This window comes from Amphiura filiformis, chromosome 1, assembly GCF_039555335.1.
Source record: "Amphiura filiformis chromosome 1, Afil_fr2py, whole genome shotgun sequence".
NCBI classification, from domain to species: domain Eukaryota; kingdom Metazoa; phylum Echinodermata; class Ophiuroidea; order Amphilepidida; family Amphiuridae; genus Amphiura; species Amphiura filiformis.
Window position 1 is genome coordinate 68874151 of NC_092628.1, and position 288358 is coordinate 69162508.

At 36.2% G+C, this 288358-nt stretch overlaps 3 protein-coding genes across 3 annotated transcripts in view; 2 read left to right on the forward strand and 1 right to left on the reverse strand.

Annotated features, from left to right (window-relative positions):
- LOC140152054 (ligand-dependent nuclear receptor corepressor-like protein) overlaps positions 1 to 12898 on the forward strand; it is a 26912-nt gene extending 14014 nt beyond the window's left edge. The window contains exons 4-6 of the mRNA XM_072174356.1: positions 5647 to 5761; positions 8767 to 8926; positions 9428 to 12898. Coding sequence (XP_072030457.1) covers positions 5647 to 5761; positions 8767 to 8926; positions 9428 to 11291 — 2139 coding nt within the window. The 3' untranslated portion in view covers positions 11292 to 12898. The remainder of the gene's footprint in view (positions 1 to 5646; positions 5762 to 8766; positions 8927 to 9427) is intronic.
- Positions 12899 to 26005: 13107 nt separating this feature from the next.
- On the reverse strand, positions 26006 to 48161 carry LOC140152063 (condensin complex subunit 2-like). Its single transcript, XM_072174364.1, has 18 exons — positions 48082 to 48161; positions 39559 to 39860; positions 39117 to 39201; positions 38420 to 38509; positions 37819 to 37933; positions 37104 to 37156; positions 36749 to 36817; positions 36427 to 36622; positions 35723 to 35817; positions 34983 to 35230; positions 34599 to 34738; positions 33231 to 33334; positions 32743 to 32865; positions 31250 to 31354; positions 30917 to 31081; positions 30387 to 30497; positions 29663 to 29845; positions 26006 to 28844 (listed from the first exon to the last, which is right to left on the reverse strand). The coding sequence occupies exons 2-18, from the start codon at positions 39837 to 39839 to the stop codon at positions 28782 to 28784; spliced, it is 2226 nt and encodes a 741-aa protein (XP_072030465.1). The 5' UTR covers positions 39840 to 39860; positions 48082 to 48161; the 3' UTR covers positions 26006 to 28781.
- A 4420-nt stretch (positions 48162 to 52581) lies between these two features.
- On the forward strand, positions 52582 to 229666 carry LOC140152073 (myoferlin-like). The gene is given in 52 exon segments (XM_072174374.1): positions 52582 to 52815; positions 57378 to 57433; positions 65460 to 65551; positions 87592 to 87697; positions 92412 to 92475; positions 95776 to 95917; positions 96252 to 96447; positions 100831 to 100893; positions 103875 to 104072; positions 109844 to 109881; positions 110363 to 110445; positions 111397 to 111503; positions 119918 to 119986; positions 120440 to 120483; positions 120963 to 121039; positions 133581 to 133681; positions 134168 to 134584; positions 134748 to 134854; positions 135862 to 136057; positions 136679 to 136834; positions 139718 to 139756; positions 144843 to 144942; positions 144945 to 144985; positions 145289 to 145369; positions 151675 to 151754; positions 152061 to 152178; positions 153097 to 153199; positions 154090 to 154214; positions 154776 to 154943; positions 155436 to 155499; positions 156290 to 156367; positions 156996 to 157177; positions 157648 to 157800; positions 158439 to 158537; positions 159271 to 159432; positions 160328 to 160502; positions 161585 to 161824; positions 166846 to 167063; positions 168273 to 168296; positions 173595 to 173627; positions 177120 to 177224; positions 177648 to 177773; positions 179951 to 180198; positions 180511 to 180681; positions 181402 to 181547; positions 182499 to 182727; positions 183106 to 183201; positions 183994 to 184132; positions 185438 to 185537; positions 188343 to 188527; positions 190880 to 190989; positions 227295 to 229666. Coding segments are annotated over 52 exon segments (6528 nt in total). The 5' UTR covers positions 52582 to 52721; the 3' UTR covers positions 227479 to 229666.
- Positions 229667 to 288358: the final 58692 nt, after the last annotated feature.

Genomic DNA, 288358 nt, shown 5'->3' on the forward strand with positions numbered 1-288358 from the left:
AACACAGACAAGATATTTATTGCCAGTTTCCTGAAAATCTGTGAAAAATTATAATTTGCAATCGGATCCCTTGCATTGCATTTATCACATTAATATCGTTTTGCTGCATATTTTGTTTTTGACGTGGTGGATGTGACACATGATGATAGCCATTGTTTTCCCCCATTTTGAAACCAACATGAGAGATAGCTTTAAGCTTAATGACTCGAGAAGTGTAAAAATACATGTTGTGCACAGTGGATCAGGAAATAGATTATAGCTAAAGGAGCAAAATGTGATAGTGTTTGTGTCTAATGCAATTACTAGGGATTATTTTGAGTTGGTTTAACATCTTGAAAACAAATTTTTTTTGCCATGATTATGTTGATGATGTACAAAATGCTGACTTTCAGGGAATTGTTTAAGCCGAGTTGTATATTAAAAATAAATTTACATCTATTTTTATTAGTAAATTTGCATAATATAGAGTTCAATTTGACCCAAGGTTTGGCCATAAGCACTTAAAGTTAACAAAGCATTGCACATTTCAAACACTATTTTTATATCAGATTGTAAAACATCAGGCTGTAGAAGTTTTTTCAGGTAACAATAACCAATCATCTTGGTATGGGGTTAGTTAACGAGGACTAAAACATGCACTTACATTAGCTCTCATATTGATCAGATATGTTTGTCTGTCTCAATATAATCACCAATCCTTTCTTTAGTGTATGTAATATAATTGCCTTTCGTCAGGAGGCAGGTGTTAATTTGGTACCATTTAATTTATCTCATATGCAAGCCCAGTGGCTACTATCAGGCGAGTGAGTGTGTTATATCTGGATGCAAATTTTCAAATAAATGGTGATGGTTGTAGGTCTACCCTAAGTAATGTTCTTTCATTTGATTGTGTTTAAATGGTTGTAATGGTTCCCGATGCCTGGGATGTGTCAGTACCAATAGGTATCAATTTACAGGGGCAAAATACAATTACCAACAAATTTGCATTACAGAGAGCCAACAGATTTTTCCTTCTTAGTTATGAGATTATTTGTAACATATTATCATGTAAAACTGTCCATGAGAGAACTCAATCAAAACTTATTCCATGATCCCTTCTTTATCTTATACAGCGAGACACAATTTGGCCCCTTGAACCATCACTAAAGAGATCTGGTCACGAAAAAAATAACACAAAAAAAGATACCCTCTAGGCCAGTTAGTTGTGTACCTTAACACAATAGAACAAAGCAAATTCTGTTGTTTAAATGAGAGCAATGGACCTTCCCAAGGGGAAATATTAGATGTAACAAATGCACCATATGCCGGGCCAATCACAATTGGGCAATGGGACATGTTAAGGATATTAATTGTCACTACTAATTAACATACGTTGCTTGCATGGGGCTAGCTTGGCGAGCAGTGTACATGTCTCACCGCCAGCCATGTGAGTGTTGGCTCAGTAAACTGGCTTGTAGCTACTACATGGTGTGATGCCCAATAGCCGGGCCAGTCACGTATTTGTCATATCTCAGGGTCGTTAGTGGGTCATTTGATGAGCTTGTATGTATAGATAGATGGTTAATTAATTAAGCTGTGGATTTTAAAGAAAAATCTGTGTGGATTTGAGCAATGCTGTTGGTTATTTTGATGGCCTTGTAGTTGTCAGCACAATGGTTTGCTTTTCCTGTTGATTAATTCAGACCTCGAAAATAATTTTAATGAGTACATATAATGAGTTTATTATAATTCATAGAAGATGTATTATGCAAAAAAAATCTTATCCAAATCAATGTGGATGGAAAAAGTAATAAACTAAAATGAAATTGGACTTTAATATGACAGATGAAATGACATTTCAAGTGTTTCAATTTCAATGCTAGAATTTACTAGTGTTTACCATTGGCCCTGAAAATGCTAACATAATATGAGAGCAAATATTACCTGCATAAACACTTCTTCTTTCTATAAAAGCAAATTATGATTTTTTTTGCTACTTCAAAGTAGCTGCAATAAGTGTTACTGTATGGTTTACTAATTTAAATTTTGAGGGGATTCCCCTATTAATTTCCCCAGTACAAAACCAAATGACATGGTTTGAGATGGCTTGAAAAATAATGAAAGATGGTGCCTTTATGAAAGGCAATTTTATCACAAATTTGAAAGCTTTATATATGATTAACACTTCTTTGATCCACTCTAGGTGAACTTCAAATCAAATCTTGAAGACATTTATAATCATAAATTGGTAATTTCAATATGTAAAAGTGATGAAAATTATTGGAGGCTTAAAAATCAGTTGCAACAAGGATTTACTACTTTTTAAATTTGAAGATTGTTCTAGCTGTTTTTAGTTAATATTGGGTCTTTATCCAAATTTCAGGGCAAAATTCTGCAAAATATAAATGTGGCAAACTTTTATGCATCATTTTATTAATTAACTTTTATTACCAATTATTGATCAAAGCATAGACGTAAATCATGGAGGGATGGGGGTCCAATCACCCCCCGCATTGTTAATGCCTGCAATATGCCATGTATGTGGGTTTCTGACCAAATTAACCTCACAATAATTGGCCATTTAGGCCTAATAAGTGCTAATTTTTGTGCTCTTTGTGTGAATTTCTTCCACGTTTGCACCATATTTCAACATTTTTATCTTCAGTATATCAAAATGTTTTAATTTATTCTGTTGCCAAAAGGTGCTGGATTCACTATATTTGTCAAAAATGTCAAAAAGAAATCTACACCACTGGGTAAAACAAACATATTCAAGAGCATTGGCATCCAATTTCAGCTTAAGGCCTAAAAAAATTGTTTGATTGGCGTAACCCGACCAACCCTAAAAATAGGCCTGACCCTAGACTTTTTTCTTATTTTTTTGGCGAAAAAATTATAAAAAAAATTAAATTAACTTGAAAAAAGAAACAAAAAAGTTCCAGAGGCCTTTATCATATGCAATTTATTGCCCTGTTGAAGAGCTCTGAAGGGGAGTCAACCTGGCAGTAGTATTTTGTAGTGTACAGTGATATTTAGTGCTTAGTAATTAGTGAAGAGAGCAGTTGGTGCACATGGGCAAAAAGAGATAGGTGCACCTTAGGCATGTTGATGAGGACTGGTAGATGCTTTGGGACAGGGTTGCTGGTAGTCAGTTATGGATGGGCAGGTAACCACTGGCCGCATGTGCCTTTTGCTTTGTTTTTATGCCTGGGTTGGCTTGCAAGTACTAAATATTTAAATTATCCATAAACATCTTACTGGTATTTTTGTTGTTGTCAAATTTCACTGGTCACTTTTTGGTCATAATGATGTACATTGTAGGGGTGTGGTCGGAGGTTCCAGCTGTTGGCCGCTCCTGCACCACTGAAGGGGAAGTACCAGTCGGTATTAAAACCATACATGTACTTCACTCTACTTCACCATACGTTGTTTCCAAGTTCCAGAGTGGGTGGGGTTCATAGAGGATAATTTTGGGGTCTGAAAATTTTCCTTTAGCCTTTGCCCTTGCCCCTTGTATACAAAATGTTGTGGAATTTGGGTAATTAAATGTGTTTGTTTCGACTTCTGCGAATGCTCCTCCTCCTATGGTACCGCCACTTTTATCTACTTCAAATAGTGGCCTTTCTTTTCCTTGCTCTTTTCTTCATTCTGTTTCTTTCTAGTAATTTTCTCTTCATAACAGGCCAGCATGCTTATATAAGCCTTTAAGCTTGGCTTAGGCATTTTGCTTGAGCCTGGTCCCATCAGGACCCAAGTGTGTGTCCATCTGGACTGACTGGTTAAACAAATGTCTTTTTAATTTGTGATAAGTTCAACAATACAAGATAATTCAACAGTTGGTTCAGTAAGAACAGTTGTGCGCCCGTGGGGGTACTCAGTACAAATGACCATATGGGGACGTGCCACAAATATGGGTAGCATTTTCAGCCTTTTGGTATATCAATGACCCCTTTTTCAAAGCCTATTTCGGTATATGAATGGGTCCTTTTTTCAAACTTTTCTCATTTTTTTCAGAAAATAGCCCAATTTTTCCTTAATCTAGCCAAAATTTTCCCAAAATTTTGGGAAAATTTGTAAAAACTAAGACAATATGGGTTAAATTCGGCCAAAAATGTTGACTTTTGGTATATCAATGGGTCCAAATTTCTTGAAAAATTGGTATATTTATGGGTCCACTTTCAAATTCTCAGCGGCACGTCCCTACCAAAACCAAACTTGAGTACCCCCGGAGTTGTGCAACATAAAATACAAGAGAAACTATATTGAAGTATAGAATATATCTTCAGCAAATCTCCCTCAATCTGTAAACTCGACTGTACTTAATGATTATTTTGATATCATCATATCGTGTATAAAATCCACCTACCTCTGATAAACACCTTGGAAGTTACTAACCTTCCAGGTATTATATGACGTGATAGTTAATCACTGTCATGGTATATTGGAAGCCTAAATACTGATTTTGCATGAAAATAATTAATCAGTTAGTTCATTAGTTGAAAATGAAGGTTATTTTCCCTGATCCGGATTCATAACCAATCTGACTGAAATCTGTAATTGGCCTATTTAGATTGGGATGATGGTGGAGTTTTAAAGCACTATGTCTTTCATCACACATTACAATGTAATTAGGCCTATAATTGTAGGAGGAGTATATACCTGTAGGACAATGTCCACCACAGTCAGTCTTAACTGTGTTCAAATAGTTTTGACAAAAGGAGCAACACATTGTTTACCAAATTGTGAGCAAACTAATTCACTTGAAACACCCAAATTAATTAATGCCTTCAATTTTCAGAAGTTAAAAACATCAGACCTGGGTATTTTGCACAGCAACAAGTCAATTGAAGGTGACATCATCAACACAGTGATGAAGTCATGAGAGACATTGTGTGGCACAAATTAAGTGATCCAAATTTCCTTACTACCCTTGGAAAATCACAAAAATAAAAAGGTCAGGTGTTGGAAAGTCTCCAAGTATGACTAATTCCCCTTTATACAAACATCAAATGAAGACATTCATTCGCAAGCTTGGACATCATTTTAAAGGCGAATTCAGGAAAGTTTAATATATTATGTGTATGAAAAGTAATTTTATTTAAAACAAAACATTCAGTATATGACCAGGGCAGTGATTTTCTACATACAATACTTTTTAACCTATCTGCCTCACACATTGATAAATTAGCAAATGCAAGTCATAGAATAGATCAGATCATGTCAGTCTCGGGCGATTTAATTCAATTTTTCAATTGTGTGTTTTTATTGATCAAGTAGTAGGGCCTACAGTCGCAATGGTGAAAACATTGTAGAATAATTTTTTGATAGTTTGTGGAGTTGTGGAAAAAAGTAACATCATAATGTAAAATTTCTACTTTTGATAACTTTGCCAGTTGCAAGGTGTATTGTAAAGCAAGTGTACACAAGTTAAATTTGTTCCAAAATTACAAATTTATCCATTTCTTTAATGAATTTTGTGTATTTTGACAAATCACTGATACATGTAGTGAATTAAGATAGCAAGGATGTGAATAATAATACTCTTAATAGCTACTTCATAACCTACAGCTCTTAGATTATAGGTACATTTGTTTAGTTAGTAATAGTTACAACTTTCTTATGAGTAATATATTTCCTCTATGTTGATTTGATTGTGTCGTGTTGCAGGAATCCATCGCCAATCACCAAGCATATCTGGACCGGCTGGAAGACGGAGGAAATCACTTGAGTCATCGGGATAGGGTTCTCAAGGCAGAGCAGTGGCTAGCACAGTCAGCAGCAGGTAAGCAAATGGGTGCTCTCTAGGGAAAGGAGGGAGGTACAGGCAAGTGTCTCTAGCATAGGAGGGGACTGGGTGAACAGAGATGAAGGCAATTATCACTTGAGTCATAGGAGTAGGATTGGCAAGAATTAGTTAGCAGCAGATGCGGGAATTAAGGGAAGCGTGTGGGTTAAGAGGCGGGTACATCCAGGCAAAGAATGGGCTGGAAGAATTTATCAGGAGATCCATATGGGTCATAAAGATAGGGTTCACAAGAGGGAATGGTAACTAGCACTGATATCAGGTAAACAGGCAAAGGGTTGAAAGGAAGGGTTGAATAGTGAACAGAAGATGATGGAAATCCTCATCAAATATAACATCAGTAATTGGGAAAGGAAGCAATGTTAAAAGAAGTATTTTAAGTTACAAGGAAAAAGCATGTAACTGTAAATCTGTTTGCAGTCATTGTTATCAATCATCATAAACTTGAACAAAACAAATTGGCAGTAGATGGACGTTGCAACTTGACTTGTTCCTTCTTACCAAAAAACAAAACAAACCAAAACAAAAGCAAATGAAATTATAAATTACTACACCCCTGCCAAATTTTTATGCCTATTTTGCATTTTTCTCAAAAATTATAGCACATTGGTGAAAAGTAAGATATGTATATTATTGGGGCAAGGACTACAACTACTTTACTGGAATTTTAATTCAGCACAGACAACAGTTGTGGAGTTACAGTCAAAAATGAGGGAAAACCAATATTTGATCAATAAATCAATAACTACTTACTTTGAGTTGCTGAATTTTCAGGACAGTAGTTGTAGTCCTTGCCCCTATAATATACATATCGTACTTGTTACCTATGCGCTATAATTTTTGAGAAAAATGCAAAAATAGGCATAAAATTAGCCAGGGGTGTAGTACCCCCTTAAACAAAAACAAACTATACAGCAAACAGAAAATTAAAAAGAAACAAATAAAAAAAAAACAATTATAAAACAAACAGCAAACAGAAATTTTAAAAAAAGAAACAAATAAAAAATAATGAGAACATTTAGAGAGCAAATTGCATTGTTTGCATACAAAAGTGAATCTTAAATGTCACGGATAGTCAGAAATGTTGTCAGAAACATAGCATGCTGAGTGAACAAGGTTTTAGCAAAGAGTGGCGTGAGGTGAGCTGTTCCAAAAGCTGTTAACACTCCCACTGCTATAGGTGTTGATGACTTGGGACCCAATTGGAATTGGATATGTGTGTTCATCTAATGTAGCTGGAGGGGGCTGTATCATGTTTTGTGGCCATGTGTTATATTAAACGTCTGGTCAGTCAGTGTTTAGAGATGCAATAAAATCAGATTAGTTACAGTTAGCAGCTAGTGGCTTCTAATCGATCTTGTAACTATTCATACTATTATGGAGGCTGTGTTATTGTAGCTTGTGTAGTATTAGTTAAAGGACTGGCACCTTGTTTTACCATGTTTTCTTTTAAACTTATATGTTAACATTTTATTCTGATTAATTCAGATTATATATAAACAATCTTAAAGTGAATTTTGAATGAATAACATCACTTATCCTGTTCTTATGCATGTTTTTAGTGTCTTTTGTAGACAGAAAGGAAGCTTGTTTCTGTTCATTTATTAATATGACTAATGACTATGTGATGCGCTTGGCTCATTTATGTCTTTATGACTGTGTCATAATTGTTAAAATTCTATGCTAATCGGTACAGACATAAAGAATCCCATCCAATGCAGTTTAAAAGCAATTAATTTGAAAGTGATTTAGCAGGATATTGGAACAAATTTTGAATTGGTATGGTAGGTTATGTGGACAGTATAAAAGTGATATGGCAAGATGGGTCTGAAATAAAACCTACAATGTAGCTTCATTGTCTAGTTACGTACAGGTAGTAAAATTAAAGTCTGTTTCTAGTCAAATTCTAGTATAAAACTTCCAGACCATGAAACTAGTTATCAACATCCTGACCAACTGTAGCTGTACCATTGACCATTGCAAAATAAGGTGCCTGTTACCAAAATCAAATGATAATATTTTAAAAGGCACTTTGGCCATCATAACCTTTGTAGTACTTATGTTAGCAGGTTATTGTTTATGTTGCATTATTGAATGCCGTTCACATCCCTAGTTGTAGTGCTTAAACAAATTTTTATTCCCAAGATTCTGCAATTCAAAATAATAAGTCTTTCTGTCTCCTGCAGTAGTTATGAAATCTTAATGCATCATGCAAAATACAAATCAGTTGTATTAAGTGTCTGTCAATTGTCTTATATTTACAAAGCAATTTAGATATATGAAAAGGAAATATGAATATTTATTTTAGGATTATTTTACTTGTACTGGTTGCTTGTACCCTAATGGTATTTGAATATCATGAATAATTTGTTTTGCTAGTAATGTCATATTTATTGGACACAAATAGGGTAAAATGAAGTACTTGTAGAAACATGTTGACTTGTTGCTTCAAGCTGGACAGGTGACCTTATAAAATTCAATGTCCAGCACACACACCCACATGCATTACTTTGTTTTCATTTTATTTTTTCTTATTTAAACAAAATATTTAGAGGTGGTCACCCCCTGGATTTGCCCAATTGCCCAGCCACCGTCACTCTACCGTGAACATTCACACCTCTCCACAAATGCTCACATTAGTATATTATCTAAAGAGATCTGACCATTGATCCTTGTTCTCAGAAAGAATGTGTTTTTGTCAAAATGTCAGAAAGAATGTGGTGGTACATGTAGAAGCCAGGATGCATTGATCATAGCACAAACACTGATTATATCACTCTATTACACTATTGTGTGTGTCCAAGAATGTAGCAAAGTACCTTCTATTCGGACCATCATTTGTGGTGCTCAGAAGAAATGTATTTTCAACAAGTGTTAGTCCAGTGGGCCCAAGGCATGTGGACACTCATTCCCACACAAGCACACACTCACCCCTACATCACCATGTGATGTTAACATACATATTTTCTGGTGTTTTCTTGTAGTATCAGGTGGCCTAGACCCAGAAGATGCAGACCAGAAGCAACCATTAGACCTGAGCAAAGCAGCCTTACTTGCAGCAGCAACTAGGGAATTAGCTGAAGCTGAGAATGGAGATGACGCTTCACAATCAGCACTAAGAGTACCATCAATTACTGTGCACAGGTAATAAAGCCTATTCCACCAGTAGATCATCCTTTTTTGAACAAAACTATAATAATTCTTTAATAGACATGTTTCCCAAAGCAGAATGTTAGGGTACCAGAGGTAATTACCTAAATCTCTTTGATTATTTCAAGGGCTGCCCTTTTACAATAGCAAATATCAGAAATGATTTGCCTTTAGCGCATGAATCCATTCAGATGCAAGTGAGAGAAGAAGATGTGTGAGAGGGAAAGGAAGAATATGAGATTACTATCATTACTATGATCAGCCAGTAGCATGTAAAAGAATATGGCCTGTGTAGCAGAGAACATTATAAATGGAGAATAAAGAATAGCCATGAATCTGTACGAATACAATATTTTACTCAGAAGTTCTTGTGTTAACAAAAGATGGTTGTGGAAGTTAGATTGGACTTTTCGCCGGAGATCTCAATAAAAACATTTTTTCTTTTTAAGACGATATACTGATTATTATCCCTTGATTTTATCTTTCATGTCTCAGGCCAACAGCCAACAACAGCAACAGCAAGAAGAGTGTTATGCGTGTCTCACGAGGATACGGTTCCGCTTCGTACACACAAGATGATCTAAGATTAGCACTACAGGAGGTCCGTCGAGGTAAAGTAGGTACACGACGTGCTGCAATGTTGTACGGGATACCACGTTCCACCATACGCAATCACCTTAACAGGCATAGCTTTCTATGTGAGGATGAAGATGAGAGCAGTCAAGATTCAAAGCCAATCCTTAAACGAGGTGCCAAATTGGCCAAAGTTCAGAACGGGTCAGAGGAAGATGGCATTGAGGAGGAGGAGGATGCAGATGAGTCTGACCCTGTCGTTAAGTTGCGTAGTTTTCTGCGTAACAGAAAGCGAAGCAGAGAAAACATTGGCCCCAGCGGTCTTGAAAGTAGCCTTAGCCAACATCTGATCAAGGAGTTAGCATTAAAATACACAAAGCTCTCCAAGACAAAGACACTTGATGTAGACAGTCTTCGCCAGGAGAGCCTGTCTACCTCCAAGAATAGCAAGCATCAGGAACGTGTTGAAAGTGACTTCACACTTCCTGAATATATATTCCATGTTTTAATACAGCGTCACCTTGAATCTGAAAAGAAGCGTGTCCATGATAAGCATCCACTTAAGCCGGCTTTGCGACAACCTGCAGCTCAACCTAACGTGGATCTCAAAGTACCACACTACAAACCAATGAATGTCAGCTCAGATACACAAGCTTCAGATATTGACAATAGCGTATCAAATTGGTCTATTAAACCAGACCCAGATGCTATACCTGGTTTAGATTGGAAGAGCCAACTAGACAATATGTCGGATAGTAGGTCCTCATCACCCTTTTCAGAGAAAAGGTATTCACAAGATGCCTCAAATGGAAGTAAGCGTCCTAAGAGAGGGCGCTACAGGTGCTATGATCGTGATGCGCTGATGCAAGCTGTCGGTGCCGTCCAGCGTGGAGAAATGACGGTGACTAGGGCAGGAAATGTGTATGGTGTACCACATTCCACATTGGAATACAAAGTCAAAGAGCGCCATCTAAAAAGGTCCCCTAAGAAGCAGGCACCCAAAGTGAGCAAGCCAGAAGCTCCTCGGACTGAAAGTCACCCAAGTACACCTACCTATTCTGCTCTAAACATGTATGATGCAAGTCATATATCCCCGTTCACTATGGCCTCACGTCCATTTGAGAGTTTTGCAGAGCGTTTGAGAGCCATGAGTGAAAAGCAAGCGATGCAGAATTCATACGGGTACCTGCTGAAACAGAGCCTAGAAAGCCCTGGTGGTGTAGGTGTGGCGATGCAGGATCTTGGTCAGATGCATTCAGCACTGTCTCAACAACAACAACAACAACAACAACCACAAGGTTCAGTCAAAGACTCTTATTTAATGGAGGACCAAGTTCCTCTTCTTACAAATCCTATTAATCCACTTTTACTAGGTAAGCAACAGTGGGTGTGGGCTCTACACCCAGCAGCTGCTGCTGCCTATCAGCATACCTACAAAGAAGCCTTGCAACAACAACAACTGCTGTACGGAATGCAGCAAGATAAAGCCGCTACTGCTGCAGCTGCTGCCGCCGCTGGATTGGGAAATGCCAGCGTAAGCGATGCTATAAATCGGCTCGTTGAAGCGCATATCTACGATTCCCTATACGGAAGCAAGTCTGAAAGAGAAGGAAACAAAAGTGCCTCTAATCCTTCTAGCGAGTCCGGTGAGCCAGGTACAAGTGGTGAGAACAACCATGCAGCAAAGCGTTCATCACCGAAGGATGAGAAAGAAGAAGAGCCAGAAGAAGCAGAGAATAAAAAGCCGAAGAAGGAAGACGACTCGAAAGATTCTAAGGAGGATTGATTGGTGATGTTGTATACATGGTCTGCACAGTGTTATTACATGTTTTCTATTATGTGTACTTTCTGAAAACTATCTTGATGATATTTAGAGTCAGTTGGGATTGGGTTTACATGTTTCTATTTAAGTGCTTACAATTTCAGCATGCAAACTAATACCTCAAAAAAGATACAAATACAAGATCAGGTGATTTAGAAGTAGCTAGTAATGACTAGTGATGAAGATGAATACCTCTCACCAGGTCTTCAGGGTTTTATTACAGATCCCCTGCACAACAATCTGTATTCTACATGTGACACATCGGTCCGTAACATTTTGGGTTAAGTGACTGACCTTGAAATGTAATTAATTTTATTACTGGATATGTAGACATTTCACAAATTGAACTAACCTTGGGCTAGTGATAGATAAGGTGGTTATCTCTTTTTACATTGAAGTCTTGCAACTCAAAAGTGCATCACAACTGTCATGGAGTTTTGTTGCATGAAACACTCATAGCTTTGAGGTAAAAATATGGAAAAAATATAAATATATATGAATTAATGTAATTTTGAAATTAATAAATTTTGTAATGGCTATATGTTTCATACACATACATGGTTATGTGCACATGAGTGAACTGATATTGAATGGCCAATGTATTATTGTGTATAGCACTATGAATCCGCACACTTTGTATCCACAAGACATAAATGTCTATTTTTGTGTTTTTTCACATCATATTCCTTCCAGTTGACATTTAACATGTGCTACTGATTTTGTCTTGGTTTGTGCAAGACAAAATTTCTTGTTGTATCACCTTTCATTGCAATCATTTTATTCAAATTTGGACAAGTGATGATAAAATGCCCACAATTTGTGAATTTAATTGACGATAGAAAATTAATCATACCATAGTTATATTTGTTGAATAGCACTCTCAGTATTAAGAGCAAATCACCTTTTAAAACTTTTAAGTAATTATGTTTATCAAGTTGCTGATGTAATTGAATATAATGTGGAGATCAGGAAGCCTTTATAATGGTAATATTTTTAATCTCTCATATGATTTTTGTGGATTGCCTACAACTCTTTACACAGTGTTTTAAAAGTTTGGATTTTAGTTTGTTTAAACTAGGATTGCAACGGGCAAGTATATTACGCTATTGTGGTTAAAATCCATACACCCCTATGGAAGATATGACCCTAATTGATGAATGTTCTCAGTCATCCAGTTGTAGTAACATGAAATTTGGAATTAAATCAAAATACTTGACTTACTATTTTTAGCAATGCTACATTGTGTGTGATACCATCACACTTCATCAGGCAACTGACCCGCTGGACTGGTCACGTTCCAATTTCATATGACCTTAATCTTCCACACAGGGAGTATGAATTTTCAAATGGGGCTACCTGAATGGGTGACACCATTTGAAATCATCCCCTATGTGAGAGATGAATGTTATGTCTTCCATAGGGGGTGTAGTGTATGGATTTTAACAGGAATAGACCAGTGTGCAAGGATAGTGCCATATATGGTGTCGATGTCCAGACGGCTTCTTCATACCTTGGCAATAATGAAAGCTCAGTCAAGTTGTGGTTGTCTATAGGGAGTATCAGTATACACACACCCAGTTATATATGGGACAAGTGCAATGAACTTATTTGGACACATGAACAGCTCATTATACAGTATTATATGTATTGCCTAGTGGTGAGATAGAGTGCAGTGCATTGCAGTGGGTTTCAAATATTCCACAGTCCATGTCAGACTTCTCTTAGTAGGTTTATTTACAAGCAAGCATTCGATAATAGTATAGGCTCTCAGTTTATGAAACATTTTCTTTCAAGGAAAAACAGGTGTGCAATTGACTGGGTAAAGGTTAATAGAAGAGTAGATGAATGTGTACTCACACTGCAGCTTGGCTATGAATTTAGGTGTAAAGTTAGTTAAAATTGTTGATTTTATTTCTTTATGATGAATATCAAAACAAGTACTTGTCCATGAAGTGAATATTTATGTTCCATCACTACTAAGTAGTGACGTTATATTGAATTGGAAGTCCTTGACGTTTGTTTGCAGACAAAAGTCGTCGATGTAAATCTTTGTCAACTTAACTCACTCCTTTCTCTGTGTGAATATAAGGATAAACTGCTGTGTTCATGAATGCAAATTTACTGGGGTGGTTTGTATACAAATGATTGTGATTACTATTTGCACATCAATTTCTGTTACTATCCCTATTGCTGTTGCATCTTGTACCCAGGCACGTAACTAACATGATCATTCAAAGTGAACAAGAGCCTGATCAGTTGTAGCAGTTTGATCCAAAAGGGATGATATTTATAACATTAATTTTCATTCTTTCCATCTTAATTCCATCTCAAAAATATGGTTTTGGGGCAGTCCGACTAGGATCATGTTGGTATCATTAGATCACAAAATGCACAGGATTCACCTCAGACTTTGTGCTAAATTATATGTGCTACCAAAAGCACAGATCCTCCATTGAGCCAAAACGGGCTGATCAAGATGTGATTGGTTGCTAAAATTGGACCCAATATTTTCAGAGTCGTATTTGTTACATGCTTGTAATGGATCTGTTAATGTAGCACTGAGGTATTTGTGTCAATACCTTGTGTTCAATGTCACACATGATTTTATTGGACAATTTATGCACTTCAGTGCATGCAACACAGGAGTGTATACAAGATATCATCTTAATAATAAGTGAAAAGAGAAAAAACATACAAAATATCAACTTCCTTCTGTTATCAACAGCACAGGCACAGCACTCTGTAAAAAGTATCCATTTATGTTTGTTTGAGTAAGTTGTTGATAAATTCTGGAAAAGAAAGTGCTATTGAATGTATATAATATTTCAATGTACATGTGTTTTAATATTTGTAACAGATCTGGGTTTCTTTTCAGGGACGAAAGAATAGTTTTGTTTTTATTTAATCATGGATTGTGAGATATCTTGGGTTGTACATCAGTGCTGATAAGAGCATCATTTGGAATTGTTTGTGTTCTATTTGTATTATATGTAATGTATACATACCAGGCTTGACCATTTGTTTTATTCATTCTCAAAATGTTGTTTTATTGCAGTAGTTTTTTGCTTTTTCTTGCTTTCAACATTTCGCAATATTTTTATTTATTTTAAAACGGTAAAATAGATGTGTTTTGACTGATTCAAAGAGAGAGGGGGAAAATACAAATTTTAAAACTATTTTGGTTCCAAAACTTGAATGCCCAGGGACTCGCGATTTCTGGAAACATTGTAGGTAACCTTTGAACTTCAAAACAGAAACAGGAAATGAATATATAGATTAGGTTCGTTATCAGATAATCTAATTAACTAAGAAAGGTAAGCATATTTCATGTTCATTTCCTGGTTTATATGATTCAAGTTAGTTTTGACTGGGCAATGCATAAGCAAGTCTGTATTTCAAAGGGATATATAGTAATTATCTACCTCCCGGATAGGATCAAATTGGGGGGCTTAATTTCTTTTTGGGAAGCTGAAAGGGAGCCAAGTAAGAGACTAGTAATTTTTGCAATCAAAAAGGGGACACTTTATAAGCATATGTATAAATTTTGGAGTGCCTTGTATACATATAGCAGAGCAGAATGTGACCAAAATTTTCAAAAATCAACATTTTTGGCAGGCTATTTTTGAAATGCACCCTCCCTCTAAGCTGATACTTATTGCACAATCATACTTGATGTAGAAAAGAAAGAAACATGGTGTGGATTTTGAAGCTGTTTATTAAACCAAGGCAAACATTTGAATAATGGCAGGGTTGATTGTAATAAAAGTTGCAAATATTAAGGGAATATCACAGCTATAACACTAAAACCATTGTAAGCCATCGTAAACTTGACTTGCTATTTGCAGCCTATGTTGGATCATATCCACATCGCTCATCAGCAGTTGCAACATAACTAGTCCATGTGTTGTGTATCAACCACACAGGAAATTAGATAAATTTGGATTATTAAGAGAAAAGTAAATTTCAATTTTGTGATGTCAGCCTGCATTATGTCTGAATGAGTACACACACAATATTATGTGTACTATTGTACGAATGGAGTGTATACACTGTGTATCTCAACTTGAACTATTATGAGTCATATGTATTTGGGATGTATTTCTCAAAACTTTGGCACAACTTTAATACAATAGAACCCTTTGGTTTTATATTTTGAAGACAAATTGGGTCAATGGATGATAAAAATATTAGCAATTTTGAAATGATAAAATGTTTATGATCATGCTTTCCTTTGATGTGAAATGCTACATTTGTGTAAGGTTTCAAATAATTATGGCCTAAAATTGGTGAAAGTGCAATGTGATTTTGTTCACTAAAAGTAAGATATTGAACATGTGAATTAATAGTATTGTATCCAAATTATATCAAAGTATATGTAATGTTGTAAACTTATTCATTATGCCACCAAACAGTCTTGCAGAATGAAATAAAACCCTATTATTGTTACAATTATTACACAATGATTTTGATTACAAATTTGAAATTAGTATTTGATTCCAAATATTATGAACATATTTTGCCGATATTTATGTTTTAAGTGATCTTTTTGGTATGCATTGTAAGTCAAATGTGAAACCAGTGGTTATCCTTTCTTTGGTTTAATTTCCATTTTGTGGTAAGAATGTAATATCACAGGCCTTCACAGGCCTTCAAACACTGCTATTATAAGATATTACATACACAAACACAATTACAGGCATGAAAATTTTCAGCATTTTAACTGATTTCAGTGTTTTTTGTTACTGATTTCAGTGTTTTTCAGCCTATTTCTAAATCAAATTCACAGAAAAAAATGAAAAAAAAAAGCATGGTTTTCAGTGTTTTTTCCAAGACCAGTTTTCATGCCTGCAATTAAGTTACAAATATTGTTGAGTTCTTGGTATTCATGGTCTTAGTAAAAGTGTACAAATCAATTTAGTCCATTTTATCTTAAACAGTGTAACCTTAAATTAAGCATATTTAAAGCATATCAGGAATTATGCTGGCAACCACTCAACATGCATTGGATTTAAGAATAGCACATTGAAAATACCTTACAAGTTACAATTTGCTGCTTCTAATCAAAAGGGAAACCCTACATGTGACAGCTACACATGTTTATAACAACTTAGGAAAAACAAGCCTGGATTGAGCTTATGGGCAAAATGTCCATTTCTCTTTCCCTCCTTCTCGCTATCACTCTCTTTTAAAGCAATTCAGCAGTTGTGTAGTGTGTCCGTTTAAAAGTGCTATGACAGTAACATAGCCAGGGGACCAGTGAATCATTTCCTTTCTCACTCCATAAAAGACTCTTAAATTTGTCACTATATTTACTCAGCTAAGACAAACATGTATCCCTGGAGACTCAGACTTAAGCATGGAAAGTGTGGTTACACAACTCACTCAATGATCGCCCGCCCGCCGCATGTTTAATCAGATCTTTTTTTATGTTTGTTGCCATGGTAACTGATGAGTTATCTTGCTTACCTGTGCAACCTGTAAACAGGCGATGTATGTTGAGAGTGATGTGAACATGGACTTGGCATGCTTGTACTGGTTGAGATGTACTGTAGTAATATATTATGGTGGTTTGTATACCTTTGGCCAATAATTGTTAAAAATATTTAAATTTATTAACAAATCTATTATGGATCATTCATTTATCTGTATGTGTTCAAAGTGGCTACAACATCAAGGTATTGTTTAATGTTGAAAACACAAGCAAAGAAATAACTCAATGAATGCATTTGTGTGCTGAAAACAATTTCTCAAAATTGGCATGGTTTGAGCTAATTTGGTTCCTGTGTTGCCTTTCAAAACTAAAAAGAGAAAAGATGAAATAGGAAAGAAATGCCAATTAAGTGTTCAGATGCAAAAACTGATTTGATAATATTTTCTTAAAATTGAGATAAATATACCTGCGCACCTTGGGAGAACAATGCTAGTGCATTGAAAGGTCAACCCATGTTAGATAGGAGTAAAATAAATAAATAAAATATAGGCAAATAAGTATTAAAATATACAGAAATGAAAAGAAAACATGCGTTACTTTTGAGCGTATATTTGAGGCATGTCAATTTAAAGCCAACATTATAGAGCGGATGCTGGTGGCCAGAATGCAAAAAATTAAAAAATGTTTATTGCAGATCTCTCCAAACATGTATTTATAGAGACTATTTCATTTTTGTTTGTCAAAATACAAGTTTGTTTTTGGTTTTGTAGGCTCTGATGCCTTTATTTTCTGAAAGCTCTGTAGAATGTATTTTAAGTTTAAATTGTGTGCTATCTTAGGCATAAAAATCAATTTTATTTCAGGTATATAAATGATTGCAAATGAAAGTGTTTTAGTGATTTCTGTGTTATGCAAGAAGCCAGACTCTGCAGGGTGTGTAGGGGGTCATGTTATTTATACCAGTACCCTATTTATACCTTGTTTAAAAGATGCATAATATGCTCTTCATGAACATACACCCAAACATTGAGTGTGTGCCATTCGGATTGAGGAAAAACATATTGAAGTGAAGTTTCAACTTCACATTGCATAAAACGAGTGAATCATAAGACATGATTGCATAATTCATATCTATGAAATACATCACAGTGAGTCTGGCTTTCTGCTTACACCTACTTGTGTAAAAATTGTAAGATGGGTACATTGTGTGCTTTGCAAAGAGATGTTAAAACTGCATAGACAAGCAATGCACATTGAAGATAAACTCTTTTACCAGCATGTGCCACAATCTTACTTAACTATGATAATCATGGTATAAGTTGTACAAATCAACTCACGGTAAAAAACATACTCTATTATTATCATCATCATATTATATATATCAGGGTTTATATAGTTATGAAGACAAATAGTTTCTATTTTATGTTTCTCTGTGTATTATTATTTATGTGTATGTATTATTTATTTTGATAGAAGTGCAATTGTATGGTGCAATGGGACATGTAAGATGTTGACAAAGATTTGTAAACTATTACAAACAACTCGCTCAAGCATGAACCCTTACCAAAATAGTATTGTAGTCCAAGTGCACACAATCATATTGTTCAATCTCAATAGTTGAAACTAACCATGCAAGACTTGTAATCAAATGTGGATTATTTGATCTCTGTCCATTGCTAATGAGCAAGGAACAGAAAAAATAATCTGGTGTCAATTGAATCTGGTACTTTGCTCCTATTTCAAATATTTGTTTTCTTATTCATGTGGTAATAGTTAGTGTTAGTATGCCATAATTTCACTCAAAATGTTTGTTTTTTCTTGAGTGCCCATGATGTTATTTTTGTGGTAAAAAGGTTTTTCTCTCATATGTAAATTTGTCACATTTGAATTTGTGTACATTTGTAAATTGTCCCAAGCATGGAGACATGCCACATGAAAGTCCCATTTGAATTTAAGAATTGGTCCATTAAAATGCTCATGTTACAACTCTGTATCATAAAAACTGTGAATAGGAGAAACGTTTATTGCATAAAAAATATGCAATGTTGTTCAGAATGTTACAAATTGCAGTACTGAACATAACATAAATCTATTTCAGTGATGTGCATTGAATTGTGTTAATTATAGATTTGTGTTAATTTGTGTTTTCTGCCTTCTTGTGGCAGTGAGATCAAGTGCACCTGCTTTACACATACGTACCAATCTGATCACTCTGTGCTCATGTGAGCATAATACATGAGACTAATCTGATCTCTCTCAAGTGTAAGTAATACATTGTAAATCCGAGTCAGCAGTACTCAACACATGTATTTCATGGTACAGACTAAAAATGCACTTGTGTCACTACCTCGAGGAAGGGAAACACTAAATCCACAGCACATACATGTGAATGTAATAAAACATTAAAACATAATAAATTTGAGTTTTGTTTGGATGTGCATTCAGCCTTCCAGTTGAGATGAGTCCTATATAAATTCAATAGAGTGGACAGATTATTAAATATCACTCAAATCAGTTTGGTCGTTTTACCTTTAAAAAGTCAAAGTTACAACTCGTAAATATGATATGCATAGGTCCTACTACATTTGCATTGGCTTCAACTACAAAATAATACATCAATACAGTGGAGTACATCTTACCTATCATCATTGACCAAACTTTGTGAAAGCTGGTTTATGTAAATAATGCACATCAAACAGAAATCAGATTGACCTCTCTATATTTACACTATGGAGGAGTACGTAATCATTGGAAAATGCTTTCCGGTGAGACATACTTATATTGTACGGATTACATGACGTCACATCCAGGCTGTTCCATTTAAGCTGTATTCCACATTGAACAGCATTATACAATGGTTACGCACACCCCCAGGCTCAATGAAGAATTTATACATGTTTTGTTGGCCTGTAAAATTAATGTTATTGCATATAGAGTTTTGATAATATGCTGCTACAGTAGCATGTAGCATCAGAAGTGAATTTGGTTCAGGTTATCCCTGAGCTGAATTTTACGTGTTCACCAATCATGAACATTTGCATAAATTTGCTAATGGTATCTTAACATTTGTATTAAAAAGCTAATCATGCGTAAAATTACATTAAAAACCCCATCTTGCTTGATGACCATTGTAAAGTATGTCCATTTTGTAACAAGTTTGAAAGAATAACTGCCTATTTATAAATACCTTATATAATGTTAATGTTTCTTATTGATCTTAAAAGATGCTGCTGATATTTCGGACCACAATCTCACTGTCTGAGCTGGTAGAAATTATGATCAGAAATAATAATGGTTGATGAGTCATTAATGTAAGAATCATGAGAAGAACTTAAGGTTTGATTTGATTGATGTGTTTTACTAGAAAGTGGTTTGAAGGAACATTAATTTATTACATTTTGATATTAATCTGATCAATACTTGCTCTCTGAGTATCTCAGAATGTGGGGAAGACATTTATTGCACTAGTTAACAATGTGGATTTGGCACACCCTGTTACTGGAAGTAGACTTTGTAGTATTATGTACATGTAGATCATAGACAATGTAACAGGTGCCTAAAAAGTTCACTTAAAAGTAAAAGTGAGAATATTAACATCTCAACAAGCGTATTTATTATCAGTATCTTTCACCTTTTTGTTGAAACCGTTGTTTTCTCATTTGTTGTTATTTTTTGAAAATGGTCCCATAAGTAGACATAGTATAGATGTGGTTAGTAGTGCAGCTGATGATAGTGTACGTTCATTAAATGAGTGCCTATGTAATGAATTGATTAGTAATTTTGTAAACTGTATAAAAACACTCAATTGTATCTCAACTACCTGTTGTATATCAATTTGCATGGTGTATTTAATATGATGTCACTAAAGAGCACACAAGTCAATTGGTGGTTCACTTGGGCATGTTGGGGTAAATTAAGTTGGAATAAATATTGTAGATTTGAACATTTGTCCTTGTATGCCCTTCAATTTACATGTACCAAAACAATCATTTGTGGAAGTGTTTTCCCACTCAAGTCATCAGACATGAAGTGAAAATGTGTTTTATCATCTAAAATTTAATCAAAAATAGCAGAATATGTAAAACCTGACATGCTCAACTCATGTCTGGAAATTTTTTGTTGTTAGTTTTTTTCATTAAGATAGAATACAATCCTGGAAAAAAGTGTCTGTAAACTTTGACTGTCCTTTGGTGAATTTCTGTTCCCTGCTCCATCAATTCATTGTTAGACAAAGCCATGTTGTCAGCTGGTCTATGAAAGATTTGGGTGGAGAAGGGTGGGGTACAGGGTAAAGTCTGTACTTCAGAAACATGACAGACTTGTTTCGCTTATAGGGCCTAGTATACTTACAAGCTCAAACAAAAAATTGTTATATCTCAAAGCTCATGGCAGTTTCAAAAACGAATGCGGAATGCGTTTTTTTTATTTCTTAAAACTTAATTTTGAATTAAGATGTCTTTTTCGCGTGTTCAAAAAGTACACAGGATGAAATTGTGGTTAATTTACACAATTGAAGCACAAATATCAATTGTTTTATACCTAAATAAGGCGAGTTTTGAATCAAGTAACTTTCCTTCCAAATTTATCTCAGAATTTCATGATTTTGTGGCAAAACACGCACACAAAAAAGAATTTGTCATTTCAGCTGACATTGATGCGCTAAAAACAACAACACGTGCTTTGAGACATAACAATTCTTTTTATCCTAAAATACAGTTTTATTTTTGGGACTCCCAATTGTCCAGAAAACACTCATGTCATCAACTGAAGCTTTGCAAGAATTTTGATAATGAAGTAACTGCTAAGGGGCAAATTGCCACAGGAGTTGAGTACTCATGGTGACACATGGTAGAAATGTAAGACTTCACATTTTCTCATTGCGTTTTAGCATGGGACTACACAAATTGAGTCGAACAGCCTGTCTGAGCTATTTTGACATTATTAGTTTTCCAAAAAAATTTGATTAAAATGTTTACACTTAAAGAGAATGAATTATTGACAAACCGTGTCTGTACTGTTAACCTGAGCTGTTAACTGATTCCCTATTCAGATGATTAACAGGGTTTGTCTGACTTAAGAAATTTTGAATCGACAATATTTGAAAAACCTGAGAGCAGTTTTGGAGCTTTAAAAGCTTTTAAAACAAAATTGTTGTTGTTACAGGTTTGGCTTAGTTAGGGTTTTCTAATACTTTGCAATAGTTTGAGATCAAGAAATTTACCAGGATATCTTTGACAGCATTAAGGTTTAAATGCCTAAGTGGGTCCTGTTCATAATTATCCAACATTTAAGTTGGTATTCCTAAATTTTATAACCTATGAAAGTTATTTTCAAACTAAAGACATTTGTCAGTACAAACCCTGCATCCTGAATCAAAATAAATTAAGATTCGTAAGTATAAAGCCAACTCTGTTATTATAGCTGTGACAACTTCATAACTTCACATTTCTGTACCTTATTCTCTAACGTCTAGATATTGAGTGCAATTATTAAGTACACCTCTTCATTTGTCGAATAAACCATGAATACAAACTCATTCATGGCTACAACTTGATTTAAACCAAACATAGATTAGATGATTGATATTTGGGGATTATAAAAAGGGAATTTGTGATATGTAAATGTAGTGGCAAACTAAATGCAAATTTTAATGTTTAATATATTGATGACTTTGTCATTAAAAAAGAGATTCCTTTGGAATATAAGGAAGATATTGAGTTTTGACTGTTTCTTTTTGTGTGTGAAAACTTCACCAGCAATCCAGCATGTACATACAGATTTTAGAAAAACAATTCCTATTTTCACATATTGATACAAAATGGTGGTGAAATCAAGGGAGTATCATCTGCATTCTTCAAGTCCGCACCAAAACCAAGGTGTGCACAACCAATAGGGTTCAGAATAGTTGGGCAGCATTATGTAATCTCGTGCAGAATGTGTGTTAAAAGCCAAATTCCACTTGTTTTTGTTTCTTTAACCCTAACGAGGTAAAATCTTACAAAGAAAACCACTGCACATGCATGCATTGCACGTGCCGGGCATGACGCAGTCAGCCTAAGTCGAACCCCTGTAGTTACAAGTCTGTGATCTTGTGCATGGCACCCGAGGGGTCTAAGGTTCAAATCCAGGGGTTGCCAAGTAAAAAAAATATTTCATCTCTCCTTTCCTTTCTGATGGCCAAAAACCATGTTTAGCGTTAGGCCTTTATTTTCCTTCATTGAGGCAAGTTTAACTCGAACGGGGTAAAATCTTACAAAGAAAACCACTGCGCATGCATGCATTGCACGTGTCGGGCATGACGCAATCAGCCTAAGTCCTATATGTGACACGATCAAGGTGAATGAGTCGGATGTCACTAACATTGATTTTGAGATATTGGCAAAGAAAGTGTTAAAATTCTTTTGTTTTCTATTGTTTCCAGCGATTGATAAAGTGACATAACTTCGCAAAGAAAAGTCGTATCAACTTGGGATTTTCAGTTTCTGAAAGCTCTAAATGTCCTCTTTAGAAACATATGTAAAACTCATTTTCGACGAGGTTCGACATGTGACTCGTACCCCTTGATCATGTCACATAACACATATAAATCAGCCTAAGTCATATATACCCAGGGAATAGCTGGTCGGGCCAGCCAAACCCCCGTAGCTACAAGTCTGTGATCTTTGGTTCGAATCCCGTGGGTACCTCATCTCTCCTTTTTCATCTTCCTTTTTCTGATACCTGAAAACCACGTTTAGCGTTAAGGTGTCAAGTTATCAAGGGTACAGACCACAAAATAGCTTTCCATAGACTTTACGTGCAAAATAAGGGTCACATTTTAGTCTGTTAAGTCGAGCTACCTTGAACCTCAATATAATTGATATCATCTTAATCAGAACAGAATTCGGCATAACATCTGAAAATGACTCCACTTTTGCCATCTACTTTTTGAGAAAATTAGCGCTATATAAAAAGACCAGCTATTTTGACCTTGTTTCATGCACACATCGTAAACATCACTCAAATTTTCGTTTCAAATTTCGTAAAACATGATTTTCAACAGTAAAATCTATATAAATAAAAGGAAGTCGCTAAATCTTGTCCAGAAGCAGGCTCCGAGATGCTTTCACTTTCAGCTCTGATTTGATCGTACATTGATCGGGTACATATTGCCATTAAACCATCTGACGTTCATTTTTGCAAAACTATTCAATCACTATGGAAATAACAAAAAAAAAAATGGTCAGTTGCTAGGCCGTTGAGGTCAATAACCTTATGGGTCAGGTCATGACAGCAAACGCGTCAAATGCAAGCGGTGTCCAACACGCGCGGTAAGTGGCGAGTCACGCACCTGCGCGTACACGGCACCATGGTTTCACACGCATTGCGGCGCATGGTATGGACGCACTTAATGTTGGCTTACCGCGTGTAGGCGAAGCGTATGTGTACGCTTCTCTGAGATTTGCCTCATGGAAAAAAAATTATGTAAGGGAAGGTTTCCACCCAAAACGGTTTTTTTTATTATTAAATGGACACTTGGATTGAATAAAAATTCTAAAATTTACCTAATTTGCATATTTAATTGGTGGCCAACTTGGATTTGTAAGTGTCAGATTTCAAGAGTAAAGCTTAATACACAGCGAAACATGCTAGAAACCCAATTTTTTAATGAAAGATAATAAGCAAACTAAACTCCTCAACAAAAGTTTGGAAAGTTTTTTCAGGCATCTGTATCTCAAATTATTTTTGACATATTCATATCGTGTTGCATATCAATGGATAGCTACAATACTCCCCTTTACAATGACACCCCATTTGAAGCAATAACATTTTTCACGGCAGAGTACACGCCTTGTGAATGTAGTGGGGTGTCAAAAAAATTGCCAAATTCTGCAATCCCATAACTTCACAATCTGGGACCTAATGCAATTCTCCAAGATGACACCGCTCGCCCCACATAGCCACGGTAGTCAACGACTACCTACAGAATATGGGAGTACAGTCAAAATGGCCTGCCATCAGGCCAGACCCAAGGGCCAGACCTCAACCCGATTGAACACTTGTGGGACCAGCTTGATTGTGCTGTGCGTGCCAAAGAAGCCCATATGCAACCACATTGAATGACCTGTGACGAATCCTTGAATGGAATTCCATCCCACAGTAACATGTAACCAGGTCGGTGAGCAGCATGGGGAGAAGGTGCCTGACTATTGTGGCTGCCTGTGGTTTTCCACCCGCTATTGAGGTTAGTGGCTACCGTTGTTTGAGCACAGAATAATGGTCAATTTGTCTGTTTGAGACCCCACTACATTCACAAGGCGTGTACTCAGCCGTGAAAAATTTTATTGTTTTAAATGGGGTGTCATTGTAAAGGGAGTATTGTAGCTATCTAGTGATATGCAACACAATATAAATATGTCACAAATAATTGGAGATACAAATGCTTGAAAAAACTTTCCAAACTTTCAAATTCAGTGGAGTTAGGCAAGTTTTCTCAGAATGTAAAATAAAATTATATAGAGGGTGCTATTTAGTGCAAAAATTCATTGTTTTCCTTTATTTGTTTGGTCTTTAGGTTTCTAGCATGTTTCGTTGTGTACCTTTACTCTATTATAGGCACCCAAAAATCTAAGATGACCACAAATTTTCCACTTTTATTCACCCAAGTGTCCTTGGCACCAAATATTAAGTGTCTAGCATGTATGATAAAAATGTGTTTTTGGTGGAAACCTATTCAGTCGGTTGATTTACCTGATGAAATGGTCACATAACCAAGGGGCTGTGGAATAATTGTACTTGACTCCCTGGGGGAGGCTGAAATTGGAGAGGCAAGAACTTTTTGCAAGCCCAAAGGGAGGGGGAAGCCATTTTTGGAAGGTTGAAGGGGGGCACATATTGACAAACCTTTTAAATATAACGGTCTGAAAAGGCCTAGGACAATACTTCAGAAATCTTCAAATATACGAAATTTCCTGTAACTTGCTACACTCACATAATCTACATTATAAGGTTTGCATTTATTTCCCAAAAATTTGGCATGTGCAAAGGAAGGGTGCTGAAGGGGAAAGATTTTTTAGCAAGCTGATAGGGGGAAAGGAATATTTGACAGGCTGGGAGCAATTTTTGGCACACTGTTTGGGAATTTTACTCCCCAATTATTGCACAGCCCCTCAGTCTGCCTCCACTGATAGACATTGCCTCCACTGATAGTCAAATAAGACTAAGTACTCGGAACACAAAATGAAGTAAACATTGAACACAAGTTAAGTGAAGTTTGATATGCAAATGTATTTATCTGCTTTTCAAAACCATGAGGTGACTTGGCAGTATTTACAAATATATACAACACATAAAATGATATCCATATCACACATCAAAATATAACAATGGTTGTAGTAACATGAAAAGAGTTCACATGCAGAATGCCATGCAAAGGCTACCTGCCCTGTGTTGGTTCTGTAATAAATTTCTTGTCTAAATATTCTGCTAAGTTTTATGAATTACTTTATGTTAATAATAAACTATTCATCTTCTATTTGGGAAATCTTTTTATTATATATCTCGTCATAAATTATCAATATTAATAAAAACAACACAAGGAGGCAGTAATAGCACATATCGCTTTTTGCATCTAAAGTCTTCATGTAAATAATATTTACAGCATAATATACAGACCAAATTTATTGTTTACAGCATTCTTTCTTAAAAAAGATAAAACTTATAATTTAGTTATCAAAAATGAAAATGATTGGAAGTCGTGCTATGCATGCGGCCAAAGTCGTGTGCAAATATTTTAATAAGTCTGACACTCAGAATACCCTGGAAGCAAATTTGCAACTATAGCATTGCTTGTTCAATGTGAATTTATGTGGTACTAGCCCATGCAGGGTCCAAAAATTCTGCCCCATGATAAATGCCTTTTTATTCTATACATTATACCAAGCAATCAAGCAAAATTAAACATTTGTCACTAAATCGATTTTGATCAATGTTTAATTTTGTTGTTTTCTTACAAGAACATTCATTATATATCGCAGGACCTAAGATATTATTGCATATTTTCACAGATAACAAATAAAAACAATTGAGGCCCACCTTATTTAAATCATGAATGCTTGAGCATCAACACTTTTTTTCCAATTAATAAATAATTAAAAGTAAAATCGTACTGTAATGTTGGATATCACCAAACATAATGTTATTTCTATTCTAGCAATGGAGACCCATGTTATATAAATCATGCTTGTACATCAACACTTCTTTTTTCCAATTATAAAATAATTTAAAAGTAAAATCATACAGTAGGATATCACCAAACATAACATTATTCTATTCTAGCAATCATAATTATTTGCATACATTTTAACTTTAAATCATGATTTTCTGCTGCTGTACAATATATTACAATATAATTTTGGAAGCATTGGTCAACAAATGAAATGCATACATTGAAGTAATGATGAGCAGATCAGCAATAACCTGACTAATCGGGCCTGATGCAAATTCTGAATTTAATCTCAGTGATCTTTATCTGATGCCACAAAGGCACATATCCACCCCTTTATCAAGTATATTTACCTCATAGTGCAGCATTTACAGATCGATAAGAGAACAAGTACGCTGGCTTTGAGAAAAGATCACAAGCACTCTGTTAATGAGTGACATATGCAGAGCTTTGTGTTCCCTTCACGAGCATCGCTCTGCGCAGACAAACCCTTTGACGTGTAATCAGCCGATTTGATTACCGATCTGTTGTTATGATTGTGAGACGATTGAATTAACCAATCAGAACCCCACTTCCGTGTTTATGCTGTGTTCGATCTCAAAATGTAGACAAACACCATTGTTCTCTACAAGCAAGTGGTAGCTAGACTCTGGGACCTACTTGTGACAGTCAGACAAATTGTATCCAGTCAACTCCTACCTATTGTTGCTGTTTACAATGTTGGATATCTATACTGATTTATCCCTCGAAATAATCCAATCCAATTGTGATGGTTAATACGGTATAAAAATTGAAGAAAGGAATTGAATCAAAAAGTTTGCATCTATGAGAAGACAACATGTAAAGCTACCAATATGATATGGCAAAAAAGGAGTTCTATTGCCCTTTTGGCTCCAAAATGTTTATGGTTGGTAGGACGGTAATGTTTTTATCTGACCAATTATTCATTGTAAACACTTAAAATGAAAGCTTAATATATGGATTTAAGACTATGAATATGAATATAAATGAATAATAAAAAATGAAAAATTCTTTAAAAAAATAAATAAACAAAATCCCAAAAATCAAACATTAGGCAAGGTATTTTGTACAGTAAAACTTTTTTAGTCATTTCAAAATTTGGGTCGGCCAGGAAAGGGCAATAGAAACTTTATTTGTATTTGGCCTAAGCTGTAACTTCCCAATTGAAGCAGAGAATACAATTTTGTGGTTGAGTGACAGGATTTCATGCCATCAGAGATTGCAATTTTACATAATTTTATAACTTTAAATCCTGTACAATTCCTTTTACCACATAGGTATACTTTATGTATAGTCATAGAGTGACTATGATTGGATACTTTGCAATATAATTATACAAAGTTGCAACAACATTAAGCCCAATCTACTCTGTAAATGTTAACAGCTCACATCGTCTTTACACATTAGGACTCCTCTACATTTCACCTTAGCTAGGGCTGCAACTCTGGTATACCTTGAAGTCATGTCACTGGTAACTGGTATTGAATAGATGGACAGCTTCATTCACCTTAATGGTATCCAGCAGCCAGCAGGTGACTTACTAGTTACGGTATGGACTATCACATACAGGTAGGCATTAAGGGTTACATACTCTATAGTCAAACAAATAGGGGAAGTGGTATACCTAATAGTGCCTCAGCTGGTACCTTACAATAGCAGAGATGTTTGGATGCTAAATCATAATTCTATGCACAACATGTTCTAAGCTCATGTCAGCAGATTGAGATTTGCAAAGTAAACCCAGGTATGTTGATGACATAGAGACAACCTCCGCAGCAGCTACATGTAGAGTGTCTGACTAGCAGTGGTCTTGAATAATAACAAGGTCCTGTGATTCCTCTTTCCTGGTGATTTTCAAACACTGTAGATAAAAATGACAAAGAGTAGCAGGTAAGTATCAGTGTATCCCAATCCACCAACAGGTTAAATCTAAATCTATCAGCAAGTTATGTTAGAAATGCCTTTCATCTATGCATTAAATGTTATGCATCAAACCATGCTTTAGTCTGATGCAGGGGTAGCATTAAGGCCCGAAAGTCGGGGGTTGTTTTTCACTCCCGAGCTTGCAGAAAATCCAAATACATGGGGTGAAAATTAAATCTCGGGGGTGAAAAATATTTTGCAGTGTAGTCAGGGATAGGAGTAAGGTTCAAAAGTAGAGGGTCAGAGTTCACCCCGAGCTTGCACATTCCCAATATATGGAGGGTGAAAAATGAATATTTTTTTAATTTAGGGGGTCATTTACCCCTGATCGGGGGTTAACGCTACCCCTGGTCTGATGAAGGGATATTATCTAGTGGGGCATAGTGCAGACTGAATCTTACTAGTACAAGGGGTGAAGTTGACAAACACAGCGTTTTAAAAGTGACAAGACTTTTGATGCCGAATAACACAACTTACGAAGTCCCTTTGTCTTTGCAAAGCATCACAACGGTACAACATCATGCACTGTATGCTCTTAAATGTTTTGAATTTCAGATGCAGATAAGACATAAATGCACAGAATCAGTTCCCCAGATGTAGCAATCACAAAATCACACTTAAGTTTGTCAGCTGCTCAGCAGCAGCATGCTTGACTGACTGATGGAACCAGTCTTGTGTGAAGCTGCATCAGTCATGAGAGTTACAGTCATAATCCAAACAGGGTGAAGTAAAACCACCTCTCTATCACTGACTCACCTTTTCATTGGCCAGATGTAACAGACACACAAATGCAATAGGAACACTCAAATTCTTAGACATTGTCTGCGAAAGTCTGGCTGGCAGTGAATCATACACGTCTTTGAATGATTGCATTCCAGCGACTCCATCATCTGCCATTTCATTTTCCTTTGTCTTGGGTTCTTTCTCCTCTGTATTTTCCTGCATATGAAAAACAATTTTGAAAAAATAAGTGTGTGCTTTATCCGAATTTACAAATGTTGCTAGATATAATGCTAGTATACCCCCGTTCACATCTAGTTTGTGTTTTTGTTGTTGCTATTTTCCCATTTATTTTGTCTTCATCAGTGCTAAATAACATTATTCATTTTTTTCACACAGATATTCATCCATGAAGTTGAAACGTATCATAACTTCATGACATTAGACCTGAAACTCAAGAGTGAAAGTCATATACAAAAGGTAGAGGAGAAGATGATATTGCTACACATGATTGCAGCAACATGCTCAAGAAATGCCTAGACTCAAACGATCTCAACAAGTAGATTTTTTGGTACTTCTGTGGTCCGGGTACACGCTGGTGATCAGCGAGCGCATAGAAGTGGCAAGATCTCCTCCCCTTATACACGCCACTGAACCTTCTGACTGTCAAGACCATTGGTCAGTCAATCATCGTGATTGTTTATCACTCTTGTGTTTAAAAGAAAACCAAGCAAGATGTTGATTCAAGAATCTAACTAACCTTTTCTGCTTCAACCTTAGGTGTGATAAGGTGACCCCACATGAGTGATTTGAGACGCTTTACATCCACTCTTTTAGCTGTCCTAGCATAGGTGATGTCTATCTTGGCAACCTGGAAAGACAGAAAAGAAAAAATGATAAGCACTTGTTTTTTCAGTATAGTATGGATAGTTGAATTGTTATTTCAGATTAATGCATATTTTATCTTAGACCTTTCAATTGTTTTCAATCTGAAAAACTGATTCAAGTCATGCTCCACAAGGCTAGGCTAGCAAAGGATAGGGCTAGTTCTAAGTATGTATTGTTGCGTGCTTGAATGTAGGCAACCTCATTCCAAAATTAGGAGTATACAACTGTACATGCTCCATAATGAAGAATATCAGGTTTTTATGGTGCAAAAATAGGCTAAAAATGGCCTTATTTTGTGAAACTTTGAGATTGAATATTTGTATTGCAACGTGCTTAAGAGTTATATTGTAATAATCAAATCTGCAGTGTAAATTACACTCTGATAGTGATACTGCAAATTACCTTGTGAGGTTGTGCCACCAATTTATCTCCTTGAAGCATAGTAGCATCAAATACACTCTCATTTGCAAAGCTGTGACTTGAGAAACCCAACGTTTGACTGCCATCACTAGGTGCTGCACTGAAGTCATTGAGACCACTGCCGACATCATCATCATAGTCATCAGGCTGTACAGAAATAGAAAATCATTAAAACATTTATATTGCATTATACTCTAATTTCATTGAGATTAGCAATATGACTACTACATCTAAAGATTCCCAAGTGAACATTAGCCAGGCTTTATTGAAAACAAATATTTGTTAACTGAACAAATGCAAAACTCTGTTGCTTACCTCAGTGTTGGGACAAAAGTTAGCGCAATCATTGGCGTTGTCATAATCATATCCACCAACATCATCATCTACTTCCGTTCCACTAACACCAAGTTGACGTTTTACCTAAACAGGGAAAAGCACACATATCTTATGATCTTGGTTGAAATTTCTTGTTTGAAATTTGTTGAAATCCAACAACCTGATTTCCCCTATTCATTATGTGGTTAAGGTGGGTCAGAGGGGTGCATGATCTATCAGGGTTTGTCCTCAAAAATTGAAACAAAGAAAGCTGACACACCAGGAATGGTATGGGTTCTATATAGGAGATCCCAAGGCTTGATTTGTTATTACCGCCCCGTGTGAATGACTTTTCTCGGGAGAGGAAAATGCCCCTAATTTTCTTTTTCATATATTATTGGTCTTAACTCAAGAACTGCAAGACCTTTGCAAATATAAATGAAATTTCTGGCTCATTTTCTATCAGATCAAGCTATTCATATTAATAGGTACATTGTAGTTTTTTAGTTACCTGGCTAAAACCTGCAAAAATATCAAGGTAAAAAAAAGCAAGGTAATTGTTACCAATATGCCTGTTCTAACACATTTTTAAAAAAAGTTTGGAAACTTTCCAAAATGGCTTTATATCAGAAATATTTGAAATCTATATCCAAATTGTTTCATATCAATACAAACATTGTTCTTTCCTGTCAAAAATGACACCAAATTTGTGACCATAACTTATTCCATGGTTGAGTAATTGCCTTTGAAAGATAAGGAAGTCTCAAACAAAATGTGCCAAATCTGCCATTGTCTACGTCATTTGCTTTAGTAAACATGAGTAAGGAATATCACACTGTTTCATTAAAAACAGTTTCAAAGTGCTGCCAGTATGATGTACCGGTCTTCTGCAGCCGTTGCTTTTCTTGGGTGGCCACTTCTGGGTCTGTCTTTGACATCTCCGGTCTGACGAAACTTAGCTTTTAGCTTGGAGATCATACTGCGGGAAACTCAAAAAGTTGCTGCACTTTGATTCTGAGGTATGCCAGCCTCAAGCTGACCAATAGTTCGAGCCTTATCCAGATCTGATAATCGAACCATGGTTGATTAGAATTATCTTGCAAATGACCACTTTGAAGAAGTGACCAGCAAGAGAGATTGACTTGCGTTGATCCATTTGAATCCACATGTAGAACCATCATACCACTTTTTTAATCATCATGATGTACGGCAAACAACTTTTTCATTCATTCTTTTATTCATGCATTAAACCACTCGTTCATTCATTCAAAGCAATAAGATGAATGCAGACAATGGTCAGTTTGGCACATTTTCTTTGAGACCTCTCTGTCTTTCAAAGAAAGTTACTCAGCCGTGGAATAAGTTATCGTCACAAATGAGGTGTCATCGTTGACCGGAAAGAACAATGGTTTCACTGATATGAAACAATTTGGAGATATCTGATATACAGCCGTTTTTGAAAGTTTCCAAACCTTTTTGAGGAGTTAACTTACAATATAATTGGTCTTGGAGAACAGTTTGAATAACTTGTCTGGGTTGTAGTGTACATCTTCTGGTAACATTGTAGAGGTTTGTTTATACTTGGAAAGTGTTCGCTTGGATAAGGTTGTCGCTGCCTGTAAATATGAAAATAAAAAATAACAATGCTTTTGTTTTGTGATCAGAGCAGAGTCATGCATGTCTTCCTGAGATGAAATATACCAGTGTTCTTCCTGAGATGAAATATACCAGTTGTAAAGAAAAGCAACACAATTTACAGAAAACAACAAAAACCCATTGATTATATTAAATCTTTTCGAAGTGCCTAAATACAATTAAGCAATCAAAGATAGATACTTTGAGTATTTCAGACATAAGATTTTACATCAGTCTTTTGATAAAACCAATTTTAGAATTTAAAAAAAAATGTCAATATCGAAGGCTTACTCAACTTGAGTTGATTATCAACACTTAATCAATTTGATCTGCAGTACATACATACCCTTGATGTTGAGAAAGGTTTTTCATCCAGTTCCACTTCAAAATTGATCCTGAATGGTTCCTTCTTTGTGCGAGTCTTCTTGCCTTCTGTCCCCACGGTAGCCGCTGTAGTAAATAGCAACATGAAATCATGATAATGAACATCATTCACTTAGGGTCCATACCGCTTTACCAGTGTACAGCCTTCCCAGCCAAGCTGCAGCTTACTCCAGCCACAATGCTTACGCTTCTATTGAATGAGGGATTGCTCAGCCAAGCTGGGGAAAGCTACACGCTGGTATTTCGGTAGACTGCTGCCCTCAGTCGTCAACCGTCTGGATTGACGACTGAGAAAACTACGTGGAAAAAAAGCGACGGATTTTGCAACAGGATTCCTGTGGCATAGAGCATCGCAGTTGTGTCCAAATTGACCTTTTGACCGAGTTTGTTGTTTTAGAAGTTCAGAGCGCGATCTTGTCACAGCGGCGCGGTACAACGACGCGGTCTTGTGGCGCCGCTAGTCAGTCGCGCTTCTGGCGCACAACTGAAGTCGCATTGAATAGTTTTCAGAAGTCCGTCATGATATTGGCTGTAAGATAATCAGTCGTCACTACGAAGCATGTACAGTACATGCGAAGTGTAGACGGCTGATTGGAATTAGTCTAGTATTTCGGTATGGGCCCTTACGAGAAAATTGATTAACTAGATGGCAATGAAATGTCTTCTGATCAATGGCGTTCATGGATGTGACATAACATCCTGATTCAATCAGTCAACAGTAAACTCATGCCCTGCACTAATACACATTTACAATCTGAAAAAAAAATTGTGTATTTCTTTCTTTCCTGAATTCATTTCAAGTACTAACTGTTCCATGTTTTGTTTCCAAAATATCCAAGTCTGGTGATCAGAGAAAAGTAAGAGTTATGGTATCTGAACATCCAAACCTTTGGTTATTGAAGGAAATCTCCGGCAATCACAACATTTTGCCTTATATGTTAGAAAATTAATTATCAAGCATGAATCACATAAAGATGAATAAAAACAGCCATCTCTCAACACGCGACATTCCAAATTCCCAGACATTGAAATTGTCTGGTGCAATGACAATCATGGCGGACGACAATTGAGCACCAATAACCATTACGTCCTTGCACTAGACAATTTTGGCGCAGGAATTTTGAATATCCCGTGTTGAGAGCCGGCTGTTTTTATTTGTTTTTATGGTTAATATGAGTTTGTTTTAAATAAAACCATGTTAATCGTGCTTGATAATTATTTTTCTATCATACAAGACATTATGTTATGATTACGGGAGACTTCCTTTAAACAAAGTAATGGTAAACAAAGCAATAAAATCTAACCAAACCATTGCAAGTATTTGACTGACCTTGAGTCCTAGGCCTGAAGTTCCAATGTTGAGGTCCAGCCCAGGTGCTCAGGGCCTTCATGTTGAAGTAGGAATACTCTGTTGGTTCTAAGCTCATCTGTAAACATAACTGACTTGCTGATCCATTTGTTGTGCTGGCACTTGAAAAATAAAACAAAGACAAAAGGTTCAAATTGGACTACATGAAAATGCGGCAAAATATTCAAAACATCCGATAACCATCTTTTTAATTAACTTGAGGCAAGAACATTTTCATGTCACAAGGAAATGGAGTGGCAATAACCAGTGACAGGAATTTGTTAGATGCTAGCCTATGAGAAGATTGTCTACACCACAAAACTCTTTTTAAAGACAACATTATGTCAGATTGTTTCAAACATTTACCTCGTACACCCTGATCTCATCATCTTGGCTTCACTTCCATCAGCTATAAACATTGACGCTTCTCCAGCACCACCAATACAGGTCATGTCACCAGCCATGTCGTCATCACTGAAATCATCTGCATCTGGCGGAGGACCAGCGAAATTATCCATGTGCATCATAGGATCTTCAAGAGGCTCAGGGGCAGCATGCACATCAAACGCCTGTTCACTTGATGCTAGCTTGCTCATCATAGTACTGAAGGTGTCCTGCAAGATAATTTGAAAGTTCTGGTAATTTCATCTGTTTAACCCTCTAATGCCCCTTGTTTTACATGTAATATCTCTTTGAAAGACCTATTTAACATAACACACTTGCCCCACCATAGCACAAGGCATTGTGGCATAAACTAAATTTGTGACAATTTTGCAACAAGGTAATAGGCCGGGGCTTTGATACTTCCCCTGGTGTGCGACTTCTGTCAGTATTCATTATCTAGCAAGATACACATGTTCTTTAGATTTTGAGTAACAGGTGGTAGCATTAGATTAACTATTTGTACCATATTTCACCCTGATGTGGCAGTGACGTCAGTGTGCATTTCACTGGGCGCTTCAAAACGCTAGCGTTCGCTCAAAGCACTAGAGTACACACGCATGTGTACCCTTAAAGACGGGGTGAAAATTGGTATAGTTGTTGCTGGTTACAGTAGAACCACCTGCCACCAGAATCTGAGACAAAGACAATGTTTGAAATCTCACCTCTCCATCCTGATTCCACTTTGTGAATTCAAAGTCTGCAAACTGTGGGCAGACCTGTAGGGATTCCATCCTATTTGCGCCTGCTGAAAACACATCTGTATGAAATATACAAAGGAACAACAATAAGTAGATTGACTGAACATACAGACAGGTAAATAAAAACAAACTCACTAGAATATTTAGCCAACTTTCAGTTTCTTTAACCAGGTACAAAGTGATAGATCTTTAAAGAGAACTTGACTGATAATGCAATTTACCCAGTTAGCAGGTGTGCTCAAGATTTTTCTGATGTTTGGGATAACTTGGACTCTCATTTTACTTTAGCTCCTCATACGAGGACAAAACCCTTTTTTTTTTTCAAATTCAATGCATTTTGATATCATTAATAGAGTATGACATGAAAACTATGTATCAATTTTCATATTAAAATTACAAAACAATGTGCAAAATTCAATTTTTTTTTTTTTTTGGTCAACCATGATCGTAGCATTTAGGTCTAGGTCCAGAGACACTACAAAACCCGAAAAATGTGCCGGGTACCCGGGCACAAAATTACCCGAAAATCACACCCCTACTACTAAGGTTAAGGATTGGGACGAGTTTGAGGTGAGGGTTTAGTTTCAAATTACATTAGGTCAGGGTTAGGATTAGCGTTGAGGGTAGGGGCAGAGGATATAGTAATGTTATTTTGTGATCACAATTACCTTTGAATTCCTTCAGATCCACATTGGTCTGTGTAGATTGGTCTTTTTGATCAGTATCCACCGAAGTTGGCAATGAGCATCTGGAATCCAAGACAAGTTCAGAGCAATCCCCACGGCGATGTAGATGATTTAGTAAGAGGCCAAAGGTACCACCTTCATCAAAGGCTGCTGACATCTTGTGAAAGAATGGATCAACCTGATTGTGCAAGATAATGGATGTGACAGTTACTACTCTTGATTTCTTAAACAAAGGTCACCTTATACAATCATACAAATTGTGATTTCTTAGAACTATATTTCTGATTATGAAAGATGAACTTACCTCAAATCCAGGATCAATCTTGTTGCAGTTCAAATTCTTGATGTTGGCTTCTATAGTGTTGCAGTGTCTCTACAAATATGAAGACAATATTTTAAAGTTACTGAGGTAAAAAAAAAGTCAAGGCTCGACACTGGCAAATCTTTTCATTCAAAGGAAAGAAAATGTACAAATAAAAGTTAAAATCACCAGAAGACTTGCCTTGGTAAACATTCAAGTACTTACAAATGCACATAAAATAACATGCACACTTAACTTCAAACACCTTTGCAAGTACATACACTATCATATTGACTGATGGCATTAAGTTCAGCCATTCTTTGCATTGATTATTTCATATGTTCATTTTCCTATTTACCCTTTTCTTTTTCTTGGTGTGCATTTCCTGACTTCCTTCACCATCATCTCCACCTGGTAAGACACATAAAAATATAATAATTATATATTCTTTTTAGTACTGCATATAAAGTAATGGTATACACACATGCAAATTCCCTACTCTGTGAGTCTGGGTATGGAAGGTAAATGCCCTTTTACCCAATGAAAAACATTAAGTCACAGAAGAATAAACATCTCACTGAAAACTAGAGTAGGGACAAAAATGACCCCTTTGTAAATTAATATAAAGAAGAGAACATGTCCCTGAGAACACCTAGAAACACCAGTACCAGAGTGAACAAGATTCCTGATAGGAATTGAAATATTTCTGAGTGAGTAGTATCATTTTATTGGATCTGAACAAGAACCTTTATCAATCTTATGTCCCTGAGAGTCAATGTCACTTTGATATCAAAAAAAAGTAGGCACAGGTATTACGCTTAGTCGTTGATCCACAAGCCTCTGCACACTTTACATGTAGTCGCTAACAACTATGGCCCCATATCATTCCATAAACCAGTAAACAAAAACTCAGGGACTTGCAGCTAAGAAGCGCACACCCTAGACATTCCACAATTGGCCATTGCAGCCAGGATCAGCTCCCCGAGTTGTTGATGTCCGAGTCAATTTTTATATTAAAAGTCTTACTCACTGTTAGATATTTTGCTGTTGTTGATGTCCGAGTCAACTCTTACCTTTATGTTTGTCACCATGTCCCAGCCCTCCCATAATCTTGTATGTCTCTGCATGGATGGCATCCACCCTACCAGCATAAATCTTGGCACTGGCATCTAGTGTACAACTAGCAACCTGCACGAAAAGAGTTGAAGAAAAACAGAGCTCTAGATGGATTTCAAATAGTCATTTTAATTATTTACACCGTGTCACAGTTACTATTTGATTAATTGGAAAATTGTGAAACATTGAAACATCTTGATGTACTATCTACCTTAGGATCACTCAATCTATTCACATACTTGTACTCTACCTAAGTCATCTGAAGGAGGTGCGTAATAATTACCATAATTTTCAAAGTCAAACTTGACATTCAGGGGTATACCCCTGTGGACATTTGTAATGTTGCTATTCAGGAAAAATTGAAAGAAAAAAAACCACCAGAATAAGTGTTGTATGTATTGCAACTTAATGCTGAGATTTTGCTACAATTTCATTATCAATTTTACTTTGACAGATTTAGAAAAGTTCACAGGGGATATTAGTTGGTACCTGTGATGGTTATTTATTGATTTTCAATATATGTCGGACCATTTTTTGGTCATGTGAATGAATTTGTACCTGAAAGTTAAGTTCCCCTTTCTTCTCCTTGAGTACCTCTGCCATGTGATCAATGAGATGAAGTCCAAATGCATTCTTAGCATTGATTTTCTGGAAGAAATTAAGTCAACACAATTATTTATTTATACATTCTTAGATAGCGAGATCCAATCTGAGCACACATTAGAAAATGCCAGGAGTGTATTGATTGTGTACAATTGCATGGGTGCAAACTCCACATACTAAACGCACTGCTTTTGGGTTCGTTCATTTTTCTTGCGAGTTGATGCATTATATTTGCTTGCATTCTCCAACATTTTTAGTGACAATTTTGTATAAAAAATAGCAAAAAAAAATGGATTTCTTTCTTCATGGTATGAAATAGGTTAGTAAAGTCTGCATATTACTTGTTGCTCACAGAAATTTTACAAAATAATGCCCTTGTACTGATGTTGATGTGTCTAATGGACTCCCCGTGTGGGGCTCATGCATAAGATGCATCAACATTTCAGTACATGTGCATTAGTTTGTATAATTTCAATCCCAACAAAGTAATACGAGTTATTACCCTATAGTTGTTTCACTTATTTATCACATATAATGCAGGCATCAAATACCGTAAATTAAAGTGCTAATTTATCAATTATTGTTAACAATCTAGTCTTTACATGCATTTATATTTCTTGTTTTACATGACATTATATAAAAGTTGACTTACATTTTCTGCTGAGAGTTTGATACAGTTGGCATAATGATCAGAGAGTTGGGCATTGCTCATCCCACTTGTGGGTAATGATCTCCTCCTGTACAAAAATATATAAATATTATCATTCATGTCCTATATGAACTGCATGATGTAGAAGTAACTCTAGACAATAGTAATGGTGCATGTATACTTTTTAATGCTACTCAAATAGTCCAAGGATGTCCCCTGCCCATAAAGTTTGATAAATTGACATTACAAGTGAGAGTATGATTTCTGAAATGTTATCTGATCAAAATTAATACAAAATTGAAATTCATTCTGTCTGTCTGTCTAATGAAGCACAATCATGTTTTTTTTAATGGAACTTAATCCCCTTTTTTGTGACAAAGCCTGTGTAAAAGTCTGAAGATTTAAATTGTGCTGGCCAGCCAGCCAGACCACCAGGTAGCTTTACCTATCTTGTGGTGTTCCAGGGCTTTCATACTGCCTCTGCATCACCAGAACCTGGGATCTGCGCCTCTGTTTCTTCTCTGCTGCATCATCATTTTCTGCTGTGTATGACAGTACATTACTAACACTTGTCAGTACCCCACGAGGCCGTCTGGATGATGTGGTAGGTGATATGAAGTTCTTTGGTGTGATGCTACCAGCGGGTGTTCCGGATGAAGAGCTGATGTGACGCTGGAAGGACCCCACTTGCCCCGTTGGGGTAGATAGATCAGGTGCAGTGGGCATTTTTCTAGTTTTTAAAATTTCCTGCGAACAAGAAAGCAAAACATTTTAATTGAATTACATGTACCTTATTTGTTCCAATTCACGCCCATACCCCAGTAAAGTGCCCACCCAAAGTATTTTCAATTTGCTAAAGGGTATCATTAATGTTGAAGTGACTGATAGACGTTGATACAGTGAAATAGCTTGAGGATTTAAAGTTCTGTGTAAACTTGCAATACCGTACATTTACTGCATCAGAAAAGCTACTAGAACGTCTCGGGACCCTATTATAACGTAGGTAAATAAACGGCCCCAAAATAAAAAATAAGCGCCCACCCAAAATGACTTTGTAAAGCACCCTGGGCGCTTATTGGAATGAATACGGTATATGCAAGTAGCGTATTCATTCAACCTAATATTGAGAACGCAGAACTTCATCTTATAAGTGAATAAGAATTAACCAGTCATGCCATGCCAACTGAATCCTGTGTCTAGCCTCGGTTCAAGGCAACAGGGCTCTGTGATTGCATTTCTTAGTGTGTTTTTTTTTTTCCTATTTTTTCCCACCTACCCAAAGATACAAAAAAACAATAATACAAAAAAAAGAATATTTTTTTTTAAAAAAAATAGAAAAAAAGAAGTTAATAGGCCCTAAATTACTTGTTATTCAAGGTTGCAAACAGGAGAAATACTGCTAAAAAAATGGTATTGGTACTTTTTTTTAAAATTCAAATTTAAAATGCTTTTCAAACATCGCACAATGAAATCAAAATGTACATTTTAATTTCATTGCGCGATGTTGCGATGTTTGAAAAGCATGTGGGGTCTGCATCTCCTTTTAATTAAGGTCATTCTACTGACCTTGATTTTCCAGCAGCCAATCACATACGTGCACGGCTGCGATGCTGCAATATCGCAGCGTGATGTGAAAAAAGTTTAACATTTTCCAACTCGCATCATGGACCAAAATTGTCACCGCAAGAATGAGAATTTTCACCGTTGAGGCTGAGCTCGTAAAAACCTGGCTCAGATTACAGTTTTTATAGCATCGCAACATCACATCGCGCTGCAATGTGGAGTCAGGATCGGGCTTTAGTCTAGTTCTGAGTTCAGTTGCTTAAAAAAATGCATGAATGAAATATTTATTATAGTCAACCCGGGAGTAGTACATATTTTATTTATTTCTGTAAACTGATTCACCCGGTTGATGTTTTACGAGAATCTTTGGCAAATATCGATCATTCCATTTAGACTAACTGTCTAAACTCTAAGTTACTTGAGAACTCTAGCTTCGAATTTGCACACAATAGTTACGCATTCGATGCTAGAGTGCGTTGCTATCGTTTTACGGTCGGACGGCAGTGCAATTTTTTGCACCGGAGGTTATTTATTCTGTTAATGTTGAAATTTGGATGAAAATTATTTCGATGAGTCAACTGTATCTTTTGAGCAAGATTTGCCGATTTTGGACAGTCTAAAATTTTGCTGAAGTGTAATTTTAGCAACATTTTTGTTGCAATCACCTGTCGTGATCAGCTGTGTTTACTTCTGAACTTCCATTGCTTTACACAAAGTCATGCTTCAGCGAATCCGACTAGATTTTGAATGCAATGGTCTCTAGCCTAGAATGTGAAGCTATCGGTGAGCAAATTCTTGGCTAGACTTCTCGAGCAAGTCAAGCCCTAGCTGAATTTCAACGAAAAACTAGGCGTCCTGTCGGACGACCAAAACCAACGCGGGTGGCGCAAATACAGAAAGAAGTAGATGAACAAACTCTTACAGATAGACCAGTTAATTACCGACTTAACCAAAAGAAGAAGAAGAAGATGATATATGATGACCTAAATATAGTCTAGACATGCTAGAGAGATTTGCGCCCGGGCCCCCGCACTCCGTGCATCCGCGGGTATGTGCTTTTCTGCATACAGATCATCCCATACCGTACTATAGAAGAATTATGTAATTTGTGTACATCGTGGAACATTCAACTACGCTTGTTACTCCGCGAGTCCGCACAACGCTACTCTACACGTCCATATTAGCGAGGTTATCTGCGTACAACAGCTTACTTACTACGCACAGCCACGCAAAGAGTATGTTCCACGATGTACACGAATTATATAATTTTTCTATAGCAGTGATAAGTAGGCCTACGGTATGGGTTCCTCGTACTACCCTTTTGCATCTCATTTCGCGAAGTTTTTAAGGGAAATACACCCCTTTTTTTTAGCGATTTCGCGAATTATAACTTCGAAAATAGCCCTATTTTCCCTAAAACGTGAACGATATTTCTAATGACTAATATACTCTTTTCTGGCAGAAACGCGTAGGCTGCTCGATGAAAATACCCTTTTTTTTTCAATTTCGCGAACACAATACATGTTAACATGGTTTGAAAAAACACCCCTTTTTTTGTTTTGTGTTTCGCAAATCGTGTTTCTTCTTCTGAAAACACCCCTTATTTCGCGAAATTTTTGACGAGCATGAATACCCGCAGATGCACGGAGTGCGGGGTCGGGGATTTGCATCAGATTTCTGGTACCCCGTATGTCTGGTTCCATACAGCAATACGCAGTATTGCTGTCTGCTTAGCAGGTACGAATAATTCCGTGTGAATTAAGACGTAGAGGACTAGCCTACATCCCGTATCCTACTATCACTCAAACAAGCAAATCTCTTCACGAATTCACTCACCTTGCGATCCTATATGGTCATTTTCACACAACTTTTAATTAATACATTTTAGACCATTATAAGTATATATTTCTGGAAAGCTTATATTACAAGGATGCCAAATCAATGAAGTATAACATCATAATACAGGGTGGGTGAGAAATATACAGGGTGGTAACTCAACAAAATTAGCATCTTTCTTGTCATGGTAAACCCCATATTTTCCTTTTCTGAAAGCTATGTAGCTCAAAATAAATATGGATTCAGAAAGACATTACATGGGTCCTTCAAACAAATCAGGAAGAAAGAGTTTAGTATCCCTTGCGTTAAACATACAGGGTGGTCAAAAATTGTAAAATATTTTTACAATTTTTTATGACATTATCAATCAAAACTTTTTTCCTCCATGTCTGGCACTAAAACTAATAGCATAGTTCATAGTTGAATTCCTCATCAGATTTCCTTAAAGATATGTGAACTTTCAAATAAGCAGGGTGACTCAGGCAAGAAATAGGCCATTTAGAAATGTTGGAGCATTACGTGCACACTTTGTACTGTAACATATAGGGAAAAGTGTCTTAATTAGCATTTAATTAGGCAATTAATTAGCAACACTTTATATTCCAGTTCATGTACTAAGAGGTAGATCTACAATCCAGGATGATATGTGCAATTTGAGGTCCATGCTAGTTATACTTTTTAAGATACTGAGGTTTGAAGTTTGCCATATTTTCACAATTTTGTGTACAACCCTATGGGGCTCCCCCGCCCCGGCTCCCCCATTGACACATCTTACATACGGTATTGAAATATAAATCTTAAAGTAGTTGTCCAATTGACTTGGGGTTTTTTGTATTTGACAAAGAACATAATTATCTACAAAATGACACCAAACTTTCTACAATAGGTATTATACTTTTATTAGAATAAACCAAACTTGAAATGTGAAGAAAGCAGTTTCATGTTACGGCTCCCCCATTTTTGGGTGACCAATTTGTGACATGCGACCATATATAAATTGGTGTGTTCCATATTGATATTTGCATTGTAATTGTTACATGATATGTGCTGCTGCAGAATGTCATAAAAAAAAAAAAAAAAATGATATTATGGTTAATGTTTGAAAAATATACTGATAGCCAAGAAAGCACGTTTCGGAGGCTTCACATGCAAGTTAACACCATACTTAACAAATGGGTGAAAAAATTACCATGTGATAAATCTAAAATATCTGCCGCATAGAATCATTGATTCAATACACACAAGAAAATAACAGCTTAGGTGATCCCAACAGTGTTGTTTTCAAAAAAAACTACTTCTGCAATGTTTAGCCATTGTTAACATGAAGCCTCCGAAACAAAAAAAACTTGACCAAATGACCATATCATCAGTTGAAACAAACATCTAAGTTTCCAAACACAACTTTGTCATTCCTCAAAACTACAAGTAACTTCATTTTTTAGAGGTTTAAACCTTTGATCTCAACACAAAAATTTGCGTACCTGGAATTTTCAGTCGACACTTCGACTTTCATCAGCAGACTGGCAACTCAATTCAGAGGTCAGCGACCTTTCGGACACTTGACCCCAAAATCGGGTCATACACTCTAGGTAGCTTGTATCGCCCCGCCTCTGTTCAGCGATGGCTGGTTCACTCTGATATAGATGGCCTCCTTCACACCTCAAAATATCTGGGTTCCTTGTCCAGAATTTGAACTTTGTCCAAGTCTATGTGATGGCCGGGAGACTCGATGTGAATATGTTGGGAGACCTCAGACGAGGTGGAGCTGGGGCGACGGTGTTCCAAAAATCTAGTGCTAAGTGATCTTTCTGTCTCGCCGATATAAGATTCGAACACTGACCCTTACGGGTTTGTCCTTGGCATGGAATAAAATAAACCGGCCCAGCTATATCCTTCTTCTCGGTTATGTCTTTTGGGGAAACAAGCAGTTGTCTTAGCGTTTGGGTAGGCTTGAAGCTCGCTCTTATCCCGTAGGTGCCAAAAGTTCTTCTAAGCGCCTCGGATGTACCTTTTATATAAGGCAAAACCACTTGTCCCTTTGTCTCAGTGTTAGTCTCACGATTGACTTTTTCTGTGTCTTTCTTGTCTTTCTTTGGTTTAACAGCTCTGTCAAAAGCCCAATTGGGATAGCCGCAATTTTCAAGCGCAGCGTTGATGTGCGACTTCTCCTCCTCCTTGTCTACAGGATTTGTGACTATGCAATCAGCCCGGTGATATAAAGTTTGAATGACACCAAGTTTGTGTTGGACAGGGTGATTAGATTGAAAATTCAAATATTGGTCCGTATGGGTGGGCTTATGGTAGATCTTAATCTTAAGACTCCTGTCTTCTTTGATCACAGTGTGGGTGTCTAAAAACGCGAGGGCGCCATCTTCTTCACCTTCTGTCGTGAACTTGATATCAGTGTCCAAAGAGTTGAGGTGGTCTGTGAACTCCTGGGCATATTGCTTCTTTAATTTTGTGTGCGATCATCCACATAACGATACCACCACAACGGTGGGTGGGTGCTGATTTTATTGCTCTTTGTTCAAGATCTTCCATGTACAAATTGCAGACGATTGGTGACACTGGGGAACCCATCGCCGCCCCGTGGATTTGTTGATAGAACACTCCATTATACACGAAATAAGTACAACGTAAATACACCGATACAAGCTACCTAGAGTGTATGACCCGATTTTGGGGTCAAGTGTCCGAAAGGTCGCTGACCTCTGAATTGAGTTGCCAGTCTGCTGATGAAAGTCGAAGTGTCGACTGAAAATTCCAGGTACGCAAATTTTTGTGTTGAGATCAAAGGTTTAAACCTCTAAATTATGTTTACTACCAACACAGATGAACTTTCATTCTAATACAAGTAACTTCATTAATAAAAAATTGAAATCCTACTATTAGTATTACCCGTTATTGAAAATTGTGTTCAATTTATGTCAACCAAAAGAACGCACAAGTCGAGTTCAGTTGACCAAAATGGTATCTGCTGCCTCCTGTTACCTCAGATATGACGTCAGTATCAAGCTGCTTATTAAATATTCATGAAAAGGTCACAATCGGTGGATCGGATTGGTTGAAATCAACGCCACGTTTTTGACCTATTTTAATACAGGGGTAAGAGATACATGTATGCATATTCATGTATGAAAACAGCGATGCGGATATAGTATCATCACCGGGACTGAGAAATGCGACATTTTCGATGTTTGTACCTGGGATTTCAGACACGGAGACTCCGCAGAGATTTCTGCAAATTCGTCCAAAGGTAACCAAAGGGTTGGGGATCGCATTTTTAATCACTAAATGTTTCGGAATTGCGGTCGGCTAAAAAGTAGACAGTTTCGGCGACTGTAATTGGTGTAGATGTCACATTTTGAACAGTGAGCGATAAGTGACCAATTTGATGCTCAGCACAAGTGTTTATCTTTACTCAGGGTAGGTACCCCGGACCCCGGTAGTCACGATTATCGCACTTTCAGTTTCCCACGCGTTTGAACGGGAATTGGAAGCTTGCGTACTTTTTCGATGTCTAGTGAGCAAATTTTTTCAATATTTTGAGAAAATGACGTCAAATTTTCTATTCTGTATTGTTTGGTAATAATAATGTCTTTTGCCAATAGTATGTTTAACTTTGTAATGTTGTGTTTTTGATCGCAAAGATCGGATATTTTCGCTCTCGATTCAATTCTGAACCCTTCGCAAGGGTGCCGATTTCGCAGAACTTTGACGATAATTTTGCCTTTTGGACACTAAAATGCTTTCGATCCTTAATTTTGTTTCAACCGAGTCTTAAATTAGCAAGCACAACACGGTTGGTACCACTTTTATATACACTGATGAAATTTTAAAGATTTTTTTTCAAGTTTCTAACCGGCGCAAATCGTTAAGTGTGTATTTCCCATTGACATCCAAAATGGCGTAAGCCAGTATACAAATATTAACTGTCTATGAGTGTGATGGTGAAATATAATCACGAGGTGAAAGATGGATTGTTCCATTCCACGAGCCGGAACGGCGAGTGGAATGGAACAATACATCTTTCACCGAGTGATTATATTTCACCATTACACCTAATTTAAGACAGTTAATATTTGTTTTATATCACTCATGCATAAATTCTATTACTAAAATACTATTTAAGGTAGAAAAAACATTTTTTCATCAACATAACACCATGTTTTGCCGTGATATATTTCACATTTTGGGGTCCACCCCATAACTAAATCGGCGAGTCCAAGAGTCAGCGCACGGCTTGGCGCAGGCGCACTACACCAGAGTATATCTGGTTCCATACAGCAATACGCAGTATTGCTGTCTGGTAAGCAGGTACGAATTGAGACGTCGTGTCGGAGCCGGTCAAACACAGAGGACTAGCCTACATCCCGTATCCTACTATCACTCAAACAAGCAAATCTCTTCACGAATTCACTCACCTTGCGATCCTACATCGTCAGTTGAAACAAACATCTAAGTTTCCAAAAACAACTTTGTCATTCCTCAAAACTACAAGTGACTTCATTAATAAAAAATTGAAATCATACTATTACCCGTTATTGAAAATTTTGTTTGATTTATGTGAACCAAAAGAACGCACGAGTCGAGTTCAGTTTACCAAAATGGTAGCTCCTGCCTCCTGGTCACCTCAGATATGACGTCAGTATCAAGCTGCTTATTAAACGGTGGATCGGATTGGTTGAAATCAACGCCACGCTTTTGACCTTACAGGGTCAAAGATATGCATATTCATGTATGAAAACAACGATGCGGATATAGTATCATCACCGGAACTGAGATTTTGCGACATTTTCGATGTTTGTACCGGGGAATTTCAGACACGGAGACTCATGGAGATTTGAAAAAATTCGTCAAAGGTAACCAAAGGGTTGGGGATCGCATTTGTAACTATCACTAAATGTTTCGGAATTGAGGTCGGCTAAAAAGTAGACAGTTTCGGGGACTGTAATTGGTGTAGATGTCACATTTTGAACAGTGAGCGATAAGTGACCAATTTGATGCTCAGCGCAAGTGACTATCTTTACTCAGGGTAACACCAGAGCACATGATGATAAAGACTATCACACGGAGAGGGTGTTAGTAAAAATGGCAAATGGTAATCAACCAATGAACTGTCTAGAATTTATGTATGAGTGATATAATCCTCAATATACATAGGTACGGCGTATATAGGACTGGCAAGTGAGTCTAGACCCCGGTACATTTTCATTTTTACATGTTGAAAATAAAATTGTTCTAAAAAAACCTGGGTTTTCTACCTATGACCTATCACTGCCTATGTGTTCTAGCTGAAATACAGCAAGATAATGTAGGATATTAAATGTAAACCTGTATTTTAGATCTCGAGCTAACTTAATAACTGTTCATCTCAAATGAAACTTATACCTGCCTGCCGAATTCGGCACCGCCGGTATATCGACGTCGATGAATTCGAAAATGATCCGGTTCAGAACTGCCTTTTCTATGTAAGATTATACAGACTCCCACCACCACAAAATATCTGCTCACGGTTGCATTTGAAATGTCCTTTTAAATTCAATTTTACACTTTTTACGCTACTTACCAGTTAGCAAAGTTTGAAAATTGAAAAAACGATCCAAAACAAATCAAATATGGCGCTGTCAGTTTCTGCGCATGCGCAGCTTTGAAATTTCTGCCAGAGGGGTATTGTCAAGAATAAAAGGTCCCGGTAATCAAGTCTGCACAAAAAGTAACGCAGCTGTTATAAATACACCTATAGCGTCAGAACTAATAATTTTTTCCAGATTATTTCTACATAGAAAAAAGGATGATTTATTTACGCACATTTTGATACCCAATTTGTCAAATGTCGTTCAATATTCACAACACAGTGGTGCTATTTAAAGAAATACCCGAGTAGGCTAGTTGCAGTTTACAGATCAATCAAGCATTATTGTGATACGTAAAACGTTCCATTTATCTTCTCGCTGACGATGTCTGTCTAGAAATTCATTGTTTTCGAGGTTTCTGTGGCACTGTTTCGGCTCTCACCCAAAAGTTCCATTTAAAAAAAAAGGTTCACATCCATGACCCCATATTTTTTTACATTTTGCTCTCATCGAATGCCCCAGTAGGCCCCCTACTGCGAAACTGGTGTCAGCCCTACACCTATAATCCATTTCATATTAAAGTGCCCCCACCCAGGGGGGGGGGGCAGTGACGTTGATTTCTTTTTGACATTGGGGGCCGGGTTGGAAAATATTTGGCACTGGCTATTCATATGGAAAAGTAGTCTCTTTTGCTCAAATAAAAGGGGTCCCACAGTTAAGCAATGGGAGAAAATTGTCTTTTTTCACTTTCAACTTCAATTATTATAAAGGGAAAGTCTTTTATTTTTGGCTCACTCTTAATTGTCTCATGTATATATTAAACTCTACTTTCCCCGATTTTCAAGGAAATCTGATGAAAGACCTCGTCGTACAGGAGCACTAAACACCGCAAGGTATTCCCAAAATCTCACTCAATTTACTGCGAAATACACTGACATGCACCCCGTGTTATTAAAGTAGCGTGCTATAGACGGCCCTCACTTGATAATAGTCAGTCCGATTGACTTGGCTCACACGATATTTCCTAGAAATACTTTGCCAGATTCTACTCTCTAAAAAGGAATCTGATTGGTTACAAAATGCAGTCGTACAGTAGGAAAAACCATACCCTCTTCCATACAGTCCTGCTTAGTGTGCTGTGTGGTAATGTATGCATTGTGCATTGACCTCGAACGCTTCTGTACACAAAGCGTGCACACACTAGAGTCGAGTATAATTTATTTAAAGAGACTTTCATAGGAAAACTTTTCCATATGGAAACACACACACATTGGGGGGGGGTTGATTGTATCACCCCCCCCGGCAAAATATTTTTATCCCCCATCCCCCGTGATCTACGCCTAGGGGGGGGGCAAAGGATATCGTACTGGAACAGTGCGCTAATTTGCCACTACATTATTACAGTGATTTGCCACTAGGGCCTACTCCTCATTCCAGAAAAACTAATTTTCTAGAATTAAAAAAAATATTATTCTGTGTTGCCAAATGAAACATAGCTAAATCCTATGATCCTTTAGTAAGTCCTAACTAGTAATAAAAGTCAAATTATTTGGCCAAGTTTTGGAGATAAGGGCCAAAACATGCGTTTTTAGGGTGTTTTTCGGTTTTATTGGTACGGTATGCTGTGACAATCAAGCCCAAAGACTTGTACTAAGACTAATTCCAGTTTATGCATTCTAATTTTTGGAAAAGACATAATTTATTTATTTCTTATAACCAATCATTTAATTAAAGTAACTCAAAAAAGTAAAAATTTGAACAAATATTCAACATATTGTCCAAAGTCTTTGATTTTTGTTACTCGATTGTCAGAAAACATGCCGAAAATGCATGTTTTAGCTCTTTTTGTCAAGAAATCAGTAAAATTGTGAACTTTTTCTTTTATCTCCAGTGACTAAATGAATGATTAGGATTGAGCTATGTTTCATTTGGCAGAACTTGATAGTATTTTTTTAATTCCCAAAAATTAGTGCTGTATTTTTCTGGAATGGGGAGTAATTGCTTAATCGAACTTCTGCTGCTCAGTGGCTGAACCCTCCCCCCTGGAGCAGGTTTTGGAGCTAATCGTTTGCGACCTCTATCACGGTTCTTGCATATGTGGGCGTAAAGGAATGTGATTTGCTCACGCAAAATACGCCCAATGTGACCAAATCTGCAACTTGTTAGTCTCGGCCAAGCACATGATGCCATTATCCAATTTATGATAAAGTGTTATGGTTGAAATGCGAATTCAAACTTTTTTAAATCTTACCCTCCGCTTCTCCCTGTATTTTTCGGTAGGGGATGCCTCGGGACGAAAGCAGAGGCAGAATGATCGGGGAACTCAAGACTACCCCTCGACCCCTCCCCCACTCCGATTCAGGTACTGCGACAAAAGTAACTACACTTGCCAACATGCAGTGACCTTTTCTGACTAAAATAGCCCCTGTGCTCATAGACAATGTGTTGTAATAATTTATTTCGTTCTGGTATTCAGTGGCGGCGCTACGGGGGGTCAAAGGGGGGGCATTATTTTTCTTGCCCCCCCAGTTTGCCCCCCACTTTTGAGGCAAAAACCCCAAAATCACGTCAATTTCCACTTTTTGCGGTAATTTTGCGCAAAATTTGCCAATTTTTTCCCCCTGAAATTCACTTTGCCCCCCCCATGCCCAACCACGAAAAAAAATCCTGGTGCCGCCACTGCTGGTATACCAGAACGAAATTAAAATTTCACGATATCTTTGCTAAACGAATTAATCTGCAAGAAATATTTTGTCAATAAACATTATGTATAGCCAGAGGCTTCCAGTGATATAAAACTCTCAACTTTTTTTGAGAAAAGTGGGGGATGATGCTGTGGATCATGAATTGCCCTTTTAAAAGTGGTTATTCAAATTGTTGGTATACTGTGGGGGGAGGGGCACGGTGGGAGGGGGAAATAAACCAGATGATCATACACTAATCAATATGCTAAATTACAAGGATTTAAAAATAAATCCTCAAGGATTGTAATTAGGGACCAATCAATTAATCTTATAGATTTGAATTTTAAATATTAAAGATTTAATTTTAAATTTTAAAGATTTAATTTTAAATGTGTAAGATTTAATTTTAAATCTAATACTTGATTGGTCCCTAATCACAATCCTTTAGGATTTATTTTAAATCCTTGAAATTTAGAGTGTATTAAAGATCACCGATGGCTGCTCAATCAGTCCTTATATTATAAAAGTCCTCAGTGATCCCTAGCGAAAGTATTTAAAAAAAATGTGGATAGGCCTAAATCCCTTAAAAGGAAAAGTGAAGGATAAGTCATTAAAATTTGGCAAAAAAACGAAGAAAACAGCAGTATTGATGAAGTTTGAAAATAGCTGTACGTACCTATTGTGTTGAATCTTGCATAAATTGGTTTATGGTTGTTCTTCTTCCTGGTTCTTGTTTCATTGAGCGCAAGGCTTATATTATTAAAGCAAAGGCTTATATATTTTTTTAAGCAGGCACCCAGGCTTTTTTTTTACCGCATGGTGTCCCCGGCCCGGATGGTGTCCAATATTTTTACAGGCTACAAACTTTAGTCCAGGAGCGGAGCCATCTTTGGGACCAGGAGCTCATTTCAATTTGCTCATCCGGACGATTGTAAAAATCATCAAAATTCAGATTCTGGTATCTTTGTCATATATTGATGTGCTAACAACAAGCTGCTAGCAGATCAGACAAAATAAGACATTTGGCAGGAATCTGTATAATTTATATACTGACAGTATATATAAATTAGCTATTTCAACTTTGTCAATAATGCTGTTTCCTTGTTTTTGCCCAAATTTTTCATTTCAGAAATTGGCAATTTTAATGACTTATCCTTCACCTTTCCTTTTAAAGACTTAATGTACGATTTCTGTCAAATTTTGATTTTTTAGTATTCTTTATTCAAACTGTTGAAATAATATTAGTAATAACGGACGAGAAGGGTTGCTGTCCATTTTAGGTTGAAATAACAAGGGAAAGTGAAAGAAACCCTATTAGTTATTTTGGCCATTTAACACGCAGTTCTATGGGAGGACATATTATCATAATTTTAAAATTATTATAATATGTCGAACTTTGCTCTGTTGACCTACATTCCATTTAGGTGCAAGTTGGGACATGTGTAAACATTAAAAATATGCACAAAAAATATCAGGTTTGAAAAACATTAACCAATTTCATATGATCGTAGGCTACATTATGGCTTAGGCCCTATGGCTTTTATTTTAGGCCAATCGGGTACACATTTTTATCACTGAGGACTTTTATATAAGGACTGATTGAGCACTGAGCAGCTTCATCGGTGATCTTTCATATGATCATCTTGTTTATTCCCCCTCTCACCGTCGCCCGCACACCCCCCCCCCTCACACAAACACCCACACACCTCTCACTATTGTCCAAAGACTTCAGTAAGGTCTAATCCTTGGGCGTAATATTGTGCGTAAAATTAGGCAACCCGGTGCACAAGTACAGGAACTTCGTGCATGTGTATGTTTGTGTACTTGAGAAGTGCTGCTGTGTGGATTGGGTTGGGCAGTGCAGCGGTATTATCTGCAGGCCAGTACAGTGACCTTGTCCCAAGTGAATTTTGGCGATTTCTCCCCATTTGGGGCAAAATTCGACCAAGATGTCGCTTTCGGTAATAGTGGTTGGGGCAACGAATCTGCCAAATATCGAGAAGTTTGGGAAAATCGACCCCATCGCGGAAGTAAAATTCGCAGGTAGGCGTGACTCCAGTTCATAAACTTTCTGTGCACTACCAATACTTTTATATATTTGTATAAAATGAGTGTAGTACATACAGTGTTTGTCATGTACTACTCGGAGTACAAGTACTGCAGTTCATAATAATGATCACTGCACCATTCATGCATTTGTGTGTATTATGTGTATGTTAATGGCTAGTTCAAACTTCAAAGTAGAGTTCATATAAATTGTATTGATCATGTTGATTTGATTGACAACACCTAATAGGTCCCGGTTATAGGTATGCCAGGTGAATTTAAATTTGCCATCAAACTGCAACATTTTATATATCAAATTAAAGCCCTTGAGTAAAGAAAGCCAAAACTGAAAACCTTTTTGTCATAGCACTTTCCGTGGCAAAGTTACATCTTTTCAAAGATCGACTTTCATCAAAAAGATTCTGCTAGCAAAATTCCCCAAAACAGCATTAATATCACCATAAAAAATCATATATTTGGGTCAAGTGAAGTATAGAAAACATATTTATGTAGGTTTCCTTGACCGACCTGTTCTTGAAAAAAATTGAAATTTCTAAGTAAATATGTATTGTGTTTGGTCCCCGGTCTAGGCGAATTTTGCTGACTAGCAAATGTGTTAACTAAGGTTTGCCTGGCATACCTATACATTAGCTTACATTTATCTCTCAAAAGCATAAATTTTGCTCGTCCCAGGAGCAAACTCCCTGTCTAGAATGAGGGTTCACTAGTAAGACACTGGTGCATGGTGGAATGTTCATCATGCCTGTTAGTATTCATAATATATTAAAGTTAAACGTAGTAGAGCTCGGTAAATTAAAATAGTTTTTTAGAAAGCAAAATTCAACTTCTACGCCACCGCCACCGGTACTCAATGTAATTGGTACACTCACTGAAAGCGCTTTCATTGGATTAATTGGCATCTTCAGTGTGTATGTTCTCTGAAGATTTGTTGTTGGTAGTGATGTTGAGACACCTCCGATGGCGTCATACATGTAGATGTAGATGACGTCAAAGAAGTTGCTTGAGAAATCTAGCTTCAAATTTGCACACGATAGTTACGCATTCAATGCTAGAGTGCGTTACTATCGTTTTTCGGTCGGACAGCAGTGCAAGTTTTTGCACCGGAAGGTTATTTATTCTGTTAATGTGCTACTACAAAGACTCCAATAGTGCCGTTATGGTAGATGGCAGTATCTCAGAGCCTTTCCAAGTAACAACTGGAGTGCTTCAGGGTGATGTGTTGGCACCATTCCTGTTTATTATCCTGGTAGACTACCTTCTGATGAAATCAACTTCTGGAATTGACGCTGGAATTGTTACCTACCCACGCCGGTCAAGCAGGTATCCTGCCAAGATGCTGAATGACCTGGATTTTGCTGATGATATTGCCCTGCTGGAATCTTCCATAGACCGGCCCAGTCACAGCTTACTAGGACTGCAACTGCAGCAGCAGATCTAGGCCTTGTAATCAGCGCACCTAAGACAGAATATATGACTGCAAACTGTAACGCCTAACCAGCACTTGAAGTCTATGGTAGTACCATCAACCATGTCACAGACTTCAGGTATTTGGGTTCCAAGATGGGCTCTAGTGTTGGAGACCTAAAAAGAAGAAAAGCACTAGCCTGGGCAGCTTTCTGGAAACTGGAACGCCTTTGGAGAAGCCCGTCCCTGCCAATCGAAACAAAAAATCAAGCTGTTTCAGACAACGTGTGTTACTGTCTTTCTGTACGGGTGCGAGTCATGGGTAATTACCAAGGACATGGAAAACAAGATCAATGCATTTGCAACATCTTGCTACAGAGTCATGTTAAACATCAAGCGTGTGGATCGGATTCCAAACGAAACCATCTACAACCTGACCAACACCACTCCACTGGTTGCCAGAGTCAAGATTCATCAACTCAAATTTCTCGGCCATATACTGCGTCTTGAAGATGGCGAGCCTGTGAAAGAATATGCGCTTTATATTCCACCACATGGGAAGAGGAAACCGACGGTGACAAGCGCACACTGTACTTACAGTATGTCCAGCACCTCCTGGGAGATACTGAAGGGATGCTGCAGCCAAACAAAATTGTTTCGCTTTAGTTGGAGAAAGCTTGTAGTCGCCTGCTCCGCAGCCGACTGATGATGAATGTTGAAATTTGGATGAAAGTTATTTCGATGAGTCAACTGTACCTTTCCAGCAAGGTTTGCATATTTTGGACAGTCTAAAATTTTGCTGAAGTGTAATTTTAGCAACATTTTTGATGCAATCACCTGTTGTGATCAGCTGTGTTTACTTCTGAACTTCCATTGCTTTACACGGTGTCATGCTCCAGCTAATCCGACTAGATTTTGACTGCAATGGTCTCTAGCCTAGAATGTGAGCAAATTCTTGGCTTGACTTCTCAAGCAAACCAGAAGATATTGTTGTGCTCCCTTGGTTGAGGGGGGTCAGGAGGGTGTCCCAGACAGAGTCAATGTCTAATCCCTTTGTCACTATTCAGTCTGAGTCTTTTAGTTAGAATGTGGATTGCTTCCAACACGCTAAAAGGGTTCTCAATTGACTCCCTCTCCAACACAACAGTTACTTTTATCTTTTCCCAGTCAGGTGTCCTAGTTTGCTTTGATTTTTCAAAATCCAAAATTCCTCCAAAAATGCAAAATGTGAAAAAAAAGTATGTTTTTTACACATCCCTAGACGTAGAGCTGATATTTTAAATCAACTTAGGATCATTTGTGATCGATTAAAAAAAATTTGGGAAAAAAATCAGCCAAAAATTACAAGCTTGTTTTAAAAACAGGCAAATAGTTATCATTTGTATTCATTTCATAACATATTTTGAAAAAATCATACAAAATATTAAAAATTATTTTTTTTTTTCAAATGTGTCCAAAAGCACACATGCAACCAACAAACTGCATGATTTGTGGTGTGAAAAGCGCCAATTGCATTTTTTGCCAGTCCTTAACTTCATGACCTTCTTTTTCCTACATTCTTACACAATTAAATATTTTGGCCATTTCTCGAAACAGTTCAGGGATGGGGTATGAACGTTTGGACAGTATTTATTGTGGGACATTAGAGCACATCAGACATATCGAATTGCATTCTGAATACAAAGAATGTCCTTCTGATATCAAATAATTTTGATTTTTTGAAATTCGCAATTATGGCAAATGATTCAAAATCGATATTTTTGATATTTAACAGTACCGGTACTCGAAGTAAATCTGATGATTTATACTTAAAGTGTATGTAGGTGGGATGAAAAGCCAGCGGTCAATTGAAAATGTTGACCTTTTGTATTGAAGATATGGATTTTTTTTCCCAAAACACCAAAAAAAAGTAGGTCTTTGGGAAAAAATCCATATCTTCAATATGAAAGGTCAAAATTTTCAATTGATCCTCGGCTTTTCCTCCCAGCTACATACACTTTTTGAAAGAATATATCATTAGATTTATGAAATTTACTTCGAGGACTGTTATAATATCAAAAATTTGAAAAATATCAAATTTTTATAATTTGTCATAAAATTTGTATTATATCGTGAATTTCAAAAAATTAAAATTATTTGATATCAGAAAGACATTCTTCGTATTCAGAATGCAATTCGATATGTCTGATGTGCTCTCATGTCCCACAAACAATACTGTCGAAACGCTCATTCCAGATCGGAGATCCCTTAAGGTGGTACTACACCCCCTGATAAATTTTGTGACTAATTTTGCATTTTTCTCCAAAAATAACTTCACACTGGTAAGAAAAGTTATGTACTGTATATTATAAGGGCAAGGAATCCAATTACTTCACTGAAATCATTTCAGTGATTCAAGAGAAGTGGTTCATTATATGTTTTTAAATGCGGTACATTCTAGCGGTACCTCTTTTCTTATCATAAATAACGTACGTACCGCTTGTCTTGAGTCACTGAAATTCCAGTGTAATACCGTAACTGAATTCCTTGCCCCTATGACATGTATAGTATTGTATACATAACTTTTGTTACCAGTGTGTTATTATTTTATTGAGAAAAATGCAAAAATAGTCACACATTTATCAAGGGGTGTAGTCAAAAATGGTCAAAAATATGGCGTTTTTGTATGTTTTGATATTCAAGCCTGATCTAGAATTGTTACATGACATGCCCAAATCCCTTATTTTTCAATGTTGTTCTTGTTTTAAAACAAATTTAATATGGACTTTGTTCCCACTGAGCTGACGGGTCCATACATGGGGGCTGTCAGACAGCTCAGAGCTTTGTCCAATTTTTTTCAGTGAAACTTTATTTGGCAGTTCATGCATGCAGACCTGTGGCTTCTACTGACAGTTCCTTAAATGTGGGCTGTCAGACGGCAGAGCTCTATCCAATTTTTTTTTTCAGGAAAGGTGTATTATTCAAACAGCTCTACCTCATACTTCCAATTCATTTTTTTTCATTGTTTCAATATGTATTTAGTAAATGCCCAGTCCACTAATAATGTCGAATGTATGGGTCCTTTTTCAATCTGAGTAAATAGTAGTGCCAGTTATGTTTAATCGAGAATCACAAATTTTCATTTTTTGTTTCAGGCACAAAGAAGAAGTCTGAAGTTGTGAAAGATGAATTAAATCCAACTTGGAATGCTGTAAGTATCAGAGTAAATTAAACTAAGTAGCTTATGTATGTATTTTCATGGGGTTTCTTCTTATCTTCAGAGCATATGTTAGCTGTGGCTATTGACGAGATCGGTTTATGCACAGTACTGGACAGGGGTAGCGCTAGGTCTAGGTTTTCATTTAAGGTCATGTTTTTTAACCTGGGACCCAATAAAAGGTGGGGTTGTAACATTTTCACCCCACAATACGACTTTGTATGCATGTATTTTCACAATACTCTGTAAGAGAGACTTGATCATGGGCTCATTTGAAAGTTTAGTTATTTAGCTTTAAATATCAGAAGGACAAATTAAAAAAAAAAGTTTCTGCTAATTGCTACAGTTCATTAAGTGTAATTAGTCAGGGGTGGGGGATGTGGTAGAGGAGGATGTGGTAGAGGAGGAGGAGGAGTATTCTACATACTGGGTCCAGTAATTACTTAAATATTATTTGTTGTATGCAATGTATAACTGTACAACTCCTTGTTCTTGTATAATTAAGTATGTTTTGCTCATTATAATTAAGAAAATGGTTAATTAATGAGGTTTTAATTACAGATTCAACAAAACGCAAATTGCGCAGAGCAATTTACAGTTTGTATATCTGGGAATAAATTGTAGGCTTTCTGACTGTAAAACATCTTCACAATAGGCCTACATGCAGTTTTCCTCAAAAGATTATGGTACATTTGATGTTTTATTTAAGTCAATGAAAATACTTTTCATTTTATACTTTGTATTAATTACCGAAGTGTCTATCGTCTGTGATATGTTACCTACATGTATATCTTCTGATCACTTATATTTATTTTGAGCCACCCTGAATCACTTGGGGTATTACATGTTATACATGCATGACAATTATCAAATTTGTTTTAAACATTCTTTTATAAAATGCATTAATGCAGCAGCAGAAATAGTGTGTATTACTGCATTACAGTACCAAGAAGAAAATTACATTCCCAATTCAGCATTTGAGACACCCTATATGCAAAATACATGCAACATGCATATAAAACTATGTGATAATTGTGTAGAAATTATTTACAGGATATCATAATGTGTTTATCCAATCAAAATAAAATTAATAGTCAGTTTTATTTGATTTGCATAACAATTTTATTGAAAAGTGTAGTTTGAACACTTAAAAAAAGTAGCATTTTTGACCACCCTGTATTTTTTGACATAACATTAATTAAGAAAAATAATTTTGAAATGGCTGGGTGGGTATTGGGTTAAGCTTCATTAGCAATGCACACATTTTTCATGTTTTTGCCTAATGAGTACTGTAGAGGGAAAATACTAAACCATCATTTTCACATTTTTTTGGTTTGTTTCACCCTGTATAATGTTCAGGTCACCCTGTATATTTGACTTAATTTTATACTTTTTAGATTCCTTATACAATATGCTTCCAGGAAATATATACTTTTATATACTTCAATTGTTAAGTTTTTGAGATTCATTGCTTTAAGTGTGAAAAGGTGCCATATTTCTTGAAAATGCACATGTTACACAATTGGGTCCCAGGTTAAAAAACATGACGCAAACTGGGGTCAAAACTCTTAAATTCGATAAAATTATGGAGCCAAAATAATCAGATAATAGGGGTTCAAATGACCCTTTATTTAGCAAGCTCTAAATGGTAATTTTGTGCTCCAAAAGCTAAAAGAAAATGCCTATGACCCTATGGCACAAGTTAGTGCTACCCCTGTATGTACATAGCTTTTAAAATCACTCAATATCAGTGGCCACCAGCTCAAAGGGGCCACTCTTGTCAGTCTGTCGGTGGATATGCACACAATCCAGGGAAATGCACAAAATGTAATTGCTGGCAACAAAATCATATATTCTTGTTGGAAAACTAAAATGTGTGATTTTTAAAAATTCCTTGACAATCTATGCAGCAGTTGACATGCAGTGGTGTGCACAATAAAATGTGCAAGCTTACTATTTGTCGCAATCCAAGGAACCAAGTCTGTTTATCCACAGATTCAAAGCAGAAACAGATAGCTCACAAATTGGGAAAGGTGCACATGCCATTGTAGGGTCAATCATTCCATGAAGTCTTGAGATCAAATGTGGACACTTACATCTGCCACCATGTTTTTACAAAGTGCAATTATAAGACACCATGCATTATTGTACTACATTGTACAGCGGAGTAGTATAGCAAATTAGCAATTCTGTTCTCACTTTGCACTGGAGTCCCAGATGTGCACTTGGTATCCAGTCCATTGCATGGTTTCTGGTACTCACAGGTACTTTGGTGGTTTTCTCCTGCATCTAAAACTGGGCTTTCTTCATTTGATCTGCCTTGTCTCCCAATTTAATATTGATTGTGAATTTGAAGCCAACAGGGTTGATACAGGGTTTTGTATTGCGAAGTTGAAGTTGCTCCAAACCAAAGTCCAAAGAACATCATAATGCACGGCTAACTTTTCAAAAAATCCAGCTCGTTTTTTGCTCTTGCTTTTAAAATTGGGCTACATACAGGACATTGCATATTGCTGGCAATGCTGGGAAATCCCAAACTGTGTGCAACTACACCACAAGTTTCAGGGTCGGCAAATATGTATGCCAACAGGAAAAGAGGAAGGAAATTTATTTGTATGAATTTTGTTTGGATTCGGATAAAGAGAAGGTTTAAAGACAGGCATGTCGGTGATATTTGCAGGGTATTAAAAGGAAAAATGACATCCTAAGAATAATAATTTGGTGTTATGAAATGAAACAAGTTGTTTCCTTGTCATCATTAGGTCATCATCACTTTCAAATCAGTAGCCAATGGAAACAAAGGAAAACAAACTTTGTTAGAAGCTGATAAAGAAATAACTAGAGCGATAACCGCACCATAGCTGAACCATGTGGCTTTGGCAGTATATTGTGGTAGGCCTATACCACTGTCACCCGGAGTCTGTAATGGACATAATCTCGAAATGCTACGAAGGTATGACCACCCGAGTGGTGTTAATGAAAGAGGAAAAGTAAAGAATATAAAATAAACTAGAGCAACTGTGCCCTTTGCAAGGGCACGAGGTAAGGTAGGCGGATGACTGTGACGATCTGATCAAGCAGCAATACTGTGCAGGATAGTATTAATTTTAATAAGACTGTTTCATTAATTGCCGTTTTAATATACCTTGATCGTGAGAAGCTGGCATTTTGAAAACTCGACTTTTGACCTCTGTATGACCCCCTTAATGACCTTAAATGAATGTTAAAATATTTAAAACATGTTAAGAATGTCATAATGATCATTGCATTTAAATTTCAGGTCAATTGAAGCATTTTGAAAACTTGACCTTTGACCCCTTTATTGCCCCTTAATGACCTTAAATGAATTTTAAAATATTTTTAACATGTTTAGAATGTCATAAGGATCATTGCGTTTAAATTTCAGCTCAATCGGAGCATTTTGGAAAACTTGACCTTTGACCCCTTTATGACCCCTTAATGACTTTAAATGAATCTTAAAATATTTTTTAAATGTTTAGAATGTCATAAGGATCATTGCATTTAAATTTCAGCTCAATTGGAGCATTTTGAGAATCTTGACCTTTGACCCCTTTATGGCCCCTTAATGACCTTAAAGAAATTTTTAAATGTTTGAAACATATTTAGAATGTCACAAGGATCATTGCATTTAAATTTAAGCTCAATCGGAGCATTTTCAGTTAAAATGACCTTTTTTGACCCCTGTGACCCCTGGATGACCTCCGACGTTTGGAAATATTTTTATTATATTCTTTATGTTTTCCTCTTTCATATGACACCACTCATGGGTAGCCAGGCTCACATCTCACACTATAGGTGGCGCTATTCGTCCATAGGGAAGTGGAATGTGCCTGTACGGTCCAAAAATGGCTTTACTGTGGGGCTCAATGGAAAAATTACTAAAAATTAATTTTGACAACCAAAACCTAAGTGATGTTGACTTATGTTGGTACTGGGATAATAATGGATTCATAAACTATCACATAGTGCAATCCATGTTCCACCAAGTCGACACTCGATTTAGCTCAAAAGCAATTTGTTTGTAAATCAAGACCATCCAAAACAGCTTTCTTACAGTAAAGAATAGGAGGTCATCTGGGGTCACATACAGTAGTGTACATTGTACATGTGCCTGCTGTCACAATTTCACACACACAATTTTGGACAATTTGGTGACACTATTTTTGTCTGTAACTTCAAAAGTATATGCACTAGAAACATGATTGACCCCTTATGGTTTAGGTAATTTGATTCTCTTTCAAATGAAAGAACTTTCAGCTAAAAATATTGAACTTAAAAATTTTATGAACATACCTATCATGGGGTCATACCTTCGTGGCATTTAGAGATATGTCCATTTCAGACCAAATGGTTAGTCAGTAAGCTAGTAACTTAGTAAGTAAGCTAGTAACTTAGTAAGTAAGCTAGTAAGTAAGCTAGTAAGTAAGCTAGTAACATTCACTCTTATAGGCTGATACCATTTCATGGTTCAGCAAAAATAAAAGTTAATTCATCCCCACCACACACACCACACCTTGCTGGGCACCATACACATGAAATCACATGACACATACACCATACAATGCCGGCCTGTGTCCTCCCGGGGTGTCCTCACATACAAACATACACTCTATGCAAACACAGGTACCCAGGCTATATTCAATAACATGTACTTGTATGCAAGCCTACAACCATGCCCATAGTAGGCACACACATCCCGACACTCCCACCTCTATCCCATAGGATGTATTTACATTTAAATTTGATGATAAACAAACCTTTAAGTTGTCAGGATTGTTAAATTGGGTCTTTCCTGATCTGGCAATTACCCAGATCAAAACACTTCTGAATGAATCAGTGACCTTCAATCTTCACAATCTTGTATCCACTATTATTGTGACCTTCAATGACTCTGGTAATCTCAAAAAGTCAAGGTCAAATGCAGCCTCCATTGCATGTGTGCAGTTGAATTCCTATTCCATTTTTGCACTCATGGGTAACAATGCATAAAGGTGAGTCAATCTCTGCAGAAAAGTGTCATTAGTTTTTACATGAACTGAAAACTCAGCGAAGATTGTATGTGTGACGGAGCTTGATGCTTGTAGCCAAAACAAAACATGTGAGAATATCTAAGCTAGGCCTAGGGTAACATTTTGTTACAAAATTGAAAATTTGTCATAAATTTTGATGAAATGGTTTTGACAATGATATATCCTTTAGGATATACAATCGGGGTTCTGGCCCTTTCCCCTCTCGCCCCCCACCCCCCTCTCGCCCCCCACCCTACTTCCATGTTTCAGATTCCAGAAAATATAGCAACAGTCTGTGGCCCTCACAGACTTTACGAGCGCGAGTTGCGAACACATAGCATAAGCAGCTGAGCCAAAGCTGATGCAACCTCGCTGGATAGTATATATGCTAAAGTAACAGAGCCTGAAAGTAGTGCTTAGTCAAACACTGTACTAATTTTGAATCTCCTGCCATTGCCTCCTTAAAACCTAGTTGATAGAGCTAGTGCTCGTGATTTGTCTGTCTTTTGCAACATGGTTAGCAGCATACATACCTGCATGCAAAAAGTTGTGTAAGTGCAGGAAAACAAATATTATATCCACCGGGGGGGCCACTGGTCATTGACAAGGGGTATCATGCGTGGCCAAAAATCACGTAAAAGGGTCTTTTTTCACGATCAGGCACTGTACGTACGTATCGTGAATAGGGTGTCAAAAACATGGAAATTAGAAAAAGGGTATCTTTTTCACAACAGAGTTACGTATTTAGGGTCCGTCCAGACTCCAGTCCTTTTCATGTCCTTCATGTTTATCCCTAGACTTGACTGTGTAGTTCTCTGTTTAGTCTCTTCTTTAAGTCCATAAATATTGCCGACTTAAGCCCAGCTGGCCCTGTTAATATTTTTCCATTAACCCATTCAATGCTACACAACCCTACAACATTCAATGGTGATGTACACATGCAGTACATGTACAATGTACATGCACAGCACGTGTATACTCTGATTTTAAGAGTTTTAATTCTCCTTTATAAAGTCCAAAGTTTCTCATTTCATTTTAAAATATTTTTTACTATTATTTGAATTTTCTATCTTGTATTATGGATACAAATAAAGATTTTCAAGCTAATTTTCATGTTGTATACAATTATTTAACCACAAATATCTACGGAAGAGGATTGATTGACTTGACCTGTGACCTATTATACACAAAATAAATAAATAAAACCATGCATGTTATTATCGTGGATCAAAAGCATCAGATTTTTGTCAGAATTTTGTCACAACACTGGTCACAATAAGTGATCTTGATTTTATTTAAAAAACAAATTTTAAACTTTTGAATAAATTGTGAAAACATCAAATGAATATTAAAAGGTAAGATGGATATGGTGCAGTATTAAAATACGTTTTTGGATTGGTATCAAATTCTGCAGTCATACGAATCCTTCAAGTCTTGGCTGAACTGATTGAGCACCATGCATCTCAGTCGCTATTTACCGACTTATTTTCATCCTAATACTTATTCAACTTATGAAATAATACCACTATTATTCATCCGATTCCTTCCAGAAGTAGGCCTTAATTGTTGTCATTTTAAGCGTTTAAAATAAATTATTAATATGCACTTTTCATCTTTTCACAATAAGGCCTAGGTCATAAAAAAAATCTGACCACTATTTTATGATTTTTGTCTCACTTTGAAACATGATTTGTAGGTCTGTAATAATATTTGGAAGATGGAGAATAAATTGTCGAAACTTTAATAGGGCCTACAAAAATGATATAAAAACATTTCTTGACTTCTTTTTCTCTATTTTCGTTTCTTCATTGTTTTTTTTTTCTTAGAGTTTTGTAAATTTTCTTTTCATTTAATTCCCTCTTAGGCTCTCTGATACTATAAATCAGCTTAAAATAATGTAACGTTTATTTTGTAATTTTAAAATAGCCATATTCTGCCCTGGTAGGATAGCCATTCTGAGTTACTAGGCCTATTAAAGAAATCAATGAAAATAGAGCTTCAAGTAGTATTACTTGCTTAGGGTGTCGAAAATATATGTTTTACTTGCTAAGGTGTAAAAACACGCCAATACTTGTTTAGGGTAGGATATTACACTTGTTATACTTATTTAGGGGTGTATTTTCAGTCGTTGCACATACTTGTTTAGGGTGCTTTTTGAAACTCCATGGCCACGCATGATACCCCCTTGTCAATGACCAGTGGCCCCCCCCCCCGGGTATATCCAGAATTTTCACCTACTATAACTACTCTTTTCAGGGCCACCATCTCTAGTCTTGAGGAGTAGATAAGGGCAATCTACTCTATGGGGAAGGGGATAGATAGCTCATAATGGTTTTGTCCTGAAAAAGTCAGAGCTAATTCTGACAAAAGATTTACAGTTTTACTTGTCCAGTGGCGAACCCGTTGAGACCCTTAATTTGTATCAAAATCAATTTTACATGTTTTGACAATTGTCATAATGTATATCATAATTATACAATGTTATTTTAAAAAGAGACCAATCATAAATTACCAAAATGGCAAAACCATGTCAAGACATATTGCTGGAACTCTGAACATGTTTGTTTGTTTGTTTAAACGGTTCCTCCATGTGGAGACACACTTGGGTCCTGATGATGGAACCAGGCTCAAACAAAATGCTCAAGCCAGGCTTAAAAACCTATATGCTGGTCATATGGAAAGAGAAGTGTGTGCCAATGATTATGTCCCTGGAGAGTTTCAAACGTTTGGATGGATTCAATCATCTTGTTTTATATGTCATGTATGATTCAGATTCAATCAAATTTGTTTAACTTCAGTATTTCAATGTGTTCAATTGAGTATTTCCTCAAATCGTGAAATGCATCTGCATTGCGCATTAAGAATTCAAACAAACCTCATTGCTGTCGCCTGATAACTTGATTTTGGGAAAGATTTATGAGAATGCACAAGGATGGCACAAAGGCAAGTTATTAAAATAACATGCATGTATGTTTGTTGATTAATTTCAGAAATTTGAATTTGACCTTGGTGGCAAGGCATTGACTAACAGTGATTCTGTCGAAATTAGTGTCTTTGATTGGGAGAAGATTGGAAGAAATAGGTAAGTGACTGAAAGGAAGGAATAAAGAAAACATTTTTTTAATTCACAAGATAACATAAATTGAATTAATAATGGTTGACAATCTTTACGTACATGTGTAAGAGGATTTATTACTATAATTGTGTTTGAGCTGGTTTCTCCAAGTTCCTGAACAGATTAAATTGGTGATGTTCAGTCATCTAGAGACAGTTGAGGCGGCATGACGCTAGTCTCCTCCGCAGCCAGTTTGGTTACATCCCCTCCACACAAACTAAGCTAAGAGGGTGACAATGCAGTCTATGAGAACCTGATCAGAAGCGATGCATCCCGGAACAGGGCATGATTTAGTGTCAGAATTTTGCATAGCAAAATTGTGACGGTCTTATTTGTATAGCAATAATTATGTATGAGATACATACATGTATATTTGTGTGATTGCATAGAAATTTGGCTAGATTGTGTAGCAAAATGCGATGTGATACCGGTTATATTATGCCCTGCCTGGGAACTTTATTGCCAGTGGGTTGAACTTCTGGCTGAATAATCAGATACGCGGGCAGCACATGCTGGATGACGTCATGGGAAAAGTGCTAGCCAATCAAAAAGGAGTGGAACCAAACTGGCTGCTGTGGAGACTACATAGCGGAACCAAACTGGCTGCTGTGGAGACTACATGTAGCATGAGGCCTTTAAGAAATAGGATGCAAGAAATAGGATGCCGCCTTCGCCTCTTTTTTGATTTCAAACTGTAATCCTGATTCAGAAGAAAGGAAACAAGAGGCCAATTTGAGGTGTTGGTAGTTTTTTAATTGAAATATATATTTGGGTATTATCATGGAAATGCAAGTACTTCCATAAATACTGTGTTCCATTGGAAAACACCAAACTCCATCAATATAATGTTTGTGGACTAAGTTTGGTTAATTCAGGCATGAAGGATAAATTGATCTGGGTCAGGAAGTGGGTCTTAGCTTGTAGTTAGATGTGATGACCTGTTCTTCAAAGTGTTATTGGAAATAGGGCTGCATTTTGTGTATACATCAAAGAGGTGCCTAATTTAATAGCTGTAATGAAAGAATCAATCAGCGTATTAAATGGGGGAAGCTTTTACCATTAGCATATATACACATCCGCAGGCCTGGTTTAGATCTCAGGTCTTTGTTTTTCACAATATAGGCAAGTTGAAATGAACATTGAAAATAAAGAAAATTTAAAGAAGAGCAGATAATAAAATTTGGAAATAATTATCTTTGAGATCTATATTATTAGAAATAAAAAAATCAGGTATTTTGTGACCTTTTATAAATACAAATTTAGGCTGCATAAATTATTATAATGAATAGCACTATCCAAAATTTCATGCAAGTGTTGACTTTTTATTGTATTGACATTGTATAGGATGGGCACAAATAAAATCTTACCAATTTGCATGCATACATGTAGACCAAAAATTGAACTTTGGACTTGGTGCACAAGTTCGTGTTCCTTTCGGAAGTATGGTGAAAAGTTCTGTCAAATGGAATACACGTGTACACAAATAATATAATTCTGCAGGGGTGTGCTTGTGTGTGTGTGTTTTTGTAAAGACCTGCAAACGAGGACACAAAAAAATAGCAGAGCAAACGAGGACACCCAACAATCGAGGACGGTACCCTGTTGCAAACCAAAATATATGCATAAGACCATCACTTGTTTGCCGGCGTAGCCTAGGGTCATGTCTAAATTGGATGGTAAAAAGTCAGATGGATTCACAGTTTGGAATTTAACTTTGGGTGTGCAAGGTCCTCAGTTAGGGGCTATGCAATAAGTATGAGCTCCCTGGTGGGTTCAATTTTGAAACGGCCTGCTAAAAATCGCTTTCCCTCCTCTCGGTCCGCCAAAAATCGCTTGCCCCCCTGACAGCCTGCTAAAAAATCTTTGCCTCCCCATGCATATGCCAAATTTTTGGAATCCCAATTTGCAAAAATAAAAAATGGCTTAGATATTATATTGCGAGTGCAGTGAGGAGGAAAATTTGCATATATATTTAAGCATTTTTGTAAACATTTTGAGAGCATTTTATTTAAAAGGCACCCATGAATGTGTGCCAAAAATGGCTTGCTCAAGTTGCCCCCCCCCCCCTTTGGCTTGCCCCTCTTTTGGCTGGCTGAAAATTTTTGCCCCCCTCCCAATTTTACCCTCCCACTACGGCTCATATTGCACAGCCCCTAAAATAGGAAAAGACTCAGTACACCGGTCGATCTTACCGTTTCCGATGTTGATTAAGATACTTCTTGCATCGATCCCGAGATGCGGAAAAACCAATAGTCATTTTGTCCCACATAAATGAATAAATAACAAAAACCCCGATCCCCGGTGGACTCACCCAAAAGGTGACGTCACACCATATGATCGTCCCTTATCCTCCTTGGTCTCCGACTGACACAGACGTGCCTATCGATTGTTCATAGCACTGTGTATCAATTTCTCGACAAAGGCGAGATATACGGTTGTAGTTTCACACCTTAGGTAAAACCAAACCGGTATTGTACGGCTGAGGATAGTTTTGACGGCATTTTCTGGCGAAAAAAGTGACAAAAAGCGATCCAAAACTTAGCTACATATCGTGCCTCCGTTTGTATACGGGACACACGAGCAATTCAAAATGGCCGCTCGTTGACGCCATTCATTTTGTTTCCCACGTAAAACAACCATTGCAGCCTGTAAGTTACAATAGATGTTTGTACATACACATTGTATTTCATGTACGGTAGGTTATTGTTGCTATGTTAGGGTGATTACTCTATCGTTATGTCTTCATTACCGTCCAATAAAGGCGAGTTAATCAGATATTCATACGGTGGGGATTGGTAGGGACCCGTCTGACATTTTAGTAATAAAGTTAGCCAGTCCTTACTTTACCACTAACGTTAGCGACCAGCCTCCGTGCTCAGGTTTGCTTACTGGGCTTGAGTCGCGTGTTGGGGGGGTAGTGCCCCCTCCCTTTTCTCCTCGCTTCGCCTCGGCCCTGTCGGGCTTGCCCTTCCCTGGTGACGGAGCGGGACCCACACCCGCTCTGTTTCACCCACAGGGAGTGCTCACGATCTTCTAGATGTCTTTCTTTTGCTTAGGACTCTCCGAGTTCCAGCTTGACGATTGGGATAGGCTCCGTCATCGCCATAAGACGAAGAAGAAATCTACCAAGGGCACTGGTAAGGTCGATCGGTGGATTCTGCTGTGACAGCCCCTATGGGTCATGGCAGGTCTGCTTAAGGGGCTCCGGTCCCCGGACAAGCAGGCGGTTCCTTCGGGACTGCTAAGCGTCCAAAGGCTCAGCAGCCAGCGAAAGCACTGACTATCGTCGGAGCAAAGTAGCAGGCAGCAGAGCGGTAACCACCAGCGAAAACCCTAGCGGGTTTTGCAGCAGGAGGATACCAGTCGACACGGTAGATTCTGCTGTGACAGCCCCTATGGGTCATGGCAGGTCTGCTTAAGGGGCTCCGGTCCCCGGACAAGCAGGCGCATCGTTCCGGGTCGGCGAGCGCGTGCGCGGGCTGAGCGGCCAGCGAAAGCACTGACTATACGTCGGAGCAAAGTAGCAGGCAGCAGAGCGGTAACCACCAGCGAAAACCCTAGCGGGTTTTGTAGCAGGAGGATACCAGTCCTCTAGCGAAAATCCTCACGGGTTTTTAGCAGGAGGACACCCGTCTGTTGCAGGCATATCTACGGGCTCAAACAGCCACAGTAGTAGCCAGCGACGGGCAGCATGCAAGGGTACCCGGGCTTGCCTGGGTTGAACCTAGCATGCATGGGTTCAGCAGAGACGATACCGCGGCTAACGCTGTGGGTGTAGTCTTAGCAGAACCAACTGGGGTTGTCACACGGCAGCGTTCCATGGCGGGACCGCCGAGTGATACCCTGGGCCCTAGAATAGCTGCTGGCTGTCCACAGGGACTGGCTGGCGATTATTCAGGGGTTGGGCCGCAGTCTCTCACGGGACAGCGACCCAGGTGCATTCGGTGGCAGCTACAAAGACGAGCTACGGCTTGACTTCAGTGGTAGCCGCTATGCACCCGCCCATAGCTGCCGTGAGTGGTCCGCCACACACAGCGACCTTGGGCGAAGCTCTAGAGGGTACAGTAAGTAGCTTGAACAGCCTAGCTGATCAACAACCCACTTATGTCCTCGAGAGCCAGCGGGCGTGGGTGATCCATTACCGTCAATGGGTCAATTACCCTCTCTTGATCGATCACTGTCAAATCAACAGGGCATAGCTCCCTTGATTGACGCTGCCTATTCAGGTGGCGAGGTGATTGATCGGGGGTATGCACGCTCAGCTACCCGTGGTACTAGGCAAGCTCCCTCTAGCCCAGGGACAGCCGGTATAGCGGGGTACCCATACACACGGCTTGATCCCCTTGCGGGGAACGCAGTGAGGCATGGGTACAGTGGTACACAGCCGGGAGCCCTCACGGGCACCTACGCTGGAACCACGCATACAGCGGTACACAACCGGGAACCCTCACGGGTACCCATGCTAGTACAGCGCCGGTACCACGCCAGCACACAGCTTGATCCCCAAACAGGGAACGCGGTGTGGCGAGGGTACAGCGGTCCACAGTTGGGAACCCTCACGGGTACCACGCTGATACCGCACCGGTACGCAGCATTCGCCTTAGTCACCACAGTCTCTGTGGCAACAAGGGGAGGCGGTGCTGGTACTGCAGTACCATGGGGTTACCCTGGTGGCGGATCCTTTCAGGGTCAGCTGCCGGCTGGGTATGCCCGTGGTACCCGCCGCAGGGTGTTTCTTCCACGGCCTAGCACCGTGGCAAGTGTCGCCTAGCGATGGCCACGCAGTACCAACATCAGCTGTTGACCAGGCCAGCCGGCATGGGGCTAACCCAGATCTTGATCAGGGTAGGCCCGTGCTGCTAAGCGCTAGGACGGACGGCTGCGAGAGCATGCGGACCCAGTGGTGCCATGGCGGATACCTCAGGGTCTTGCGGGAGTACTCCCTCTTCTGCTGGCAGGTAGTCGGCGAGCCACACAGTGGTTATGCCTTCTTACCGCTTTCAGATGCCCGTCCTCAGTTACCGCCATCATCGGAGCATGATACGGATACTGTGGGCGAGGGAAAGGAGTCGGAAGCTGAGTCCGGTAGTGACATCACTACAATCTCCTTCCCCGCTGCCCCGCGAGGGGAGCAACAGCACTGATCTTCCTCCGGACACCCCTAATGGGGAGTCCATGGAGGAGGACCAGGGATCCTTTCAGTAGGATGCTCAGCTGCTGCTTCCTCACAGGGGACGCCTGCACTCTCATTCCCGGCAAACCTCACGGGTAGATATCGTGGGGCTGTCGAGCTCAGTAGAGCTATGGACGCCGCGTGCTTGCACGCTTCCTCTGCGATGTAACGCGGGAGGACCACGGGACCTACCTGAGGGGATCCGAGAGGGACCCAGATGTCGTCAAGCGTATCACGCTCAGACAACATCTGAGCTCTTCCATGAGGTGAGCCTATTAGCGGTGCTAACAGCTAGCCTCAACGAGAGCTCCATGGGCCTAGCCCATAGGGTGTCCACTCAGCGCCCGGGGAGGGCCTGCCACTCCAATCGCTCAAGCGATGGAAAGGCAGGGTCCTTTTTCTCTTTGGATGCTTCTGCGCCACGGTGGAGGACCGTGCAAAGAAGCTACCAACGGAGCACTCTGAAGAGGTCGGAAACTGCCCTTACCATGGGTAGGAGCTCCGACTTCAGCAGGCCGTGCACCACCAACAGTACCCGAGCCCACTACCTCTGCAGCACCCATTTCTGGGAGGCGCAAGGGTAGCACAGGAACAGCTGGCAAGCCCCGAAGAAGAGCAAGCGCTCTTCCAAGGGAAGCTAGGCAGAGCATTCCTGGGGGCTCAGCGGTTTTTCCACAGGGGATCTCCCAGTGGACGACCGCTTATGGCTTTCACCCAGAGGTGGGAAACCATCTCTTTGAGCGCCTGGGTATGGTCAGTGGTGAGTGGGGGTTACAGACTGGCAACCCAGTCTGGCCACTGTGATCTGGACATTTCAGAGGTCCACAGTAGTGCCGTCAGACGGCCCCCAGCGTCGGGCACTACTGACAGGGATCACACAGCTTCTCACGAAGCGGGCGATTGTCCCGGTCTACCCCCGTTCTCGGGTGATCTTGGAGCCATTGGCTCCAAGGAAGACCGGCGACGGGAGCCCCATCCGAACCGCAGGCTGTTGAACACGTTCTTCAGGCCCAAGAGGTTCAGAATGGGGACTCTCGCCTCGGTGCTAGCCTGCCCCATCAGGGGCATGGGAACAGCATCGCTAGATCTCTCGGACGCCTATCTGCATATGCCAATCGCCTCTCAAGATCGGAGGCATCTGCGCTTCTAGGTACAGGATCAAAATTACCAGTTTGATACCGGCCATCCGCCTGTCCATCTCTCCCAGGGTGTTTAACACTCTTGGTCAGAAGCGGTGGCAGCGTACCTGAAGCACAGGGGTGTCAACATCAGTTGCTACCTGGACGTTTGGCTCATATACGGACGCACTCCACTGAAGACTACGGGTCTCATGGGGTTGATAGTCCGTAGGGTGCGGGTACCTGGATTTTTTGATCAGCTCAAAAAAGTCCAGCGTGGTCCCGACGCATGAGACACCACTATTTGTAGGGGCCCAGATCACCCTCACGGAGGGGTTCGCAGTGCTCTCACCCGAAGCGGGTGGCGAACATGGTGCGGTGTGCCTGACTCTTGGCCGCGTCTCGGGCAAAACCCGCTGTGGCATGGATGAAGGTGGTAGGCCTAATGGCCAGTATGGTAGACCTCGTACTGTACTGCCGTTTCTACGTTAGGCTTACCCAACTACACCTTCTAGCCTGCTTGCAGGCCCAGTCGTCACACAATATCCCTCGCGGTTCCGTTGTCGGAGATCGCGCGAGAGGCACTCTGGTGGTGGAACCATCAGCCCAATTTGACCCAGGGTGTCAGGTTTCCTGCACCCGCGGTATGTCACGTTGTGACGACCGTCGCGTCAATACGGGGCTGGGGGGTCCACATCCACGGAGACTCCGTCTCGGGCCTATGGGGGCCATAGAGACAGAGTTTCACATCAACCTCCCTCGCTTACGAGGAGGTGATCGTGGAATCACATACCGTTGTCCTGACGGATAACACAACCGTGGTAGCCTACCCCAACAGACAAGGGGACTCCGGGCCACCACGATTGAGCCTGCATGCACGACACCTGATAGGGTGGTGCAAGTTCAGGCAGATTACGATGAGAGCGATACACATCGCGAGGCGTCCACCAGCATCCTCGCGCACAATCTGTCACGAGGAAGGGTGTCGGGACCAGCAGAATGGTGGCTTGCTCCGCAGGTCGCTCGGGCGATCTTCAAGGGGATGTACCACCCCTCGAAAGATCTGTTCGCATCTCATCGCAATCATCCACTGCCGGGGTACTGCTCAAGGGTCGCGGACCCCCAAGCATTCACCGTGGGCGCTCTGTCCATAGACTGGGGAGGATGACAGCTTATGCAGTCCCTCCGATCTCACTACTCATGAGGGTGGTGGCCAAGATCGGGTGGGAAGACTGCATTGTCATTCTGCTAGCGGCAAGGCCGCTGGCACTCCCAGTACCAGATCTACTCCGGATGCCCGGAGCGGAGGTACCAGTCTATCACTAGAGCACCTGCAGTTAGCTGCATGGCCCTTACCAGGGAACACGCAGCGGAGGGATACTTTTCATCAGAAGCTGTTTTCTCATCGCCGGGGCTAGCGGAAGTCTACCCTCCGACGATATAGCCAGAGTCTGGCTCCATACTACGCTTGGTGCAATGAGACAAATAGCTCTCCCGCTAGAACCTCTGTGCTGCTAGTTCGGAGTTTCTGACAGAAAAGTTCCAAGCAAGACTTCAGCGGGCCACTGGGGCCAGCTATAAGTCAGCTGTCCTCTCCATTCACCGAGGTTTCGAGGCGAATTCGACTATCATAGCCGATGGTTACCTTATTAGTCTACGCCTCGACGGTATGTTCAGCAGTGTCTACCAAAAGGAAAGTGATCCTCCTAAGGGATCCCAACACAGTCTTAGATTACTTTAAGGGTCACCCTTTTGACCTTCCGTCAAAAGCGGCGCTTAAATCGTAACTCTCAAGATGGCTTTCGGTTTGGCGTTGGCTTCGGGACGGCGGTGCTGAGTTGCACACGGTCTCGAGGTTAGCTTCCGTGTTCACAAACACTGGAGCGACACTGTTTCGGGCGCTCTGTTCTCGTGACTCTGAGCGGCGCGGTGCATACCGACATTCGTCCCTCTCCAATCCCCAGGGTTGGGCAAGGTTGGCTGAAGCCAAAGATAGGCTGGGGTGTCCGATAAGGCGCTGCAGCACTATTTCTTCCGAACACAAGCCTTGCGAGGGACTCACGACCGCATTCATCACCCTTACAGAGCCTTTCGGTCCAGCCGCTGTCGCAATGGCTGGTCCAGGTGTTGGTGGGGTCCGGGGATCGCGAAGGTTTGGCGTCCCACGACCCACTCGACACGAGCTATCTCATCATCTTGGCGATACCGTTCGGTTGTCCCTTGAGGATATCTAGCAGGCGGTGTCCCTGAAGCCACCTTCGCCCTTCTCTACGATACTTCCGTTTACGTTAGTAATCAGAGGCAGGCGGGAGGTTTACCGGGACATTGTTCGGGCGATCATAATACGGTGGTGTACGGGTACCAGGTTTTCAGACTATACAGAATACTCAGCATGGTAAGAACCAGTGTCGCTATTCTTAACCACCAAACTTATTAAGTAAGGAGGTTTATGTCTGTGATCGCGTGGTCTTTTTGTTTCCCGACCGTTGGGGAAAATATTTTCTGACCTCGCGAAAACCATCGTTACCGCTCCCGATCCCTGATCAGATGCTGACCAATCTTGTACCTCCATCCGTCGGTTACTTGCTAGATCGATCTTTCAGATGTTGATGCAAGAAGTATCTTAATCAACATCGGAAGCGGTAAGATCGACCCGGTGTACTGAGTCTAGTCCCAAACAGAAATGTTTGGTAGACTCATAACCGGTCGCGATCTTACCTTTCCGATGTTGATTATCCCGGACCCCGCCACCCCTACAAGTTTGGTCCGGTAGGGGATCCCAAGTCGGATAAGGGGCGATCATATGGTGTGACGTCACCTTTTGGGTGAGTCCACCGGGGATCGGGGGTTTTGTTATTTATTCATTTATGTGGGACAAAATGACTATTGGTTTTTCCGCATCTCGGGATCGATGCAAGAAGTATCTTAATCAACATCGGAAAGGTAAGATCGCACGGTTATGAGTCTACCAAACATTTCTGTTTGGGACTAGTTTGAGTTCCTTCTTTTAGGGTCTTTACAAGTAGGGTGTGTCTCTCTGGGAGGGGACACATTATCAGAATATCACAAGAATTATATGTGTGCACTGTGCACAGTACTGCACACACACAGCACACATTGGACAAGTGTGACCACAAAAGTGAAAAGGAATATTTTGGTATAAACTGGGCAAGTTTTGGGGTTGATACTGATTTGCATGACAAAAGGAGATATTGTTAGTGCTCATTATATATTTTAACTTGTTATTTTTAAGAGCACACTGTCTTAAAGTTAGTTTAAAGAGTGCATGTGCATTTTTGGAAAAGACAAAATATTTTAGGAGCAACATTTGGTATTTGTTATAGTGACAGTGAGCGGGTAATTTTACTGAATGAGTGAAACTCTGTAACAATATTTGTTCCCGCAAATGTAATACCGGTAGCACAAATAGGTATAACATGCCCTCACATGAGAAATGCCAAATCAGAACAAAATGTATATGGTCGAATCCAATGAAAAGTGTACACGGCATGTTCAGGGCCATAACTTAAAAGTATTAATCAATTGGCATTCGTTTTTGTATTGTGTTTATTTGCCTTGATCATACGCCGTGCCATATATAATAAAACCCCTTCTGTGAAAAACTTAGACACAGAGACCCCAAAACATGCTATTTTTACCCATTTTTTCAAAATATTTCTTAATGTATTTTTAAAAACATCTAAATCAGTTATGAAAAGAAGTCATTGGATTGAATCTAAATTGATTTCCTGAAAGGTGTGTATTCAAAGATTGCCTGTTCAATTTTTCACATATTTGTACATAATTATGAATTTTTTGTGATAATTTTTTGAGTGGTATTTTTTTACATTACCTGCGAATACAATTTTTCATAGCACTAGATATATCTTAAAAAATGGAAATCACTAATAAGTGCGCAATTGATACAAGCTTTGATATGTCCAATACTGAAATGCATTGCATTCGGACATCTTTATTATTGTGTTTAGCTGCCAGAAATTGTAAATGGCACAAAGGTAGGTTTGGTAAAAAATATGCATTACCTCCGAATACATGTTAAAAGCTGTGTCATTTCCACAAAGTGAGAGAATAGTAAACAATAGTTAAGCAATAGGTGCAGGGTAATACACTCTTTATTTCTACCAAGTTTCAATAGCCTGCGTTTAAATATTTCTGAGATGTCAACAATAAAAGCAAGTATTCAGAGGTAAATTTCGCAACCGAATGTTACCTACGAATACAATTTGACATCATGACAGTATTGTGAAACACCGCCATTCATGCCATTGCTCATATTGGTACATAACGAAGGCCTGTATGTTTGCTATCAAATCATATGTCAATGAAAGTTGCGAATTCACATACATGCCCACCATGCAAAACTGAATACGGCTTAATTGTTGAAAAATATGTACTGAAATAGACGACGGTCTGCTCATTTGAAAGGAAAATCAGATTCAAAGAAGATTAGAAGGACATCAAAGAGGTACCTAATTTAATAGATGTACTTCAATCCTCTTTCAACCGCTGTGAACCGACATTATTAATACATGATAGGGTCTAAAGTATCAATAAACGCACATAAAGAAAATAATACATTCAAAGTGCTTTATAAAAGTTTTGATTGCGATATCCAACAAAAGTCTAATTCTTACCTACAAATACTGAAATGTTACTTATGAATACAGCATAATACATGACATGTGTAATGAAGTGTCCCTACCAATGGAAATTAATTGTCAAAAACTTTAAGCGGTACCCCAGGACACTATTATTATCCATATACGGATTCATTCAACAATTATTTATTATGTAAAATTGCTGATTAACTACTTGTATATCAAAATGAAGTGGTCAAAATCTTGCTAAAAGCATCAAATTTTTTTGATCTAAGGTAATAGCATTTATTCATTTGGACGTACCATCTGAAAGAGATCTAAAAACTACCATTGTATTAATTCATTACTATAATAGCAAAATTTATACCTCTAAACTCAATATAGATATTGTTAAATCGCTCATGTTACCTGGCACGAATACCGGGTTTCTTCACCTTTTCATTGTATAAAGCGTTAGGTGTATGCGTATAATTCCTAATATTCTTGAAAACATATATCCTACTCGTTCTTATACAATGTGTAAATTGATTCATACTCATTTGATAAATAAAATACAGAAACTGACCTAAACTTCATTTTCAAAAATAAACTAGCATAAATTGACTAAGATCATATTGATCGCGTTATAAAAATAAAAACAAATATTTTCTGGTTGAGCTAGCATTTTCCTGACACCCTGTGGTCTACATTACACGAAAAAAAGCGTTAATGGGAATATTCCATTTGTTTTAGGTTGATTAGTATTGCGATAGTGAAAGCATCCTAGTGGTATTCGTAGGTAACATTGGGTTTTGATATCACATTTACTATCACACGTCCTGCATTTATTTTTCAAGATTAATAATGGCACTTTTGGTTCCTATAAGGCCAATATGTCATCAATCAATGGGCAAAAGGAAAAAATTGTGGAGACATTTTTATTTCGGACTTTTATTTTTGGCCCGTGGACACTTTTGGTTGGATTCGACCATATCCTTTGAAATTGTGATCAAAGGGTGTGTTCATTTCAGTTGTGCTGGAATTCAGAAATGTGTCTAAAAGTGCATTCACTTTTTCTATTATATTTCTTATTCTATGGTATACCACATCCCCATACACATATTGAAATGATGGAAATTGATGCACAGAAATTGAAAATCATAAAATAAATTTGTATCTTCAGACAAAGAAGGGTACCTTCTCTTTTAAAACAAAAAACAGCTGCATAATCCCATAAAAAGTTGCCTTTGTAGTTCTTTTTTAAACACACACAGATCAAAATGTTGAGATTTATATTGGTTGTCATGGTGACCCACCATTTTGAATTTGAATAGTATTTAAAGTAGTAAAATATGATATGACTCATTTTAGTTATTGTAGTATGTTACAATATGAATTTAATAGTTCATTAAATTTGCTTTTTTGTTGTGTATGATTATTATTTATTCACTTTAGAGTAGCCTACATGCAGTAGAAACATGATTTGCTTTGTTATTAACCACAGTACTTTGATCAAATACTAGTACCACTGGGTACTTGCTGGCAGTTTCGCAGAGTATACAATCTGCCACCCAATGCTTCCACAGCCACCATCATGGCCCTGGACACAGTCATATCCCCAATTTCCTTCCCACCCACCCTTAAATACCTATATGTCATTTGCAATTGCATAGAAAGTATCAAGTTCATAGGCATTTTCTTCAGGGCCGTAGCAAGCGGGGCGGCCGGGGATGCCATGGCCGCCCCACTTTTTGAGAAATTTGTTATGTTTTTCTTTATATCTTTATTTCAATATTGGCGTATATATGTATTTTGGCCGCCCCACATTTGTGATGGCCGCCCCACATTTTTCAACCTTGCTACAGCCCTGATTTTCTTTATAAAAATGTGGCAATATTTTTGCATAGCAATTCCAATATGTGTTCACAATAAACCGCTTGTGAAGTTCTGAGCTTGGTCGCGTGTTTTACCCTGTATGTGGGAGCATGGTAGGAGTTACAGTCAATGCCAATCTGCCAACAACAATGCAATCAAGGTCATGGAATTGTACTGGCAATAAAAACACACAAATATAACAATCATTGTATTTTAGTTTCTTAAAAGATACTTCCAGGTCACTACCCAGAGTCACTATTCAAAATTATGTTGAGTTGTTCTGCATATTTCACCAGAAATTAAAATTAAAATACAAATCTTTTATGCAATACTAACATACTTAGTAACCTAGAATTTAAAAGAATTGACAAACATTTTCTGATATAAATGTTTAGGCCAAGTAAAAAATAAAACATGTTTCACGTCCGGGTTTTCGAAAAAAGGAGGAGGAGGGACTTTTATTTTTTATTTTTATCATAAAATCGATGTAAATACCCATAATTAGAGCCGTTTTAGCGCACACAATAATACATGGAAAAAGGAGGAGGCCTCTTTTTATTTGTTGTTCTGGGAGGTAGGCCCCCTCTCATTATCTCAAAACCTTCTAAAAGTGTTTCTTGTGTATTAGCAAGGTCATAGAAAGCATCCCTACTTCCTAGACATATTTTTTTGAAAAGTTATAACTGAATTTCAAAAAATAAAAAAATAATTGAAGAAACCTCCAAAAAGGAAGCGGGAGGGGACGTGAAACATGTTTATTTTTTTATTTGGCCTTATGCATGATGGAATATTAATGGGCAGTAAAGGATAGCTAAAGTCATTTTGTTATGAAGTACCTCCACTTTGTTTTGAAATATGAAAGTCTGCTCTGCTATTAATGGTTTTAAAATTACAGGTTTTGTGAAAAGAAATATTATGTGGGTGTTTAATGATTGTGTGGTTATTTACATTGAGACATAATGTCCTCTGAACCAAACTTTGTACAAGGTTGCTGTACATAACTGCATAGGGGAGATTGGGGTTAGTTGGAACGCGGGGTAAGTTGAAACATTGTATTTTTTTCTGACACAAAAAATTAATTTGGTAAAATACTGGCACCTAGTAATAGGTATTAGTAAGGGTCATCCACCAAATTAGCAACAGCACTGATGCCCCACCAGTGTTGGCTTGGGAAAGGAATATCTGTTTTTTGACTTACTGACTAACTTTTATAGCCCGCAGAAAAGATGCGTTATCTCCATGTTGTTTGAAGATTCAGGGGATTATTTTTTGAGTATCATAAGCACTAGAAGTAAGTCCCAGAATAATGTTAAATAAAAGTTTTATTGTATTTCTTATTTTGTGTAATGAACTTTGAAATGTAAAAATAGGCATCGGGGTTAGTTGAAACTTTTGAGGTGGGGTTAGTTGACACGTGAAAATCGCATAGAATAATATGGTTAAAAATTTGACTTTTTAAAAATTTGTAACATGTTTACCATTTCTTCAATATTGCTTTAATATGGTTAAAAAGCAATAATACAAGCAAAAAGTGCACACAGAAAGTACATTTTATAATATTTTAGGCTTCTCATATTTTGGTCCATGGTGACACTCGTCACCTTGTGTCCAAAGTATTGACCTGCACTCCCACATATTTATTTATTCATTTTTTCACACTGATTGTATGTTAAAGGGTGCCTTCAAGGGAAGTATAACCCTAACAACCCAATAATAATTATTTTGAAATTTTTACAAGCCGTGTTTCAACTAACCTCATTCTATGTTTCAACTTACCCCAGGGGTGGGGTTAGTTGAAACACTATTTCAAATTTTCAAATTGGATTATATGAATAATCATAAGCAGGTCCAATAAAGTTGTATATGTTTATACTGATATGGTTAGTGTTTCTTGAAAGTAATCGGTTTGCGTTAAAAAGACGATTTTGTGAAAAATATTTCAACTAACCCCAATCTCCCCTACTTATGTGTATATCTGCATGATGTGGTTTAGCTGCCAAATTTGGTTCCTTTTTTAATCAAACTTCTTTTTTCTCCCCAATTCTCCTAAATATCCTTGTGTTTGTTAGTGTTACATGGAATTCATCGATATCAGAATGGTTTCCACCATGAACTTTAAATGATCTTGAAATGTGTTTTCAAATAGTAGCATGTGGTTTAAAATTTGACTCCCTTAATTTATCACTATTATAAATGGAATAAAACAACTTCTTATTGCTCAAAACATCAGTGTAGAGAGCTCTAGTGTATTATTTTCATGAAAACACTGTTTGCAACTTTTTCATTTAGGTATCAAATTAAGTACGGAAATGTTGTAATCAAAAGTTACATGTAAGGTCCAAAGTACCAGTGTATCTAAAATGTGGGTGTTTATCATTTTGTTAGTTGTGTATTATGGCACATAGTGATATTTGTAGACAGACCAGGAACCAATGATTCTAAAAAGAAAGAAATCAAGGTGATTTACCTTTTTCAATTGGTATCAATCAGTGGGTGATGTGAAGAGGCATGTAGGCCTATGTGTTTAAAGTGTCATGGTCAAATACACTGGAATGTTAGGGCAAAATGAAAATGTTCATGCAATACATGCAGGCCTAGGTGATATTATTGTCACCTCAGGACTACAAAATGTAGCTATCTGGACATGTACATGTTTCTGCCTGGAAAAGAAACCCACATATTTTTGTGCATATACCATAAACGTCAGCCTAATGGCGCACCTGGGTTCCTTTGAATACCTGCGGTCGAATTTCATGTACAAATAGAGAGCTCCCTCCTCTGAAAATCCCAAAAGGGTACATGCCCTTATTTGCCGGTGGGATTTTTATGGGAGGGCACTTTTAGCAAAGATCCTAAAAATAAATAGGATCTTTGCTTTTAGTTTGTGTCTAAAATTCCAGTTATGTCAAGACAAAGATCATATTTTTTTAGGATCTTTGGTCAAGGGAGCCCATAGCCATAGCGCCATGTTGCGAACATTTAAGGTATGGGTACTAAACCATGTTGCAGATATTTTGAATTTCTACCAAAATGTTTGTGGGCATTTTAATTTTTCATTTGGCTTATTTTATAGACTACAAAAATGATAAATTTGATGAAGAAGGTGGAAACTCTTGGTGCAGTAAACTGATGCAAATATTTGTTTAAATACAGCATGCTTTCCAATAGTACGGGAGATGTAGGTCAGCTCTCCCTGCTAACAGATCAATGATTGCCAATTAACTGATGATGTCATTAAAAGAGACACCAATTGTTTTATTTATCTGAATATTGATTTTTTTATTCAGCAGGAAAGCTTTTATTGTAAAAATCTATTTAGGATATTTACAGTGGAATTTCATGGACCTGTCATCCTTGCCAGGTATCTTTCTGCAATGTAAAATTGTAGAACATGAACATGTGTGGCAATAAAATTGAAAGGATTTTGTTTGTTTGTTGGTTGGTTTTTATGGGGGGGGGGGTGCAACCAGGCAAACAACTCACATCATGCATTTTGAGACACATTTACACTTTGATGACTTTGATTTTTCAAGAGAGGGTGATTCAAATGTAACTTTAGTACAAGGGTACATTTTTTTGCCAAAAACTTTCTGGGAACCATTTGGTGTAATTTGTTTTGGTAGAACTTTGATGAAACTCGTTTACATGTAGATGCAACATTACAAGAAAAGTCTTTTTTTAAATTTCAAACAACAAAAAGGCCCTTTTGATGTGACCAGGAATATGAGAGAAATTATCCTTTAGTTATAAGAATTCTGCGATCTCATTAGTCAAACACCACTTGGATAAAAATAAATAAAATAAAAATAATATACAGGCAGGTACATGCGTCGCAAATGGTAACACAGCAGTAAACACCCTGTATGGTATACATTATTGGCACATAAAATCAAAAAGGGTAATTTACATGTACATGGTCTTTGTCATTTTCATATGCTGACATACATAGCAAGGCTTGATATTTATAATCCAAGTAGAAGTAATGTTTTGATAGGTTTAACCAACTAGGCTGAAAAGACTGTTGTTAACGGTTACCGTTATGAAAGAAATGCAGTAAAAGTTTACTGTTGTATTTTTTTTTCTGCATTTATTGTAAATGACTGATAGAAAGTAAAGATCAGCTATTCAAGGTGGCTCATACACATATTTGCAGAAAAAGTATGTCAAAATGATCTAAACAAAAAAGTATCTTCCACACCTATTTGAAAAGTTTTTCAGGATAAAGTGTTACAATTCGTAACGTTTTTCTTTATATATTGTTCTTTCCATATGAATCTTAACAGCCAACAGGGAAGAAGTAATGGCTTACAAAGTTTAGAGGGTGGTAAATAAGCTAAATATCTATATTATCTCGCCAAACATTTTAGAAGTGTTTAATATTTTGAAAAAAAATATTATATTTTGATTTTAGGGAAATTTAGAAACACATAACTTTAGATAAAACATTTGATTTTAAAAGTGAATTTTAAAAGAGAATTTTCTAAATAAATAACCTTTCATATGACATCTTGTTTGATAAAATTGTACCTTTGGTTTAAATAGCTCCAAAAAAAATCTTGAATGTAACTACGGTAGTTAGATCAGTGTTTCTAGAAATTATCAGGAAAATGTAAGAAATCGTTGGAATAGTGTGCCTGAAGAGATCAATATGAATCATGAACCCTGACATTCAAATTTACTGATTCATTGCACTTCAAGTGCTTAGGTTGACAGCTTTAATTGCAACTATGTACCTGACCCTAGTGGGAGGTTTTTAATTCCACTAAAGCCCTGGAACACTAAAAAATCACAACTGGAAGAATGCTTGAAAAGGCAAAGGGAGTGCAACAAGAACAAATATTCTTCTAGATTTTAAAAATACATTTAGGCCTACCCCCCGGGCCTACCCCTAATTACAGTATGAGTGTATGACCTCATGAGAGATTGACCTACAAAAACAAGATTAGCAAAATCAGATTTTTTTATGCAAGTCAATTCCATTTGAAAGCAAAATTAATATTAGCAAATCACATTTGTGATGGTTCTTAAACTTCTCTATTATAAAATGGTGAATTTGGTATAGCTGATGCTGAAATATTATTGTTCATTGGTACGGATCTGTGCCAAGCTCAGTTCATAAAAAACATTACTCATTCATCATTCGCATTCACACTTTTAATACCAAGTTTATCCTAGTGTTTCCACAACATAATAAAAAAAATTGTTTAATTCTCACTTTGTTCTTTCTCACTTGAATTTTAATTGTGCTGGTAGAAAGAGCAATTTATGTAGGCCTACTACAAAATAGATGCTATTGTGACCTGGTGTATAAGCTGATGGAAATTTAAATTTTAAAATGGGTTTTGTTTTAGCAAGTTTAAAACTACAATGTTGCAGGTGATTATTTGCATGGTTCTAACCAGCCTAGGACCATTTGCAAGAAATAATTTTCTGGTTAAAATGTATGTCACCATGCTTATGACCAGATTCAAATCTTCTATTTCCTTTTAATAAGGTAAAGTCAAAAAGAATGTCCACAATTTAGAGTATACTGCTATTAAATGTACATTGTACATTGCTCTGCTGAAAATGCTGTGCTTTTTAAGGGCTGGGGTATGAACGTTTGGACAGTATTTATTTTGGGACATTAGAGCACATCAGACATCGAATTGCAATACGAAGAATGTCATTCTGATATCAAATAATTTTGATTTTTTGAAATTCGCATTTTAATACACATTTTATGGCAAATCATTGAAAATTGATATTTTTGATATTTAACAGTACTTGAAGTAAACTTTATAAATCTAATGATTTATACTTGATGTGTATGTAGGTGGGATGAAAAGCCGATGAAAATTTTGACCTTTCAGTATTGAAGATATGGATTTTTTCCCCAAAACACCAAAAAAAATTAGGTCTTTTGGGAAAAAAATCCATATCTTCAATATGAAAGGTCAAAATTTTCAATTGACTCGTCGGCTTTTCCTCCGTACATACACTTTAAGAATATATCATTAGATTTATATGATTTACTTCGAGGACTGTTATTATATCAAAAATTTTTATAATTTGTCATAAAATTTGTATTATATTGTGATTTTCAAAAAATGAAAATTATTTTATATCAGAAAGACATGCTTCGTATTCAGAATGCAATTCGATAGGTCTGAGGTGGTCTCATGTCCCACAAAAAATACTGTCGAAACGCAATAAACGCTCATTTTAGATCCCTTAAATGAATGTAAAATTTAATTAACTAGCCATGAAATATCCAAACATCAAAATGGGTAGATGCGGGTGTTTTTGAGGGTTTCATGTTTTCATCAATTTTTATGAACAGATGTACATATTACTTCTCAGTGAAATTTAAGAACTAAATGAACTTGTCAAATATAATAAGATCTGACATTGGACATGATAGAGGAGGAGACTGAAATAGATATAATCATTATTATCTGTCATGTGTAACTACCAATCAGGACTGTATGCATTTGAACACTATGAATATGGAAAAATACATCTTATACTGATAGCAACAATACCTATGATGGAGTACACAAAGTATTGTACAGCACATTATATTTTTGTCTGAAAATTTGGGAAAATCTGACTGTTTGTATTATGTACACAGTACATGTATCATGACTGTGCGTGCTAGAATTATGAGTATATTTCTTTATAGTCTACATGTAGAGTTTGAAAATATGAAGTTGGTAAGCTTGCATCCAAAAGTTAACTTAAATTCTTTGGATTGAAGATTTATTTCCTAACATTTATGTAAAAAAAATATGTGCTCTCATTTACTCAGATTTGATCAGCCTTGATCATGTATTAATTTTAGATGAACATTACAATCTGACTCAGAAACACCTCTGATCCATGATCTTTGTCTTTTGTTTTTGATGATCAAATTAAATTGAATCACCATCATTTAGAGTACAGTACTTACATCACATTACACATACAAAACAATAGCAATTTTTGTTGTTATGAATATGAAAATATTCCAATCAAAAATCAATAATATTCCAAGCAAATGCAATTGGTATATGTACATGTCCATCAACTTTCAGCCATAAATATGCGAGTCAGGAGTGTAGAAAAACTATTCAATTTTAGTGATTTTTTTTCATGAATTGATTCAAAGCCATCTTTTGAGGGAAATAATGTTGACAAAGTTGAAATCTATCTCATTTTTGCCTCTTGCATAAAATAAATAATATAGGGGCCTACATACTCCAGGGCCCTGGTTACTATTTGTGCATTCAGAACTCAAGTGAAATTGGTGAAATAATTTGCTCTCTAAATTTAGAGACCTGATATATTTGATAGGATTTTGATATGCATGATTCCATAACATCTGTTGTCAGATGAGCAGTGATGTGTGAACTGTGAAAAGAGGAAAGATTCTAAATGATTCTACATTTCAAATGCAATTTTATTCAGGGTATGCTGTCATATGGGTGGATGATGTAGCATTTGGTAGCAATTGGCAAAAATAGGATTTTAATTGCTTCAGATGAAAGTAATATTGAAATTAAATACATTTAGTTGTACGCTTTTTTGTTATGATTTATATATAAATGTGCAGTCATTGTAGAATATGCCTGGATGTTTGCATCATAAAATTGACAAATGGTTGTTTATACCAGCCAAAAGAAGAGCTTCGCTTTAGTGTATTATGACTCATTTGGAACTTGAAATTTTACCGGTAATTTTAATTACTTACATGTTATGTATGCGTATGTATGCTCAAAATTTAGGACAATTATTGAAACTCACATTTAAACAGTTTGCCCCCCTGGATGGCTATTTGATTATTTGTACTAGGATTCACCTGTTAAAAACATATTTTTTCTCAAAAAGGATAAAAGCCCAATTAGTAATTCTCCTAAGCAGTTGAAATAAAATACCGTACTGACGCGAGTATAGTCCCACCTTCGAGTAAAGTCCCACCCCAAACTTTCGGAAAATTTCAGAAATTAAAAAAAAAAAAGTTATTTATTTTTTCGCTTTGAGTGTCCCAGGACCTAGACCTAAATGCTAGGATCATTCATGGTTGACCTAAAAAAAAAAAAAAAAAAAAAAATTCAAGATGTTTTGTTATTTTTAATATGAAAATTGATAATTTGTATTCATGTCATACTCTATTAATGATTTCAAAATGCATTCAAATTCAATGCATTTTGAAATCATTAATAGAGTATGACATGAATACAAATTATCAATTTTCATATTAAAAAATAACAAAACATCTTGAAATTTTTTTATATTTTTTAAAAATTTTTTAGGTCAACCATGAATGATCCTAGCATTTAAATCTAGGTCCAGGGACACTCAAAACCAAATTTTTTTTTTTTGAAATGAGTATAGTCCCACCCCCAATTTTGAAAAATGTTCACCCAAAAGCGGGGTGGGACTATACTCAACGTCAGTACTGGTAATTAAAATGGCTTGAATTCCCACGCATAAATGAATAGTGGACAATTAGTGAAACTTGCATTTACACATTTTGTCCCCTGGATGGCTATTTGAAGACCAGTATTTCCTATTACATACAGATGTTTTTAAACATATGTATGTAATAGGAAATGTAATAAAGTGCATAACCTTTGCTTCTGATCATTTAAATATTTATGTATGTTTATAAAGGTATGCAATGCAGTCCAGTAAAATGAATATCAAAATTTGACTTCTAAGTAAAATTCATTGTCAATATTTTATGTTAAATTGAAACTACCATCATAGCATGTTTCCTGAGATACAAAAACATGAAATACAAGAAAGTGCAACAGAAGTTAAACATTGAAGCACTTCTTTTGGCCATATAGCCAATTCAAATTTACTGACATACACTTCAATTCACTGTATATTACCTCGTCTATCCCTGCATTTATAAAATGCAATAATTTTTAAATAAATACATTATTCATCTTTAGCTCATAAATTAAGCTCCATTGTCACAGATTATACATACTTTGACATTACAATGTAGTGGGTTCAGTGAGTTGAAAACCATAGTGAAAGTATAATGCAATACAGTTTGTGATTGAAAGTATATATCCTGAAGTTGAATTTTGGGAACTTTTGCTTATATACATGCAGGGTGGTCAGTTTGAACAAACATGCAATTTAATGCATTTTTTTAAAAATGTGTTTGGTGATTTACAATTCTGAAACACCTACTGGATATAAACAAATCATAGACAATGTATAAATTTCTAAACTTTTTGAACTGTATCTTTATGTATCTATTTGCAGATTACTTGGTAAATACACACATAGTTTACGTGATGTGATCAGTTCTAAGACCCACAGCTCCAAGCCTTCATGTAAACTCCAGGATGGATCTGGTTCACCAACAACGGTATGTAGAATTGAACTACAAGTATATATTAAATGTGCACTCCAACAGATCTATGGATTTACCGTATTGTCTGTAATAAACGCTCCCCTCTAGGCTCTAATAAATGCCCCCTCCAATTTTTCTGTGAAAATTTGACAAAAATGGAAACATTTCCATGCCATACATGTATTGTGTGAGTAAGCTTAAAACTTGCATCAGTCATGTCAGTGACGATCACTAAATTGCATTGGCAAAACCTATTATGACTCAAACTTTCATCCATTTCCTTGCCTTATCATGGTAGAATTTCACCACATTCTTGTAGTGTTGGTATAGTCGTAAATCCCTTCTTTCTACAGGAGCACCATCGTGAAATTGAACCCTTTAAGTGTTTTTTACTGACAATCTACTTCCAATACATGTAAATGCCCCCTTTTTGGAAAAATACAATGCCCAGGGTCGTTTATTGCAGGCAATACAGTATTTTATATGTAAAATTATGTATAGGATATGGCAAGGATTAGAGCGTGAGTGGGTAAGAATGGCTGAGCAGCGGAGCGGCGAAGCCATTCTGACCCACGCACGTTCTAATCCGCGGCCATTAACCGACTTAATACACACCTATGACGTCGCGCTATTGTTTTACCGCTCCATTATTTTTCACGAATGGAGTGTTATTGAAATAGGTTGCTCTTTACAAATTGATCAATTACTCATTGATGCCGGACAATACACTAATATAATGATCGTACTAAATTTTAGGTGCGAGTGCAAAAATAGTCCGACTCAGCTTTATGTAAAATTTCTATAGAAATACCCATCATATCACGATCCAGGTGTTTAGTTCAAATCATCCGTAACCACCTTCTTGAATTATAAAGATTTAAAATGTTTGTTACACAAATTGAATAAACGTAGATTCGTAAAATCATTAAAGTGATTAGACCATCAATAGTTCTTTATGCCCACTTCTAATGTATTAACTGTTGAAGTAGTTGCGTCATGTTGCGTTTAGGTCTCTATTTTGCATAATAAGGAAAATTGGCAAAAGGTCATATAGCATGTATAGGCTCATATGAAATGGTCATTACAGTTGTCAACCTCAAGAAAACTACACCTATCGCTATACCTGAGCAATGATACTCTTCTCTGTGAATCGAGTTTACGATTTTGGAACAACCATGCAATTATGGACACTATTGTTTATCTTGGATAATTTTGTGATGGAATCATTCCGAGGATATATATCGTTGATTCGCAGCAGAAGGACCAAAATCAGGTATGAAAAGGTACGAAAATTTTAAATGTACTACAACACATTTTACCTAGGCCTATTATTGTCCTTGAACTTTGTCGGCAAAAAACAAAACAAACTTCGCCGCCTTCGACGCGAAATAAAAGCCACCTCAACTTCCAGTCCCCTTCCGAAATCAAATGGAGCGTCCCTAACATTGTAATATTTAATTACCGTAAAATGGGGTAACTTCGGTAAGCGGGTAACTTTGGTCGTTCAAATATATATTTTAAATGGTCATATTTCCGTACAGCAATATTGTTTTTAGTCATATTTGGTCTCAATTTGTTAAGAAATATATTTGGAAGAAGTCGCTCATGTCCAATTTCTTTGAAAGTTACGAAAATATTGGCATTTTTGACCAAAAATGAGCATTTTTTACATTTTTTCAGACAAAATAAAATCGATATTTGTGAGCAAGGATGCGTGCTTGCTTAATTTTGCATGGGGATAAATGTCACAAAAAACAAAACCTTGCCCATAGACAGCGAAGAGCAACGTTTTTCATTTTCTTTTCTTCATGGAATGTAATACTCTGACCAAAGTTGCCCCAAATGCGGGGTAACTTTGGTCAGGCTATTTTCAACCCCTAGGGCACCCTTTCAAAATTATTCAAAAATCTTTTTCAACTTCAAGGTGTAGAAGGGAACCCTAACGTCATAAAAAAGAGATAATTAGAAATATATTTGGTTTTGTTTGGAAGCAGTGGTTTAAAAACTCTGAAAAGTGCCCAAAGTTACCCGTTTTACGGTATCGGATAGGCCTACTGATCGATGTAAGTAAATATTCAAGCATGCCAAAATACCATCAGATGAAACATCAGATATACTAATGACAAATAAAATTATACAGAAAATAGACCTACTGTGGCTTTTATCATTATTAAACATGCCCGAAGAGAACGATTTGAAAATAAACAGATTCATAGGCCTAAATACATTGATACAGAATGTGTATTATGTATATGTAGCAATGTTGCCCAAAATATGACAAATTATATGTAGGGCCTAAGCCACTGAAAACGTATAAAAATATAAAGAAGGGAAAAAAATGTTATAAAAAACAGTAAGCGTAGAAAGAAAGGTCCAAATAAATAAAAGTAAAGGCCTACTAAGTAAAGCCTAAGTGAGGGTAAAACACATCTTGCATAATAAGTACAAGCGTACTTAGCCAACAATTTAACCTGCCCGTTTTGATCTTGACTTGCTTTTCACAGATTGCATTGTAAGGGCTCGGATAGCGACGTTTTTAGGTATTTTGTTTGTGGCACCTAAGAGCAAATCAGACACATCCTTCTGATATCAAATAATTTAGATTTTATTAAATTCGCGATAAAATACACATTTTAAGGCAAATTATTAAAAATTGATATTTTTGAAATTTAACAGTCCTCAAAGTAAATTGTATAAATCTAACGATATGCAGTAAATAGTAGGAAGTTGGGTTGAACAGCCGTCAATCATACACTGCAAAAACAAGTGTTTATATTTAAACACCATATTGTGTTTATCAGAGCAACACTTAATAAACACATAATTCATGTTAATGGTCTAACACTAATGTTCATAAATTAACACTTGGTGTTATATTACAAACACTAATGTTTGTAATATAACACCAAGTGTTAATTTATGAACATTAGTGTTAGAAAAATTAACATTAGTGTTAGACCATTAACATGAATTATGTATTTATTAAATGTTGCTCTGATAAACACAATATGGTGTTTAAATATAAACACTTGTTTTTGCAGTGTATGAAAATTGTGACCTTCATTATTAAAGATTATAGATTTTTTCCTCAAAACACTAAAAAATGTAGGTCTTTTTGGAAACAAATGTTTAAGTTCTATATGAAAGGTCAAATTTTCAATTGAGTCGGCTTTTCATCCCAGCTACATAGGCCTATAGTTTAATTACATATCATTAGATTTATAAAGTTTACTTCGAGGACTGTTACATTTGGAAAAATATAAAAATATGAAATTTTAATAATTTGTATTATATCGCTGAATTTCACAAAATCAAAATTATTATTATTATTAGATATAGGGACAATCCTCGTATTCAGCATGCAATTCGATATGTCTGATGTGCTCTCAGGTCCCATGACAATACTGTGCAAATGTTGCTATCCGCTTCCTCAATTTATTGTATTAGTGAAAATCATTTTCTTCTTGTTTTTCGTATCATTGTTTTGCATGAATGAAGTGATGATAACAATACCGCACTTTTCGCAAATACTTGCTTTTCAAAAGTGCAATTGATATTAACACTACATTAAGTAAATGCCAGTACTTTTTCCCTGAAAAGTATTTGCTTTTCAGAGAAAAGAGAAAGCGTTCTGAATGGCGTGTTATTGTGATCATCGCTCCATTCGTGGAAAATAATGGAGCGGTAAAACAATAGCGCGACGTCATAGGTGTGTATTAAGATCAAATATTTCATGGAAGGACTTGTACAAACATCCAGGTAACCAGTGGTTCTGAAAATGATCCTAAACAAGACCAGAGAGTGGAAGCAGACAAAATGGATCCCCTATTTGAGACCATACAGTATGATATATTCTATCTATATATTTCACATGGATACCCTTCAGAAAATGTAATTCAAAGTCTCCTAGTAGGGGATGGGGGATTTATGAAACGGGATGTTACCGATTAGTTAAATCACACAGTCTGCACTTTATACTTGCAGGCCTACATCAAAACAACAGTCAACAGAGTTTAATCTGTACCATACTTAATCTGTAATAAATCTTCTTTATAACAAACCAATCAAAATAATTAAAGCCACTGTCCTGCTTGTTATGGGCCTGTGAAATTCTCCACCTCCATAATGCAAAATGCTATATTCTTCTTGATATACTACCCTAGCAAACGGACAAGTTTTGAGAGGGGATGAAGGTGAGAAAGAGGGAACTTTTTTAAAGTGAAAAAAAAAAATAACAACACTGTAGTGTAAATTATTTAAAATGACAGATATGATTTACAGTTATGCTATTTTACCATTTTCGATAAACAAAATTTATATGAAAATCACCTCCAAAAAAGAATTTTTGCCTCAAAAAGTGGGGCGGCCAAGGAGGCCATGTATGACCCTTGTATGTTATTTTGAAAGTCACAGTGATAGCCAGACACCTATTATTCATGTATGCATGTACATGCAGTATGCTAAATATAGTGTGCTTTGAATAGGTGACAGCACTTTAAAGGGAAGTCTTATTTGCTTTGGAGAGTGGAAACTGATAAGTGCATTATTCGTTCAGGAAATTCCTATAGACAATCAAGAATAAGTCACTGCAAATCAAGACTCTGAAAAGGGTAACTTTTTAAGCAAATGTCAAAAATGACAGTCTTATATCAGTATCCATGCTGCTAATCAAGAATTGTATTCATTTTTATTTTGTTTGTTTGTTTGTTTGTTTGTTTGCATGTTGTAGGGCCAAGTGAGTTTGCAGATTATGTACAAACCTCCACCTGGTGCAGAAGGGGCCATCACAAAACGTAAGTGGGGAAATATGATGAAATTTACGGTGTAATTGTTTGTTACTAGCCTTTCAACAAGGCTCTGCCTGGAGCACCGTAGTGGGAGCGCCATCTATATTATTCTACTGAAGCACCTTCGGCGCTCGCTAGGATCGTGAGGTCTTTGACAAAGACTACTAACAAGCACTACGAAGCATGCCTCTTCACACCTAACAAATACTTACTAGCGTTGTGTTGGAGATACTTACTATTATTTCCTCTTAATGAACATAAAGAAACAAAATATGTTAGATTTAAAATTCTACCAAATATTGACCGGGGTTCGAACCAGCAACCTATGGATCCATAGTCCAAACGCTATACCACTGTGCTACAAGTCGTTCTGCCAGAAACTCGTCTATTTATGATACTTATTGTTTTAGAGACTGACCGATCAGATCGGGAGCTTCCTAATCGGGCCGATTATTAGCTTATCGGTAGTGATCTGCATCGGCCGATTTTTCCTTCATCCGCCGATGTAATGCACCGATCACCCAATATCATGAAAGTAATTGTTGAAGCTTAACAAGTATTCATTTATTGGTATATTTCTTTCTTTAAATCAAGCGAAATTTAGCAAAAGAACAAGCTTTGTAGGCGATAAACATATATAAAATCATACCATGATTCAGGCACGCAGCTGAGATAATCAGGTAATTCCCGGCATGCATATGTACAATTGTAGTAGTTCTTACTTCCGGGTTACACATGTGCGTGTCAGATTGGAGAGACCTACGGGCCGTGTGCAAAACTCAACACTTCCGGGTTACACACGTGCGTGTCAGATTGGAGAGAGCTACGGGCCGCGTGCAAAACTCAACACTTCCGGGTTACACACGTGCGTGTCAGCTACGGGCCGTGTGCAAAACTCAATACTGACTTGAACGTAAACACAATATTAAAATGGTGCGATCGAATGATTCGACGGACTCGGATATCAGGGGGAAAAGGTAAATTGAACTTAGAATAATCATGGGCAAATTAAATAATTGTAAATGAGCACGGGAGTGTAGTTTTGTGCTCAGAGCATACATAATTATGGTAATACTTTGCGTACAAGTACCCTTTCAACATACAGGTGAAATTTACTCATGGCGATGGCAGCCATTGTTTACAATTGGGGAATTGGTAATCGGTGATCGGTGATCGAATCGGCAGATCAAAGAGGGAATTGATCGGCCAATCGGCCGATTCAGATAGGGACCTGATCGGTCAGACACTAGTTTTAGGAATACATTTTGTAAAGCGCATACACGATATACTTTTACTAGTTTATTACCAATGAATGTAGGCCTATACTCTGATCAATAATGAACCCTAACCCTAATAGGCTGAATAGGTACCTGATCATCGCTAGCTACCTTACAGCGCAGAAACAGACTGTGCATATTTCATTAGGCAAAATAGGTACCTAATCGGCGCTTCAGCGTTTAATCCCAAAATACCTATCGATTGCTCTGAAGCTTGCTTAAGTGTGACAACGGGGTGATCCTTGGGAGCTTTTTAAGTGTGCCTATAACTCAAAAATGCTAATCCATCAGTACACAGCTTTAACCCCAATGTGCTTGTACACACATAGAATAATATTTGGGTCTGTGGGGTAAAAAAACTCATACTCTCTAACTTGAGGTCAACTTTATGCCATATATGAATGGAGTCTATTGAACTATGCCATAGGAGATGAGATAATTATGGTGTATCACTAACTCCTAGGGATGAATAACTCCAGAAGTCCTTCCTCTTTTGTCTGCAATTCCTAGTATTATACAATTATGCAGTTATTCACTTTTTTGTTATGCAAAATGGACTTGTCTATTCAACCATGCATAGGCCTGCTGTGGGCCTACACAGTGATTCTCAAACTGATGGCCATTAATTGATGGTGTATCATAGTACTCAATAGATAATACTGCTAGTCTGTACATGTAGGATACACCCATCTTCTCTGGATATACCATATCTCTTTACTTCCATGGATACACATACAGATGTAGATTTGACAGGTATATTTAAATGATGCAATGTTTTTATTTCTTTTTAGCCTGTTTTGAGCAATTTTTGCTATATTTTCTGTACTTTTCCCTTTTTTTTCTCAGAATTTTCCTTTTTTTTTCATTGAAATGTATTATCATGCCTGCAGTTTATATATTTCCAATTGATGCAATCATCTTTAAATTTGAGGACATATTGTGGTCAATATTATATATTTTGTATACAATTATTGACAGAAAACACAGAGAAACTTATTATGAGCACATAAATGGATCATTTCTAGGCAAAGCCACCTAAATCAACTGACTTTTGGAATGGTGGAACAGTTCAAACTTACTAGATTTAAAGCTAATGGTCTTGTTAACATGAACTGTAATTTTAATATAAAACTTATGTGCGTGGAAAAATGCAACATGATGTGATGTATCACAACCGCTGATATGGTTGGCACTCATTACAAGGATAATTGAGAAATCAATGATGTCTGAAAATCATGGCTATACTTAGTAAGCTATGATATATGCAAGGCTCATTGCATATCTTGTATTAAGTCTGAAAAGCATGCTCACATAATATGTGAATTAAAGTCTTGCATACAGTGTTACTTTTTAAAGCAGATTCCTAGAATCCAGGTTAAAAGTAGTTAGAATACTTATGTAAAAATAGACTGTTTTAAACCGTATTTCTGTTGTACATGATATACTACAATTTTACTTTCTTTGGTGTGAATTCTGAACCCTTTTCTAATACTACAACCCTCCCCCTGCCCCACCAATCCATATGGGATGTCTCTGCGGTGCATGGCCAAAACAAATAAAGTACCAACAATAAATGGGGGAGTGGGTATATTTTAAGTACCCATGTCAAAGTTTCCAAAAATTTTGTCGTGGATTGTGGGTCCTTATTTTTTATTACTTCCATGGTATGTGCTGTGCACCGAGCATAAACGCAGAAGTGATAAACAGTCGTGCTGATTGGCTGATCAACGGTCTTGACAACAAGACAGTTGATCCATTGCTCGTTGGCGCGTAGAAGGGAGAGGAGACCTTGCCACTTCTACACGATCGCCAGCATGTGCCATGCAAACATTATTGTGTTGTAATTCATTATGTTGGTCATAATTATTTGTTGTGCAGATGTTTGTGAAAATAAACAATCATACAGGCTGACTAAACTTATATTTAAAAACAAATGATGATAGAGGCGTAATGCACAATTTTATTGAGTATAGTAGTTTATTAGTGCTCTCTGTCTGATTTGGTATTATTTCTTTTTGCATACTTCCAGAATCCGCTGGTGTTGAAGGATCAGCACCAGGTGATGGAGGTGATGAAGATGATGAGGATGGGGAAGGAGGAGGAGGAGGAGTTGATATTGAAGCAGGGGATGAAGGAGATGAAGGAGCACCAGGTGCTGGGGGAGGAGGAGGGTAAGTAGCAGGGTTAGGTGGAGGGTGAAGTCATGAAAGAGGGGGAAATAATGGATGAAGCAGGAAGACCGCATAGTGCCAAATAAGGAAATGGAATTTAACCAGTGGAGTAAAAAGTAAGGAGGTTTACAATTAACGAGTGATGCTGGACTTAAATGGAAGAATGGGATAAATATTATTGCAGAATAACAGAATGTGAGTAGAATGGCGCTCGGGTACAGTTATGGTCTGTAGTAAATTTGCAACAAGTTGTAGATTTATTGCAAAATTAATTTCACAGCAGGGGTACCGAGATATTTTAATATAACCTAGTTATATCGAAATTCATCACCAGTTCCTTCAAGAAGAAGAAGAGAAAGAATCGTGCCAACCTTTCCAAGAAGCCTCAAGATTTCCAGGTGCGCATCAAAGTTTGGGAAGGTCGTCAATTGGCTGGAGGCAATATTCATCCAGTGTGCAAAGTCACTGTGGAAAAACAGACCAAGATGACCAGAGTCAAGAAGTCTACCAACAGACCATACTTTGATGAGGTCAGTGACATTCATTACATTCTTTAACATTTTTTCTGAATCTTGATTCTTATAACAACCTGCATGATTGGTTCCGAACCATAATGAATGAAATGAGAGATGTGGGGGTTTACAGGTACACATGAAAATATGAAGATTTCATAATAATAGGAAGGGCTAATATGAATAATCTAATTCCATTAGGCTAAGGTTGGTTTTAGCTACAGGCTAAAAAACCATTGCCTTATGAGTTGCAATGATATTTATGTTTCTTATGATAATTATAAATTTGTAACTTTCTAAAAAGCTTAAGTAATTTCAGAGCACTTCCTGAAAAAAGTGCTGTTTTAAAATAGTGTCCAAGTTATTGACCACATTAGAGGAATTTCCTTTATGCATACTACTCATCCGTGATCTACTGAGCTTCTGTAATTACTTGTAAACAGCTTGCCTGCCAACGTCTGGACACTGTCATTGCTTGTTACAAGTTACAAATATCTCAAGTCTTATGATATGTCTGCTTAAGATAATATTTAATCATAAAGTTGATTTTAAAAAAAAATTAAAGTGGTAAGACACAAAGATGTTTTTTTCCAGTAATAATTTTTTGTGACTAGGCTGTTCTGAACAGTTTGCCAATTTTGTTTTTGTATTTGTGTTTTTCTTTCTTGTTTTTAAATAAAATGATAAGATGCTGATGCACTCTGCTCTTGAAGGATGGCGCGCACCCTCACATAAATGTTCTGCAATACAGTAGATTATTAATAACATTAGTAGTAATTTAAACTCGCAAATGGCATGATTTTGAATAGAAAAATTAGTCCAAGACCACCTTGGGCATTGTATTTACAGTGATTACACACAAAAAACAGTATACGCTTATGGGTTATTAATCAATTATCATTTAAAGCATAGAAACTTTTTAATTTCATCAAACTCCCAAGTTCCAAACTCAGTATACTATTATAGTGGTCAGGGCCATGATTTATCATATGGATGAGTCAAATCACCAGGTAGATGTGTGTTGACAGGGACTCTTGTTGCCAAGGTAACTTTGTTGCTAAGGGGTGTTGATTTGTTGTGGGAAGTTTCAACTAAGCATAGAAGGAAATGATTCATGGGCTATTACCAAAGATAAAGTTAGTGTTTTGTACACAGGTTAAAGAACATTCTTCAATCAATACAAAATTTGGAAAAAAAACCTCATTTAATAACCACTGAACCAATAATAGACATGTTTGTAGTTTACAAAAATATATCATAATGTAGATTTTTAAAAATGCAGGATTTTAAATTGTGGAATATTTTAAATATTATTTTATCAGTTGACTTCAAGAGTGAACACCTAAACACAGAGGGTTAACCAATGTGTAAGCCCTGTAGGAATATGGTCACAATGTTTGTGTTCTGCATTGCTGGGTTACAATATGTAGTTCATCAATTGACTTCTCATTTTGTTCCCTTTGAAATTTGAAAAATGCTGATATCAAATTTCCAAAATGAATAGTGTGACAATTGAGGAAAACTATTTGACATTAATATCAAGTGTAGTTTATATCAGGATGTATTTGGTATATAATTTTAACACTTAAATTCTCTATTTACTGGGATTCTAGGTTTGCACAAGTTGGTCAAAATGTCTTGAAAACTAAATATATCATACTTCATATCCTTTGATTGAAACTACAAGCATAAAATTTAACTGCAATGAACAAAAATTTATGTCACCTATATAATATGAACTTGTAATCTTGCATGCTACAAGTATATTATCATGAATATCATGTCAAATATTGTGCGGTGCCTGCTTAAGTCATTAATAATTGATGATCCGTTTTAATTAAACCAGAAGAATTTCAACATGATTACTTAGCTGGAAATTTGATTACAAACCAGAAAAAGAATTCATAATTTGTCCCACAATGCTCCCTGGTTCTAATTTCAGTAAATTGCATGCTGTGTTATTTGAGGCAATGGGTTGATGTAACTAATCTGGTTTTTTTTTAATGTGAGTAATTTATTAAATAGAGAAATTCTAAAAGAAAATAAGTTGCTGGCAATTAAGGATGAAACCAGATAGTAACTCTTTACTCCTAAGTGGGGATAGGGTATTTAAATCGAAGTGGGTCCTGGGAGATACATTCAAGTAAATACATGTTTCGCTTTAATGATGATATTTTATATAAATTTCGCTGCGAGTTATAATAGGAGGAAACTTGAAAAGTGATCCTGCCTGAGAATTGAATCCAGGACCTCAGGTTTAGGAATTAGAAAATTCAAACCTATAAGCGGGTTGAGTGACCACTTATTCATGTATTTGAATTTCCAGTCTAGGAGATAGGGTTGAGTGACTGCATATAGGTTGAATTTCCAGTCTGCCTAATCATAAAGCTCCAGTGGCCAAGTGGTTTAGGTCCTGGGTTCAATTCCCAGGCAGGATCACTTTTCCTGTTTCCCCCATTAAAATAATTGCTCTACGGCGAAAAATCCTGTTTTTCAAACTGCCCTTCATGATAAATTTTTACTCATATTATAATGGCAAAATCACGACACTAACTAAGTACATGTTTAGCATGCTGTGGGAGAAATCTGACTTTCTAAACATTTACCACTTAAAATGCATCTTGATCTCTAAAAAAAAGAAGTGAAAATATTTAATCTAATAGGAAATATTGACATCAGCTTTTATTTATACAATAGAGAACAATGATAAAGTCTCACAAAGAGTATCCTGTAGGCCAGGGGCCTGTAGGCTGTCACATGTGCAATGCATTATGGGATGCCATTCAATTAATCTCTGTTTGTAATGTATAGAGTCAGGAGGATTTCATTCTATTTAGCCTTATTAACACCTCACTTTATATAATGTTGCATATCAAGTGTAGGATGAAACTATGCATATCATGTCAAGTACAAGGATGAAACTAATGTAAAAACCAGATGTGTAAGAATGAAATTGTGCATTACCAAAGTCAACTTCTGTTACAAGTATTATCTTGTGGATCCATATTAAGGGTGGGATATGGTCAAGTGAACAGGAGATTAAGAGGCTGAAATTGGCTGTTTGTTGCCTGAAATAGACTGATTTAAAGTGATTTTGCACAATCTTGCGATAACAGGCGACTCACACCCACTGAGCTTCCAGGAGATCTGCTAGTGATCAAGAACCACTGAACTAATACTGACGTGAATTTAAGATGGTGATGAGAATGTCATAACACTTGGTACATGGGGTAAAAAGTGCATTGGTATAGCATTTTGATATCTTTGAAAACATGTCCAGTAGCACTTTATAATAGTGGATCAATCGCCATTCTCGGTATAAAAATAGTACAATATTACTCATTAGGCCCAACAAGCAGGTTTGCCTCATAGTTTTTAAAATATGTATTTTTTTTTGTCCGAAAAGCATGAAGGAACAGCAAAACAAAATGGCTCAAAAATGCAATAAAAAAGGGGGGAAATCCAATGCCTTTTATTGACTTTAAAAAGGTTGTTAAAAGACACTTTTTTGCCTCAAACTTTATTAATATCAAACCAGTGGAAAGTTGAATCTGAACTCTTAATTAGTAGGTGCAATGTCCGTATTGTGAGTCACCTGGTTGCATATGAGTTACTAGAAAGTACAACCATATAGGTTGGACATAGTTGACTACACAATGCTTTGTAATCAAGTACCTGATGATATAAGGATACACATCACATACCACCTGCCTAATTACTTGGCTAGTAATATAGAAATGCCCTGTCAAGTTAACGTCACTATCAAAAATGAAAGGGAAAATGAAAAAAAAAGGAATGATGATAAATCAAATGATAAAATGTATCATTTTTCAGCTCTTGTTGCAAGTATTCAATAAATATGGGTAACAGTATCGACTTAATATGTAACATTATAAGCCTATTCATGTAAGGAAATAGTAATATCACAAACCTGTCCTGTGTTTCAGGCTTGTCAGATGGTTAACATGCTGAAATGTTGAATCATTAATACATAAGTCCACAAGATCTAAGTCCCCTAAGATATTTTGGTATAATCCAAAAATTACTTGATGAATTCTGTTATTTTAAAGTTTGACAGACTGATTACATATTAATCAAGTGAGTGCTTGTTTTTGCTACCATTCACTGAGAAAGATAGCCATTTATTAAATTTCCAGCCAAAAATAGCATTTTTATTCTTTTGATATGCATCGATTTGTGTTGGACAACTTTTTCACTTTGAGTACATTAATCAAATAGAAACATTAATAAGTTACGATAAAAACATTAATTAAGTTGCTTTTGGATTATACCAAAATGTATTGGAGGACTTACATGTAGTGAGCTCTGTACAATAAAAGTCTTCACAAATTGCCAATTTAAGTCACATTTAAAAAAAAAAAATTTTGTTTCTATCATCAGGTGTTCTTCTTCAACTTCAACAAGAGTCCAGCAGAGTTGTTTGACGAAGTCATCAATTTTCAGGTTAGTAGTTTAGATTGAAATAGTAAGGCAAGAGAAGACTTTATTAGGTCATGAACTACTAATGAACTTGATTATATCCGGAACTCCCTGCGTTAATAACCATAATAACCAGCTCCCTGTTTTTCAGTGTATATATCTGCTATGGTTATAATGACATATCATCTGCAGTGAAGAAAAACTGTATGTAATTAAAACAATGTTTGAACATGGACATACTTATTATTATGTCCATGGTCTGAAAGAACAATAAATAAAAAAAACAAGTAAGCAAACTAACAAAAAAATATCAGGATTATATTCTTGAAATCATAATTATATCATTTTAAATGGAAATTTTAAAATAAGAAATTGCTTTTTCTTTGCAACATTTTGACTGATTCCTTTCCCCAGCCTAGAAAATGTAGAACGCCCTGGTTTAAAATAGCAGGACTACAATCCTGAATAGCTCTATATTATTTTGCAAAATAATTTGCATAATTTGACTACTCTCAATGACTGTGCAAAGACACAATATTATATAGATACAGAGTCATAAAATTATTTAGGGTTTGTTGGACTGACAAGCTGTGCACAAATGCAAATTTATGGAAGGCCTTTTAGTATTTAGTTCAATCACAGCACATGTGTAACAGTATTATTGCATGAGATATTTCACAAATATTTTCATTGATTGCCAAATTTGAAGTGTACTCAACTTTGATTTGCTTCATATTATATACAATAATGTGAAGATTTCAGTAACATTGATATTAGTTGAGGCTTATCATGAATATGTGAAAATATTGTAAGATGAAAATTATAACAAATCTGTGATAGGATTGAAATGATCAGTGTTCGAAATTTTGGTTGTCCGGTGCCCGGGACAACTAAAAAAGTCGCCGGGCAACCAAAAATACTGATTCGGTTGTCCGCCGGACAACCATAAATCTAGCCAAAAGTCACATTTGTAGGCCTGCGGACAACCAAAAACTTAGACGGACAACCAGAAATTGTAATCTGGTTGTCCGTCGGACAACCATTTATTTTTCTTAAATTCGAACACTGGAAATGATGTGCATTCAGTTGCTTTAGACACAGGCTGTATATTTTGTATTTAACTGGGCCATACCCTGGATCTAAAATCTCAGTTCTTTCCTTCCTTCCTTCCTTCCTTCCTTCCTTCCTTCCTTTCTTTCTTTCTTTCTTTCTTTCTTTCTTTCTTTCTTTCTTTCTTTCTTTCTTTCTTTCTTTCTTTCTTTCTTTCTTTCTTTCTTTCTTTCTTTCTTTCTTTCTTTCTTTCTCTCTCTTTCTTTTCTTTCTTTTCTTTCTTTCCTTCCTTCTTTGCTTTCTTTCTTTCATTTTTTACTTTACTTTATTTTCTTTCTTTTATATTTTCTTTCCTTTCTTTCCAAATTTTAATCTAACAAAAATGTTAATGGCTTGTATTATAGATATGACATTATTGTCATTATTATTGTACTAATATCATCATCATTTATTCATTGTATGAAAAGGCAACCATGTGTGCCTCTGCACATGTTCAATTTATGTACTCAACAGATTCCACAATACACATTAATCAAATCATAACACATAGAAACAAAGTACTGGTATAAACAATATGCTTTCAGATGGTCGAACACTGTGAATCAGACAAAATGAGTTTCCCTTAAGTATTGGGCTATTCCGTTTAAAATTCACACTACCCCTGTGGAACATTTAGCTAAGTCTGCTACAGAGGGAGTATCAATTTTGAATAGAATAGACAATTGGGTAACTTCCATTTGTAATACTCACTCCAGTTGTGGAAGATATAGATAAGGCCATAATACAGGAGGAGTATGGGTTTCAAAATTAATACCTCTGACCAATTACATTTGAAAAACATACTCCCCTGCAGTGTTTACTCAGAGGCTGTATGTCTCAATTTTGGCCCAGTGAAAATTATTTTTGGCCCACACAAATTTGCAATGCTGTATTACAATTAGTCAATTTGGGGAATTACCGAGCCAAAATTTGGCCAATTTGGGAAGATAATGTCTCATTTGGCGCACCCAATTTCCAGAGAGAGTAAACACTGCTCCCCTGTGGAAGATATTTCCAAAATCTTCCACTGGGGTAGTGTGGATTTCAACTGAAATAGCCCAATCACTACTGTGACAAGACTGATTGATCAATAAAGATATAAACCTCCAATTAATCAAGCAAATGTAATGAATGAGTGTAATTTTCCCATGATAAACAATGCCCATTGTTTTCCTTCCCTGCTTGATACATGTAATGGTTTGACACCTTTTCTGTAGTGACCATGTAACATTCTGTTACTTCTTTAATTTCAAGATTAATAAGGTCAATTAAACATGAATAGGGTTTACAATACAAACTCATTGTATTTTCTCATGGAAAGTGATTCAGTTTTTGTTATATGCTAAACATTGATTGTTGGTATTTAGAGCACCATATGCAAATTCCACAAAGGAATTTCTATTTAAACATTGAAAATAAATGTGTGTTTTTGCTTTTGAGGATGTGAACACGTAGATGATAATAAAAGCAAAATGTTGTATGTTGATGGTTACTATGATTAAGATATTAAAGGTTATTAATTAATATAAACAAAATATTGATTAAGTACTATTTGATGTAATGAAATATGATTTAATTTTAGGTGTATGGTAAAATACAAGGAACTATATGAATGTAGAAATGAAAAGTTTTGCGTTGAAATTGATGACCGCTTTTTGCAGAAATGTAGTCAAATGAAACATGCATTGTATGCGAATGAATGCATCACGGATAAATGATAGAAAGGAAGGAATAAATGAATGGACAAATTTATTAGTATTATAAACAAATGAAGTTCGACTATTATATTCCATTAGATCATGAAAATATTATGTAAATGCTTCTATAATTCCATGCTGCATACTATGCATATTTAATTCTTAATTGGGGATAATTTGGAAATGTTTTATTTTTTTTACCAATTTTAAACCCTGTAGGTATTCAATTCTCGCAAGCTCCGTAGTGATGCCCTCATTGGTGGATTCCACCTGGATGTTGGTACAGTATATGAAGAGGATAGCCATGTGTTCCACAACAAGTGGCTACTCCTGACCAGTCCAGAAGATCCTGCAGCAGGAGCTATGGGATACTTACAAGTCAGCATGAGTGTCATTGGCACAGGAGACGATGCACCAGTAGGTTTATATGTTTATTTGTAGCACCTAAAACATGATTCCTAATATTGAACCTCATTTTTGCTTCAAACCATGGGGTCTGGTCAGCCTATGTCACTGAAATATCCAGAGGATGGAGATTCATTGGTCTGGGGAGAAAAACAAAACAAGTGGTATTGAATTAACTGTGATATTTCTGTCTGAGAACGCACCTTTATATTTTAAACTATAAATGTACCAATTTATGGATTTGCAGGGACTTTTCCCCCCAGGATGATGACCAGTTTGATGGCAAAAATTGCACAGAGAATCAAGCATCATATGGGGCTTAATCTTGGATATGCCCCTGGTCATTCTTGAGAAATGAAAAAAAAAAATTGGTCTGCTCATATGTTGGGTATCAAGATCTCGGTTGATAGTGCATACTACATCTCAAACCAACAGTTATTTTATGATTGTTTACATAGGGTTTACAAGTCAATCTATAATCACATGTTTATTTTCAGATGCATACATACTGATAATCAAATTGGAAACAGACATCTAAAGATGTTTGCTAGTCCAGCCTTTGCTTGTCTGAGGGCATTCCAATAATATCCATGAAGGATGTTCTGGCCTTTGCTCTGCTCAATAAGAATATTAAACAATGACACATATAATAAGCCTATTCACTGTATAATTTAGTGTTTGGTGGCACAGCTGAAGCATATACTTAATGATTTAAAATGTAGCTAGATTTTTGATAGAAATTGATTGCATAAATCATGGCAGGGCTTCAATCATTAAGAATTTGGTTTATGTCTTGTAATTTAACATTATTAAATTACTACTAATAGTGTGATCCGTATCTCATGAAATGCAAGACCTTAGTGATATATTAGTGAATTTCTGGGAACTGCTTGCTTTTCATAATGCTGATGATAATTTTGAGAACCACGCCCATATCTCAAACCACTGTCTGGATCAATGTCACCTTTAATCAAATTATATATTGTAGGTTGAGTTTGTTTAGTATTCTTATTGGTACTAGGTTGAGTAAACATGAGATTCATACAATGTGGTCATCATAAACAAACTAACTAACTGACTTTCAATATTGACAGTTTCAATATGTAGACAATTGAGGTTGTTAATCTCTGAGCAAGAAGATACCATGTTTAGTGTGTTATGTATAGAGTTGGGTTTCATAGGAGTTAAAACAATATGAATATCAATCATGGATTCATGCTATGTTGTCTTGAGCCAAATTCAAATATATTTGAAGAGATCAAATGCCTATTATTACTTGCCATGGTTGCTGAAGCTCTATATAGATTGGAAGTAGTTCTGATGGAATCATTTTTTAGAGTCAATCTCCTCTCTTTTATTGAGAGTAAAACATGCTTAATTAGTAATTTGTTAGAAACATGCAGTGACAATTATCTGCTTATTGTTTATTTATTTTAAAGTGAAATCTGTTAGAATTGAATGCATAGGATAGAGGGAGATTATATGTACTAATTTATGACACTTTGGCATATATACAAAAAAGAATAGGCCCTAAGTGTGCAAAAACAGGATTATTTGAAGTGGAATGCAGACACATTCAGAGCTGAAATGTGAAATTCACATTATCATTGTGGAAGTTTTGAATTATTTTGCAGGATTGCAAAAATGAATGTAAACTGGGGATTAGAGCATGCTGAACTTTGCGTGTTGTAGAAATGATAGAGAAGTGGGAACCTATGCAGTTGCTTTATAGTTTGCCTATTATAGTTACTAGGTCTAAAGCATGTTATTTTGTCATCCCATGATGTTGCCCATTCCCTCATTTTAAGCCCAATCGCCTACTCCCAAGAGATTTGATTGAACAAGGCAATATTACAGAGCAGGGTATGTATGATTTGTCTGGATTTTCCAGATTTTCTGGATTTTTGTGGCCAAATTTCTACAATTTTATTGATTTGCAGCCCATTTGAGGGTATTTTGCCCAATTTCACACTGTTTTTCTGGATTCGTTTTACTATTTTCTGGATATTTCACAAGCTTTGAATGACAGATTTTGAATTGCTGCTGTTTTATGTTCAGACAGCACACACTTTACAAATTTGTTCAACATTGTAATCAAAATCTTCCATGGATAAACATTTAGGGTTTTATTGAGCACTTCCAACCTTTTTTCATCATCAAAAATTGAGAATGATTTAAAAACCTTTGGTTGACAAAAGCATTTTACTGTCTGAGTTTACAGTTTACACTTGGGTTCTCTAAGCAGTCAGTGAGTATGACAGGTTTCTGCATCCTGAATTCAAATGTTATTATTTGTTTCAGATATTTATTAATATTTTTACTGGTTTTGTGGTGATTTGGTAACTTTTTTTCTGGGCAAAACCTGAGTATTATAAATACTACATGATATATTGTTACATTTTACAGTTTATATGTTTCATGATGATGTATTTTTCAAGTTTTCCAAGTTCAACCAGTGCTGCTTTTCTTTTTAAAGCAGTGCCTCATCAGTTCAAGATTATTGCTATTGTTATCTCTATGCTTACTCTTTATTATTACAAAATGTTTCAATCTGTTATCATCATATATTTGCACAAAAAGATGCTGAAGATTGGCATACATTTGTGGTCTGACATATTTTTCCATTATTCCCTTATTCTTTCTTAGTGAAAACATGGCAACATCTTTAAAATATGATTATTTTAATATATGGGTTTATTACTTTATACTATGTGGAAGAGTGCACTAAGGGAACTTTTCCTGAATTCCAACTACCTTATTTTTATAAGTTGATTTCAAGACATCTTGGCGTAATATGAAATATCCTCTTCACCCTATCAACTCTCTTAGCTCTGTGTTGGGGTGTCGGGGTGTGTGTGTGGGTGTGGGGGGGGGTGTGTGGAGGGGTGGGGGGGGGGTGTGTGTGGAGGGGTGGTTGTTTGTGTGTGCAGTGGGGTGTGTGTGCTGACTGTGCTCACATATTTGTGCATGCACATGAGTGGAGTGTGTGGGTGTGTTTGACTGTTTTTGTTTATTTTTACTTTTAATCCATTTCATTTCTGATTTGTTTTTTGACATGTGGTTTCTCAAAACCAGGCTGTGAGTATTTAAGTTTAAGAATAATGATATATATTTGTTTCAGATATTAACTTAGACTTAGATTTTTGAACTTGGTTAAAGGTGATTTGGAACTTTTTTCTGGGCCTAAGACCAAACCCGAGTGTTATGTACTACATGCCATATTGTATTAAGAGTCTCTGTTTAATGGATTTCTCAATATGTTTCAAATGAAACCAGAGCTTCTTTTTTCTCCTGAACCAGTGCATCGTCAGTTCAACCATATATAGAGGTTATTATTAGCACTCTGCTAATTGTTACGAGTCGTACTTGACTCAAGGCCAAAATCACCTTTTACCCGAACTCACACGAATGCACAACACAAATACACTGTTTAATTATGCTAACAAAATCTAAGTCTTTAATTGAAAGCACATTATTATTGGTACAATATATGACAACAAATGCACATACACAATAATCAAATATAATCCCTCTTTATCTATTTAGTACTTAGCCAGCATTCTTCTTCTTGGTGATCATAAAGTTCTTGCAATGTTCTGGACGACTGATGTAATATATCCTTATTCACTTGTCCTGCGAAAATCAGCGAAGTCCTTTGTACACTCGCATTGATAAATCCTTGCGTATAAAATCCTCATACGAAAATGATGATGCTTCCTCCAATCTCCTTTGCGCTGCTATCTCCACAAATATATCTTCTTGCGCTGCTTTCTCCACAAATATATCTCCTTGCGCTGCTTTCTCCAAAAATGGTGTTTCTTTCACCAATCACTCTTTTCCAGGGAACAGGTTTCTTTAACACAGCTCCGCTGTTTTTTGACAGATGCGTGGCCTTCACAAACCCAGCAAACTCCAGCAATTTGACAGAAGAACTTTTAATCCTTTGATGAGGAAGAGCACTTTTGTGTGCTCGCTGTCTTCTTCGTTGCTGTATTAAAATTAGCTCAATTATTGGCTATATAAACTGGTTAAAATGTACTTCTTTTTTGAAGCACGAAGACCATCACACACATGTGGAGTTTCTCAATCTCCCACGGCATTCTGTAAAGTCCCAACAAAAGCCTCCAGCTTTTTATATCAGTACTCATGCAAAAACCCATCATCTATTAATAAACCATTACTTCAATCACATTTTCACAACATTGCTGCAATCTTGGGATTTCCCAATATTAATTATACACATTCACCTTTCACATTACATCACTTCCTGGGGGTTTCTGACTATGGTGCAATATTCTGAACTGGGGATTTCCAAGTTCCAAACATAGATCTGACTTTGTTTACAATAATTTGGGGGAATACCAAAATGACTTTCCACACCATTATCTTGCACGTACAAGGGGGTTTCCCATCTCATGAAATACTTTCAGCTTGTAAACAAAGTTAAATAATTAAATTAAATCAAATTACTCAGGGCACATCACATAATTCTGCGTCGCAAAGACATTTGTCACTAAATATTCATCTGCTGCATTATATATGCACAGAAAAGATGCTTCAAATCAGCATGAATGAAATAAATGTGCAGCAGGAAGTGCATTTGCAGATATATTCTCCATTACTCCCCAGTTCTTGCCCAAGTGAAAAACTTCGCAACATCTTTGAAATATGGACATTTTCTGAGGTTTAACACTTTATACTATGTAGAAGCGGACTTTACCTGAATCAACTACCGGTACCTTATTGATCTGATTTTTCATATTTTAATGCTTATCATTATTTGCTTTAATATGAAATATCCTCTTCAGTTCTCCTTGGTCTTTATGTGTGAGTGAGTGTTGGGAATGTTAGGTGTGTGGGGTGGGGGGGTGTGTGCATATTTCCTGTGAGTGGACTGTGGGTATGTTTTATTTTTCTTGAAAATTATCCTTATTTCACATTTATTTAACTACATTTGTTTTTATCTTAATTTACTTCATTTCTAATTTGGTTTGGGGATCATTTTATATATTTTATTTTAGTTTTCTATTTTATTTTAATTATTGTTCCATTTTATTTTAATTTGTACTGTGTGGGAGTGTATCACACATGTATGTGTAATATTTGTGTGTGTTGGGAGAGAAAGATACACACAACATAAGTATGTGGGGGTGAGTTTACTGATAGTTTACTTATGCTCCTACCCTTGCAATGTTTCAAGTTAGGTTTGGTAAGCCAGTATTAGTAAACTACCCCATAGTTCTAAAAGAAAAGTAGCCTGGTTAATATTGAATACCAGAAACAAAGTCCCTGCCTTTAAAGATGTAAAAATGTCAATTCATAGTTCAACCAGCAAAGCTGGCATATTGTCTACAATGATGTAAGTTAAGGTTATTAATTATTTTAAACTGTTGTGATTTGGTAGTTCACAGCATCTTACGAATGGTAGTTAGCTTTGGCAAAAACTGTATTGCTCAATTCATAACGAGTGTTTAGAAGAATTAAAATATCACAGATATACTTTTATATGTGCTGCGGTTCTTGAGTTACGTTGTAAAGAGGGCTGAAACAACAACACCTTTGTAAAACGTACATAACTCATTAACAACAATAAATTAAGCAAGTTTGCAAAGTATATGATTTGCAGAATGAACTTTTGCAAAACATCAAGGTGTTATTTTTCAATAATATATTGATCTAGATAATGAAAATTGATTTTTAGGTTGCTTCGACCAACAATACCTCGTCTACCCTTAACCAAGTTGTTATTTTTAACCATTTGTGTTTTATGATTTTGTTCACAGCAATTCAAGAAAGCAAGTGAAGGTGATGATATTGAATCGTAAGTTTGCATACAATTTTTGTGCATCACATTTAAATGCACATGGGGGATTCCCCCAGTCAGAACTCTTGCCCCCCCCCTCCAATAAAAACCCAAAATTATTAAAATTGCCACTTTTTGCGGCAATTTTGAGCAAAATTTGTTGATTCCCCCCCTGAAGTTCACTTTGCTCCCCAATGCCCCCCCACCAAAAAAAATTCCTGGCACCACTGTAAATGCATACATATAATGAATAGATATTGCATACACAAAGATAAAATGAGATATTAGTTGAAGAAATTATTTATTTCATTTTCTGCATAAGTGTTTCTTTTATATTAAATTGGACTCCATGTCCAAGTCAGTGTGATTTAAAAAAAAGAAAGAAAGAAAGTCTTTAACTAGCAACTCAAGATTACATCACAAATTGCAGTATACATTAAACCCATTAAATGTGTACAGTTATTAATGATTTCCTGAATTTCAATTATCCTCTCTATAGAAATCTACTACGTCCAGCCGGCATGCAGCTACGCAAAGGAATGTTTATTGTCAAGATCTTCAATGCAGAAGATATTCCACAGAGTAAGACACACACTCGAGCTGAATTTATACTTGATCACTTCTGCGGAAGAGCGAAATGTGCACATGCTCAGTGTGAAAAAAACGACACAATTTTTGCACACGGGCAATCGAGCGATTCACTTTCTGCAAAAGTGATGAAGTATGATTTCAGCTAATAACATAAGTGACCCAATAAGTACCCCCTATTAAGGTCCTCTCCTTACAAGCACTCCCTAATAAATAAGAACCCTCCTAGTTAATTACATGTGGGTGTATTGCACTATATATTTTGTAAGCCACCCACACAAATGGGACACCTGTTGATAAATAAGGTTTACCAATAATGTAGTTGTACATGATTTGGATTGATTTGCTATGATTACATGTTTTGTATTGTGGCAAACTATTCCTCCTCTTTTACAAATGTGTATTAGATATGTGAGCAAAATCAATTCAGATGATGCACAAAGAGTTTGTTTCCTTTACGAGGCACATATTTCATTCAATTGTACTGTATTTTTTTAAAAAGAAATCAAGACAAATGCCTAAGAATAATAAATATTGTTCTCATAGAGTGTGTTTACAAGTGAGATGAAATTAGTAAAACATAATTGGAAATCAATGTATTATAGCTTTCCTAACAGTTCTATTTTTACATTAACCTACTTTACAATTGTATTTGACAGTAATTTGTTGTCTAAAAAGCACAATTGTGAACAATAGCTCACAGACATAGAGGATCTGAAGCATATTTTATCATAAATCCAAACACGCACAAACATGTGCATCTAGCATCTTGGTTTGTGAAATCTCACATGAAACAAACATGTTATCTTTTCAGCCTTGATGTACAACATATCCCAGCTATTTGTTTTTGTTATAAAACTAGCAATTTTGTTAATATTGTTATGATTGATTGAATTTTTTTGATATATATATATATATAAATGTTGTTTGCTTGTAATCTTTCAGTGGACCCTGCATTCTTTGAAGGAGTCAAGAAGATTCTTGGTGTCGGTAGCGATGAAAAGAAGGAATTAGTAGATCCATACCTTGTATGCAAATTTGCTGGCAAGAAGGTTAGTACTTGTGATCATGAAGGTGAAGGATGGTTTTGGGGTCATGTACATATGGGTCAGGATAAACATTTCTTTAAGTCAATGCACACAATTTAATACTACGTGCACTAGAGCACACACTGAGTCACTGACGCCAATTTCTCTCTCGAGGAAGCCAAATGAACTATAGCATATATGGACTTGCGGTATTCATTGTAAGTGCTGGTTAACAAATTTAGTGTAAATTTTGATTGATGACCCCTGACAGGCCACAGGAGTAGTGGATCAACCCTGTCAGTCCCTTCCCATTCACATGTACAAGCTACCACACATGGTTAAGTATTGGACTTCAATGTCAATGTGCCAAGAGATAATTCAGGACATATCACTTGAGCTCATATCATGTATTGTCTAACTATATTGTTAATGATTTAAAGAAATATTGTTAATTGGCTAAGAAAAGAAGAAGGGAAAAATTATTGTTCACTCTTTCTTGTCTTGGATAGCTACTATATCTGTCTGTACTGGGTTGACCTCGGAAAGAAAATGTGTTAAGTTGATTCTTCTTGCATGAGTTATCATTGTGTACTCATGTGCCATGTCATGCAAACTATCCTGTAGCGGTTAACTGAAGTGATTTCATTGACTATATTGCAACCAAGATATGTGATTTCAAGCAGAAAACCCAACAGCTTCATGTATCATATCCTTTAATCCATAATCCATTCCTTGGTGTCATATTACAGTTTCCTGAGACAGATAATTGCCAAATAACATCATAGTCTAGAAGTATAAATTAGGATGCATTTTGGCGTAAGTGTGGGAAAGTGCACTTTGAATAAGTCATAAGTATGTTTTGATGTGGTCAAATTATGAGAGGATACCCCTTATTGGTTTCAGGTATTTGGCTTGTGGTCTAGTTACATGTATACAAATGTGTTTGAAGTTGTCTTATTAAAGTAGTGGTAGTGGTTGTAATTTTTGACTCTGGTGCAAGAAGTCAAGGGTTAAATCGGTAGAGGAATTTATACCAAAGTTTTGAAGATTTTATATATTCATAATAACATCTGTACACAGTGTAATTCCAAACAGTGTAAGACACAATATTCTCATCTGTGCATGAATTGATAAACTTCCGGACCTCATTAAATGCAAAATGTATGTCATCTCCACTTGTCTTTGTTATGGGGTGTTAGTAAAGCCACAATTTCTCCGTGTTACAAACTTTAAAATTGGACAAATTGGACGATTCCGTGGTTTTCCGTTTTCCACTATAAAGCACTGAAAAGTTCAAACAAGCATGTTTTAAAAGTGTTTTGTCTTACCTTTTAGTTACTGTAGTATGGCCAGAATCTTGGATCGTAGGCCTAGAATTAATGCTAGAATGGATTGTTTAATGGTTGATTACTGCTAAATGAACACTTTTCTTTGTTTTATTTTGCAAATCAACACAAAAGTTAGACATTTTACACACTTTTACACTATTTTGTGGCATTTTCATATTTCTGTGAGCAAACCCCGATTTCCGTGAATTTTTCCGTTTTTCCGTATCACCGAGAAATCCTGGCTTTAGATGTTAGGGTTGGTTATTTTATGAGTGTTTAGTGACTAGAAATCCCTTTTGTGGGCAACTAGGATTTAGTCATAGTTTATAGAGTCGTCGCCAAGTAGATAACCCATGTGATCTGTGGAGCACATGTATTTTTACTGCAGCCTCTTCCCTTTGCGTGCATTGTAAGGATACGGCTATTTGAGAGAATCAATCAATTATGTGCGACTGTGACAGATTTGTTAATAAACAGGGTAAACTAGGGGATGTGCTTAGTTCCTATGCGACAACACTTAAAGGAGCTAATTCCTGGGGGAAATCTTCACCAACCTGTCTTACAGAGTAAATAGGACTTGCCAATTAGTAGTCGAAAAAGGACATCAAAAAGAACATATTTTTCTTATTTTCTCCCTTACTTTGTTTCTAAAATTGTTATGACGAAAAGACATGTCAAGAAATTCTTGGTTATCATTTATAAATTCATTGCAAACACTTTTCTAGTGGTAGGGCTTTAGGGAAATAATAAAAATATTAGGGGCCTCCCCATTTTTATAATGTGTTGACAAAGCCTTAGCAATTGCGATTGTACACAAATGAATAGTAAATTTGTAATAAATTAACAAATAATAAAGGCCTCCCTCACCAAATTTTGTGAAAATCTGAACAACATACATGTTATTTATTTTACTTGGCCTTACACAAATTTTATACTAGTGCAAACATATATTTGCTAACCTTTGCATAGATACAAATCTTCATGTTATATTTGGGTGGAGCTTGAATTTCATGAGAGTTAATATTGAAAGTCCTTTTCATTATCTTCAAGATTTAATGTCTAATTTTGTGCATTCCGTGACAAGTATGAGATATGGTGGAGCATCCAAGCAACCCATATCTACAACACATCACTCAGTGTTATCCAACAAAAATTCAAACATTTATTTTCAACTTATTTCAATTTTATAAGTGTTTAAATGCACCAATTTAGCATATCCTTTTACGTATATTTTAAGACTTAAATAGGCAGGAAATATTGGTTATGGTAATATGGTAATATAAGCTCTTAGATTAAGTTTGAGTGAGGGTAGAGGATTGTTTAGGTTGAGACTGAGCCACAAGAATTATTTGAGGTAATACAGTATACTGTTAATACAGCTTTCTTAAGCTTTATGTAGATGTTGTGATTATCCTGTATGTTCAGAAGTGTGCAAAATTTGTTTAAAAGAAAATAGAAATAAAATGTAAATACTGTAAACACATGACAAAAGGTTTAAATGACTATACCCTACCTTAAATTGCTGGCAACACACTGAACTGCACATCAGTGGCATGCACAGCAGTCCCTCTACTGCACATCAGTGGCATACAGTGCAGTTGGTAGGCGTTTATATTTTCAGTTTACTTTCTTCATTCTACTACCTGAAGCTCTTTATACAACATTTGTTGGGAGTGTGCTCCCAATTTCAGTCACAACCAAATATGTGAACAAGTGTGTACAAGACTGATGATGACAACCACTCAGGTTGTTGTCATTAATACTGGAGATAAATGTGTAACAATTTTAAATGCCAAGGCTGTCAGAAAAAGTACAGACATCATTTTACGATGTTTGAATCATAATATTTTAAGTGGACATGTTGAATAACAGGATGTTTGTGGAAATATCAAGGGTCAAGCCATCATGGAGGGTAGTGTTTATTTGTAGGTTTCTTTATATGATTCTTAACTTTTCAATTATGGGAAATTGAGGCACAATATGGGTCATTTTGACGAAGGAAACAAGTGTTTGGCAATTTGTTGATATTTTTGAAATTATTGTCCAAGTTTGATATGAATTCACGATACAAGCGTAAACAAAATTGAATACCTGAGGGCAGAAGAAGGGCACAACCCCATTTTACAAAAATGAGATTATCATATTTTAAAAGACATGTACCGTTGCCATTGCAACATGTATCATTTCACATGTATGTTATAATGTATGTTCATGTACCAGTACTAAAGGTCCCCTCAAGATGAAAACAGTCTATCTCTTAAAACTTTTCCAAATATTTTGTTTTTTGTTACTATCTTAAGAGCTCTTGAACATAATTTTTTAGAAGTGGCTCTATACCTCAAAAAATAGACTTTTCTTATATTTTGTGCAATGATGCATGTTAGGGTGTTGACTACTTGTGTGACTAAAAAAAATTCAAAAATCGGCTCGTTGCCATGGAAACGGCCAAAACCCAGATTCTGTCATTTTGGGCCTAATTGGCAGTGAAATTAGTTAAAAACATGTTATTTCAAGTGTTCGCTGCATGTAAGCCATATAATGCTGGTACATTACATTAAGTTCTTGTGAAAGGACATCTATTCATCTGATGATCAGCATATTTAGAGGTCAATAAGTTATTCTTAAGGGTACGTGCAGAGCCAATCTGTCAGGTGTATTTTCACTTTTTCATAAAATGTCATTTTAGCACCTACAATATCATCATGAAAATCAACAACCCGGTGTTGCCAGGATTTTGTCCATTCTAGTGTGGGTAGTACAAGCTAGGTACTTTACATTTTAGTAAAAATCAGCTTGGGCAAATGTTACTTCTACATACAGTGTTGCCAGAAAAACCGGTATTTTTGCAAATTGACATTTTGTCAAATTACGCCTTTTGTCACAATTATGTGCATTTTGACAAATATTTTCCTTCAAGGTGAATCCAAACAACACTTTTTCATCTTTGTAAATATCTAAATACTGAAAATTCAAAATTAGTGTTGCCACTTGATAAAACACCCAATATTAGTATTTTAGTCATAGTATGATTTGTTGTTGATGGTTTGATTGGGAAATGTTTATTTCTAATTTTCATACATCGAATGTACATTGTATATATTGTTATATGAATGTTTAAACACCTGAGCACAAAGTAAGTGTTGCCAGAATTCTTGATAAAACACCCAGAATCATATATATATTTATGTGCCACGATCCAACATCAATTTTTTTTACTATCATCAATATTAATAGTAATATTAATGTAGGCCTATAAACATCATTATCAATAATAATCAAAACTATTAATATCGATATAAATAATAATCAAAAGTATTAACATCAATATGGTTTACTATCATTAATAATATTAATAATAATATCAAATATATTAACATCATTATCAACAATCATCAAAAATATTAACATTAACCCTAGAACTACTGAGCCATATTTTGTAACACGGACTACGAAGGAGGTTGCAACCACCTAATTTTCAATTACCGTTAATTTGGAATCAATGTATAGCTATGGGTCTCCTCTACCCCCAGTGATACCAATAAGTACAAACATTACTCTCGTAATGTCGCTATGACGTTATAATGTGAGGGTGCCCATGCAAATTTGGAAAATTTCAGCTATGTACAAAAGTATTGGCTAAAAATTCTAGAAAAATGCGATTTGACCGACTGTTCTCCTCAAACTAACAAGTAAAAAGTCAATAGCTTATAATAATTTTACATGAGCGAAATGAAAATAATTTATTTTACTGTAGAAACCATTGGTGGCCTTCACCAACACCCCCTCTATTGTCATCTTTGACAACCGGTCCTACCCCCAGGTAAGGTGCTGGTAAACATTTTTACACTAACATGAGCGCAAAGGATAGATCTATGATAAGTTTAGGTCGGGGCGTAAATGCACGCGTTTTTTTATGATGGATAAGAAATCTTGGGGTGGTACTTCGTAGTTTTAGGGTTAATATCAATAATAATCAAAAATATTAACATCAATATCAATAATATTTTTAAATATTAATACCAATATCAATAATACTAATAATCAAAACTATCAATATCAATATCAATAACAATCAAAAATATTAACATCAATATCAATAACAATCACAAATATTTATATCAATATCAATAATAAGCAAAATAGTAATATTAATATCAATAATAAGCAAAATAATCAATAATAATCAAAAATATTAATATCAATATCAACAATAATCAAAACTATCTTAATATTTGAAATTGATATTTGTATTAACATTTTTAATTATTATTGATATTGATATTAATATATATTTTTGATTATTATTGATATTGATATTTATATTTTTGATTATTATTCATATTAATATTTTTGATTATTATTCATATTCATATTAATATTTTTGATTATTATTGATATTGATGTTAATATATTTGATCATTATTGATTTTGATATTAATATTTCTCATTATTATTGATATAGATATTAATATGTTGATTATTATTGATATGGATATTAATATTTTTGATTATTATTGATTTTGATATTAATAGTCTTGATTATTATTTAAATTGATATTTATATTTGTGATTATTTTTGATATTAATATTAATATTTTTGATAATTATTGATACTGATCTAAATATTTTTGATTATTATTGATATTATTGATGTTAATGTTTTTGTTTATTTTTGATATTGATGATAATATTTTTGATTATTATTAATAATGATATTTATATTTTTTTTAAATTATTACTGAAATTGATATCAATATTGTTGATTATTATTGATATTAATATTTATATTTTTTAAATTATTACTGAAATTGATATCAAAATTTTTGATTATTATTGATATTGATATTAATATTTTGATTATTATTGATATTGATATTGATATTTTTTATTATTAGTTCATATTAATAGTTTTGATTATTATTCATATTCATATTAATATTTTTGATTATTATTGATATCGATATTAATATTTTTGATTATTATTAATGTTAATTTATTTGATCATTATTGATTTTGATAATAATATTTCTCATTATTATTAATATCGATATTAATATTTTTGATTATTATTGATATTGATATTAATATTTTTGATTATTATTGATATTGATATTATTATTATTATTCTTTATTATTATTGAAATTGATATTTATATTTTTGATTAATTTTGATATTAATATTTTTGATTATATTGATATTAATATTATATTATTAATATTTTGATAATTATTGATATTGATGTTAATATTTTTGATTATTATTGATATTATTGATGTTAATATTTTTGATATTGATGATAATATTTTTGTTTACGATATTTATATATTTTTTAATTATTGCTGAAATTGATATTAATATTTTTGATTATTATTGATCCAGTCCAGTAAGGCTTGAGTGACCAGTTCAAAATTCAATAGAAAACAAAGAACAAAATTAATACCCATAATTACCCTGACTATAACTTTGCACTACATAATACTAGAACCGTGGGGTTGTCAAAATTTGATTACGCTTTTTAGGACAAGCTATTGATGATAGTAAACCAAATTTTGACGTTGTCAACTTTAGCGTGAAAGGACTGGATCGTGGCATTATGATTTTGGGTGTTTTATCAAGAAATCTGGCAACACTTACTTTGTGCTCAGGTGTTTAAACATTCATATAACAATCTATACTATGTACATTCGATGTATGAAAATTAGAAATAAGCATTTCCCAATCAAACCATCAACAATAAATCATACTATCAGTAAAATACTAATATTGGGTGTTTTATCAAGAACTCTGGCAACACTAATTGTGAATTTTCAGTATTTAGATATTTACAAAGATGAAAAAGTGTTGTTTGGATTCACCTTGAAGGAAAATATTTGTCAAAATGCACATAATTGTGACAAAAAGGCGTAATTTGACAAAATGTCAATTTGCAAAAATACCGGTTTTTCTGGCAACACTGTATTTAGAAGTAACATTTGCCCAAGCTGATTTTTACTAAAATGTAAAGTACCTAGCTTGTACTACCCACACTAGAATGGACAAAATCCTGGCAACACCGGGTTGTTGATTTTCATGATGATATTTTAGGTGCTAAAATGACATTTTATGAAAAAGTGAAAATACACCTGACAGATGGGCTCTGCACGTACCCTTAAGAATAACTTATTGACCTTTAAATATGCTGATCATCAGATGAATAGATGTCCTTTCACCAGAACTTAATGTAATGTACCAGTATTATATGGCTTAGATGCAGCGAACACTTTAAATAACATGTTTTTTAACTAATTTCACTGCCAAATCGGCCCAAAATGACAGAATCTGGGTTTTGGCCGTTTCCATGGCAACGAGCCGATTTTTGAATTTTTTAGTCACACAAGTAGTCAACACCCTAACATGCATCATTGCACAAAATATCAGAAAAATCTATTTTTTGAGGTATAGAGCCACTTCTAAAAAATTATGTTCAAGAGCTCTTAAGAACACTGTTGATGGATTTGGGCCCTTCTTTCACTCAGGTATTCAATTGTTTACACAACTACACTGTTATGTAGGTATTTTATGCACATGGAAAGGTGCTTACCAAAGTTACTATAGTAAAAATTTCATTTGAATGAACACAGCTGTTTAAAGCTGTAAGCTGTCCTACCGCGATCGTATGACGCATATTCCAAATACAACGCAAACGCACGACCATGGATATAATAATGAAAATACTAACCAATCATGGTTGAGTTGGCGTGGTTGGATTCACTTCCGATGCACATCTTCAGCCTATATGTTGTATTCAAGAAATGGGAATTAATAATTAATAATTGATAATAAAGGAGAGATTTATGAGCGCCCATTGCAAGCAAGCAAGCCACTGAGCGCTGTACAGCCTCACAGTACAGGCAACATGATAAAAAGCAAAATAAACAATAAAACAATTACAGAGAACACATAATTCCAGCAATTACTAAAACGCAGAACAGATATAATATATGTATATACAAAAACAACAAAAGCAAGAATTCCATCAACTTCATCTCATCAATGGATTTAGCCACAGCTTTACTCTTTGTGATGTCTTGTTTATAATTGGGTGTTATTTTTGGTTTGTTATACAATAGGTGAAGACCGAAGTGAAGGAATGCAATGACCACCCAGAATGGAATGTAGAACTCAGGGTGCCTATCAGGGTAAGATATTGTATCGCAAGTTATTCACGATATACGTAGACGATCCGTTGCTAAAACATGAATATATGTATTGCAAATTGTCAACTAAGGATAAATCACTTCTTATTACAAGTTTAACCATTCTTACTGTTATAGCCGAGTCAGAAGTAATACTTTTTATCATTTCATTCTATAAAAATTATATTGGTCGAATAAAAAATGAAAACAAAGCTGACAAAAACCATGCTACAAGGTTGTTGAATTAGCTTTTTAAATGTAATATTATATCAAATGTGAATAAGTAAGGAAGGTATTTTGTCAAGAAGCTGATTACACTGGATTGTATATAGCTGGCTAGAAATATGCCAAATTAATCTTAAAATAAACTTAAATATTGATACAAATTCAAGATAATATATATAGGTACATAAGAAGTTCATATTTCATGTTTATCCATTTCTTCCTCAAATACAGTTCCCATCTATGTGTGAAAGGCTAAAACTGCAAATGAGAGATTGGTAAGTGCATAATTCAAGTTGAGATTCTTATATTAAAAGAAAAGAATTTGTTGTATGTCCTGATTTCATTGTGCAAAATATTGAATTTTATAAGAAAACTGTGTATGATAAATTGAGAGAGTGAAATATCTGAACTACAGGTAAAATTAAGTAATTCTTGGCCAAGCTCGACCCTACCTGTTGTGTCCATGTAGCGTACTAAGTGTGTAAGGGGTGCTTTCTTCTGTACCGCGCTATGGGCATGTCTGTTTATCATGGAGCCACTAGCATTCCGAGTGTTCAAGATCAGCCAAGAATCACCTAATTTATCTGTAGTGGGATAAGAACTAGCATACTCAAGATTCCTGGTCCAGTAGAGATCATGTACCACAAGGTACTACAGCAGCTTGCTGGCAAATCTTCATGACAAAATGGTATAGTAGAAAAGTAAGGTACAAAAGGACCCTTTTGTATTGTATTTTATGTTTTAAACCATACAGGGATCGTCTATCCAATGATGACTACATTGGCACAACTTTCATTGACCTGTCTAAAATCTCATCTCCTGGAGAAGATGGTAAGCTTAAATCTCAAATAGTGTATATAGGGTGGCTTATATTAGCTAGTTTTTCCCCTGTCTGTCACTCATTTTTGACAGCAATGGTTATTGACGATTTTAGCAGGCAAGTTGAATCTTTTGCCGCTTGCTAACTCTGATATAGACAGTGATGATTATGATAACTTACAACTTGATCTGAATAGCCAATTCTATATGAAAGCCATGATTTACTGTAAGAAATTTTTAATAATCTATAGGCCTACATAGTGTACTGAATTGAATAGTTTAAGCTACAGATGGCTATTATATGGATGTACAATAAATTAGCTGAACAGCTCATTCTGTGAAGAGACTAAGTGAAGATCAAAAATACTCTCCATTGAAAAATAATGCAGTGACAGACAGTGCTAATTAATTGATCAGCATCAAAAGTGAAGTGTTATATTAACTCCATGGGTAATACTGACTTTATACAGTGCTCTCGATTGGTTAATTACATGGTATAAACATCTGAGTAACCAATCAAAATAGGGCTTTTAAATCTATTAGTAATATTTACAGGTTTATAATCTCCTTCAGCCCTACTGACTTTTCTTACCAAATTTGCTCAATACATGAGATAGCCCTCTTTGTAACCAATCAGAGTAGGCCAATAATTTGACCACAGGGGTTAATTATATAACATCATTGTGCAGGAAAAACCTATGTGTCATTGGCCCCTGAACATGTTTAAAGCAAAACCTTTTATGTAACCTGTTCCAGTTTTGTTTTAGACATGTTCAAGGACCACAAGCACATAGGAGGTTTTTCCTGTTCAACAACGATAAGTGTAACACATTTGTTTTGCTTCAAAAATGTATTGTTTTGTTGTTGCAGTATGTGTAACTGAGTTTATGAGTTATCACTTGAATAAATTTTCTGTCAGGCAAGTATATAAAGACTGACCCTGAACTCCAAGGAATATCATTGCTCTGAAAGAAACCGCCCATAAAATACTAGACCCAAGAGATTAAAGTAGACTTCCCTTGTCTACAGAAAATGATGAATCCCAAAGAAGCAGTCAGTGACTAGATCTCAATGATACTTGTCTGACAGGAAACTCATTACATTGTATGCCATGTATCCTGTGTAAAATGTATCCAAATCTAATAGTTTGATGTGTAAAGATGATTGTTTTACTCCCTTTGTACACACATAGTTAAATGCTTGTTTGCATGAATCTACCACATATCATTTCTAATCACATCAATTCAGATCTCAGCCAAAATTCCTTTTTTTGTAAGTAACCGTTTATTTTACCATGTCTGCAATACCCAAAATTAAGAAGAGCAGAAAAAGGGCTCATATTCAGAGTATGGGAAAAAGCAATTTGGATGAGTATGATCTCAAACATGACAAACAGGGAAACAAGAATGGAAGATGGTGTATATAATTTTGGCTGAGATAGTATTAGTACAGTTTGTCCACTCTGAAGTACAAAGTGACAATGTGCGCGTATACGACGCGTAAACAGTGCGCAGTGTGGTGTCTCTGCTGCAGGTATGCGTGCCTTCAAAGTCGGCACAATGTGTGCGTCCGCGTCGGTACTTTGTACTTCAGAGTAGACTGACTGTAGTAGTAGTGAATGAAAAATAGCTTACTCTAATTCCCAAATTGTTGGCAGAGTAAATCAAGTCACACTAAACCACACAAGTTGCAAAATGGGTTGGGAAGGCACCAGTAGAGAACTTCCAATAACATAGCTAATTGCTTCTTTCAGTAAAACAGTGTTACAGTATATCATTAAGACTTATCGCTTACTTGATTTTAGCTGCTGAAAGTGATGATGATGACGACAGTCCAGGTATGATTGGTGGAAGCAGGGTTGTCATGGATACTGTTTATGTTATGAAGGGCTTTATTTTTTTTATAAAACCTGTTCTGTATTTGGGATGGTGTTTCATTTACTTCAAACATTTAAAAAGTGTTTTATCCTTACAAAGGAATGAAAAATTCTGTAATGACTACTGATAGATGCTGCCTTCATATATCATTCAGATTATTGGTGAATTTAAAGCAGAAGTTCCTCTGCTTGTATAATGTTTGGTAATTATCATAGCTTTTTGTTTCTAACATCTGCAATTAAGTGATAAAACACTTTTTAAGATTGAGACAATGAGTACTACAATATTGAGTTTTGGGAGTTATCTTAAAGGGACCATTGAAAGAAAAACATATTTGGTATCAAAATAAAGCTAATAACATATAGAATCCATTTCTAAAATGATAAACGCAATTTTCCTTTATCTTACCCCCCAAATCAGCAAATAAAGACAAAGCGCCCAATGTCGCGTCGCTCCGCCCAATACATATGTGCAGAGACACGTGGCAACCCCTGTGACGTCAAAGTGGTTATCCTTTCCGCTGCATGGCAACACTGCATAGTCCAGACTTGGTCCTAAACCAACGCATGACCGTGTTTACAGCAATGAACTTTTCTGTGCCTTTTAGGCCTAACAAGTATATTAAAAAGGATATTATAATATAAATTACAAAGCTACAACGACTTCTATGATAGGCCTTTATATAAATTCTAGCTAGGCCTACAAAATTGGCCAACAACGGGGAAACATAAGTAAGTTAGGCCTAGGCCTTCATATTAACAATTAAAGTCAAAGCTGTCAGTGCTAGCTGCTCGGCTTTTGCAAGAGACTCAGAGTATCATTTGTTTTTACTGATGAGGCAACTCTTTACTTATTTCCTCTGAAATATCTGGTGAGGATAGGAAAGAGAAGGCAATGATGTTTCGGGTTAATGACATGCGACTTAATTTCTTCAGGCCTAATTAGCATACCTCCCGGGAGTGCGGCCTAGGTTAACCGCCGGGCTGAAACGCAAGCCGATACTGACTCCGAAGTTTGGAAGCTGAATTGCGAGTGATTAAAGTGTGTTTGTTTGTACGGTCGCTCCGTGTTGAGACACACTTATGGGACGGGACCAGGTTCAAAACAAAAGTCAGGCTCGGGAGAGCGAGTTGGCGCGGTTCTCGCCTTGCATCACACTGAGGTCCCGGGTTCAACTTCAAGCCCCGGCGCGCGGCCAAAAGACTCATGTGAACTTGGTTTATCCCCATCCCGGATCCATGCTCGCAGATTTTCTCCGGGATCTCCAGTTTCCTCCTGCTTCTCAAAAATCGGTGATTAGTTGTTTGGTTATCAAAAACATCCTTCACCCAATGAAATTTGGGGAGCTGAAAAGATAATTGGTGGATGTTACAATCCAAGTGCGGCTAGATTTGCGACAGGTTCGGCAGCATCCAGCCTAGATGATGCGATCTGATTGTGACAGTACCATGGCAGCGAAATTACAGCGTTTTGAACCCTCCGAGATCTGGAAAAAGGCGCTATTATATAAAAGCCGAAATTAATTTTTATTTATTTTTAAAGGTCTATGAAAAACGAGAAACAAATTCGAAGATAAAGAACCACGAGAGGAACATAGGCCACTCCAAACAATCATGAACAATATTAACTGTCAGCCTTTAGTTTTGCGTTTTGGAAATGCTTATAGGCCTAATCCAATCTCAACTCCCACTGAAACTTGAAAGTGCAAAGTGTCCGAAGCGTTTTATCAAAGGTAGGCCTACAGTTACAAAGTTTATGTTGATTGGGTAAATCTTGTAAAATACAGCGCGCCTGGCTGGATATTTCGTTTTTAGAAATATCCAGCCAGGCGCGCGCTGTATTTTACAAGATTTACCCAATCAACATAAACTTTGTAACTGTAGGCCTACCCGGGCCTAACCATCCATGGATTAAAATAAGTGTAGGCCTATAATAGTTCCCATTTGATGTTTGTAGCATATAGGCTTTTTGAAGGCCTATGTATGTATGTAAGCGCTCCTCGTAATTTATTTCAAGAACAACTTGCATGTCATGTTCAGCTACTGCCCCAGTGTCAACGGCTCAAATAATATAGGCACGTGTCTCGTATAACACATGGCATCTAGGGGAATAAATTTGCAAAATAAAAGGGCCTAGGCCTACTTTGGCATGTTTGGGGTATGAAAATAAGCACTTTTGAAAGTTAACTTATGGAAGAAAAGGCTTTTTTTAAAACCAATTGTCATCTCATGAATATTTTAAGGTAGGCCCTACGGAAAAAATACATAGGCCTATAATAATAATACCCATGGGAGGTACTCGTGCCGGAATATCATCTGCAATTTATGTGTTGCGGCAAATCTTGGCGATATTCCCTTCGTCATCGTCATATATCATAGGCCTAGGCCTACTCATAATTAGTTCTATGGTTTTATACATGCCATGTAGGGCCTACATAAAGTCATCAGAATCATATCTTGGTCATGTTGACCGGTGGTTGAATTTAAAGTAAATTTCCTAGTAATTTTAAGTAATTTCCTAGTAAAATAGGAAGCTGCATGCTTGATGATGATGAAAAAAAAAAGACAATTGATCGTCCCCTTGCCCGCTTCCTTTCGCATGGCATTGCCATTGAGGTCTGACATATTTAATGCTATTTTCTTTATTATAAGGGAAACCTTTTTTCAATGTTTCAAAAGTTAATAATATTGTCAATTGTTTAGATTTGCTTCTATCCAATAAGCATTTCAATTTAGAGGCTCTGTTTTAATCATCCTCTCAGAGAACCATCAAATAACAAGAGCCTCGATCCTATCATCCTCCTCTACAAGTTACACAACTAATAATGTCCGGGAATAATACATAGGCCTAAATCCATTTGCATTGTAAGAAAATGATAAATAAAAAGGCCCTCCACTTCCTCTTTTTGATAACATGTGGACAATCAACTGGTATTTTGTTTTTACTTGACCTTTAAATAATTATATAAATGGTTGTATTATCATGATTATTGCATCTGATAGCTGTTGTCAAATTATCTCGGCAAAAATGTCAACGCAACTCTAAAGCGTAACCACAATGGCGTCATCCGAAAGCGCCCAATTTTCTACTTTTGATAAATGACGCGATGTAGCGTCGGAAGGGGGTAAATCGAGCACGTTGTTTTTATTGTATTTTTAATTCTAAAATAGTTAGTTCTTCAATTGTTTTAGATATTGATTCTATATTTTATGGGCTTTATTTTGATACCAAATAATATTTTCTTTCAATGGTCCCTTTAAGGAGTAAGGGATTGGAACAAACATTCCTGTTTTGGGTCTACCCCCCATTGGTATGGTATTTATACATGTCCCTTTTCTCACCATGTGTGGAAAACACTGTTTTGGGTCCACAGTTTCTATGTCTTTCTTGGGGGTAAAGATTTGTTTGTTTTTAGTTGGTGTTTAACTTTCAAAACATTCTGTTTACAGGGTGTTTCTTCAAAGAAATTACTTATCAGGAGCTAAATATCTGTATGATAGATAATGTCTTGTTCTTATTGGTCTATTTTTCTTAGCATCATATTTCAAGAAATTTGCAAAAAAATGCGACCAGTAAAAAATTTTCTTACTATTTTTATTTTGTTGTTATAAAAAAAAAGGACCACTCAACATGTGAAAGTCATTCTAAATATTTCTTTCATATCTACAGCTATATTTGGATTTTTGGTGGTGCTCCCCAAATTGATATGTATTGGGGTGTATCTTTTCTTGTATCCCACATTTTACTGGGCCGGTTTAACTTTGATAGCAATTGTGAAGTTCTGGGCAATGAACTTCATAATTTTATTGCACCCATTCAGTTTCTATTTAGTATAGTATATTTGCGGGTAAAGGTTGGTTTTATATGGCATTTCTCCCTTCTGTTCTGGGTTCCTTTTAATCATTATAAAGTTGTAGGACCATAGGTATTTGCTTTTGTTTGATTTAATTCATAGCAAACATTAAGGTAATAATGTTACAAGTGAAACTTATTTCAACTTTCAAAATGTGTAATTTGCATAAAAGAAAAGGAAATTGTTTTATTTATAATTGACATAATAGTCCAAATTAACTGTGCAAGAAAATGGTACGGTTCAATATAATAATATAGCTTTGAAATTTCATTGCTTTTATTAAGCGTAAAACTTTTCAAATATCAATTTTAAATATATCACAACAGATAAAGTTGAAATATGCTTTCAAACCTTAATAAACAATATTTTGTATTACTAATTACAAATGCACTTTGGTTGCAGCAGCAGCACAATCAGCCAGCCAAAAAGACCTTCAGTTAATTGTATTCGACGATCACACAGGTGTCAGGTCACCAGGCACTATGTCACCTTCAGGGGTCAGGTCACCAGGGGTCATGTCTCCAGGAACTATGTCACCGGGATTCATAACACCACCAAGTGAACCATACAAACCTTTGAAATCACTAGGTTGATTTGATTTTGTTGATTTTGAATTGATTATTATATTCTCTCTCTGCATGGCTGATCTGATGCCTTATAGGATTGGGATATACACCAGGCACAAAAAGAAACTCGTCAGTTATATTCATCCTTGCTGTTCAATAACTTGATAATTTTGGATTATTGTGAAATATACATTTTGTTAATTGGACTTTTCTTTCTCATTTGACACCCTGTTCGTGAACATTGAGCAAGTATTGGCCAAGATATGCACCTCCAAACTCTTAAACCTCAAAATGAAAAGTTGCAATTTTAACCATACAATTGTGCATGCTACACTGTGTGCTTTATTGATTGGCCCGTGGTGCTTGTGTGCAACACAACGATGCGTTCCCATTGAAAATCGTTGAAAATGCAACTTTTGATTTTAGGGTTTGAGGCTTTGGAGGCGCATATCTTGGTCAATTCTTGTTCGTTTTTACGAACAGGGTGTCAAATGAGAAAGCAAAGTCCAATTAACAAAATGTATATTTCAAAATAATCCAAAATTATCAAGTTATTGAACAGCAAGGATGAATATAACTGACGAGTTTCGTTTTGTGCCTGGTGTAGATTAGTCGTCCATTCCTTCTTTTCAAGTCAGTATTAGTTGCTCTTTAGGGGTTTTCAGGTGGACTATCGTTTCATCTTTATCAGGTGCTGCTGGTAACTGCGTAATGATGACATGACAATGGGTTAACTGTTGTGTGCATTACATCAGGACTTTGACAGGATATAAGCTTTCTTTAACTTGCAGGATTTAAGGCATTCTGATAATGTTTCAGGCAATTGATAGCAACTGGGTTACTCAGGTGTTATCTAGAGTTGATGATTGTCAGGCGTTTTGCCTAAAACTCATCCCTAAAATTACACACAAATATTTTCTGTCTACTTTTTAAAGTGTAATACACTCTTTTAAAGAATATAAGTGATGGTGAAAATCAAGGAGTAATGAAACATATGATCACTGATGCACCATTATATTATTCTCTATTTGGACGTATAGTGCTTCCAAGTGATGGATTGCCAGGGAAAAAGCTCACTTACGATGAGGAAGATCAAAAACTTACTGCGCTAAGTACATAAGCATGGAATGCGATTATCAGTCAGCATGTTATCATGAACAGAAATGGAGATAATAATTGGAATGATACATAATACATTATTTGGAAAACTGTTAGCCAACTTTGATGGTGTCTGTATAGTGATTGTCATCATGTCTTGTGTGATTTATTTTCATATGTTGTGTTTGTTCTGATATTTGTTTGTGTGTCAGGGTGAATGTTAGCCACAGTTTGTGGCCCTTACAGACATAGCGAGTGTATAGTGTGAGTCCATCCCTTTGGACTAAACCAAGTACGTCAGTGCAGTGCTATGTTTATGTTTTATTTTGTACATCGGTTATCATTTAATGTGTATGAGTTATGTGTGCTTGATTGTAACCATTTGCAAATTAGTTTGATTGATGGATTCATTGGCCCATATTGGCTGACTATTCAGACTAAATTATTGCACCATTTCCAATACTTTCCTTGATCATTATCAGTTTGGGAGAGTAGGTGGAATAAATGTATGGCTTACTCGGTAAAGTCTCGGTTGAGATGTAGGAGGAAACCAGAGTACCCAGAAAAAACCGTTGGAGAGAAAGCATACACTGGAAATCTCAATGGTGCAAAGCAAGGACTGAACAACTACAACTAACTCAGGCCCCCTCTAAATAGGATTTTCAGGATAATTTGTTACAGTGTTATTTCCAAAAGTTGTGTATGTAAGGTCCATCCAAATTGGTTGCTATGGTGATTAGAAGACAAATTGGTCAAGGTTTGGACTTATGTTGTGTGTTGTTGCAAGTGTTGAACTTGAAGGATTTTGTTGAAGTTGGTATAAGTACAAATGTTCATGTGAATGAAATGTGTAAATCAGAAAGGTGCAGTATATGCTAATTGGCTGATAAAATATGCCCCTGATGACATGACTTTGCATCATGTGGCTCACCTCACAAAATGTTGTGTCTGTGTTATACTTTCTGATCTAAGTGCTGCTGCTAACTCTTAATGAATTCTGCTACTTTTTTTGTTGAATTGTTTCCTAACAGCAGCTTCATGAATAAGATCTTGCTCTGTTTTGTACTAAACCAATATTAAACCGATGAGTGATATGTCAATATTGTTTTACTTTTTGCTCAAAATTTTTTGTCTGTGGCTAAAGGAGCTGAACTTGAAAATAAATGTATGGTTGGACCAGATGATAATGATGGTATATTTTTCATTTTGACTTTTTTAATATTGCATTATTCTGCTATATTATATTGATGAAATCTTTAGTGTGTATACAAGTCTGCAATGTTGATCAGTAGGGGTGTTCTTGTATGTATTATGTAATTATGTTTGTATTGGTGTATATTAACTTTTAAATTATTGTTTTATGTGCTTTTTGTGTACCCAAGGCAAAAGCCAAGTAGGATTGGTCAAGTAAACCCACAGGGACCATGTGGACAGTAAAACATGGTCAATTTTCTGTCCCACTTACCTTGTTCCTTTGGCACCTTGCCCACTTCCATGGCACATGTCTTGTATACCATCCAACATTTGGTCCACCCCTTTTAGAGAACAAATGGACATATAGTTAGCCCTTACTGAAAGGTTGCAATATTGTTCCATTTATTTTTTCTGGGTAACCTTTTTACTCCCTGTTTATAATGGAGACAATAAACAAATACACAAACAAACAAACCAAAACTAAAGGTGATTTCAGGCCAGTTTCTAGTTCAATACATACCCGTTTATGGCTATACTAAGAGTTTTTTCTGCTTTGTGTGGTTCTCAGTGGATATCTTCAACCTCTCCCTCATCCCTTCGGGGCCATCTTAGGGGCCATCTATGTTCCTTGTGATAAATAGAGTCACCCTTTGGGCCCATCTCCAGGGCTACTATTTTTGTTGTGATAATCCAAGAGTCACCCTTTGTGGGTGGGGGATATTGATATTTATTAGTTTTATTGTCACAATTGATGTAATGTTCCCATTGTGGTGTAATAACTAACTAATCTTGTAACTTCATAACATACTTTTTAGAGGGATATATTAACATGTTCAACATTTCTTGTTTTCCAGTGTGTGACTTTCATCTGCCTGCTATGTACTGAAATAACAACCAATAACCATATTCCCAACTGATATTCTTCACCCTATATATTGTGATTATTCTACTAATAACTTAATATCAACAACTTTATTTTGACATAGAAGGTCCTGAATCTATGAATCTTACACGGACAATCAACAATTTTGTGGACAAAATGATTTTGCCAAAACAAAACCAAAACAAATGACCAATAAGCATCAGTAGGTCACTTTGATCATGATAGCTCATGCCTACTTCATAAAAGATTACAAAATAATTTTTTCAGTAAATCATATTGGCTATCCCCAGCATTGACTGCTCATGTCCATATGTTAACCAAATTTGAAATTGCTTTTATATTTGCCATTTCTATCATTTATTAGCTCATCTATGCTGGTTCCAAAAATACCAAATTATGACTTTTGATAAATATTATGGTATTCTATTAGCAAATCACTGATTTGTCCCTAAATTGCTAAGCAACCCATTTAAGTTTGTTTTGCATTATCTTCAGCTAAACGTCAATCAGTTAGATTCTCTACTTGAATTGTCTGGGTTTTTTTTTTTTTTTTGCCTTTTCAAGTTTATATAACAAAAGATATACCAAAAGATTAGAATAACAAAAGTCAGTCAGAAGGGGGGGGGGGGGTTATGTTGCTTCCGAAGCAAGGACACTCTTTATACTTGCATGTATACCTTTTCTAATAAATTGTATTACTATTGCATAAATTCACATAACAATTACAATTAAATAGGCATTATCACTCATTAATTCAACAAAAAATAAAACAAATATTACTGCATATATAATTCTCTTTCTAACAATTCAATTCATCAACTGTTTCTCCTCTCAATAACTTATTGAATGAGATGAATTTGTGATGTTTTGTTAAGTGCACAGTTTGTAATGTTGAAGTTGAGATGTATTTTTGTATCATATAATCCCAGTTTTATACTTAATCCATGTCTGATTTGATATGATGCGATCGTTTTACAGTATGCTAACATTAACTGGCGTCATCTATGCTTGTCATTCTAATATTGACAATTATTCAAAGATTGATGCTTAGTAGCTTTTAGTGAACAAAACTTTGTACATACTTTAATAAGAATATGAATAGCAAATGCTTAGAAATGACAAAAATAAGTTCCTTGCGTATCAAGCATGTAAGGAAGGTTATCTTGTTAGGGACTTCTAATGCATATATTTTATAAGATTCAGTGCATGATAATTACTTGTGTATGGAAATTTACTGATATTCGAGCTGTATTTACATCATTCATGCTGACTAACTATGCCACCAGATAATTACAAAATATTGAAAAGTCAGTGCCTAATTGATGCTAAACATGAATTGAAAATTGTATGCCTAAACAAACATGAAGAGCTTCAACTCTGGTCACAAGTACGCAGTAACAGAGTCTTGAAATCAACATCTCAATATGATTTCGCTGGCTCAATGAATGATATAAATGCAGTGAAATCTTGTAAGAGTAGCCTTTGTATCCTTTGTATAAGTGATTTTATGAATGAATGCTTATTTTTACATTGTCTAGCAACCTTTAACCCTTGCATACCAAACTTAATCGATCCAGGCTGTAATGGTTAATTGTATCAGTTGATCAGGGTCTGTGTCTCGGTATTGCCATACATATTTCCTGAATAGTTTGTAGAGCATATTTTGGTCATTGTGATGAGCACTTATGATGTAGCGTGTTGTAGATGAATGAGTCAGCAGCAATTTGTCATTCATACTACATTTGGTCGATCAGTTTGGTTACAATTTGGAAGGGTTAAGGTTGATATATTCATTATGCTTTTAAATATTCTTTCCTTGTATTAAGCTTTTGACTTAGATACAAGAAGATGTGATTATTTTACTTTACAGGAGCTTTTAAATATAGCCATCCATTACCTGGAGAATCCTTGGGCTCCCTAGGGATGTCTATGGTGTTTGATCAGTTATTTATTAAATGTTATTTCTCAGAATGTTTTTTTCTTTAAATATCATGTATATTGCACAGGTACTGCTTAAACCATATATAAAATTTATAATTATTTATACATTTTGAATTACCATTCAATTTGTGGTAAAAATGAGTTCTTGGTATAAAAAGGTCAACTTATGTTAAAATCTTTTGGTAGAATCATGTTTACATTGCATGATTGGTGCATGTAGATAAGTTTTTGTGGTTTTGTTTTATATTTATTTGAAAATCAACTATTTTTGTTCCAGAAAAAGTTACTGAATGTTGAACAAGTTAAAAAACGCAAAACCATTTTACATAGAGAACTCATTCAAATAATCACTTTAATTGCATGTGTTTGCATGATTTGTTGCATTTACTTACTTTACTCCTGGCTTGAAGCAATACCCTTTCAATCCTCTAATGCACTAATTTCTGATGTTTTCCCCACCAACCAACCAACCTACCTATTGCGCACTACTTTGAACTCTGACCCGGCTTCAACTTTGACACCTGTTATGCTGATATGCTTTGACTCCTGGTATGCTAACTACAGAGGCAGGTAAGGGAACCCAACTTCAGGCACACAGATTTTGTCAAAGCGTCAAAGTTTAGATGTAAATTCTTAAAGAATTTTCATCTAAACTTTCTTTCTAAAGAATCTTTGCATGATGCTTCTCACATAAGCTTTGAGTGTTCAGTAACACCTGTTAGTACAGTTAAATGTTACCAATTTGTGAATGCTATTAATATATATGATAATATGTTATTTTCCCAAACCAAATTTATATATCCGCAAATAGATTCATCAGGACTGTCCATTATATGAAAATGTTCTTAAACAAATCCAAATTGAGGTATGTTAACATCACCTTTATTTGGATTTGTTGAAGAACATTTTCATATAGCAAATTTATATATATCACATAAAGCTATATAAAGTCATATAAAGCTATATTATATCCACCAACAGGTATCAGCATTTTCTTAGCTATATTAATGATGATATAACAATAAGTGTTATTAAAAATTTCAGTCAATAAATATTAAATCATAAAATTCAACATGTAATTATCTCATTTCATTTTGCAATGTGGACAAAATTAACACTCATTTTATGCCATCTTTGTTAGGCTATCTACCAACATTTGGACCATGCTTTGTGAATTTCTATGGCTCTACTAGGGAGTTTTCTGACCTTCCTGATCAATATGAGGACCTCAACATGGGCAAGGTAAGGCATTCTATTAGGGATGTAAATCTAACGGAAATTGCCGGAATTCCAGAAATTTGGCCATTAAAAAAAAATCTGGAAATTTTTTTTTTTGCATTTCCGGAATTGGATGATGATAATTTGTCATAAAAAGAGCCAAAAAACTTTTTTAGGAAGGGGGCGATACCCTGCTGCATATTCCCCGGACAAACCCCTCTAAATATTCCATACTGCGCGCAAGCCCGCTGGCCACCTGTCCAAGGACCAGATGGATTTTCAGGAAATGGATATGTTGCCCATTTACATCCTTGTGAATCTATTCCTAACAGGCATATTGAGCTATGACAGAGAAGAGACAAAATGTCCAGCCATTAGGCTAGTCCAGAATGTTTGTGCCCAAATCTGTGACAAACTGCTGCTTGCTATAATTGACACACATTTCTATGGAACCCATTATGTTTCATTTCATTTTCAATAATAAGGTACTATTGGATTTTTTATTCTCAGGGTGATGGTGTGGCATATCGTGGGCGTGTCATGATGAGTATCGAGACCAAACTAGGAGAACATCCTGAAGTACTGACAGAAGAGATTGGTCACCAGCAAGTCCTACGTGTCCAGAAATTCCTCCGTCGTCGCAAATACCGCCTCTACTGTGCCTTCCTTGATGCGACCATGGTCAGTGAAACAGATGACCCTGTGGAATTTGAAGTCAGCATCGGTAACTATGGTAACAAGTTGGATGATGGTTGTACACCACAGGCGTCGACCACACAGCCAACCAACGCTGTATTTGATGGATGCGAATATTACTTCTTGCCATGGACAAATAATAAACCATTGGTTGTGGTCAATTCTGATTGGGAGGACATCAGCTTCCGACTGGATACACTCAACATTCTACTGAGAAAAGTGGAGAGACTGGTATGTTACTTGTATTATTGTAAAGTGTTATTAAAATGAACACCATAACTATTGAGCTATCAAAGAAAAAAATCTTACAAAAAGATTGGCAAAATTATGTTGCCATACCATCTTCCTTTCTATAAGCTTTCTTGTGTTTTATATACTTGATTATTGTTAACAGGAAGAGGCAATGAAGAGGGTGAAATTGACCATCAAGGCTGGAGCACCTGCTGCTGAAACTGCCGCACAACTGATTGGCATGATTGATAATCTAGTAGCTGACTGCAGGTAAGGGGTCAGCTATTATGAAACTCTTCCTTTTGAGAAAACACATGCCTATTTTTAAAGATTTTGACAAATGAAGTCACAGAGCCACCAGTTTGCACCAACCTAAAGGCATTTGTAAATCTAACCTACAGTTTTGGAATTAAATCTAATACTGGAACTTACTTTTTTGCAACTTTTGCTACGTTGCGTCTGGAACCACCAGACTTCACCAGACCAGTATTAGATTCAATTCCAAAACTCTGTTTAAAACTACTGGATAACTAAGAAAATTCACTCATTTATCTAAAAGAATGGTACTAAGAGTAGTAATGCTACAATATGAATAATATGATAATAAAAGTTGGATGAAAATGTGAAATTGATGTTGGCTTGTAAGGGATGAAACATGGGAAAAATTGTTCTGTACTACCAAACTTTATAATGTATCAAAATACACTTTAATATTTACAAAAGCAGTGTGAGTTACTGGATGCTGCCGTCAAGCATGTAACCTATAGTTACAGTAGCTACAATGCCACAGTAGCAATCTTGAGTAAATCTTGATTACTTTCCTCCCTTGATTTGTCATCCATGAGGAGGAATTGATGGTATATTTCTGCAAGGTACTATAGACGAATCTAATTTCACACATTCCTACACCTCAATGGCAGCCATTGTTGGGTCCCCCCTTAGGTCTATTCCACCTAAAATGTGAAATGATGTGGCCTTGGCGGGGATAGTAAAGTGCATTCCATCACCCGTGTTACACGTAGACAAAAGAATGATGAAAGTTTTACAACACAATACAATTCAACATCGATTTTTAAGTGGATTTAATCCACCCAATTGGGCAGTAACATCACCAGTTTGGTACAGGCGGGACCCAGTAATGGACAACTGAATTCTGACCATCACTTGCCTCGTTGGATTCGTCTATGGTATATTTCTGCAAGGTACTATAGGATATCCCCATGCCAATCTAGCAAGATTTGCCAATCATCTCTATACATGGATCTTAATTTTTGCAGGGATCCTATACCTGAATTGGACCCTACAAAAGTACGAGCCACAGAGCTTGATCAGCGTAAATACGACAGACGTCAAAGAGCCTTACAGCACGTTGTTGAAGAGGCTACCAAGCTGAGAGAGAATGCTACAGATGTCAATGAAGCACTGGAAGAGGTTGAAGGTTTTCTACAGATACTCAAGGAAATTGCTGTTGAGGTAAGGGAAGTGGCTTGACATAGCACGCCAACAACTTTTGTGGATAGGGTAGAAGGGGCAGAAGAGTATAAAGGGATTTGTGTGTTAATTTGCAGAACTACTGGATGTTATTATGTATTGTTGAAAAGATTTGTCAATCACAAAATTGGGTGGATAAAAAGGGCCACATATCCCCAATATACCATATTTACTCTATTAAACACTCGCACCTTTTTTCAAAGAAAGAAAAAGTGACAGAAATGCAGAAATTACCATGCCAAAGGCATGTCATAATCGTGAAATTGCAAAGACAAATCCTATTCTTTTTTCAAAAATTCACTTCTAATAAATGCCCCCTTCGAAAATGCAATGCCCCTGGGCATTTAATAGAATATATATATTTTAAGCTTTTAAAGTATAGACATGGCTACCTTCAAGACGATCAGTAACAAAGCTGATGACATTCTTATTGGGGACCAAATTGAGGATTTCATTCTGTGGAGAAAGTCCAGGATTTTGTAATGATATGCATGGTTAATATGTAAATTTAATATATACATTGTATAACATTGAAATAAGACTTGTTGATAAATCAGTGATTAAGTTATATTTTTTGTTATTCTAAAATATTTTTCTCCACAGCCACAAAACAGTATGCCTGATGTGATTGTTTGGATGATTAGTGGCACAACACGTATCGCATACCATCGTATCCCAGCATATGATCTGTTGTATTCATCTCGTAGTGAGGATGCATGCGGCAAACACTGTGGGAAAGTCTACACTTTCTTCCTCAAGGTGAGAATAGAAGCTGGTTGACAGAACATACATCATGTGTGTTGGGGTGTGTGTGTGTGGAGGGGGGGTGTGTGAATCAGTGTTAGAAATATGCTTCAAAAAGTTACTGGCCAGCCGAGCCTGTAACTCTGAAAAGTTACAGTACTGTTCATCAAATTACCACCCAAACCTTTTAGAGCTTTTAAAGCTGGGATACACATCAGCATTGCAAATCCCAAATTCTCACAGCTTTGCTACATGCAGCCTGCAAAAAAAAAAAAAAGGATTTTAAAAGCATCAATCCAAAGACAGTTACAAATGCATTATGATATATCTGCATTTTTGTCACTTATTGTAGTTGGCACTGTGCAATGCCTCACAGGACCATGAAGTTATTTATGGTTCTTTGAAGTGGCATATCACCACATTGGCCTTTGCGTAAGGGTATTTCTCCTTACCATGGACTGAAAATCATCCTATTTTTTTAAGTCAGAAGAAAGTGCTTGTGTCCCTGAAATTTAATTTTTAAGCTCGGGCCTTTCCTAATAATAGTTCTTCAATTTTTTGGGGGTCAAAAGTTACTGGCCAGGCATGTCTGCGACTGGACTGCTAGTAATGAGAGTTACCAGCCCAACCAAAAAGTTGCAGGCCAATTGGCCGGCAATATGTTAAACGTTGGTTGAGATAACAAACGTATATGATGTGTCTGGTGGTGGAGCGGGGGTGGGTGTGTGTGGGGGTGAGTGCATATGCATGAATGTTAAAGTTCTTAAAAGTATCTTATTGCAACAAAATCAAGAGAAATATAATAAATCTGCATACTGTGTTGAATCCTTAAAATATATTTACATATGAATGTGTGAATGGCAAATCTAGATCTGAAATTCTATCAGCATGATATAAGTAATTCTTTGCCAAGCATTTAAATTGCTTCATGTTGATAATTTATTATAAATTTGCATATCATTCTAAATATTAAGTGTATGAATCGTAGATGTGATACTATTTATTTGGTGCACAAAAAACTGTTATTAGTCATAATTTCTTTAGAATTAATCATAAATTTTTTCTGTGTGTGATGTCATACTCTGATTAATAGCTTTCTTTTTCAGGTGAATTTAGGAAGGTGTTAAAAACATCCCTTAAACATCTGGGCCCTAGTTTTATGCATGTATTACATTTCCTTGGACATATTTTGTTTCACATTGAAGTAATATTGGCAGTGGGAATGTGCAAAATTGTTAGGTGTGAAAGGTGAGGTTTCCAGGTGTATGATATCAGCATGCAAGTATCCAAGGGTCCCAATATCACACCACAATTCCCTCAAATAGTTTCCAAATTAAATGGTAATTTCCAAACTGAAAACATGTGAATTACTTTTTAAACTGAATATTATAGTTTCAAGCCCGTGAAGAAATGCATTATGTAAGATTTCAAGTGATAAAAATGTGTATGTTTTGCTTAACAACTTCATGCATTTAGATTCCAGCAATGACACCAAAACGTTATGAATGGAAATTAATTATATTTGATAAGCAGTTGTATCAATTTCATACCATTCCACATATTATGTCTTAGACTACAAAGGATTTATTTACGAATCTACTCATATCTGGGCTTAAAGTAAGTATTATAAATGCCGAAAATGATACGAGTAATTTTACCTTCTAAGACCTTTTAGAGTACAAATGATTTCTTCACCACAAACACTTCAATAAACAAAAACTTGATATCATCTTGCTTATTTTTCTGAATACTTCATGGTTTAAGCAATTCTATACTTGAGATCTTACAATCATTATAGACTCAACTGAAATTCACTCACAACCTCTTTTGAATATTTGATCAAAATGCTTTCCCCCTTTTGACACCATTAAACTACCTCTGAGGTAGTGGTATTACAGGTTTGGGACAGTGCACTATTAAGCACCAATGTTTATATTACATTCCTCTTTTAAGTTTAAGTCCCGTTTTCACCACCTTCGTCTTCCTATAATGCAGTTAATTAGAAGCAGTAGTCAGTGACAAAGTTAACCTGATATAACTTGATATTAATCTCACAGAGTAAAAAGGCTCAAAAAAAAGAGGAGACACATTCTACTCGTGACGGAGTAAGTGAAAGAAAACCCAATTCATAGCTGCAGAATTTTGAGCATTTGTTGTGGTATTGTTTCCATAGCAACTCAATCACTCACAGTATTTGAAGCTTGCATTACTTACAAGTTAGTCAATTCATTTTGAGTTTTGTTTTTATTTTTTATTACAGTTTTGTTTGACATTTTATCCATTTTGATGTAATTTTGAAAGTCCAAATGTATGGCATGATTTTGAAATTTTGAAACAAACTGATCTAATAGCATGACACCCATGTGTTATTTGACCAATTAATTCAGTACCGTGTTGTCTCACTCATAAATGTCAGTCATTGTTGTATATTTTAACATTAGACCAGCTGGAATTGAAATCATTGAAACCATCAACAGCGCTTCAGGTTTCAAAATTATTAAAAGTCATTAAACAAAAAAATAATAATAAAGATGAGTATCATGCAATAAATTGGACTTAAAATTATTGTCGCAACATATAGAAGAATAGTGCGCATTCAACATGGGGCACCATAGAAACCAACGCAGTTGAATTTGATACTTAGATTCCTTGTCCCAATTACATAAAAATAGAAAACCCAAGGGCAGATTTGTGGCAATCCATCTTCAGTGGATGATGAATTAGCCAGTCGCCATGCTCCAAATATAGACCTTACCTTTTCTCACTTCGTTAATATTTCACTCACATTGCAAGTATTGAGTAGATTATAAGTTGCAACTCACATTTATGCATGATATTGTACATGTGTTTTTTGCTCTCCTCTGTCTCCCTTCTCCCCTTACCTGTTTTACTTCATAGGAACCAGATGCAGAGCCTCCACCAAGAGCCCCTGATAACGTAAGGATTGTACAGGAGTAATCAATCGCTTTCACGCCATGCCCAAGCCCCGCTATTTTATTTCAATTTTCCACGCCATTTGTGCAGTATTTGTAGATTATCTGCAAGCACTTTTCTGTTCAACTATTTAGTCAAGAACTATCGCTGGCTTTATGTTCACAACTGGTGTATTGCATAGTTACTGTTACATCTGTTTGTCTCTCTGTTTGTTTGTCTGTTATACTTACAATATAGACATCCAGCTTGCATTTGGTATGATCATACTCACTTTTGCATTATTGATGGACTTGAAAAGAAATGTTTAAATGGTTGTTAACACCTGTGCTCTTTACCATATCAGCTATGATTGTTTTCGGGTGGGGGGCAGGGGAGTGAGAAAGGTGACTTTCGGAGGGGAAATTGCGATCAGTCTTTCATATTTGTGACCCATCACATCGAAACACGGCAGTTGTCGGAAACCCACATTTAAAGATAATAAAGAAAAGGTGTCCCAAAATATAAAGGAAATAATAAAGAATTTGAAATCTATTTGTCACATAAAATCACCATTCTACATGGGACATCAACGGATGAGGTGTCATTTTAAAGCTTAAAAGCAGTCCTTTAGTCTGGTAAAGAAACCTGTAAGTTCATTTTTGACGACAACTGCCGTGTTTCGATGTGATGGGTCACATTTGTGACAGTGCTTAAGTATGATCATATCATGTTAACATACCAGTCTGATCATTTCAGATGCTGCATGCCATCATGAGACACTTCAATGCTTTAATATCTCTAATGCATGAAGCCTTACTGTAAAACAACCTGCTAGAAGTTTCTTGAAACATCAGGAACTTTCAATAAGGACATCTGCAAAATGTATTTTGAACTAGATCCATATGGACCAGTAAGGTCCAGTTCAGAGTTATGTGAATAGAGCAAATTTATTGTGGCCTAAATCTGCTCAAGCTCTTCCCTTACAGGCAAAAGATGACCACGCATGTTCAAATGGATCAAGATCAGTCTGCTATGTAGATGGCCGTATTTGTTGCATTTATGTGCGCTTGCCATACTCAAGCATGTCAAAATAATACTGAAGAAAAACTGATATACTACTGAATATACTAAGAGAAAGCAAAGGAAAGATATGGTCATGTTTTTTGAGGTGGGACCCAATTGTGTCACATCTTGCAATTTGTTAAAATCAACTCCTTTTTGTATTTCTGATTATATTTCAAAAGTTTTCACCCAAACTAGTAAAAGTATACATTTTTAGAAAGCATATATTGTCATGATTGCAAATCTGTAAAGTTTGAATGGATATACAGGGTGTACCAAAAAATATACAGGGTGATTCCATTGAAAAATACCGAAAAAATTAAATTTCTTTACCGCTCCAATATTTCTACATAGTATATTAAATTGGAAAATGAACTTGATATTTGGAATGTACACAGTTAGTCCTTGCATTAAATGTATAGTTTGCACTATATTTGTTAAGCCCATTGTGTTATACAGGGTGTGAAAAAAAGTTGTAAATTAATTTTTTTAATTTATGTAAAATTTCCCTAAGTGCCATTAAATTTGGAAGATATATTCAAAATAGTTTACAGAATTGCTATAATATCAAATTTATCCAATTCCTATATAGGGTGTTCCAAAAATCAATATTCAGTGAATAATTAGTAACAAAGGTACATGTACAATACATGTACAATTAGCCTACATCAATAAACTATTTAACAATAACCAGAGATCAATATGTCATCAGATTAAATCCTTTGACTGTAATAATCTCCTTTTAGAAGATTTATTTCATATTTCAAAGATAAAACAATATTGAAATTTATTTCATATGCATGCATGCAAAATTAAAGCCCATTGTATTGTATGACCCACATTCCACTGCATTAATTAAAAGCTTGTTAAATCCTTAATTATTAAGTTCATTAAGATTAACTAGGTAATTATAATTATAGAAAGTTAAAAAATAAGATTAACATTATGCAAAATGCATTTTTACTTCTACTAGGCAACAAAGTGCATAAATTTTATTAATGAACATCAAATTCCCATTGAATTACACAGAGCTCCTCCGCTTCGGCTCCTCCACTTCCGCACCACCCTGACTAATTTACTTAATTAAGCTGTTGTAATTAATTAATACATTTGTTTAATTGTATTTGTTATTAATTCATTAGATTAATAATTTATCTTCAAAATAAGACCAAAACCATTTGTTCATGATGAATTTTAGCAAAAATATAGGAATAAGTAGACAAAATGATTTAGCAAAATGTGACAGCACCACCTTTTTTAGGGTCCCAGTATAAAAAACATGACCATATGTTGAATTCAAATTTATATAATTTATTATACTCGGTGATAAAAGGCTGACAAGCAACATCTAAAACAAGGGCCCAATTCCATTTTTGTTCTCAACAGCTCAATGTGAATATATGCAACATTACGAATATTGGTTTTGTTATTGCATTTTGTATCCAACCATGTCAAAGAGAAATTTGTTTTTACATTTGTTCATGGCATCAGTGATAATACTTTCCTTGATATTGCTCGAAGTGTCTTCACCAGTCTCAGTTTGTTTTCCATTTGTTTAACCAATATGATCAAATGTTGTCATCAACGTGCATTAATTGGTTTATTATCTTACAATCTAATCGTAAAATTCTGAGGTATCTGTTACTGAATTGGACAAGTAAATACTAAACTGATCAATCATTTATTTACAGGATCATTCTGCACACGCTAAACTCATTGGTTATATAACTTGTACTCAATTAAACATGACCACTTATGATGACTAATAAATTCATATAACATCAAGTGCCAGAGTTATCTCAAGAGTTTTGGTATGGCATTACATTTGATTCATGAAAAAATACATTTTGTGTACCAATAAGTGAAATTGAGATTAAAAAGCATTTACTGACTGTTTTTAAAGCAATTTGTTGAAATTTTATCAAACCTTTGTTAGCAGTTCCTAAAGTATCAAGCCAATGATGTGTTTACACTTCTGTGATGCATCATTAGATGGTATACAATAGTTTCAAGGCACAGTAATCATCAGTAGGTGACAGCCATATTTAACACATGGAGCCATTTGGTTGCATGGAATCATTGATCCATCAACTTAAGCAAGGGTGAAAATAAGTGGGAGACGTTTAGCCCCCAGAAACCCTGAAATGGCCCCTGGTCTCATCTAAATTTAAGCTGACCAGGGGACATGTGGCCCCTGGTTCCATGTTGAATGAAGTGAACCAGGGGCCATTTTGTGTAAAAAGGAGCCCCTAGTTCATCATTTCTTATTTTCACCCTTGCCATCAAGTCAAAACAGAAAGAGGATGAACAATAAAGGGTCAAATCAAGTGAAACATTTGCTATACAAGAAATATTGACTACATTCTCGCCTTGAATCAACAAAAATAAAATGCTGCGGAAGGTTCAGCTAAAGGGTACATAAGTTCCAAGTTCCCCTAAATCTTTTTAGAATAAATCCAGAAGTTTATTACGAAATGAAAAAATTATAAACGTTAATGGTAGGCAATTTTGTTTTACACACCTGGCGCAATTTACAGTGTCACACATTGTTCTGCTCGTTCACAATGGCTTAATAAGTAAGAAATATGCAATTTAGAAAGTTGCACTTTGGTCCATTTGCAAAATGTAACGCATGGATAGGGCACGCCTACTGTGTTGTTTAATAGTTGAATGGACCAAAGACTTCAGAACTTTCAAAACTGCATCCTTCCTTACATAATGAGCCACTGTGACCGAAAGCAACTATGTGTGACATTGTAGATTAAACCAGTTGTGTTAAAAAAATGTGCTACCAATTATTTATTGTAACAAGTCTTAGGGGAAATTAGAACTTGTGGACCCTGTATTTTGACACCCTAGGATATTTTGACACCCTAGGATATTTTGACACCCTAGGATATTTTGACACCCTAGGATATTTTGACACCCTAGGATATTTTGACACCCTATGATATTTCAAATATGTGACTGAAGCATTCTGGTCAAATCAGATGGATTTGGGCAACTGTACTTTGTTTTATACTCAAGTTTGGGAATGACATGCATGCGCATATTTTGGTGGGGCTTTGGGGGCACGAGCCCCCCCGGGGTAAAAGCAGGGGGCGGCAAAAACGAAGGGGGCGGCGAAAGAAGAAGGGGTGGCTCTTCACTTTTTCAAACCACTGAAAAAAACCTTTTTGGGTTTTTGAGGAAGGGGCGGCAAAATTTACTTTTCTTCAGCCCCGGGGTAGGAGTGGCCACAGTATATCACTGACATGGGAGCCTTTACGCAGTTGGGCTGAAAGCGTGTGATAAACTGCCCTTGTATGCATATGTATATTATACAACCACGATATGAGCGATGCACTTACATCACTTGCCAACTTGAGTTGAAACAAGGTATACACTGGTTGCAAAATTTAATCTACTTCAAAGAAAAGAATCAGATGTTCCATCCATATCTCAGCATTATTCTGTTAGTGGTATACTGTATGGGATCTTGCAATTTTACCATGGTAGTACAGGACAGCCGCTCTTATTCTTTTTCATGGAGTAGGCAGAACTTCTTTAACAAGTAACATGTATGTGCTCAGTTTAGTCTGATTTGCCAGAATACATCACATGCCTATATTTGTACCTATGAATATGGTGGAGGAGTAAATATTGTGTTCTGTCTGATTAAAGCCCTTGGATGCAATGCAGCAAATTATAGTGCATCACCCCAAAATGCCAAGATTCATGATTATTCGCTAAAGTTTTGACCCAAGCCCTGCCGGGTGACAGCTACAAAATATGTTGGTTAGTTGGTGAAAAGATGTCGATACTGCAACTTGGTATATGGATATATTTCAAAATTAGTTTTTGCAGATTTGAAATAAAATGTCGTCCAACTTCAAATCACACAGAGCACAAAGCTAACTATGCATACTGACAAGCACACCATAACAGTAATTGTATATTGACCAGTCTTGTAGATTCACTTGCTGTTGTCAAGCTTCACCTGTTATAAAACAAATCTGCATTGATATATTTGATACTAACATGTGCACATTGTTTTGTCCTGATGTAGTTCCCAGGCATCAAAGCAGAGAATATTGGAGCAGAAGAGATCCCAGGTTTAATGAGAGTCAAACTGTGGCTTGGTCTGGAGAAAGAAGCTGAAAATTTCAGATGGGACTCTCAGATGCTAACATGACTGTGTTTGCTGAAACAGTAAGATTATTGTTTGGTTTTATTACGATACTTGATTCCTTCATAGCACTAGACAATACTGTACAGTCCTTGAATGTATGCATGGTAGATTGTATGAAGTTTTGCATCTTCTTCAAAAATTCTCTTTATTTTAGTTTCAATTGAGGGTACTCAGGTAGTTTATTATCAAAGAGCAAACAGCATCAAAATGATACTTTATGTGAAATGACATGTTGCTGTAAATCACTTAAATGTAGTATATAAGACATTTGAATTCAGTTATTAATTGTACTGACTCATGATAAATGTATTTGTTTGTTTCAGTATGAGAATAACATGAGTATATTAGGCAACTGGACAAGCAAAGCCCTGCCTAGGCCAAAATGGTCTGATGCATCAGGAAAGGTAAGCTTACATAACATTAGCGGTCAAAAGTTAAGATCTAGGTGAATGTTAAACCATAGCTTTGAATGTTTGTACTTGTAGATGAGAGAATCATTAGTTTTGTGTACATTTTGTAACTAGATAAGCTTATGTGAGTAACATTGTTGGTTCCACTGGATGTGATTTACAGCTTATTCATATTTCACTTGGTTACCTTGAAAGCTGTGGCTTGGGAAAATATGAAGTGCCATCTCCAACTCAATTTACATGCCAGTTCTCCTGAGGTTAACGTTAAGAAAGATCTTAAAGCTATAAAGATGTTGGCACACTCATGTTTTCTTTCATTCATGTTTGTGATATATATATATCAGTATGGTTAATTATGTTCATGGACCTAATGATTATTGATGGTTTTATAAGTTGAAAACGTCATATTGTCAAGTTAGGAGTTATCTACAGCAAGTTATAAACGGAAGGCACCAAGCAAATAAGGATAAAACATTATGATTAGCTTACTGATCAACCAATTATTTTCAGGTTGCGAAATATGTGAAATCTAAATTTAAAAGAAAACGCAAGAAAGGAAGGGTAAGATGTAATATCAGTTTGACAGCGACTTAGCTAACGCAATCTAGCGGTATACCAGGGGCCCTCTATAACGTGGCCACGCTACGCTCCCTTTATGCACATGCACTTGTGACTTATCCTCTGTATTGAGACCACCTAATGGTTGATATTGGGTGTTTCATTTTATCCCTATTTGTTTGGTGCAGAATGATATTTTCTTGTTTAATGCAACTTATTAAGTATGAAGACCTTTTTCATAAACATTTTGTCAATAACCTTAATAAACTGCACCAATTAAGACATTGTAATGAGACTACCTAAGATCCTCTACACACAACCAGAACTTCCCTGACAAAGTACACAACCATGGCCAGTGTCCCATGTGTGCTAGTCTTTGAATTCTCACCCTAACAGTATTCTAGAGTGCCCACATAGTACCCAAATATGCCATATTCTCTGTAGACTTCTCAGGATGACCAACATTGTGTGCCCTAATGGTAGTGGTCCACTATGGGTTCCTAAGGAGTGCACACCATAAGAAGTGCACCATAAGAGGGAATATACAAAAGTAAGATACCTTTCTGAGGAATCTGGTTGTGCTCTATAATGTAGGTGGTCTCATTACAGGTTGTCTATTGATGTCAATTTGTGTTTTAAAATAATTTCACTACTAACAGTTTCACAATATTTACAAGGTAAAATGGACCATAAATTAATACTAATTACATGCAAGTTCTATAAGCAGTAGTTTGATAAATATTAGTGTGCTGTACACAGCACACAGTACATTACCAATTTAAATTTTAAAAAACATTTTAATGATACAGTCATCATTTTCTTTTAAAAAATTTCTAGATGATATTATTCTGCTCATAGATAACTTGAGCTTAGGCTTATATTTGATGCCGACCTAGTGCTTGGCATGCGAGGGGTCTCAGGTTCGAATCCCGATGGGAGCAAACAACTTCATTGTTTGTTTTCTCCCTTTCCCTTCCAGTCGCTAAAAAGCCCTTGGGACATTAGGGTTAGTTAACCACTATTGAAACTCCATATAGGCCTATATTAACCCTAACACTACCAGGTACTGCAAAATAATATGCACTGTGCGTGCATGCATCCCACATGATGTGATGATGCAATCAACCAAAAGTGAATAGGCACCCTTGCAATGGCCGGGCCAGCGAAAGATCTGTGGCTCACCCGCGCCGATCTAGTGCTTGGCATGCAAGGGGTCTCAGGGTTGAATCCTGACAGGAGCAAACAACTTTGTTTTTTCTCTTTATTCCTTCTTTCCCTTCCAGTCGCCAGAAAGCCCTTGGGACATTAGGGTTAGTTAACCACTATCGAAACTCAAAATAGACCTCTGTGCATGCGTGTGCATGCATTCCAAAAAAGTGAATAGGCACCCTTTCAATGGCCGTGCCAGCGTAAGACCTGTGGCTCACCGTCGCTGATCTAGTGCTTGTCATGCGAGGGGTCTCAGGTTCGAGTCCTGACAGGAGCAAACAACTTCTTTGATTTTTCTCTTTATTCCTTCCTTCTTTCCCTATTAAAACTCCATATAGGCCTATTAACCCTAACACTACCAGGTAATACAAAATACTACATGGTATGTACACTGCGCGTGTGTGCATCCCATGTGATGTGCTGATGCACCGTAAGTGATATATAGGCACACATTCGTTGGCCGTGCCAGCAAAAGACCTGTGGTTCATCATCACCGACCTAGTGCTTGGCATGCGAGGGGTCTCTGGTTTGAATCCCGATGGGAGCAAACAACTTCTTTGTTTGTTTTCTCTCTTAATTCCTTCTTTCTGTCCCTTCCAGTCGCCAAAAAAACGCCCTTGAGGCGTTGGGGCTAATGTTGGCAATATAACAACTCGCCAATGGAGCAGGGAATTTGGGTATTGATTCACTTCTTATTGAATCATTTTTATATAAAAACTGGGAACATCATGTAAACTAATGATAGGTATGTTGACTAGGTGAGGATGAACTTTTCATGATACAGATTGATTTGAAATAAGGCATATTTTGTAATCAACCTTTTTTCAAATACAAGTATCCCATCATAATATGTGTTCATACATTAATTAGCATGGCCAAATTGCAGTAGTCCATATATTTATACACACATACATGTAGTAAATAATGCATGATAAATACAGAAATATAACAACAGATTGTCACATGAAATATACTTTGAAACCATGTGACACCAGAGTGGTTGTTGCATAGCATTCACAAGGTTGTCATGTGAAATTTGTGTGATGTCACAGTGTTTCAACACAGTTACATATTGTTCTTAATAGCTAATTTATTGTAATGTATATGTGTGTTGAACCTGAAGATTTTACTGGACATACCAGCTACAAAATACTTGTTAATCATACAATATAGATGTTTGCTTCTTGTGAATGGCATTATTTGCTAAACCATTCTTCACCAGTTACTAAGGAAGTGTCATAATCCTGGATTTCAGAAAAAGAACGAGTTAAGGATGCACACAGGATCACTGAAGTGTTACATGGCCAAAATTGAGTTTTCATCATTAATGTCATCTTCAAACCGTATTTTATCTTGTCATTAATAGATTTTAAAGAAATCTTAAAATTTGAACCATAAGAAAAGCTATTTTAAAGACCGTTTTCATTAAAAATTAGTCAAAATGCAAAAGCAAATAAATCATTGTTTTCCGCAATATATCGCGTTCTCGAAACGCGTACTGCGGCGTACAGCTAGCAAAGACACGCACACATGATAAACTGGATGGGCGAGGTGATTGCTGATTGAGGCGCTGGAGTCGCCAATCGCGATAACTACCGTATTTTATCGTAATTGATCTCTTCCAAGGTAGGTAAAGCTTGCACCATTGCATTGCATGTAAACTGCGGGCCGACAGACCACCACCGTCCCCATCCTAGAATCAGTAGGCCTACTCGATAAATTTCGCAAAAAAAAGTGCTGATATAGTGGTATAAATTATAGGTTTTTTATATGAACATAATTTAGTGAATTTTTTGTTTGTTTTTATTTTGTTTTTAAAGTTTCATTCTGAACTTGAAAAGATGAAATTTATCTGTAAGAAGTAGTTACCCGTAAGAAGCCCTGTAATGATGGCGCAATCTGGTAGATACGATAGAAAACGAGGCCCTAAATATTTTGCTAGTAGGCTAGACTTAGCCCGTACTTATTGTTTTATGTTTAAAAATTTGTTTTATTTCATTCATTCATTCATTCATTCATTTCATTGTTATTATTTGATTTACCAAGTTGGTGTAGTTGGACAAGAATATAGGCCTATTATATTAGCTTATAATTATGCAGTCCCAGCCTTGGTTCGGGGCCTCTGCGGTCGTTCAGTCTCGTCTTAATTTTGAAGACCATAAAAATAGGCAAGCAGTTACTACCGGTAGGCCTAGATACCTAAGGCCCTGAATAATGTTTCAAAGTGTTATTAAAACACGGATTTAAGATTCATTTTCAAACGTTCTCTCTCCTGATTGATTATGATTGCGATAAAAGCTTTTGGTTTTACAACACTTTTTGCGAATGTTTTGGCGAATGCCTTTTTATTTGCAATGTTTGCCTGGTTTTCAACTTTCATGTTTATAATGTTTTCTGCATACTTTAAAAGGTAAACTGCTTTAAAGCATAAATTTTTTCGTGAATGTTTTCATGCAGTGTTTTAAAACGCTCTTTACAGCATGATGCCTATACGGTAGGCCTACTGCATAAACCACAATCTAATTCAAAGCCACAAGTGTTCCGTTTTCTACTTCGGTTTTGTTAGGCTATGTCAATTTCCGTGTTTTTCAGTTTTCTTGTGACCTCTCCGTGTTTTGCCCGTTTAACATAATATATAGGCCTACTTTTTGTCCGTTTTACAAGAAGTTTATTCAAGACATATTACAACTTTTACCCCAATTTTTACACGTTTATTTGATTGAAAACAACAACAGACACACTTTTTTTAATATTTTTGTTGTTGTATTTTATTCACTTTTTATGCGGTACAAAATATTTTACAACTTTATTGTAGCTTTAGGCCTATAATAGGCCTATGACCTTTGTACGTGTTTGATATTCCGTAAAAAGTTAAAAATTAAATATGATAACTACAAACAATTACAATAACAAAAGCGGAATATTGAGTAATGCGACACATCAGAATCTTTTCAAATTTTACTTGGGATTCCTGTGGTGTAGGCCTAGCTATAACGGGCGTTAAAATCTCATTGGCGCGGACGGGCCGTTGTGGTGCCTCTCAAGCACTAACTAAAAAGAAAAAGCAACGAGTAGTAACAACATCATGTTTGCGGTTCAGAAAAGGACAATGAACATAAAATGCAATTTTGTCAACACCAAAAAAAAAAAAATAATAATAACCAAAAACGATAAATAAAAAACATTGCATTTTTAAACATAAATTAAGAAAATTAGGACAAAACAGAAATCACAATATTATAATATGTCTCAATTTATTCTTCATTTCATAAAACTTCCTGATTATCTGCTAAAATAATTGCTTGTCAGTTATTCTATGCTACTTTTAATGTTCTGATGTCCGCAAATTTTAATACAGAGCATGATCTTTTTTTGTATGGAACAGGACAAAATTGTGCTTAAATAATCATGGTTTCGTTCGCGGCAACACTACCATGCACTGTGCAACTTATTCGCGTAACCTGTCTGTCTGTCCGCGCGCCCTGTCGCTCCTCAACGCTGACGCGACGCCGCGACGCGCCGCGGCCTTGCCGGAAGCTCTGCTGCACCATGGAAACAAGACTGCAGTAAATAAAATGATTACACCATGTGGATAAATATCTGCCGAATGTGCACGGATAATTTAATAAAATTGTATATTTTACCTTCTAAATCACCAAAAAAATGCCAATCTGCTGCAGTTGGACGCCCCTTCTCATTTTCTAACTTGACCAAACGTCACAAGTCACCGGATTATATATTTATGGAATAATCTTCAAAATGGACCTAAAATCCGCTGTATTTTTCTAAATCGCGATTTTCGGCAAGTTCACTTTTGACCACTTTTAACCATTTTTGGTCCGCCATAGCGTCTAAATGAAGCATCACTGAGGTAAGTTTTTAAGTCAAACGTTTAGATATGGCCAATATCTAGATAGTGTTTTTTCATTTTTTTAAATTAGGGCCTAGAACTTTTTTTATCACCCACGATTCAAAATTTTGAACACGGGTCATACGTTTTTACTGATTTTTTGCCTATATTTTAAAAACTAAGCAAAATTTTGAAAAAATAAAAAAACACTTTCTAGATTTATTTGTCTAAATTAATAAAGTTCATGTTTTACAGTTTTTGATTTTCAAATAATTTTTTTATGGCGGACCAAAAATTGTTGGTCAAAAAAGCTGTGTTTTGGGATTTTCTCGAAAATTGTACTTTTTGACCCAAAACTGACATTTTAAATGGATTGATGAGCTCATTTCCGTTCAAAAAATGTATACTTTTATATACTTTACATAAATAGTTTTCGAGTTATGAGGTGAATAATAATGGATAATTAGTGATCCTGTGTGCCTCCTTAATAAATCTCTTTTTCAACAAGTGTCCTTTAACATGTTAGTTATACCTAAAGAGGATCTTGGCCAATTTTTGTCATCAGTGAGTGCATTACCCGTACAATGGGATTAAGTCTTATACTTGACCAATGTTATGATTATTGTGGTGCTTAGGAATTCTTTCTAATCCTTGTTTGTTTTTTGTTTCTATAATATTATAGCTCAAGCTACCCAAGGATAAGTTTGATTTGCCAACAGGATGGAAATGGGAAGGTGATTGGTTCATCAGCCCAGAACTGAGGTAAGCTTATGTTATATTGTAATGCATTCATTGTGTGTGTGTGTACAAATTTGTAACCAAATGAAAAACCAGGGACCTTATTCATAAAGGGAATGTCTGATAATCCATTGACGTAGTGATTAAGGTTCCTGATAAGAAGTGAAATATTTGTGAGTACTCTTTCATTGATTCCATGCAAATATTATTTCATTTTAAAATTGTGTCCTGCAGCTTAAGTTTCAGCTTAGGTGTACCATAGTTACAAGATGATATAATGCTCATGATGAACTTAAATTGTCTCATGTGTTTCATCTATTTTACCTATAGCTTGCTGTATGATGCTGATGCTGGACAGAAGAATTTTGTTGAAGATGCTTTTGAACATGAAAACCGTAATATACCTGGCGGGCAATGGGGACCAGCTAGCCAACCATACACTAGCGTTGTAAGTACTAAGCCAAGAGGTAATGGCTGGTTTGGCCAAGCATACACTAACATTGTTACGTCAAAGCAATGTTGTTACATCAAAGCCAAGATGGATTGGCTGGCAATGAAGCTATCATCTTGTAGAGACTGATGGCACTGTCAGGTCTGCACCCAGATAACTATTATTAAACATCAAAGAACACCGCTTATTGTTGTATCTAGTCAGTGAGTGCGTATTTACGCTTTATATCTAGTCAGTGAGAGCGTAATGTGCAAACATGCTATGCGTATACGGCAAGGTATACGTATAGAGGCATCTAGCATAAACCGGGCGTGTAAAATGCCCGTTAAAATGCACGTGGTACATCATATGCGGAACAGTCATCTAATTTTCACAATGTTTTTCCTATTCTGCAACAATTAAAATGCATAAAAATATGATTATTTCAATATTTAGAATGACTTAGTGGTATGATAAATTCGTTATTAGGTTAAGCGTCGGTTTGGTAATGGAAATTAACATGCGCTCAGTGTTATATTGGTTTCAGCCTTCGGCTTCACCCAGTATGATACTTCGCACACGATAATTTCCCGTACCATACCTCCGCTTCACCTAATAACTAATTATCTTCTTGCTGAAGCTGGCCCGAGGTTTGATAGCAGGGATATGTGCAGGAAGAGCATTCTACATGCGGGCTGTATATGTTACAAAAGATCTGTGATTGTGGTATCTCAACTACAAGATTATGGGATTTCAAAGACTGTCAAAGCCTATGATCTGGGGTTTGCACGTATGGCATTAGCTGGCACAGTAGTTTCTGACAAGCTCTGGAACTGGAATTATGATACATGATGAAACCCATTAAGTTTTTCTGGTTGACATGATTTAATTAATCACAATTTATGACAAATATGTACATTTTTTTTTAAATTACAGAAAGGGGATGCAATTGCTCATCGTGATGAGCAGCAGTGTCCTGAAGGATGGAAATGGGATGATGTATGGGAGTGTGATATCAACAGAGCCTGTGATGAAGACGGTAAGTGTGTGTTCAGTGTCCTGAAGTGTCAACAGAGCCTCCATAATTCCTATAGTGTTTTTTATTGTATCTTTAAATGTTATGATGAGAAGTATATAAAAGTATACATTTTCAGAAAGGTAATAATGCAAGGAATCCAACTAATACACTCCTCAAAAGAATTAAAGGATCATTTGAATATGATCAGCATTTTTGCAAACATTGGATATGATGATAAATATTATTGATAATTGTGCTTGATTTTTCATTACATAACTTGTTCCCTAAGTTGTATAACAAAAGTCACTCATTACAAATATCCGCTATCACCCACATCTTGAGGGGAGGGGGGTAAATGGAGGCTAAAATTTCGATTTTGAGGCCATTTTTCAAACGTCACCACGGTCAAGGTCAAGTCACATAATGAGATGGGTTTGTGCATGTGATGTGTGTTTGGGTCTATACGTCACATTAGTTGGTATAAGATACCCTCAATGTATCCCCGGGGGTGGGAAAAGTCATTAATGTAACCGCACAAAAGATGAACTCCCGGCCCCCTCCTAACATATCTGAGAGTAGGGGTCATAATTGAGCTCCCTTAATAGTGCAATGTAATGCATAAATGAATACTCTATATGTTCTGTCGTTTTGTACCATTTAATGGTCACAATTAAGACCCCTACCCTCGGAGAACGAGGAGGGGGCCGGGTGGTCATCTTTTGTGATAGTAAAAACTTTACCAGGACCATGATAAGGCAAAAGAAACTCAAATGTATTTGTCCATGGTTGGATAGTAAAAGTTCAATGGGGAGTTGGTTGATGTCCTTGGTTGCCGGTGCTTGTGGTTGTGTGTGATTCAACCATCAAAATAATGATAGCTGACTTGTTAATATTGCTGTTTGGATTTGTAGGTTGGGAGTACTGTGTGGAAGCCACAATGGCCAGTTGGGGAGCGGTAGAGAAGACTTATCACTTGTGTCGTCGTCGGCGATGGGTACGACCCAGGTCATTGGTAGCAGATCCCAAGCAGCTTGAGGTAATAAATGTTAGACCAATTTTAGAGCGCTTGTGAAATGCAAGATTCTAGCATCTTGCACCCATATGTGACTGCCTTTAATTTAAAGTTTTTCAAAATTAAAATAAAAAATTTACAGAAATTGTCATGAACAAAATATTTAATTTACCAAAAATGAAAGCTTCACTGTATAAATTGGTTTTATTATCTCAATAGTTCAGCATACTTTATGGTTTTTTGCTGGACATATGATAATTGATATTGATTGATTGGTAATTGAAAGTCATATGTGACAGGATCAAGGGAAATGAGTCGGATGTCGCTAATATTGATTTTGAGATATTGGCAAAGAAAGTGTTAAAATTCTTTTGTTTTATATTGTTTTCAGCGATTGATAAATTGGCGTAACTTTAGAAAGAAAAGTCGTATCAACATGGGCTTTTCAATTTCTGAAAGCTCTAAATGTCCTCTTTAGAAACATGTGTAAAACTCATTTTCGACCAGGGCCGACATGTGACTCATTCCCCTTGATCATGTCACATATTAATAAATATGATGTTTTTTCTTCCCCTTACACACCAGAAAAAGAAGAAGGACGCTATGGTTGAAGGCTGGGAGTATGCGCCGATCTTTGGCATGAAATTCCATGCCAGTGAAAGAAAGATGGACATGGTGCGCCGAAGACGATTCCATCGTAAAATGGTCGCTGAATCCCCCAAAGCGTCTGCTGTGTTCTCTATGGGTGGTGGGGTAGGTATTGCACAGAAAATTTTGAAGTGCTAAGAGATGTCAAGATTACGTTTGAAGGTTTTCATTCATCCAGGTTTAATAAATTTTAAATTAATTTAATATGAAGTCAAGATTGTTATTATGCTCACAAAAAATGAGAAACCATGTTGACAAATGAGCCTGATATGAGGGTGTAAATTAATTATATTGAGCATGAAAGCCTAACTTTATGAAGCAAGGTCACATTCAGTCAGAGCCTGAGACAAGTATACTTATCTCAGGTCAGAGCCTTGTTTAGAGGATAACAAGTTGCACAATTAGTTCATAGAATGCTTTCGCAGAAAAATAGCTTTTCATGTTTTCAATTTTCATATACCTCATATTTGATCTTTTTTCAAGTGGCTTATCATCTAATTACAGGTCATCATACATGAAGTTTGTTAAGTTTAAATAAGCATTAATTGGGAGGATAATGAAACCGTAACACTTTGTTATTATCCCCTACATTTTTAGGAAGGTGATGATGATGATGGCAAGAATGAGATGTCAGCACCAAGACTTTTCCTCACATACAAGCGTAAGTTTTCATCACCTCTAACTGCAGCACTGTCAATAGTGTTAATAACACAATTGGATTTTGTCATGGTTGTCGTATTTAATCACTCATATTGACTCTGGTGTTACCTCAAGAGTTTGAGGAAATGGCAAATACACTATATGTGATGTGATCAAGCAAAATCAGTCGGAAGTCGGATATATTGATTTTCAGAAAGAAAAAAAGACAACAATAATTTTTTTTGTTGCATATTGTTTTGGAAACCTTCAACTTTTCATATCTTTGTAACTAAACGTTCAATTTCAGTGAGGTTTAATGAAAAATGTAAAAAATCATGTGAACTGAAAATTGAATATGCCCAACTTCAGACTGGTTTTGCTTGATCACACCACATATTTACATGTAAGCAATGCTTTGTTTTATTATGAAATTATTATATTAACTTGAATGTGGAATAATTATGATGTCAATGTAACAGATCCCCATCTTGTCAAGATGGGAGCAATCTTCTCAGTATTATGTATATAATGTTATTAAAACTGTGTAATGAACATAGTGAGCTTACTGCTCCTGTGAAGGCTGTCATCATGTCAGGAGACAGAAATAGTAAAAAATCCAAAAAATTTACATGTCTCATTCTTAGGTAATTTGTCCAGAAGAAGTCAGAGCTACTCCTGATGAAAGCTTGACAGTTCTAAACTTGTCTAAACGAACCCGCTAAAACCCACTAAAAGTAAAAAAATCTTTAGCATATAAAACAGTGCAAAGAATGTAGGTTGATGTGTATTTCATGATTTGTTGTTTTGTATAGATACTCACAAGTACCAGCTGAGGGTCTACCTGTACCAGGCTAGGGATCTTATAGCATCGGATTCAGACAGTTTCTCTGGTAAGTAGTAAACAAGGCCTCAATTTCAACCAATTACGTAGGGTTTGTAATATGACAAATTCAGTATTATGTGTTACTATTTAGCTCTAAGACGACATCAGTCATTTTAAGATTTGAGGAGATTTTTATCCAATTTCACAGAAACAGTATGAGGAATAGTTTATGGATGTTATTGAGGGGACTTTAAGACATTCATATATTGCACTTTGAGCTCATTAAATCTTCTAAAGTGAAAACTTGTTTTCTTCATAATTCAAGAAAACCCTTCAGCCCATATCATACTAGTAGTCACAGCGTGCATATTGAAAACTTGCTAGTGGTCAAATGCTGGCAACAACCTTGCCTTCAAGAAAACTTATTGCGATTTGACACTAGGATATGCTAGTGACCTATCAATCAGATGTCGGCAATCACTTGTCCGAAAGGGAAAGAAGTTACATCACAAAAAAATGCTACGCTCTTTGGGATTTCGTAGTTTGATGTAGACATTATATGTACATGACTTTAAATGTATTAACAGATCCTTTTTATGATGCACATTTTGTAAAAGTTATTTTAGAATATTTCATACATTAACCCATACACGGCACTGGAAAATATCTGAATGAAACTTTTTTTTCCTGTTTAGATCCATTTGCGTATGTGACGTTCCTTTCCCGTAGCCAGAAGTCCGAGGTGATCAAGCACACACTTTGCCCCAGCTGGGACCAAACTCTCATATATGATGAGATTGAGATTCAGGGTGATCCAATGGCACTACAAGCTAATCCTCCTGATATCTGTATAGAAGCCTATGACTTTGATACCTTTGTAAGTATTGGTTGGCTAATAAGATACAGGGTGTTGAAATGTTCTCTCCTTGATTTATTTTATGTTCCATTCAATATCCAATTATTCAGGTTGCTTATTCTAATGCCTGCGATGAAGTCCAAGACTTTGAAACTTGAATATTGATGTAAACTAATGTAACATAGATGAAGGGAATGGTAGCAGGAGCTATATTTTGTGTACACTTCATTCCAAAATCCAAAACTGGTTTTGAGAGCTATGCTGCATGTGATGAGCAATTAGTGTTTGTGAAATTAGGTTAAAATAAGTAGTCATTTAAAAAGTACTACATGTAATGTATATATTTGAAAAAGAAAAAGAAAACAAGGAAAAACACATAACACCAAATCCTCCTGGAATTTAGCATAGGATTTGATATTAAATGTATTTTGATTATCATGACATACAGACTTTGCAATAATTTCATAATTTTACCCTACCTTTAATCACAGGGTAGCAATGAATTCCTTGGGCGAACCTTGTGCAAGCCAATAGTGAAGCTAGACAGTTCTGATACACGAGTGGCGCGCCTGGCATGGCATAATTTGTACAGAGGCAGTGAGCAAGCAGGTGAATTGTTGGCATCATTTGAACTCTTCCTTATGGTAAGTCACATATGGTAATGGGTATGATGTAGGGGCTAATTACTGCTATAGAGGAATACTCTGTCAGCTTAGGCGCCAGAAACAAATAAGTTCGATCTTTGGATCGCAGGTCGATGCTGCTTTGATGCTTGTTATTAATGAATTATTATCTAATGAATCAGAATTAATGGTAAATTTATATTGGACAATAACACTACATGCACAAATTACTATTTTATCACAATTAATAATAATAAATTTATTGATTTCGTAAATGATAAGGATCGACAAAGCATTGATGGTCGATCGAAAGATCGAACTAATTTGTTTCTATTGCCTTAATGCATGTTTGTAGCCACTACCTGACATGGTAGATTTGTACAAGACTTTTTGGAATTACACTTTTGTTGCTGTGGTAATGACCATTTACAGACAATAGCTGATAACAAATGCACTTTAATAAATTTCTGAAAGAGTTGACAAGTATTAAAGGTTACCTGATGGCCACCTACCTCCAAAGTTTGAATGTAGTATCATTCAACACAAACTGAATAGTCAGTTTTTAAATCTTGTCAATGTGGCATTATTTGTCAAAATCTGGTGGAAATGATCGCTCTTTTTACTCATTTTAAATGTTTGCCTTTTGCCTTATTTTACAGTCTGAGAACATGGATCTACCATTCATGCCACCCATGAGAGGTAACCTCTACCAAGTACCAAGTGGAATCCGCCCAGTCATGCAGAGGACTGCTGTGGAGGTTAGTAAACATAGGCTAGATTTCCAGGCAGCTGAAACACTAACAAAATGGTGTAGTATATTCTAAAAATGTTGACTGAAGAACTAGCTGTGTGTAAATAAGACTAAACCAAATTAACTTAGCTCCGGGTAAGTAAGGGAAAGCCACAAAATCTAAACTCTGGACAAGTAAGATGGTTTTTTTCAACAGGCGAGGGAAAGAAACTGGAAACAACTGCAACGGGCAAGGGACTTTCGAATTGCAGAAGTGTGATTTAATAGTTTGAGCTGTTGTACACAATACATTATACTTGTGGTTCATAATTTCATCATATTATAGTTCGTAAAGCGACCAGGAGGAGTGAGTTCAGAAGCTCCCAAGTATTAACATTATAACAGTAATTCCTAACATTAATAACATGATTAGATCAGGTAGATATAAATATCAAAGTTTCATACATAGTTCTCTCATGTTAAAAGATGATTGCAAAGTACAATGTACAAATATTTCATATGGTATGTTAATTGATCATGAATGAGAAAAAAGCACAATGCTGAAGAACTCACATTTTGACCCCTACAATATCATCTATCGGTCAATGGCTGATTTTATTTTGAAATGCTGCTTGTTGCAGTACAAATTCATAGTAGCCATGCTTCACCATCACTCACCTGTGTGGACAGTGTTTAGGATAATCTTAACATTTGACACCATATCATATGCTAAGCACAACATTTATTCAATTTTCTGACAGCTTCTCTGCTGGGGTGTGCGTAACATGAAGAAATTCCAGCTGGCAGGTGTGACCTCTCCAAGCATCGAGTTTGAGATTGGAGGAAAGATCATCGAGTCAAAGGTCATCAAGAACACAAGAAAGAATCCAAACTTTGACCAGCCACTGCTCTTTGTTGAGGTGGTAAGTACCTTTCAAAAAAGTCTACAAAAATGTCATTCAAAAATGTTATTGAGTGTTAGAAAAGTGTATTGCACTCAACCCTAATGCCCCAGGTGCTTTTTGGCAAGGGAAAGAAAGAAGGAATTAAGGAAGGAAGAAAGAAAGGAAAAGAAGAGAAAACTTCTTTCTCTGGTGCGGTTTTGAACCATGGGGTGTACCTTAGCTGCCCAAGCTTTCCGTGTCCTTATGTGTGCTCTCATGATGATGTGCATTGAGGTTTTTTGATATTTGGTTCAGTTTGGGTCAGGGGTAGCACGAGCACAAAAAATCAAGGGGTCCAATTTAATTTTTCTGGACCCTTTGGTACCAGCAAAACCAACATTTAAGGGGTCCGATGAGAATTTAAGGAGTCCATCTGTCCGAAATTCTAAACTTCGGAACTTGTCAAATATTCCAGTGAAATTATTTATAGTGTTGTTGGCCTATGGTGATTCAAAAGATTTACTGATCTTTTTATTTTTTTATTTTTAATTGATTATTTATGCCTCCGTGCATCGTGAAATTAAGGAGTCCATACAGTTTGTATCGGACCCTTTGGTCACTTTCAACTTGAGATTTAAGGAGTCCAAAATGGGCAAAAACAAAAAATAAGGAGACCCTGGACGTGCAAACTTCTTAAATGCGACCCCTGGTTTGGGTTAAACCCCATTGGATGAAAAGCTCTGAATCTGATTGTGGCTATCATTATATGTGTCAGCAAATTAGTAATTCTGGAACCAATTAGTATTAAACCATTTTTCTGAATCTGATTGTGGCTATCATTATATGTGTCAGCAAATTAGTAATTCTGGAACCAATTAGTATTAATATACTATGCAAATGAGCCAATTTATAATAATACATTTGTCTTCATTAGGACTTGCCCAAGGAAGAGTTGTACACACCACCAATCAACATTAAGGTACGCGACCACCGTGCCTTTGGGCGTAAACCAATTGTTGGTACCTCATGCATTAAGGACCTATCAACATTCAGATGTGATCCAATAGCAGATGCAGCTGCTGCAGAAGGAGATGCACCAGAAAACCCAGGTTTGAAAATAAAAAAGAAACAAGTCGGTTCTGTTTTTGTCTTGTCTGTCTTTTGTTTTGTTTCATGTTTCCCTGTCATCTTTTCATTATTTCTCATGCTTTTTGTGTAGTTAGTGATGTAGCGTTTTTAGTTCATGAATTAAATGGATGTGCTTGAAACCAGGGGGTCACACACACCCAGTGTGGTGTCATTCTCGAGCAGAAATTTTTGGGAAAGGTTAAGAGATTTAACCAACATCACAGACCACATTGACTGTGTTTAGGGTCCCAATTTCAGACTCCTTTGCTAAAAAGTATTGGCTAATGGCTGAATTGACTTGCAAGTCAACAATCAGGGTAGGAATGTCAATGATGGTACCATATTAAACTTTGTTATTCCTAGCCATTTTATCCTGAATTTCACAAACACACTGCGAAAATGATCTTATCTATTATGGTCAGTGTAAAGGGTCCCCTTTCTTTAATGTTTAAACATATTGAATAGATATTTCAAGTCGGATACATATCCATTTAAATCATGGTTCAAATATATGCAGCTAGACCACTTTCTAGTCACATTTTGTAGTGGCTGCAATTAAAACTTATTTTCACCCTGGAATCAGGAATAAACACCTTCTATAGTGTACCATGTACACCTTGTTGGTAAATGGTAAAATACCAACTTTAGGTCCATGAGTGAAAAGCTGATAGCAGAAATAACCCTGTTGAGTTTCTACATACAAATTTGGCGTCACACCCTATGTAACCTATAGAGGAGCCTTGTGTATATTTGAGTTGCAGAAAATAGCTAGAACATTCTGTAAGTAATTGCATGCTGTCACAGTCATTTTCTACTCTTGGTTAAGAACTTGAAAGGATATATGAAAAGTGCAAATCAGCACCATTGTAAACAGTCTGGTTAGTTATATGCTCATACCCCTGTGATATCCTACCTCTGAGGCATTGTCAAAGCAAGCTTAACCCACCCATTCAAGCTCTTAACCAAAAGTAGATCTTCATAAATCTAAGCTTCTATTAACATACACACATCTCTCCTTTACCTTTTTCTTGGTGTTGGTCAATAATATTACCTTTTTACCCAGTTATGGAACTCCCATCAATAGATACTAAAGCTGCAGAGACTAATGAAGGCAGTGAGGCTAAAGCGCCTAATGAGGGCAGTGATGCTATAGAGACTAGTGAGGGTGGTGAGGGGGAAGAGACCAGTGAGGGCGGTGAGGTCAAAGAGATGAACGAGGCACAGTCTGAGGATCCCTTATTGGGAGAAAGTACAAGTAATAATAATAACGTCGTGGAGATAGAAATGGAGACTCAGAATCCAGGTTCGACCCTGATAATGACTTGCCTGATATATATGCATAGCGGTTTGGTTTGGCTTGTTAATGCATTTTAACTGAATATGCCTGGTTGAAATTATTGCGTTACTAATTTTAGGGGAGAAAAGTACAGTTTAACCCACCCAGTGATTATTGTTAATTTTCTCTGTATGTGTATTCATTGATATGATTGGTGTGATTTGGATTTAATAGGCTTTCATTTACTGACTCAACCAAGAACAATAGTCCCAATTTGTTTGTTTGGCCTGGTTAAGTAACTCCATTTCCTATTTCACAATTTTACCCATTTGAAATTTGGATTAAGTGCCAGATTTGTGAAATTTATTAGTACTTAATTAAGATTTAAAAATTTGAACTGTAATATAAATCGGTAGGTAATATTAATAAGTACATTGTGGCTCAACAGGTCACTTAAAATAATAGATTAATATTATTTTCACAACAGTGCAGAAATTAGTTTCATTTGAAGTGCAAACAAAGGTTCTAGTAATGTAGTATATAGGAATTAAGTTAAGTGTACGAATACTATTAACGTAGTCTTTGTTTTCTAATTTGACCAAAGAAACCAGCTGAGAATTATTTTAAATTCTTTACAAATATAATGAGGAAATATACATGCCAGACATAAAATTCATATATCTGAATTGAATTAGGCTGATAGCGGTGGAGTACTTGAACCTGATGATTTAGGGATTCAATCATGTTTCATCGTTGTTCATCACCGATTAACAACGACGCGCGGACGCGAGTTGTTAATCGGTGATGAACAACAGTGATACATGATTGAATCCCTTTCAACAACGAAAAGAAGCTAAAGATCGTATAATTCACGATTATTTCCCGAGGTATGTCAGTTAATCATTGCCACTCGGCCTTACAAAAACTTCGATGATTTCTCTGTTGATATCAGCAATAAAACTACCGAATAAAACGGCAATGTTTAGCCGCTACCAGAATAATACTGAATTCAACACCGAGCACTACTATAACAAAGGTTCCAGACATGACGAATTTTATGCGCTCTCGTGTAACGCGATTCTTGCTTTCGCGTTATGCGTATACGCTACAGTAAAAGTGTGGATTCATCACGGGTTAACAACGGTTGGCTCCTGTACAAAGGTATAGGAAGAGTTGTTGAACTCACAATCAGGCAAAAAAAAAAATTGTTTGTTTGTCCACGTCCGACCGACCGTGTACTCTGGTCCCGACCGTGTCTTTTTTTCTTTCTTTTTTTAAATTTGCGTTGAATGTGCTAGTAAAACAGTGGTTAGTATAAATTTAAGGGGGTACTACACCCTTGTGGTAAATTTTTGACTATTTCTGCATTTTTCTCAAAAAATAATAACACACTGGTAACAAAGGTTATGTATATTATTGGGGCAAGGAATCCAATTATTACACTGAAATTTCAGTGACTCAAGACAAGTGGTTCAGTATATATGATAGGAAATGAGGTACATCCTAGCAGTACCTTATTTCTTATCATAAATAACGAACTGCTTGTCTTGGGTCACTGAAATTCCAGTGTAGTAATTGGATTCCTTGCCCTATAATATACATAACGCTTGTTACCACTGTGTTATTAGTTTTTGAGAAAAATGCAAAAATAGACACAAATTTATCGAGGGGTGTGGTACCCCTTAAAGAAAGAAAATGTAAAGAAAATGAACAGTATAACATGCAGAACCATCTCAAGAGTTAAACTAGTAAAGTGCTGTGTGTTTTGACTTATTTATCAGTCTTCCAATTGTCAGTTTCAAGTGCAATATCTGTAATAAAATTTTTTTTTAAATCCGACCTACCGACCCAACTGTTTCATAAGCCTCTATGGACAAACAAACCTTTTTTTTTTGGCCACATTTGAGCATATGCAGAGTGCTCAACTTGGCAGCATTACACGCTATGCGCTAGATTTCTTCCTTATACGCTCATGCTACTTTCAGTACACTAATGCACACCACACTTATCGTCGATCTCCATGGGCTAACGTCTGCCTTGCACGGCAAGGAGCTTCTAAGGGGACATTTTGTACAAACAGTGAAGCAATGGGCATTGTAAGGCAAAGAACATTTCCTACTCCCATTTGGCCAAGCTTTCACACCCATCAACACCAAATACACCCTATCTAATTAATGTTTCTCACACTTTATTATCAAGACGCCATGCCATGCATATGTTTATATCAACCTCCCATCATATGTATAGGATGAAAGAAATCCACATATCCAAACCTTAAGTGTCAAAATTTAGCACGCTGGAAGCACTAATCCAACTCTATGCAGTAACAGTAGTGGACAACTTGTGTTGTGTAAGGCATCAAGCAGTAAGCACTCATAGATTCCATAGATCTTCATTGTTATGTACATTTTCTTCAATCATCAACATGTTTATGTGGAATACTTGCACTGATTGTAACCTGATCTTCCCATCTTTTTTCATCACAATTTTGAAAATTAAGTTGCTCTACTTGTCACTTTCACACAGCTCGCATTCAGATGATGTTGGTTGGAACATTTATATCAGTGTTACACTGTGTGCTGTTTGCTTTTTGTCCAATTTTCTTGTAAAAATATCTTATAATCTACATTACAGTTGTGCCTGCTGTTGGTTCTATTGCAAGTGACTCTAACGAAAGAAAACAAACATATAAAGCAGCCGCAACTAACATATGTAAAGCTTTAAAAACACACATTTGGCAAGTTATCAATTATTACAGATTGTCTACATTTGTGGACACAGGAAAATATATTTTCAATTAAATAAGATAAACAGTAATTTACTGATTATATGCAGACAACATCTATTTTTAGACCGTAGGTTTCAGGACAGCGGCGAAATTCCAGCGGATGTAGTCGCTACAATGATGGGTGACATATTGGGCGACAGTGTCCAACGCTTGGCTGACGAGAGTGCAAAATTAAGCCAAGGTTAGGACCTTAGATCAATAAAAACCTTTGAAAGACAAAAATTGAACAATTTGTTGTTAAATCAATCTGGTAGTAAAAAAAAGCACTGGATTATGTTTCTATTCAAATTTCTGTGCATGTGTTAAGAGCATGCAATCTTATAATGTAGAAAACATATCAATGAAAGGTAGATTCACTCTGTTTAGAACATCTTGAGTTCATCTGTTGCACTTAGTTAAGCAAATATAGCCTTCAATGTATTTCTTAAGTAAATTCTTGTATTATAATGTTGAAATGATTCTAATGTTATTTTCTTAACCTGCCTATAACTAACCATCTTTTAACATACTGTTAGTAAGACTTCCCCCTTGCCCATAATTTTTGACCATGATGTTATTCCTTACTTTCTAACTAAATTCCATTATAAATGTTGTAGTGTACAAAGTTGACTTTGAAACTTACTTTGCTAAAATGGACAAAAGTCCTGTTTCTCTTTTCCAGCAAGCTTGCTCTGTAGTGAAGCAAATAGTTCTGCTTGAAAAATTGGAGGCAAATTGTAACAATATTCACTGTTGTATTTGGGCTATCATTGCCTTAGATTTATTCCAGACTGCAGTGGTACAAAGTGGTACTACAGTTTGTCCACTCTGAAGTACAAAGTGACAACGCGCGCGTAAACAGTGCGCAGTACTGCGTCTCTGCTGCAGGTATGCGTGCCTTCAAAGTCAGCACAATGTGTCCGTCCGTGTCGGTACTTTGTACTTCAGAGTAGACTGACTGTATGTGCTTTATACTATCTGTACTGCACACATTGTGGGTAACTGCAGAGTATAAAGTATGCAATAATAGCATAAATCTTGGGGAAAAACAGCTGCAAGGCTTGAAACCCAGTTGTATAATTTAGTTCATAAACTGACTGCTTTACCATGATGCAATTTTGCAAAATTTTGATGCAGCCCTTTCAAAGCTCACAGAAGTTGAAGTTGAAACCATAATTAAACAACCAGTTCCACAAATCCTATTTCATTCTGGAATAATGTGCAATGTGAATAGCCATCCTTAGTGTATATTTAGTGCTTTTAAGCATATTTGCTGTTATGTGGGTATCTTCATGCATTTCAGCATGTGCAGCATTGCATGAAGAACAAACTGCTTTTGTGTTGGGATGCTCCACAGGACATGGAATAATGGTTTTCTTGTGGCAATGCTTGTAAAAAGAGACAAGAATATGTGTTAAAATGAAAAATGGTCAGATATCGTCGGATATAAAATGAAAGTATAAAACCATTATCCCAAGTCCTGGAATGAATTTGTTATTGCAAGTTTTTTGCTTTTGTGTCAGTATGTTGTGAAATGTTGGTATGAATTAAAGGTGAAAGTTGTTTTTGCATCTTGCAAACTGTTTTGTTGAAACTGTTTATATTGGTGTTTATTTTGAAATTTTACATGAGAAGCTTAGTATGTTTGGTTGTCTTTGATTGTGAGATTTGTTCAATGACATCAAGACTTATGATTGGAATGCTTATTCTTCCAGATGATGTAGAATTTATCCTGATTTTGATAGCTAATTTCAGTTAAATTTTAAAGGTCGTTCTGTGCTTTTGAGGTTCATTTCTATGTTTACTTCCATGTTCTCATCAAATTTGTTCAGTGACAGCAAATGATGTGAACTATTATATTTGTTTGGATGAAGACAAAATCAATCAATCTTAAGCTTGCATGAAGATATATGTCACAGAATGCTACTTATGCAGTAAATCTATTAACAAATTAATGGGATCTGATGGGTAACTAATCAGTGAATAGGAAACATTTATATTAGTACATGTTAGGTGGCAAAGCATAGTGCACTAACCAGATTTGGAATCATTTTGAGCTAGGACTATGGGGTTCCCCAAGGTTCCAATATTGGCCACTTACCAAATTTTCACATGGAAGGTGTAGGATATTATTATCACTTTGCATATATAATGCATGTACATTAATGAGATATGTGAAAAAGCATTGTCCAAATCATTTATGCAATGCAATTCCAAGCACTTACTTTGTGCTCTGATTTTGTTAATCGATTGGTTTGATGAAAATTGAATTATTGTGTAGATGAACTTCAGACAGCTGGCACCAATGGACAAGCGGATGGGCAAGGCCAGCGCACCGATGGTGGCAGCACAGGCAGTGCTCCAGGAGATGGAGATGCCTCACATGTTGTCATGATTCCAGAAGATGAGAAAGATGGAGCAGGTGCAAAGGTGAAGAAGGATAAGAAGAAAAAGAAGGATGACAAAGAAGGTGAAGGAGATGAGAAAACCAAAAAGAAGGTAAGCTTATATCAGGTTTGTTATACACAATGACTTATTCACTTACACATCAATGTAAAACTAGCAGAGAAGATACATGTTAAAATTCATGATAATTTGTAACAAAATCACATCAATTGTTTTTCATGCCCAAATATGTATAAAATATAAATCATTGCTTTATAATTTATATAATAAAATCTGTGGATCAGTAATTTTAATAGCACATAAAAACTAAATCATGATTCCTAATAATTACATACCATGATTATTTTGAATAGTTTTTAATACATCTAATTCATCCTTATGTGATTAGCGCATTTTTGACACTTAAATAACCGATTGCTTAAATAAGCTAAAGTGTGTTTAGTGGTTGATTTTATCAGCTAACTCATTTTAATACCACAGAAAGACTAAATCAAGATACCTAATAATTACATATCATGAGCATTTTGAATCGTTTTTAATACATATTATGCATTCTTATGTGAATAGTGCATTTTTGACACGTAAATAACCAATTACTTAAATAAGCTAAGATAGTCAGTGGTTGATTTTATCAGCTAATTCATTGTAATTTTAATACCACATAGAACCTAAATCAGGATTCCTAATATTACATATCATGATCATTTCGAATAGTTTTTAATACATATTATGTATTCTTATGTGAATAGCACATTGATGACAATAACTTATTGCTTTTTTAAGCTAAGAAGGTGGTCAGTGGTTGATTTCATCAGCTAACTTATTGTAAGATATGTGACCCATAATTGTATAGCCTCTTGAACAGCAACAACCTGGAATCATTAAATGAACAGATATATTCCCTACGATGACCGTGATTTAGGTTATACTTAAGTTAGGTAGACTACATAAAGATCTGATAGTTTCCCACAATCGCCTAATGGTGCACTTGGGCTCCTTTGCCTTTAGGTAAATTTCATGTGCAAATAATGAGTTCCCTCCTCTGAAATCTTAACAAGAATTAAGGTGCTGTACCCTTATTTGCTGGTGGGAATTTTGCGGAAGTGTACTTTTAGGTTGTGCCTAAAATGCCACTTATGTCAAGGGAGCACATAGTGCCAATAGGCAAACCTTTACTGTATATCTATCAATTGAACCTATACTCGCCAGAAAAAGAGTAGTTGCATTTTTGTCTGATTATATTGTAATGTTAATGAGTAAGATAGAGGTAATTTGTATATTTTACTTGGTTTTCTTGATCAGGACAAGAAGAATACTTCAGACCAGGTTTGTTTATTCAGTATTCACACTAATTACTTTCACAGCTGCAAATAGCTTAATAAATTCAGCTAATTAGTAATGTAGTCTTACCCATCATTGTGTGTTTACTATGTTACATAGTTGACTGCAGATTGTGTATTGTAGGCCTACTTAATTAACAATACCCCTTTTCTGACTTATCTAATTAAGTTTCTATCTTTAATCTGATTCATACACATCTGAAATGATTTTATTTAAATTAATTACAAAGAAATATAAGAGAAGAAATATTTTAAGTGTTTTTGCTTGTTTATATCAAGTATACTCATCACCAAGAGAATTAAAAGTAAATGTCATTTTGGTGTAATACACACATTTTGAACATTTTGCAGCGTTGGAATCATGCCAAAATTGCAGAAATCATTAGTATTCTCCCCCCCCCCCCCAAAAAAAAAAATTAAAAATTAATATTGTTTGTTTTTAACATATTTAGCAAAAATATGGTGTACTTTATAATTTTGAAACCTACAATACATTTCCACCCCAAAAATGATTGTTTACTTCCATTCAAAATATGTGTACTTCATAAGTATTGATCAAATAACCTCTGCTAACCCCAGCTAAGAAAAGCTGGTACACAATACTTTTACTTCAATACTTTAAGACAGCATACTTTTACTTTGATATTGTTGTATTTCATATATTTTATGAATATTCTTCAACAATTGATACTCCCAAACCTGGTATGTTTTAATAAATATTAATCAAACTTTCTCTTCCAAAATTTGTATCATCACCTAAACACATCAAGATGTACACCAGTCCTTTATACACGTCACTATACTTCTATGCAGATCATGATTGACTACTGTTTCTAATAGAGGACAGAGATAAAAGGACTGATGTTACTGTCAATCAAATTCCCTACGATCCTTGATTGGTTAATAGCACGTAAAAAGGAAGGTCGATTTATCAGGTGCCGATCAGAGAAAAGGAATAGCAAAAAATGGTTAAAAAATTACATACTTTTACAAGGCAAAAAGCAACTTTTGTAGGCATTGTTGATATGGTGCCTTCAGGGAAAAAAGTTTCCTACTATAAAGACCTAACTTTTGAGATGGTTTGTGTGTTTGAAAGTGCAAAATTAACAATAAGGTGCCCGCTTTTACCGCCGCGTTCAGCAACTCATCATCATGACACTGTCTTGTAAACAAACCGTGCTCGAGTTTGATTGGCGGATGACGTCAGACGCAAACTAGTCTTTTTATCTCTCTTCAATTATAGATCACAAGCTGAGAAAAGAAAAGCAGATTTCAAGGGTAACAATGTGACACACTTTGTACCTACATTTAGATCAAACTTCCAATTCCACTGGACCAAAATAGACCAGTGTGGTTTGAGCTGGGGCTTAGATCAGGTCCAAATTACAGAGCATTATTAAATCTCGAAGAACTAGAACAGGTGCGCATTAAATGGTATACCTGACAGGATCCATGTGCTCCAACTTGATCAGGATCTGATCGGTGGTTTGAAAATCTTGTGCATCACCAATGCTATGCTGAAACTCTTGTGTCTTGATGGGAATGGACAGTCAAGCTATTATGGCTATCCATAATTATGACTATGGTATTGTGTGACATTGTTATCCAATAAGTGGAGCTGCTTTGGTGCATCCCTCATGTAAGCATTCACAAGCAAATATTTAGGAACACTGACTCAAAACTCTTCTTTTGATCCAAAATTTAGCTTAATATTAGATAGCCTAACTCTGAAAATTAATCATAACCCATGAAAATCTCTAAGTCCTAGATAGCCTAATTGTTGTAATGTTGTGGTGACCCGATTCATAACCCTCAACTCTTACTTAAAAACTAACCTTAAAGAGGAAGCACTGCCATAGTAGTTCTTCTGGGAGAACCAAACCTGCCTGGTTATCAAATAAATCAGTGACAAGGTTATCTCTGTCAAATTCAGAGATAACCTTTCCAATGATTAAAATTTGATAACCAGGCAGGTGTGGTTCACCCCAGAAGAACTTCTCTGGCAGGGCTTCCTCTTTAACCTTAAACTTGACTTAGGTATGGGATTACTGGTTGCTTACATGAAGGTGCAAGTATTTCTTTTCTCAGTAAATCAAGAGAAGTTAGACGAGTGGGACTTAGAAACTAGTACTGAACTGGGATTAAGGGAGTAGATTTTATTGTTTGCTGATCAATGTACCATACATCTCCTTACATTTTCTTTCAGTGTGACTAGCAATTAGCTCATTATAGTTTTTGGTACAGAAAGGGTAAGGGTGTACATTGGTATATCATTCAGTTAATACAAAGTTAGAGCATAGATGTACTTTTTGGCAAGATATAAATTGAGATTTAGTGTAGACAAAACTTGTAGAATAGTTGAACAAATTGCAATATTCACATGTTAAATGATAATGAAAAAAATTAATTAGCCTTCAATAACGATACTTTTGTGTGAAAGGTGTTTTGTTCTGCAAGTAACAATAGTTGAATACAGTAAGTCCATTTTTTTATTTGAATCCATTCATCTCATGCTTTCATTATAAAAAAAAGGAAAAGAAGCTGTTCTCAAGATTGACAAAGATAGTAAGCTGAAAACAAATGCATGCAATCAAGCTTAAGAATATCAATCTAGAAACACATTGATTAAAAAACACTTTCTACTCATAAAAAATTGGTAATTCTATCTAGATGTTCTCTGAATACACAGGACACCTGTATTACTTTACATTTAACAATTGTCAATAATAAGATATTTAAGATTCTCTCACTACTGTAGATTCCATTAAGCACATTGTTTCCTGTCTTTCATGTATTCCTTTTAAAAAGTGCAATGATTTTAAGTGCACTATGCACAGTCACAACGCCTAGACATTGATCCACACACCTCAGCACACTTTACAGCTAGCCTTTTAACTAGTCTGTTTATATTTTAATCATTATCTTTAAACAAAATCCTCCCCATACCCTCCCAAATAATTTACCAATGTTTGTAATGTTGAAATCCCAGAAATTGTGCCGAGTTGAATATTGTGTTAATGATCACTACCTAATGAAAGTCACATGCAGCATTAACAAGTCCAATGCAGCCATTTGTGTTATACCAAGCTAATGTAGAAGAACGCTGAGATCTATGCAGAAATACTCTGCTGCAACAATTTGTATGTTTACCACTAAACACAGCTAAAAATACTTGTGAAGCTCTCCGTTTATGTGTAATGTGTACTGGTGTTTTTAAGTTTCCCAGCAAGGATTGTATATTTTCTTCAATCATTGCAATGCAAAATGGCTTAATTGCAAACATGCAGCTGTAAGCATTTAGTGTTCTAAATTCTGAATCCGAATTTTGAGTACTGTGCATGTTTTTATGACTTTAAAGAGAATAGTTTAACAATATTTTGGAGCTCATAGTTTTAGTTGTATTAGCTACATAAAATAAACTTCTGTAGTCCAATATAATTATAGAGGAGATCTGACTAGTGTGAACAAGCACTCATATTGAACATACACTCACTGACCATGTTTGATCCCATGTCAGCGCCAACTTATGGTGCCTTTGATGCTTTTGTCAGATTCATTTAAAAGCATGCACATTGTACTCAGAATTTCGAGATGGAAATAAGGTATCATACACATGAAATAAACATTTCATTGCACATTGTTTCATTCTGTTTTCTTTCTTCAAATATAGAAGAAGGGAACAGTGAAAAGATTGGTCCACTTTGGTAAAAAACATCTCAAAAACTTCCGGGTATGTTGCCCTAGCAACGCAAAACAAAGTTGGGTTTGTTGGATATGTGAGGGTTCTTATATTTGAACATTTATCCCGGTATATTTGTAGGTTTTTATATTCACCCATGTGTTTTTTGTAGGTTTCATTCCCATAGGGTTTTAAGGTTTATAAATCCCCTGCATGATGTAATTGGGACGTCTTTTGAATATATTAATTAGATTCCTTTTAAATTGGGTTCCCATGGTGATTGATGTTTTCAATTGATTTTTATGATTTAGTAAATATTTCAAATAGTGTTGGGTTATGCTTTTGGGTAGAATTTGGGACATTGGAAACCCTCTACAGAGTAAAGCAGAGAGAGGTAGAACATGCATGGGATGGAGCAAGAGTGTGTGTGTGTGAGTGCACTGTGGTTATGCAGGTTTTCATTCATGATTTAATAGCCTGCTCAGTTTCTGTTTTTTATGTTATTAATTTCCTACAAACACAAACCTGGTTCTTTTAATTATTATTTTTAATATTTCACATGGGTTCCTGCCCAGAATGGTATTAATCTTTTGTTTTGGTTGACCAATGAAGGTTTTGCTTATACATAAATGCATTGGACATATTTTGATCTATGATCAAGCCTTGATATTTGTGGCAATCAATCATGTTCACAGTAGCTTATTTAATCAAGCAAATTGAGAACCAAGTCATGAAATTTGATCGAAAAGAAATGGTACCATGAAAAGAAATGGTACCATGGGTACTGTGTGAAACAATGTTGTATCATCTGCAATCTTGTAGCATCGGACCAATTATGCCCCATTGTACTACAACATATTGGTACATGTAGTAAATGAAAGGAAAAAAAAAGTTATAAAACAAATCAATTCAGAGACAACTTTTGAAACATTTGCCCTCACTTTGCATGATTGCATAACCTATATCCCATCTAGATACTATAATGTACAGATGAGGTGACATGTGATGTTATACCAAACAGTTGGTCAGCAGTGCCATTGTTATCTGCCCAGTATTAAATGCACATCCTGTTTTGTTAAGGACTTGTGCTTTTAAAAACGCACCAAATCAGCCAAAGGGCAATACGGCTACTGAATAGTGGAGTGGTCATATGTTGTTCCCTCAAGCCTATCAATAGACCAGTCCCTTATCTTTGTTTATAAACATTACTGTCACATCATCTATAGCCTGTCTAGTCTCAAGTTAAGAGTAACGCCATGTTGGATTTCCCTGTGGCAGATTCATTTTGTGGTAACACGGTTATGTCATCAGCATACAGACAAATGGCACTTCTGCACATGTGTATATGCCCCACTGGATTAGGTTGGCGTGCAATTCAAATCTGCCACTGCAAAATCCAACATGGCATCTTTACAATCTGAGACTAGACATACTATAATACATGTAACCTTTTAACCTGGGAGCGCAAAGTTTACACCCAAGTTTAAAAAAAAAGAACATTTCATCATTGATAAATTGTGTCGTTCTGGTAGTGGTTATGGTGTTTTGGGTGTAAGTAGATTTCATACTTAATTTCAAATGGTTAACTTTTACAATAATTTTCAGGGCCGCCTACTCCCATGGAAAAAGAAGAAACCTGTAAGGGAAATGTATTTAGCATGGGTGTGATACATCTGTATGGCATGATGCATTCAAACATTAAGCAATTGTGTGTATTAAAGGGGCACTATCGGTGATCTATGCAAAAGAGTAAACAAAAAAAAAAAAATTTCAGGAATGGCTTTAAAGTGAAGGTTAAGTCAATAAAATTGTCACCTGGTGTTTTTTAAGATTCAAGATGTTAGCAAAAGGGAAGAAAATTGCAAAGTTGATAAATATGAAGTTCCATTCTATTTTATGTAGCTACAAGTTTCCATATGGACCAACTCCTCTAGCATTGTGATCGGTGTTGCCACTTGCATTGAATGTTAGCACACCAATTATACTCATTGTAAAAATGCAACAAAAAAATGATTTTCAATGATTTTTTAGATTTTCTGACTTAGAAAATCACTGATAGTGCCTTGAAGTGAAAAGATATTGTCAATGTGTTGCCTGAACCATCCACAGACTGTACTTTTATTTTCCAAAAGATAAGAAATTTCAAAATATTTTTTTGTTCAGTGGAAAGGTAGATCTTACAGAATGTGATTTACGCTTTTGAATAATCAATAATTATATTCAGGTGACATAGTGACATATTCTTTTCTGTTTGTAGTTTTGTTTTTACATCTTTAATTAAGCATTAATAATGAAGTAGCGTATGACCCAAACTATGTATATATTAATATACAGGCTGTATCAAAATGACTGTTATCTATCCATTTTTGGTGTTTTTGAAAACCTGCCTCCAAACACACCATGGGATCCACTTGACATGACAAGACACAAGTATATGAGGCGTGTAGTCTGGTTATTTCAGGTGGATTCGATGGTGCGTTTGGTAGGGGCAAATTTTTTCGAAAACACCAAAACACTGGCTGGAAAACTGTCATTTTGATACAGCCTGTATAGCTGTTCATGGTTTGCACCAATCATTATGTAATTCTATGTATACGTCAACAGGTGTAGTCTGTTAAGCTTGAATATTGAAGTAAAACCATGGCATATAAAAATATCTGCTGTGCTAAAACATTTTTCCTTCAAGCTGAAATTATTATGCCCATGTGCACCATCCAAATCTTCAAAAGTTGGCAGAAGTATTTTCACATGCTTCCGTAGGCTTAAAAGCAAGTAGATAACATATTCTGCGGCAGTTTAAATTTAAAAATTTGTGTGAACTGTTCACATACTTTTGAAATAGTATTTTTACTGGTTTAGCAATTAAATATCATGATTCAAAAGTGAAGTTTTAGTTAAACTGTTGCTGTGGAATGACTTCATATTTCAAGTTAGTCATACTATACCTGTCTTTGTATTTGAATGTTTGTCACAGATTTTGACTCAGAGAAAGAACCCATACTCTGTCTAATAAGATTTGAGTTCTTCTTTTTTAGTGAATTCACAAAATTGAATGATAAATGATGTCTTCTAGCATAAGCATCACATGTAGCATTTCTAAAGCATATGTAATGGCCATGATGCATTGCGCACATGGCAAACAAGCGCACATCACAAACAAGTCAACTTGACAGGCGCATGGTAAAGCAATCTGAATGTACACAATTTCCCCTCCATAAGTGACATGCAAACACAACAGTGTCCATGTTCTCTCAGTCAAATTCTGTGATTTCTATCTAAATGTCACATAATCATTACTATATAATACATGTCTGTCAACTGATCTGAGTGTATACTAACATTAACCAATATAACTTTGTATCCCACCAATCACAATATAGTTCAGTTCAAACAAAAAGAAACGGAAATACATCCTGCCAGAGGTGACTTAAAATACTTGGGTTACAATTTTCTCTCAAAGTCAGGTGGTGTTTCACTATTTTACTTGATATCGGGATTTTTTATCAATTTGGTTTGAATTCCAGTTGAATTATCTGGGAATTACTAGTGTCATCTCAAGTTGGTAAAAGTACAAAATGGAATTTAGACCCCCTTCAACCTTTACCCATTTTTGATATTTTTTGCACTCTGGTGAAAATAAGTATAGGTGGTAGAAAGTGTAGTTTCCTTACCAGCTTAAAGACATTTTACCCATTTTGGGAATCGGTATAATTTTCCTATTTAATGTAAAAAAATGAATTATGGTTTTGTCTGAAGGTTTCAAAGAGTTCCTTCAAAGTTTCCTTCTAAATGGTGATTTTAAGGATTAAATAGTATTTTTAAGGGAAATGGTACTGTTCTATTCGTAAAATTTCACATTTAAAGGTTTTATAAATTTATTTATTTATAAATTTATTTATTTATTTACTATTTATTTATTTATTTATTTATTTATTTATTTATTTATTTATTTATTTATTTATTTATTTATTTATTTATTTATTTATTTATTTATTTATTTATTTATTTATTTAATTATTTATTTATTTGCTTGTCTATTTATTTATTTATGTACTTGTTGTCTATTTATTTACAAATTACATTATAATTCATGCACGATTTTGAGTTAACTTGTGCATGTTTTAATCAATCATTTTTCTTGCATTTTGAAGACCGACCATGAAGTGAATGATTAAGTGTGTACATAATCATATTTATAGCATCACTTCAACAACAGTTGGACATAATGGTTTGCAGGTGTGGGTTATATGTTTTGAATATATAAGAATTGCAGATTTTTTTTTTCAGCCATTAATATTTACACTATCAAAAATCAAATGTTAGAATGGCATTTTAGGTGCACCATCACAACTAATAACAAGGCAGCTAACATAACACATGAGCTTTATGTGCCCAAAAGAATTTACTTTAATACTGCACTTTAAAAAGAATTTTTGCAGGTATTGATTGATTGTGTATATTTCTATGTCAGTTCCTGCCAAATGATGTGTCTGCTTTGATCATTACTGACAGATACTGAATTTTATATCTGCCTTGCTATTGAGTTGTAGATACAGTCAGGCATTAGAATTTTCCGTTTTAAAACCGAATTCTTCTTTTTTAGTCAAAATTTCGACAACTTTATTTAATTTCAGCCTGTTTTTGGTACTTTTTGCCCAATTTCATGTGCATTTTCTGGGGTTTATTTTTCAGGTTTTTTTAGGAATGTGCAGTCTCATGCCTGTAAATACTGCATCATTTTTGACTTATGGAGCAGATGTTTTGACCAACATCAACCTCCCTTTCTGCCGAGTTATTTATTTACATATCGTCGGCTGTTTCGAATAATGATGTATCAACATGTAAAAATGTATGTTGACTACATTGTTATGTGAAATGGCTGAGGATATACTCTGTGTGTATTTGGAATAACAGATGTAAATGAATGAAATGTTGAGTACTTGACTAACAGCCCGGTTTTACTATTGTTTACAAATCAGACAGTAACTAATAGTTAATGATATATAACATAAATATCACATTTGCACATAGTTAGATATCAGCATTATACAACAAATTTTGCGGTAAGTGTACCTAATCCTGCTTTAGAATCCATTTTAATTCACTTTGTTCATAATTGTTTTTAAATAGGATATTCTAGAGGAGGAGATTGATTGGTGGTCCAAGTACTACGCATCCTGTGGAGAACTGGAGAAGGCAGGAGACTACTTAGAAAGAGGCTACGACAAACTCGTTGTAAGATTTAAAATTTCAACTTTCATTTCCACATAATGAAACATATCAAAAGAGTGACATAGTGGTTACTAAAGTAGAAGCAGACCAAAAGCACTCAATTTAAAAACAACAAAATAAATAGTGAACAAAACCTCAAAGACACTGAACCATACTTACAGGAACTTTTGTGGCACAGTTAATAGGTTACGCTTATTTTCAACAGATGAATATTGCGATCAATAACTATTTATCGGCGAACCACCGAGAGAAAACAGAAACATATATAGACCCGAGAGAGAGAACCAGAAACATTTCTATAATAAAGAGAGAAAAAACGAGAAATTAGTAGCTCTCATTATCAACTTATAAAAGTACAAAATCAAAATGACTCCTTGAAATTATCATATACATGTAGTGTTTTTTATCTTTTTTCCTGTTCTGTAGATTTACCCTGGTGAGCTAGAGAAGCAGGAAGATTATGATGAATTTGGCGATTTCTGTAACACATTTGAACTGAGTCGTGGCAAACAAAAAGAAGATGAAGAGTCATCAGGAGTAGGAGAATTTAAGGTGAGAGACTCCCAGTGTGTGTTAATGCGAAACAAGTTCGTCTAAATTGAGCAAGAAAACCTGACAAATTCCCTCAGCAAAATCACTCAGTGGTACTCATATTCAGTCTTCCATTATAATAATAATATTTATTTCAATTGCCATAAATTACAAACATGAAAAAAACATTAAAAGCAATTTAAATGACAATCCAGGAAAGAAGAAGTAGACTAAACAGTCCAAGCACAATGTGTTCTTCTTTCCTGATTATATTAAAGTACATAAAATAACAATAATAATATAAATACAAGATACACATTAATTAAAGCAAAAACATTTGAATGAAATATATATATATATATGAGTGACTCACTCTATTACATAACTTTTGCACACAGGATGCGCCACAGTGCACAAGATAGGCAGGCAGCAACAAAATATAAAATACATGTGAACAAAGTTATTGCCTTAGAGTGGGCCTATGAATATGAAAAACATAATTTACATCATAAAATGTTCTTTACACCTGGCTTTAAACAAGGTAAGGGAGGGCGCAGAGCGGACATCATTGGGAAGTTCATTCCACAAACGTGGAAAGGAAACAAAAACAGAGTTGAAAAAGGCATTGGTATGAGAACTACAGTGGAGATACCTAAACTCCTTAACCTTAGAAGGTTTAAAAAATTGGCAAAAAGAAGGAGGTCCAATTCCATTAGCCAATTTAAAGCAGAAGATCAACCTCAACAAATCAAATAAGTCCCATGTTTTAAGTAATCCAAATTCATCTAATCTGGACTCGTATGAAAGATCAGAAGGACACCTCTTTCTATACATCAAAACTTTAGAAATCTTTCTCTGACTCTTATCTAACCTATCAAGCAGGCCAGTCTGACAAGGATTCCAAATAACAGCACAGTATGTAAGATGAGGGAGTATCAATGCTTTAAATAGATGCAGAAGAGCACTGAAGTGCATATGGCGAGAAATTCTTATGACAAAACCAGTTAGGCGAGAAACCTTTTACAGATTTTATCAACATGTGAAGAGAACGATAGGGAAGAATTGAAAACAACACCAAGCAGTTTATATTCATCAACAGCACACTTAGAAGCATTCAGGGGGAGTTTGTTCTCAATGGTCCACCTGTGAATTTTGTCAAGATCTTTCTGCAGTGCAACTTGATCCTCAAAAGTTCTAATAGAGCGTACAAGTGTATGGTCATCAGCAAATTGAAATAAGGGAGAGGACAGGTTGTCATTAATGTCATTTACAAATAACAGAAACAAGATGGGCCCCAAAACAGAACCTTGAGGAACACCCAATGTGACTGAAGCCCAATCAGATTTAGCTCCACCAAAGATAACTCTCTGTTTTCTACCAGAAAGAAAACTTTGAATCCAGTTGAGCACATTATTCCTGATACCGTAGTAATGAAGCTTTTGCAACAAAATTGTATGATCTACTCTATCAAAAGCTGCACTAAAGTCAAGAAAAATCCCATCCACCAAATTACAATATTTGCTGTTATCAAGGTTACCACCGAGAAAATGATAAAATTTAGCCAACATCTGCTCACAATTCCTACCATGTCGAAAACCAAATTGATTATCTGAAAGAATGTCATGCTCATCAAGATAACCAAGGAGACGTTTGCAAACCAATCTTTCCATGACCTTACAGAGGATTGCTGTTAAGGAAACTGGCCTGTAACTCGAAATAGCATTCTTAGGCTTACCAGCGCCTTTGTAAATAGGCTTAATATTTGCACACTTCAAGCAGACGGAATTTCATTGTGCATGTATGTAAGTTCTGTACTTCAAAGAAAATGAATACTTCTCATCTAAAGAAAAGAAAACACACCTTCACCCCCCACACACATGCAAGAACTTTGTTTCCACAAGGCCGGAATCGTCTGTTGGTATCAAGGGTATATGTCTCTGAAATGACATCAAGTGTAATGTATAAGTAAGCAAAATTTATCTTAAGATGAGCCTCTCAGAACAAGACAATGTAAATTAGTTTTTCAGTAATGTAATTTCCAGTAAGCTCCTTAGGCTTCCCAATCTGTTTTCAGTTGAACTTCAATCAAATGTCCAAGTTTAAACTATTTCATTTGCCTAAATTGTGTGCAATTATAAAGTGAGAGTATACTTACATCAAATGTAACGTATGGTGTGCTTTACTCATAAATCTTGCAGGGTCTATTCCGTCTCTACCCCCTACCAGGAGACCTTAAAGCTGCACTCCCTCCCAAAGTCTTCCAGCATCTTCCACCAAGCATACCAGTGGAGTGTGTGGTACGTATCTACATCATCAAGGGAATTGATCTACAACCTCAGGATCCTAGCGGATTTTCAGATCCGTTTCTGAAGATCAAACTTGGCAGGAAGAGGATCAATGATGACGATAACTACATCCCAAATACACTGAACCCTGTATTTGGAAAGTAAGTATTAGCTCAGGCTCTGAGCCCATCTCAGTTCTCAATTAAGGTGGTTTTAACAGCTAAAGTGTTATGCTCAGAGTTGCTTGAAAATAATACAGGATGTGTAGATGGGTGAGGAACAAGCAAAAAGCTTTGAATTATGAAATATGTCTCACCCAATACTTACATGTTTTACTGTAGCAACCTTTATTTCTATTCTACAGAAATAGTGCAATTTAAATAATAAAAAAATCACTATTTTGCCAGAATATTTGCTGCGACAATATTTGGGTCCTGATTATAATATATATAATCTTCCATTGCTTTTTACAGGATGTTTGAGATCAAGACCTTCCTACCAGTTCACAAGGATCTCTTGGTGTCTGTATGGGATCATGATCTACTCAGCAGCGATGACATCATTGGTGAGACACACATTGATCTGGAGAACAGATTCCTGACCAAGTACAGAGCCACATGTGGGTTACAAGAAACTTACAACACGTAAGTGAACAAGTAGTGTATCAAGAATGAATTCCATTTCTGAATTAAAACCTCCAACAAGATCAACTGAAGACTAATGTAAATATGAATTTCAATTAATGTTGAGAGTCTATTAATAATGGAACTGTCGGTGCCATTTGAGCCGAACATAGGTAAAGCCAATTCTATCAAACATGATTGGGTATGATTGCTCGTTAATTGCCATCGAAGTCGGCTCTAGAGGCTTGATCGACTCCCGACAACAAAAATAGGCTCACTCGTTTGTCAAAATAACTTAACACCCAAAAAATTCAAGGTATTGAAAGACCAAATTATCTGTTCTCATGTCATCTTAATTCAATCTTCAGCTCAAGACATGAGCCAAAGTGGAATGTCCAAGAAGTCATATAACATTTTCTTCCCACCATAATGTATTTCCTGATTGTTTATGTGTATTTGCTGTTTGTAATTGTGTTTACCCTTGCCTGAGATCGGTATGGATCTCAGTTGATCTTGGGGTTATATGTTTTTCTTCTTTTGGTTAATAAAGATGATTAAATAAAAAAATTGTAATGCAAGAGATTCATTGGACATGGTGCATCATGGGAGTCAAAGTCCAATATACAATGGAAATTTATAAAAGGAACCTATTTTTTGTTACAAATCCAATGTTCAAATGTATCAAAGCTGAATATTAAGGCTTGATATCAAATATCATTAATATATATTGTATATCATCAGAACTGGACCCAACCAGTGGAGAGATTCTCAGACTCCAAGGGAAGTCCTAGAAGAGTACTGCAAGAAGAACTCCATTCCTGGACCATTCTACTTTGGGACCAACAAACTTACCATGGACAGCAAAATGTTCAACCTAGCTGACTTTGGTAAGTTATCCAATGTTTTCTACATATAGTTTGTAGTCACTGTGCCACATTTATGTTTCATGGCACAATCCTCTGTAAAATTGATGAGGCAACTAACCCATTGGGCTGGTCATGTGATAGACCAGTCATGTGACATTCACTCATTACTTTGGTGAAAAATGTACGGATGTTTCTGAAATATAATGGGAGCCTAGATCTTGTGTGTGTCATTTGTGGTCTCCTATTATGTAATCTAAACACCAGAGGAAAACGCAAGCGCGGCATTCATGCGGCGCAATTGGCGCTTTTTGGGTGCAATTATGCTTTTTACAAAAAATTTATTTAAAAAAAATGGTGTTTTTTTTAATTTTTTAATTTTTTTTAAAGTTATAGAGCCTAACTTTCTTGTTATTCAAGGTTGGAATCAGAGAAAAACTGCTATTAAAAAAACCCTAAAAGTTCTGAGGTTTTTATTCAAAGCTGGATAAAGTTGTACATTTCCAATACTTTCGCCTCTATTGAACAGCTAGCAATGCATGTTAATTATGTCTCAGGCTGTTCAATAGAAGCAACAGTATTTAAAATGTACAACTTTATCCAGCTTTGAATAATAGCAGTTTTTCTCTGGTTCCAACCTTCAATAACAAGAAATTTAGGGTCTATAACTTTAAAAACAATTAACAACAAAAAATGTTTTCTTTTTTTTTTTGGTAAAGCATGATTTTTCGCATTTTTTGGAAAACCGTAGTGCGTTTTTTTGCTTCCCAAATCGTGTTTTTCTCTGGTGCTTAATGTAATCTATTTGCAAGGAATCTTGGTTGTAGAAACATTCAGTTTAAGCCTCTGAACATCCATTAAGCTATCCATTTTCATTTTTAAACAACACAACTAGAGTACCATTCTTGTTTCATATCGATAGCAAAACAATTAATTTGTAATCACAAAGGATACTTTTCCTTTTTTAAATTTCAGAGGCAGAAAAGATCCACAATGAGCATGAAGGTCCAGAAGACCAGCGCCTTGCCCTGTACACACTACGCACCTTACCCATGGTTAAAGAACATCTTGAGACAAGGCCTCTCTACAGTCCTCTACTGCCAGGCATTGAACAAGGCAAACTGCAGATGTTTGTAGACATATTCCCTCTTACTATGGGACCACCAGGCCCACCCATTGATGTTATGCCAAGGCAACCTAAAAAGTAAGTATGCCTCCTCATTGAATGTGTTGCCTGTTCTGAGATTTTAATCTCTGGTATAAGGATGAGAACAGCGATGTGAATGATAGCAAATTTCAATACCTGTGTGTGCATTGACAGTTATGTACGTAAGTACATAAAACAAGGTGTATCATGTGATTTGACTTTGCTGAATCAATCAGCACCTTGTGGATAAGCGATCCATCAGGACTACACTTTATACAGGTTCTAGCACTAAATCTGTCTGATAATGCAAAGAAATGTGAAGTGATCTATGCACACAAGTTTTTATGCCTTCATTGTGAAATACACTGTTTTTGCAATTTCTGTACCTCTGGATGCTGTTACTGGCACCTTGTTAACATTATCTGTATGTTATAGGTATGTACTACGTGTTGTGATCTGGAATACCAAGGATGTCATCTTGGATGAGACCTCCATCACTGGGGAAAGAATGAGTGATATCTATCTCAAAGGGTAAGTACTCAATACAACAAGAAACATTAGTGTTAGTATGTGTTTATGATAAACCACACTAATGCCTGTCCACAGTTGTAAACTTTCTGTAATTAGCCCTTATGCCACGAGGGTGGTTAGTTTGGGTACTTTAATTAAGGATCTTCCTCCTGTGGCCACCTGTCACCTTTGAACATGACTAACCCAGTGGCGTGCGCAGTTGTTCAGTTCCCCGAATGGAGTCTGATTAGTGGGCGTAACCCGCAATGCACACGGTTTGCCACGAAGCCCCTCACGGGTGGGGTCCAGGGGCCCGCCTTAGGGCCCCTGGTGGGGTCCAGGGAGCAGCGCCCCCGTAAGCTCTAGGGTTTTAGCCTTTAAAAGGCCAAGGAATCCTATTTTGAGGGGGAAAATTTTGATGTTTTTGCACCGTCAAAAGTGACAGACTCTTTCATAAATACTTTTTTTTCACACCATATGTATTTCTCAGAGATTTTTCCTTCCACAGGACCTTACAATTTTCCCCGAATGACCAACAAAAGTGGGGGCTGTGCCCCTACCCCCCTTTATGCACACCACTGGACTAACCTGTTTTACTGCTCCTGCCACAATGATTGGAATATTGTGACTTGCTAGTGGGAATACCTAAGTAAGCAACAAACATGATGTATTATGTTCAAGTAATACAAATAATTGGTTAATACAGGGTGGAAAAGCAAGAGCAAAGAAAATCCCAATCTTATTGAGCTGGTCTTATTGTATTTTTGCTTGTTGCATAGTATATAACCGCATATAATTTCTTTCATATTACAGATGGCTGCCAGGTCAAGATGAGAAACAGGAGACCGATGTTCATTACCGTTCCCTCAATGGTGAGGGTAACTTCAACTGGAGAATGGTCTTCCCGTTTGAGTACATACCCCCAGAGAAAGTTATGGTCATCAAGAAGAAGGTAGGTTGAAGTAATTATGGGTAGGAGGGTGGAAGTAACATCAAGTGTATAATAATCACACCATTTAATTACACACACTTATAGTTATACTAATTCTTAAGATAAGCATATACAGGGTGTCCCAGAATGATCTATACCGGGAAAGATGGAATTTTTTAGGTATGAAGGGCATAGTAAATGGTCATATTGTTTTACATTTTACGTTGTACATATATTTAGCTTTCTCAGATTTTTTAGATTTTAAAAATTGGACGTTTCTAGTAGAAGTTATAGAAGATTGCGTAAAAATGATGAATTCTAAGTTTTGACAACGCAACCTATTTTGAAAACCTGTAACATTACTAACCGTTCAGCACAAAGTTATTTGGAAAAAGTTATGCAGGTATTTTAGTTATGCCCTGTTCATATTTCCACTAAATATAGTGGATATCTATCTATTATTTATGACGTTACGAAGCAATCATTATATGGAATTAAGGATTTGCGGCCTAATCCCATTCTCTCTTTGGCGGTAGTTTTAGTTATTGTGGTGTGAGGTCCATGTCATTTGAAATGCTTGCAGAGGTCGAATTGGTTGTGGTACAGAAAAGATGGCTCCTCAATTTATTGTACAGCAGCGTGGATTTCTTTCAAAACTTACTGGCAAACGGGCAGCTATGTTGAGACGCATAAAGAAGATTCATTAGACGATTTCCGCATAAGCACGCATTCCAGTCAAAGGAGCGATAGTGTATAACGAAAGAAGTTTGACGAGCACAGAACTGTCAGGAATCGAAGCTTCAGAGTGAAGCTTCAGTTGCTCGTAAGACTGTAAGAACTAGAGCTTAACATTGCAGCTGTCCGGCAAGCTTTAAGGCATAACCCCAACAGTAGTTGTCGTCGAAATGCTGTGCTAAACATCCCACGTTCTTTATTTAATCGTATCGTGTCATTTTCAAGGGTATGTGAGTCGTTTATGCTGAAAATGAAAAGCAAGTTTTTCATCTATTTTACATTATTGCATGCCACGCCAAAACAAACAAAGGTAGCGTGCTGAAATTAACAGAATAATTAGGAGACATGTCCAGCATTATAATGCAGGTATCAAAAATAGATACACTGGCCGTCTTCTATTTTTAGTTATTTTTGCAAACACGGTACAAATCATTCTGGGACACCCTGTATTGCAATCGTGTTAAAAAAACAGAATTGTGAAAAATACTGAGAGCGTTCTCCTCAGTAAATGTTACAATGTGGCTTCAAATGTGTATTCTACATAAGTAACATTATTTGTTTCTATTACTTCACTTTTGTGCCATTGATCAGGAACATTTCTGGAGTATAGACACCACAGAGACTCACATGCCACCTGTTCTCATGCTACAAATCTGGGACAATGATGCATTCTCACCTGATGACTGGCTAGGTAAATATCTTTTCATTTTTGAACTGTGTACTAAGATTACCTTTTTGGAGTAGCTGCTTTTGAAAAAGTTAATTTAACGTAAAGCACAATAACACAATGACGTTTTTCAAAGTTGAAAATCTTTTAAAAACCAGATTGTCTCAGCATCAGGGAAACTTGGGCGTTCATGTGCAGCCAAGTCTGGACAATTATCCTATCAGTTCCACTTGAGCCATATCAAGTGCTCTTGAAACTTATGCTATTGATTTGGGTCATGGTATTGGAATGTTGTAGGAGTTGTTGTGTTGTTATAGCAACAATCCCAGATTCCTGGCCATTCAGATGGCACTTTAGTGGGGTGCAGCCAATCAGGTATCTGCTTTAATTCCATTTCTTTTGTTGTGTTCATACCTTTCTTAGTAAGCCACTTGCATTTGCTCCTCCGATCATGCTGACCAAAAAATCCCACCCACCCTCCCAGTAGCTGGAAGGGTAAATCAGTTATCTCATTTGTCAAAGATGCTTCAATAAAAGTATGTCAAATTATGCTACTCTCCGCTTTGTCTGGAGTTTCTTCAAATCCTGAAGAATCTCGTCAGTAGATTGTCTCCACTTTCTACTACGCTGCGTTGTCTGGAGTTTCTTCAAATCCTGAGGAATCTCGTCAGTAGATTGTCTCCACTTTCTACTATGCTGCTTTGTCTGGAGTTTCTTCAAATCCTGAGGAATCTCGTCAGTAGATTGTCTCCACTTTCTACTACGCTGCGTTGTTTGGAGTTTCTTCAAATCCTGAGGAATCTCGTCAGTAGATTGTCTCCACTTTCTACTATGCTGCTTTGTCTGGAGTTTCTTCAAATCCTGAGGAATCTCGTCAGTAGATTGTCTCCACTTTCTACTACGCTGCTTTGTCTGGAGTTTCTTCAAATCCTGAGGAATCTCGTCTGTAGATTGTCTCCACTTTCTACTACGCTTTGTGCTGGCTTAATGAATGCTTTGTATGGAGTTCTTCAAATCCTGAAGAATCTCGTCTGTAGATTGTCTCCACTTTCTACTACGCTTTGTGCTGGCTTAATGAATGCTTTGTATGGAGTTCTTCAAATCCTGAAGAATCTCGCCTGTAGATTGTCTCCACTTTCTACTACGCTTTGTGCTGGCTTAATGAATGCTTTGTATGGAGTTCTTCAAATCCTGAAGAATCTCGTCTGTAGATTGTCTCCACTTTCTACTACGCTTTGTGTTGGCTTAATGAATGGTTTGTATGGAGTTCTTCAAATCCTGAAGAATCTCGTCTGTAGATTGTCTCCACTTTCTACTACGCTTTGTGCTGGCTTAATGAATGCTTTGTATGGAGTTCTTCAAATCCTGAAGAATCTCGTCTGTAGATTGTCTCCACTTTCTACTACGCTTTGTGCTGGCTTAATGAATGCTTTGTATGGAGTTCTTCAAATCCTGAAGAATCTCGTCTGTAGATTGTCTCCACTTTCTACTATGCTTTGTGCTGGCTTAATGAATGCTTTGTATGGAGTTCTTCAAATCCTGAAGAATCTCGCCTGTAGATTGTCTCCACTTTCTACTACGCTTTGTGCTGGCTTAATAAATGCTTTGTATGGAGTTTCTTCAAATCCTGAAGAATCTCGTCAGTAGATTGTCTCCACTTTCTACTATGCTGCTTTGTCTGGAGTTTCTTCAAATCCTGAGGAATCTCGTCAGTAGATTGTCTCCACTTTCTACTACGCTGCGTTGTCTGGAGTTTCTTCAAATCCTGAGGAATCTCGTCAGTAGATTGTCTCCACTTTCTACTACGCTTTATGTAGAGTAATTTATGCTTATTTGAAGTATCTTTTTGGCTTGATTGTTTTTGTCAGTGGATTATTTCATTTATTAATATTATTTTATAGTAAATTTTGGCTCACTTTTCAATAATTACCAGCTTATATAGGGATTTAAAGGTTTAATTCATTGATAGAGTTGGCATTGTTTCTTCTTTTGGAGATTTCTGTTTATTTAATAATTGCGTTATAAATATTGATTTCAAATTCAATCCTCTGTTTGATACAAAGAGGTATCTGTATTTGCTTAAGATGAAATTTGGTTAAATGTGATACAGAAGTCAATTCTTGCATGTCCAGCCTGTATGGTTGGCTTGTTGTACACATTTTTCCAATAATTTTGTATTGTGTTATTAATAATATTTATTGGAAGATAACTAATTCAGTATGGTTATTTCTATTTATATTATGTCAGGTCTTAATTGCTATGAAAGTGCTATGAAATCTATCATTATGTATCTCAATTATATTTATGTATATGAATATAAATTGTTGAATGGTCATAAATAGCTTAATAAATGGTCCTCATGATCGTGAGGGCAATGCGGAGTCTAATCAATGCTTTGGTGTTGTGTTTTCCTGATGTCTTGAGACAATCATATATACAGAATTCCCTTTGTTCAGATATGTCACCATACCAATTTCTGTTATTGAGTATAGTCTGTCTTGTCTCAAGTTGAGAGTAACGCCATGTTGGAATTTACAGTGGCAGATTTGAATTGTGTGCGCTAACCTAATCCTGTGGGCGTATTCACACTCATAGAAGGGCGATTTGTCCATAGGCTGGCAACGGAACCCCAAGGGACTGATGCGAATCTGCCACTGCAATGCAATCTTATCTTGCTCAGTGATTCTTCCTGCTTCATCAACACCTTGAAGACGACTCGGTTTCCACTATCCAGTATGATGACATTTTCTGTATCCAAGTTGTTGTAAAATTTGGAATCAAACTTGTAATCCAATCATAATACCATTTTGGTATCTGTTTTCCAAACAGGCACACTGGAGCTGAACCTTCAACACATGCCTTCACCAGCCAAGAAATCACGCCAGTGTACACTGAAGATGCTACCCGATGCAGAGGGCAGTGGTGATCGAGACATGATTTCTTTGTTTGAACAGAAACGTGTCAATGGATGGTGGCCATGTATGAGTGAAGAGACAGGAGAGAGAGAATTGACTGTAAGTTTGATTTGGTGGAGATTATCTTTGAAATTGGAATTTTTTTCTCGTACTGTAAAAGAATGGGGGTTCCGAAAAATGAGGAGGCGTGGGCCGGGATTTTTAAGTCCCTTTGGATATGAATAAAACAATAACACCACGGAAGCAACAATATCTGAGCTCAAAACAACTTTATATAATAAACAAACAAAATCACTTACGCTACTAAATAAACTAAGGATCAAGCTGACACTAAAAACACAATGTCATTTTTATGTACCGATTTCACCGCATTTGTATGAACACACACGAAAAGAATCATGTTGTGTCTGCAAGTAACACACTGTTATGATGTAAATAAAGTGGTAAACAGGGTGAGTGGTACAATGTAAACAAACCAGTATTATTTAGCCAGGCTTGCAGGATGAGTCATATTTTTATTCCCATTCTCACCAATGGGTGCAGTTTGTGCTGGGTGAGTCATTTTTATTTGTTCCCATTCTCACCAATGGGTGCTCAAAAGGTATGAGTCCTGTTCAAGGTCAAGGGTCACCATCATGAATGAACCAGCCGGCATATATTGTGATATGGCTATGCATGAGTGAGTCCTGTTCATAGCGCCCACACATGTGAGTCCTCATTACGTCTCGAAAATAATGAAGACACCAGAACCAGTGAGCTACGCTTGTATGACTATACACGAGTAAGTCCTGACGGCATTGCAGCTAAACCCGCACACGTGTGACGTGAGTCCTCATTATCATTGCAAAATCATTTGATAAGATCCATCTACGCTTGTCTTGACTCTGGATACACAAAAGAAATGGGGAACCAGGAACACTCCAATCAGGCATCACAAGAGTTCAGAAGATCCGTGAGGATATGAAATATGAGGACAACAGTCCCATCAAACAATCACGAAGAGTGCCGAAGATTAATCGGCGACGGAATACGCACTGCCGCACATTGCCGAAGACAGTTTCTCATGTATACACCTGCATGCACATGGGGTTCACCAATCAGATATGATCGAGTCACGAGGAGCTGATTTCACCTGCCGATAATATCACTTTGGAACTCAATCTGCTCCGATTTAAGCTCTACGACAGTTCCTTGTATCCTGCCTCACAGAATACTTCATCTCGCAAGGTCTGTTCTTTGTTAAAAACTGCAAATTAAGTAATTTTCTGCATCGTTCCTCCGTCAGTAAACACACAGGTTTGCAAGCCTCCAATCAACTGTGTCATGACCCCCAGGTCACCAAGGGTGATGTACTTGACCTCAAACTGTTATTTTGTTGTTTTCATATCGTATATGCTGGTATTGATGCAAATAATATTAAATGGTGATGACAATATTTTATGAAACATATTTATGAGGCATGCACATTTTTATAGGGTCTTACACTACAACAATAAAACAATATTAGTGACCAAAGTTCATGACCTTGCTGAACTTGCATAACTTGTAAACATTAAGGGCGCACACCACTATAAGAAAACATAAAATACACTTAAGAAACAGCTGATCGATAACAATGCCAGGTTAATAAGATGATTGCAGAAATGATGGATTTGACACCATGCGAAAAGATAAATAAACAAGAAAATTTGGCAAGTACAAGACATGTCCTTTAGCAGCCATAAATTTTGCGGGAAGAGATCATTAACATTTTTCAGGCAAACCACACAGAAAATGACCAAGTTTAATGATTGGCGGAGCTCTATACTTCTCCCTAAACACAGGCTAGTCCTTTTTTTTAAATCATACCATACTGCAGCCACACTCACGCAGTTCCTTAATTCGTTATCTAAATTAACCATCAAAATTCTGTGCGAAAAAATACCTTATTTTGTCTTAATTACTCAGCCCAAATTTTGTTACAGTACCTATGTGGTACTTCAGAGTCCACACCACTAAATAAAGTAACCTAGGTGATGATGTGAGAGCAATCATGGCTGTTGAAATGGCAGCCTTCACCATACACTTTTTTTTTCATATTTTATGACTTCATGACTTCATTGTCTTTAAAACAATGTACATTGGAAGCAATCAGAGTCACCTAATGGCTGAGAAAATTGCCATTTTACACAGTAACATATAGGGGAATGTGTTGTAGATCTTTCTACTACTATTTACCTGATAGTCTTTTACAAAGGGTTTTGCAAAATGTGCTCACAATACCACCAATTGGAGAGAGTGATATACCTTTATGCCATTATAGACCTAGACCTTCATGTTCATTGTGGATCATTTCTGACTCTAGACAATATTCATTGTGATTTGCATGGTTCCATGGTTGATGTACAAATATACTTTAAATAAGAGTCCACCTATGCAAATATAGCTAATGTTAATTTGTGGTTTTGACAGGGTAAAATTGAGATGGAGATAGAGCTAGTGACAGAGCAAGAATCAGAGGAGCGTCCTGCTGCCGTAGCTCGAGATGACCCCAATGCTAACCCCACGTTGGAGCCACCAAAGTAAGTTTACCACTGTTTACTATTATCATCATACCTTAAAGTCAATTTGAGACATGCAATTAGCGCACTGCTAATATTGGATGTCTTGTACTACAATGGGCAAATCCATATACCCCTATGGAAGACATGACCATAATCTTCCACACAGGGGTATAGATTTCAAATGGACTCATCAATTCAGGTAACCCCATTTGAAATTCACACTCCCTGAGTGGAAGATTAAGGTCATGTGTTCCATAGGGGTATATGAATTTCAACTGGATACATGAATTTCAACATGTCAAAGGTTGTTTTAGGGACACCTATGGGAAAGTTGCACTGTATTATAGCCATATTTCCATTATTTTTCATGTGCTGAAATACCACTTAGTCAAGCCTAATCCCTACCATATTCCCAACTTCCCCCCTTCCGCACCAATCAAATGGGTAGTACTAGGTGCACATGAGAAAAATGATTTAACATTGATTGATTGAAGGAATGGGGCTGCTCATTTACATTGCCCTATTCAAAGTGTCCCAACATTTTTGACAAGAATAGTCAGAAACTGCTATACATTACTCATCTTTTAAAATTTATGCCATTCCATGTTGCAGGGCTCAAAATACATGGGACTGAAGGCAATTATCCCACAAAATAGCATCTAGAAAAATAATGGTCAATTGCAAAAAGTTCACACAAGGGTCACTTTTTGTAGAATATGCTCAAAAGAAGCACATCATTAAAGTATTTTGAGCCTTGTTGACAAGCTGCTATTTGCCCTTCATTTGCTTTTGAGATAACCCATGATAGGACTAGACACTGCATGCTTAATATATTTTGAAATAATTAAAACTGATCAAAATATTGAAAACATTTTTATAATACTTTGAATGACTAAAAGGTATGATGAATTTCTTCAATGCATGACATATCACACATGGCATATCACACACCTTTGCTTCATAGCCACCAAGGTGTAGGACATGTTTTGTTTGGCTATAGCCCCCGCTTCAGAAGTATTTAATTATATTCGTATTTGGTCAAGTAGCATTTGATGCAAATTTTGTTATTACACAATTGTATGGGGTTCTTTTTATGAGCCTTTAAGTGCCTAAAATGAGAATATAGTGCCCTTACCAGTTTCTCTTATCTTCAACTCCAAAGACTTTACATATAAAATGAAAAGGTTCATTAAAACAGAACCCCATTCAAGTTTGTAATAAAATATGCACAAATGCTAATTGAGCAAGTACATATGAAATGCACTAGTTTTTGAGAGGGGCTATACATTATTAATATTTCATTTTTATGTTTTGTATGTCACATGGTATGTATGGTCTTTTCCAATTAAAATGTCCAACTGAAACAGGTGCATACCTCAGCTTCACACAGTAACTTATATTACAATGTTGTAGTTTGATCCACTGGAAACAGCTACTCCTATTCCTGTCAAAGAAAAAAGCAACAAAATATTGAACGAAAGGAGTGAACAGTGTAATATTATGATTATTTGCCAAAAGTATTGAAGTATTGAGAAAGTTGTCGAAGATGTCCCTTTCAGAGCACGCAATACAATCAAGAAAGTCATGTATAATAAACAAAAGCACACGTTACATCAGTTGCAGTTGTTTTGATGTTTCTATTACAAATATGACATTCAATGTCAACACACTGTTGAACAAGCTTTGTCAAGGTATTTTATGAAAGTGATAGGTTTGCATATTGGACAGTATAATAGAGATTGCAGATTCTGCAGTTATAGCCAGTATGGCAAAGACACACTATGTCAAATATGCAATCAGGTTTGCTATTTCAAATATAACCCTAACCCTAGCCCCAACCTTCGCCCTAAACCATGCCTAACCCTAACCTTACGTCATATTTGACATAGCTAACCTTATTTTCGACATCGATAAAGGGAGCCTTAGACATAGTTTAGTTAAGTTTAGTTTAGTTTAGTTTAGATTCGACATAGTGAATCTTATTTTCGACATGGCAAACCTTCGATATAGGGGACTGACATGGTTTAGTTCAGTTTAGTTTAGATTCAACATAGCGAACCTAATTTACAACATGGCAAACCTTTGATATAGTGAACCTTGGACATAGTTTAGTTTAGTTTAGTTGAATACATTACAAGTATATAATATCATGAGAAAATCTTGGCATAATGCATTTCATGCAGCTTACTCATTGAATATTAAATTTCAGTAATTGCAGCTTCAGTAATAAGTAAATAGCAGCTTCAGTAATATGTTAACTGCTTGACAACATAGTCACAGGTGCATGAAAAAAAAAGCATTATAATAATTCAGTGTACTTTTATTTCTATTTATTTATCTAGTTTAATAAACTTTGACATACATACTTAAAATGTGTCTCGTATTATCTTGCTAGGGTGAAGCATATAGGCTGCCCCATTTCTGCATTATTTAAAATGTTGCAGTATTACATATTATGTAATTCAGCGACCTTTTCACATGGTTGTGAACTTCCATTTTATAATATTAATAAGCAATGTATAATGACAAGTAACAAAGTTTGAAAGGATTTAACAGGCTTACCATAACAAATACGTATTAGTTTTAAGTTGACAATTTGTAATTTTCTAATTGATTGATCTTCTCATGTGGCATTGAACTTCCTGTCACCATGTATCAAGTGTGACAACTGTTATAAGTCAACAAGGCTTAACAGGCCTCTCATAAGGAACTGTTGCTTAAATTTGAAAAGTGTAATTCTGTGAACTTTACAAATGAGTGTGAAGTTGAGTGCCATGTCATTAATATTTGACATATTACAAGTGACAATTAGCAAAGCTGTAAGAAGGTTGAGGAGGCCTATACTAGCTAGCATTACAAATATGAGATGCTGTTTACATTTGACCTGTGAATCGATTTTACAGAGTTGAATGAGCTTTTTATATGCATGTCACACACCCACATACATTTATAAGTTGAATAATCAATGAGAAAACAACATAAATGAAACAAATGGAATCATTGAAGTTAGATTAAAAGTTGAACCACAAGCTGAATATTGAACATAAATACTGCCCTCTGTTGTCTGTTTATCGAGTGTAAAGCATCTTTGTTCTATTATATAAATGTACAGTAAAAGTCAATATTTCAAAAACAAGAAATCATTACAGTCTTAAGCTTTGTGGCCACATGCTGTAACAAATGAAATCTGCTGGGTTTTTTTCACAAACTAAAACAGCACAAGTATTCATGAAATTAAAAGTGCCCAAAGATTGTGCCATGGAGCTATGAGTGAGTGGATCTATCACACACAGGATAGAACTAATGATGTCACATGCAGGATAGCAGTAATGATGGGAGGGAAGGAGGAGCGGGATGAGAACTTTGTTTGACCTGTAATGATAACATTTCCTGTGTACATAAGGGTGATGGGGGCGGTATGGGACTGTCAAATCAGGAAATTCTGTTAACGTTTACACATCATTATTCTACATGATGATATGGCACTTCTCAGTTGTGTGTGGTACATAGCGGCAAAGAGGAAAGAACTATTTAACATATCGTAGTATTTGTATGTGATATTAAGATGGGAATTTATCTCATTCTTATTTGAAATTGAGCCATTGTTATTAATAATTGTTTTGTTTTAATTGATTCAGTTAAGTTTAGTACATAAATTTAGTTTATATAAATTACTTTGTAATAGGGTCATGTTTCATAGGATTCAAATTCAAATAGGCCTATACTTAGGAATAAGCATTTCAAACCTCAAATCCCCAGTATTTTAAGATGTCATTATATGTCATACAAGGCCTTAGGTGTAGTTGTATGGAAATCCAGCATTTGCTCCCCTGTCAAGATCCTTGTCAATTCAGATTTCACATCATTATTTTACATCTTTGTTTCAAATATATGATCTTAAAAGATATTAGCATTTGTCATAATGGTGCTCAAGCGTGGTAAGAAAGGAAATCCAAAATGATGCATTTCCTGATGTGGATTTCACTTGCGGGGTAAGAATAATTTAGAGATTAGCAAAATGTGTGAACTATGGTTGTTCATTCATCAGTTTACTCTTTTGCAGCTACGGCAAGAAAATAATGGCTTTTTTCACACAAAAGTGGATTATATAGTTGTAAAATATTCCTTAACAGAAATCCCATCAAGAGGTTCATACCAACTACTGAAAAGATGATCCTACTGTATATGCGGCCTGTACTGTAAGAGCTATGGCCCCTGCTCAATGTCCCACCCCTCCACTATGGCAGTGTTAGTGTTGCAACTGTTGCTTAGCGGATACTCTCTATTCGCTGTGTGCCTTAGATTGGATCTTCACCTAGGTAGCTTATGTGAATGTGCTTTTGTGGTAAGGTGCCCTGCCTTTTGGAACATTAGATTATGATATCAAAGCCATACAATGAAACCTTAAACCATGCATAAGCAAGATGAGAACGCCCACCGGACTCCCCACCCTACCCTGACCACTTTTTGTGCCCCCACCCTGACCCCTGTTTTTGTGTCTGTGCACTTTTATATTCATTATCACCTGTCTATCAGATCAATTAACAAAGCTGACCACAAAGTAATGATCAATTAAACAACAAATATACTTGACCCACAGTTGACCAGCTGACCTTTGGAGATTGACCTGTAGCATTGACCTGAGTTAGTAGTGCAACACCTGTGCATGGTTTGGTTTGTCTGATGGTCAGTTGGTTTGGTGAGTCTGTCAGCTGTTGGTGACTGACACCCATCATGTGGGTGACTGCTGCTGTTCTCATTACATGCAATGAGGCCCTCACTGGCTATTGCTTGGTTGGGAGATCGGAACTAGCTGGCTACCTATTGACTGGTCAGTGGATAGTACACCACACCACAAGCAAAGTACAATGCTTTTCAATGACCAATGAATAACCCATTTAGTTTCATTGTGAAGGAAACATTCAAGTGAAAGATGTATTTTGTCACGTAATCGAACCATTTTGGGTAGCAGATCTATACAAGTACAATACCAACTGAAAGGCAAGGCATATGTGTGCTATAGATTTGTAACCTTAACAAAAGCATTTTCAGGTCCATGTACAGTATGGAGAGGGTGGAGTTACTAGGAAGCACAGATGCTCCTCCCCAAAATACACTTTTAACCCTGTCCGTCCTTTGATATGCTAATTTGAAGATGTCCAGGCATGACAGAGAATTGTCATGTCAGAGAGTCAGTTGTCAGCATGATTGATTACGACAACAAATGGTCAAAGTCGGGTTAATGAGTTAAAGAGATAGTTTGAGTACACAGCTAGTATCTTCATTATTATGAGTTCCCTATAGGGCTCCAAATCTTTGTGGTGTAGCTTAAGTGGTATAGACTCCTCATACTGGAAGAGTAGTAGTATTGATATCAATCCAGTGTAATGAGTCTACCTATCTGGCACTGATCAAAGTAGATGGACATCTAGGATGAAATATTACCAGTTATAGTACCTACATTCACAATGTAGCTTTGCCATAGGGTACCCTATAAACCAGGAGTTTGACTGTGTATTAAATGACAAGGGTGGATTTGAAATAGTACACTTAAACTTTGCTTCCTAGTTAAGCCCAATGGTGGGTTCAATATTCAGTCAACAATTGCATTTTAGGCATCCAAGTTGATTGTATAACAAATCAAAGGATTGCATATGTCAGGATTATTTCCTCAAAACTACACCCAATTTGTCACAAAGTTGATGAACACTGAAGGAAATGATCCAAGGAGGCAATCAATCATTGGCAGTGTGTTTTGGGCAATATATTTAGATTTCAGATCAATATGGGATGAATGAGGCAATGAAAACTTACCCCAATATGAACCCTCTTGTTTGATACATTCCACAGAATCATTTATGTTTTATGTTCAAATCATTCCTTTGCTCATCACAGCCTTGAACTTTAATTAGGGTTCAGAAAGTTGAATCAGGGTCCAGAAAGAAAGAATAAAAGAGAGAAAGAATGACAGGAAAATGAGAAAGAAAAGAAAGAAGGAAAATGAAATATGTAGAATGAATTAAGTGAAAGAAAGATTAAAAAGACAGGAAAATTGGTAGCCAACAACTGTTGCTTTCTATACATCCAATGGGGTATTCCAGTTTAAATACATAGGCCTACACTCCTATGAAAGACATTACTTTTATCCCCCATACAGGGGTGTAGATTTCAAATCACCCATTCCTTTGTGGAAGATTAATGTCATGTCTTCCATAGGGGGTGTATGGATTTCAACTGGAATAGCCCAGATTGTGTTATGTATGAGGCAAGAATTTCATAATTTATACTTATAATGTGGAACATTAAACATGCAACCTATATTGAATTGCAGCTGGAATTTGTTCCACATGGGTTTACATTTTCACAAAAATAACATTCATCTTTAATCATCCGTGATACAAGGATTACACACATTTGTGCACATTTGGACATCTGTATGTACTGTGAAGGTTGTGTTCTGCAAAGCTACATCACAAAAATTATTTCGTAGATTCAGTATTATTTCACAGAACCATAATGTAAACTACTAAAACTGAGATTGTTGGCATATCCACTTTCCCACATACCACATCCCCTACAGGTATTTACCTAATATATGAGATCAATTGACCTCTTCATGAACTACTCTGACTTTTGGCTGTTTTATCTCAAAAATGGAGAAGATCCTGGTTTTAAGTTTGGCAATTTGTCATCGCCCATCCAGGGAATGAACAGTTCAGTACAAACAACACTGCATGGTTCATTTACTTGAATATATTTGATCTTCTTTCTTTTTTTCAAAGTTGGACAATTGAAGCATGAACCGTGAGCCATAAATATGACTATTGCAACAAGAGGCACTGACTTTTTGAACTCTAATGACACACTGGTGACAATATGATAGGTGACAAGTTAAGTTTGAGCAATTTTCACATGACTACCTGACTGAAGCAAACTTTCTGACCTTTGATTTGTCCAAATTACACCGAACATTTCTTGTCAACTTAGTAACACATGAAATGTGCCCAGGTCTTTTAAAGTATTGTAACTGTAGTCGCTATGCATTCCAAGAGGCAGTAAAGTAAAATCAGTTTTTGTGATTTTCTCAAAAACTGAGTTGGATTCCTTGTGTCATTTCCTTTCTAAAAATGTACACTTTTATATAAATATCATATTACATTTTGAGGAAGGCATACACTATTAGTACTACTAGTTGTATAAGATCAGTAAACAGCAGCTAAACAGTCATGACAGCTCTGGTATATAAGATTCCCAATTCTAAATCACTGTAAGCATTAAAAAACAGGTCTATGTAGATAAAACTTTGCTATGTGCAGGGGAAGAAATGCATCTTGAGAGAATTGCCATAGAGTAGGAGATTTTCTCCATGAAAGGATAGCCATGCAACAGTGAATACCAACATGCATTCACTGTGTGCTACACCATCAACATCAAGTGGCTTCCCTCATACACACTGCAGACACCTTCGATGATATCTACACACTCTGGGTGTAATCCTACAACCTCAATTCCTTGACCACAATACATGGAGGATATACCATAACACTTTATGGAAATCCTTTCGCCTTTTGGACTACTTCATCACTCTGTATGGTAAACCACCAACCTCAAAGATTTCCTGAATACCACACATGGTAGGCCTATTCTGTTGACTCATTGCAATATGTTAGTACCCACATATTGCTTGGCTAGCTTCTGACCTTGGAGGTTTCCTTTACACCATGTAATGATCCCTAACCTTCAAAGGAAACCTACTTGGTCCCTGGTAAACCTTGAGTTTTCCCCTAATGTAGGCCCTATCCTCTTCAGGTGGACTTCTTCCACATGCACATAGCAAAGGTATAAATTTCCATGCTCGTAAAACTCCAGCGAGAGTGCAGCAATTTAGATTTTTGATAATTTCTGCATACCCTCCACAGGTAAGGTTAATGAATTGATCTTTAGTGTGAATCATGCTATGTGCTGTTTTTGAAATACTTGTTTGTAAGAACAATTTGCGTTTCCTTTCATCTACCCATTCTATATCTGGGGAAAACATGTCAACTGTGAATCACATAACCTTGGGCCAAAAAAAAAATGTTGATTGTCTGTAGATCTCATCCAAGGGGTAGGATCGGTCGGTCGGTCAGATATTTTTTTTCAAGTTTTTAGCCGAAACATGTTTGCCTAATTAGCATCAAAAAAGCTCAAATAGGCGTGAATTGGGATATTTCTCTACTGTATACCGCTTCATTCATGTTGTTAAAATAGTTTAGAAGTGTGAAGAAACCGATTTTAAAACCTTTTAGGATGTCAAAAAAACCTCTCTTTCTGGAATTTCCAAAATTAGGGTCGGTATTCTTTTACACAGTAAAACAAAAAAAACAAAAAATTTTTTCCAGATTAGGTTCGGTCGGATGAGGAGAATCAAACAACTTTTTTTTTGCCTTTCCATCAAATGTTTGACGCTATCAACTATCAAGCTAAATGGCGTTTATTGAGCAATCCCAATCTTGTCCTCTCATTTGACATTCTCTCTTTAACAATACAATATTTTGACAATTTTCCATCAGAATTGGTCCAAACTGTTGTCGACATCTGAATATCTGTGTGTTTCAGCAACAATGAACTGCAAAAGAAATTCATTACTTCTTCCAACCGTATGATCTCAAAATTGATTAGAGCACAAAAGACTCATTCCGTTGATTACATCACATGTATTTTTTAATAAATAAATATTTGGAGTAAACACCAGATAATGAAGGGATATCTTCAGAGACCTCAATTTCAGTTCACTAAATTTGTTTTACCACTTTTTTCGGAGTAAAAATATGACCTGACCTAAATGTGAAATGATTTATAAAAGAGGCTTTTTGGTTGATTCCACATATCATCCTACAAGGTGACTACAAGATATTGTAAATCTGATAGAGATTTGTGATCGATTATTTTTTGAAAAAAGAGTAAAACTTTTGACCTTTTATGATATTTGTCTGATCTAACATTTATGATTAAATGAAGGACAATGATATGATAGTCATTGTTATCAGTATCACCCACCCTTTAAGACTCAATTATGGTTTCTCTACAGAGTGAATTTTCAAAGAAAATTTCATCCTTGATTGGTTTGGAGCTTTGAATTGAAATTGAAAAAAGACCGTTTTGGTAAAATGTGTCTGACTTTGGACCTATGATGACCTGTGTCTGACCACAGGCCACATTGATGTGTCAGACATGGCTGTCATATTTCACCCTCACTTAAAGAGTTCATCAATTCTTAATACAATGAATCTGCAGACATAGGCACTGTGACATTCAGCACTAAAGATAAAGTGGCCCACTTGCCTGAGTCCAATTTTAACATTATGTGTAATTTTCTTTTTCTACAAAAACAAAATGAACTTTTCAGCGATCCTGCATCACTTGCAAGACATGCCCGATTCAAGCCTATGAAATGTATAGCCTAATCTTTTGGATAGTTTAATAGAAAAAAGCATTTCAAAATCATTTCATATGAAAATGAAATTGCCAAACCCTTTGAGTCAATTTCCATCAATCTACCATATTGCTCATGTTAAAGCGCCTACATTTTAAAAAACTGGACCCATTATACCCAAAATCCTAAGACCCAAGACCTAGTATAATTATAATTATTGTTTTCCAAATTTTTAATTGGAAAACATGTAAACATAACTGATTCCGACAACAGTAGTAGTCCATTAAGTTAATTAATAGAGATTTGTAAGTTCTGTTGTATCTCAAATTTGAAAGAACTATATTGAAATACATGTGCAGGTGCCTAAAGTTAACAGATATATCCATGTGCTGAATGCTAAACCAGTTGCAACTATGGCTGCCATGTACTGGGGGAATTTGCAATAGTATAAAAAAGTATTGAAAATTGCAATTTGTGAGGTTTTTATGCTTTTTTTTCAAAAAAAGTCAAAATTTTAATGAAAAGGTATACTTTTTCGCCTTGAATCCTTAGGCGCATATAAATACTTGTTGTTATGTTATGTTATGTTATGTTATGTTATGTTATGTTATGTTATGTTATGTTATGTTATGTTATGTTATGTTATGTTATGTTATGTTATGTTATGTTATGTTATGTTATGTTATGTTAATTGTTATGTTATGTTATGTTATGTTATGTTATGTTATGTTATGTTATGTTATGTTATGTTATGTTATGTTATGTTATGTTATGTTATGTTATGTTATGTTATGTGTATGGCTTTAGATTGCCTGAATATGGTTGGAAACATGATGAACACACTTATGGTTGAGAAATTCTTTAAAATTTGGTCATTCTTGAGAAATTATTTATTTGGAAAAGTAAGTTCTGAATATTTAATTGAGAGCAGTATAATATAGGGAGGGCGAGTTAGCGCAGCGGTAATTCCCTCGCTTTGCACCACTGAGGTCTCGGGTTGAAGCCCCGACGCGGCCCAAGGACTCATGTGCACTTGGTTTATCCCGATTCCATGCTCGCTCTCGCAGGTTTTCTTCGGGATCTCCGGTTTCCTCCTGCTTTCAAAAAATCGGTGATTAGTTGTTTGGTTATCAAAACTTCCTTCACCCAATGGAATTTGGGAGCTGCACAGATAATTGGTGGATGTTACAATCTAAATGCGGATAGGTGTGCGCCGTTCGGCAGCAACCTAGTTGATGCGATCTGATTGTGATGATTCACCATTGCAGCGAAATTACAGCGCTTTGAGTCCTCTACGATCTGGAGAAAGGGGCTTTATAAGTCCAAAATTTATTATTATAAATTTATTTATTTATAATGCCCGAATGTTTGATGAATCACCAAAACTGGATACCACAGTTCTTAATTGATATTACATTAATTTTACTAAAATAAAAGTAAGACAACTTTCATTGAGCTGAAATAGGCTGATCACAGCATGTTTCATAGTTTTCCAAAGCACTAAATGTGTGCTGTGCATAATTATCACATCAATTTATTTATTCCAAGTCTTGCAAGATCAAAATGGCCCAAGTTTTGTAAAATTACTATCAGTTTAAAAAGCAGCAGCTATTTGATGTATGCTTGGTTGACAGTTATGTCACCCTGCTAGTGTAATCGCATCTTTGTGAACTTATAACTATTTCCTGTTTCTCTATGTTGCTGTAAGAAGATACAAGGTGATATTATGTTGTTATGTCATGTAGTGTGCCTACATAGTGGCCTCGTTCCAACAACATACATACATGCACACAAGGTTATAGGCTCATCTTTGCATTTGAACTCAATCTTACCCCCTCCTACTGGTTTTGTTGATAACAACAATGGGTGCAACCATGGAAGCAATGCTACCTTGAATGCCCCCTGTTCTAGTTTGTTCTACTAGCTGCTGGTTTGTCAAGTTCAGGGGTGAAACCAGGGACATGATGTTACCTGAATCTAGCCCCTCCTCCTCCTCCGTTTATAGATGAGGATGGGATGAAACCGTGGAAATGAGTAACCTTGCCCTCCTGCTAGTTTTGTAGATTACACCTGGGTGAAGCAATGTTACCTTCACCTTCCCCTTCCCAGGGTTACTGGGTAAAAGCCAAGAAGGAATGTTACCACTGACTTTCCCCAACTGCCGGTTTTGTGGATTATAGGCTGAAACTAGGGGAAACATTTCTCCCTTCCGCTGGTATTTTGGATTTCAAGGGTGACGCCAGGAAGGAATGTTACCTTTAAATGTCCCCTTCCCGCTGATTTTATGGAAGAGGTGTAACCTGGGAAGTCATGTTACCAGGTCAGTGGTGATGATGAAAGCTATGCTCTGGTTACATACAACATCGCAAAGAATGTTGCATGACTGTTGAGCAAACATACCCCTCCTCAGTGCAGCACCTCATAACCTGCATGGAAGAGTCGAGGATGAGAAAAGGGCGCTGACAGATGTAGTAGTTGGCCCAGAACATTCAAATCAAAAGAGATGTGTTAGCCTGTAAAATGTTGTAAGGGGCATTTTGGTGAAAAGATTTTCAAAGCAACTGGGAGTCTTTGCTCTCGTGCATCACATCTTCTATTGCACTTAATGCCACTATAGAAGGTCTGTGATAGAGACTACTCACTCAAGTATGTTGCCATCCCAGGTGACATTTTGGCACATCACTGGCTTATATGTTGCACACACAAACAGACCTCCTCAATCAAGTTCTTGGAACAAGGTATAGTTAAGCTTATTTTCCTTGCTTATTCTAGCTCCCATCTTTGAGCTGTATAGTGTTAACATACACATCTCTCAACACTTAGTATTTATGTGTTGGCTCAACCAAATTGTCTTCAGTTCAACAGCAACACATTGGAACCCTTTCCACCCAGCCCAGCCCGGATAATGCTTGAACCCATCATATGATTCTTGACAGCAGTCAGTAACATTGCAAAGGTGAACAGTAGAGTTGCCATCACCAGGTTGTTTGCATGCAAAGGTGGTCACAACTTGAATCTAGGCAAATGCTTGTTATGCCACCTCTTTTGTGTTAACTATTGCAGCAAAAAGTTGACACCAAGCTTGGTGTAATGCCCAACTTTAGTAAAATAAGGTTATGTGACCAGCAAATGTGATGCGGTCAAGCAAAATGAGTCTGATGTTGATCAAAATCAATATTCAGTTTTCAATTTCATTAAATGTGCAATTCTCGCAGCTTTATTTTGCTCAAAACCCCATCATAATTAAGAGTTACAGTTCCAGAGATATATAGCCATTTTAGTGTTGCTCAGAACAATAAAATACAAAGGAAGTTGAACAATGTTATTGGTTATATCTCAAAATCAATATTCCCAACATCCGACTCATTTTGCTTGATCACATCACAAAGTAGGCTATATGCATGATGTATTGAGGAACTGGCTCGGAAGAATGAGTGAAAAACTAAAAGTTGTTGATAATTATGGACTGGACCAATTTGCTAATGTTCATGAAAATACCGAGGTGGCTCAAGCTTGAAATCCTTAGAGGGTGTTAATGGTTAATGATAGCGGCATATTAAATCACACGTGCATGTTGAAGGGAAATTGAACATTGCTTCAGGAAATGTAATTGTAGGGAAAAGATAATGTAGAAATCCTGACTTTAAGTCTTGGGATTTACGTTGCTATGGTACCTAAATATGACAAGAGTGCCACTTTGTAAGGATTTACCAGGGTCCTAGAAACATCCACAAATGGAAGCTGTCAAGGTGTGGGAAGCCAAAATGAAGCAGCTCTGTTTAAATCAGAATCAGTACAAGGTGAGGTGACCACAGAGTACTACATTCAAAGTCCCTGTGCATTGTATGCTATGAACTCTTGCATATTCATGAGGGCCAATTGTTCGATTGTGCCATGTCTAATGTTACGTGCCTTCTGCGATAGAGCTTTGCGTGTCTTCGCGTTTACTCGAAGACTGTAAAAATACACGGCAAGTAGGTAGCCGTTTTGCCTGCCGCATTTCATGGAACAATCGGCCCTTCTTATCGGGTGATGCTGAAACTTTGACTGTTTATACGTGGTTGTTATCTCTTTTATCCATGGAGGTGACCAAGACGACCACCTTCTGCCTGCTACAGGATGGGGACTAAAGTTTGTTTGGCTTATAATTGACAAAAATTATTCGGTTTCTGTTGCTGCATTCGTCAATAAAGTCCCAGCTTACGCTTACGTAAATTCATATAAGCGCCCTCCAGCCATGCATTACACAATGCGCAAATAGTGTAAGTGTTACGCCCAACTGCATGCACGCCATCGCAATTCTATATCAATACACGATGTTATGAGTCACATTTTTCCTGCCAGTTATAAGCCGAACAAACAATACTGTATAATGGTGTATAACTATAAGTTTGATATGATGGAGTTTCAATGGGACTCAAATCCTAAAGTATATTGAGACATGATGTGTGCAAAATGAACCACAAAATTGCACCAAAATATGGTTTCAAATACCCTGATATGTTTCTAGCAAAGTAAGCTTGGCACTACTCCAGGTGTTGAGAACAATGAAGTTCCTCCTGAGCATGAGTAGTCCTGTTTAAATAGGTGTCAAAGCTGACTCTGCAGCCACCAAGCCATGGAGCACAAGTGGGTGCCAAAAAGCTACACAGCTGTTTGACTGTAGCAACTTAATGCTGCAAAGCATATAAGTGTTGAAGAGTCACAAATTGAAGATCCTAGGTTACTTTGGTTACATTGAGTGCATTTCAAGATAAATGGTAAAGAAGGTTTTTATGGTCATGTTGCAGTTTCAATGCAAAGAGGTGGTTTTGTCCTTGCAGTTAATGCTTGACAACATCATTTTGCTATGAAACTTGGACAGGGGTGTAGATAACCCTGTTGAGGCAGACACTGATACTAGAACCAGTATCTTCAATTGTTAAGGAAGCATGACACAGTGGTTAGGGTACTTTGCCTCTGGTACATGAGGTCCAGAGTTAAATCCCAGTGATTGACTTGTGGGGGGGAGGTGTCTCAGAAAAGTCTGAATTTAGGTCCAGGTGTCTGTCCCCACCATCTACCATGTACAGAGAGCCATACCCTGTATGCCTACATGTACGCCTCACAGTCAGTTTCAGAAAGAGTAGGGTGTTAGGGTGTTAACCCTAGGCTGTCACAATCTGTCCTGGTTCTCTTTGGATACATCCAAGTGCTGATTCTTATATCTGCTAAAAACAATGGCACTTTGAGATGTTTCTAATGTTATAGAAGTTCGTAACAATAATATGCAAAATATGATATCAGGTGGCAACAAAGTTGCTTAAACCCAGCTCAATTGGGCTGTTTAAATGGTGACACTGGCAACTGATATACATACACATAGGGTTTACTTATTCGTCACAGATGTAGAGATCACTCAGCAAAGCTCATGACAACACTGTTACATTAGTCCCACCCTAGCCAAATGAAGTTGTATGTCATCATCTTAACATTTCTGGTTCACATGTAATACAGCTCTCCTGGGTTTCACTTGGCATTCCACGGCTTGCTGCAAGCCGGCAGCCGGCCCAGAAGTTTGTTGCTAATTTCCGGTGTTGGTTGTCCCAGGGTTTCCCCCTCAACTTTTTTTTGCAGGCAAAAGGTGAATAGGAGTATTAAACATTGTAATTGTAGGTTGGATACTAATAGTGCTTAAGGCTTAATTGACTGATGCAATTTTAGCGTATCTTCCTGTCGTGTTGTGTAAGTCTTACTCATTATTCAGAGAAGAATCTAGCAGATTTTGACTTGTCTGCAGTATTTACTCTGACAAAGTCCTACAAGAATCACTATTAGTCTTAGACTTAGAGCCAATGAAGCTTGCCATGCTTGGTCTTGCCTTACTGTTAATTTGAAGGATTTTGTACATTTACGGTTTAACAATAATTATGTAATTGTCTTTATTTGTTTTCAACATTATAAATTGTACCGATGTTGTAGTATAGTTCAGAGAAAGCGTTCTCTATCAGCATCAATGGGGTAATGCTGTAGGTGAAATGACTGATTATCCTATACTGATTCCAGAATTTGACCAAAAATGTCCTTTTTGCCCTTTTGGACAGTGTTTCTTTGCAGAGAAGACTATGTGTAACTACTAGACCAGCACAACTTAGTCGCCAATAGTCAAGGTCACAACTATTTGGCGATAGTCACGACTACAACTTATGATAACCAATTGGCGACTATTCCTGAAAGTTAAACAAGCAACAAAATTGAAGTAAAGATGGGTTCTAATAGTGCTAAAAATTGTCTGAGAACTTATGCTACCACCTTGAAAATCTTTGTGAAAGTTAGTTATAACTTACTTATTACTCCATCCTTGTATATTTAATGTTATGTTGTGCTTTTACTTATACGTACAACTTTATTGTCATGAATAAAATGTTCCAATGTGCTGATCGTACTAGTGACATTCGCCATTTGCATTCATTTGTGTTGGTTACGAAGAACCCTCATTTCGACAGGAGCACCAATGCAGTGAATGTTTTTAAGTGTATTCTGTACAAAAAAAAGTAAGCTTGAAATTCAAGTAAATTTTGACCTTTGATAATCGCCAATAGTCATAGTCGCGACTATTTGCGTGGCGATTAGTCAACTACTAAAAAGGTCTATGTCGTGGAGCCTTAGTAACTACCGCCAAGAAAAGTAAGAAAAGCATCAGAAACAGATCACTGAACTTTCCAGCATAAATGATTCTCTACTAGAAACACTGTTCCAAAGGGCAAAAAAAAGTTTTTTAGTTTTCGAAAAGGACATTTAACCCAAAATAAGAAATTATTGAGTAACCATTACATAAAATCAATCTTGGGTAAATCGTTATTGGCATCTGATTTCAGAAACAAATGACCATGACTTGAACTCAAAATCTCTCTTTTTGACAAGAAAAATATTGCACTTTGTCCCACACATTGTTTTCTTAACCCAGTTGCATTATAAAGGGTACAATGGTGACAAGATTCAAATGACTTTCATATTATTGTCATAAAATGTTCCAATATGCATTAAGCCGTCAGCAATTTTGATTCTTAAATCCCTATTCAACAAATGAAAAACAACAAATCACACATGAAGGAATTTCTGTGGCAGAGCTGGCCAAATATGTTGTCTTTTTATTTCCCTGTCAGAGTATTCAAGGGTATTTTTCAAGGGTAGTAGTTCAAGTATAGAATATGTAATACTGCCAATAGGTGAAATAACAAAAAGGAATAATACATATCCACCCACTGATTCCTTTGCATTTAGTTTAGGCTTTATGTATTGATGACAGATATTTCTAGGGAAAACACATTGGTTGCCATCTCCTATCAAAGTGCATACTCACCGCGCTATGAACTCTACAATTGTACAGGGTGCATGTATTCATGTGTAATGTTGTAACACACTAGACCATGTAGAGTAGACTTTGATGTCTTCCCAAGCTTGTGGGTGAAACATCCAGCAATAAGACATGCATAATTATTGCATATATTCTTAGAACTACATGGCCAATCAGAAGAGCTGTTAGAAAAATGTGTGGGGTGCATAAGAACCTCACAGCCAATCAGAAAAGCTTTTGGAAAAATATGCGGAGTGCATAAATGTTGTTGAACTGCACTTGCGCACAGTGTCACATACTATGCGCTGTGCATTTGTGTCTTGCCGGATTTATTCATTTTTCTTGAAAGTGAGTGCATTGAATATTGGTAAAATTTTCTGACATTTTTAGTATTTTGTTCCGTATAAAAATTGCAGAAATTCTTCGTCATGTATGCAGATCCCATGTTGTTCTAGTGATTGGACACAATAATACACTTGTGCTAAATGTTGAAGCATCCAATGCACTTTCACACAATTTAAGTCCCATTGAAAAATACCCCACATGCAAACATGGAACCTGCAAAGGTTTTATATAATGAATTGTATATAGGTGAAGTAGAAGAAGATTTAAGTCAAGTTTAAAAGATTTAAATCCACTTTGATTCCTTTACTTGATTCCTTTATACTTTACTTTAGATTTGAAGTATTAGTTGTCAAAAATAGGCGTCTTTTTCAGGTCAATTGCACACAATTTATCATAATTACTTGTTATATAAAGTGCACAACCCTTTTGTTTCCATTTGACTATTTGTGTTGAATATGTAACAGGAATTGTTTACAACCTTTTAAGCTATCTTTAGGACTTCTTAACCCAATTTTTCATGATAAATAGGTTTTGCCACACACCTATCATGGAAGGTGTCTCATTCTCCATTAGCACTAATTTTCTTTTTCGATTATGATGTCATCAGAATTCATATGATTTATGGCTTCTATTCATTATGGGGCATGGTGAGTAATTTTGAAAGAACTTTGAAGAAATATTTTGCTGCTTCATACTGTCACACCGCTTGCCCATGAGTGGCGAACGCACACGCATTGCAGACAAACAGACACAATCAAGACTTGTGATTGGCTGATACGTCATGCCGCTTGCCACAACGGCAAGCGGTATGAAAGTATGACAAAGGCATTATTCTTTAACCTCAGTGACTGCTTGCGTGTGACGATTTTGTTGTCATAGCAAAAAATGTAGGTTTATCATCAAAGTCACGGTGATGTGGGTAACTGAATTATCGGTGTTTGTTAAATCAGCACTTAAATGTAACAAAATTAATTTATAAATGATAAATGCTATTACTTACTAGTACATTAAAGTACATTAACATGGTTACAGTATATATAAAAAGAATATCAAAATCATTTGAAATAAAACTAATTCTGTTTCTGTTTGTTTGTTTGAAAAGTAAAAAGCAGTAAATAGTAAACAATGAACATTTTGACAGAAATTGATAATGGGATTATGCAAACTGTACAATCAGTTCATATTTTTAACAAGAAAGATGATATATTTAGTCAGGTCAAGTAAAGGTATTTTGTGGAGCCTTTTTTCTCATGAATTATATAATTTGGTTTATTGAATTCACTTTTAAAAGGTCTTGCCCAGATAAAAGATATAGCAAATCCAATTTTAACTCTCGAAAACTGCAGTAAATTTTTGATGGCTCTAACTCTCAAGAATTGATTCAGACAATACAAACACTTCCTCCTATTATATTATGACTTTTGTTTTCAGAGCTTAGAAGTTGGTGTTGTGTTGAAGCTTCTGTTAAATTGTAAACTAAGATGGCTGCTACTGACTCCAATGGTTTGTAGTCAGAAGAATGAAGCAATTGTATTTTCTGCACTAGGGGACCCAGGGGCACCCACAATGTATGATCAGTCTGCCTTCAGCTCCAGATGACCACAACTTTTCCAACTGTTGCACTCTTGGCCAGTAGTGTAATTTTGTTTCTGGTTGCAGCATGATATCAAGAGCCGCCTTCCTCCAATCTCCCCTCTACCTGCAAGAAAGAAATCTTTAATATTACCATGAGAATATTATAAGAATGATGTGTGCCATCAGCTGGGTTTCCACCTTGCATGGAGGAACATTTCACTATTTACTGTTCTAGCATCTGGTAGCTTTTCTGAGCAGCAATTCTTAGTAACTGTTCATTTTCAAACTAGGATACAATGTATGTTTGGGAAAGCTGGTAGGTCCTGTAGAAAAAGAATACAAAAAGCAGGTTTCCAGTTCATGACCAGTAAACAATGTTTGACTTGAAACACAGCAGCTTCGTGGAAAACTGTTCTGTAAATACAGCCCATAGCCATGGGTTCAAATTTGAAGACAAAACAAAGAAATATGTAACCAATTGTGAGTATGTAACAGATGTTTCAATTCAGCATATGGGTAATGTGGGTAAATAAACAGATAGAACAATATCTTGAAGGTGTACATGAGGCCATTCGGCTTTTCTTCTATGGTGGTAAAATCCTTTGTAGAATTGCTACCCAGTAATAGTTGGGAATATGGAAATAAACAACTAATTGGAAGAATTGGGAGCTGAATACAGGTGTTGTATTTTTACCCTGTAGTTGACTTATAATCTGACTTTTTTTTTTATATTCTACCCAGGTATAGAGAACTGGATTAGTGAAACCCTAATGAAGTAAAGTATAATTAGACTGACTTGAGGCCAAAACGTCCAAATATATACCGACCCTGCAGCCTTTTATATGGTTACATTGTCTGGGTCATTGTATACACATTTTTACCAGATATTTTCAAAGCACACCCACAACAAAGTGTGCCTAAACACACATTTTGCAACATTTTTTTCCTTCAAATATTACCTCAAATGAGATTTTGTCTGCCTTCAATTCAACAAGACTACTGTGTTTTTTTCTTTCTTCTGGCCATGTATGTGAAAACTAAGTTGTGCCTGTCAGGGCTGAATAATTCAAATGGTCAAGTCTCCTGTACTGCTTAGGTTTAAATTAACACAGCAAATGGTGTTCGCCTAGTCATTCAAAGCAAGGACAAGATATAGTTTCCCACATTCAAAGTGAGGACATTTTGTGGACAAAATCCCAGTACTCGCTTTGTAAATGGGTGCACTGGATGACACTCTTTCTGTAGGGGGTATAGGGGAGGTATGGGCGATTTCCTCTTTGTACATGCTAGGCCTATTTAGAGATGAATGAAAAAATGTCTTTGATTTGAAGGTGTGAAACTCACTCTTGTCCTCGCTTTGAATGCCGGGACAGACACACAATACACACATGTGTATCACAAGTCCTCGCTTCGACTGCCCGCACACATAGGGGTGAACTGGGAGGTATTACTTCTGGGTGGCTCCAGTGCTCTGCCATTTCTCTATCAGGCAAACACAAAATGAAGATTCCATCCACACCATCCTATTCAGACCTCCAAAATAAACCATCATGTTCCTTGAGAGAAGCTTTCATCTTATATCATTAGCCAGTGTTACCCTGTTCTCCTCGCATCATTGCAAACCTGCCTTCATCAAGATCCCTTGCTTCCTTCTCGTATTATGCTCATCTATTAGCCACGTATCTGTTAACGAGCTACTAGTACTTCAATCTTATACTCTGGGAAAAATGTCCTGCCCATCTGGTGTTACATCTGTGATAGGGAGTATTAGTCAATTCATTGCCCAACCTACATAAGGAGCTACAAGAATATATGTACAGCTTGTGATTGATGTCATTAGTCCACTCATTAACTTGAGCTTGGTTTGAAATATGAGTTACTGATTGGATTTAATAGAAGGTTTATGCATGTCAAAGATGCTTGTTAATCCTTCTTTCAGTGTTAAAACATGGAAATAAGGATACCTGAGATTTTCAGTTCTTGCATTCTGCCCAGGCTTTTAAAAATTATTGTTTTAGTGCTTTTATTGAAAAACACAAATCTCAATTTTCAATTTTGGTGTGTAATGAAGAATAGACAAACTTTGAATTTTAGTTGAAAATGCTGCATTGGGCTATTCCAGAAAATAAGCGCACACCCCCTATAGAGGAGTAACTTTTCAAAGAAATGTCCGGATATCCAAGTCTGCTTTCTGAAAACGACTGGAATTCCAGTTGCCAATGTCACTCGATAAAGCTTGGAAATCCAATTAAATGAATCACGGAAATGTCCAAAATGAGCTCTCAAATTCAGGATTTCTGATTTCAAATTGAACATATGAATATGAAAATTTTCCTAATTGAATGAAATGACATGTTGTTTCACTCAAGACATTATTAGAGAACAGAAACTACTTATTTTAATGATAAAACTATTATTCAGATACTTTGATTTCAACTCCTTTAAAGCGAACATTGAGCTGCAGTGTGTTAACAGATTGTGTCCTGTAAGCATAAGCGTGAGCGTGAGCATTTTTCTCGTATTTACGTAGTTACATTGCCCCACTGCCAAGTGCAACAGGCATATATTGCCATGTTGATTGATGTACGGTATGATTGACATTAGGAGGCAAAACACTCATGTGAACCTACAAGTTTCTGGGTCAGGATACTAACTAAGCCTAACTCTTAAATGCACCAATATGTGAAGGCTAAGTTCTATGAAGGCAATCTGCTTCTGCACATACAAAATGACCTTTTATGTGCGGGGTATTAATAGGTTTCATGGTTTCTTGTAGGTTCGAGTATCCTCATTTGTGTAAAATTTGTTCAATGGATGTTGAGTATATAAGCTTATAGGCCTACCCTAGCTCTTAATGTGATGACTCAAGAACCCTCATGAGATGGCTCAAGTCCAGTGATGGCTAAAAGTTTAGTGACTAGGGTGTATGACATGGTGTATGGTTGTCATCACTCGGTGAAACACATTGCTAACCCTAACGTCTCCAACGTTTTTCCGTAATCTTCTTCCCTTCCATTCCCAAGTAGAAAGGGCATTAGGGTTTATTAAGAAACCTCTGCTTTCCCTTCATTAGGGCTTATACACTAGCCTTCCTTGAGGCTACAAAAGTGTACAGCACAAAAGACTGTAAGCGCAAGAATTCTGTATGATTCAGTTGCACATTCGTCCGAGCACACATATACACACAAAAACACTGAGCAGTGTTAACACATGGCATGCTATCCCCAGTCTTGTCCTCTACGTGGTATCTGTGGTTCAAAAGTGGACCAAAGAAAACCTCTTTTCTCTTCATCTTCTTTCTTCCTTTCTTCCATCCTTTATTGTTCCACTTCATCAGAAAGAGAATGGTTGGGGTTAATAAGGAGAAAACAGTCATTAAAATTACAATGCCCAAGTAAAAAAGAAAAACAGTTCTTGCATATTCGAAACTACCTACACCTTAAAAGAGAAAGTTAACAAGAATGTTGTCTGTTTTTGTGCAAATTGGGATAATATGGATTCTCAGTAGAGTAAAATGTGTCAAAACATAAACTAAAATACACTGTACTGTCAGTTGTATTTACCCAATTTATACGTAACGGATAAAAACTTGTAGTCACATATATACTGGGTTAAGAGATTCATATTCAACTTTTGGAGTGAGTAATTAAACTTTTAACAATCTTTAAATTTTCAAAAATCTTAGAAGTGATACCGCATGGGGCATGTATTCCAAATAAATAGGCCTACAGGAATTTCCCACTTCTCTGTAATAAATCTATATTGAGATTTTTAGTTATTCAGGATTTTTTACTCTTTTTGTTATTATTAATGCATTCTAGCAGTACAATTGAGCAATATTTTTGTGTTGCATTATTGAAGTTGGATCTTTTTGAAATTAGTAGAGTTTGAACATTAAGTACTCAATATATCATTATTCTTCACCCATGGAATGTAATTGACTGTGTGGGCTTGTATTATGCACAATTAATCTCACACTAGGCACGTTCAGACCTGAATTATTACTCGAGTTAAATTTTTTACAACCCGTGATAAGATACCACAAATATTTTCGTTAACTCGACTGATTGTCCATACGTAGCTTACCCGACCTTTAGCACGACTCGCTGACGTGAATTTACCACGCACCATTGTGTACCCAGGATAATTTCCGAAGTTGCGTGCAGTTTCTAAAAGTAATATGCAGTCCGATTGTAACCCAATTTCATTTGAGTAAAAATCGTAACGGAAAATGGATGTAAAATTGAAGCTCTTTTGAAAACGTGAGGCAAAACATTCTAAAAGAATTTTATTTAACAGTTGACAAAATATTTTGTCAAAATTGTTTGCCCAAATATAACGCTTTTAAAAACGTATTCATGATCTTTTTGCTATTAAAAGTTTTGTATAAACGCTTTTAAGAACATTTTGTGTTTGCTGGGTTTACTGTCCTACACTCATATCAGCGAAGAAAAAAACGTATTTCATCTAGTAGTTTTAGAGCAAGAACTGATTGAACGCCGATGGTTAATTTGTAGTAAGGTCAAATCTGGCAAAAAGGTCATGTTTACCTCGACTGTTACCTCTAGTGCAATCCACACGTGCATCTACCTCGACTGCTCCGGTCGGGTTAAGGATTTACCTCTGACTTTTTTCAGAGGTAAATCAGTCGGGTTAAGGTCGGGATAAGCTGCCCGACTCCTGTCCAGACGGGCACAAACTCGACCTTTATCACGAAGCTTCCCTAACTGGGCACTTTACTCGAGGTAAATACCCCTTTACTCGAGTTAACTACCCTACGTCTGAACACGGCTATTGTGAGTTATATTCAAAAGAACGTGATCAATCTATCAACTGAATGTTCCCCAATTGCACAATTTTTCAAAACAAATTGTTATGTTAATCTTCAGGGAACCTTAAACAATAATTAGGGGAGTTCTGTTTATTTTCTATGTCTTTTAATGCTTTTTGTAAAAGTGCATTTTAAGTATTCCTTTTGTTAAGGATTCTGACTGTTTACCCTACTTAAAGCTGGGGTATATAGTGACCTACAAATAGTGCTAAAGTTTGTTCGGCTTTTATAAGGTGGATATTATTTGGCTTTTGTTACTGCACGCATCAATAAGTCCCAACTCATGCTCGCATAAATTCACATAGTAAAGCGTGCACCAGTCACACATTACGCAATGCACAACTAGCGTAAGCATTGCGCCCAACTATGTGCATGCCATTCTATATCAATACACAGTGTCTTATTTTTCCACCAAACTTTAGCTAAGGTGTGTTTTAATTTTGTAGCATCCATTGGTGGGATTGCAGGCTTTGCTGTTTGAATTTTGCAGGGAGCTTTTAATCGCTCTCCTTGAGTGCTACAGGAGAGCACTAGGAGAGCATTTTTACTGTACTGTATATATGTGGTTATTATTGTTACACCAAAGGTAGGCGAGCAATAAAAAGCTCTTCTCGGCTTTATTTGAGGGAGTGATGGGGAGCAATTAGCTTGCATCATACTTTCATATTTCAATTTACAAAGGCATCATACTTCCATGTTTATGTTGCTAATCAAAGTGTATGCATGCAATATAGGAACAGCTTTTAACATATGACTGAAGCATATAGACCTATTTTCAAACTTCTTTATCAAAGAATCCTTTGGTGGAATAATTTTGCAATGGATTGTGGGAAGACCAACTCTTTTCTGGATGGACCGCATCTCATCATGGTATTCGGCTATGCGTGATGGTGCTGAATTCAACACAGGAAATTTAGTTATAAAATTGGATTGTGATGACAAGTGGGAAGGGTTGGAATCGGGGTGAACAATATTAATCTTAACCTAAAACAGATCCTGATCTGATCCTAACAAGGTTCGGAAGGAGATCTTTAATCTTTCTCAATTTCTGGCACGAAGCAGGGTTTAAAATTGCTGCAGGAGTCGGTCAAATTGAGGAAATTTATAGTTGATCTTGCTGAAAGGGTCAGTTGTGGATCCAATTGCAGAATGTCATGATTTATCATAAAGAAAAATAATGACTGTTGCATATCTCATAAATTGCCTGTGCATGCATTTCTAATCTTAACTTAAACAAAGACCTTTACAATCCTAGGGCCTAAGTCTGTATGACTGGTGGTTTTCTTCCCAAGCTGTGCTAATGCTATTAATAGTCAGATTGCCTTAAGTACAGCTGAGGGGCACTTGTCAAATCTTAAAGCCATTACCACTTACCAAAATCTCATAGTTTTTTGTGTCTTTTAGTTCTCAAAGAAAGGATATTTCAGCACACACACACACACAAACCAATGTATTAAACATCAAATCATTTCTGCTCAAAATGTCTAGTTGCTTACATTGTATAATACTACAGGTACAACCCAATTACTGTTAAATTGATGTCCTAATTTTGTAACAAAATGGACATTATACCTCATCGCACTCTAATTGGCTTCCTGTGTAGAAAGACTGCAGGATCTTGAGTCATACTGGTGCTGCTCCATCGATTTTATTTAAAGGAAAATCTTGGATGACATTAAATGCTTATTTCGTTTCACAGTGCAACTCCCCTGCATAGTTTCATATTGTTTACAAGTTATTTAAAACATTTTGCTTGTTTTTGACATAATATATAAAGTGTGCTGAAAATAATCCAGTTTTTTCCACTCCAAACTTTTCCGGAACATGAGTGCATGACGTTCCGAGCATGAAGCATGAAGTCCTGGCTTCATGTGTTGTTTGATGTATAATATAGGTCAGTAGGTCATGACCTAGATTAATGTGACCTCCGGCCAAATCCACCGAAATTTCATCTAGACTCCAACAAGATCTATTTCGGGTATCCAGCTGCATGTATAAATAAGCAGGAGGAGGAAACAATAGGGGTTATGATTGGAGACGAAAAACAGACCTTGGTTTTCGTTTTTGAAATTCAGGGGTCACTTGCAGGATAGTTTACACTGTGTGTTGTATGGTATCACACCATGGGTATTTTTAGATCACCTTTCAAATTGAAGATAATAGAATTTTTTGTTTCCATTGTTTTATGCATCTAAAAATTATTATTGATCGTGCGGTGCTAAATAGTAATAAACATTTTTATTGTAGAATTAATTTGAATACAGGGATTATGGGTAGTTTTGTTTCCATTTTTGTGAGATGTGGGTTTAAAAAGTCAAAAGGTAGCGTTGAAAAGGTAAGAGGGTCATACTAAATGGGTCAGGTGGTAGGAATGGCACTGTGAGCAAGTGCCAATTTGCTAATAAACATGGGATAAAATATGCCTGTTTGTATTATTATTAGTGTACATTTGTCTTAAATGCAGCACAATAATTTCTTGGTAAAGAGAGCAATAAATAAAGCAGTGTAAATTTGGCCACTAAGCAATTAGGGCAATGTCTTATCCAGAGAGGAACAATTTATTCATTTGTTTGAAATGTGTGTGTCAGAAAATACTCTCATATTTATATTTTCCAATTTATGTCAATATGTAGGACACAAAATTGATTCCTAGAATAAGGTTCACAGTAAGTGCTGTAGAGTCAGAACACATGTAGGTATCCAATAGAGTAAAAATAATGAAAACTTAATGTTTTCCTGTTCAATTCACATAAGTCGCAATGAATTATTGTGCAACTTTCATTTTGCAAAATAAACTTTAAAAACAGTCCAACACAGACGCAAAATCTGTGAATGTTACCAGAAACCATCAAAATGGACAACAGACAACTATATACAGCTTGTTTTCAGCTGAAACTTGGAAAACAAATTGCTTAATGTTTCATGAGACATGATGGTTTTGTACGGGTGTTTTAATGTCATAGAGTCTTTACATTTCACTTAAAGTGCTTTGATGTTCGTGATAATAGAAAGTGGGGGAGGGGTGAAATCTTGGATAACAAAATATTCCTTAAGGGGGTTGCAGGGGAACATTATTTTAACTAAGTGCATTAGCATTTGAATGACTCGTCAACAATCTTTATGTTCAGTCTTTAGGGGAGTTCACAACATTACAAGAGTAATTTAGGGAGTGGGCGGACATGGTTCACATCTATTGAATGGGTGTCTTCATGTGATCTCTTACCTCCAATGACAGGTGAAATTGATAGAGCCAAAACTGGATTGATTAGCTCAGGGCTAAAACACAATTATTACCTTCAAGCAGCAGCAGATGGCTTTCTGTCAACCTCAAGAAAAACATATTTCTGGTTCAAAGGCAGGCAAACTCATAGATTTGGGTACTTCATTTGGGGTACTTCAATGGATTTTTTTCAAGCCACAGGGTTTGGGTAGGTCCAATAGGCATGAGAATTTGCATGCTTTTGCCTGAATACAGGCAGTTTTATTGTCCAAATTTACAAATTTTTATCATATTTTTCAGCCTGTTTTGGGCCTTCACTTGCTTTTTCAGGCAGTTTCAAAAAGGTTATTCTCATGCCTGGTCCAAGGGTGGATGTTCTTTGTGCAAGGTGGCTACAGAGATGTCCTGCTGAAAAGGGTTGTAATTGTATTTTAAGGTTCTCTGGTATAACATTTGGTTGCAAAAGAGCAGAAAACTGGTTTCAGTAGGTAAGGGAAAATAACTGGAAATTTTTATATTTTGTTCTTTTTGAATTTGATCACAATTTGTGTAAATTTAACAAGTTAGCAATTATGAAACAAGCTGAAACAGGAACAATAATGACTCAATTTTCATTACTGGGTGAAATAAGTTGTGATATTTCCGAAGTAAATCAATTGCTTGTTGAAAGTCTGTGTTATAGCAGGCAAACAACTTGTGACAGAGATCTGTTCTCTCAAGAGAAGTCAGGATTAAGATTAATCTATATATTATGAGAATAACAAGAAAATATATTGTTATTGAAGAATAACATCCATATGGGGTTCAAGGGCAGTCACGTAATGGAATTGAACTTTTAAAGTACAACAACACAACAAATAGTAAACAAACTTTGTTTAGAGTGGTGCTATGGTGTTGTGTAGGCATGGTAGGCCTGGTATAATTCGGATTTCTTCTGCAAATTAAACTAAATACCTGTATCAATATGTCGGCCTAAACCCCAAACATTTTGCCGCACATTTGATAGTTTCTTTGATGAAAAACAGTCCTATTTCTGTAAGTTGCCGCACATAATGATAGTTTCTTTGGTGAAAAAACATAATTTTAACGAGTAAATGTGGCAATGACTGATTATTGAGCAAATATACTGATTCATATCTCAAAGTGACATAGGGATTAATTTATCAAGCTATAATAGTAATACTAATAATGAAATACATATGCCACACTGAACTGAATGCATAAAAAGTTGGAGAGTGACCCATATTTTCAGGATTTTCATTTTTGATTTGATTTTAGATGTAATTATCCATTGTGCCATTTCTACCAACCCATCCGGCCATTAAATTTCCAGCTATGGCTAAGCCTTAATGAAAAACCACCAACATATATATTAAAGCTAGAGAAACAAAGAAACAGTAAGGTGACGTTATTGCATGTATTTTCCCATTTTAACAATGTTGCAAAACTTGCCTTTCTCTTGTCTGCTGCCATTTTCCGCTCAAGTGAATAGAAAAATCCCAAGTGAAACGTCAAACTATATAGGCCTACTGGCTTGATAAAGTCAAACTATATAGGCCTACTGGCTTGATAAAGTCAAACTATATAGGCCTACTGGCTTGATAAAGTCAAACTATATAGGCCTACTGGCTTGATAAAGTCAAACTATATAGGCCTACTGGCTTGATAAAGTCAAACTATATAGGCCTACTGGCTTGATAAAGTCAAACTATATAGGCCTACTGGCTTGATAAAGTCAAACTATATAGGCCTACTGGCTTGATAAAGTCAAACTATATAGGCCTACTGGCTTGATAAAGTCAAACTATATATAGGCCTACTGGCTTGATAAAGTCAAACTATATAGGCCTACTGGCTTGATAAAGTCAAACTATATAGGCCTACTGGCTTGATAAAGTCAAACTATATAGGCCTACTGGCTTGATAAAGTCAAACTATATAGGCCTACTGGCTTGATAAAGTCAAACTATATAGGCCTACTGGCTTGATAAAGTATTGAGGGTCTAGCAGCTTCATGTCTTTATCTTTTCATGGAATATTGGGAATGCATTCATATAGATACCTGACTTAGGGACAGACTTCCCTTGATTAAATAAAGGTTTGCCTTTAAGTTCAGCAAGTATATAACAAAATATTTAAATGTCCATATTTTGCACTGACACTCTATTCTGCCTACTTTTTAAAGATGTATGCTACATTCACAACAACAATCATCTTTATTTTCACATATTCAGGGCTTCACATGTCCCCATACCAAGTTTAGCTATATATTTTTGTGAAAGATTGTGTGGAGCCTCGCATATTCTTCATGTGGCTGTAAGCATGATGGCCTGCAGAGGTGACCAAGTAAATGCTTTTATTAACACGATTAAGGAGAAACTTAAGACATTTTCTAAAGTTTTAGAAATCATTTTGCTGCTTAAGTGAATCCCTTGCAAATTGAGGGGACATCTTTATAAAAGTGTTTTTTATAAACAAGGCCACAAGAGATTTGAAAAATGGGGGGAAATTGACAAAGGTGGTTAAGAATGATAGAGATTTACAACTACTCCCTTCCCAAGCCAATATTGATATGCATGAAGGACATCAAGTTTGTGACAGCATTTGGGAGTAAGGAATTTACAGTGCCCTGAGCTGAGTGGAAATCAAAGGGTTTGCTCCCAAATTTATGACAGGTGTGAGGAGGGGGTTGCAGTGTGGGGGAGAAGGTATGATATCACCATTGTTTTAACACATTCTTTTGTGTAGCCTTGAGGAAATAGCATATTTGTTTTATGTAAGAATGACCTTTTGTTCTAAACGGATGGTACAGTATACCGTTTCTATAAACAGGTACATCTACAGGTGTATTCAAAGTGCTTCCTATGAATTCCACATCATTCCGCAGAGTAAAATGAATATAAACAGATTAAGCTAAATCTTACCTAGTAACCACAAAAATGTTTTCAAGTGCATAAACATGTTTTGGTTGTAGTCAAATTTAAATGGCCATGAAAATATTTTGAAACATTTTATATGAAAAAACACCACAAAAACATTAAAACATTATTGTAAAATATTTTGGCAAACATTTTTGCAAGATAGTTTGTTATCAATTACATAACATTATCCATGTTTTGGAATGTTATTAAAACATTTTTTTACCCTTTATATAACCTGATAGTTAAACATTTTCTATCAATCCTTTTGTGTTTGCTGGGTACCTGTACACAATCTCAACAATAGCTTGAAAACCTTGTAACCAAGTGAGTGCAATCTTCAGATTTGTTGTGAAAAACTGTCACTGCTAAATGTCCAAAAATAAAATCAATTTTATGATTGACCCTGATTGTGAACGCAAAAAATTATTTAAAAAATAGATACTTGATCATCTTTCGCACCAGTCTATTCAATTTGTTTCCATCAATAGACCGGTGTGAAACAGCAAGACCTGAAAGATCACATTTCACCTGGTCTTATCCCCATATATCCCAGCGCAGAAAGTGAACACCAGAAATATTTTGCCCAAGTATTGCCCCATATCTGCAGACCAATTTGAGGTTTGTATTCATCAGCTGACGTTTCTCATTTGGCATCAAGTCAGCGCAGTTACAGACTTGCATGTCCAACAACAGGAGGGATCACGGATGAAGATAGCAGTTGCCAATCAGACCCCGTAGTGACATCTTTGCACCGCTTGTTACATGTTTCACTCGATTGGTCGCTTAAGGTGATGCCAACCAAAATGCCATCAAAGTGATGTTAGGTTTCTTGAAATTCAGTATTGTATTGTGAGAATTCTCTTATGTTTGTTCTACAAATGAGGCTTTAAGCAAAGCTAAAAAGATTGCATACATTTGCATAGAGTGAGAGATTGGTCAAAATATAGACTTTAGGTGTGACTAAAAAAGACCCATTTCCAGCAGCAAGTCCAATTGAAATCTTTTAAAAAAATTTTACTTTTGATGTAAAAATGTGGGGGCATTTCCTTTAAGATGTGCATAATGATTAAAAATCTTCTTTGCATGAAAAATATGCAAAAAGTGGGAAAAATGCAAGAAAACCTTTGCACAAGATGTGAACTGGGTGAGTATCACCGTAAGCGCTGTGATTTGAGTGATTGTTGTCTTGCTTACATGACAGCTTTAGAAACCTGCCTGTCATGTTTGGTTCTTGCTGGTCTGCATGGGATGAGTTTGCATTGCTGATTAAAGCTTTCACACATACTTTTACCTGCAGGCGGCTTGCTAAAGATCAGTTACAGAAAGAGCAGGGTGTGTGGTTTTTGGGGGTGGCTTGTGACATCTGGGAAAAATAGGATTTTTTACCTCAAAAGTTATATTTTGATATAGTTGATTTTTCATAACATTCATTAGTTTGGTCTGTTGGTGTCAACATGTGGTAAAAACCATTTTTTTTTAAACTAGTGGAGCTCAAGATAGAGAGTTGACTGCTACCCTTATACCATGTATATTGCCAATACTGTCATTAATGCTAGGCAAAAAAGTGTATTTGATTTGTCAAAACAAGGTGCACACCATTCCACATTTTCTGAGTACAAAATAATGTTCAAATAATTGCAAAAAAGGTTTCAAATTGTGAAATAAATTAACACCAAATGCAATCTGAAGCTTTCCAAAACAATGAACAAAACTATTTTTAAAGGTAAAAATCAAGCATTTTACATGCCCTTTCCTCTAAAATAGTTACACGTTATAGAAATGACACACCCACAAAACAAGTCGTTCATGTTGATGGTCTTGCGGGTATCTCTTTCAATGTGATCTGGTTGTGATAATTGATGGTATGCTCTTCAGCACGTACCAACGTTTCACGGCGGCAAGTTTGTTTTTTTTTGCCCCCTCCCCTTCCCTCAACACAGCATGGTATGTAAAGACCTTGCGAAAAGTAAACCAGCCCGATGCGTGCAGCCCTATCACTTTTTTAAAAAAGGTCTGTACACAGGTAAAAGTTGACAAGTTCAGATGAGATGTGATTGTGAACTGTTGTTGGAATTTGTTGTACCCCCCAGTTCTCACTCTGCAATATTCACATACTTTCTCATCAGGGGCAAAGAGCTAAAGAGGAAACAACTGCACTATATAGTCTATATATCTACCTTGAGTCACTGGTACTAGCTTTGAAGTTCAGCCATGTGCTGCGTTGGCTTAGCGTGTTTTCTTGCGTGTACATATGCGGCATGTTGATCGCACGCGTAAAAGTATGTATACGCACCCGAAGTAATGGACATGAACGCAGAATATGCTGAACTTCAAAGCTAGTGCCGGTGACTTGAGGTTGATACATAGACTATACCACATCACAGCTGAGTAGATAATTTAGGTTGGTTTCGCAAATGTGATGAATGTGTAAGGAAAGAGGACCCAGGTACAAACATGCCTAGCATTTCATCAGTGGTTTAATCATGAAAGGTAGACCAGCATGCAAACACTGATACCTGTACCTTTGTGAAATATAGGCTAGAGATTCCAGTCTCTTGTCAGTTGTTCACTGTTGTTGATTTCTATGTGGCTAAACCCAGTAGGCCTCAGTGAAGATCTTGGATCTATGGCCTCTATCAGTGAGTTTCGTTTACACATGTTGTGATAGGTTAGGTGATAGCGGTTCTTTGGATGAGAAAATGAGGAGAGGATATTGAAGATGCTAACAGCTGTCTACAACAGCTGGTCCTCTCTGCCATCAGTTTCCTCTTGGACACAACACTTACAAGTCACACTAGTATTTTGAAGTAATAATAATAGTAATAATAACACAACATTTATATAGCCCCAATGCATAGGTGTGTCTAGGCGCTTTGCAAGATAAAAAGACCAAAACAATTAGAATGTACTTCAAGAAAGACATTTTTGTTGTTGTCAATGTTGTTGCTATTGTCATTTATTAAGCTTACATGATAAATGTTTACCTTTTAGATTTGTCTTGAAGAAAACAAAGCAAAGAGAAAACTGAACAGCGATAACTCTCATGTGAAAATAAAAAAGGTTCATTGCAATATGTAAAAAGGTTCAAAAGATTAAATTAACCGAAGCAAATTAGATATCAAGTGCAGAATATTTTCAAATGTTTAATCAAGTTAAGTTCAACTGGCAGATATGTACCTGGGATTTATACAACTTGGGTTTTTTTTGTATTAATATTTTCTAGAAACAATCTTTTAAATCAATTTAATTACTGACTATATTGTGTTTTTGTACTTTGATGATAGTCATCCCGATATGCTGTTTATATGGTGCAGAGTAACTTGAGCAGAATAATTTGTTGAGTTTCATTCATAGAGGCAAGATTGTCAGATAATCTTGAAGTTTTGATATTTTTAGTGAAGAGGTTTTATTGTGAACGAAAGTGACTCATTTGTGAAATTAAATTACTTTTGGTCGAAAATACAGATATTGATGACATTTCAGGAAGAGTGATAAGGGAACAAGTGTGGGAAATTGAAAATAAACTTTGAAATGTGTCTAGCATAAATTGAACCAGATGCTATCATGTTCATTTGGGTTGTTTTTAAATACATAAAATTATTGCTTGAAGCTGATCATCACAAGTCCCGAAGAAGGGTTAGATGAAGAAAAGCAAAGATAGCAAAGAATGTAAAATTAATCACTTCATGTGCCCTTCAAAAAGGTACCATCCACATTAATTAACTCCCCAACTTTTAACTCTCAGATTGCGCAGAGCTCAAGTTGAATGTTGGCCTCTTTTTTACTTGGCTCATTCTCGCTGAGCTTCAGCTGTGAAAAACCAGTTCATTGCTGAGTCAAGGTTATGCCTTGTGTAAGGTAATCTGCTTTTTGCCCATTTATCTACAATTGGTAAAACAGAGTGCTGAATTCTACGGATATTTTAAGTATAACTAGTCACAAGCACATGTTTGTTTCCTGTATTTTTACATTGATTTTGTTTTAATTGCAGCATCAGTATTTCAGAAACAATTGTCATTTGTATGTGCCTTCATTAAATAGTTACTCCTAATTGTAATGCAATGCAATGTTAGTAGTTTCAACTGAGCTGTGCACAAGTAGAATGTGTACATCACACAAATCTAGTTAAATGATAGGGTCCGCAGGGTGGTGTGATTACTGCATATTGTTTGTTTGTCTGTCTAATGATAAACAACTTATTTCAAAGGTATTGATGCTATATGAGTAACCGAAGAAGCATCAAAATTCAGGTAACAAAGTATCTGTTTTAACTGGTTTTACAAGCACTGTTTTAGAGTTGCTTTACTCAAAGAGGTGAAAAGGGAATGAAGTGTCTTTTGAGTGTACTCTTTGTTTGTTGGTTTACTGTTTTTTGGCTTCTTGTAGCCAGCTTAAGCTTATACATGTATGTAGGGAGCCAACATCGATTCAAATGTGAAAAGTTCACCATTCCTGCAGCTTTGTTGGAAAAAGTCCAATGTCAGTGCTCAATAGAATGGATTGCTTTACTTTGCAGCTTCAGAGTAACTTAAGTGAGACAGGGTAAACATTGTTAATGTGATAGGCTTTACACATTAATGTAGTGTAGTACCTGCTTGATGGCTGGGGAAACACCAAACCCATGCCTGTTTCCTGGAACCTCACCTTTAGGCTGTAAAAGTTTGTAGCCATGCCATGAGCTGGCAACATGTCCTATCCTGTAGGCCTATATTTCTAAACCACGAATATGAGGGAAGTCATAAATTAGTCTTGAGATAAGAGCAATGGAAAGAAAATGTTGCTCTCTTTGTTGGAAAATTGACTGAATTTTTTAAAGATATTAATATTTAGGCTCTAACTATTTCAGTTTCCATGGTTGATGGGTTTTTGATTATAATATTATAAGGCACATTTTTCCGCACTTGATTCTTTAATATCGTCTTTCATGGTAATGGGAGGCACTGGGTTTTTTTAAGTGCACTTTGCTATTAGTCTTTGCACAATGGTGTTTTGTTCACTTTATAATGCCAATAATCGTCAAAGAAAAGAATGAGACAACCTCTCGCGGACTACCTGATAACGCTGTCCATAAATGCAACAAGCTGGATGCTATATACAGTAAAATTACTATAGGAACATAACATAGTACTACAAACCTTAGCATAGTCTAGTTCTAGATCAGGCGGTAGAAGATCTGAACTCATCTTCACCCGTTTGCCCCGGTTGAGGAACTGACACCACCAATTGTAAACTTAACCGACATTTTGGTGATGGATAATCCAACACCACCTGCACCTACAGCTGTTCTTACTGGACCAAGATCATGATTGGCAAAGTATGAGTGATGGAAATGGGAGGTTTCATCCCCAAATTCTCAAGGACTGCGCACTCAGCAAAAAGAGAAGGAAGAGAATGAGGGAAATAAGCCAAAGAAGAGAAAGGAAGAAAGGAGGCAATGCAGGCAGGGACAGGGATGTCAATGTTTTTATGAACTTCAAGCTAGAATAAAGAGTGGTAAGTAAATCCTTACCTTTCTAACCACAAATGGCATGTGTGAAGAAAATTTTGAAAAATGCATGGTGGTGTGTTTTAACCTTCTACCTCTTTCTCTCTGAAGTCTTTTATGGTGAAGGCATGTCTCTTTCTGTAGTACATTCTGTTAAATGGACAATGACAATATATAGATGGTTATAGCTACTGACACTTGGGGGCTAAGCATGTAAGTTGGCAGAGAGTGGGGTTCAATCGTTCAATCCAGGGGCATACCTGCATGCAGGGACACAGGGTGAACAAACAGGCATAGAGCCAGGCAGCCAGCCCAGGCAGCATGCTCATCGTGGTTCCCTCTCCCTCCCTCTAATTCTATTCCGTGTTATTCCTTAATCAACTCCCATGCTTGAGCTACTCACATGTTTGACATGTCTTTCCCGTTCTTGTTATTCAAATTACAAGTAAACAGTTTTGACTGACATATCATAGGCACGCATCAACCGTATACACACACTCTCACACACATCTACCGGATCACCCAAATTGTATGGATATTTTCAGGAAGATGATCGTTTTATGTGTTTCTGTGGAATGTGTTACAAGTGTGATGTGAAAATATATTGATCATTCAGAAATTCTTCAACAGATATTAATGTACAAAGGATTCATGTATTTACAACATGAAACAAAAGAAATGCGATAAAAGTGAAAATTTAAACCTTCAAAAAAATAATAATTTCAAAGGAATTTCCAACAACAGACAGGTATGACACAGTGCGTGACTCTACCTGGTGATGGTTAAAGGTCATTAGTTCAAATCCCAGCTCTGTACCCCTTGTTAATTATCTGGCTAATGGAACGAATACCATTGTAACTGGTCATCTTCACATCTCAAAAGAGCAATGCATTACAGAGTCGCAGTTGCTCATTGACAACCCAGACCATGGCCTTTGAATCTCAATGTATTTCATTTCCATTTTATGTTTTCCAACTGCCAACCATTTTTCATTCATGCTTAATATACTAATAATAGCTTTTAATTGATTATTTATTTATTTTTAGTTAATTGCCATAATCATAGCTAGTTTTTCCAAGATTTGGACCAATTTCTGCCAAGTGTATTATAATTACTTCATGTGCCATTAGTGTTGCATTGTTTCATGGATGCTCAATCTTCATAAATTTCCCATTTTTGTGTTTGTTCTTTGCAGCCGACCAGAAACCTCCTTCTTGTGGTTCACATCACCGTGGAAGACCTTGAAATATATCATCTGGAACAACTACAAGTGGTACATCATCGGCTTCCTCCTCCTTCTCCTCCTCATCGCATTCATTGTTCTACTGCTCTACAGTGTCCCAGGAGAAATCACCAAAAAGATCTTTGGAAGTTTTTAAATAGATTAGCACCAAATATGTACTTTTGTATTATGTTTATTTTTTTCACCCGTAAGATACTTAACTTTATGCAACAATATGGTAACAAGAAGATGACAAATATGGAGGAAAAAATCATTTATTTAGTGTTACCATGGTTACCAGCATAATCTTTTCCTGACAGATGTATGTAAAACAGAGAAGAAACCATCGCATTGATAGGTTGAATGAAGTGGGAAGTTTTCTCCACAATGAAATGTTGTAGCTTGTATAGTATGACTACTAGGCCTATTCATGTTTTGAATTATTTGTAGAAGGGGAAATTATTAAATTCTGTTTTTGATTAACATGGATATGGAAAATACTATAACAGATATGACAGATATGAAATGTTTGAATTGACAGGATGTTATCCTCTATGAAGTGGCCCTGAATCGGATCAAAAAGTAAACAGACCAATGAAGGATTTTGGCTGTTTCCAAAATGTAGGAGTAAGCCAAACAAATTGAGAGGAACATTTTTGAGGGCATAGGTGAATGTTAAAATACTTACCATTGAGTTGATATCTGTCAGTGTTCTGTAGTAAGTGTGCCTTATATTTAAACCAGCTGAGAAGAATAGATTCAATCATAAAAATGACCAGCTGCTTTATGTAGGCCTTTGTGTATGTGCAGGTCCTTAAAAGGTTGATATTATGAAGTTCTAATTGATGATAAATATATCATAAAAATATGATAAGACAAATTCAATTTATATATGATTGAATTCCATATATTGCTAATACAGGTGTTTATTCCTAGGCACAGGTCAACAGACTAACCACTACAACATTTAAAATTGTCAACTTTGCCAGTTCAGAGTATATTAAAAATTAGAAATGCCAAAACAAATGTTGGGGAATATTTTGTGAAAAACATTTTTTTTGTAAATGACAACCAGATTATTTGAATGGTTGAATTGAATAGAATTGCATTTGGTGTAGGCGGTGATTGTTGGTTCATACGATTTGGGATTTGTAATGGGCAAATTATTTTGAGAAACAGACATTAAGACTTTCCCACATGACTCGTTTACTGTTCTCAACATATAAAAGTGTAAACATATAAAATTGCGTGGTACATTACTTGATGTTTTAAAGATGTGCCCCAAATATAGTCAACTTCAACATGTTGATGGCCAGTGAAATCAAAATCTACAAGGCATTTTTCTGATGGCTATTGATTAATGCTGGTTTCATACTTCTTTGCTGCTGAGTGGTGTGATGCTTCATCATGCTGCTTACTTGTTTTCTGTAAGCGTAGCGGCATGAATATGAAAGCCAATGTTGCCGCTCAGCATCGCGAAAAATTTCCCGTTCTCATACGTCAGAGCAGCGCCAATCCCAAGTTCACTTGAATTCAACTCATAGCGATGCTGCAATTTGTGCAAAGCGGTGGAGTGATCGGTATATCGCTCGTCACCGCTGGTGTTTCTGGTGCGACTGCGCAGTGAAGCAAAATCGTTGTCAGAGCAGCAAAGCGGCAAGCCGCAGGAAAGTATGAAACCTGAAAGCGGCCTTTTGGCCAGTATGGTAGGTGAAACTCACCTGCCATGCCTGCTAGCCAACTTTCTTTCTGCGTTTATGTAGCAAGCTCAGTAAAAAAGGTACCTGTAATCATGCAAGTGACATTTTGGAGAAATAATTACATGCAAGCTAATTCTGGATGTTTATCTATTTTTGTAAAAGAACAGTAATTAACATAGAAGTAACTAAAAACATTTAAATTATGTAGTCTATAATGCATTTTATTATGCACATTAAACTAAATTTTGTAGCGATATGTGTAGTTGTTGGATATGAAACAAATGCAGTATACATTTTATTTAAATATTATCAGGAATATACTGGTATCTACAATAAAATAATTATCATTTTAGGATTTGATAGAATAATGAAATTGTTCTGTAACTTATTTTTGAAAACATAAATACTTCAAAAGTTTTCACTGTCAGTGATCATGGTGATCCCTTGTTCTTGTAAGAACCAAAAAGGATTGAAAATGTAAAGAGTCAAATTAATGAATTTCAAGAACCCTTAGTGCCTATTATACAAACAGAGAGTGAACAAAGAAATTGGTAGAGACCGTGGTTGCAATGATAATTATTATTAACATGTTGCTAACAATAAGATGGACTATGTATTGATGAAATAAACCTAGTAATCACATCATCAATTGCATCATTTTGTGTTATTTCTGTTGATTATGTATATAAGTAATGTTTTTGGTACACTTGAGCATGGTAAATTGTAAAATATTATTTAATATACAATATGTATTTTGTAGGTGTATTTTTTGTCTTATTAATTTTACCAGATTTAGAAGTTTGCACATTTTAGTTTTTTGATGGAAATTTAAAAAAAAATGTGTTCTTACATGTAGAATCAAATTAGCCGTACACTATAATATCAAAATTTTCACTACTTGCACGGTTCCGCCATTATGCACAATGTGCGAGGATAGCCTTGAACTGGCAGCACACATGAATGAACCAAACCAGTAATATTACATTGTGTGTAAAGTTATGTAATTATTCCTTTCATGTGATGTCAGTTTGAGGCTCTCCTTGCACATAGTACATAATGGCGGAACCGTGCAAGTAGCGAATAACCTTATTCAATTACCTTGTCTAAAAAACAAATTTTCCCCTCAGACCCCTCCCCCCCCAAAAAAAAACATATAAAAGTGGGAGAAATTATGGAGTTACCTGAAATGATTCTTTATCAAGGGAAAGAATTGGGTTGTTGTGTGCCATAGTCATGGTTGCAATGTCTTGACAAGGTAAAACATTAATGTGTTAGGCTTGAAATGTCAATGTGGTGGAGTAGTGCCTGCTTGATGTATGAGGACAATTTGTTACACAAGCTTGTGATTGTGACTTTGTTTCCTGATCTTCATCTTCAAGCATACCATGAGCTGGTAACATGTCCATATCTCATAGGCTTACATTGAAACAACCATACTTGTGGGATATGAGGGAAGAGTCTGCATGGGGATAATGTTTCTTGCCCTGATAGGAGCCGTGTACACATGTTTGGACAAGTTTCTTTGTGGGAACATTGCACTTCCTCTGTGGGATTAACATTGTCTTATCTTCCTGGAAATTTTTTTTTTCTAGGACTGGTGTGAGACTGCATTCAATAGATAGTTTCAGAAAGATTGTTGTATGTGTGTCCCATTTAATGAATTGATGGATAGTTTCAGAAAGATGGGTGTATGTGTGTCCTATTTAAAGAATTGATGGATAGTTTCAGAAAGATGGTTGTATGTGTGTCCTATTTAAAGAATTGATGGATAGTTTCAGAAAGATGGTTGTATGTGTGTCCTATTTAAAGAATTGATGGATAGTTTCAGAAAGATGGCTGTATGTGTGTCCTATTTAAAGAATTGATGGATAGTTTCAGAAAGATGGTTGTATGTGTGTCCTATTTAAAGAATTGATGGATAGTTTCAGAAAGATGGTTGTATGTGTGTCCTATTTAAAGAATTGATGGATAGTTTCAGAAAGATGGTTGTATGTGTGTCCTATTTAAAGAATTGATGGATAGTTTCAGAAAGATGGTTGTATGTGTGTCCTATTTAAAGTATTGATGGATAGTTTCAGAAAGATGGTTGTATGTGTGTCCTATTTAAAGAATTGATGGATAGTTTCTGAAAGATGGTTGTATGTGTGTCCTATTTAAAGAATTGATGGATAGTTTCAGAAAGATGGTTGTATAATTATTTACAGATCTAAGTACCTTACTAATTAATGTACAAAACTTGAACACGATGAAAACATAGCATTAAATACAATACAACAAAAAAAAAAGGAACAAGTAAAGGTAATATAATGTAAAAAATCAAGTTAACCATTTTTTAAGACATTGAATGAAGGTGCTTCCCTGATGACAATATACCCAAATGTGGAGTGTTCCACAAATGTGGCCCTGCAACTCAAAATGAATTGTCATCAAATAAGCTGCCAGTTTTGGAACATGGAGCCGGGTGTGATCAACGTGGGATCTGAGAGTATAATGACTTTTACGCATACTGTATTAAACAATAACATCAGAAAGATAATGAGGAGAAATATCATTGACACATAGATACATAATGACAAGTAAGTTGTGCATGCAACAGCATGGGTCAGGTAGGGGGGTACTATATTATGCTCACACCTATGCATGACATATCAACCACACAGCTATATGTTGTACGGAAAATTTTGTATGCATGTAAAATCACCTGTTTTGGGCAACAAATTGCAATTTATTTACAGATTTTGGTAATTTTTAAATCAGCATGCACAATGTGTTAAAATGTTATTGTGCTGGTGGTTCTTGGTTGAGGTAGCACTTTTCATTTCGGAAACATTTCTCAAAAGCCTGTATTTGCATGTTAAAAAGCCATGTGCGCAACATATTAAGTTTAAGTAGCCTGCCTATCATTCCTTGATGTACAACACAAGATCCATCTTGGTTTTAAACATAATGATTGTAAAAATTAGACAAACTTGCATGAACTTAATACTGGAATGTCTGAAAAAGTTTGTAGTATATATATGTACCAGTACTAATAATTCCAAGATGCCCTTTAGCATGACTAACTCTGATGACTGACAAACCAAACCATGGTCATTGATGGATCAACATGGAATAATTCTATTTATTTTTGTATTTAAACATTTTTCAGAAATGTCAGAATAATAGTTGATTTGCCATTTGGTCATATGTTTCACAATGTTTAATTTAATTTTAGTTATTGATATGATCATAGCCAGTATTTCCCAAGGTTGGTGAAACTTCTGATTACCTCATTAATTCCCTCTGTTTCTTTTTGTGTTTGTTCTTTGCAGTCGACCAGAAACCTCCTTCTTGTGGTTCACATCACCGTGGAAGACCTTGAAATATATCATTTGGAACAACTACAAGTGGTACATCATCGGCGGTCTCCTCCTTCTTCTCCTCATCGCATTCATTGCTCTTCTGCTCTACAGCGTCCCAGGAGAAATCACCACAAAGATCTTTGGAAATTAAGAGATAATCCATAAGAGATTAGCCCATGATAATGTGTATGTGCAGGTGCCTACATTTTGATATTATTCCATTTTAATAATGATGAGGAATATATAATAAAAAGTGTATGTTCAAGACAAATTATTAACCTATGATGATCGTATAAATTCCATATATTGCTAATGCAGGTGTTTATTCCTAGACCCAGCTCAACAAGATAAACACTACAACATTTAAAATGATCAACTTTGCCAGTTGAGAGTATATTAAAAATTAGAAATGCCAAAACAAATGTTGGGGAATATTTTGTGAAAATCAATGACTACCAGATTATTTGAATCATGATGGAATAGAATAGAATTACATTTGGTGTAGGCCGTGATTGTGGGCTCATAGGATTTGGAGGATTGTAATGGGCAAAAGTTTGAGAAAGGATTTCCCATATAACTCCCCCTCCCACATAGAAAGTATAAACATACAAAATTGCATCATACACTACTTAATGTTATGAAGGTGTGCCCAAAATATGATGTGAGTTTTTATCAATTCATGTAATGGTAATTCATGTTAAATTCATGATAAATAACATTTAAAGAAATTAAATAACTAATAAATTTATGTATGTATGTCGTTATTTATGTTAAGATCATATTTAAAGACACATAAAAGCCAAATCCTCATTCACAACCCTAAACAATGTATCTTTGTAAAGGCGCATTTTATTCACTCAATGCTCTTATTCCAATTTAACAAACATGGCACAAATTGTTCAAAAAGCATTATTGACAATAAAACACTAAAGAAAAGTCGATAGTCTTTCTTTCAAAATAATACTAAAAAAGTTAGAATCATTCCACAAAACATATTCTTTCAGTTATTTTTGTAAACTGATTTTGTTAATTTGTAACAAATTATGCCATGCTTTTTCAGGTGCCGTGTAAATTACAGGCATCAGAAAGTATATACTAAGATGCATTAGTTGCATACACATAATGGGAAGTTAAGTGAGAGAGTCTTAATGTGAGCAACATTTTAGAATGGTTCTGTATCTAAAAAGGGCTAAGAAGTAAAATAGTTCATAGCACATTAGTTAGTACTGGTCTCTATCTAATCCAGATTATGTTCAATTGTTTGCATTTTAAAAACATGCTGTACTATATCACCAATATTTTAGTTGGATTTATAATGATTTTCAGTCAAGTCAAGATGTGTACTTAAATATTTCAAGTGGTTCTGGGTAATAGAGTAAGTCACCTCATAAGAAAGTGTCACATGAAAGTGGACCAGTTTAACATTGAATGGACGGTATGACTTAGTAATACCATACACACCATGATGAACTGCTATTGAATTCTTTACAACCAAATGTGTGCATAAGTATGTTCACAATCAAATGTATTGGTAGAATTTTAACAGTTTCATCTTGTATATGGTATGCTTGTATAATGCTTTAATTTAGTCTTTTAATAGACAAGTTGCTTGTAGCAATAGAGTGTATTTGTTAGTACTAGTAGGTGCCTATTGTCCAAGTTTCATATTGTTTTCAATTTATTATTTCTGGTGTTTTAGGTTCTTTGTGATTAGCAGATAAAATAAAAATAGATAGAATTGATTTTTTTTCTTTTTTTATTTAAACTACTTATCATGCTAATTAAGTTGCAGGTGGACATTTTTTTTGGCCAGGATGACTATTATGGGTGAAACTCACCCGATTGTCCAACTCCTCTTCAATACATACATAGCAAGCTCACTTTTAGCTGAGTAACAAAGTTACTACTAGTAATCATGCAAGTGACATTTTGAAGCAATATTTATATGTAGGCTAATTCAGGATGTATATCTATTTTTGTAAAAGAACAGAAGGAAAAAAAGACAAGCTTTTTTAATTATGTAGTATATTGATGCATATTATTATAATCATGCACTAGAAAGTAAATTTTGTAGTGACATGTTAGATTTGAAAAATACAGTATATACATTTTCTTTTAATATTATCAGGAGTATACTGGTATCTACAATAAAATAACTTATGAATTCTAAGTAGAATGATAAAATTGTTACTTTAATTTAATTTTGAAACTTAAAAATCAATCATGATGATGTGATTTAAATTGTTTGTAGGTTGTAGCAGTAAGAGCCAAAAAGAAAGCAAAATGTAAAAGAGCAAACAAATGAATTGTAAGAACCCCCAAGTGCCTTTACTGCCTTACATACAAACAGAGGGAAAAAAAGAAGAAATAGGGAAAGGCAGCGGTTGCAATGATAATTATTGCTAACATTATGTTGCTAACATTAAGATGGATTATGTATTGATGAAATAAACCTAGCAATCACATAATATCTACCACCGTTGCATCATTGTGTGTTTTTATGTTGATTATTATGATTATGGAAGTAATGTTTTTGGTACACTCTGGGCGTGTTCACATTACACAATGTGGGTTCGTACCTAGGTAGTGAAGTGGTGTCGATCCACATCGAATCCACATTGAGTTCGCGTTCACACTAGCAAGCTAATCTACATCGAAAAGTGGGTTATGACGTAAGTGGAGGCGAATCCACATACCCGGATGTTACATGTAGAACGACTCACATGTAGTACCACGCAGCATAGATACCAAATTTCGTAAAGCCATCACCTCAGAAGCGATTTATAGACCTTTTTCTGATGATGTCACCTATCGATATTTGGGTCTGAGATGTAAACAAACAACACGTGCGTTTCTCACGTGTCCACGGTATAAAAATACCAAATACAGCGTATTTTCTCCTCTGTTTTGTCATATTTAACTTTAGCTTCCATAAAATAATTGTTTAAACGGGAACTGTATACTAGTTACCTTTGTTCCAGTTTGTTTTGATGCCATAAAATACAAAAGATATATACGGAAAAACAGCGATGCTATTTAAAATTCAATCTTTATTTTGTTTCACAATTTTGTTTACTTTTTACACCGTGAAGAACTACATGCGTACTGCGAGCTGGCAATTCCGCGCAGGACGCCTACGTGGCATAAAGTTGATCGCAAGGCTATGCCGGTAATTGCGTTTGAGTGCGAATGACTCGAATGCTGGACCCCATTATCGATTGATTGGTGACGTCTTCAGTTCGTTTTTTTCCATTGACGTGCACCATTTCGACCCATACGACCACAGCCACTTCCGGTATATGTGGATCGACTCCACATTATCGTGTTCACATTACGAAATTTAACCCACCTCCTAGGGTCGAAACTACCTCAGCCAGGTAGTTTCGATCCACATTGTTGATGTAGGGTCGAATCCACTTACTTTGTGTTCACACTACACTGGGAAGTGGTTTCGATGTAGGGTCGACTCCACGTCCCTACATCAAAAGTGCCTGATGTGATCACGCCCTCTGAATATAGTAATTTGATCAATACTGTTATACCAACATTTGTGTATATGGTGAGTAAAAAAGTGCAAATACAGCAAAGCTTTTTTTAAAAGTGAAACTCAAGTTGAACTTTTCCATTGTTGAATGTTGCTATACAAGTGCTACACTCAATTGTAACCTTGTGTGCAAGAATGAAGTGAATCACAGTATACTGATTATTTTTGTAATGAATCCAGGCAATCTGCTTAATCTGTGTGACTGTAATTTCTAAAACATAAGTCTGGATGCTGAATATTTAAGTCAAATCCAGAGGCATACTTTTGTTACCTGCATTTGGACACCTCTTTTGTTTTTCATTTTTAGCGTCAGTATTTTTGAAAAATGCCCTGATATAAAAGTTGCATCTAACTTAAATGTAATTTACATGAAGTCAGTTCAATAGTACCGAATGGAGTATGTGCATCACACAAACCAAACTGCTGTGTAAACTGTATCATCACCATCAGTGTTTAAGAGGCTGTATGTCGCAATTTGGCTCTGTGAAAATTGTATTTGACACCATAAATTTGCAAATATGCTGTATTACAATTAGTCAATTTGAGGAATTACTGAGCCAAAATCAGCCCAATTTAATTTGGGGGGATGCTTCATTTGGCACACGCAATTTCCAAAGAAAGTAAACACTGATCACCATGATCACCAACTTGTTGGGTTATTTCTTCAAATGACTTATTCAAAAGTGTTGATGCTGTAAAAAAAATTACTGTAACTAATGAGACGCCAAAAAAAAGGTAAAAAAAAGTGCTTTTAACTTAATGCCGTTTACAAAATAAAGTTGAGTACTGTTATAATTGCCATTCTCAATAGAGTTAATTTCTACATAGATATCCAACATCAATTTCAATTTGAAATGTTCACCATTCCTGCAGCTTTGCTTGTTAGGAAAAGTTCATTGCCAGTGCTAAAAGAATGGATTACTTGACTTGAAGCTTCAGAGTGTCTTCAGTGAGATATAGCTTGTTAAATAATGTGCCGTTGTCATGGTTGCAATGTCTTGACAAGGTATAACATTAATGTGATAGGCTTGAAATGTCAATGTGGTGGAGTAGTGCCTGCTTGATGGATGGGGAAAAGTTTGTTACACTCACCAAGCCTATGACTTTGTTTCCTGGAACTTTATCTTCAGGCATACCATGAGCTGGTAACATGTCCATATCCCGTAGGTTTATATTAAAACAACCATACCTGGGGGATATGAGGGAAGAGTCTGGAGGTATTGTTGCTTGTCTTGATAGGAGCAAGCAATTTGTAGATAATTGTGCTTTCTTTGTGGGAACATTGTTTTATCTTCCTGGGAAAGAAACATCTTCTAGACCTGGTGTAGAACTGCATTGAACCAAATGATGAATTGTCTTTCTATGGAACACATTACAAGTGATATTATGTGAAAACATTTGTCATACACAAGCTTTTGTGCAGGTATAATGCGCAGTGGTTTCTCAAAAATGTTCACTGGTCCGAATATTGGGTTCTCTAATCCGAGGGTTCTCTAGTCCGAATATAAAATAAGGCTTGCTAACCCTAACCCTTATTCTATATTCGGACTAGAGATCCTTCGGATTAGCAAACTTAATTTGGTTTTCGGACTAGCGACCCTTCAGACTAGAGAACCTTAGGACTAGAGGGATGTTTCGAGTGGTTTCATAGATATGTATACATATTTACATCCAAGCACACACATACATCACACATTTATATATCATGATTATTAACAGATGTTAGTGCATTACAAGCTAATGTACAAGCCATGAAAATATACTAGTATTAAATACAAAATGCAACAACAACAACAAAAAGATGAACCAGAAAATGCAGTATGTGAAAAAATTCAATTTTAATATTTTTTGAAAATATTCAATGAAGGTGCTTCCTTGATGACAATGGGAAATGTTCACAAATGTGGCCCTGCAACTGAAAAAGAATTGTCACCAAATTACAGTTAGTTTTTTGAACATCGATGCTTGTGTGATCACTAATAAGGGATCTGAGAGTATATGCTTGCGGTATAAAACAATGTCACAGACTTCCACACTTCCTTTATTTCCAGTAAGTTTTGAGATTTTTACCCAAAATTAACACAATATTTCAGGCTTTTTGAGTGGTACTAAGTGGCATAATTTTTTTTTGTCATCAAAAATATTATAAGGAACAATAAAATTTTTATGACATTTGAGTGCCCCCCCCTGCTCATGTAGGGGGTAACACACCTCTTTGCACCACATATCAACCACGCAGCTTTATTTTGGATGAACTGCAGTTGACATGTATAATAACTTAAGAGGGAAAATTTTTAAACCTTCAAAAATAGTAATTTCAAAGGAATTTACAACAACAGACAGGTAGGTATGACCAAGTGCATGACTTTACCTGGAAATGGTTAAGGTCATTAGTTCAAATCCCAGCTCTGTACCCCTTGTTAATTATTTGTCTAATGGAACAAATACCAATGTAATTGGTCATCTTCTTGTCTGGAAAGAGCATTGCATTTTACATGTTATACAGGGTGTCCCATAATGATCAGCACCCACCCCATTCATGTAACAGTTTCTATGGTACCTGTCCATCAACATAATTTCCTTAATCATGTTGATGTGTAGAATACAAGATCCATCTGTGGTTTAAACAAAAGATTGTAAAATTACAAATTGGACAATGAAGCGCTCCACAGACTCGAGTATTTATCGATAATATTGTATGTATATATATCGTTATTTAATCTATTATTCTATTTCCAGTAATGTTTAAGTTCTAACGAATGTTTGATGACGAAAAATCGATAATATGTTACATACAATATCTAGCAGAAATATATTATCGATTTTTCGTCATCAAACATTCGTTAGAACTTAAACATTACTGGAAATAGAATGGCAATAGATTAAATAACGTACATATGTTACATACAATATTGTACGTGCAATAAAAAGTCTGAATACTGCTTAAGTTTGAACTTTGTATTGATAGTGCTTATTGGGATGTCTGAAAATGTTAGTGCATGTATAGTTTGATCAGCTCTTAATAGGCGGGAAATGTTAGGCTTTTACCACTACGCCTAAAAGTAGACCCATGTTAAGAGTCCTATTAGTTGACATGTCTGGCCTAAATTTTGTGTGTTAAAGAAAGTAGACGAAGTATAGGACTTCAATTAATAATTTATGATGCTTCTGGCGAGTTGTCACAAGACAATTCTCAAAATGAAATATTTTGAAATTAATCCGCGATGTTATAAGGCCCAAGACACCCTTTAGCTTGACAAACTCTTGTGACTCTTTGACAAACCAATCCATGGTCAGTATTAATAGGTGAAAAAATAATAATGCAATTTTTTATATTTTTGTAGAAAAATAGCGTAGCTAATTTCATACATACACTGTTACAATTCATTCACTGTTACAAGTCATATTTTTCCCTATTAGTTATTGACATTCTATGAATGTTTTGACAAATGAATGTACTACCCCACTGTGAGATGATCTAAACTCTTCATTAATCCTGTCATTTCTTTTTGTGTGTTTGTTCTTTCCAGTCGACCAGAAACATCTTTCAATTGGTTTATGTCACCATGGAAAACCCTGAAATTCATCATTTGGAACAACTACAAGTGGTACATCATCGGCGGTCTCCTCATCCTCCTCCTCATCGCATTCATTGCTCTTCTACTCTACAGCATCCCAGGACAGATCACCACAAAGATATTTGGAAATTAACAGATTATGAGTCTGTTAAATTAATGGAAATAATTACAGCCAAATCTATTTTTCCTGACAACTTCGTTTGTGTAAAACACTGGTAGGAAAAATAAATAGTGATAATTCATTGAATATGTTGAACGAAATATGAAGTTTTCAACAAAACAATAGTGTAGGATCATGGACTTACATGTTTTGAATTATTTTCAGAAGGGGTTATTAAATACTGTTTTTGATTAACATGGATATGAAAAATAGATCGTTTGAATTCTCAGGATACATTAAACCCCAATTAAGTGGATCTGAATTGGATAAAATAGTAAAAAGACCAACAACAAATTATTTTGACTTTTCAAATCTGGCAAACATTCGTATTAGTGTAAATTTGCCTCATATCTGAAGGGCAGCTGCAAACCAACGGAGCAGAATAGATTCAATACAATCAAGAATATACTACTAGCTAATCTTGATCACATTGATGTTTGTGTATGTGCAGGTGCCTACATCTGTGATAATCCTTACAATAATGATGAGGAATATATAATATAAATATATTCCAGACAAATTAAGTTATAGATGATTGTATAACGTCCATTATTACTAATACATATGTTTATTCCTAGGCCCATGTCAACAAGTTAACCACAACAACATTGTCAACTTTGCCAGTTGAGAGTATATCATACAAATTAAATGCCAAAACAAATGTTGGAGAATATTTTGAGAGAAACAAGTCTTTGAAAATGACAACCAGATGATCTGAACAAATAGGTTTGCCTTTGGTGTAGGCCGTGATTGTGGGCTCATAGGATTTGTGGGTTTATAAGAGACATAAAAAGCCAAAGGCAAATTACTTTATTAAAATTTAGGCAGAAATGACATAAGTTGTAACAAAAGCAACATTATTAACAGCAAGATTAAGAGAAATCTAGTCTTTCTTTAAATAGTAGTAAAAATGGTAGAATCATTCCACAAAGTTACATATTCTTTCAGTTATTTTTGTAAACTGATTTTGCATTTGAAATTTGAAATTATGCCATGCTAAAGCAATAATGGATATACTAAGATACAGATATGTAATGGGAAGATAAGTGAGAGAGTCTTAATGTAGCAATATTTTAGGTTGGTTCTGTATCTAAAAAGGGCCAAAGAAGTGAAATTATTTAGTATATTCTTGCTTTCTAATCTAGATTATGTTCAATTGTTTGCATTTTAAATACATAATGCTGTACTATATCACCAATATTTTAGTTGGATTTATAATGATTTTCAGTCAAGTCAAGATGTGTACTTAAATATTTCAAGTTGTTCTGGGTAATAGAGTAAGGCACCTTACAAGTAAGTGTCACATGAAAGTGGACCAGTTTAACATTGAATGTACTGTTTGGTATATGTAATACCAGACAGATCATGATGGTATTGACTGTTATACTACTGTAGTTGTGTAAAAGTATGTTCACAACCAAATTTGTAGGTAGATTTGTAATAGTTTCATCTTGTATATTGTATTATTGTATAATACTTTTTCATCTTTAAGTTTTAATAGACAAGTTGCATGTATAGCGCATCGAGTTTAGAATAAGTTTTATTTCGAATATTGTGAATGTTTCATTAGTACCAGTAGTTTGGTTTTTGTCCAATTTCATATTGCTTTCTATGTATTATTTCTAGTCTTTTGGCTTTGTGACTAATAAATTAAGTTAAAAACAAAATACGTATAAAGTATTGGTTGCTGAAAGTGGCCTCTTGGCCAGGACGTCCATTATGGGTGAAACTCACCTGTTGGTCAACTTCCCTTAGGCACCAGAAACAAATTTGTTCGATCTTTTGATCGTCCGTTGATGCTGCTTGTTATTAATGAACCATCAACTAATTAATCTGAATTAACGCTTAAATTATATTGGACAATATCACTGCAGGCAAATATTACTGTTTTATCGCAATTAGAAATAGTAAATTAATTGATTCTATAAATAATAAGGATCGACCAAGCATCGATGTTCGATCGAAAGATCAAACTAATTTGTTTCTATTGCCTTAAATACATACATAGCAAGCTCGGTAACAAAGTTACCAGTAATCATGCAAGTAACATGTTGAAGCAATAATTATACATAGGTTAAATCAGGATGTATATATATTTTTATAGCAGAACAGTTTAGGAGGAAGAAACAAAACCATTTTAATTATGTAGCATATTGATGCATATTATTATAATCATGCACTAGAAATTAAAATTTGTAGTGACATGTACAGTTGTTGGATGTGAAAAATGCAGTATACATTTTCTTTTAATATAATCAGGAATATACTGATACCTACAGTAAAATAACTTTTTAATTTTCCCATAAATTTAATTAAGCTGATTAATGAATTTTGAAAATGAAATAATACTTACAAAGTGGAGAACGATCATGATGATGTGATTCTATTTGTTTTTAGGTTGTAGCGAGGCTAAAAGTAATATAAATGTAAAGAAACAAATAAATTGTAATAACCCCCGAAGTGCCTTACAAAGTAAGTTAACAAAGAAATGGGGAAAGGTTGGTTGCAATGATAATTATTACTAACATAATATTGCTAACAATAAGATGGATTATGTATTGATGAAATAAACCTAGTAATCACATCATCAATTGCATCATTTTGTGTTATTTCTGTTGATTATGTTTAAGCAATCATGTTTTTGTTCACTTTTAGCATCCCATGCAGCAAACACAAAAACGTTTATAAATCGGGTTATATAAATGGTATAAAACATTCAAAAAATATTTTTGAAAACTTTATGCAAAATATTCTGACATAATAGTGTTGACAAATATTTTGCGAAAATGTTTGCCAAAAACATTTTGCAATAACATTTTGATAGCATTTTTAACGTGTTATCAAAGTGTTTTTTTCTTATGAAACGTTTTGACCTTTATTTTTAAATGTTATTAAAACGTTTTGACCATAACCAAAACGCGTTTATAATACGTTTGTAACGTTTTAAGAACATTTTTGTGTTTACTGGGATTCGTATATTTTAACCAATTAAGCCATACTTTTCAACTGACTTGTTACCAAAGAGATTATGCCCAAAGAGTAACGATTCAAATTTACCCCGCGTGTAACCATGGCAACGCTATGGTAAATCACGCCATTGTGGTTTGTCGCTCATGGAGGACAAAATCGTGTACCTCCATCTCCGTCATTTTTCGGCAAAAACAATCTTCTGCGTTGCAAAGGTTTGAGCATTCAAAGCTTTAGCAAGCATTTTTGGCGCAACGCATTATATGCAGAATGCAAACAACAACACACTTTGAATCGAAAATTGCGAGCGTGGCGAAATTATCCGCAGTTCCACTACTTGCCCACCATGCTCTTTGGTCCTAGGAATACTCCATTACGTGTTACAGTGTTTTGTAATTTGCATACACGGTCTGTTAAAAGACCTGAGATGTTAAGATCCCCCACCCTAATCTCATTGCCAAATATACTGATCCATATTGTTAAATGTAGGAAGCTGAGTTGTCTTTCATGTCTTTCATTGTGTAATCAGAAAACTGAAAACAAGCAAATGTACCGGATTCTAGTTGTGCAGCACTTTCACTACTATTACCTCTATCCACCAAGATAATTATGGTTATGTTAATCCTAGAACAACTCTCCGGTGTTCGTATACAGGTGCACGCGGGCCTGGGTTCGATACCCGGCTGTGGTGACATTCCTTGGTTGGCAACTTATATTAAATTAGACTTGGTTACACGGTTACGTTTAGAAGCCGACTTAAGGACAAGAGCGTTCCAACCTTTGGAGGGGTTTGGTCCGTTTATGGAGAGCTATTAATACCTGTACATGTAACTAAGTGATGTCAGTTTCAAAAAGAGTAGTTTGTCAATCGTTAACCAAGGCTGTCCACATCCGCACAGATATTTGTTGGTGAGAGCCTCATCCTAGACAGCACTTTTTCAGAGGGTGGGCAAAGAAGGGCAAAAGGGGGGGGGCGGGGTTCGGCCTTCGGCAACACTTCTCACAGTTACAGTATAGAGTAATTCTGAATTACTTGGAGTTAGCATATCAATATGAAAAGATGTCAGCATCTGTTGACGTTTGTTGAATAGAATCACTAAATATTCCGAGTTGTTTTCAAGCAGATGTTTAGAAGAGTCAAGAGTCCTTTGTTTCCAATGCTATCTGACTTTGTTGAGTGAAAAGTTTGTGAATATGTTAATATTCTTACGCGAATACTAATTGCATCAAGAGGTTAGACATGGGACAAAATATTTTCAGCACCAGGTTGACCGGGTCGTCCTTGTTCATCTTAAAGGAGTATTTTGTGATCCTAGCATCCTCTTTTTATGACATTTTTCAGTACATATCCACGAAAAAAGCATATTCCCAAAATTTCAGTTGATTCCGATATTGCGTTTGCGAGTTATGCATGATTATGTGTATTACACTGCTCCATAGATAATACGTTGTAATTTCGTTCTGGTGCACCAGAACGAAATTCAAATTTCACGATATCTTGGCTAAACGAATTAATCTGCAAGAAATATTTTGTACATAAACATTATGTAGCCAGAGGTTTCCAGTGATATAAAAATCTCAACTTTTTTGAGAAAAGTGGGGGATGAGGCTGTGGATCACGAAATGCCCTTTTAAGTATTATGAAAAACAATTTTCATAAACATAGATCTTGTAAAAGAAGCAAAAAGTTCGAGTTAGACTAAAGATGCACAAAACCTACAGACCATAAAGAAACAAGTTTCCTGACCCTGCTCTTTGTCTTGATGGGCACCTAATTTAATATTACATTAATCTTTTAAAGTCAGTTAACATGGTTAATAAAAGACATTATTCAGTTATAGATTTTCAAACGAATTTAAGGTGGTACTACACCCCCTGATAAATTTTGTGACTAATTTTGCATTTTTCTCAAAAAATAACTACACATTGGTAACAAAAGTTATGTATAATTATTATAGGGACAAAGAATCAAATTCACTGAAATTGCAGCGATTAAAGACAAGTGGTTCATTATATGTTGAGAAATGAGGTACATTCTAGCGGTACCTCTTTTCTTATCATAAATAACGTACCGCTTGTCTTGAGTCACTATAATTCCAGTGTAGTAGCTGGATTCCTTGCCCCAGTATAATATACATAACTTTTGTTACCAGTGTGTTATTATTTTTTGAGAAAAATGCAAAAATAGTCAAAAATTTATGAAGGGGTGTAGAGTACCACCTTAAAATCTTGTGTTTCCTTATGAGCACTACACTGCTGACTTTACATTAACCTTTGAGATGTTATTTCTTCCTCACTATACCACGACTTTCTGAAATTGCTTGTTAGCATTTCAAATTCCACTGTATTTGAAATCCTATAAAAATATCTATCGATCATGCATCATCCCGTTTAAGCGATTATACATAGTACGCCAATGGATAGAATTGTCCTCTATCCGACCTCATTCTGAGAGCGAACGAGCGAGTAAGCGAAATGGAAATAGATCTACGTAACAAACATGAACTAGAGATGAACCTGGGGGAGGCGTTGTTATCCCGAAGTAGTGTTGCTAGATTTACCGTAACAGATTATTACAGACTGTACCTGCCTATTACATTTTAATGCCCAATTATGGTTTCATGCACAATTGTAAAAACTTCAGTAAATTGGGAGTAAAGCCAAATGGGTGAAAATTGTTCAAACATGTTAGTTAATAGCATGGATAGCAAATAAAGGCATTTTTGAAATCGATATTTATAATACAATTTTTATGGCAAAGTATTTAAAATTGACATTTACCAGTCCTCGAAGTGAGCTTTATAAAACGAATGATATTTACTTAAAAGGAATGTAGCTGGGAGGAAAAGCCGACCATCATATGAATATTTTGACCTTTCGTATTGAAGATATACATGAAGTTTTCAAAGAATTTTTAAAGTCTTGAATTGTTAAAAATGGTTTGGTCTTTATGTGAGGACATTCCTCGCATTTAGAATACAATTTGGTGTGTCTGATGTGCTCTCAGATCATACAAAAAATAATGTGCAAATGTGGGTGACCGAGCCCTTAATGCAAAGCCTCACTTCTATTTCCTCACTCCAGCATGGTGTATGGATGGGCATTATGCTGGGAGGGTAACAAGGTAGGGAAAGGGTGACCCATTCTCAGAAAATGGTGCCAAAGAGTTATGACTTTGATCAGCATGGTAAGCAATAGGTGGAGAAATCAGCCTGTGAGTATTATTATCCTGGACATTACGACATTTGCCTTACCCTAATCATTACATATTTTGTTAATCATGCTAACTAATATGTTTTTAAAACATATTAATTAGCATTAAAACATATTAATTAGCATTAAAACATAATAATTAGCATTAAACCATATTAATTAGCATTAAAATAGTTTTCCCCCTATTTGGCTTTACTCCCCATCATGCTCATTTACTGACGTTTTCCAAATTTGGGATCACGGCCAAACAAAGTGCATGAAACCTTAATTTGGCATTAACATATAATAGGCAGGTATAGTCCGTAATAATCCTTACCGGTATTCTTAGCAACACTACTTTGAGATAGGAACGCCTCCCCAGGTTCATCTCTAGTTCATGCAGTTTGTTACGTTACTCCCAATTCAACAGCTACTTATGTTTCCACAATTGTGGGGTCATTCGCAGCCAAACATCTAAGAGGATGAAGCCTTAATTGGGCATTAATTAATGTAATAGGGAGGTATAGTCAGTAATAATCCGTAACGTCATTTTTAACAACACTACTTCGGGATAACAACGCCTCCCCCAGGTTCATCTCTAGTTCATGTTTGTTACGTAGATCTATTTCCATTTCGCTTTACTCGCTCGTTCGCTCTCAGAATGAGGTCTGATAGAAGCCAATTCTATGCATTGGCGTAATTTCTTAAACTGGAAGATTCGTAATCGATAGATATATTATAGGATTTCAAATACAGAAGACTTCTAAATATTTTAAACAAGGCATTTTACAAAGGTGTGAGGACGAAATAACATGCGAATGCTAGAATAAAGGAAGACAGTGCATTGCTCATACAGTAAACAATAGACCTTTTGAAGTTTGAATTGAATAATGAATTGGGTGTTCAGGCTGGAATGTGACGTACAAGATGGTCAGTAAATTTGTTTCATTATGATTTGTAGTTTTTGTTGTTCTTGAATATATCTAAAAAAAGAAGCGCAGTGATTTATAGTGCGCTACGCACAGGCACAACGCCTAGACGTTGATCCACAAGCTGACCACTACAGCCCCACATCATTCAACAAACCATTAAACAACAATTCAAGGACTTTGCTGCTTCAAGAGTGCACCTTGGACATTCCACAAATAACCTTCGCCACCAGGATCAGCTCCCCGAGTTTCGTACGGGTTACAACGAGACAAATTAGCAGTAAGTTCCTTGTCCAGGGGAAGTTCAAGCGAACTCGAGCGCGTACTAGGCATCACAAGGGTTCGAACCCGCAACCCCTCGCACCATAGTCGAACGCCTTATCGATTGAGCTAACTTGACTGCTATTCATTCGGTTGGCTGAACCATGCCTTGACTTGTGTATTTGAAGAAAAGAAGATGAAGAAGCAGAAAACTCCTTTTGATGTCACTAAATACCTGCAGCTGGAGAGGGAGGGTTCCCGCAATCCCGGGACCAAAGCGCTCAACCCACCACCGCCTTTCCCAAGTCGAGGGCAGTTGCAGTAGCCTGAGTAAACTGATAATATGATTCAGTAGTATAACCTGGGCTTGATAATGCTGATGCCTTCGGGACTGTACGTCCTCAAAAACGTTGATGCAGATCAAGCTTGGTAGCGGCCACACCCAGCCATGTATCTTTTAACTTTTTCACTACACTGCCATGAATTCTAAAACCATACAAAACGTACGACCCGGTCAACATCATGATGAAAATATTTTGTCCGATGTCTAACCTCTGGATGCACTTAGTATTCGTGTAATAATATTAACACACTGACAAACCTTTTCACTCAAGAAAGTCAACAACTAAAAAGACCCGGGTAAATATAGACAGCATTGGAAACAGAGGACTCATGACTCGACTCTTCAAAACATCTGCTTGAAACCAACTCGGGATATTTAGTGATTTCATTCAACAAATGTTACGAGATGTTGATATCTTTTCATCTTCATTATGTCATTGCGATTTGCAACGCCAAGGCTATCTTCAAAGCGAACGCCAATTAAAATCAATTCAGAATCTCTCTACACTGCGACTGACCTTAACTTGATTTAATTGACGTTCGCGTTCAAGTTATCGTTTACGTTGAAAATCGCATCGCAGTCTATTAATGATATGTCGACCCGTATAACCCCCAATATAGTTACTTATGTTTTGTTACTGTTATTTTAAAATTTCATTTTAAGTAGATCGCTATTCGCCGTGGAAGTAGTGATGTAACAGGATTAATTACCATAGCGATATTGCTCTGCACTATAAGCTGCACTCATCACCTGTCATGTCTGCTACATCGGAATGAGTATTAAGTCGCAAATTGGTAGTTTCTAGATCTCCTGGCTGACTGAGTTGATGTTCTTTGTTAGCCGCGCACCTGTACAAACCCGCATGTCCTTCGTGGATGGCCAATTGTGCCAGGAGGGTGAAAGTGCATAGGAACAATGCAGGAAACTACGTCACGCTATTGTTCGACCTAGGCTACATATTTTTTAACGCATGCGTGTTTGTCAATACAGCTTTAGTCTCCTCCACCTTCGCAACACAGTACGTGGAGTGTCTGGAATCACACTGACGGCGGAGGAGAATACTAGCTGGTCAGACAGTTTAATTTTATCAAGCATATAATACCTGAACAATCACCATCATTTGATCGATTTACTACAGAATGTATATTTAGAATATAATTTTAATATTGTAAACCTGTTAACTTATATATTTGTGTACTAAAGTATAAATAAATAAATAAATCATGTCGAAGACAAAATGGCCGCTAATCCGCCTATTGTCTAGACCTAGGATACATATTTCGAATGAGGGCAGCAGACTAGGATGCCTATCCCTTTGTCTATTATTCCTGATTGTGCCCCCATTCACAAAGGATATACAGACATACTTTTGGCTCGAACAGGTGCGCACGGTGATAGAAAGAACACCAACACAGTAGCCGGGCGTTTCGAAACTACGAACTTGCGACTTTACGCTCATTTCATGGTAACAAGTCACATAAGTGCAATCATAGATTGCCATTAATCATACAGGTGTGAGCGAAACGTACCAGTGGCTGCGGAACGGGGAGCATGGGACCCGCCCCAAATAATTTAGTGGGATCCCAACTACCCTAGCCCCTATAATTTTAGATAAAAGTCATAATTTTATGGTAAAATTCATTCTTCAGGGAATATTCATAGTTGTAAGGCATGATTCATGATTAAATGTAAAATGCATGCATTTCAAAAGTTTCCGCCCGACCCTCTCACGCACCCCACCCCTACAGCGTTTTGCGCCTCGGCGAAGGCCTCATAATGATGCCCCCCCCCCCCAAAAAATATCGATCTTCCGGAGCCTCTGCGCACATTGACTCAACATAATGACAATGTGAAATTTTCATAGAATTACGATCCAGGTCTTTATGCCTACTCTTTGGTGCGATGCAGAGTTACATCGTACGTCTAGTGCAGGGCGATACATTCAAAAATTGATTTCACATATCGCTATGGTAATTAATCTTGTTACATCACTACTTCTACAGCGAGTACAACTAGCCATTCAGGCCTGTAGCTATTCAAATCTGTATAGGGCTCCCGCCAACACAAAACTGGGGCGAATGTGGGCAGCCTGGCGTTAACACCCTACATACCCTACTCCATTCGAAATTGACTGCAATGTACAGGTGTAGCACTCTTTCCACGGGACCGCTGACCCTTCCTGAAGATGGGGGGGGGGCTCTTGTTGATTAATGACTCAATTAAAAAACGTGTTCGTGTAATAAATTCCGCCTGTTCTAAGCATACCTGTGTGCAAAATTAACTCTGAATAAAATCTACAAATGTTGCCAACCAAATCATCCTGACCTTTTCCAAGCAAGGAAGTCGCCACAGCCGTAGATTGAACCCGGAACCGTATATGCACCGGAAGCGAGTATCGGCCACCGAATGTTGAATAGTTTGTTCTATATAATTATAGAGAGTAACATAACCGGGAACATAAGGTTTTTGACAATGTAAATCACTGGGATTGAAGAAATTCAGTTGGTGGAGACATCGGCATGTGATCATTATTGGACATTTCGGCGCAGCTGCCTTACTCAAACCTTTTAGATGTTTCCTGTCCATGCTAAACTATTAACATGTTTGAATAGTTTTCACCCTATTTGGCTTTACTCCCAATTTACTGACGTTTTCACAATTTGGGATCACGGCCAAACATCTTAAGTGCATGAAACCTTAATTGGGCATTAAAATGTAATAGGCAGGTACAGTCCGTAATAATCCTTAACGTCATTCTTAACAACACTACTTCGGGATAATAACGCCTCCCCCAGGTTCATCTCCAGTTCATGTTTGTTACGTAGATCTATTTCCATTTCGCTTACCTGCTCATTCGCTCTCAGAAATGAGGTCGGATAGAGGACAATTCTATCCATTGGCGTACTATGTATAATCTCTTAAACGGGAAGATGCATGATCGATAGATATTTTTGTTGGATTTCAAATACAGAGAACCTATGCTAACAAGACATTTCAGAAAGTCGTGGTATATATTAGAAGAAATACCACATGAAGGATTATAGAATCAGCAGCGGTGTTCCCCTAAGGAGATATCATACCTTTTTCCTGAAATTAATTTCTTAATTTTTGTTGTGTTTTTTGAAAATGGATATTTTGAGGGTTGAGAACCAGAGAAGCCTTTACTCACAATGTGTTCCATTGTGAGTTAAGACTTTCTGGTCCTCAACTCTCGATATTTAAATGTTTTACTGATATTTTATTTTTAAATTGAATAAATAGGTGCTCATCTGGAAAGACTGGAATGTGACGTACATCATGGTAAGGACTCAGGAAGGGTGTTTCTTTGAGATCTGTAGTTGTTTAGTTTTTGTTCTTGAATGTAGCTAAAAACTTTTTTAACTTACTTCTGTCACAACTTACAATATCTAAAGTATATTGTGGCATAAGATTGTTTTACACAATACTGCGATGAATTTTAAAACCAATCAAAAAAAGGATGACCCGGTCAACATCATAATGAAAATGTCCCATGTCTAACCTCTTGATGCAATTTAGTATGGTGTAATAATATTAATACACTGACAACCCTTATCACTAAAGAAAGTCAACAACTTAAATGGTGGTGAGGATAGCCAGCATAATCTTCTAAACATCTGCTTGAAAACAACTCGGGATATTTAGTGATTTGATTCAACAAACGTCGGGTGCTACTGTTCACGTTGAAAATCTTAATATCCAACCTAGCGATAAATTCGTATTTATAATTAATATAATATTAAGTTACAGTTTCGTTTTACGCTTCACAGGTGAAAGAGATTATTTATTTATTTATTTATTTATTTATTTATTTATTTATTTATTTATTTATTTATTTATTTATTTATTTATTTATTTATTTATTTATTTATTTATTTATTTATTTATTTATTTATTTATTTATTTATTTCACCTCAAGTGATTTAAAAGAGGACTAAAACGGGTTTGTTTCAACTTGAAAGCACTTAGTCTAGTTTCTTGGCTAAGCTGCTCAGAATAGCATAAGTCATGGTTTTGTCCTGGTTTTGCATAACAAATTAACAGTGCTGTAAAGAGCAGGGTGTATTTTGACACGGCTACACGGAAACAACCAGTTGTAAGTCTAAAGCTATTATTGTATACGGCCTGCCTACGACATAGGAAGAAGAACTGAGGTTGCGTACCAACTGGTGCATTTCTTAATGCTGATTGGACAAAAGTTTTATTACGTAGTTGCTGATAGCATTTCGTCACCAGATAATGCCGAGCAGCCAATGAAAGTTTTGATACGGTAAGCTTTATTTACATTAAGTTTTTTTATATTTTGACAAAAATAATCAAACATATTCTGTACAAGACACTGGCATTTAACAAGCGTTTGTGCTAGCCTGTCTGCCTTTGGATGTCGATCGATCACGGGCCATGCCGGATCTTCGTTTGTTTAAATCGTACAGGTCATTGGAATTGTGAAAGGTACGAATGACATGGCAGCGTATCAGTCATAACTATTACATCAGGGTTAAAGGGACACTATAACACATACAACATCAGAGGAACATTGTAAACAAAGACACACGTGATCAAAAATTACTCAAATTGACTTAATTCTTGCCGACACAAAAATTTAATAAAGAATTAATGGTGTTTCTTTGTGGATATCTCATAATTGAGGCCGTTTCCCATATTGGGCTGGTCAGTGGTATGTGGCAATAAGTGTTGAACTAGCTAGAAAGTAGTTGCGTGTCGGGTGGTGATAGTGTTACAGAGATGATAACATTGTTCGTTTGTTGGAGTGTATGTTTATCTATATGCATTTTTGTTCATTTCTTCCCTGCGCCCATATTCAGAGTATTCCACTGTCCGTCCACATGTGGTCCATTGAGCCTTGCGATTAATGCGCTGAGGGAACGAAACCGAGTGCGCCGAAGAAAGATAGCTCATTTCGACCAGGATTTACACCCTTGCAGCAATTTCCAATCAGCTTTCAAGTATGGGTCATAGACTATAGCTTACTAGCAGGGATGTAGTCATAAATGTTTATTTTATTCCCTCGAAATTGCTAGAATAATGTGACTATTCAAATGATGACGTGGTTATTATTGACTTAAGTTGCAGATTTTAGTGTCAAAATTCGATGATCGATCTGGATTCTCTGAGCACAACTACTAGGATATAACATTCTTCTTTAGTTGGTGAACACCCGAATTGAAAGACTCCAATGTGACCAAAATGATAGTTGAAATCCTCGCATTGATATTGAACTCACCCTTTAAGTCTTAACAGCGAATGTCACTCAAACTTCCTGATTGCCATATGTCATAGGGAATTGGTATATTATACCTGATTTGTTTGTTATAGGCTTTGTTAACACGCTCTATCACGCCATGATCTAGGCCAGGACGTCTTTCAAGTTGAATTGCTCCCTGACACGTTATCTTGTATCCTTAAACTGATCTTATATCCAAAACTCCTCACAGTTTTGTTTCACTTCAGTTTAAAGGAATTTGCAATGTACACAATTAAGTGGCTCGTTTTACGCGGTGGTTCGGTGACAGGCAAGTTCAGTTTCCTTCCATGCTTATCGATCGACAGTGTCGAAAGCTCTCACCGTACCTGCATGCTTATTTTTGGTATCCGATGGATAGAGGAGACCCATAGCTATACACTGGTACCGAATATAATGGTATAAATGTTGTTTCTAACAGAATATTAGGGGAGTTACAAGAACCCCCCTCTTCGTATTCTGTGTTAGAAAAAAACACCAATAAAAAACGAGGGTTAAACAGCTCATCATTCACCAGTAACCTTCAGTTGGAAATAACGAAATAATTGAGATAATAGGCAAAAATAAGGAGCAAAAATAATAAAACATACGAAAAGGAACATAAAAAGTTCATAACTTTTGCAATCCTATACCACTACCAGGGATGAGGAAATTTGAAAATGAAGCGCAGGTGCTAAGCAAGTTATAATTAATGGTATTAATTTAATTCTCAAAATTTCCGGCTGGACTGAGTGCATCAGAAATGTCACATTATAATACTACTTACAAAAAAAAATGCTGATCATACCCACTGTGGATCATAGCCAAACCAGTAAGAAATTACTAGAAGAAACGGAATGTTTAATTATACTTTATTATCATATGCTTCATCAAACAGCTGCCCTTCATCAACAATATTTACATTGGAATAATTTCACCATTTGCCGATGATCATACTTCACTTCATCCAGGTACAAGAGGAGTACGTGTCATCTTCCATCCTCATTGCATGCATGACATGATTGATGTATTGTATCACTCAATAAACATCTACATCAATGAACCACCCCTTAGCCCCTCAGATCCTCATCAGTTTCTTATACTTGGCATTTGAAACTCACGCACCTTATGTTAACCCCTAGCGGTGTTGCTACGAGGCCTTCATCAGCGGGGAAAACAAATCAAGTTCAAAAGTGCATGCCAAGTTGGGCATCTTGCGTGTTACATCACTCAATGAAATATACACCGTTGCCCTTCAATAGCAGCAAACCTGAGAATCGTCAATCAGCTGGGAACCAACCAGTGAACAATGAATGCAGGTTGAGGCCAAGAAATTTGTGAGTTGGAGAGTATAGAGCAAGAAAAAACAAAACAAAGAAAAAACAAGAACATGACATAGAAAGCGTGAACATATTGGGAAATCTTTTGTTAATTCACCCTTACATACAGACATACACACATACTTTATTTATACCGCGCATAATCTAATGAAAGCGCCTTTACAAACTACTACAGCCAAGGCTGGAATAGAAACAAACAAAATACAAAAGGAATAATTACATACTACATTTACATAAAAAGGTGTTTTTTTGACAGTTTTTTGAAAACAGTAAGAGAAACAGCTTCTCTGATGGAGAGAGGGAGCATGTTGCACAGCCGCCAATGTTGAATGTTTAATTGATTTCTCGAATTGAGCCAATTGCATATGGTACTATTCTTACCTGATCATATATGCTGATTGTATCACGTTAAGTAAAGGGAACACAGATCGCTGGGGTGTTGTTGTTGTTGTTGTTGTTTGGGGAGGGGCCGGATATTAAAACATTTTGATTCTAAATGACAGTAATTGAGTTGCCACCAATCTCATAGATGCAATCGGGGCAGATTCGGGCAATCTGGTATGTACTTAAAAGTAAATTGAAATAATCTTAACCATTCTATCCGGCTAAGTATCCCCGCGAAAAAGCTTACTATGAACCAATTTGAACTGACCAGTTCCTGATCGGTTATTACTATTACAAATACCTTCTGGATATCTTTATACAAGTTGTATCAAAATGATTGGTACCCATCAATTTTGATGTTTATCCAAATGCAACATTGGATACTCTTGAAATGTCCAGAATGTATAGTTTATGACTTGTTATACAATTAACCTACAAATTGTTTGTATATGTTGAATTGTGATGAATCAGATTCATCCATCAATGAAAACTGGATACAGCTTGTAAGAAAACATAGGTGACTCAGTAAGTATGGTTTAATAAAGGGTAGACGAAGTACTGTTGGTCGAAACAGCATCAGTGTACTTCGATTATATTTATAAATGCGCTTTTATAAATACGCACGTGACCACCTCCACGCTGCCATAACAGCTTACAGACAGTAAGTCTCGAAGCTCTGGTCTCGAAGTGACCTTCTACATAGCGAGTGGTCTTCCTATACATTTGAATGCGAAGGCGGAACAACATGAGACTGCTGTGCAGCAAAATTGTCTATTTTGTTCAACTTTGTGATTATATTGTAAACGTTTCCGTCGTTGAATATTTTTTTCCGTCGTCAAATACTTTCAAAATGTTGGTTTTGATAACATATTACAAATTCGGAATTGCAAATGATATTTATCTGCAGAGTTCCTATCCCTTTCTGTATAGTGATTAATGCATGCGTATTTGGTCACGCTTGCTGGTCTTGGTATGTCGTGCCCATGGGTCACGTGCATATTTATAAAAGCGCATTTATAAATATAACCGAAGTATACTGATTATCTAAATCAATGTATTATTGAAAAATAACAGTTTCATGTTTTGCAAAAGTTCATTCTACAAACCATATACTTTGAAAACTTGCTTGATTTATTGTCGTTAATGAGTTATGTACGTTTTACAAAAGTGTTGTTGTTTCAGCCCTCTTTACAACATAACTCAAGAACCACATGACCTGCAAAAGTATATCTGTGATATTTGAATTCTTCTACACTAGCCTGGGCAGCTTTCTGGATACTGGAACGCATTTGGAGAAGCACAGCCCTGCCAATCGAAACAAAAATCAAGTTGTTTGAGACAACTTGTGTTACTGTCTTTCTCCACGGGTATGAGTCATTGGTAATCACCAAGGACATGGAAAACAAGATCAATGCCTTTGCAACATTTTGCTACAGAGTCATGTTAAACATCAAGCGTGTGGATCGGATTCCAAATAATGAAACCATCTACAATCTGACCAACATCACTCCACTGGTTGCCAGAGTCAAGATTCATCAACTCAAATTTCTCGGTCATATACTGCGTCTTGAAGACGACGAGCCTGTGAAAGAATAAGCCCTTCATATTCCACCACATGGGAAGAGGAAATCGGAACGGCCGCGCACACTGTATTTACAGTATGTCCAGCACCTCCTGGGAGATACTGAAGGGATGCTGCAGCCAAACAAAATTGTTTCACTTGCCCAAGATCGCAATAGTTGGAGAAAGTTTGTAGTCGCCTACAATTTTTACCAAAGCTCACTACCATTCGCAAGATGCTGTGAACTACCAAATGGCAACAGTTTAAAATAATTGATAACCTAGGGCTCTCCATAGATCAATATTGTAATAATTCTCCATTCATTTCCTTTAAAATTATCTCATATTATTGGCTTTGAAAAACCACCTAAATTAAGAATAGTTTGCAACATCTTGGATATTTCAGTACATTGGTAACAGATTGAAGAGATCAACACCCTTTAAAGTTGAACTCTATCATGTCTATCGGTCATGACAAATTTAGCGACGTTATCATGTAGCGAAACATCATAGATGGGGCTAACTGTTATTTTTTAGTTGAATTGTTTATGCAACATGAAGAATTCTGTTGTCTGTTACATTGTGTGCTTTATTGATTGGCACGTGGAGCTTGTGTGCAATACAACGATGCGTTCCCATTGAAAATCATTGAAATTGCAACTTTTGGGGTTTGAGGGTTTGGAGGCGCGTGTCTTGATCAATCCTTGCTTAACATTCAGGGTGTCAAATTAGAAAGCAAAGTCCAATTAATAAAATGTATATTTCAGAATATTCCAAAATTATCAGGTTGTTGAACAGCAAGGATGGCTATAACTGACAAGTTTCTTTATGTGCCTGGTGCATATACCTCCCAGCGTGTATGATTCTATGAAATACACCGGTCGGTCAATGTCTCAATAATTTAGCACAGGTTGTAGGCCAAAGCAAAAATTTCTCGCAACCAGGATTTTGAAATTGGCCAAATAAAAATATAATTGTCTTAATTGATGGGCAATAAGAAGGTATATTTTACAGCTTAGGCAGATCTTTGCTTTAAAAAACATTCCTATTGTAGTTTTCGTACACGGTTGTTTGATTTGACCATTTATTAATTTTTCTAACAAAACATTATTATAATGTTCAATTCTAGACCTGAATAATATCAACAGTTATCACAATAATTAACTGTATACCGTATATACATACTATTTTGAACAATTTTTAACATAGATTTTCGTTTCTATATCAAAGTATTCATTCTTTTCTGCTTTTTTGTGGTGATTTTAAGTCAATAAACTGTGCATTTGTGTGCAAAATTGAGGGCACTATTTGCATATATTTTAAATTTAAATTAGCTAAATAATATGAGTTATACCTAATATTTCATGATAAAAAGTTTTTTTGAAAATTCCCTCGTGATTTGTTAGTCTGTTTGCTGATGTTGTAATCCATTTTACAAGTGTCTACCTCTTGTAAAGATGCAAACGTTATTTTAGATAAATAGCGCCATCGTTGTTCAACTTCTCTTAAAAATGACTCAGCTTTACATGCCATCAAACAACCGTTCGTAGTAAGAATATACCCCGAAAGTGGTTATTTCTCCAGAGGTTGTAATGGGTATTATTTTATTCTATCATTTCATTTGGCAAATCCTGGTGAATTTGTATAAGCTGTATAAGCTGTATCTCTGTTCGGCTTTCTGTTCATTATTAGGCCTATCAAAAATACCATTCTCGTGTGGAATGCTTGTTGTGGATATCTGGATAAGCATGGAGTGTCAGTAAATTTTACAACTAGGATCTTGATCGATCGAGAATAAAATCTATACAATTGCCAACGTCGCGGTTAAGTCGCTAAATTGCGCTAGTTCCACAGTTGGCTAAACCACTGTGGCTTAACGTAATATTTTTTAGCCCCACCGGAACATTTGGTGCGGACTGGGAGGATCATTGCTGATTCGCCACGCATTTGTGCTTTCATCACTTGTAGGGCATCGGCAAGACTAACTGACATCGAGATGTGTTCAAATGAGGTTTTATTGTGAGGTCAAACAGACGTTCCAAGTGGTGTTCAATAAGATTTTAGGTGTTTTTTACCTCTGTTATATCCCATCATCGGGTATAGTGTCCCTTTATGTGATTTTGTTCATACTTCTCTGACAATTTCTTTCGACTCTTTCTTGACTTTTTCACTTCGTTCACTGATATGGACACATGCATCTACTTCTTGTCTTGTTTACACCTTTTCGTAGGCATTTCATTTCACAGGTGGTGATCTTCCATTCAGTCTTTTTGTTCATAGCCCATGTTTGTGCCTGATAACAGAGAGTCGGAGTATAGATTGCGTTGATGATTGTTCTTTTTGCATCCATTGGCACGGCTGGGTGGGAAAGTATAGGCCCAAGCATGAAGGTGATGTTGTTTGCTTTCTGGCATCTGCTTTCGATTTCTCGGTCTATCTTCTCGTCTTCAGTAAAGATGCTGCCCAGGTACTTCATGCCATACTTCTGGCAGGTTGCGTGCAGTCTGTTGGTGTGGTTTTGTAAGCTAAGACTGTCACGATGGATGAGACGTTGATCAGTAGTTCATTGAGAGCTTCTTCATCTAGATTTGCTTCTTGGGTGATCCTGTCCATAAAAATGAGGAACAGGAGAGGCGAGAGGACGCATCCTTGTCGGATACCTGACTTCACAGGAAACCACTTGGTGAATCCTGTCCTTGTCCTGGCAGTGCAGAGGCTGACCCTGTAGATGGCTCTCACACTGTCCAGTAGTTACCCACAATGCAAATGAATGGAATTCCATAATCAAAACTGCCGATTTATTCCGTTTTACTATTTGTTCATATGACATAAATACATAATAACAATTTTATCGACATACTCTTGTTTTTAAAAACAAGAGTGAGTCTTGTTTTACTATTTGTTCATATGACATAAATACATAATAACAATTTTATCGACATACTCTTGTTTTTAAAAACAAGAGTGAGTCTTGTTTTACTATTTGTTCATATGACATAAATACATAATAACAATTTTATCGACATACTCTTGTTTTTAAAAACAAGAGTGAGTCTTGTTTTACTATTTGTTCATATGACATAAATACATAATAACAATTTTATCGACATACTCTTGTTTTTAAAAAACGCTATGAGTCCTACAAAATATTAATTTTGTTAACACTTTCGCTGGGATCACTGATAGAGACTTTAATGAAGGTAAACAGTCCAATAATGGGCTATTCCAATTGAAATCCATAAACCCTCATTGAAGACGGGATGTTAATCTTCCACACATGGCGTGGTTACTGCATTTGAAATCTACACCCCCTATAAGAAAATCAAGGTCTTGTCTTCCATAGGGGTGTATGTATTTCAACTGCGATATCCCAAATGTGCCCGTCGACTGTATGCTGGCAGCGTTGACATCTCCGTATCCAGGTTGATATGTATATTTAGCGTCACTTCTTATTCAACATAATTCTCGTAAGTTAGCGATGTTAATTCTTGTGACCCTGCTTGATTTTCCCGCCCGCCGAGTTTCGTGGCATGCATGTCGTTTCGACTTGTCTTTTTGCATTTTACGTTCTATCTTCTGAAGATAGCTGAACGTTACAATTTGACGGACCGCCAACCGATAGGACCTGACCTAGATAGGGGTGAACTCAGAGGATCTGAAACTTTACAACAAACAAGTAGGACTTTAATCCAAATTACTTTTATTATAGTTGACAGTATTATTAGATATATGATCCAAACCTAACATTATATATGTTTCCAAGTCACAAAGGTTGAACGTCTATGTTGAGATAATTGGACCTTTCCACAACATACATTATCAAAATGGCACATGAAACAAAAAGGCGTTTGTTTTTACGTACAAACAAATAAAATTTTATATAGAATGGCAGATTCATATGTAGTGGTAATGAAATGAGAATAATTTAAATTAGGCTTCCACAATACTTGTTTATTTCGCTTACCGGTAAGCGACCTGCCGACCTAAGCGAAATAAACAAGTAGTGTTGAAGTCTAATTTAAATTACTCATTGCTTCTGTTGGTAAAATATAATTTTACTGAAATATGCCGAAGAAGTCGAAATAAAAAATATTCAAAGTGATAGCAAAAAGGCCTATATAGGAATAGAATTCTAAGAAATTGAAGAAATTGTTATAATCATTATAAGCCTATTGTTGTACAGACAGACGGCCAAACAAACTCACAAAAAGGCGGAAAAAGCATGAGCCAAAACTACCATGGAATCACTCATTACCATCTATTTAAACTATTTGCTTCAAGCAAGGGTAATAACATTTTCAAATTACCTATTGTCTCAATAATACTCCCGTATTCGTGTATATCTTATTTATCGTCTGCCTGTCTACACTTTTTGTATATAGATGTGCCAAAAAGATGTCAAACTCAGGTCGCGTGCGTGATGTCGGTTCGGATGCACAAAATTGCCGTTGCGTACGGAAACGTGATGGAGTGCTGGTGACACTGTTGGATTAAAGGAGGATGCACTGAATGGCACGGGAAAGGTGTTTATAAACCTGTATGCAGGTTGTCTTGAAGAGATATAGAAGCAAAGGGGAGGATAACAAAATAGTGAACAATAGAATAATAATAATTATTCGCGTATCAATTATTTTGCTTATAGCCGATGCAACCTTCCATGTGATACACACGATAGATCGGATTTACATGGAACTGATACCAGTATCAGTATGTGTCAACTAGAGTTACTAGGGTTGGGAAAATCGCACGTCTCCTGTGCTATATGACTGTATAGACTACCTTTTAACCAAACCCCGAGGACCAATCCTATAGCCACAGAAAGCGCGAGTTACCAAGGTTACGCAATACTGCGTATTCGGTTGTTTGATGGCATGTAAAACTAAGTCATTTTTAAGAAAAGTTGAACAATGATGGCGCTATTTATCGTAAATCTTCTCTGCATCCTTATAAGGGGTAGACACTTGTATAATGGTATTAGAACATTAGCAAAAAGACTAACAAATGACATGGGAATTTTCAAAAAACTTTTTATAATGAAATGTAAGGTATTTAGCTAATTTGAATTAAAAATATATGTAAATAGCGCCCTCAATTTACACACAAATGTTCAGTTTATAGAATAAAATTGCAACAAAACTATAGAAACGCAAAACCAAATTAGTGTGATAGCTGTTGGTATTATTCACGTTTAGAATTGATCATTATATAATTATTTTTGTTAGAAAAAAATAATAAATGATCGTATCAAACATAAAGCTGCCGCTTTCTGAACACAAGCTCTTAATCCATCCCATCCAATGATGGGTTGGAAATTATAGGAGTCTTTTAGGAGATGGTTAATGACATAGACCTTAATCAAGACATCTGTCATTAGTACTTACACGCTTTGTGGCAAAGTCAAACAAAAATATTTTGGGCAAGTGTTTCAGTAATTGATCGCTACTCCTATAACACTGATAATGCAAACTCATTGGAAACACTTGACATTCAGGCTTCAGGCAGTACTTAGCTGATAGCTCAATAAAGAAGACAGTCATATCCAAATAAGTTTTCAACTTGGGTTTTGAAGAAAGAAAGAGAGAAAGAACGCGAAGCTATAGACGGGAAGACAAATAACCCTCATGAAAACAAAGGCATATAATTATAAGATCCGCCAATAGGGTATCAATGCTGAAAAAGGTCTCAAATATCGAAAAAGGTCTCAAATGTTGAATGAAAAGGTTTCAAATCTTCACAAAGGTTTCAAATTCTCAAAACGGTCTCAATTTCTCACACAGGTTTCAAATCTTCATAAAGGTTTCAAATCGCCATAAATGTTTTCAAAACTTCAAATTATTAAAAAGGTTTCAACTTTCCATAAAGGTTTTAAATCATTAAGTAGGTTTCAAATTTCCATAAAGGTTTCAAACATTCATTAAGGTTTCGAATCTTCATAAGGGTTTTAAATTTCAATAAAGGTTTGAAATCTTCAAAAAGGTTTAAATTCGTACGGGTTTGAAATCTTCACAAAATTAAAGGTCTCAATCTTCACAAAGGTTTCAAATTCTCAAAAAGGTTTCAATTTCTCACTGACACAGGTATCAAATCTTCATAAAGGTTTCAAATCCTCATTAATGTTTCAAAACTTTATAATGGTTTCAAATTATTAAAAAGGTTTCAAATTTCCATGGAGGTTTCAAATCATTTAAGAAGATGTGAAATTTCCATAAGGTTTCAAACATTCATTAAGGTTTCGAATCCTCATAAGGGGTTTAAAGTTTAATAAAAGTTTGAAATTTTCATAAAGGTTTGAAATCTTGCAGACTGGTTTCAATTCGTTATAAAGATCTCATATCTTCACAAAGGTTTCAAATTCTCAAAAAGGTTTTAATTTCTAATACAGGTTTCAAATCTTCATAAAGGTTTCACATTTTATTAAGGTTTCAAATTCCCCTAAAGGGTACTCTTCATAAAGGTTTCACATCTTCATAAAGGTTAAATATTCCCACAGGTTTTAAATCTCCATGAAGGTTTCACATCTTTCTAAAGGTTTCAAATCTTCATAAAGATTCCAAATTATCTTAAATGTTTCAAATCTTCATGAAATTCTCATAAAGGTCTCAATTTTAATAACGATCTCATATTCTCATAAAGGTTTCGAAATCCCATTAAGATATAAATCCTCACAAATGACCGAAGTAGGTTACCTTTAACCATTCCCCGGGACCAATACTATAGCCACAGAAAGGTTACGAAATACTGGATCAGAACCAACATGATCTTTTCCCGCTGCCGCTTTCTGAACACAAGCTCTTAATCCATCCCATCCCAATGATGGGTTGGAAATTATAGGAGTCTTTTAGGAGATGGTTAATGACATAGACCTTAATCAAGACATCTGTCATTAGTACTTACACGCTTTGTGCCAAAGTCAAACAAAAATATTTTGGGCAAGTGTTTCAGTAATTGATCGCTACTCCTATAACACTGATAATGCATACTCATTGGAAACACTTGACATTCAGGCTTCGGGCAGTACTTAGCTCATAGCTCAGTAAAGTAGACAGTCATATCTATCCAAATAAGTTTTCAACCTGGGTTTTGAAGATGGAAAGAACGTTAAGCTATAGACGGGAAGACAAATAACCCTCATGAAAACAAAGCCAAAATATGCACATAAATAGAGGTGTAGACATTTAACAACATGAAAGGCTTTTATAATTACTTTTCTTCGCGTGTTAAACCAAACACTTTTTTGTCGAAAATGTCTAGAGCTTGCGTGCAACGTGTTCATTATTTTTGGTTCAACAGTTCAAAATTTCATCAAATTTGAGTCATACTATTATATGTCCTTTTTTGGCAGAATGTATGTCCAGGCTCCAGAAGAATACACATTGTATTGCGCAAGACATTGCGTTCCCCGGCCGGACTGCGTTCGCTTGCGGCACGTTGTATAAAGAATGATTGATCTCACAGTCTTCTGGATCAAGATACAAGTCAAAAGTCTTCAAATCACAAGTCAAGTCACAAGTAAGTCACGTTGAGTAAGCGGGATAACGGGTACCGATGAGAGCTGGCACATACAGGCTATAGGTATACCATGCTTACCGCCATATCAGGGACAAATTTTGCGCCAATCTATGTATGTTGCCGATATAGTCTTCCAAAACGTCAATGGGTGGGTTAGCTTGGAGTCTTCTGTGTGCTCTTCGGGTACCATAGCCTTGGAGTCTTCTGTGTGGTCTTCGGACACCACAGCCCCGACGAACCCGGGGAACAACATCTCAACTTCCCATACCTCCCTTTGTCGCCTTTTGTTGGTAACGGAGCAACAAGACGACTATTCGGAGCTACATTGTAATACGACGACTACAGTGATTGGCCTGCGCTAAGGACGCATTTCAAGCATAACATCACCTGTCCGAATTTACGGCGGCAGAGTAATGCGGCCCATACAAAATCAATGTTATTGATCAATGTTGCGGACCCTAGATGCAGGAGTGGGTACAAAATCTACCATTGTGCATGTACAATGGCCGATTTTGTATTCACTCTTGTATCAGGGTCTTTGATATTGATCAATAAATTGAACGTGTATGGGCCGCATAACACGTGGCCGTGAATCTCGCAATATGGACATGATGGATGCTACCGGAATCTGTACTCTAGCAGAGTATAGGAACAATTCGCGCATTGGGCCCTACATCCCCTTTAACCCGATGAGGGTTTGAAAGATTGTGCTGACATTAATCAATGTTTCCGATGTTGATATCTCTGGGCTTGAGACCGGTGAGTTTCAGGTAATTAGGATCCTGAAGAGGATCAACGATTTGCTCAATCGGTCGAGCTCAAAATGCCTCAGTCACGATAGTCGGACAGTCGGTTTTTCCGTAGCGGCATGTATAAAGCAATCATGGTGTCTAGGGTGTGGTTTCCAATCTGTCTGATCATATAGTTCCATCAATATTGTCTAGGAGGAGCAAGGGGCTTTGCAAAATGGTTGAGTTCAGCACCCATATCTACCAACATTTGTTACATGTACCTTGAGGTGTTAGTATAGACCCTCTAGATCACTGCTAAGGGGTAGTGGACCCCAATAGGGTACATTTTACGCTAGAGGTCACGAAAAGTCACACAGAGGTAAAAATTGAAAATGCTTCGATCTTGTTGGGAGATATATCAAATTACTTGTCTGATGACGAGGATTAAGAAAATATAGTTTGTGTTATCTACGACCTGCCGTTATTGAGTTATGCTACAAAACCCTAATTTTAGGCTAAATGACACGTTTTATGGTTGTACATGGATAAAAATTTAAACTTACTCCGATTTGGCCAAAAATGGTAGCAAATTGTTTGTGTGACTGAGTAGAACCAGAAAAAGGATAGTTTTGACTGTCTACTGTGTTCACTTTACTGAGATAGAGTGCAAACAAGGTTAAAGGCCATTGGTTGGCCATAGGCCACTGTTGATCTTTGACTATCCTAACACACCATGGTAACAAAATTGGTATAGACGTGGGTGTTGAACTCCATCCCGTATGAGATTTAGTTCCTAGACTAAGGATCCCGAACAAAGACCATGAAGACTCTGAGCGCGTATGATCCCCATTCTCTGCATGGAGGTTGCGAGAGTTATACGTTATAGGCACTTCAATGAGTAGTGTCTAGTAAGATGTGGAATCTAACAATACGAAATCTGTTTCAAAATCTATTGTTATGTAATATGAAATATTTGAACTAAATTATTATATTCTTGCAGGTCTTATGTGTGTGTTTCACAATTTCAAACAATAAGTCGCAAGTTACAGGTGATTAGGTGAAGTAGTGTCCCGACAAATTTCGCCCAAATAATAAATCGTACCGTGGTTATAATAGGGTACCATCGACAGGTCATCGGTTTGCCGAATCAGATATATTTTGGTAAAACCATATTTTTTGCCCTTAGATATTTGTGCCAATTAACCTTTAAGAAAAGGGCCAAGCTCGTTATGAAATTTAGTTGATTTTGGTCACATCTTTCATTTCATTTCTCAATTTGTCATGTGGTCACCTGTTGACCTGTTATATTTAGAACATGATTAAAGGAACACTGTAAGGTATGGACAAAGATATTTCACAGCAATGATATTAACTTAAGAGAATGAAGAGAAGTAGTATTCTGATTGATTTGATTTTGATTTGATTTAATTTGATTTGATCATTTCTTTCTTTCTTTCTTTCTTTTTTCTTTCTTCTTCTTTCTTTCTTTCTTTCTTTCTTTCTTTTCTTTCTTTCTTTCTTTCTTTCTTTCTTTCTTTCTTTCTTTCTTTCTTTCTTTCTTTCTTTCTTTCTTTCTTTCTCTCCTTCTGTCTTTTCTTTCTTTCTTTCTTTTTTCTTTCTTTCTTTCTTTCTTTCTTTTCTTTCTTTCTTTCTTTCTTTCTTTCTTTCTTTCTTTCTTTCTTTCTTTCTTTCTTTCTTTCTTTCTTTCTTTCTTTCTCTCCTTCTGTCTTTCTTCCTCTCTTTACCTCTTTCTTTACCTCTTTCTTTACCACTTTCTTTATTGCCTTTACTTTCTGGCTTTCAAACTATGTATTCAATTATTGATTTATCTAATTTATATTACTCAAATTAAGTTAAAAGTTAACGTCGTGTCTCTTTAAACCACCACGCACGCAGGGGTAAGCTTTAGCCCAGACCTTGCCCCTTCGGCGTAGATACATTGTTATGTTATGTCACTCATCTTGTTGTTGTTACCTATAATAACGGTAAAAAACATAACAATGCGTCTCCCTTTGTGAGTTATTGTGGGGGTTCCCCCGGAGGCTTGAATGACTTTACCAGACATGAGCTTTTAGGTCGAGACACAATAAAGTATAGGTATATAGTTCGATGAACTAGAAGTGCACTTCTTAATTTGTCCCAAATAATTAAAAAAATGTATTAAGAATTGGAGATGCAAGACATGAGGAGAAAAGACAATCCAGTGTGGATAAAACAATTAAGGTTGTGTTTTAGTACTCAAAACAATATCGATTTTTAGAACACATAACTAGGCCCTTCTAAGCTTAATTTTATTTCATAAGCAAGCTTAAAAATGTTTTTTTTTAAATGAAATACGATGTAACAATGATTATTCGACGGTCACATTTCCTTAAATTATTTCAACTTTTAATCCCCAAATAACGACCTACCGCATTTGCTTACCTGTACCGCCATGCCAGTCCGTTAGAATCGAAAACATAAACTTTGCACACAAATATATATATTGTGGTTCTTTAGGCAAAATGTTAGAATAACCATAACAACTAAACATACATGAATACCACACATTTGTACAAAACAATAATGATAACAATTTAAAATTGTTATTATATTTTATTTTTTCAAGTTCCCAAGAAATCCTGAAACAACATTATTTCATTGATACCTTAAATCTCTGGTATGTATTTCTTGCAGCCAAACTGTTTCGGAGTAACAGTTAAACATAATGAAGCAACCGCGGAATTTTTCCTAAAGGGTTCAAGAAAACCCCCATCGCTTTTCCTCATCTACTTCGATCTCTTTATTTTAGACGGAAGTGCTATAAACCACTTCCCGCTGCAGAACAGATCCTTTTCTAGGGTCTGTGGCTGAAGTCGGTGAAATAATTGATGATAATATCGGTGCGGGCTATCACTACTTGGAATATTTGATATAATAAAATGGAAAACAGAAGGTAAAATTCGATAATTATTTCAAAAATGTTAGAGATAATTATAGAGGTGCATGGGTGGATACCGAAGGACATGCTGATTTAGTGGTGATTTTGTTATATTCCATCAGGTTGAAATTGCCTAATTGGTATAAAACCAAAATTGGTAGAAGTGAAAAGTTCAATCTGGTATCCAGTAAGTCTTTCAATACCCCAAAAGAGGAATGATCACGTGATCGCGTGATGCCGGTTCATTAATAATGTGCAGGAAGGTCAAGTTAAAATTCAAAGAATTTGGGCAAAAGATAGGCCATGAATATTTAATGTTTCGGAAAGCTCTGTTTGTAGTGATTCCAAAAGGAATTCAAATATTGCACAAACATCGGTCTTGTGATCTATAATAATAATAGTAATAATTATATTTTGGGAAATCCTAGTATTTACAAAACATAGACCAAAAATCGAAAATTTGGGTAAATTTGAAAGGAAATCACCAATCTAATCAAGTTTGAGCTCAATGTAACTTAGAATATTTTTGTCAGAGCAAAAATAAATATCCATGGGCCTCACTACTCCCCTATACCATCGAAGTTTAAGCGACTATGCCTACAAAGTTCGCCGCGCTAAATATAATGAGCACAATGAATGGACTAAGATTTATAGCTGAAGTCGTTTGGGTGCGTATTTGAACGTTTTAGATCACTATGTGGTAGGCGTAGGGAGGGGGATGATAATGATGATGATGATAACAACAACAACAACAATGATAATAATAGTAATAATAACACTCATAATAATAATAATAATAATAATAATAATAATGATAATAATAATAATAATAATAATAATAATAATAACACTAATAATAATAATAATAATAATGATAATAATATAGGAAAAAATGTCGAGAGCTCGATTGAGGTGATCGTGAAGGGGAAAGAAAAATATCGAATCGGAGAGTCATGACTTAAACTAATCAAATTCACTGCATGATCAGTAAAAACACATTGTCGATTCATATAGGGCGTCATAAATGCATTGTGCCATAATTGCGCTCTTTCGAAATCTGCCTATCTACAACAAAGCCTTTTAATTCCAATACCACTGGGATCCGAAGACAAATTATTACAACATCCAGCCTTACCACAAATTCTCATTTCATTTCAACTGAACAAACACAGACTTCCGATCTGCACTTTTTCCTCCTCATTTGATACCCCCAATACATCTTTGTAAAAAGTTGTTTGTTATTTTGTGCAATAATTATGTAAATGGGTCATTCATAAAACTATAGTATAGGAATTCAAACATCCCAAACTGTAAGTACACAGTTCTTTGACACCAATAGATGTACACACTCGTGAATAACCTATGATTGTCTTGGGTACAAAAACTCGTACAACACAAGACCAGGTCAATGTTTAAGCTGTTATTATCGAAAGGAGATTATAGAACTGTGCCGTTGAATATTAGACAAAGTAGCGACAGGTCCCAAGAGTGATTCCAAAGAGGGAAATCTGACTGGGTGTTGGAAGTTCATTACTATGTCATGTTTACCGCGCCGCCTTGAAGGGTTAAATAAGCAAGAAAGAGAGAAAAAGAATCGGGAAAGCAAACGGGCGAACTAAGTTCAACATGTCTGATTTTGCCGGATGAACTTGAGGCAAAAATTGTCCCAAATGATGGTTTTACTGCATGCTGATCGGTTTAGCCTTTTGTTTTCAGGTTTCTTTTAAAAATAACTCTTTTGTACAAAGTATAAATTCGATTTCTTAAGAAATGTATTTGTAACAATTTTGTAACAATGTGCATGACGTACAATACATTCAAAATGTACTTTGACACGAATAAGTTAGCCTAGTTTAGTGGTTTTAATATGAGAGGAAATGTTGCAACATTAACGCGTTTATTTGGAATTTATTAAATACCTTGAAAATGTTTTCTGTATCTGTGGATGTCTTGTTTGATTCTTTTTGTTTATTATAATTTTTTAACTAATATACGGTTCTACTTAATGGTGGATGTCAGAATGAACAAAGGATATTAACGCTCAGTATAATACATACAATGTAAAGGAGAATGCATGTCTTCTAGCAGCAATGAAGTTTTATTGAGTGACGTAAGTCAGTCATGTCAGTCAGTGTTTTTGAAATGTTTCTGAATTTAAACATTCTTCCCGGGACCACTGACTCATTCCTTAGGTTTTTCTACTCACCTTCAATATTCAACATGCTGGTAGTGAAATTGAAATGTCGTATCTGATACTTTGTGTACTTTAATACTTAATATAGTATTTTGCTATCTACCGAAGATAGCAATCTGCTGCTGTGGTTGTGGTAGTTAGTGGTGGTGGTGGTCAGTGGTGATAGTTAGTGGTGGTGGTGGCGGTGGTGGTTTTGATGAAGATGACGATGACGATGAAGTTATTTTGGCATGGCAATCGTACTAGTATTAAATAAATCATTATTAATTAAATAAAAGGGACTTATTAATCGAACTATTCTGCTGTGATAAAACCTCAGGGCGAGGATCTACCGTTATAAGGCCGCACACTTTACAAAATATTCGCGAATCACGGCGGCCCAAATCATTCCATAAACCGTTCCAAGAATGAGCAGTTCGAGATCAGCGTACCTACATGAAGTCCGATGTATACTCCACTTCGCGACCGCGATTTTGCAGGCCGCGAAGTAATTTGAGCTGAAATTTTACGACTTCCGCGAAGGAATTTCCTTCGCGGAGCAGGTTTCTTCGCTTCGCGGAGAGTTGGATTTGGTTCAACTTTTGGGGGGTAGGCCAGCGAAGTTTCTATATGAAAGCACAGAGCGGGCAACAATTCTTCGCGATACTCGGCGATATTTTGATGAAGTATACATGAATGCCTTCGCGCGAAGCTGCGAATTAATTTATTCATCACAGCTTCTCGCGAAGTGGCGAAGTGGAGTATACATCGGACTTGAGGCATCATAGCCAGGATCAGCCCACGAGTTTCGTGGGTGGTGGACCATGGGGAAATTTCAAGTTTAGTTACAATTTTCCAAGAGAACAGCAATTGACACTGCGTGGACTCGAACTCATTCCGTCACTAATATGATAGCGCTTTATCGATTGCTGACGTCCAGTCAGAATTAAATTATCTTGTACTCATACTGGTATTAGGGTTGTCACTGAGTTCATAAATGCATGTTAGCCGTTTAGGCAAGGGGTCAAAATTGAGTCATTACGCTCATATAGTCACCAAATGTAATATATACTTGTTTGATCCTAATAAAAGCATAGTTGATCTATATTTTACTTCCTTTGGTGATAAAATTACGAGTTTCATTTATATGTGACAATGACTACATGGAACTAATCTATTAAAAGAATTATTATCATAAATATGATAAATGGTTATTTTTGACTAAGTATTCTAAATTTGGTGAAACTTTTCAGTCACCTTAAAGATTCTATGATGATTTTGAACGTGTCAAGTGATGTGATGCAAAGGTCAAATGTTAAGGTAGTAGATTTCTAGGAAAGATCATAGCAAAGAGCAATAGTCATATTTTATTCAAACTAAATTTGAGCAGTGATGTCGTCTACTTACTCTGTTCCATACTGTAGTTTATGAACGACCGATTTACATAATTATTGCACAAAATAACAAAACAACTTTTTACAAAGATGTATTGGGGTATCAAATGAGGAGGGAAAAGTGCAGATGGGAAGTCTGTGTTTGTTCGGTTGAAATGAAATGAGAATTTGTGGTACTATAACTTGTTACATTTGGTGCTTACCACATAAAAAATACGTTCCTTTAATAACCTATGTATCTTGAAGTGTTACTCGAGCTCGAGATAAACAGGATAAATCTATCAATCAAAAAATATACATATAATTTTGTTTTTCTGGTTTGATCATTTCATATTGTCTATTTGATGATGTGACGTCACTCAAAAATTTACCATGAAGCTTAATCAAATTAAAATGATTCCTTAGAAAATACACGTGATAAACTATATACCTGCGCAATGAATTGTGTGATAATGATAGTGCAGTTTGTATTGGTAAAAGGGAGTGAACTGTATGTGAACTCTAACGAAAAAGAATCTTCAGGCTTTAAACAAAAGTGTCCTTTCGCTCACCCCGTTTTACCAATATTTCATCCCTAGGGCGTCCAATTCTCTATTGTGTTAGCACGACATTTGTAAGGCAGATAGATCATCGATAGCAAGTATTGCCTCCACCAAATGAAATGGCAATACCGCCCAAATCTATATAAGTGTGTTTATCTGAGATTTGATTACTTCGGGTTAGCTATTTGACTACGTAAGGGAAGTTATAGATTGTTGCCAAACCGAATTATCGTCTTATTTTTCGTAACCAAATTCGACATCGTAATTATATATATGCAACTTTTTGCGCCAGTTGCTATCGTTATCTAAGCGCATCTATAAAAATGAATAATGAAAAATTACGGTCAAAAGTTCAGAAAAACGCAATTAAGGCGCTAGAGTATGATGAATATTCCTAAGATATTTAGCATATAATCGAATATGCTATAGCCTTGGGATATAAGACCTTTTGCCCTATATTACTCCGAAGTGAGTTGTGCTATCCATTCAGGTGCAATTCAGAGTCCATGATGAGACAATATGTAGGAATTTGTTTGTTTTGCTCATTCTATTCTTCTTCTTTTAATTAGCCAAGGTACTATCAATGTACCCGTTCTTTCTTAAGCTACATCCTCTGGTGTATTCCAAAAACTCGAAAGGTAGCTTGGGTGTTTCAATTGTTAACATCGAGGCTTTCTTGGTAAGTCCCTTGCTACTTCTTCATTTCTTTGAAATGAAAGGTATTCATTATTTCAATTGATTACCAAAGTCATAATTGTGGACTACCAAAATGTTAATCTGATTTATATTTGCTCAATTTACTAACAAAACATGAAATTTGTTTTATTTTGGAATTTGTCAACGTTGATCAAGTACTAAGGCTCTGTTTCCATACCTTTACTGATGTGGCGTCTTATAATATGCGCGAAGAAACACACATCATGTGCTAGAACATACTATAAACATTAAAGAAGCAAATATGATCTAGTAGGGCTTTGATAGTGCTCAGAGACACTCTTTGATTAATAATGATCAGTGGAGTAACGAATGTGTGTCGGCAATCGTGGTAAAATGTTAAGCAAAACCCCCACACATCCCACACATTGATGGATGACTTATCAGTTATGGTACGCCTTTATGGGTGCAAAATAGTTAAAACCTTTTTTAAAATATTTTGTCACGGATCATAAAGTATAAACCTTCATGATTGCTAGGTCTAAATTATATAAAACCTTTATTTTGTATTTTGACCCAAATTTTATTTCTCAAAATAGACATTTGATTACCTTTTATGGATCTTTGCCATTATGGCTCCACTAAAATTGTACAATAGTTCGTTGCTTACTTAAAATCGGTACATGAAAGCATTTTTGTTTCAGTTGGCTGGTTTTTATTTTATGTTGACATTTAATGTCGCATTCCATATGTTGTATTAATATTAATATGCAGCAGTTTCTTTATTGACACTCAGATCAATTAAACCTCCAAAATAGGGTATAACTTCAACTATTCGATAAAAAATGGTTGCATCAGGTGCACGATAACGAAACAATCTGGGCCTTTTAAAGTGCTGCTCTTCACCTTCAAATTTATTTCGACTTTAATTAATGCTTACTTCACTAGTCTGTTCCCGCCATGTGTCCCATCAAGATGACACAATCTATTCCAATTAGCACCAATACCACGGACTAAACATCTTTAAAGACATGCATGTACAATCTTGTCGTGGCCCCTTAATTGCGCAACCCTCTGTTACTTATTATCAGGAATGCCTCTTGCATTCATTCAAACATTATAGCTTCAACATTGCTTTTCAGTTCATTACAATTTTGGTTGCTTTATTTCCCCGGGTTTATTTCATTTTCTCCGATGTATTTGTGAATTATATTATGTAGTCATATGTCTTCTAATAGTACTCCTGTTTATCTGTTTATCTTTGATTAAATGTTGAGGTAAAAGTTTGAAGGAAAAGTTTGTTTTGAGATTTCAATCGGCAGATTTGAATATTGTTATCTCTCAATGTTGGCAAATCGAAACTTCATCACCTATTTACCATTCAAGATGAATTGCTTTTAATATACCAAAGAACATTTGGAAGAAGTGGTTTGAAATGCCACCGCTTCCAAACCTTTAATTAGGTAAAAGTCAGGTCAACATCAGGACAAATCTTCAGCTTAAATAAGGCAAAATAATAACAACGTCATGTAATCAACTAAAAGATAAACTACTCGTGCAAAGCGAACCACACGAGTTTATCGCATGACGGATTTATAGAGGTAACCTACTATCGCGTGCTACTGTACCTCCAGATATCCTTCACCCGACCTACATAATAACATCCATCTATTCTCCTATCATTATTTTGTTTTTTGTTCCGCAGGAACTGTTGGTTCACTTACACCCTACCCTCCTGAACAGTACCTTAAAATATTTCTAGCATTTGAAAAGTTAGGAATCATAACACCCTAGATCAGTGAAGAGTCTATCTAAAATATTACTCAGTTTCTTGCACAGAGATGTATATGTTATTAGCTATTTGAAAAAGTGTACTGTGTGTGTGCAGTGTTAGTTGTGAAGAGTTGCTGACCTTGCATCCAAGAAATGAAACTATTGGAGCCAGTGATTGGCTCAGTTTTCTAACTAGTTTTAAACTGCTGGTTTCTTTGAAATGTTGTTGAATAAATGTATTAATGTATTGAAAAACACTACATAAGTACACAATGAATCATTTCTGCTTGTGTGAAACGATTAACATGGGTATAATTTGGCTGATTTTATCGAACTACTTCAGGTGTTGAAACATAATACTGCAGGAGTAAACCGTCTTTGCCGGCGATGCACTGGGCGTAATAATTGTAACTTACTAGTATAACAAACTTGTGTTAAATCTATCAGCTAGTGAACCTAGCCCAATTCATTGAACTTGATGACCTTACAGGCAAAACTTGCTGTATGCCTTAGTGTGTCAAGTTATTTTGAAGTGAAGGTAGCAATACATTGAAAATACTCCAGTTAAAAAAACCCATAAAGCTCTCCAGTAGTTCTAGATAGGTACCAAGTGAAAATAATTTTGCTGTTTATTAATTTTAATGTATTATTTACAAAATGCAATACTGACTGAAGATCTAATATCTTTTACAAAATAATGATATCATATTTATAACATAACTTGCATAAGGACAATGTGATAGTTGCAATTAAATTGTGAACATTTTGCACATGATTAGATAGGATAGATGCCTTTCTATCACTATGGCTATTATAGATATTGCACTCATAGAGCATTTGTTGGGAAATTGTTGGGCTATTGTTGACATAGATAGCATACATTTAAATACATTTGCACATCTGAAAGGTGAGAATCTGTTCACCTGTCTTTTGTCAATTTAATAGGAGAGCAAGTTGAAAACTGGGCTCAATTGGGAGTGCAAACTGCGTGTTATACCATGTGTGCATAGTTTTACATGAGCAAATGTAAAAAGAAACCAACAATTTTTTAACTACTTAGAAAACTGAGCCAATCACTGGTTCCAATAGTTTCATTTCGCGGAATAATAATCAGTGACTCTCCACAACTAATGCTGCACACACTAGCAGCAAATGAAACAAAATATCTCATGTGATTTTAAAAATGCTCATCATCATCAGTCGGCTGCGGAGCAGGCGACTACAAGCTTTATCCAATTATTGCGATCTATTAGAAATACTACTACCTGTATATATAATATATATAGATAAGGGCTGTGCAATACTTATGAGCCTTGGGGAGGGTAAAATTGGGGGGGCAAGAAATTCATGGGGCGCCTTTTTTAATAAAACGCTCTAAAAAGGCTTAAGAAAACAGTACGGAAACGCTTAAATATGCAAATTTCCCTGCTCGCTGCGTTCGCAACATACATCTAGACAATTTAAGGTTTGCAATTTGGAATCCCCAAAATTTGACATGTTCAAGGGGGGGCAAAGAATTTTGGCGGGCCGAGAGAGAGTGGGGGGGGGCAAAGAATTTTGGCGGGCCGAGAGGGGGGCAAGTGATTTTTGGCGAGCCGGTTGGAAATTTTACGGGGGGTCATAATTATTGCACAGCCCCTTAGGTAGCGCCTTCCACTGATGCTTTGCATCAAAGTGTTCTTGTATAGTACTGGATGGACTGGAGTAATGTATGATTGAAATTCACTGCCATGAGTCAAGAAAGAGAAGATTTATTTATTATCAATACCAGTAGGCCATTAGCGGAACGTTGTCCTTTTTAAGGACTCTTCTTGTTTCTATTGGCATCAAAATATCAGGTTGTGTGTGAAGGTTAATCATACGAGATTGATACAAGAGAATTGATACAATATGAACTGACAAGTCTGTCACCCTTAATATCAATGCCTAAGTGGTTACAAAAAATGCATTTCTATTTGATATCAGGAATATTATTTAATGTGACATTTGCTAAGAATTAGAAAAACTGTCATTTGTAAACAAATATAATGCTTCATATTTTTAAAAGAACGTGTGCTCTTTATTTTCGTCTTTACATGACAAGATGAACGTATAATAAATTGTACACTATTATATACCGAAAAAGATTCATAGAACAGTAGAAGATAGATATATCACACGGTCGAAACTGATCTTGCGGCTCACTGAAACCGTAAACTGCTGAAGACAAATGAAGGGGCGACAATTAAATACAATTGACTTGCAAAATGTAATTCGGGCAGTCATGTCTTGACCAGAGGTCAAAAGATTGCATGGTCTTGTAAAATACTGTAATCAGGTGTCACGTGACCTAAAATCCTAAGTTATTTTTTTTGCAATGCCGTAGATATTTACCTACACACCAAAATATATAACCAATTTGAGACTACTAATAACCTGGTGATGTTCTAGGGATACAAATACCCAATATGTTTAACTTTGGCTATATGTGTAATCAATCATCTACACGAGGGATTTCTGATGTATTTCTATGAGGCATAAACATGTTGTGTAGCGTATTATAAAGAAACACATAGGCCGATATCTCCCAAGAACATGACTATTTTATATGTAAATGATGTAATTGCCAGATATTACATGACCAAAAACATCGTATTCGGCGCTTAAGTTCATAAAAACTTTTATTTTGTATTTTGACCCACATTCTGCTTTCGAAATACACATTAGATTACCTTTTATGAATCTTTGCAATTTCGGCTCCATTAAAATCGTAAAATAGTTTGCGTATTACTTATAATCGGTACATGAAAACATTTTTGTTTCAGTTGACCAGTTGTTGTTTCATGATGACATTTATTGTCACATTTCATATGTTGTATCAAAGTTAATAAGCATCAGTTTCTCGCTTGACCGGTACAATTAGCTCATAAGTCTATACCTCCCTAGTACTAGTTCAAAAAATAGCTAATAACAGAAATAACTAGACCATGTGCATGAGAGAACCTTTACAGTTCTGCTCATCACATTCAAAATTCCTATTAATTTTATTATTTCAATAGCGTCGACTGTATAAAATGCTTTACTGGTCTGGTTCATTCAACTGAATGTTCTCGCGAAGTTTCCGAGATCAAGATCACGGCAATAAGCACCAGTGCCACTGCCACGGATTGTATTCTAGACTAGTCCGAGTATGCTTTTCCCTGTATTGCATGACCCTCAGTCAGATATCATTGTTTTGGTTGTTTGATTGCCTAATTTAATTTTCGCCAATGCATTTTGGCAATTTCGTGAATTCTAGTGTGTGTAGTCCTATGTCTCCTCTTTATCCTTGATCCAACGTTGAAAGTTTGAGGGAAAAGTTTATTGCGAGATCGGCATATTGCTTTTAAGATTCCGATGAACATTTGGAAGAAGTGGTTTAAATGTCACTGCTTCCAAACCTTTAATTAGGTAAAATCTTGGACTGTAGAAATAAAATTGTCTACAGTCCATGGTAAAAGGCAGGTCAACATCAGGACAAATCTTCAGCTTAAATAAGGCAAAATAATAACAACGTCATGTAATCAACTAAAAGATAAACTAATCGTGCAAAGGGAACCACACGAGTCTCATCGAGTGGCGGATTATAGAGGCAACCTGCTATCGCGTGCTACTGTACCTCCAGATATCCTTTACCCGACCTACATAACATTCATCTATTCTATTCTCTTCTCTTCTCATTATTTAGGTTTTACTACCGGCATTAAAATAACAGGTTGTGTGTGTAGGTTAACCATACGAGTTTGATACAAGAGAATTAATACCGTATATGTACGGACAAATCTGTATACAAAAATGCATTTCCATTAGATATTACTCATTATTAGGAATACTATTTAATGTGGAATCAGTGGCTAACATAATTATTGTGATTTAATGCAACAAAAACAAAACTTAACAATTGCTTAGTACAATACTTCTTATTTTTTAAAGGAACCATTGTGTTCCTTATTTTTGTCGTTGCATGACAAGTTCAAAGTATAATGGTTTTTTTGTATATTATATTTAACTAGAGCGGTTCTCGGGTTGCGCGGTTTTCGGCATACGCGGTTGGTGTGTAAGGTTGTTGGGTGATGGTATGGTAGTGGTTGTGTTTAGATGTGAGTTTCTTTTCAGAACCCTGTATGGGCGAAGCCTGGATGGTGGATGGGGAGTGTGGGGTGATTAAAGAAGGAAATAATATGGAAATGTAATAGGCCGCACAGCTGTGTAATGTTTATGTTTTACAAGATGCCCAGAGCACGGGTTGGGATATGGGATATCCCCTCGTGGTGTCGAGTTCACAACAGGTGTTGTATTGCTTTACCAAAACAACCCGAGCCGTGTGTTGGAAGTTTTTGTATGTATAGACAGTTTTCTAGCAATGTTGACTGTACCCACCAAGTTTCATGCCCATACGACAGATTTTAGTCATTTGACCTCAGATGACCCCTAAGTGACCTTGGATTACCCCCAAAATGACCTTCCAAACATTTGACTCTTAATGTTGACTGTACTCACCAAATTTCATGCTGTTATGTCAGGTTTTAGTAATTTGACATCAGATGACCCCTGGGTGACCTCGGATGACACCGAAATGACCTTCCAATAATTTGACTCTAAATGTTGACTATACCCACCAAGTTTCGTGCCCATATAACAGTTTTAGTAATTTGACCTCAGATGCCCCTGGGTGACCTCGGATGACCCCGAAATGACCTTCCAAACATTTTACTCTTAAGTGTTGACTATACCCACCAAGTTTCGTGCCCATATGACAGTTTTTAGTCATTTGACCTCAGATGAACCCTGGGTGACCTTGGATGACCCCGAAATCTATTCAGCTCTGTAAGAACATCAACTACAAATACAACTGACCAAGTTTAGGCGATACACCATGTTGTTAAAACCCCTGTAGACCCTATAAGGAACAAACCAAAAGATCGATGACGTCCTATAAACGTAACTAGTTTCATTTCTCAGCCGACCCCTCCTCCCTGCCAGAAACGTAATAATGAAATGTTGAAAATTTTGACATAATAATAATAATGACACATTCTTCAGACCGATGGTTTTGTACAAACGTAATCGAGTATTTTTCCCCCTCACCCCTAAACGAAACTCGTTTATAGGACGTCATTGATCTTTTGGTTTGTTCCCTAATACTCGGCATCATCGCACATGTTGACTTCCAAACTTCATCACAACATAAACTTCGAAAATGATCCATTCATACTGTCCCATTTATTGATACCTTATGTTTGTACCAATTGCCAGTGAGCAAAATACACGTGCTCTGTTCACTATACACAGCAAGGTATATGTAGCTATGTGCACGATATTACAACCTCTACCTTGCTGCATTTGATTTTTGCAGTTCTGACATCTGGCCTGCGCCGGTTTAACAACCAGGTCAAACCTTTGGAGCAGGGCTAGACAGGGATGACAGAATGCTGTGTCGTCATTAATTAAATAAAATTTATTACTTTTGGTAAACAAGGGTTGTCTGAGAAGAAAAAATGTGGAAAGGTGAAAAGCAAAATGAAAAAAAGAGAAGAAAAAGAAGGGGAAAATGGGAAGAAAATTTCCTTTCTCCATGCTCAAAATTAAATGTTGAGATTAAAGTTTTCATTTTTCGTTGGAAAGGGTGTGCCTGAGTGATTGCGTATTAAAACAAACGTTAACAAACAAAACAAAATTCCCTAAATTGTTATGCCAAAATAAAAAATTTAATCTTGTAAATTTTTGGCTCTATGTAAAGTTTGGAAGGATTTTTTGTTTCTCAAAAAAAGAAAAAAAATCTGGTGTCATAATGAGTCAAAAGATGTATGTTTTATACAGTAAATGAAGTAAAAATTATGATGCGCAGTGATTATGCCACGTTATTAAATTTCTAATCTTAATATTTCGTCTTTTTGTCAAAATTCAAAAAGTATGTGATAGCTGATTTATTGCTCAACCACACCAAGTATTTAGTTTTGTTGGCGTTAAAATACCCAAACAATTAAGTTTCTGACGATACAGTTCTTTCAGGGACACCCTGTATATAGCATGTTTGTACTACAGTATCGATTTTATTGAAGGTCACTGGTAAACAAACACTTGATAGTCTGTGCCTCGGGCCAGACTGTATGTGGCTATCACGATGTTTGTTTGGATCGCCCGACACAAATTGGCTGTGTAGGAGACTAGGTCTGTGCAAACAAATTAACGCTTTATAGCGAACGCGAGTGTTTCCAAAAAGCAGCACAAAAGCAAAAAAAAATACACCCATTGCCCGCTATTTACCGCACGAAATGAACGACTCTAATCATGTACCGCACGAAATGAACGACTCTAATCAGCTGCGGCAATTCCCCAATGGTGGATAGGCCTATACTATACACGTATTCTTATTCGTGCATTTGACGGACGTGGGTGTTTTTGTTTTTGTTAAATATCTCCTCTCCTGAACACATATTATTATAGAAAATCTATCTACTTCTTCATTCGATTACATACTATATACCCTGCAACTTTCAATCTACACAGTGGCTAGATAAACCCTTAAACGTGCGAACAAATATTGCAAAACAAAATTAAAGTATGGCTCTCCGCCTATGGCTCCGCCCATACAAAAAAAACACATTAGAAACGAAGATGGTGAATAGAAGATAGAGACGCCACACGGTAGAAACCGATCTTGCGGCTCGCCTAAACCGTGAAGTACTAAAGACGATGTTCAAAAAATCATAATCAGAAAGACATTCCTCGTACTCAGAATGCAATTCGATATGTCTGTTGTGCTCTCATGTCCCACAAAAAATACTGTGCAAACGTTGCTATCCGATCCCTTAACTTAATGGAAGTGTTAAAATACACTACCCAAACTATTTAACATGAAATATTAACTACAGAATCGAATTCTTTTTGTTATTTTCACAAGTGTACCTTTAACTCGGCAAGCATTGAGCAGCAATAGTTTAGATACTTGATTTAACTCAGGTGACATAATATACATGCGGGTTTGGATTGACAACGATATTTTACTGCCCCGGGCTTGTGTGTAATCTTATGGTTCATCTCTAGGACGCTCAGGCTCTTTCACCCGAAGCGACCGGCCACGCTAACACCCACCCGAGGGCCCCAGACTCACTACTAGCACGCAGAAATAAAACGATGAGTGTCAAATTTGTAAGAAGTTGGTTTAAAATCATTATTCTGCTTCTATATAATATTTGAAAGTTGTGTTCTTTGTATGCGTCATGGTGCACTTTGCTGCCATTGCTTCGAAAATAGCATGTGTCCTGCAAATAAACTTGTGGAAAGCCACGCGGGAAATTTGCTCAAATCATAAGAGAAATAAAATTAAATTAAGATGTAGTGTAAGAGAGGAGGCATTCTACGGAATTGTCTATATGGAAATATTTTAATTAGATCTAAATGTCTGCCACTTCGTCACAAAGGTATAATGAATAATAATATCAATGCCGTCGGATCGGTACTAAAGCTTTGTTAGCTGCAATATATTCGTTGATTACATATGACGTTGTGCATTGGGAAAACAGAAGTACAGTATTTTATACAAAATACATGCAAATTGGGGATTGATTGAGCAATTGACTTTCGCTTGAGAACATAAACTGGCAATATCGGGCTCACCATTACTATGCTCCGTAAATGCGTGTATTCTAACATACTGAGATGTTGATTTAAATAATTCTGATTTAAAAACGTTTGCCACAACGATGTACATGTACCAGTATGTATCCTACAGGAGAACATTCACGAAGTTTGCATGATGTACTACCGTACTAGTTTTCGACAGTATCTTGAAGTTGAGGAAATTGACACATGGGTATAGAAAAAGAAAACATTTAAAAAAAAACGTACTTTTATGTGATCCGTATGGATCATCACGTGGAGATTGACGGTTTAATTTGCTGTTTTGGACTCTCCTAGTCCGTTGCAACAGCAAATGTTGCAATCCCGGGCATCTGAAATAGACAGAATAACCGGGCAGAATAAGCAATACACTGAAAGGATTTTCCTCAATCGTTCCTCTTAAAGAACATGTTGAAGAAATACCCGTGTTCCTCGCTCACTCGCTGGCTTCTGTTTGCCATCATCAATTGACTGATTATTACGGTATAGAATAACAGTGAACATGCTGAAGAGCGCTGACATTGTTTTAATCGGTGAACTTTTTAATTGAGTATGAATCCAGAAAACAGGTGATCGCGTGCGATGGATTACTGGATCATCATTTGTTTGGATGTGTATATGATCGCTTTGTCAGAATACAACTTTAAAGATGGTGAGGCTTTCAAATTTTAAATATTATCGCGCTTCCTCTTTTTATTTTTTATAAATGGGCAATGACGGTATTGGGGTTAACAATTGACATTTCCATTTAAATCTAACATAGTAAGAGAAAGTCAAATTCACGCCGACAATGCCCCATATATCCACATGTCAACCATTTTACTTGATACAGTCTATCTTTAATAATAAACGAAGATCCCAAAAATGCATTAAAGTTTAAGGCTAAAACAGTTATTTATGAGGGCCAACGTGAGTGTAAAATATATTCATATCATTCAGGACGTCTTTCGGGATGAATTTGAGCTTTTTCCTTATCCGAACATTCTGCTATAAGAAGTCAAGGAGGCTACCAACAAGTTGAAAACCATAAATCCCTGTCATCCCCATGTCAACTTATGAAACAAGCCGATGACTCTGTTACTGTTGCCTTACACCAGTTGTGCTCTACATCAAGGCCAGGCTGGAGATCACGAATCTGGCCAGTGGCTCTGATCTCCTCGGCAAGTATAAGTCTTACCGAACTTATCAATGGAACGTCCACGCAAACCACATCTAGAGCGAAAGCTCCTGCGGAACAAGCCGGTTTCAGAAAGGGCCGTGGTGTGGTACCGGCCCGATATCAAATTGCCAATATGTCACATACTGGAAAAATGTCTTCAATCCCAGATTTCATTGACTATACCAAGGCTTTTGATTGTGTGAATCGTTAACGTAATGCAATGTTGGCAGCACTTGCACTTCAGGAGATGGGCATACCTTCTCACCTGATCCATAAGCAACCGTACGACGGCTAAACTGTTTGTCTTCGGACTGTGAAGGTCAATAATGACGGGTTTGATCTGGGCCAGAAAGATCGACAAGACTAGATCGACGTAGTTCAAAAGAAATCCCCCGAAGCCAAAGTTCAACTTTTGTGGAGAGGAACTTGAAGAAGTAAATGACCATCCATACCTAGGAGTTCAACTAGACAGTAACATGAAATGGACTTCACACATAAACCAAATCACAGCTAAGGCAAACAGAACGCTTGGTTTTGTCAAGAGAAACCTCTGGTTCACCACCCAGGAAATCAAAGCCACAGCCTACACAACGCTCATAAGACCGACTTTGGAATATGCATCATGTGCATGGGACCCCCACACCCAAGTAGACATCAAGAAGGTCGAAAGCATACAGAGAAGAACAGCTAGATTCACCATGAACAACTACAAGAGAGATAGCAGCGTAACCAGTATGCTGAACACTTTGGAGTGGGACTCGCTGCAAGAAAGGCGTAGAAAAGCACGCCTAGCCATGATGTTCAATGTCCAGAATGGACTTGTGGGCATCGACCGAGACACGTATCTCACAGACTGTAACGACACCAGGACAAGGACATACTCAAGAACCAAACTACAAAGGGGCAACGTAACAAAGGATGTTTAATACTCCTACTTCCCACGCACGACTACTGACTGGAACACCCTGCCGGAAGACATCACGACAGCATCGACACTACCCAGTTTCAAGAGGCGGCTGGCAAAATAATTTTTTTCGCACACTCTCACATTATTCGCTCGCACATTCGACCTGACCTAAGTATTTCCACCAAAGTTGGCGATAGTACAACTTTTACTAGTTGAAGCTGCCGACTCAACCATATCCAGATCCAGATCCAGACTACTTAAGTATATTCTCTCTCCCTCACTCTTTTCTCTTGAAAATGGGTCTCCCAGTTTAACTTCGTTGGACTGATTACCAAAGGTTCGATCATCTTTACTAGATTTGGACTGATCACCAGAGCTAGATTAGATAGATCCGACCGAGACACATACCTCACAGACTGACATAATCAATGTATACGTCTTAAACCACGTCTAGAGCGTGAACACATGCGAAACAAACCGGTTCAGAAACGGCCGTGACATCACAGATATTAGGGTGATATGGTACCCGATATCAAATAGCCATCATACGTCACATACTGGAAAAATGTCTTGAATGTCGTGAGTTACACGTGCTATTGACTTTGCCAAGGCTTTTGATTAAGTGAGACCAAAGACTCTGAAGACAGAGTCTATGGTGAGACGTAGTGCAATATTGGCAGCACTTCAGGAGATCATGTGGGCATACCTTCTCACATGATCCACATTAGCAACCTGAATAACGGCTAAGCTGTGTTCGGACTGAGAAGGACATTGACTGGTTTGATCTGGGCCAGAAAGACAGACAAGGCTACATTCTCTCTCTCTCCCTCAACCTTCAAGCTCTATGTGGAATGGACAAAAAAAGTTGAACATGTCTCCCAACTTCATTCTTTGATTACCGGAGTTTGTGGACAATAAGTTGACCGCCGTCTTTCATAAACATTGTGCTAGATTTGGACTGATCACCAAAACTAGTAGTTTTGTCCTGAAGAAGTCATAACTGATCCTGACGAAAGCTTGACATTTTCATACTTATCAGCTCTTATCCCACGACGAACCTTTTGAAAATCCCAATTTGTGTTATGGATACGCTAGTAAAGCTCATCAAACAATAAGTTGTTTTTTAATTATTAGTATTCCTGATTAGGCGAAGCAGGTGCACTACTTTCTTTTCACCACATGATACTCGCGTACCGGGTCAAAGGTTAAGCCATTGTGCAGTTAACAACTTTTATGGCGGCATCCTTTTGTCCGCGACAATGGTACCGAGTAGCACTTGGCGGCAAAGCAATTTAGCACAAAGGAAAAGATGTGTTACGTAACTATTGTCCCATTGCGTTACATAAGCTATTGTCTCGTTGCGTAACGTAATGTTTTACTTCATTGCGTAATTTGCGTTAAAGGATTTCATCATGCTGAATAGTATAGTTAATTCTCATCAAAACTGACACCATACTAGCGTGAATCATCTCTAATAAACGGTTTTTTAAACACTTAAAAAGCTCCTAAACCGTTCGTCATATTTTGATAAACAGTTTAGAAAAGAATTTGAATTACTTTGTTTTAAGGGTTAAAATTTCATAGGGTTTAAAAGTTTGCAATTCCTTTCGCACGCTATGGTTATTGAAAACAACAGTCAGAAATACGGTTCAAACATCTGCATCGCGATGTATAATAATGCCTGTATGCCTGCCTGCGTTCCGTCCGGTTTGCATCACTGAGTAGGCAGGTATTTGTCATCGTTTTAGTTTGATGTGAGGTGATTGAAGAGCTGATGATAACAAAGGATACAAAGTGACATAAGGATGATCTCAAGTCAGGAAACCCCTCAACGCTTCTCATATGTTGCACTATATAAACCTCTCTAGTGAACAAAATCAATACAATAAGGCAAACAGTTCCAATAATATTATTACGATTATGAATTATTATGCTTCAAACCTTTTTATCTTCTTACTTTTTGAAACTTGAAAGACTGAGTGTAAGTTTCAACGTGTATTTATTTGAACATTGCATTCATTGGTAAAACTGCCCTCTTTTCAATTCATACATTTTTAAAGAACTATTTACAACCTACATTTCAGCGGTTATACAGATAATGGCATCCATGGAGTATTAGAGAGTTTGCGAAAGTTTGAAAATTTAATTCAAGTTCAACTTTAACGGCAACTGCACATACCGGTATATCGTTTTACTTCAACGCGAACGTCTGATTCGTTACTACACCAATAGCGTCTTGTCGCTTAAGCTCGGGACATATGCATCAATGGATGATTAAAAGAGGGCCATGCGTAAGCGTCTGCTCCCTTTTGTTTGGTCAATTGGGTTATAGTTCACACTTCAAGACAAACGACTCTACCTTATAGGCGCTTCGTTTCAATAAACATTAACATGAATGGACTCGCTAAGAGGCACATAAAACGTTTCTATATATCCGTTTTGATTTTACCCTTTTTTCCCTTGCGACTGTCAAAATTTCCAACTCAGTACTTCATTTCTATATAACCAGCCGAAATAATCGATATTTCTATTGTGGCTTGCAAAATCATCCATCAATGGGTACAATCGCGACTTTTGATTTTGACAAAATTGGTAGTTGGAATTGAAAAATAGTGCAATCAAAACTGAAATACTAGACTAAAATATCATTGCGGCCAGCAGGGGCCAGGGGACGGGGTGTGGTCAAGCAGGAGGACAAGATGTTCCATAGGGGAGTTGTCCCTCCTCCCTTGGCTACCGCCACTGCAGCAGCCTCCTAATTCCAATGGCCTCCCTCTCCTCATCTCTACCCCTTTCTTACGAGATGCAACATATGATAAGTTGTATTTAAACAGTTAAATATATGCACCTGCTATATGCCTACTCTCCCCAGAAGTATCCTACACTGCTAGCTCCAGTAAAAACAAGCCAATTTTACGTGAACTTACTCCCCTTGCCGTTGAAGTTTTCATAAAACTTCATTTCGCAAACTGATATTTTTATTACGTCGTGATAGTAATACTAATATACCAAGCTTGTCGTTTGGAAGCAAAATATATTTTAATCTAATTCAATTGTTAATTTTCAACAATTTGTGGCGTGTTTTTTTCCCAAACCATAAGTCTTTTAAATAGATAATACATAACTTGTCATTTTTATACTGCATGAGGAAATATTAAAACTATTGTTCTTAAATTCATTTTCGTGCATAATTTGCTGCTCACTATAGATTGTCGCGTTCACTTCGACTTCTAGAGGCTTTCGTGGCATAGTGGTTTTGAATATCCTCTATAATCCTCTAGACGTTCAAGTTTGTGCTTTTGGGCTGCATTTCGCAAACTCTCTATTGTTGACTTGCCAGGAGCTAATAAGCATATCTCTAGGCAAAGTATGAGAGCTCATCAGGCTCAGGAATCCAGAATGGTCATCATTTCGAACTTCCATGAATAGATAAACTACAATCAAGGAAAAAAGTCTTGGAACGCTTGCGTGTAAATAACGGAAAATTGTCACCCCTCTCCCCGTGCAATGTTGAGAAATGCCAATGTCTTCAGCGGTTCTCCAATGTGTTCCAACATTGCTTGATGGGGAGAGGGAAAATAAATCATTGTTGTAGATGTCATGTTTCTTCCCAAACACAATATAGGTCATTTCCATGAACATAAGAAATTTTGCACGGAATTTCGACAGAGTGTGCCAAGCGTTCCAAGGACTTTTTTCCTTGATTGTCTCTACCGAATGCAAAATATTTCATCTAAATTTCGTTTTTGTCTCATAACTCAAAAACGGAATGTCGTATGAGCTTCAAATTTTACACGATTTGAGAGTGGATTATATACTTTGCAATCATAATAAAATTGTTCATAACGAATTTGGTTTATTTAGGAGTGGTCACCGAAAACACCCCATATGCTAAATTACACACGTTTCATAATTATGGCTCTAAACTGCTCTAAAATGTCGTTTTTGTCCATAACTCAAAAACAGAATGTTGTATGAGCTTCATATTGCACACGATTTGAGAGGGGATTATAGGCTTTGCAATCATAATAAAATTGTTGATAAAGAATTTGGTTTATTTAGGAGTGGTCACTTAAAACACCCCATATGCTAAATTACACACTTTTCATAATTATGGCTCTAAACTGCTCTAAAATGTCAATTTTGTCCATAACTCAAAAACAGAATGCTGTATGAGCTTCATATTGCACACGATTAGAGAGTAGATAATATACTTTTGAATCATAATAAAAGTGTTGATAAAAATGTTGAGTTATTTAGGGAGTGGTCACTGACAACACCTCCTATGCTAAATGACACACGTTTTGTAATTATGGCCCTCTTCTGTATGATACTGAGTCAATTTTCGTTTTTGTCTCATAACTCAAAGACACTACAAATGCATTTTTCGTACAATATCACAATGTTTTGCAGCATGTTATCCAAAATGTTTTTTTGAATGTTATTAAAACGTTATGTACCCTTTATGATATAACCTAACGTGTAAAATTAATGTTTTCTCTAAAACTTGTGTTTGCTGAGTATAGGCACATCCGAGCGAATCAGAAAGATTATGATGTAACAATTTGAAACAACTCATTTCTGAATATTATTTATAACAAAATACGCTTTTGCGATGAAAAAAAGAAAGAAAAAAGAAACAACAATTTAATACACTTAAAGAAAAAATATAGACCACCATTGGGACTCGAACCATGCACATCAGTCAATAGCCAAAAGGTTAACAGTCGGAGGACTAATCCGCTACGCCACACTGCCATTGCACAAACGAAGTAACAAGTTTTGTTCTTTTATAGTAGTCAGGTATCAGGGAAAATTAAAATTGTATAGTAGAAATGGCAAAGTGTTATCAGTTTACCATAATGAAAAATGGTCCAAAATCGACATTTTATGTTTTAGCCGCATCTAAATGAACGTCACGTTCGTTTGAGATGCGGCTATACCAATTGAAAATGTCGATTTTGGAATGCAAATGGTAAATGACACTTTGATTTCTATATGAAATTTGTTAACACTTTACCTGATTTTGAATTAAAAGAAATAACTTGTTATTTGATTTCGAAATGGCAGCGTGG

Coding starts and splice junctions, on each gene's coding strand:
- LOC140152063 (XM_072174364.1), bottom strand. CDS start 39,839: ATGCCCACTGCACCTGATCTATCTACCCCAACGGGGCAAGTGGGGTCC. Junction 33,335..34,598: donor CTTCAGGCCTAGGACTCAAG/GTCAGTCAAATA, acceptor TATTTACTACAG/CGGCTACCGTGGGGACAGAA. Junction 28,845..29,662: donor TACATCTGGCCAATGAAAAG/GTGAGTCAGTGA, acceptor TTTTATCTACAG/TGTTTGAAAATCACCAGGAA.